Genomic DNA, 288,358 nt, shown 5'->3' on the forward strand with positions numbered 1-288,358 from the left:
GCAATTTGACGAATGCTATCATGAATAACGATGGTGAAAACCTCTGCATGTGTTGAAGTAAATAGCAGGCAAAGACATTCTGATATATCATGAGGGTATTCGTTAATAGTTTCCGCAAATAGAGCAGTGTATCTCAAACAGTACGAAACAGTTAATTCAATTTAAATGATAACGTTCTTAGCCAACTTGTAAGTCAAAAGAAACGATTCGTCTTCTCAAATCTAGATAACGTCCAATCATTCTTCGCTACACTCCGACTGATATCTTATTGCGCATTTGCCTTGAGCAGACAAATTCATAAAAAATCATTTTGTCTTCAACAATTGAAGACATCATCAGATACTATTACGCTAGAATGCAAATGACTGGGCAGTGGGCACAATGATTCGAGCACTCGAATCCGAACCCGAATCGAGTATTAATGGTATTGATTCGAAACGGATTGTGATAGTCGATTCTTTTGAGTACTGAACTGATATGTCTCTTTCTACTATGAGAGTCATATCTTCATCGAGAATTATATAGTTTCGATACTATTTCCAACTGTCGAAACCTTGAAATATCGTTTGGTCGCATCGCAGCATCCAAAGTGATGTAGTAAAAAGCTATACGAGACTAGTGGAAATGACATTTCTGTGTATTTGTAATGGGTGTGGTTAAAAACGTAACAAGTGGTGTGGTGTGGAATTGGCATTATTGCCATTGTGGTCGCATCAAGGATACTCATTTGAAAGTTCTACCTACATCATTCATACTGATGTGACGTCAAGATGAGTGAGACTCGATTGGACTTGACGCCTAATGCTGGATTCAGAATTGAATCATTCGGGTGCTCGATTTGACAAGTCCTACATGCAAGTCGATGCAAGGGAATCACCCGTCGCTATTGACAAAAAAGAATTGTGTGGATTATGCATATTTTATGTCTTCTTACCTTATCATCGATCTACTCGCGGTTACAAGCCGCTTAGATTATTGGTTCGGAACTACCATTTATAACAAAAATATTTCGTTACTATGCTGGTCGCTGCCAGTGACCAGCTCTTCTGGAAAACGCTTCCTGGATAATATACTTCAAGCACGAAACACGTGACCAATCAGCAATCGTGAAGAATGCTCAGTAGGCGCTAATCCACACACCGTTAAGTTTTGGCATCTGGTGCGGAAAATAGCCACCACACGCGCCATAAATAAGATGTGGACTCGAACTGAAGTTGGTATTGTGACAACTGACAAACACTTCGGCAGAAGCCATTTTACTCAGAAACTCACCGTTTTCGAACTATTGCTAAAAGATTTTCACTAATAGCGTGGTGTTATGATCCACAGCGGCAACACCAATTCAGATTGAGTTCTAGGTTCGGGTAAAACCAAGGTCGACTCCGGAATTCCTTCCTTAAGTGTTGGGGGTTTATCTAGGCTCCTCCTCGCCTTCTGGTCAGCGTGAGTGGTGTACCAACAAAGCCAAGAACTGGGCCGTGCTACAAGGCGGCAGATGCGGAATCATAATAAATAATTCGACCTCGTGAGAAAGGCCATTGCAATATTATAAATCTGTGAATACCACAAAACAACGAGCTGCAGCCGAACGATTTTAACAATTTGTACCATCTCTGTGGTATCGAGGTCATGTGCCATCGCCCTAATTATTTGCGTCATTTCTAACAACTGACAAGCATTAATTCACTGTTCGCTGTCTCGACGCGACTTCCGTTTTTTTTCCCATCTCTTGGAAATTACATCGGAAATATGTGATGCGTCACCCATTTGCTTCCACTTGAAGCAACAGCACGCACTTTCATTGCAGCTTAAAAATATATACAGTATACATATATACTTTTACAGTATGTTGGATCACCATACCGACCGAAGTTCGGTTGTAACCTATTCGCTTTTGTTATTATTTAGCTTTCTTATATATGCGCGCTCTTGTAGTAGTCGTTAATTTATCGCGGTATGGGCATGACGTCTTTAGATCTGATAAACGTCACTTTATCCATTGTATTTACCTGGTATGATAATACTAATACTATAAATATTAATGTAACACCGTACCGAAATATAGAAGATTTTCTGGCAATAGTAGACCTAAATTCATAACATTCAAGTTTGTTTTCGATCTTCTTGTACTGCTGGAATTGTGCCTAGAAAACAATGTTTGATGTCCAATGAGTTTCGTTTACTTGTCATTACGTTAGACAGATCTGCAATCGCTACTTATAATTTTGAAAGAGCTCGTTTCACACTTGTAAATATTGTCTTCGAAATCGCCCTTCAACTTGACTGTGATCGTTGCCGCACTACTCTTCTATAATGCATATCTAATTGAGTATCACACGATTATTAATCTGGGGTGGAAAGCGAATTGATTATCACGGAATGCCGAGCAAGCAGTAATTGATATCAATATTTGTGTCTAGTTTGTCGCTTGCAATCCTTCCAAAATGTGCATTCAAATATTTTGTTGGCGACGCGAGGCTATTAGGTGAACTGTTTGTGACATCATACTCACAACGGACTTGTACAAACTACTGGATATTCAAAATGGGCAACTAGAACTGGACTAAAATTATTGAAATTCAAAAATCCTGCAACTAACTAACTCAACAACAACTAAATATAGGCCTATTCAATTCTCAAGCATTCTCAATCACTCATAAATTTTAATTGGACCGTCTTTCCACATGCGTAAGAATAAATATTGGAGTTTGATGTTAGAGTTTCAAATGGGCGGACTTTCGATCCCCAAAACCAACAACCTCGCTACGCCATTGTTAGAAGTGATGATTCTGAGCTATAGCAATGGCTTCAAGAACACCACGCAACAGAACACCAGTATCACGATTCACGCGACCCGACGGCACGAGTTTCGAGCTTTCTGCAACTAAAGTTATTGAAATGCGCGACTTCAACTAAAACTAGAACTACTAAAAAAACAATAGTTAGTTGACCGTCAACTAGTTTGTTATTTTGTTTGCAAGTGTGACTCACGATTAAGTACTGAAGTACAGGCGGACTTAGTGAATTTCCTGTCCTGTCTCTGATCCTGCTTCCTGTAAACAACTTCTAAATCGATTCAGCTCGGATACCGGATTCTTGAGTCGATCATGACTCCGATGAAAAAATAAACCTCCGATAAATCACGCTTACCCAAAAAATACACCACAAAAATCAAGTAAATCGAGGCAATCTGATTGCCATGCGGCAGCTTTGGGAGCTGTCGCGCCGACACGACTCTCTCGTTTTATACAAAGAGAAAAAGTATTCGAATATGATTCTGGTAGTACATTAGACTTTGCAACATTGCCACATTTATTCGACTCGAAACTTTTCGGCTGACTCTCATCAGGAGAAAACGTCTATGAATGAAGTAAACCAAATTGGAAAGAATTTTGTTGTTACGATGTCATACTGACAAGTATACAGACCCGCGAACGGCATATGACGATTAACGCACAGTAACTCTATAACAGACATAAAGTCGCAGAGGTTTAAAAAGAAGCGATCGTAGATACTCAAGTAGAAGTAGAGCTAATGTCGTAAATTTCTACTCCATCACAAGTAGGAGTAACCATGTCCAAGATATGTTAAAACTACTTCGAGTGCACGAAAGTTGAAAATATAGTTCTCAAAATGAATGAAAGTAAGTAGTTTCAAAAGGCATATATTTGGTCAAGGGGTTGCCTACTCCTAGCATTTAATCGGAATTGACTACTTTTGAAATTGTGAGATTTATCTTGGCAAGTAATACAAAATAACAAATTACGCTAGAAATATAGGTGCTATTTTCGGAAATGAATCAGTTACCTAATTAGCAAAGGGGTTAATTTACCAAGGTGTGAGGACAATTTCTCTTTTAAAGTGATGAGCATGGCTACAATCATGCGTAAAAAAGCTTTAATTCTATTTCATGCGTCGTTATCTCATATAGGGAATGTCTCAGAAACGTAAACACACTAAAATATGATATTTTCATCATGAAATGTATAAGGATCTTATTATGACCAAGATCATGCCGCTATACGTCGCATTCAGCGCATGCGAATCTCTTTTTCAGTTGGCGCATAATCAAGTCACTCTGAATTGATCCATTTATTTTCGTCCGGTAAGCTACTTGTTAAATGGCTATGTTGAGTGACACTAACAGACTGTTTCGTGATAATCTCGTGTACTCAGCTGGTGATGACCGACGCTCTATCATCTCGCACAAGGTACCAAATAATAAGAAGGTCTATCCCGTGCAAGTTTTAACGTGTTATTTTCTATATTTGACGTAGATGAAAAAATGCGTAATATTACTCCGAGGGGAATTTCGGACTAAATGACAAATGACGAATCGATCGTTCCATATTCCACGTGAAGGAGCAAGGCACTATACTGATTACACGATTATTATCTTAGTCATTTTACTATTGTACCTTGCCTGGTGAGAGTGATACCCACAGTCAGTGGAATCGCGATGGTAATAAATTGGACATTCTCATTTTGCTAAATTATATATTTACATTCCAGGAAAGCAGTCATGATATTACCAGTCAATAAAGTCAGAGATTACATATGGTTCAGAATTAAATCAGGTTATTCCATTTCCTATGAAACATCTGCCTAGTAGTGCGGAGCGCATCGACAAATTCTCTGGCCCGGCTCCGGCCGTATTAGTAAAAGTACTCATCCGGCTCCGGTCGCATCAGAAAAAGTACTGATCCGGCTCCGGTCCATGCTCCGCCCTACATGACGGTACGGTGTTTCCGTGAATTTATAAATTTGGCTCGTTTATTTTCGCACTGGCTTGGCTGTTTACTTGCGTATGGTTGGTAGTTATTTGGTTACGAAAGTCATGCTTATCAATAAAGATTCTGGCCTTATCAAAAAAGTACTGATCCGGCTCCGGTCGCATCAGAAAAAGTACTGATCCGACTCCAATCCGGCTCCAGCCAGAAATGAGAAAGTCCTGCCGGATATCCAATCCTGCTCCGGTCCTTGCTCCGCATTCCTGCCTAGTGACATATAATGTATTTGGTAATAGCAATTTGAAATTTGAAATTTGAAATTTGTCGCTGTCAAATATCGAGAGAAATCTGGACGCATATCACTTTTCAATCTAGTCTTTTGGTGATCTTACATGAAGCAATTCTGGTCTGCATTGGGACATCGCTACTTGTATTCGACAGCGTGTATGGATGACTCGTGGAGTTTACTTCTTCACATGACTTGACTAGAACTGAGTCTCTTTGCGAAAAATGATTTGACTTGACTCGACTTATCATAAATATGGATTGACTCGTGACTCGAAGCGAAATTTCAGAGTAAATTCCAAATCATCAAGTAATAGGGGAGATGTGGTACCGATGGATCACTGGGACCGAAAATACTTGAAAAATTATCCATGACAATTCCATGATTACACTCCGTGAATTTGCCTACAACTACATGCTGACAGAATCTTTCCTCACATGCAAAAATATTCGACCTGCGTAAGTTATGGGGTCGGTGACGAATGATTCACGTTTTAGGCGGTGTAAAGTAAATTTGGATCGACATTTGCATTTTTCTATATCACCTTTCAGACTAATAAACCCGCCATAATTTTTGATGTGAAGTATAGGGCTTGTATCAGGGTATATAATGGCACATATTTTTCGAATCAGTACCATCCCAGAGTGGACTATTTTCAAGTCAATTACAATATTTATGGGGGGGGGGGACCTATGGTACCATAGCCAAATCAAGCAAAATAGATGGACCAACTAATCACTTAACAGCAGAAACTCGCCTACATATATATAGGCTGTAAATCATAGTTAGGCTACATGTGGTGTTTTATCGCTATTACGAGGTAGGCCTATTTGAAAGTCAAAATGTCGATTTGCGGGTAATATGTATGTGGCATTAATTTTGTAAGTTTAGGCCTAAATCAAAACATGATTTTAGGCCCAACATTTGAGTTGATATAATCTATTTTATTCTTGAACGTCGCAACGAAACATTCTTCATTGGCTTGCTGTAGCTTAGCTTATAGTACACAACAAAACAAGTTTACCCATTTGAGTTTTTGAGCGTATGTCTCATAGGTCCCATGGTCGTGTGCCTTTAGACCCACCGGGTGGGGACCGATGACACGTTCGAGCAACAAATTTTAAACGATCATAAATATTCTTTGAAACGGCGAATATTCATGTAAATGTCCGCGATAAGTAGAGCTTGTATCGAAGTGTTGAGACAGCAAAAGATCTGCTATTTTCGGCTGAAGATTTGAGGGCCAGAGATCATTTTGCAATTTTTGATACATCGGTACCACATCTCCCCTACGTGTCCGCTGGTTTGACCCGGGAGCAGGGCCGTAACTGCGGCCCCAAACTCCCCAATTGGGGGGGGGAGCTCGAAGGGGACCCGAAATTATGTCGCGAATTAGCATAAATTATAGAGTATTTTTTGAAAATTTATGCAACTTTTTCAATTTTTTTTAGCGATTTGCGCGATTTCAGGTTGCCAAGTATCTTGATTTTGGGGTATACTCTTCCCCCATGAAAAAATACGCAAGATTTATAGAAATGGGTGGGCTATATCGGCGTAGGCCATTACCTCGTCATGTAACATTTTAGGCCATGTAATATGCGACTCCAAGAAGTGCGCCAGAACTATCAACAGCAAGAAAACCTTGGCCAAAAAGGACTGCCTATAAGTATATATACGCCGACCGGAAACTTCGTTATATATACAAAATACATATATAGGTTCAATTGTCCATAGGCGCCTAAATGACTGGCACCGAATGTTCTTGTCTTGGCAATCTGAACCTCACAAGACAAATACCATCCCGCATGGAAAAAATATGTGCCAGTGAAGAACAGACATGGGGTAATCGCGATTAGTAATCGTAATCGATTACGACGATTACAAGTTTTTCAAGTAATCGTAATCGCAATCGATTACATTCGAAAAAATTCCGAAGTAATCGTAATCCTAATCGACTACTTCCCATATCTAATCGATTTCTTTGTGAAAGAACGATTACTTTTTATTTGTACAATGACCATGATATAAACTGAATATTCGTGAACGAGGAAGAGATGTTATACCAGTTACGTGATAGCACAAACATCTGATTTTCAAATGCCATTGCTCATATTAAGTCAGAAGTAGCCTATTAGCATTGCTAGTCATAGCGTAAGAAGTATCCACAGTAAATAAATATTCGATGTACCTACGTACATTAGTGTGATCGTAAGAACACCCACCGTGCTGTTTATCAGCTTATCAACACGTTCCACACGCCATAGTACCTCGCAGCAGGATAATTAATCACCACTTTGCCTAGTTTAAAACAGTAATTTGTGTATTGATGTTTGGTTATGCTTAGTTAAATGCAGTTTGAGCGTTGCTGATTGGCGAGCAGTAGGCCTATGTAGTACGTACGTACAGTCGTACAGCGGACAAAGATTTGAAATTTTGTACTCGTCAAATAAAACGAAGCATTAAACATCAACAGCTGCTGATATATATCATAACCGAGCCGTTTTGCCGTTTCTCGTAACGGCAACTTGCAGTGCATTATCTGTATTAAGTTGAAGGCAGAGTTTTATGTTCTCTTCATCTTATTCTCATATGACTCTACTTGAAACGGGCGCCAATCGTTATTTCACAATTCTTTACTCAACATTGGGACCTGCCGCCATAGCAATAGACTTATATATCATGTTAGCGTGGGATGTAGCTAGAATCAGAACCAAAACAGCAATTCGTCCCCCAGTCCGAACGTCGGTCTTTGACCCCCATAGGGTGATATTTTCAAGTTGAAGACTGAATATCGTCAATAACATTGGTACTTGCATTATATTATTATTAATTTTTAATCCTCTCTCTGCCCACGATGGTCAGATTTACGTCTGGTATCTTGTTATAACTACTTTAGTGTATGTTGTTAATTCATGGCCTCCGGTCTGTCATATAATCAAAAGATATTGTTGTATCCCAAACGTAGCAGACTAAAAGAAAAAAAAACTTTCGTGAGACGCACACACAAATTGTCATGTCTTTAATGCTCTGTGGGTGCCCGGGAGTGGCATTTGCATTGTGGGCTCAGATTGGAAGGACCAGATTATTGGTCACGCCCTGCCAGCGCGGCTATTGACAATGGGCACATACCCTAAGTTTTGACCAAGGTCTTTCTTTAGTAGCACACTTCGTGAAGTCGCGTGTTGGTCGAAACTGCATATGTCTTTTGGTGTGTCGTGGCACGGTATTGACTGGAACCTAAATGCCTATTACAATATTACTATAAATAAGGGTTGCATTTAAAACAAAAATCAATTTAAAGCAAACATGTTTAAAAGAAGGCCCTTGTTTGAAACATGTTTTTTATTGTTTATTTTTGGTTTTTTTAAGCAATGACGTGACGAATGTGGATTGACATTGACAATTGAAAATATAGGGTAAATATAGCTCCTTTGACGAAATATCTTAACTGTTGAACCGACTATTTTGAAGGGTTCCAATCCTCCTATATCGATGTATGTCGGCTAAATCGGGTGGCAATTGTCCGTAGGCTCATACAACATGTATTTGGAAAGCATTTACACAAATATGGCATAATTTTACAACTTGAAAAAACACAATTTTCAAGTTAATTAAATCTCTCGAAAATACTCTATAATTTATGTAGTTTACGAAATACTTTTGAGTCCCCTTCGAGCTCGCTCCCCACCCTATTGGGAAATTTGGAGTACGGCAGTCATGGACCTGGCAAGAATGCAAATCGTTGGGTGCGATAAATCGTCCCCTATAGAAATGGGTAATATGTATATTATGACGTAACAAACAAATGACGCATCTTTTTAAAGGAAGTTTGTTATCTCATTAGGCCTTTTAAGCGCAATCCATATATTATCTTCCAATATAACTTCTAAGATCCAAAATAAATGTAATCGTGAGTAATCGTGATTACTTTTCCAATGTAATCGTAATCGTAATCGACTACTTCCTGAGTTTGCTGTTATCGTAATCGTAATCGCGTCATTCAGAAGTAATCGTAATCGCAATCGATTACATTCATGAAGTAATCACCCCATGTCTGGTGAAGAAATACCAATTTGAAATCGTGTGCGTCTTTTAGTTTAGTAGTCTACGTTTGGGCGATTCTATATTTTTTGATATAGCAGATAGGAGGTCACGAAATAACATCATGTTACGGAGTCATACCAACGAGCCCTACAGTTTCCAAGACACTTCACTCAGCTCTACCAGTAAATCTGATTACGTGAGCAGAGAGGACAAGAAATTGATAGCAATATATATGTAATTCCCGATTTTATTGACCGATTTTATCATGAATTATCGAAAATTTTCGCGCTTCGTGCTGGCTCACTACCCAGTACGCCTGATTACGCGGCAAAAGCAAGCAACGTGATTGGGGGTAGGTTATTCACCCTATGGGAGCCCAAGACCCCATTTTCTTTATGGGGGGAGGCTGACGAAGTGCTGTTTCGTTACTGCCAACGGGTATACGTCTGAAGATGTTTAATTTATTATTGAGGGGTCTTACCTTTTCAAACACCCCTCACTCAGCTATATTAGTAAATCCGATTACGTGAGAAGAGAGAGGATAAAAATTGATAGCAATATGAATGCTATTCCCGATCATATTGACCGATTCAATCATGAAATATAGAAATTTTTCGCGCTTCGCGCATTCAGGCTACAAAAGCTTATTCAGACAGCGGCCCCCCAATGTAGATGATACGCAGCGGTAAACAGTGTATAATCTGAGGGGTGTCTGGTGGGCGCAGCCCCCAGAAGTTCGGTTTATCATCATGTGGTGGGGGCCCAAGACCAACGTTTTGGGGGAGGGGCTGACGAAGTGCTGTTACGGCACTGCCCGGGAGACTAACCAGTCATTGAAATACCGTGCAATGTACAGCTTGATTTGGCGGAGTCTCGACTATTATGTCAAAATAAATTGCTGCAAACTTCAGTTTACTCGAGTCACCTCAAATGTACGATGACCCGTTATGACTTGTGGGTCAAAGGCAATGACTGTTTTCAACACTGGTATTTGACGATAGTTATAATGTCGTTTGACGGGAGTGGCTCCTTGAGCAGAGCTGTTACCACATCATCAATAGAAAAAAAAGAACCGGAAGACAGTCCCATAACGCAGGAATAATGTTTGCGAGTCCACGCTAGGTCAATATCAAGTGTTTACAACAAGGGTCACCAACGCGGGCCCGTGGTCATCTGGTTGCCTGTGAGGACCGAATGAGTCGCCCACGGTCGCAGTAGCAAATATTCAAATGAGAGATTTGAACGTCGAAGGGGAGATGAGTTTCATATGAACAGCAGTTGCACATGGGTTCAGACTTGGATAACTAGAAAAATTTCAGCTTTTGCGAAATAGATTAGAATTAGAGCTGGACGTTTTTTTCCAATGAGAGAGAGAGAGAGAGACAGATTTATTGAGCAAAATTACGTTAAAAAATAAAATACATGTTGCAGCGATACGATCCTTAGGGACCATCTATAGTCAACTGCATCGATGTACAAAATTGTCTTTTATTAGAGTCAATAATAAAGGAAAAACAGGTAGAACAGTGGTGTTGGAACGACAGCAGAGTAACAGGCAACAATAATTAAGAAGTAACGAAAGGATGAAATGAAATGAAAACAAAAGATAAATAGAAGATGAATAAATGTACAGTTGTCAGTTCAAATTTCGGAGAAAATAAAAAAGGGCAACGTAAGATTATCAAATCCAATAAACGGCAATTACAATGCAATTCTAACTAACTTCAATATGACAAGAGTAAATGAGATTTAAATTCGCGACAAAAGGCTGAAAAATACATTTACTTCATGGCTAATGGAATGTCATTCCATATTTTTCGTCCATGATATATGATTGATATGCGGCACTTACTATTCGTGAAGAGACGCAACCTCCGACGGTTGACAGACAGTTTCTATTGAACAAGAATAACAATCAACAAAGGGGCCCGGTTGTCCATCCAACAAGTCGCTGCTGAAGAGATTCGGCGTCCTAAACATAGTATAGAAGATATGCGTAAACTAGGAATGGCCAAGTTTATGTAGGCCTATCTGTCCCACTGCGGTCATTGCCCCGAATATTTCAATGACTTCTTTACCTCGGAATCAGAAGCGCACAAGTACAACACACACGCGTCCACGTCGTCCAAATATCATATGATCGACCGAAAAGAGCATCGCTATATCAAATATGCCGGACCTGACGTGTGGGACAGTATCCCGCCGGCCATCCGACAGTTGCCGAGCATGTCCACATCCAAGTCGAAATACAAGTATTTCTACTAAATAAATACTAGTTCGTGCTCAAGATTACCGGACCACGACCTGATCTATCGATCTCGCCTTCCGTGACATGCCACGCAATTATTTGTCGCTTGCTTTTTTTCTATACGATATTCTTTTACTTTTCATTCAGTGTGCAACTGTGCATGCCTCCTCTTTATATCGCCTAGGCCAAGTTGGGCGTCTGATTCCGAAAACTACTCCAAGTCGTTTCGACACCTTCCTATCTTTTCATTGTATCGCAATTTTGTGGAACTGATAAAAATTGCTAATAAACCGAACCGAACAAGCAATGCAATCCAGGGGCTTCAGATGGTCTCTCAAGTAAACTAGTCGTATTACAGCGTTCGGAATTTGGTGTCTGAAGGGTTTAAACTCCTGGTATCGAACCTATAACATCTTTTGATATCATGCTGATCATCCCACAACCTTCGTAAATGTTGAATAATCCCATATATATCTCACGGAACACGTGAACTCGGTTCAATGATTGCTCAATGATCCGTAGCGTAGTCGTTACCTTAACAACAAATGTACGCGGTTCGCACGATGAGATCCGTGTTTGGCGATACTGCGATAGAATCAGTGTCAGAGCAATACTGGTTAATTGGACGAGTTTATGGTTTAATATACCGTTATGGCCGAGGAAGGTGAAGAATTTCGAAGTAGCGAAACCATTCAAATTACAATTTTACGAAATCGCCACTTACGAGGTGTAAAAGGAGATGCGATCACTTCGTTTGTTCACGTTGATTTCGACAACAAATCACTTGGAGATTCGTCGAAGGTACAGTTGATATTGGATTGACATGTTATAAGCGTAGAAATTCAAATAATTAGAAACATTCAATGCCAAGGTTGAATCCACTATCGAATCTGAAGCGGAATATAACTTCTCATCGAGTTTTGAATGCTCCTTCACTGATTCCGGACACAGCATTCATGACGTTGCTTCAAAGCCAGTTATAGGTACTGTATTTAATTACAACTATTTTAGATACCACTAATATGTGCTACGTATTGTCAATATACACTGCAATCATTCTGCCTCCTATTCCGTGACATACGGTAAGATCTCAATGTCGGATGAGTGCAATAATTCTGGTCGTTAATCATCACACACCAGTACTGCCAATATCATTCATTGATGTCATCTCAGTGTATCAAAACAGCTGTTCCCAATACTCTATCTTCCTTAGAAATTTGTAGATATGGGAAGCTGTTCTAGTCCAATTAGCATCATGTTGCTAGTTACAAAATACTTTTCTGCAACTTTAATTAAAATTTCACTTGCAGTTACCATCAGTGAAGTTTTGCCGAAAGAGAAAAAGCAGAAGGAAGAAAAAACGGCCACAATCGGACAATGCTCGATTGATCTTCTCCCGCTGGTCCACGGAGAAACAAGATTCGAGCGAACTCTTCAGGTATATCCTGTGACCGGGTCACCGATGGAAGGACTGACAGCTGACGTAGCGAAGGTGGGTAATGGCCGTGTTTTATGCTGTTATCATTTTCAATGTAATTTCAGTGTATTTTTTCAACTTTCAATAATTACTTTAATTGAATATTAACGGATGTATATATATAAATCAATTTTGTATGGTCATTTTGCATATAGCATTGAAATGATAGCGTATGACGTTTATATTCAGATTGATGAATACGATATACAAGCCCTGGATCAAATATATTACCGACGAACAAAAGATAACACGATTCGTTTGTGCATACTGACATGCTATAACTAGTCGATCAAATGTAACGAATCAACCAGAGGTGCTCAGGGTAGTCAGCGTTGCTACTCGTGTAGAACATGACATTTCAAAACTACTTCAAGAAGTGGAAGTAGAAAATGAAGGCCTGAAAAGTATTCTAGTAGGTCGTTTGAAAAAGTAGATTTGGCGGAGAGGTCCCCCATATCCATATAGTTTATTTAAGATTTTTATTTTAGAAAATGCAAAATGCATCTTGGCGACTAACGCTGAATGAATGATTACTCTACTAATAGAACAGTTTTTGAAAATAAAGTCAGGCAAGGTCGTCCAACCTTGGGCTATTCGATCAGGTGTTACAAAAATTTCTCTCATAAAGTGGAGGTTTGCATTTCCCAAAACTTCTTTCTACTTGACATAATGAAAAGTGTAAAATTTAAATACTTTTGCCTTAAAACTTTTTAATTCAAATGGAAGTAATCTAAAAACATCTCCACTACAGTGAGTAGTGAAAATATGCAAAATGAGCTTGAGTCCACTGAAAAAGTCAATGTCTTCGATACTAACAGTCTCTGGAATGAATGCATTCTGTCAGCAATGTACGGTTTGAACAGAGATACTATGAAAATTTTCATTCTAATTTATGGCTCTTCAATCAATCGACCAATCAATCAGGTTTATTAATATTTTCGTCGTTTCAAAACATCACAAGACTGCGATACAATGAAAAGATAGGAAGGTGTCGAAACAACTTGGAGTAGCCATTAAGATCAGACACCCACCTTAGCCTAGGCGAAGTAAATAAGAGGCATGCACACTGAATGAAAAGTAATGCAGAGAATATAAGACGCAAGCGACAAAACGAGGTGGCATACGGTGGCGGGCGAGGTCGATGTTAGGTCGTGGTCCGGTAATCCTGAAGACTGGCTAGTATTCATTCAGAAGAAATTGCTTGTATTTCGACTTGAATGTGGACATGCTCGATGACTGTCGGATAGCCGGCGAGATGCTGTTCCACAATTGGGGTCCGGAATACTTGTTAGAGCAATGCATTTTCTTGTATTCAGTCCTGATCATATGGTAGTTGTTCTTCGATGACGCGCGTGTGCTGTACTTGTGCGCTTTTGTCTCAAGTTACACTTTATGAGTCACGCAAATCTGTCCCAGCGACACCCCATTTGACGTGTTGATTTCCTCAAGCTATTTGTGTCAATGTTGCTTTCAGGCTGAGATTGATATCGTGGTATCTGTCAACGAAGCCCTCTTGGATTCGAGCAGTTTGTCTCAAAGCAACTTACTCACGGTCAGAATCGGATCGGCATATTCTCTCCCAGACTCGTGGTCTCTGCTCGGAACGCAATACAACTACTCCATAGGTCTGCCCATTCCGACCGCGGGAGAAGTAGGTTTTTGTGCGATCCAACTTTTGGGCAGTGTAACTCGATTTTGTTTCTTCCAGAAAGAGGAGCCGCTCATTTTCACGAACGGTGCTTTGAAGCCCGGTGCCGAGAAAGAATCGCAGCAGAAACCGCTCAAGTGGTACAATCTGCAAAATATCACAAACGGAGCACATCATATCCCGAACAAGTATGATAAATATGTTGTATTCATTGGAAGGAACCATTTAGCAATTTCAAATCTATATCCTGTTCGTAATTTGTATTTTCAACCCACTGCTATTACCTCAGAATGAGTGATGCTCGACTCAAAGCATAACACGTGATTTTGAATCGAATCACTCAAGCAATTGATTTCGTCCAGTCCTAATTAAGTCTTTATATGGCATCAATCTGAATTGCATCAAAAGTAGAACAGTACATCAAAATCATGGTATCGAAGTTCTAACCCATTTTTGCAACATAAATTCAAATCTTGCCAAAAACTTTGGACGTGTGCTAAAAATCCGTGATCATCTTTGAACCAGACATGGTCGATTGCAAACTACTTCTACTGTTTTATATTTCAGTTTGTCTTCCATACTCAAACTACTGGCTCAGGTGCTTTTGTTTTGAGATGGCCATTTCTTGCTAAACTGAAAAGCAATAGTAGACGGCATGTATGCAAACGTGGTGTGATAAACGCCTGGCCTACACAATCTATGTAGCAGCCAGGTCTTGTGGCTTTGTGTCTCGATCATAATTTACATGCAGGGCTTTGTGTAATGATTCAAGTACTGGAATCAGGATGGAGATCAATTGTAATGATTCGAGTTGAGTACTGAGATTTTTTTGAGTACTGAAAAGATGCGCCCCATTCAACTAAGAGTTATTATTAGTTCCAAACGTGGAAGCCTTGAAATCTCTATTGGCTGTATCACAACATAGAGAATGGTTAAGTACAAAACTGCGCTTGGAAATGACATTTCCGTGAAGCCGTAATGTGCCCGCAGCATTGTCACTATGTGCAGTGCAGTGCAGGCTGTGGTAAAAAAACAATTATCATCATTTGGTGTAGAGAGGAAGTATTTTTTTTGTTGCCGCATAAAAGGTGCAAATTGGAACTTCCACATCTTTCATGATCTTATGACGTCACCAAATAGTTGACTCGAAGCCTAGTACTCGATTGAGAAAGGAAGCAGTCGGGTACTCAGTTTTGCTCAGCCCCAGTTATGTGTAGATATTTAGGGTAGTAGGACATGTACATTGTACAATCTACCGGTTATTTTAATTTTTGTCATGTTCTTACTGTCAATTGTTTGTTCGGTAGTTACCTAACAGTCGTACTGGGTGAACCGAACTTCGGGAGCGTTCACAACATTTTAGCTGTGAATGGCCTTGATCAATTTGTAGTAGGAATAGTTGTTGATATGCAGGCCGTTGCAGCTACCTGGAGAAGCTGTCACCAGAAGAAGAAAAGGGAGATCTGAAGGGAAAAGACGGCTCCGAGTTCAGGAAGGAATGTGAGAGCGAGAAAAACCGAGTCACCTGGGACGTGGAACGACGATGTTTCTTGGAACAAAATGCCAGGATCATGTAAGAGACTCTCGGTTGTTGTTATTATTATTTGTATGAGTTGAGCGTCTTGTTTTGCTTTGAAGACTGCAAAACAAAATTGCTGAAACCAGATTGTGGCCGGTCGAAATCATGCGAATGCCGCCGCCTTCTCAAGCAAAGGCTGCTGGTAAGATTCAATGTAGCTGCTCAAATCATGGAATATTTTAAAACTAACTGATAGTGGTGGAGCCCGAATGATAAAATTGGATTGCTGATGATATCGAAACGATATCGTCAATTTTCGTGACGTCACATCACAACACGTTAGTAGGAAGTCAAAGAACTATAATCTGTGACTGATGGACTTGGAATATTCATAAATTTCTTACAGCTTACAAGTGTTCAGATGCAGCTTTTCTAGTTTATTTCATGCCCCAGCATAGCGATGGCCATTGGCCGTGCTTTTCAAATGAATGCTCTGAAGTTTTGGATATGTGCCTCAAGCTAGATGCCATATCTTTTGAATATCAGCTCACTGTCAGTGTTTTCAGTATCGGCTCAAAAGTCCGTTGTTGGTCGGGCTTTAGTCCATATTATTGAATAGTACAGGGGTCACCAACACGCGGCCCGCGACGTGATTTGAGATTTCAGAAGAAAACTGAGAAAACGATTTTGAAATGCAGTTTCAAGTATTGTTGTTGTTGTTGTTTCGAAATAAGCTATTCTCCTGTTCCCAACATCACTATTCGTCACTAGCTAAAACGGCTTTGGAGATGGCAACAGCATTTCATCGAGGGAGAATAATCTGCTGGAACGAATGGGCTGGGCATATTGCCTTGACGTGCAATGGCCAAAACACTGCCAAGATCGAGACGCCTATAAAACGGCATACGGCAGTGGTTCACTGGGCTGCGCGCCCCTCTTGTGGGGGCGTGAAAGCATCTGAAGAGGGTGCGGGGCTGCGGTCAACTGAAAAATTTTTCGCGCTAGGCGCGATTTACATCAAGTTTATATTTTGTGGGTGTTCCGTTTATTTTGTGTATATCAACACTCATAACCTTCAATGCCATCAAACTATCCGTTGGGATTGCTAGCATTCTGGTTTCATTTTGTGATATGACGATAAGGGGGGGGGGGGGGCGAAAGTTCTCAGTATCATTATGGGGGGCGTGTCTAAAAATGTTTGAGAACCACTGGCTTAGGGCTTCCCCACAAGATCAAACTTTACGTGGAGATGGTATTTCAGCTAGTACCGTATCTCGCTAGCCCCAATATCGAGTCCTTATTCGCTGAAAAGCGTTTCCAGTATCGTGCACAGATCAGACTTCAAAATAAAATGAAAATAATGATATGATTTTTTGTTGTATTTGTATTCCTTTGATGAAATATTACTTCTTTTGTGGTCACTACGCCCATTGCCTAAATTAAGTAGCACGGCGTTGTACTGACGTAGAGTTCCGAAACGATGGTTGCCTAGTTTATACCGATATTGAATGCATGCGGCCCGCGGCCGCTGCAAAATTTGAAAAGTGGCCCGCGACCCGATTTGAGTTGGCGACCCCTGGAATAGTATATTGCTATTGAAATGAACCTGAATATTTTTGGCTGACACTTGTCATAAGTAGTTGTCAGCAACTGGTAGAGAATTGGAAAGAACATTGTATATCAATAATCGTCATATTTTGTGATACGATTGTTGATAAATAGTTTTCAATTGTCTACTAGTTGCTGACGATTACCCCTGAAGAGTGTCAGCCTAAAATATTCGAATTCATTTTAACATGAATATACTATTCAATTGTGTATAAAGCTCTGTACCTCAAATCAGCTCTAGTCCATATTAGTTGCGTTATGTGAAATTAGTGATCAATTTTACTCTGTTCCTAACTTCGGGAATTGTAGTTACGATTTTAGATTTACCACATTTGACTGCTCTTTGGGACATAATCTCAATTAAAAGTTGGATTTCATTGTAGCCAGTGACAGACAAAAATTTCGGGAACTAAACTCGAATAATTCCGATACTCAAATTATTTCTTAACTCTGATTGCAAATGTCTCTGCTATAAAGAGCAAATAAAATACTTGTGTCTTCTGGGACAAATTCTCATCTGAAACTTTATCAGGTGGAGGCAGAAAGGACGCCAAGCCCGAAAAGGAGGAAGAACGTCAGATATCCTACCATGGGATATGCTACGTGGACTTCGGACCATTGCTCTATCCGGGAGTGAAGCGTGTTGCCGGGGCATTCCTAGTGCAACCCTACAATGACCATGACCTAAGCGTAAAGGTACCAGTACTATCTTGATTCCATTTCAGAGAAGCTGGTCTCAAAAAGTATAAGACTACATGCACCCATTTTTGTTTACTGAAAGATGTTTTGAAAGCTTCTCGTCAAGAGTTATTGGCCACTGAAGGAAAATAAATAGATTCAATAGACGAATTTGGTCAATTATGATCAACCTATCACAAGTTTGAAAACTGCTATCTGTGCAGTCCTAAATCCTAAAAATTTATTTTAAATATGGACTTCTGGTGATTGCTCATATATCAGTCCAACGTAGCAGTTTTCTCTGTAATAACATAAACCTGGTACCTAGCTGTGCTACAATATCACATCAGTTTTTACACATAAAACATGGCGCTTAAGACAAATCCCATGTAGCGAACTACGGTATTTCATTTCACCACGAATCTTCAATCTTGACCTTACAGTTGATTTGACATCGTTATATTGCTGCTTATGAATTACAATGTCTAATATAGCGCCAATATTGTTGTTTAGATGGAAAAGATTCCTGATCCCTCCAATGCAATTCATGTAAATCATGCTCAGTCAGCACATAAAAATATGCCAGAGTGACATATCGTGGACACAATCTGTAACTACTTATATTGTCAAGCTTGTCATTGGATATCTCAAGCTTTGTAACAACATGTCTTTAATCCCACCGTGTCGTATTGCAGACCAAACGAAAGCATCCAATAGCGATCGATGCTGTGCGAGTAAACAGCGGCATGAGCAGAGTGACCGGCTCCTCCCCGGTACAGAAAGGCGGGAAAGGGGGTCAAAGCTCTGTGGCGAGAGAAGCACCCGTCAAAAAAGGATCGGCTTTATTGAAAGCTGCCGACTCCGGTTCTGAGGTGGACAGCACTCACGGAGGACACCAAGTAATTTATTTATTACCAATATTGTTTATTTTTCTACTGAAGCAATTCTGTAACGTTCCGACGAATGATTGACTGAATTATCTTGTACCACAGACTAACCATATTCGTCACTGAGAAGTGTTTCATAAATTCATTCATTTAATAATTGTCGCTGACTTACATCTATCTCGTTGCCTCTCTGCCCTTTTTTTAATCATATTAAAAGAGATGTACTGCGGTGACCTGCCTGACGTAGTTTTAGTCATTTTTACAAGTCATTTCATCATCAACAACATTTGATTAAAATTTTTGTCAAATCATTACACCACAAGATTATGATATGATGAAAAGATAGGAGGGTGCCGTTTTGCACTTGTACTTGAATAATATTTTTCTGCACTACGTTTACTTCATTATCTCCGGAGGTGATCAGTAACAAACTATTTCCACTTTTTTGAGTACTTGAGTAGGTTTTGTCTCGTTACACTACTTCAGAAGTGGTTGTTTTTGGATGTCTTCCAATTCTACTTCGCATTGTTGGCAAAACTACTTACCTGAAAGACTTTTAAATTTGACAAGTAGAAAGCAGTTTTCGTATACGTTTCCATCACTTTGACGAGTGATATTGTCATAACGACGGATGATATATTCCCCGTATCACGAGAACTGAATGTATTTCAGAAGAGCACATCTATTTGCATTAGTAACCAGGATGCATCTTGAAGTTTCGAATGTAGTCACCTCTGATAAACTTGTAGAGCAGGATGTGACGTCTCGACCAAACCTTTTGAAACTATTAACTTGTCAGACGATTCATTTGCTACTTCCCGTACAAGTACTTTTGACATGTCTTGGAAATCGGTACTTGTACTTGTAGTAGTAGAAATTAATGGCTACTTCGATGCGAGTACCAACGATGACTACTTTGACCAGGTCTGATGGTCAGTGACAGTGGTTTTGTCCATTTCCAAGCTTTGTTTGTCCTTTCTCAGAACATGGAGGGTGAAATGTACCTGGAATCTCGTACGTTTGTCTACATGGAGTTCATCCTGCACCAACCCCTCGTCCCACGCCGTGAGCCAGAACAACTGGCCAAACTCGTTCGAGAATACATTCCTCCCCGATCTCCCTTCAAACGAGCGGTGGGAGGGGCTCAGAAGGCTGTCGACGATTTTCACAACCAGGTCGCCGGGATTTCAACACTCGTCATGAATGAGTTTCGGTAATGTGCCACAAATCGTTAGCCGTAGCCATCTCCGATGAAATGCTAAGAGTTTGCGACTGATTGACCAAAGCTAGATATATATATATAAATACAGAAAGAGAGATATGGTATTCTTTTTTCGCCTGCACCATCGAGATGCTTTGACAACGGGGATGCGATACGGCCTCTATAGCAAGGTCATCTACTCTGCACCCCCGTTTTTTCTCCTCCATGCTATCCGTGATTGCTGAGCGCCTAGCAGGATAGCCGCGGATACCAGTTTTCGAGTCTTTGGTCTGACCCGGCCGGAGACCGAACCCACGACCTACCGATCAAGAAGAGGACGCATCACCATTACACTATCTCGCTCTAGTTTGCGTAACAACTTACTCGAGTACTTTTGAGGCGGTTCATTGTCTACTTCCACTTGAAGTGACATGTATTGGAAATTGTTACTTGTAGTTATGATTGTTCAGAAATTTTAATATGTTACTCGAGTAGCGGAGCTATCTACTTTGACCACCTCAAATGATATGAATGACTTGATTTAGAGATAGATTGTAGCATTTATCATCTTTGTATTTTGCCATATATTGATCTGTCAGTTTGGTCTATGATCCACCTTTGATTGAATGTTAGATTAATATTATTCAAACCATTGTTTTCTCTCTTTTCTGTCCTTTCAATTTTAATTCAGTTTCAATATGATGTCCCATTTAACTGGCAAATAATAGAAATGTGCGAATGAGTCTACTGTCATGGAATGCCGTTTTAGATGTGGACTGCATTAATTTGTTTCTCATCCGTTGATAGTGAAATGTTTGGCGAAGAAATGGCTGATCCCGATGCTCCATCCAATCCAAATAAAGACGAAGTGCGAAAAAAGCAGCTTCTTTTCAAATTGAACACTTCTGGAAAATATTTTGCTTTCAAGGAACAACTCAAGGTAAGACGGAAGATTTTTGTACTGTATATACTACTCATGGAGAGATAGATGTTGCATACAGAACCAGGCAACTTTAAAGTTTATGTTTTACTCCACTAAAAGTATTATGTGTTTGAAATTCATATTAATTTTGTCAAGTATGTTGCCAATATTGATCTGTATATTATGAAAAGTATTGCTTTATAAACATACTCAACGCTATTGCAATTGCAAATAGTCTGAGTATTTTGTGAGTACCAATAACATTTGGTTTTATAGAATAGTAAAACACTGTTAAATATGTATGGTATACTGTATACTTTTAAGCGGTCTTCCATTCATGTAATGCATCTTGAAACGGTATTGCTATTATAGCATAGTAGAACGTAAACCACTGATAAATATCTGCTGTTTACTTCTAGCATAAAGTACTGATTTCGAAAGGAAAATTCCTATACTCCTTTAAATGCAGTTGTTTTATTACCACCGATTATTCTCATAGTATTGAAAATTAGCTTGATATTGTGATTATCGTATAATCCTTTACTCAATTAATCGATTATATTAACTTGTGTTGTTGATGAAATTAATTACCTTGTGGTTTGAAAGACCTTATAATCACCATAACATAAAAATAATAATACTTAATCTCACAAAGTCGGAACCAAAGTTTGAACTTTTTGATTGCTCATTTTTCTTGATTTAGGGCAGAGGTGGGCAACATTTTTGCTATTCACGGCCGCATTCCATTGCATCAGCCGTAATGAACTAACTGGGCGCCAAATACCCATGTTTAACTGTCGATGTCCATTTTCGGTGAAAACCAAACTTTCTCGTATCGGTTTACTATACGCAGCGAAATAGCGAGTGGCCATATTGTGGATAATTACTGGGATATGTTATGGTCGTGCGAAGCGCAAAAATTGTTTGAGATTCACAAATGAATCTCATCATTAATATTAGTATATTCACATATTACCATCAAATATTTATCCTTTATCAGCCCATGTGATCAGATTCAGTGATGGAGTTAATGGAGGTAGTGTCTTCGAAAATTTAGGGCAAGTTACACGTGATGATGCATTTTTGGGTGGACCAATTGGTATTAGTCACTTTGTTGCATGCTGTTATTTCTTGACCTCCCATCAGGATTGTCCAGGGTTGTAACCAAGTCACATGGTTCCGAGTCACGAGTCAATCTTACTTTCGTGGTTTTGACTCGAGTCAAGTCGAGTCATTTTCAATTCATCAATGACTCGAGTCCGAGTCCAAGTCACCGTTTGAAGGGTCAAGTCCGAGTCATAGAGTAATGACTCGAGTCGAGTCCAAGTCACAGTATTGAAGTCATGTTCCAACTCATGTTTTCAATCCTGTTCGGATGATATCGAATTCCTTACTTGCCAAACATGCCCATTTTGTGCCTATCAAGAGTCTTGGCACGTGTTTATTTAGGCAGGTAACGAACAGGTCCTGGCCTCATTTACTGATGCTACAGCTACCTTTACTAATCTTCGAATTTAAAATCAAATATCTGTCTTGTCAGCATGATACATCACCAATACAAGCATTCAATTTTTATTATGAGCACATCGACGACAGCTCACATATAGCTGATAGAGAACCAACGAATTCACGTCTATATACTAACTGATAGAGAACCAACGAATTCACGTCAAGATACAAGCTGATAGAGAATCAACAGATGCATGTTTATGTAGAGTTATTTACACCAGGCCAGCATGCTTTAAAAGCGGGCATGCAGCTATGTGCATTGTGCAATGTGCAGTGACAGAAGAACAGATCCATATTGATATTACTATAAAAAGGTTTTCCCAATTGTATTACAGACTATACATCGCAGTTACAGCATTGGAGAAATAACTGTACAATGGGGCTGTTCATAAACATATTTTAAAATTTTCCGGCTACTTCAAAATTGTTTGATTGCCTAAAAAAATCAAATCGGGCTAAATTCTAACCAGTAGAAAGCAATGCTATGAAAGAAAATTTTGGAATAATTGCAAATAGAGATTTTCGAATTATACCGGCTATCTCATGATATTGTTACATTGTGCGGCGAAAATATGATTCATAACGAATTTGGCTCAATTCCAACTAGAAAAAGTGAAGATATTAGAGTAGAATGTTTTGGATATGAAAAAATAGTCGGCTTACTACTAGTATGTAATTATATTATGTGAAATAATTTCTCACTAAAAATACTCCACTTATTTTCAAATCAAAAATTTTCTCCTCTCATATCATTGATTCTACTTTGTAGAATTGAGCCAGATTCAATGTTCTTTCTATTCAACGAACAATTTTATCAAGTAGCCACCCAGTAAAATAAAAAAGAAGTTATTTTTAACAGCCCTATTGTACAAACATCACACAGCAATAGCTATTTATTATTACCCATGTGCACAATGAACATACCTAACAAAACGTCAAATGGACAGAGGGTAATGTGTCTTTTAACAGACAGCAGAGATCAAATCAATGAAAACGTCAAATGAACAGAGGGTACAGTGTGTTTTAACTGACAGCAGATCAAATCAATGATGAGTTACACTTCAAAAATACCAAAGTGGAAAGGAGATCCTCAGAGATATTAGAGCGGCATGGCCTTAGAATAAATCCACCTCTACTGAATACACGTTCCACAGGTGCACTAGATGCAGGAATTGACAAGCATTTTTGAACCACACTGAAGAGCATTGAGCATCACTTTCAAATCTACACATGAGCTTATCAGTCTCTTCCAAGTACTTCACCATCTGAGTCATTGCATTGCCTCTAATTGAACTTTGCTTCGATTGTTTGCTTGTATAATTGAAAAGTCTTGAGTACTTTGATTGCGGAGGATCTAGTACCTCTTCATCACTGGATGATTTTGTAGCTTGGCTGGCCATATTTTATGAATGAGTGTCAGCCTCAGTCGTTATCAACTCGATTATTTTCTGACGCAGTGCAATTCGGGATTGTTCTGAGCAATTTAGATCCATGAACCAATGGAAAGCAAATTTCGGATCGAGCACGCATGATGTGAGGTAGATGGTTTCACCAAACGGTTCGGGATTACCGATAGGCCTATCCAAAGACTCATCAGTTGTGATCATGTTCACATTTTCAAACACTCCTGCAAAACGCGTCAAAAGAGAATTCTTCAATGCTTCAACTAATGCACGCAAGTAATTGACAGTGAGGATGTGCCTATTTGCATGGTTGTAGAGTGAGAGCAGTGTTGGTACGACACAACTGATAGTGTAGTTGCATATTCTCCCTGAGTGAGATCTGTGGCAATAGCAAAGGGATCCAAAATATTGATAAGTTCTTTCAATTGTGACCACTCACGTGCCGAGAATATCATTTCAGGGTGACCCACACTTTCGCATAGTTCACTCAGCTGTGTATGATCCAAGGCACAAATACTTTGTACTTCAAACAGCATGGAGTTCCATCTAGTTTTGTTTGATGTAGCGATGGACTTTCTTTCTCCAAATTTCAATTCGAAAGCCTCTTTGAATATTGTGCTTGAATGCAACAAATTAGATAAAGCTGACAGCTTTGACAACGCCGGTCGGATTGGAGTTCCACGCTCCAACCCGTCTTTTATACATAGTTGGAGTGTGTGCGCGAAACAAGCAAGGCGGCCCTGCTTTTCCGTTTCAGATATTTCACCAATAATTTGCTCATGATCTTCCGGAGTCTCCCACATAGTTGCATTGTCAAGAGAATCCTCCGAACCGCAATCATTGTCACCCTGGGCAAAATCAAAATGAACTGAAGAAGCCTTTTTCATATTGGCAGCATTGTCAGTAATGACATAATCTAATTTGTCTTTTATGCGGAATTCGACCAATATCTTCTCAAAGGCTGCTGCAATATTTTCCCCAGTATGCCTCCCGCGAAATCGGTCACAGGCCAACGTATAGGAGTCAAGACTCATTTTATCTGGGTTCAAAACGTGCGTCGTGACTCCTAGGAAGGACCTCATTTTTCTATCTGACCAGATGTCAACGGTAGCACTTACAGATGTGGAGCATTCCAATTTCTTCGTAATGCTGCTCTTGACTTCCTGGGCTTTGACGTGTAATTGTTTTTTGACCGACCCTCGACACAATGGCTTATGTCCAGGGGCTACAATTTGTAGAAATTTCTTGAATCCAGGTGTTTCTACAATTCTGACAGGCAGGCTTTCGCAAACGATAAGATCATACACAATGCTTTGATTCATTTGGGTTGCTAATCTGCTGCCTGGAACAACTTGTCTTGCGCTGGTTCGACTCCCAGAAATATATTCGGTTATAGTTGGCTGCGATTCGTCAGTTGTCATGTTTTTTGAATCTTTATATAACTGATATCTGTATGAATGGAGAAGAAAAAACGATTTCAATGATTTAGATGGGACTTTGTCCACTGATACCCAAATTCCTATCTCAACATTTAGTTGGCAGACCGCAATGGAATATTTTTGTCAAACTTGATTTTAGTATGCCAAACCCTCATATGGAATATCAATATATGGTCAATTTCAATTTACACAGATATTAACAATTCTTTCATAATTCAGGTTCCACAAATACACTCAATACTTTAAATGAGTTTTAGACACATTTGTCGCAAAGGTTATAGGGGCATTACTTGGATTTAGCCTGTTCAATATCTGATTTCTGAAAATATCACACATTTAATAATATGTCATTGCAATCAAGAACAACTTTACATTGAAACATATGTAGCAATCGCGATCAGTGACTAAACAGAGATCCTCAATATATATAACACAGTACTAAACCAGTATGAAAAACATCTGTACTAGTACTGGAGTAATCATACATACTGGTCTGGATGACTTTGCTTGAGGTGTCTCGTGAAGTTGGAGGTAGTGCCAACTTTCTCGCATAAAATATTCTGCTTCACGCAAAATTTACATTTTGCAATCTGCTTGCTACCTTCTCTCACTTCATAGCCGTTGTATGCAAACTGGATGACAGTAGGTGGTCTGGACATAGCGAAGTAACTAAAATCTAAAGTAACCTGCGAAACCCTCTCAGCGTATTAGCGATTGCCACAGAAACAATGAAAAAATCCCATATCCACAACCGCTAAACATCTAACACACGCTCGATGCCATTCATAACAACATCTCCTAGCTAACTCTTCTCTCTAACATGCGTCCAGCCGGAAGAAACGAGATACGGTACTTTTGTATCGTCACAATGCGTTGCCACTATGCACTATTGTCTGTTATTTTTGCGACGGCATATCTGATATCAGACGAGTGCAACGAAAGCAGTGGTGACAAATAGCGATGTCGACAGAATTCGTCAGATGTGTTGAACTAGGCATTACGATTCGCAAATTCATCCATCTTCAAGTCATATAAAATCAGCCGAGTCATTGACTTGGGTCGAGTCATGCGTAATGACTCGAGTACAAGTCGAGTCAATCCAAATATTGACTCGAATCGAGTCGAGTCATTTTCCCATTTCCAGAAAATGACTCGAGTCAAGTCGAATCACAAAAAAATCGTGACTCGAGTCTGACTCGAGTCGAGTCATGACTCGAGTCATTACAACTCTGGGATTGTCGGTAGGCTATAGTGGAAATATATTGGAATTTCCTAAACGCACCAGAAACAAATTTCTTTCGTGAGAAGCACATGATTCCAAGTTGGGATTTCTATATGGGGCATATCATTTTCCACTGCTGTTCGCATCTGTACTGTGGGGCTCAGATAGCAAAGGACGATACGATATCAATGATAGAAAATGGTGTCTACCCAAATTATCTGAAAACTGCCAGAGTTGTCCCGGTTTACAAAGCCGGAGATGGAACTAATGTCACCAACTACCGACCTATATCTGTCCTACCTTGTATTGGAATTGTGTTCGAAAAATTGCTCCTCTCCCGCATATCTTCGTTCCTCGCCAAGATGTCCATCATTTCGCCACAACAATTCGGCTTCCGCAAAAAGCATCAAACCTCGCATGCCCTACTAGCAGTGGCTGAACAGTACTATGACATCTTGGAGAAACGAAGTGTGGGGTGTAGCATTTTTCTTGATCTAATAAAAGCGTTTGACTGCGTCGATCACAGTATTCTCCTCTTGAAATTGGCGCGCTACGGGTTCTGGGGTCCGCAACTAAAGCTCATGAAAAGCTACCTGACTGGGAGATATCAGATGGTTTCGATATCCAACACTTTGTCCTCCCCCCACCTTGTTACCTGTGGTGTTCCGCAAGACTCTGTTCTTGAACATGTCCTTTTTACTTTATATGTCAATGATATCTTTGAAACCACATCATTGAATACCACACTCTTCGCTGACGATACTCACCTCCTATCTCACACACCTACTACCGCAAGCTTGAATGCCGTCACCCGTGATCAAATGCCCAAAGTGCATGAGTGGATGTCCCATAATAGCCATCGGGTTAACACTGCGAAATCTCAATTATTGGTTGTGAACTCCTGCGATAACCTAACCGTTGACATCGCTGGCCAACCAATTTCCAACACTAAAAATGCCAAATACCTTGGTGTTTTACTGGATTCGGACATGTCCTGGAAGAGTCACATACAATCACTCAAACCACAACTATCAAAGGTATGTGGTCTATTTCGCCGCCTTAGCTACACTCTGCCAGTCAGCGTGCTGTTGATACTCTTCAACACTCTATTCCTATCAAAGTTACAATACGGAATTCTTTGTTGGGGTGCTGCCTGCAAGAATACAATTGACCCACTGCAAAAACTTCAACATCGGATCATCCGTATCATTGCCAAAGCCCCACGGGGGCCTGGATGTGCAACTGATAAATTGTTTCTCAAAAGATTTGGTGTTCTGAACTTAGAAGATATGAAGAAGCTAGAAATTGCAAAGTTTATGTATCAGTTGCATCGCAGTCAATGTCCCTCAAATTTCAACGACTACTTCACCTCGGAGACAAAAGCGCACGAGTACAGCACACGCGCGTCAATTAAGAACAACTACCATATGATCAGGACTGAATACAAGAAAACGCATTGCTCTATCAAGTATGCCGGACCCCAATTGTGGAACAGCATCTCGCCGGCCATCCGACAGTCGTCGAGCATGTCCGCATTCAAGTCGAAACACAAGCAATTTCTTCCGAATCAATACTAGCCAGTCTTCAGGATTACCAGACCACGACCTAACATCGACCTCGCCCTCCGCCACATGCCACCTCATTTTGTCGCTTGCGTCTTATATTGTCTGCATTACTTTTCATTCCGTGTGCATGCCTCTTATTACTTCGCCTAGGCTAAGGTGGGTGCCTGATCTTAAAGGCTACTCCAAGTTGTTTCGACACCTTCCTATCTTTTCATTGTATCGCAGTCTTGTGATGTTTTGAAACGATGAAAATATTAATAAACCTGATTGATTGATTGATCAAAATCGAAAAATGAAGTGTAGCATTGAATTGCGCAGACAGCGCGAAGAAAATTTAAGTTTAATTAAAATCTCTCAACAATTTGAGAGTCAATTCGTAAATTCAATTGGCCTGTCGACGGCCGCCAACACATACTAATTAAATAATGTGTCATGGCCGCAGGTTGCCCACCCCTGATTTAGGCCTTACTAAATCAGAAATAATAGTTCTAGCTCATGGATAAATTTTGTGTTGCATAGGGTACTGTAATCATTAACAGTTTTTCTGATGTTACGCTCATAATACTTATTTCATTGATGTATTTTTTGTAACATGACTAAAATCAGTCAACTCCTCTCATCAAACAATTCTTGAATTCTTTTAGTATCAATTACAGTGTCAGTAATTAGGTATGAATGGTAACATAATCCAGTTTTGAATGGCGAAATTGTATTGATTTTTCAGCATTCCGTCGTGAAAATCGTCCGCGAGAAATACCTGAGAACCACTGCATTCCAAGATAAAAATAAGATGGAAGAATTCCTCGAAGAACTATATGTATATCTCATTGATGAAATGCATAAATGCCTCCATAAGGTGCGTCTATTCTCACGTGGTCAAATCAACACCCAAAACTATCATCCTTTTGCGTGTATAAATTGGAGTTTCTGATGACATACCTGGATGTGCTGATTGACCGAATGATCAACATCATCATGGAAAAGGAAAGGACGTAGTTTATTTTTTTCCCTGATGTCTTTTGCGGCATATACACCGACTCATGATATACAATATACATACACACGATCTGCGCATATGCATGTCATGAGTGCATGATGTGCATATGCCGCAGGACAAGGAAGGTGCAGATATAGCCTTTTACGGCTTTCTAGGTCTTGCACCACCCCTCCATGCTATCCCAGTAAATGCATGAGCGCCAAGCAGGGAAGTCATGGATACCAGTGTTACCAATCGGGTCTTTGGTCTGACCCGGCCGGGGATCGAACCCACGACCTACCGATCAAGATGCCAGACGCTTTACCATTACGCTATCTCGTCGGTAAAGGATGATTTCCGTATTGCTTATAGCTCAGTGCGTAGGTTTTATGTGCGTACTATCTACTTCTTACGATCTGACTCCAGCAGGCTGCTTGTTTACATTTGTGTAAGTTAAGTGTAGGTTCAGAATTCTAGTGATCAAGGTCCCTAATAAGTTGGGACACATTTTTACGTACGGGTAGAAAGTGTCTGTCCTTACTAAGTAACTTGCCAAGAATGGAGAAAGAACGTTCAACAGCTGCAGTTTTTGGCTGACAACACTGAAGTTGTGCGTACACTGCTGGTGACACACCATGTTGCTTCATTCTGACAATGCTGTCTACATCACAATTTTTCATTATGCGCTTCTTAATATAAGAACCAGTGCCTGCGCAGTCTTGCTTCAGTTAGGATATTGCGGTAGGTTGAGCATAACACCATGTCAACCTATCTGTTTCATTTGGCAGTAGGGCTGGGCACAATGATTCGAGTACTCGAATCTGAATCGAGTAATAATTCTGATGATTCGAGTCGAGTAGCAAAAGACGATTATTCCGAGTACTCAAATTAGACGCTTCTCGCTACTAAAAGATATTTTATCAACGAGAATTAGGGTTTCGATACTATTTCCACTGTGGAAGCCTTGAAACCTTGATTGCCCGTATTGCAGCACACGAAACATAGCACAAAGCTACGACCGTTACTGGAACAACATTTTCCGAAGTCATGATCCTCCCACAACATTGTCATAAAGTGAAATGAAATCGGTAGGGTCGAAGAAATACCAAAGTATCTTAAATGTGATGGATAACAGGCATTATATTCTTTGTGGTGGCACAAAAGGTACATATTTGAACCTTGACATATTACATTTTTCTGTGACGTCATAATGAGTGATACTCGAATGCTCGACTCGAAGCATAGGCCTAACATGTGATTCAGAATCGAATCACTCGGGTACTCGATTTTGCCCAGCCCTATTTGGCAGTTTCTTATTCACAATAAGCAGATAATTGGCCGTATACAACAGTAGGCCTATAAAGTAGGCTACAAGTTGTAAAATGTCTAATGATAAGTTCACCGACCGTGCAAACATCTACGATACAAACGAAATGCAATTAGAAAAAAAATTTCGACTTCGTGAACAATTTTGACGATTTTTTGACCTAACGCTACAATTTTGACAAAAGTTTGACTTATTTTGACATGTCAAAAAAATCTCCCTATTGATCAGACATTGTAGGTTACTTGACTGAATACAGTAAATGGTGTTATCACTTCATGGATTGTCATCATTCCGCAATATCACCCTTTGTAAAACACTTTCGCATTTCAGTCACTCTGTTTTGTTACGTGCCGCTCATCTTGGTAATCTGCATATCCTTACTTTTGATGCATTCAAACCGTTTTCCGATTTGGGAATGCCTTTTTATCCTACATGAATCGGTATATGCCAAAATCAATATTATGTGATCAAATCCAGAGGATTTCCTACATCCCAGCACCTGATTCGCTCTCACATGACCACTGCCAACGCACACTGGCACAAATTGGGTGGACCCAACATCCTTCGTTTCAATCAACACCGATTTACTTACCTTTTTAGGTGTTGGTGAATGAAAATGACGAAGAAAAATCATTTGAAAGCTATGCAAGCTCCGAACAACTGAAAAGATTTGCTCAAGAAGCCGAAGTTAACGGAGATTATGATGCTGCAGCAAATTATTATCAGGTTTCTACCATTTGAACAATACGCATATGCATATGTATAGGGCACAATGATTCACTCAAATCCGAATCGAGTATTCATTATAATGATTCCAGTCAAGTAGTAGGAGACAATGTTTTTGAGTACTGAAATTTTACGACCCTTTTCACTAAGAATTTGTAGACTGTAATTATAGTTTTGATGCTATTTTGTAAGCCTTGAAATTTCAATTGGTCGTATCACTGTATAGGAAATGTAGTACGAAGCTACACAGTACTCATGTTAGTGGAAATGGCATCTCTGTGAAATCATGATCAACCCACAGCAGGCTTGTAATGACTCAACTTGAGTCCACGATTTTCTGATGACTCGACTTGACTCGAGTCATTTTCTCAAAATACAGAATTGATTCGACTCGACTCGAGTCAATTTGTGTATTGAATCGACTTGGACTCGAGTAAATCCGCATGACTCGAACCAAGTCATATGACTCAAAACTCAGACTGCCAAGGCTGACATTTCATTGTAATTTCGAAGAATAGTAAAGTAACCATACTATTGGGATTTCGTCTATTGGTACTGGTACTTGAAAATGCGACCAGAAACTGCTAAAAGTGAGGAAAATTAGTAGCCTATATTATAAAGGCGAACCATTCGATATCACCAAACAAAGTTATAAAAAGTGGGTTTAACAAGACTTTAACTGGAAACTGAGCAGTCAACACAATGACTTGGACTCGGACTCGAGTCATAATACCATGACTCGGACTCGACCCTCTACTATCTGACTTGGACTCGGACTTGACTCGGTGGTGAATTAAAAATGACTCGACTTGACTCAAGTCAAGACTTTAAAAGTAAGATTGACTTGGGACTCGGAGACTTGTGAATTGGTTACAACCCTGACCCACAGCATTGTCACAAAGTCTAATGAAATGAGTATAGTCAAAATAGAACACCAAATTATATATATTATGTGGCGTAGAACTGGGGTTATGTTCTTTGCGGCCGCAGAAGGGTACACATTTGAACGCTCCACGTCATTCATGCTATTTTGAGGTGATAACAAGGGATACTTGTTATACTTGACACGACTCGAAGCATATTACTCGATTCAGAATCGCATCACTCGGTTACTCGATTTTGCCGTATCTTGGCCGAGGATGTATTCGGCTGATGCTCGGCAGACTTGACCTTCTGTCTATACCGTACTCTCTTCTCTCATTGTCTCATCAACCCTGTTTCTATTCGTCCAGGAGAGGTTAATGAAAGATAAGAACAATCCGGAACACTGGTTTGATTACGGCACTTTCAACCTTCTCCGCGAAGATTATCCTAAGGCGACGGAATGTTTCAGAGAGTCAATCTCAATTAATCAGACTTTTTTGAAGGGGTAGGACACTTTGCGACTAGCGCACAGATACATTTTATCATTTCCTATTCTAATCAGATTACTGATGTTCGGAATACTGTCAGCCATGCAGAACAAGCTGGAAGAGGCCGAAGCCGTTTTTGAAAGGGCAACCACAATAGGAGGGTATGAACTTTGAATTTTGCTTTGTTAAGAATTTTTCAGCATGAATTTCTAATGCTAGTACTAATACTAATTTCAATGCTAGTCTGCGTTCGGGATTACCACGATCTGATATATCTTTTCTGTGTAGCGACCATGCCGATTCATTTTCATGCTTCTTAAAGACTCCTTTGATACTCCACGAGTACACAGTTTAACAGCGTGTCATCTCAAGCAAGATGATTTACGTATTTGCAGAGGGGCAAAGTAATTAGCATTCCTAGTTTAGTAGAAGTAAATTTTACTCCATTCATTGCCAGTTCATTTCTTTACAAGTAAAAGTAGCAATTTTCTAACTATTTCAAGTGGCAGTAGAATATGAAAGCGCCATAAAGCACTCAAGTAGCTTCAAACATCAGATTCGGTCGTGGGTTAGCCCGCTTTTAGCAGTTCATGGGATGTGACTACTTTGGCAATTTGCTAAAATTGTAGAAGTGATGCAAATTCATTACAAAACTTCTTTCTACCTTTCAGAATCCAAATCTAAAACTAGTGTTGCCTAAAAACTGTCCAAGTAAAAGGGAAAGTAGACTGTAGAAAGTAGCAGGGAAAGAGAAGTAAAAGTAGTCTGAAAATGTAACCACATGAGTAAGTAATGCAAGTAGGGAAATCTACCAAGCACTCAATAAACCAAGCACTTTGTTTCTGCTGAACACTTCTGTCTACATGTTGTAGCCTACTAAGTCATCTAGATCCAAACGAACTGATTGTCCAAATGTGGGCACAGGATTTTGTTACTCCACATTCAATGATATTTCTTATCAAACATCACACTTTCACACTGACTTTAAAAATCTGATAATCAATTTAGAGAATCAATTCAACTGACACTGAAATCATGGGCTATTTTACTACTACTACAGTTGATGGTAGAGCCCGAAAAGATAAATCGATTTGCCGATAATATCGAGCACACTTTGACTGAAATATCGGGGTCGGCCATTGGAGGTTTAAAATATTGGAAATTTAAAATTTTGTAAATTTTTGTAACGTCACAACATATCAGTAGGGAATCAGATAACTATAACCTAAGGCTACCAGACTGGGAATTTTGATCTATTTCTTGTAACTTACGGGTGTCCAGACACAGCCTTTTCGCTTTATTTCACGCCAAAGCCTAGCAATGGTTGTGAAGTTGCTCAAAATTAATACTCTGAATTTTGGAAATGCTCCTTAAGCTAGATGCCATTTCTTACCAATATCGGCCGAATCTATCTGGTTTATCTGTGAAGGGACTAGATATCGATTTTATCGGCACTTTTCACTTCCAGCGCGCTACCGAGCTGCTTGAGCTGGACGATATTGGCGTTGTTCTATGAAAGCATTGGAAATGACATCCGGGCAGAACACGCCTTTGCCGAGGCCAGGCAATTGAACTTGTCGAGTTTGTCGGAACGTGAACCCTCGGAAGACGAAATCGGTGAGCTCACAATGTAATTGCCATCTGTCATCCACTTACCATCGGTCCAATTTCCTAGAAAATGTGGTTAGCAAAGGAGACATTGCGACCGATCCGTCATCGTTACTGACACCCAGCGCTGGGATAGTGAAGAATTTGACTGGCTCCATCAAATCGGGCTCCACGAGCAAAGCCAGTAAAACAACAGCAAGGAAAAGTATGGTGATACTTGACACATGCACTTCAAATTATTCTTGTATGTAGGAAGAGGATGTTAAAGTTGCGATAGATGCTGCATACGCTCAAGTGATACTATAAAATAGATTAAAGTACTGGTACAGGTTTTCAAAGTCGCCGGGACTAGTAGTAGAACTATCGCCGTAAATTTTCACTCAATTAAAGCTACTTGCTAAGTTCAGTCAAGTCAATCAGTCAATCAGGTTTATTAATATTTTCATCGTTTCAAAACATCACAAGACTGCGATACAATGAAAAGATAGGAAGGTGTCGACACAACTTGGAGTAGCCTTTAATATCAGACACCCACCTTAGCCTAGGCGAAGTAAAGAAGAGGCATGCACACTGAATGAAAAGTAATGCAGAGAATATAAGACGCAAGCGACAAAATGAGCAACTGCGGTTGAATCTTTAAAAATGGAAGCAAAATCTTCCGTGATGATTATTTCTCGTTATAATTATGACAATTTTACTGATAAAGTTGATGCCATCTTATCTCAATATTACTTTCTATTTTTCGAATTCCAAAGTGTAGCAAGCATTTTTTCGAAAAACACTGCTCAAGTAGAAATGGAAATATAGTGGAAAAAGAAACATACACACTCGAGTAAGTAGTGCAAGTAGGCATAATCTACTTGAATACTTTGAAAAAGTAGATGTGGACTCCTCCCTTAGTAATTAAGTCTGCGCTCTGGCTGGCCAGGGCTACCATATGCCTTCCTTTAGGAGGATTTGTTCTCATTTTTGTCAAATCGAGTCCTCCTTTATAGCTTTGACAGCCAGGCACTTGTACACGGATAAGTAAAAAATGCGATAAATTACGCGATATCTGGATGACGGCAAGGTTGATTAATAAAATTTAAAAAGAACGATTTTACATGGGAGTAGATCTTTAGGGAGTCGAGCTGGCAAAATGACCTTTTATGCTAGTCAAACTAACAATTCTTCCAGTAAAAATTTATTTTTAATTGCCTGTTTTCTCACCCTCTACATATCTTTTATGAATTGTAAAAAGAGCTTCTTGGAGGTACAGAACTTCAATATACAATTGAATAGTATATTCATATTTAAATTTTCGGCTGACACTCGTCAGCGGTAATCGTCAGCAACTAGTAGAGAATTGGAAAGGGACATCATCTGATTGGCGCAAAGTATCAGTGTGAATCAGTCAAAATCTAGCATCAGTTTGTGGTTGGTACGGCGAATTATGACGTTCAAAATCGAAGTATAATTAGGAGTATTGCCATTGTTGAAACTTGGAAGCTTCAGCACGAATTATCAGTTCAAGAAATTTCATTTCTCTCAGGCACCTTCACGCCTCCCCCTAGATACTTTCACGCCCCCCCCCCCCCCTCCCCCAGTTTAATAACCACTGTGCTAACCGAAATCACAATCGTTATGTGGAAATATGTTTTAAATTCACGAGAAAACTCACTGCAGGTCAAAAGACGGACCCGATTCCCATCAAAACAGAATCCACCTCGCCCAGGTTGAAAAGCATCTTTCTTCAGGCAGCGGAGTGGCTTCTGGATATGAAGTCATTGCGAGTGAGTGGGATTCAATTTTGTTCAGTTACAAAATGTATATAGATAGTCACCTCTACTTACAGTAGACTTTCTGAAGCGATTTGTGTTCAGATTGCCTTCAACCCAAATCTTGCTACTTGTTTCATAAACAGTGTGACTGAAATCATAACTAGAGCCCGATCAATTACACTGGTCAACACATATTTTTAGGCAGACCAAGTAAGAGTGGTTTTGGGGGTTCGGAAGGGCACTGATTCCGAAAATGACCTTAGTTTTTTTCAAATTGGCTCTATTTTTGGAGATAATTTATGGGGCTATTTCGACTAAAATCTCATATTTTCGCTGTATGGGCTGGATAAAAACTCGGGTCAGACGTACTATAAAGTTCAGAAATTCAATCTACTTGTTATTTTGACACGCTTAAGACTGTTTTAAATCAAAATACATCAACAGAATTATATTTCGGGGTATTAGATTTATCATATTGGAGACTTTCACGGATATCATGTACATAAATAAACTTCAATCATGTATTTACCCACATACTCAAATAACGTTGCATCAATTGAATCAGTTTTATGTCAACCACCTATTTTAAATTCAAAATAGTCAGTTGAAATATGATATTAATAACTTATCTTCATGCAAAATTGGTTCTTGTACTATATTCGGTTGTAAGCAGTTTAGTGCAGTTTTTCGAAAGGTTTCAGCAACAGTCTGCCATAATATGTTCGTCGCATCTGCACTGATATCTTTCTTTTGTTGTTTTGATGTATTGGCGGAACCTTTCCCCTTTCTATTCCCTCTAATCAACAATATTATCAGAAAATATATCAAGATGACCGGACAGGAAGTGAGATTTAATGCTCATGTTTGCTCCAAGGTTTCCATATGCAGATGCCAATTCTCGGACCAACTGTTTGTAGTGGGGTGTTTTGTGATCTTCCAAAAAGTTTTATTTACTACGTCCTAGAATGGATTCCATGCTGTGAGCACCTTTCTTAATATGAAATTGTATCCATAGTCCGTATTCGACTCGGAGATCCATCAAAGATTCCAGATTCAAGCTTCTCGTTTGATGTGGATACTAGGTATACCCACTGTGTTGGCGCAGCGGAAAATTATCCATTCACAAGTAAAAAGAGATGAGGCGGCTATCAGTACTTTAGTTAAGCTTTCCAGGGACAAACTTGATAGCTTTATACTCCTCTTTCGTCTTGGTAAAATGACCAATTAGTACCGGAGAAAATAAATTTCCTTCGTGCAAAAGTACAATTTTTAGGCTGGACAAACTGCTTTTTTAACGAACAAAGTTCTCGCATCAGGTCATGTTAATATTGATGGAATAACTGAGAATGATATGAGTGTTCGTCATAGTCAATTATCTATTTATGCGCAGTAGAAAAGTAGAAAAATCCAAGATTTACTTCCTACCAAGTGAAATATTCAAGTGTAAATACAGTGATTTTGGGCTTTTTTGGGGGAATAAATATCTTCTTTTCTAGAGCCAATCTGGCAAAACTAATGTGATATTCGTAATCAGCAACCTCCGAAACCCCAGCAAAGGCTCTCAGATGTTCTGCCTAAAAATAATTTTTCATTTTGTTGAACAGTGTTATTATTGGTTTGCCGTAAATATTGACTCGATATCACACTTTGAAAGAAGCATCGGCCATGACATCACAACATGGAAGTAGGGAGTCAGGAAAATAAAATGTATAACTGATTGACTGGAAACGTTGATCTAATTCTTATCACTTACAGGTGCCTAGATGCAGCTTTCTAGTTTATTTCATGTCCAGGTTTGGTGATGGCTGTAAAGCTGTTCAAATAAATGCTCTGACATGGGCTAGATCAGGGGTTCTCAAAGGGTGGGCCATGGCCCACTGGTGGGCCACAGAGCATTTTGAGGTGGGCCACAGAGCTATTTAGAAAATTTCAGAATTAATGTAAGTCTAGTTATATTTCTTATGCTATTCGCTAAAAATATATTCGTATTATCTAATTATACGTGGGCTACATAGCTACAAAGCTTTTCATCCGACCCTGATTAGTCATAGTGGCACGTATGAAGTCAGCATGTACAAATCGAAAACATTATGGAGAAACGGTGGCTTTTTCTACTGGCTATGACAACCTACGGCTAACAGCAACTAAAATAATTTCAAGCGTATAATAACTGGAAGCTAATGCTGAAGTAACCAAGTATTCCGGTAGTGTCATATGCCGTATGCCGTTGAAAGGGGTATGCAATGAACTCGCAATGAAGTGAAATTGATATACAGAGTTACTGTACTTCGGCCGGCCGTATTATTGTAAGCTAAAAATTTTCATAATTGCAAATTATTAGCAACTTCTGACGAATGTATACTGCACCACCTCAACAAATCTTAATGGATTGAGGATTTATCGGAGCGCATTAATCTTTGAAGTCGGTTTAAAATGTCAGGCCTGGAAACCATTGTACATAATGAAAAAGTCACAGGAATGGATTGTATAATTGGATTGAATATTCTGACATCGCAACTTCAGTTGTTTTGGTACAAGACATACAAGCATTACAAAGTAGGCTACATCATGCATATTGAAAAATCTTTCTTCACTTCTCTGTAGTACCCCATCCACCAATGAATTGTTCGATTCTGGCCCAGAATGACTATAATATTCCCCATAATAGTATCACTAAAGTCCCAATCACACAGTGTGGGGATCTGATCATTGTGTTTCGCGACGCGAATGGAGCAGCGGACGAAAATAATCTACTTAGGAGTTTTAGCTTATGATCTACCAGGGCCGTAACTACCGCACCCACACCCCCAATTGGGGAACTCGAAGGCGCCCAAGATTATGTCGTTGGTCGTTTGTTGGAGGATATTTATTCAACTTGAAATTTTTTTCGCGCTTCGCGCGATTTCATATCCCGGGGATCGACATTTAAATATCATCAGTTACAGAAAAATGGGCATATTTTAGAGAAATGGGCATATCGGCGCTGTCCATGACCACGCATTAGACAGAATTATGACTATAAGATATCAGGTGGGCCACAGCACATTTTCAAACCGGAAAATGGGCCACGGCCAAGAAAGGGCTGAGAACCCCTGGGCTAGATGCATATCCTTTGAATATCTGTGGAATATAATATGGGGTTATCGGTGAAGGTGCTACTTATCGGTTTGAACGTTATCCGCTCAAAAGTCTGATATCGGTTGGGCTGTGATCATAAACCTCACTACTCTTGGTCACTGTGATAATTCAAATAGTTTCGAAATGAAAACTCATTGTCACGCATTTAGCAATGGCGCATTGGCCAGGCACAGATTATGTACTTTGTCATTTGTGGAGTGCGAATGAGTACCATCTTATTGTGCGAATTTCCAAGCCGCTATTCAATTACAGTACGCTGAAATAGCTCTGTCGAAAGAATATCTGGACCATCTTGGCGGACCGACAGCCGATTATTTTGTGGCGTTGGCGCGGATGTACATGATGAAGGCAGACTACAAGCAGGCGGACGAGAAATTGAAGGAGGCAACCAAAATAGATCATCAGGCAATTTCCTTTTTTTATTAACCACTCCATAACTTTGGTGCTGGGCATAATGACTCGAGTCAAGTATTAATTGTCATGATTCAAGTCGGGTAAGGAGATGATTTTCAATAAGAGTTTTATCATTATCAATAAAAATTATCATTTCGATACTTTTTTCCACTGTGGGTGCCTTGGTACCTTGACTAATGTTATCACAGCATGCAAAACATGTAGTACAAAGTCAGTGAAAATTACATATAGAAGAAGTCGACCCACAGCATTGTGACAAAGCGCAATGAAAAAGGTGTGGTCAAACAATGCACCAAATTACGTTTCATGTGATGTAGAACTGGCAATATATTCCTTGTGGTCGTATGAATGGCACATATTTGAACTTTCCGCGTCTTTCATACGTCATACCGTTATCAGGTGTTAACGAGTGATAGTCGAATAGTTGACTGTGAGGCTAATACCTGATTCAAAATCAAATCACTCAGGTACTCCATTTTGCTCAGCCCTGCAGGGTTGTTGCACTCTCCTGTCAAACTATGTTTCAACATGCCTTTCCACATCCAGCATCCCGACGCGTGGGCGATCACCGGTCATTTACGATACGTTACTGGGGAGAAGTCAGCGGCTCAGGATTGCTACGAAAGAACTCTGGCGTTTGTGTCGGACGCCTCGGAAATGCATTCCATCTACCTACGACTGGGAGCGATTTATATCTCGGGAGAAGAGGTATAGTGGCTGTTGTGTGCAGTGGCGGTCAATGGCTCTGGCCAGAATTGGACATCTGGATCACTGTAGTTGTCTGCATAGACTAATTAGAGAGAAATGTCGGTAATCTAATTCTGATCTCCTTTGTAAAGTGTTTCTTTGCTCCCATATGATTTGTGGTTTTCCTGTACATGCTACAGGAAAACTGTATCGTGCAAAACGGCCAAGTGTATATACATTGTGCATTTTGAGGCTAATGAGAATGAACTTGATTTTTGTTGCACACCTTACTAATTATTGAATAACTGAATTTGGAATTGAATTCAATTTCTGTAATTCTAATTCCAGTATAATGTTGAATAAACTATAGGTATCTATAATTCTAATGCGAAACTATAGGTATCTATAATTCTAATGCGAAACAAATAAAGATTCATGTTACACGTTCTGTAGAAAGCAGGCTTTGAATAATTTTGCATCATTTGGATGATCAGGTTACATCAGGGGTGGGCAAACTACGGCCCGCGGGCCGCATGCGGCCCACTACACTGTTCTGTGCGGCCCGAGAGAATCAAAAGAAACTTTTTTAAATATTGATAAAATGCGTACTAAAAATCGAATTAATGCAGGAACTTGATTAAACTTTTTCTTAGTATATTTCACCATGATAATTCTAAGACAGTGGTTCTCAAACTGGGTGGCGCCCCCCCCCCCCCCCCCCCTTGGGGGCGTGAAAGCATTTGAAGGGGAGCGCGAAGCTGAGCGCTGGCGCGATTTACATTCAATTCATAATTGTTGCTCTGTATTTAGTCTGAATTTCATATTTCAAAATATCTCATCCACAGTCGTAACCTTCCATGCCGGTACACTATCCATTAGGTCTGCTAGCATCATGGCTGCGTTTTGTGATGTGACGATAAAGGGGCGCGAAATCTTTCACCATCATAAGGTGGGGCGTGTCTTAAAAAATTGAGAACCACTGTTCTAAGGTAAATAATTCCTATGTTCTATTTTCTGTTTAATTTCTGGCGCGACAGCCCGATCTCAAGGCCCACACAGTTTGAAAGTTTCCAACTGCTAAACATCACAGAAATCCTAAACGAGATTGGCATAATTCGGATCACGAGTGTGATTTCAGATTAGCCACTCCAGTTTTAATTATTTCGGTGATGTGCTAATAAAAACGATTCGCGCGTGTTTTAGGTAGATTCGTTCTCTGTATGTGTAGAACTGGGGTATTAATATATTATATCTAAAGCGTGTTTGAAGCTAATATGGTTATGATGCTCTCAGCATTGTGTGTCATGGAACTGAACCAAAACTGGAATTAGTAAATCTATTAGCAGATCGCTGCTCACAGATTTAAATTTAAATCCTGTTCTAAGAATCGGGACAACCGACTTTCATCTCTATAGTTTTGACAAAGTGCTTATTGATGTCGACCAGTCTATGAAATCTCGCCACTATGTTTCTGACGCGTGTACGATATCATCCAAGCAATATTTGTTTTGTTTTATACAGACACATATATTATCTCCATGTCCTCACTATGGAATCAAATACCAATATTGCGTTTTGGTTTATAATCCCAATTTTATATAGTGCGGCCCGCGAATGGATTCAGATGTTGAATGCGGCCCGCGAGCTCAAAAGTTTGCCCACCCCTGTGGTACATCATGGTAACAGTCCGGGAACGTGCTTCCATAAAGACAACCATACGCATTCGGTAACGAACTAGCCTACTGGTACTTTTTCTGAGTACCCAAGTAGGTTCTGTCTGCTGACACCACTTACTCAAGTGGTTATTTTTTTCGAATATTCCCCACATTTGCATTTTTAGGAAAAATGACTCACTTTTCAGACTTGGAATTTGTAAATTGGGAAATAGTTTTGGGATACGCTTACATCACTTTAGCGAGTGAAATTGTTGTGACAACTGGGACCCTGTGTCACGGCAACTGGATCTATTTTGGAAAATTGTAGCTATTTATGGTGTCGGTGGTCGTTTTGCATTAGCCGCGAACATGCGATTTCAAAAGTGGTCACCACCGATGAACTGATAAAAATACGCCCTCGACGAAATGTAATTTTGGAAACTACTTACTTCAGGGATATCTCTGACTTACTTGAGTACTTTTCCACTCTTCATTTTCTACTTCCACTTTTCATAAAGCATAAATTCATGGCGTTACTTCTACTTCCTCTTGAGAACCAATGCTGACTACTTCTAGTTATTGTACGTTTGCCGAGGGGATGCATCTTTTCACGTTGAAAGTTCGTTTTCCACTTCTACTTGAGTATCTTTTTGGCATGTTTTGGAAGTCTTGATCAGAAATTCATGGCACTACTTGCACTTGCATTTGAACTTCTCTATTGACCACCTCTGAACTGTTATTGTGACATGAAAACGGTTTTGTGTTCAGTATTCGAAGGCAAAGGATACTTTCCTGATGGCCTGCAAATATTCACCATCGTGCATATCGTGGCTGGGAGTCGGAATCGCTTGCTACAGGGTGAGTATCTTCTGTCGGTAAAACAAGGAAGGAATGTAGTTCTTCACATGTTTATTTATGTAGTTATTAATATTATTTTTAATTTTAGTTTGCAATTTTGTCCAAATTTCTGATTTGTACACGAAAAGTAACAGAAAAGTACTATTAGTTATGACTTTAAATTCTACTGTGTTAGTCAGTATGTGGAAAGCACATCTTTGTGGTTGTCTGAGCGGATGTAGCAGCACGAGAGAGAGAGAGAGTCTTTATTTGCATCCAACCATGTACCTAAATCCACCGGATCTCTCAATCAGCCAATCGATTGTTTGCTCTGAGGTCCTTCGTCGGTATTAACTCTGGTTCCTAAAGCCAAGTATCAGCATTCGATTCTTCAATTGGTCAGCATCTGATGATCATTCGAGTCTGTGCCGGTAATTCCAATGATTCCGTGTTCACTGTGGGTTCTAAGGGCAGAGCTTCATTCCGTCCATCTGTATTGGAGTCAACGACCGTTACACGAAATAATCCAGATTTATGTCGATTGAAGAAGTCACTTACTTCCTATTTGAAGACTTTTTCATCCGCATCGCTATATGTCTGTTTATCGCAATTGTTCCCAACCTGTGGTACGCGAAGGTCTTCCAGGTGGTATGCGAGTAGATTCTGTTTTTTTTTCGACCGAAGGGAGTTATTGTTTACTATGTTTAGGTGGGGTTGATTTTGAGTTTTTTGAAGCCGTCGTCCTCGTGGCAATAAGGTCGTCATCGGGGGTAGGGGCTATCCCACCAATGAAGGCCTACCGGGAAGAGATCTAGTCGTAAAGCATTGCGATTCTTACCTAACCAAATTCCGTTTTAATATATTTGACCACAAGAATTCCAAATGGATCCACTGCAGAAATCATATACTGCGGCTTAAAATGGGCAGTTTTTGCAATTTTGACCGCATTCAAATGGCGTAGCTTATATAGGTGGTACGCGAGAACTGTATAAAACCTCGAAATGGTACGTTGGTGCATAAAGGTTGGAAACCACTGGTTTAACGTCTCTACGTGGAGGCTATTGCAGGCTACTCGTTTTCCTAGAGCATAGTTACAGGTAGACCTACCACAGCTGATTTCGTCTAACGTTATTTTTAAAATTAAATTGGTGCGACACACTTCGCCAAATTAGAACTTCATTTCAACCATTAGTTAATCTACATGTCACGGGCCGTAAGGGGGCACAAAAGTTAATACATTACACTGCAGTGAATCTAGTAGTATCCAAATTTATTTATGTCTAAAGATCATCATCCGAAACGACTTGGTGTAGGCCTTTAATCAGACACCCGCCTGGGCCAAGAGCATGCATGTAAGAGGCATGTACGCTAGGGCTCTTCAAAAATGACTTTTTTTCTCAAATCGCACTGGCTACTTGATAAAATTGTTAGGTTACCTAATTTAAGCCTACACACCAAATTTGGTTCAATTCCAACCAGTAACCGCGTTGCTACAGGAGAAGAAAGTTTCTATTTATTATATAAAAATAAATAACAAAAAATTTGAAAATTTTCTGTTCACCCCATGAAAGTGTTAGGCTGTCTATAGAAACGATGTTCACAAAATTTGGTTGAATTCCAACCAGTACAAGCGGAGTTATTGCCGTCGAAAAATTTGGATTTGAATAAAATAGTATTTACGGTGGGCACCACTGTAATAAATAATTAAAGAATTGGTCACCGTAAATACTATTTTATTCATAATTCAATACTAGCCAGTCTTCAGGATTACCGGACCACGACCTAACATCGACCTCGCCCTCCGCCACATGCCACCCCATTTTGTCGCTTGCGTCTTATATTCTCTGCATTACTTTTCATTCAGTGCGCATGCCTCTTATTTACTTCGCCTAGGCCAGGGGTTGTCAGCCCTTTCTTGGCCGTGGCCCATTTTCCGGTTTAAAAATGTGCTGTGGCCCACCTGATATCTTAGAGTCATAATCCTGTTTAATGCGCGGTCACTAGTCACGGAAAGCGCCGATATGCCTATTTCTCTAAAATATGTGCATTTTTCTCTAACTGATGACATTTAAATCTCGATCTCCCGGGATATCAAATCGTGCGGAGCGCGAAAAAAAATTTCAAGTTGAATAAATATCCTCCAACAAACGGCCAACGTGATAATCTTGGGCCCCTTCGAGCTCCCCCAATTGGGGGTGTGGGTGCGGCAGTTACGGCCCTGGTAGATCATAAGATAAAACTCATAAGTAGATTATTTTCGTCCGCTGCTCCATTCGCGTCGCGAAACACAATAATCAGATCCCCGCACCGTGTGATTGGGACTTTAGTGATACCATTGTGGGAATATTATACTCATTCTGGGCCAGCATCGAACAATTCATTGGTGAATGGGATACTACAGAGAAGTGAAGAAAGAATTTTCAATATGCATGATGTACTTTGTATGTCTTGTACCAAAACAACTGAAGTTGAGATGTCAGAATATTCAATCCAATGATACAATCAATTCCTGTAACTCTTTCATTATATGCAATGATTTCCAGGCCGGACATTTTAAACCGACTTCAAGGATTAATGCGTTCCGATAAATCCATTAAGATTCGTTGCGGTGGTGCAGTATACCTCCGCCAGAAGTTGCTAATAATTTGCAATTATGTCTATTTTTAACTTACAATAATACGGCCTACCGAAGTACAGTAAATCTCTACATCAATTGCACTTCATTGCGAGTTCATTGCATAACCCTTTCAACGGCATACGACATATGACCCTGCTGGAATACTTGGTCACTTCAGCATTATCCTACAGTTATTATACGCTTGAAATTATTTTAGTTGCTGTCAGCCGTAGGTTGTCATGGCCAGTTGAAATAACCACCGTTTCTCTCTAACGTTTTCGATTTGTACATGCTGACTTCATACATGCCACTACGTCTCTCAGAGTCGGATGAAAAGCTTTATGTAGCCTACATGTAATTGGATAATACGAATATATTTTTAGCGAATAACATAAGAAATATACCTAAACTTACATAAATTCTGAAATTTTCTAATTAGCTCTGTGGCCCACCTCAAAATGCTCTGTGGCCCACCAGTGGGCCATGGCCCACCCTTTGAGAACCCCTGGCCTAGGCTAAGGTGGCTGTCAGATCTTAATGGCTACTCCAAGTTGTTTCGACACCTTCCTATCTTTTCATTGTATCGCAGTCTTGTGATGTTTTGAAACGATGAAAATATTAATAAAACTGACTGACTGACTGGATTTATAAAAGGAAACCGTAAAAGGGAAGCTATGAAAATGAATGCGTCATGCGCCGATAGGCGAGGTCGATATGTCAGATTGAGGTCTGGTAATCTTGAAGGCTGACTAGTATTCATTTATGAGACGTCACAGTTTTGCTGAAATTTTACTTTCTTAATGAGATTTTCGTCCCGGCTAAATCGATGCATTGCTAAAAGACTTATGCACGGTGTTATGGACTTATGCATTGCCATATGTAGGCTAACTAGTGAGAAATCAGAGCTCATTCACTCCGATCGTGTTTTTCTTTGTCCACTTCATTTCATATGGTTGTGTTACCTTGCAATAAACATGTACGAAATTTTTATATTTAAATACAGACTCCTCATTCTTTTCACACTTAAATGAAAATTCCGGAGTCTGTATACGAACATAACACCTGATTCTGCAGCACTAAATATTCTATACAAATTCCAGTCAAGTTTAAACAACTCAAAATCTTAGAATCCGAAGCCAAGTCCACGGTCATCTCTGCCAGGCATTGTGATGCGTACATTTTGCTTACAATCTGAGCCCTTCAGTTTAGTTCATTAATAATCTGATGGCGAATGAAAATGATACCTAGGAGTCAAAAGAAATTGGAGCATTCTTTCATTGAAACAGTAATCACATACGCGTGAGTACATTGTGAACAACCAACCATGCAGGCTGTATAACATAAAAATCATTCAGTACAAATTTCACTTAGGCATAGAAAAGCATTGCGATTGTGTTAAAAGTGAAAGATAAATAATTTATATTCGTAAAATAGAAGCGAGTAAGCGTGTCGCATCGAGCGTTGCATAATAATATGGTGACTTATCTCCTGACTAGGCGTCGTCTCTGTGGCGCAATCGGTTAGCGCGTTCGGCTGTTAACCGAAAGGTTGGTGGTTCGAGCCCACCCAGGGACGCTTTTTTGTATTTGGTATTCGAGCTCACAAGCTTTTCTCGGTCTGTTGTATCCAATCCGAGAATCAATTGTATCAGTGAGAACAATGATATCCATTGAATCATTATCTCGATTATGCGTACCTCCATATTTTGAAATACACGTAGTCAGCTGATCCATTCTTGGATTTCCGACACATGCCACCTTTTTTTGTCACCTGTCCTTTTATATCATCATCATCATCATCATTGGTTTATTAGGAATTTTATCAGTTCAATAAACCACAAAATTGCGATACAATGAAAAAACAGGAAGATGTCGAAGCGACAAGGAGTAGTCTTCTTTTACTTTTCATTCTGTGTGCATGCCTCCTTTTTACATCGCCTAGGCCAGGTGGGTGTCTGATTTCTAAGACTACACTCCAAGTCGTTTCGACACCTTCCTATCTTTCATTGTATCGCAGTCTTGTGGTGTATTGAAATGTTAAAAAATATTGCAATAAATTGAATAGAATTGAAAATCACCCTGTAATGAACACATCCATCTGCAATGATTTGTTTCTGTAGTTCAGGGGGTTTATTGCGATCTAGCTGACCGCCCCAAGTCGTTTCGACACCATATTTTCATCATATTGCATTCTCTGTGACTGATGAGGTACAGAAGTTCAATATACATTCGAAAAACATATTCATATCCGAACATTTTCGGCTGACACTCGTTAGCAGCTAGTAGTAGACACTCTTTCGGCCGTTGACTCTCACGTAAAATCATTTCATTCATAATTTCATCATTTCAAAACACTACAAACTTGCGATAAGCTGAGAAGGAAGGATCATCATCGTTTCATTAAAATTTGTTATCAAATCAATACACCACAATATTGCGATATAATGAAAAGATTGGAGGGGACCGTCGAAATGACTGGAGTAGTGTATTAATCACACAGTCACCTTGGCCAAGTTTTCAATTTCTCATTTTGTTCCATGCACTATGGAACTGTACCAAAGTAAGGTGGTCGCTTCCCATGACATGCCGCATTCTTTTCTTGTCGCATTCTTTTTCTATACTATCTTCTTTACTTTCATTCAGTGTGCATGCCTCCTCTTTACATCGCCTAGGGCGGCCAAGGTGGGTGTCAGATTCCATAGACTACTCCTTGTCGCTTCGACATCTTCCTGTCTTTTCATTGTATCGCATTTTGTGGTGTATTGAACTGATAAAATTGCTAATAAACCAATGATGATGATGATGGTCTTTTGAAATCTGATTATGTTTTGTTAAATTGTGTGCCCAAGTGAACTTTTCCGTGATTCGCAGCTCGGGGAATTGACAGAAGCAGAGGACGCGTTGGGGGAAGCGAATTTGTTGAACAATCAAAATCCGGACGTCTGGGCGTATCTATCGCTAGTATGCTTGCAAGTAAGTGTGATTACTATTTTGTATGATTAACCCGTAAATTGATCAGCAATATTACGCAGAATTGACATGAATAGCCTCTTTATCGAGCTATCGACCCAAGAATGTTACAATACGTTTTGGGATATCTAGATATCCCTGAATACGTCGCTGACTATGTTGCATCGTCAGGCAGAACTAGATATCGGCTAATTTTATCTACTGTCGATGTAGGTTCTGTGATTATAATTGACCTATAGCCCTATACGGATACCATATGATATTTAATAGCCTGCTTATAAGTGTTATTTACTGGATAGTGTCCGTGGCGCTAAAAGCCTTGTGATAAAATAAAACAATAGCCTATTAGAAGAGACTCTTGGAGATACAGAACTTCAATATACAATTGAAATAAACCCGAACCCATTTTTTCCAACTGGGAAGGGTTCGACGGATGCATGTATGGAGATTAGGCCTACAGGGTTCGGTGCCTTCTGAAAGGTTAACAATCAGTGCAATATAAAATGCGCCAAAGCGAGGGACATCGAAAGTTTGCGGTCCTCCACTTTGAAATGTTTCTTTTGGTTATCAATAACAGCCCTGCAACATTCGTTTATTAGTTTTATCACTATCGTTGCAAATTGCTATATGTTACACGGTGTTCAGTTTTTACTGCCGAAGCCTGATATTCGCTTTGTAATTACACGTCTTCAATCTACGCGATATTTTCAGACTGGAAGAAAGCTGGAGGCCGAGCAGTCGTACAAGTACGCAATCAACTTGAATCTCACAGACAACAATCTCATCCAAGAATTGAACGCGTTGCAAAAGAGAGTTGGATTCGGAAACCCTGCGTTTTGATTATTTTGTGTTTGATATATTGTAGTTGCAAATATAATATTTAAATTCGAATCATAATGGTATAAAAGATCAGTGTGTCGCTACCAGGGCTGTGGAGTCAGAGTCGGAGTCTGGGTAATTTTCGCTTGATGGAGTCGGAGTCGTGAAAACTATAATAGCTGGAGTCGGAGTCGTGGGGAAAATACTGACTGGAGTCGGAGTTTGTGAGAATGACCCTGACTTCGACTCCGACTCCAACTTCTCTATCATGAAAACATTTGCTTTCAAAGAATTTTCAATAGAATTTTTATGTACCACCAATCACTGTTATAACCATACAGATCAGGTGCGGCCAGCCCGTGGCACGCAGGTCAAATTTGGCTCACGAGAACGTTAGGTGTGGCCTGCGAGGTAATTCTCGAAATTATTTATGACATCAGGTAAAATTGCAAGGCCAGCCAAAATTTGATTAGCATGACCGCGAAATTTGATGATGACTAAAACAACAGTTCTGACGCATTGACGTATCCAGGGGCCAGCCACATTATCCCAGACCTTCGTATATGACCATGAAGTAGAATATTTCATAGCAGATTTATTTGACTTGAAATTTTTCTCGGAACTTCGCATGATTCATTGTCACTAGATTTCTTGCATTCAGTATTTGAGCCCCCTTCTGAAAATTAAAGATCATATTATTTACAGAATTGAGTCCAACTATATTCGCAATTAGGAGATAACGTGTCGTCCAACATGCGGTTTCGCTTGTGCACTCGCAGCGAGATCGTCGACAAAACATTTGCACAAAATGATAGAGGCATGTTCACTGATACCGCCGATTTTGCTATGTCTAAACCGGAGGTCTCAAACTCAAATGTGCTCGCGGGCCAATTTCCTAGTTTTTGATGACGCCGCGGGCCGCAGCATCGATAATATAGGGATATTCCCATGTATAATTTCCAGGTAGGCGTTATTTGTCAAGACCTTGCAGACAGGCATTCCACAAACATCGTGGAAATGTAATAATTTACTATTGTACTATTCACGCTTGACACGGAAGAAATCACATTTTCAAATATTTCAATAAAATTGTTTTGTGCCGGGCATATTTTCTTTTATTAATGAGTAATAGACATCATGTGAGAGGATGTATCATGACATCGTAAAACTGTGGGGTTATAATTTTGCAGCAAGTGGACCTTTAACGTGCCACAATTTTATGTAGAATATTTCAAAATCAACTGAAGATTAATATGATATCAGAGCATTTGAGCGGTGTAGCCTAATCATGGTTTTGATATAGTCGTGATAAGTATAGGCTATTGTTACTGTCATTGCCAAAGTCAAATTAAATCAGCGTTAGATTTCGCCTTTGATTATTATTCGAACATATAAATAACAACTTAAATGTAATCATTATTGAGCCATAGTAATAGCATTGCTTCTAAACCTTTTTAGCGATCGTACCCCATGTGCTTCCAATAAGATTTCTCGTAGCCCCTGTCCATTTTCAACACGATCTCTGATGGTACCTATATTAAAATCGGAAAGCTCATTCACATAAAATCGCGCATATTGCGAAGACTATTTTCCAGTTGAATAAATTGGCCAAGAAAATATTCCACAGCACATATAGCCCTAATTCCACAATGCATATGATACACCCTGATGTGGTGCTTCGTACCCTGATGAGGTCTACGGACCCTGGTTGAGAACCCCTGAAATAGAAATGTCCAATCGGCGAATAATTCATTGGTGTTACAGCTGTAGAGCTCGCCACCGATAATAGCATGGATAAAAAGAACAAACAGCATGTAACCAACTATACGTCAGTAGTTAGTATGATCGGTCGTGACGGGCTATTGGTTCTTATGGGCGGGGTGGTGAGGTGCCTGAAAACCGGGGGTGGTGAGGTGACCCTTATCTCTTATGGCGGGGGTGGTGAGGTGCCATTGTGTCTTATGGCGGGGGTGGTGAGGTGACCCTTATCTCTTATGGGCGGGGTGGTGAGGTGCCTGAAAACCGGGGGTTGTGAGGTGACCCTTATCTCTTATGGCGGGGGTGGTGAGGTGCCATGTGTTCTTATGGATGCGGTGATGTGCCATTGGTTCTTATGGGATCTCTGGTGATGTGTCATTATTTCTTATGGGATCTCTGGTGACGGTACCCTTTCAGATATATGCTGTGGTGATGATGTGCCCACGGATTCTTGTGTCGTAATGAACTAATGTTGTTGGTATGGGCTGCGGTCGTGAATCGTACTTTCTGGTATAGGCAACTCTCGCACGATGTCGAATAGGTATCAGGTATAGCAAATAGTCACGTGATTGATTCTTAGTTAATGTGTATATCGCAAATTATTAAATATGACCGAATCCAGGTAATCCTAACGTTTACGGTGAGTGCGACAATGATATATCGTTATTCTTATGGACGCGGCGGTGACTCGTATTGAAAACTCGTGGTCGCGATTCGTACTTTCGGGTATACGTGCGGCGACATGCTAACGATGATAAATGTGTCTGTCATGTATTCTTACGGGATCTGTGGTGATTCGCCATGTGTTCTTATGGGTGCGGTCGCATGCGGCTATTGCGTCTTATGGGTGCGGTCGTGATTCGCACTTTCAACCATATCTCGCGTGGTGTTGAATAGTCACCAACAATAACCGCACAAACGGAAACGCGGCTTGCAAGAGGATTAAGCGGTGCGACCTATATTCCGAATGACCTGCGCGCTGAATTGTTGCCCATACAGTTGTGTGCTACTATCGATTATTACACTAATCCAGTCAGCGCTATTACATTCAGGAGTATTCAGTATTCAGCAGCGACACGAAAAGCAACCAACAAATAACCGCGCTCGTAAATTAACACTTCAAAAAGTGTAAAATAGATTGCAAATCCCGCGATCGCTAACAAGATAATGTCTCGGGTATAACCATTTTAGTGACTTGGTGTAAAAGACATACCGATCGCTCACAAGGTAATATTTCGGTAATTAGTTTGTCACAGAGCCGTCGCAGACGGTGATTCGAAAACCAACAATTTGACACTTTCTGGTGGTCGCTATATGTTTTGACACTTCGAACAGCGGCTGACTTTAGTTGCACGATAAGAATTATGAATTCAATCAATGTATCAATTTGTCAACTCGAAATGAAATTCACTACACAAACCGAGTTGGTTCGTATTTGAATGTGTTAATTCGGTACAATTCCAATTATTTTGAGAAATCTTTTCGTGATCTTTTGATTCGACCATAACCCGAATATTACTGACGCTGACTTTCAGCTACATTGAATTATTCGCACATTCCACGCCGCTGTTTTCGCACTTATAGAATCAATACCAACTATAATTCTACAAGAATCAAGAATCACAAGTATGTGCATTATACAGTTATTGTCTTTATCAACTCGAAATCAATCCCTTAACAAAAACACACATCTTATCACTTGTCAACTCTATCATGAAAATCCTCGAACCCGTATTATTAAGAATGTTATAGTACGGCGTCGGAAATCCACTCGCGAGATGTACTAAAGGTAAAGCCAAATAATCCAGAATGAAATATTCGGACTTGACATTGTGTGAATTGAAATATGTTTGACAAACATGACTACCAACTTTCAACCCAACCATAGTTAGAGATTATAAACATATTGATTTGAAACAAGTAATGAAACCTTACAACGCTATTCACAGTTTTCCGTTTTTCAAATAGAGTTTCAGTAATTACTGTCCCTATATTTTAATGTGTTACTACACACAATCAAGTCAATCAATGAAATCCCACCTGTTGTAAATATTTCACACTTGACAACCGCTTGTACATACCACGATCGAGTTGCAATGCGATGAGTTGAATCGGAATATTTCAACCTTCTTTGTCATATCGCGATTTGAAGTAGGATCGCCAGACAGACTGGGTAAACTTTCACTCCAATGCGTTTCAGATTAATTTATTCACACGATCACCATCTCGCTGTCTTCACACTTACACAATCGCGTACTGTTTCCACTCGCAACTTCGGTACGATATTTCAACTTGTCACAATAACTGATTATTCACATGTTGATTTGAAACAAAAGAAGCCTTGAACAAGTTATCTGGGTATTTTTTTTTGTTTGTCGCAATTGAGTTAATGGAAATAGTATTACGCCTCGAAATTTTAACATCTTACCATACTCAAAAGAGTCAATCATGAAAACCTTGTCAAGTAAATCCGTAAACCTTGTCAAATAAATCCGTTTGTAACTCGGCCAACCAACTATACAGTACCCGTACAGAAAGAAGACAAGATTATGCGAGTACATACAATCGCTACAATCTAAACAAGTTCGGTTGTAGTCATATACCACCAAATCGTCTTTTTTGTTCAACTGTAAAAGTCGTTACTATTCTGTAAGATAAAGTAATTACTACTCGGTATATTTTGTAAGACAAAAGTAATTACTTCTCGGTGTCGGCGACTTGAGGTTAACATAATATATTTGAGTATACGACATTTGAAAGTATGACCATCGTAGTTTCTTACAATCGAGCGCAGGTGTTATATCGAAAATTATCATGATGTAAACATAAGGATTGACACATTGATTTGACATATGTAATAGTTGATCATGACTTGACTATTAAATTATTTGCGTTAATTAGACCCGGCGTTGTGACAACAACAAACTTTTTAGTATCGTTGTTATTAACATATTGAGTTGTAAAACTATGCGTGTCTGAAATGTTCTTGAATGGAAAATTATTCAGCCTTGGTACAAACCACGCAGTGTATTGTGGATATCAGGAAATATTTTACAAATGTAATTGTCTCCACTAACCAAGACTAAAGATGAAACAACAATTTCCTTTGTTAAACAATAACCGGTGCAATACTTTATCATCGTAATCAGCAGTGAGAATTGAAACACTTTCACACATTATCCGGTGTCAAGATATCACACTAGGTGAATTGACATACCGCCGCTTGATTAATACCTAATCCATTCGCACCATTTCACATACTTTGATCATTACAAAAGTGAATTGGAATATGTTTGCTAGATGCATTCAATTCAGTTAGAAATATCTGGTACACAACAATCGTAATATCAAGGAAGTACTTGCTACGCTGTAATCCACTTAACGTGTTTCGCATTGTTGTTCATTTGTAGTATTGTTTGTTTTTGAACCTCCAAATAATAATTCCCGACATGAAACCAAACCGCTGAAAGTCGTTACCATCACAACGAAACAATTTGTACGATGTTTGTCAAATGCATCCTATAGTTAGGTGTACTAGAATTATTTGTGTAACACATACGCCGACAATGCAATCGAAAATTTTTCCGTTGTCATTCGCTAAAGTAAATGTCATCACAATACTCATCAAGCTGTCGTCTGTAAATCAAGATTACATCCAACTTGTAACTGTATCGTTTAACTACCGGGTTGCATCAGTTTGCTATTTTTGTCATTTAGTGACTGCTGAACATACCAAACGATACACATCCACTTACGAAATACTGTGTTGGTCGTAATTTCCATCATCGTGATAATCGAAGTATATTTGTTTCGAGTTCATAACAACCGATTACTTTTCTATGACCCGATATATTTTTGACAAGTTATGCTTAGAAGATTGGTGCATCTCGCGAAAAATAATATACCACTCATATTGATACTGCCACTCCATCGATCGGTATTTTCAAACAAGTCGATTTTCAACCGAGCAAAATTTATTACTCGAGTTGTCCTGCTTACTATATTTAAATGTAAACTCACCCGTCTTTCAACAACAAACAATGATAAAAAGTACACAAGCAAACACAACAAGTTTTACTTTTGTAGGACACTAATTATTATTCCACGCATCTCATTTCATACTAAGTGTATATGAAAGATATTCATGGTACACGAATATATTCGCTCATGCTACGAACATACGCAATGATTGGTGACGCTTTCACACTATTTCGATTTAGTGTAACAAAAACAACAACAACAATTTTCACTCTCTTGACTTATGAAAACAACAGACGAACCTTCGTTCAATATTTTGTTTTTTTGTCAACTAGTTACTTTTTCATGAGACCCCCACTACTCTTACAAAAGTACGAAAGATATTTACATCACACAAAGTAATCAACTTTACTCGATATTCCCATGCTACGAACCTGTACAACGATTGGTGACGCTTTCAAACTGTTTCGTTACCTCAAGACCTTTATTGTCTGAATGGTTGTTCATTTATCTTATTAATCAAATAGTTCAACACACAACAATAGTACCAACAGAAACATCAGAGTTGTTTACACAAAAGTTTGTATGTGTACAGTATGCGAATACCATGTGTAAGTCCAGCACAATTGCGGTATCCATCCGAGTTTAGTTAACACAAATTTATTACAACGGAGCCACGTAAACTTTCGTGAAAGAAAAGCATAGTCACTTCCAGAGGGTTATGTCAACGCCATAGCAGTACTCCAACAACAACGTACATATGTTTTCTAGTCACAGTCCTTACATCTTTCACATAGATCAATCTACTTTGCTAACGAAAAGTGCTGAGTCACCACATGATTACCCTCACAACAAAACAGCTAGAAGATATTATCATACAAAAATATTCCTAACCCTTTGCAGACCAGTGACAAATCATACAACAAACATTTTTTGTGAGGTGAATTGTTGTTCAGTGTCAAGTCTACCTGTTGAAACGTACAATAAAACAACACAGTCACAATTCAATTAAAACCACGAATCTATTTTCATTTCGTCACATACAGAAAAATAAATTTTAAGTTCCCAAAACATACTTGTAGTCAAGAAGTATTTTTATTAATCAAAATCATCGACTTCTGTTTATGGTGTTAGTGTGTGCATGTCATACACGTGGGGACCGTATTAAAATGGACACGACACGACTGAATGTAAGGAGATAGAAGTCCATCGCATAGATTTACATGTGGTCTTCGCTACGGTTTCGAAAAACGAATCATCTCTTTTGCGTTGATCTAACTAAACCGAGCAAGTTAGTTAATGACCATGATTGTGTTTGTCATATGCGAATGATAGGGTGACTGTCAAATCTACATACAACAACCTTCTGGTACTCAAAATAACAATTTCATTCTCTCCCTTCGTAGCCATATACCGCCGACTCGGCTTTTTTGTTCATCGACAGCAGCGTTTAACAAGACCAACGACACTGAACCCACGACGTTTACCTATGTAAAATTACCACTTTCACTTGACAGTCCGTCGTTTACCTGGCTAAACATATCATTTTCCTTTGGAGATCTGATATTTACCCAGAGTAAGAAACCTTTTTCACTTGGAAATATATTTTTTCCTTGGCTAAAAAACCTTTTTTCACTTGGAAATATATTTTTCCTTGGCTAACAAACCTTTTTTCACTTGGAAATATATTTTTTCTCTGGTTAACAAATCTTTTTCACTTGGAAATATATTTTTTCTCTGGTTAACAAACCTTTTTCACTTGGAAATACATTTTTTCTCTGAGCAACAAACTTTTTTCCCCGGGTAACAAACCTTTTTCCCTGAGCAACAAACCATTTTCACTTGGCGGGTCGTCGTTTACCTGAGTAAAATATCTTTTTCCTTTGGGGATCTGGCGTTTACCCAGTGTAACAATACATTTTCTCTTGGTCATCTAGCTTTTCCTAGAGTAACAAAACCATTTTCATTTTGAAATCTGACAAACACACCTGACAATTTGGTATTTGTTGTATTGACGATAGTTTGAAATAGATTACAACGAACAGTGACGGAAATATACACAGACTACCGGTTTCAGAGTATACCCCCATCACTCGTATCACAACAATATCATCGGTTAACCACATACAATATACTCTTGTACACCGAAATACATGTTTTGGAAAATTGGACAATAGGCTTCGATAGTTCTGTGATGTCCGGGTTCGTGCTTTGGATTTTCCAGAGTCAAAATGTCTGAATAAAACACCTCCTTGACGATGGTTGGTATGTGGATAACGGTGTTCGGAAAACGGTTGGATTTATGTCACCCATCGCGATAACAATTCCTGGTCGAGTTTTCCTCCGGCATGTTTACTATATTGTGTCTTTATTGGTCAATGTATGTCTCGACATTCAGTTTGAAATCGGAAATGATAAAGTATGTAACCGGATCCGGATATCAACTGTGAATCGATAAACCAATGGAGAATATTCAAAGTAAACATGTTAAACCCTGTGTTTCCACGAAAAAATACCATCCAGACATACGTCGCGTTTGTTTGCCCACACCAGTATACGCGTAAATGGAGGTGTGTGACATTGCATGCAATGTGTTGGTATACAAACATCGATCCACAGACATTATCATAGCCGGTAGTTTTGATGTAGATCGAATGTCACCCGATAACAATACCAATAAGCCACATTGCAATGACTCTGAGTCCGCGCTATTACATCGATATTTCGACACCGTTCACTGATTTAGTCGATGGTTTTATCGCGTTGTAACATTACAAGATAGTCATGACCCTATCTCCGGGCAGACCACCCAGACCAATTGGATACATCGGTCAATATCCGTCGTGTTGTCGACGCCGAAGTTTTCTGTTGAGACTGCAGCGTTTGACCAATGTGAACTATCGAAGTATGGGTGCTCGAAATGATTGCGATCAGTCTTTCAGTCACGATCAATGGATGTCGCTACTCCCACATAACGACTCCAGATAAATATCGTGAACAGTGATTCTGAAAATCTCGGACTGATACTGTGATCCAATAAGGTATGTTTCTGTGGAATGAAGACTGCAATCGTACACCACAATAGAACACTACCTCGTGATTTCACACGCAATCATAAAACATATCATCGTAAGGGTCCAGTTCGTCCGGTGATATTTCGAAACGGTCATCGCCATAAAACATCGGGGTTAGTCTCGTCATATCGGTAACATTTTGAAACGACATCGTCACAAGTCTATTGACGTCTATTCTGTTGGACATGTCAATCCGTTTTAGAATTTACCGTTTTTCAACTCCCTGCACCATAGTGTTACGACACAGACAAGAAGCATCGGTGGAAATAATAAAACACGGAATGCACACTTTGGTGTTATTTGACATGGATTTTACACCCGACGAACCTTACATTCGAGCGATGCATTGGAACGACGCTTGTATTATTGATGTCGTAGGGAAGGAAATGTATCGATTTATCGGATTTGTACATATCCAACAAAAAGCTGGGTATATGATTGTGCACGGCTCGCCTATTTGACTGTGAACGCTCTGTTGATTTATGTTGTACAGTTCACTTTCACCGTCGTGTGAATAACCATGTTACGACTCCATGTTTGTGTGTCTGTATGTCATGCTTCAGATTGACTCAGAGTCATTGCAATGTGGCTTATTGGTATTGTTATCGGGTGACATTCGATCTACATCAAAACTACCGGCTATGATAATGTCTGTGGATCGATGTTTGTATACCAACACATTGCATGCAATGTCACAAACCTCCATTTACGCGTATACTGGTGTGGGCAAACAAACGCGACGTATGTCTGGATGGTATTTTTTCGTGGAAACACAGGGTGTAACATGTTTACTTTGAATATTTTCCATTGGTTTATCGATTCACAGTTGATATCCGGATCCGGTTACATACTTTATCATTTCCGATTTCAAACTGAATGTCGAGACATACATTGACCAATAAAGACACAATATAGCAAACATGCCGGAGGAAAACTCGACCAGGAATTGTTATCGCGATGGGTGACATAAATCCAACCGTTTTCCGAACACCGTTATCCACATACCAACCATCGTCAAGGAGGTGTTTTATTCAGACATTTTGACTCTGGAAAATCCAAAGCACGAACCCGGACATCACAGAACTATCGAAGCCTATTGTCCAATTTTCCAAAACATGTATTTCGGTGTACAAGAGTATATTGTATGTGGTTAACCGATGATATTGTTGTGATACGAGTGATGGGGGTATACTCTGAAACCGGTAGTCTGTGTATATTTCCGTCACTGTTCGTTGTAATCTATTTCAAACTATCGTCAATACAACAAATACCAAATTGTCAGGTGTGTTTGTCAGATTTCAAAATGAAAATGGTTTTGTTACTCTAGGAAAAGCTAGATGACCAAGAGAAAATGTACTGTTACACTGGGTAAACGCCAGATCCCCAAAGGAAAATGATATTTTACTCAGGTAAACGACGACCCGCCAAGTGAAAATGGTTTGTTGCTCAGGGAAAAAGGTTTGTTACCCGGGGAAAAAAGTTTGTTGCTCAGAGAAAAAATATATTTCCAAGTGAAAAAGGTTTGTTAACCAGAGAAAAAATATATTTCCAAGTGAAAAAGATTTGTTAACCAGAGAAAAAATATATTTCCAAGTGAAAAAAGGTTTGTTAGCCAAGGAAAAAATATATTTCCAAGTGAAAAAAGGTTTGTTAGCCAAGGAAAAAATATATTTCCAAGTGAAAAAGGTTTCTTACTCTGGGTAAATATCAGATCTCCAAAGGAAAATGATATGTTTAGCCAGGTAAACGACGGACTGTCAAGTGAAAGTGGTAATTTTACATAGGTAAACGTCGTGGGTTCAGTGTCGTTGGTCTTGTTAAACGCTGCTGTCGATGAACAAAAAAGCCGAGTCGGCGGTATATGGCTACGAAGGGAGAGAATGAAATTGTTATTTTGAGTACCAGAAGGTTGTTGTATGTAGATTTGACAGTCACCCTATCATTCGCATATGACAAACACAATCATGGTCATTAACTAACTTGCTCGGTTTAGTTAGATCAACGCAAAAGAGATGATTCGTTTTTCGAAACCGTAGCGAAGACCACATGTAAATCTATGCGATGGACTTCTATCTCCTTACATTCAGTCGTGTCGTGTCCATTTTAATACGGTCCCCACGTGTATGACATGCACACACTAACACCATAAACAGAAGTCGATGATTTTGATTAATAAAAATACTTCTTGACTACAAGTATGTTTTGGGAACTTAAAATTTATTTTTCTGTATGTGACGAAATGAAAATAGATTCGTGGTTTTAATTGAATTGTGACTGTGTTGTTTTATTGTACGTTTCAACAGGTAGACTTGACACTGAACAACAATTCACCTCACAAAAAATGTTTGTTGTATGATTTGTCACTGGTCTGCAAAGGGTTAGGAATATTTTTGTATGATAATATCTTCTAGCTGTTTTGTTGTGAGGGTAATCATGTGGTGACTCAGCACTTTTCGTTAGCAAAGTAGATTGATCTATGTGAAAGATGTAAGGACTGTGACTAGAAAACATATGTACGTTGTTGTTGGAGTACTGCTATGGCGTTGACATAACCCTCTGGAAGTGACTATGCTTTTCTTTCACGAAAGTTTACGTGGCTCCGTTGTAATAAATTTGTGTTAACTAAACTCGGATGGATACCGCAATTGTGCTGGACTTACACATGGTATTCGCATACTGTACACATACAAACTTTTGTGTAAACAACTCTGATGTTTCTGTTGGTACTATTGTTGTGTGTTGAACTATTTGATTAATAAGATAAATGAACAACCATTCAGACAATAAAGGTCTTGAGGTAACGAAACAGTTTGAAAGCGTCACCAATCGTTGTACAGGTTCGTAGCATGGGAATATCGAGTAAAGTTGATTACTTTGTGTGATGTAAATATCTTTCGTACTTTTGTAAGAGTAGTGGGGGTCTCATGAAAAAGTAACTAGTTGACAAAAAAACAAAATATTGAACGAAGGTTCGTCTGTTGTTTTCATAAGTCAAGAGAGTGAAAATTGTTGTTGTTGTTTTTGTTACACTAAATCGAAATAGTGTGAAAGCGTCACCAATCATTGCGTATGTTCGTAGCATGAGCGAATATATTCGTGTACCATGAATATCTTTCATATACACTTAGTATGAAATGAGATGCGTGGAATAATAATTAGTGTCCTACAAAAGTAAAACTTGTTGTGTTTGCTTGTGTACTTTTTATCATTGTTTGTTGTTGAAAGACGGGTGAGTTTACATTTAAATATAGTAAGCAGGACAACTCGAGTAATAAATTTTGCTCGGTTGAAAATCGACTTGTTTGAAAATACCGATCGATGGAGTGGCAGTATCAATATGAGTGGTATATTATTTTTCGCGAGATGCACCAATCTTCTAAGCATAACTTGTCAAAAATATATCGGGTCATAGAAAAGTAATCGGTTGTTATGAACTCGAAACAAATATACTTCGATTATCACGATGATGGAAATTACGACCAACACAGTATTTCGTAAGTGGATGTGTATCGTTTGGTATGTTCAGCAGTCACTAAATGACAAAAATAGCAAACTGATGCAACCCGGTAGTTAAACGATACAGTTACAAGTTGGATGTAATCTTGATTTACAGACGACAGCTTGATGAGTATTGTGATGACATTTACTTTAGCGAATGACAACGGAAAAATTTTCGATTGCATTGTCGGCGTATGTGTTACACAAATAATTCTAGTACACCTAACTATAGGATGCATTTGACAAACATCGTACAAATTGTTTCGTTGTGATGGTAACGACTTTCAGCGGTTTGGTTTCATGTCGGGAATTATTATTTGGAGGTTCAAAAACAAACAATACTACAAATGAACAACAATGCGAAACACGTTAAGTGGATTACAGCGTAGCAAGTACTTCCTTGATATTACGATTGTTGTGTACCAGATATTTCTAACTGAATTGAATGCATCTAGCAAACATATTCCAATTCACTTTTGTAATGATCAAAGTATGTGAAATGGTGCGAATGGATTAGGTATTAATCAAGCGGCGGTATGTCAATTCACCTAGTGTGATATCTTGACACCGGATAATGTGTGAAAGTGTTTCAATTCTCACTGCTGATTACGATGATAAAGTATTGCACCGGTTATTGTTTAACAAAGGAAATTGTTGTTTCATCTTTAGTCTTGGTTAGTGGAGACAATTACATTTGTAAAATATTTCCTGATATCCACAATACACTGCGTGGTTTGTACCAAGGCTGAATAATTTTCCATTCAAGAACATTTCAGACACGCATAGTTTTACAACTCAATATGTTAATAACAACGATACTAAAAAGTCTGTTGTTGTCACAACGCCGGGTCTAATTAACGCAAATAATTTAATAGTCAAGTCATGATCAACTATTACATATGTCAAATCAATGTGTCAATCCTTATGTTTACATCATGATAATTTTCGATATAACACCTGCGCTCGATTGTAAGAAACTACGATGGTCATACTTTCAAATGTCGTATACTCAAATATATTATGTTAACCTCAAGTCGCCGACACCGAGAAGTAATTACTTTTGTCTTACAAAATATACCGAGTAGTAATTACTTTATCTTACAGAATAGTAACGACTTTTACAGTTGAACAAAAAAGACGATTTGGTGGTATATGACTACAACCGAACTTGTTTAGATTGTAGCGATTGTATGTACTCGCATAATCTTGTCTTCTTTCTGTACGGGTACTGTATAGTTGGTTGGCCGAGTTACAAACGGATTTATTTGACAAGGTTTACGGATTTACTTGACAAGGTTTTCATGATTGACTCTTTTGAGTATGGTAAGATGTTAAAATTTCGAGGCGTAATACTATTTCCATTAACTCAATTGCGACAAACAAAAAAAATACCCAGATAACTTGTTCAAGGCTTCTTTTGTTTCAAATCAACATGTGAATAATCAGTTATTGTGACAAGTTGAAATATCGTACCGAAGTTGCGAGTGGAAACAGTACGCGATTGTGTAAGTGTGAAGACAGCGAGATGGTGATCGTGTGAATAAATTAATCTGAAACGCATTGGAGTGAAAGTTTACCCAGTCTGTCTGGCGATCCTACTTCAAATCGCGATATGACAAAGAAGGTTGAAATATTCCGATTCAACTCATCGCATTGCAACTCGATCGTGGTATGTACAAGCGGTTGTCAAGTGTGAAATATTTACAACAGGTGGGATTTCATTGATTGACTTGATTGTGTGTAGTAACACATTAAAATATAGGGACAGTAATTACTGAAACTCTATTTGAAAAACGGAAAACTGTGAATAGCGTTGTAAGGTTTCATTACTTGTTTCAAATCAATATGTTTATAATCTCTAACTATGGTTGGGTTGAAAGTTGGTAGTCATGTTTGTCAAACATATTTCAATTCACACAATGTCAAGTCCGAATATTTCATTCTGGATTATTTGGCTTTACCTTTAGTACATCTCGCGAGTGGATTTCCGACGCCGTACTATAACATTCTTAATAATACGGGTTCGAGGATTTTCATGATAGAGTTGACAAGTGATAAGATGTGTGTTTTTGTTAAGGGATTGATTTCGAGTTGATAAAGACAATAACTGTATAATGCACATACTTGTGATTCTTGATTCTTGTAGAATTATAGTTGGTATTGATTCTATAAGTGCGAAAACAGCGGCGTGGAATGTGCGAATAATTCAATGTAGCTGAAAGTCAGCGTCAGTAATATTCGGGTTATGGTCGAATCAAAAGATCACGAAAAGATTTCTCAAAATAATTGGAATTGTACCGAATTAACACATTCAAATACGAACCAACTCGGTTTGTGTAGTGAATTTCATTTCGAGTTGACAAATTGATACATTGATTGAATTCATAATTCTTATCGTGCAACTAAAGTCAGCCGCTGTTCGAAGTGTCAAAACATATAGCGACCACCAGAAAGTGTCAAATTGTTGGTTTTCGAATCACCGTCTGCGACGGCTCTGTGACAAACTAATTACCGAAATATTACCTTGTGAGCGATCGGTATGTCTTTTACACCAAGTCACTAAAATGGTTATACCCGAGACATTATCTTGTTAGCGATCGCGGGATTTGCAATCTATTTTACACTTTTTGAAGTGTTAATTTACGAGCGCGGTTATTTGTTGGTTGCTTTTCGTGTCGCTGCTGAATACTGAATACTCCTGAATGTAATAGCGCTGACTGGATTAGTGTAATAATCGATAGTAGCACACAACTGTATGGGCAACGATTCAGCGCGCAGGTCATTCGGAATATAGGTCGCACCGCTTAATCCTCTTGCAAGCCGCGTTTCCGTTTGTGCGGTTATTGTTGGTGACTATTCAACACCACGCGAGATATGGTTGAAAGTGCGAATCACGACCGCACCCATAAGACGCAATAGCCGCATGCGACCGCACCCATAAGAACACATGGCGAATCACCACAGATCCCGTAAGAATACATGACAGACACATTTATCATCGTTAGCATGTCGCCGCACGTATACCCGAAAGTACGAATCGCGACCACGAGTTTTCAATACGAGTCACCGCCGCGTCCATAAGAATAACGATATATCATTGTCGCACTCACCGTAAACGTTAGGATTACCTGGATTCGGTCATATTTAATAATTTGCGATATACACATTAACTAAGAATCAATCACGTGACTATTTGCTATACCTGATACCTATTCGACATCGTGCGAGAGTTGCCTATACCAGAAAGTACGATTCACGACCGCAGCCCATACCAACAACATTAGTTCATTACGACACAAGAATCCGTGGGCACATCATCACCACAGCATATATCTGAAAGGGTACCGTCACCAGAGATCCCATAAGAAATAATGACACATCACCAGAGATCCCATAAGAACCAATGGCACATCACCGCATCCATAAGAACACATGGCACCTCACCACCCCCGCCATAAGAGATAAGGGTCACCTCACAACCCCCGGTTTTCAGGCACCTCACCACCCCGCCCATAAGAGATAAGGGTCACCTCACCACCCCCGCCATAAGACACAATGGCACCTCACCACCCCCGCCATAAGAGATAAGGGTCACCTCACCACCCCCGGTTTTCAGGCACCTCACCACCCCGCCCATAAGAACCAATAGCCCGTCACGACCGATCATACTAACTACTTACGTCACAGGGTCATATTTATTTAATGACCCAGTCAATCCAAAATCGAGTAATCTTAGGAGAAGGTCGCACCAAACCAAATTACAATTCTCAGTCACGAATCATCAACGGGTCATGTTTTATCATCATGAACTAGAAATGTGACGTAATAGTTGATCCTCTACCGCATGGTAGCTTTTTAAAGTGATGTGATAGTGAAGTTTGTTGAGATTCCAGTTATTTTTATGGTAGTTTTAGCGTGAAATTTAAGTTCTTATATCTAAAAAAGATATAGGGAACTTGAATATATTGTTGAATACTTGAAATCTCCAAATCCCGTCGCGGGCCGCACAAAATGCTCTTGCGGGCCGAGACCTCTGGTCTAAACGTTGAATAATCCTGTACTTGCCAAATGAGCCCAGTGGTATATAGATGCGACCCCCAATGTATGTTAGCAACATCTTTATTGATATAATTCAGTCATTATCTTGCAAAAAAATTTCGCGCTTCGCGCGACCAGGGCCTGGTTGCGCACTGCACAGTTGCATGACATATTCTTATCAATTTTAGAGCGTATTAATATAAGTCTTGTTTGCAATGTTACCTAATTCGGTTCGCTCCTATCAGGGATATCTAGATATCCCTGGCTCCTATCGGACGACTAAAAAAAGGTTACCAACATTCCAGTTGCCCACGCAATGGTTCGTAAATCTCATGTGTCCCTTTGGCCGAAAAATTTGCCAACCCCTGATATAGATAAAATTAGACATTACTTGCAAATCACAACTCAGTTGCACAGGGGAAGAAAATCGCAATATGCGTTTTCGCGATGCAGTCAAAATTGATGCAATTTTTGGAATTATACCATGATATTGTGACAGAGCAAATGCATCGGCTGGTTTTGTGGAATTGTAAAAATGATGTAAATATGACCAAACGATGCTTCCCACTTTACAAAATTAAAAATATTTGTGGTGTAGGGTGGGGAAACGAGTGGCGCAGTTGGTTAAGCACCAGCGTCACGACACCGATGGCAGTGGTTCGAATCTCGGTTCGGACCAACTTCTATGTGTCGGAGGTTTCTATGGGCTCCTCATCGCCGACCTCACTGCAGTTGCAGTACATTGAAAAGCCCAGACTGAAAGTGAGCCGTGCTAAAAGTCGGCAGCAAAGACCACGCCGGGGACGCATGGGTGCGAGAGAGCATGATGATTGACAGAGAGAAAGATTGAAGAAGTCGTCCCCGCAAGATTACCAAAAAACAAAGAAATATGAACATTACAAAAATTAGTGTCGTGGTGCACATAGCATGGAAAAGGCGAGAAGCACCACTGTAAAAATGTCAATAATAATAATGATAATTTGTAGTGCAGCTTAGCTGTTTGGGTCGAACAAATGATTAGGAAAGACTGCAAGTCCCAATCCTTGAATACTTGAATAAGTACATGTAGACTAGACATAGGCTATGGTCTTTGACTACTTAACTAAATTCCATTTATGACCAATGTCTATTAGTAGTAAGAGTGTGTGTTCTTGTAATCGGTATAGTGTGCAATTACAAAATTAGTAAGTTCAATCTCTTTATTAGTTGATGACTCATACACAAGAGCTACACTTGGATTTTTATCTACATTTTTATTGTACAGGATTGGATATCTGCCATATTTGAATGATTCATACATTTCAGGATATTAGAGAGTCCATGTTATAAAAACTTGAAAAAGGAAGGGTATTTAGCAAATCTTTCTTTCATGTTAATTACATAGTGGATAATTCGAGCTGTGCCATACTGAAACAATTTAGCATGCCACCGTTAATCATATGTTTGCATATGTTTAATGGTTGTATGATAGTCATTCAACCGACAATGTGACATATAATTTTCGAAGTAAATCGGTAATAATGCCGGAGTCAGAGTCGGGAGTCGGAGTCGGTACGTTTAAAGACCCAGGAGTCGGAGTCGGTACGTTTATAGACTCAGGAGCCGGAGTCGGAGTCGGTATTTCGAAAATGTGTGGAGTCGGAGTCGGAGCCGGAGTCGGTGGTAAAATTTACCGACTCCACAGCCCTGGTCGCTACATCCACGTGAGGCGCGAGAAATTTTCAAAGTTGATGGTAGAATTTAGTCAATAATATTGTTACTTGCACTGGTCTTGGGCAGTGGGCACCCAATAGGGCGATCAACCGAAATCCTGGGATATTCCTCTCATGTCACGCCTACTCGAAAGTCCGACTTCATTGTCATGAAATAGGCAGTAGGCACACCGTGAATATCTTATATCCCAGCAAACACAAAACCGTAAAAGGATCATCCGGGATCATCTCGATTAGGTTCTGATTTTCTAAGTGTCGAGGGAATGTCTAAAATACGTAGTAGGATGGTCTTGTGGTTATATTCAATCAGAATAAATTCATACTCGGTGTTGTTCCATCTCATGCATTAGGCTTCGTTATATCCGGTAGTTAACCTAATAATGCAAATTTTCTATCTCTCGCTGGTATGACTAAAATACGTAGAAAGGATGACTTTGTCGGTACATTCAATCACGATGAATTCCCATCCGGTTTTGTTCGATCTCATGCAGTAGCTTCGTTCTATCCATTAGAAAACAATGTTCTCCCTTCGTTTTATTGCGTGAGGATGTCACCGGTGTTGTATATTCGTGTTGTTGCTCTAAGGTCGAACAGTTTTGTTTTCCTCTGATATATGTGATCTTCATTATATATATATTCGCTCTTTCGGTAATCTCGCATGTTCAACGTGTATGGCTAATAGTTTTATTCAGAGAATAACTAAATAAGTGAGATGTTGTACGTTTAGGAATATGATTATCCATGCGTGACTTCTAGAATATTTCGGCGATTCAAATTTTACGTCATCGCGCCGGACGAAGATTTGACGCGCAACAGGTCGCAGCCAGGCATAGTTCGCTCTTTCTGTATGGTAAATGCCGTAAATATATAGGAATTGTGACTGACTGAGGTAGCGGGTTAAAGGTATATACGCAGTAGCATATAGCTTATGGGGTATTTCGAATTGCCTGTAGTATATGACGCCTAGAGCTGTTTGACTTTCTGCAAAACAGGTGTAGACAACTATAGAAAAGTTTCAGCTTTTCCAGGCTAGAATTAGAGCTAAACCGTTTTTTTCGAATTAGATTACAATTATATTGCTGGCATTTCGCTCTAATTTAGTGAAATTAGACCACTATAATTATCTAGTTGTCCAAGTCGCTTCAAACATCTGAATTACCGGTACCTATACCTACGGTATATCATAATATTTATGCTTGAATTTTCTAGGTATATAAGTCATATAGATACATACCTGTAGAACACTGATTCGTGATTTTATAAAAGTTGGTGCAAGAATGGACATTTTCAACTTGATGTTGATTAATGGAGCAAAATTTGATATTTGAGTGCAATTATACCTCGAATCCAGTGACAAGATTATTAATCGTTGAAACCAAACGCAGCTTGTTTATGTTGGCCCAGAGAATTTGGCTAGCCAGACCATATTGATAGAATATGGTCACAGTAAGATAATATTTTGGGCTAATTTACATGAACTTTCCAACATTTGATTTGATATGTCCGCTAAAACAGTTGTTATTCTGCTTTCGAATAGGACCTAAATTGCTGATTTCAATGGTAACTGTGTTTGTCAAAGGCTGTTAAGGTAATTTCTTTTCCATGTTAGATGTTTGTTTGTTTGTGGTGTTCATGGTGGTGGTTCGACTACACTGGTCATTTTACACCAGGCCGGTTCTTATTATTATCATTCCGTATCTGCCCGATTACCAGTGAACTCGGCACTTAGTGAATTCGGCCGCACAAACTCGGCACTTGGTGAATTCGGCCGTGGTAGATCTGGTAGCGGTACCGGTCGCCATGATTGGTTACTGGAATGTTTACCGGTGAACTTGGCACTTTGAGTGGTTGTCAATGTTGTACAGGGGTCAGGGCATGCGTAGATCACACAGTCACGGCATGATTAGATCACAGATTGCGTAATCGCGGGAAATAACGCGATGCTCTTCACTTGGTGAACTCGGCCCTTGGTGGAATTGGCACTAGAACACCTTCGCATTAGAAATGCATTTAATATGAATGAACAGTATCAAAAAGGAAATTTAAACGTGTCGTGGCTCGCGGTAGATCTCGTAATCTTGGGATCCTTCAACCCTGTTATCGAGACACCCTAACCCCAGAGTGGAATCGTCTCTCCAAAGGCAAAAAATTATTTATTTTGACGTGATCATGCGAAACATTTGTTGATGAGGAACACTGGCTTGTCGTGATCGATAAACGAAGAAGCGCCGCTTGATCTTCCACATTTTCGATCTCACATACAACGCCAAGATCCATCTTCTCAAAACTTGCACGACACAGGCCCGTCACTCACGCCATCAATTCCAAGCAGACCGCGCGTGGTGGGTATATGAGCGCTGCGTTATTTCCGGCGGCTACGCAATCCGTGATCTAATCACGCCGTGACTGCGTGATCTACGGATGCCCTGACCTCCTTACAAGATTGACGAATCACTTAATAATACTATTATTAGTTTAATAATTCATATTAATAGCTGTTAATACACTTCAATACAAAATTTCCCGAGGGCCGAATTCACCAAGTGCCGAGTTCATCGGCAACCATCTGCCCACTTATAGCACGGCCCACTCCTAGGCTTTTTAAGACATGGCTATGCGGATCAGATGGCGAGGAGGAGCCTAGATAAACGGCCAACACTTCAGTAGGAATTATGGAGTCGACGTGTCAGGCTCGAACCCGCAATTCATTGGTGTTTAGCTATAATGGAGGGTACCACTACGTTACCTCGCGATACCTTGTAAAATGGGACCGTAGCATTTGGCATTTCGTGTGGCAATTGACTTTTGTGTGGAAAATTGTGTTCGTTTTAGAACTTATCCGAAACTTTTATTCCGCCATAGATTGTATATGATAAAACGAAGCCACTCACCACAAAGGAGGATTTAAAGAAGTTTGATGACATATTGAATGAAAGCAAAAGCCTTTGCAAGAGATGTGGTATGTTGAATCTGTTTTGTTATTTTCAAATGCTTGCCGATAGCAGACGGTATATATAAACGTAAGATGTGGAAGCTATCAAGGTGTTATGTTTATTTGTTTTTAGAAATTCAGTCAGTCAAAGTGGACGATCGTATTGCTTGGATTATATTTAGGCTTATTTTAGCATCTTTGAGATGCAACTCTGAACGTGGTCGGTCATGAACAGTCAACTAATTCTGTTCCTATATTGACATATCAGACATTTGCACTCGTACCGTTGGCGGCGACAATATTGGTCAGTCAGCAAAAAGCATCATGAAGAAGGTTGCCAGTCTGGTGAAATTATAGCAGAGTCGGAAAGAATGGGAAATACGCTTTCATCAACCTCCATTTGAACAAGATCACATATAGTAAGAGACATTCATGATATGCTGCAAATGTCACTGTGTTCTTTGTCTAGTCACCCCACTCTTGTAACTATTGAGGCTTCATGCCAGGGTTGTAACCTAGTCACAAGGCTCCGAGTTGCAATTCAATCTCACTTTTATAGTTTTGACTCCAGTCATTTTCAATTCACCACCGAGTCAAGTCCGAGTCCAAGTCAGCGAGCAGAGGGCCGAGTCCGAGTTATGGTATTATGACTCGAGCCAGAGTCACTGTGTTAGCTGCTCAGTTTCCAATGTAAGTCTTTTTAAACCAACTTTTTATATATTTTTTGTGATATCGAGTGGGTCGCATTTATAATATACGAATTTTCCTTACTTTTAGCAGTTTCTGGCCGCATTTTCAAATACCAGTATCAATAGACGAAATCCCAATAGCGATTTGCTGTACTATTCTTTGAAATAATAATGAAATGTCGGTCTTGGCCGTCGGAGTCTCAAGTCATGCGAAATGAGTCGAGTCATTTCCGTACTTTTGAGAAGATGACCTGAGTCAAGTCGAGTCAACAGAAAATCCTGACTCGAGTCTTACAACCCTGCTTCATGCAATAAGCATTTACTTTGAAGATAAATAGTAATAAATAACTGGTTGGTGGTACAAAATTTTAATACTGCTTTCAAAAGTACCTTCATGATAAACGTTATTGAAACCCGAAGTACTTTTCGCGTGCCTATTAAAGAGCTACCGGCACGATAAAGGAAGCAAAACAGAGTTGAATTCAAAACCAGAAGGAGAATTATGACGCATTAATGTCGAATTTAGAAATACCATCAATGGAGCCAGAACACAGCAACAATGCAGTGCATAACAACGGTTGCGTAAAACAGTATGACAGCGTGACACAATTATTTATTATAGTGGTGCTACCGTAAATACTAATTTATTAAAATCCGAATTTTTCGATGGCAATAACTCTGCTTCCACTTGTTTGAATCGAGCCAAATTTGATGAACATCGTTTCTATACATAACCTAACACTTTCATGGGGTGAACAGAAAATTTTCAAATTTTTTCTATTTATTTTTATATAATAAATAGAAACTTTCTTTTCCTGTAGCAATGCGGCTACTGGTTGAAATTGAACCAAATTTAGTGTGTAGGCTTGAATTAGGTAACCTAACAATTTTATCAAGTAGCAAGAACGATTTGAGAAAAAAAAGTCATTTTTTAAGAGCCCTAATGTCCATGTCAGAGAAACGTTTTAGGGTAGGCCTACTCACATGTCTCGCAGCCTTCTCTACATAATTGTCAATTGCGATACAAACTGTTCGCTTGTATTGGTCAAGCCATCCAACTTCGAATTGTAAAATGTTGGGAGTCTTGATCAAATTTTTGAAAGGTGCAGATTGAGAAGATTTCGGAATCTGTCAAATTATACAAAAAAATTTAGCAAATCTTTGACATATTTCATCCATTTGGGACTCGATCAACGCAAAAGAATTAGTAATTATTTTATACAATATATCGTATTTGTAGTTGAAGTATAGTAATAATTCTTATGGTTACCGCACTTGCAACGATTCACGGCCATAACTGGAATAATTAGAATGATGTAACTTTCAAATTGTCATGCATTTTGCAACAACATTGTTCTCAATTTTCAAGGTGCTGACCATTGGAGGAAGAATCACCCTTAAGCCGGGAATTCACGATCCGTAAACGCGGCCGACTGTTTCTCTCCTCAAGAGGAAGGAAGAGAAAAAGGGAGCAGAAATAGCAAGAGTGTGACAATTTGCGTCCATTCGCTTTAATGCGTATTTCCATCCGCGAAGCGCGAAGTAGTAGGTGGGAAAAATAATGGGCGTTTGGTTAGCGCTTTATAAGGTTGACTCCAGCGCTGTATTTGCTAAATGTTGCGGTGAAATAGGGGTGGTGTCATTTGGTATCAATATTGACTATTAAAAGACCATTTGTTAGTCGTCATGGATTTGTTCGGCCAGTATGCAGTAATTTCTGATGGTCACTTCCCGGGCTTCTGTTCTCTAACCCCTCATGATTGTTATTCTGCTTCTAGTAAGACTGTCGATTCTAATGTTTTATCGTATCATTTGTCGGAGGTTTCGCTCGCTTTTTTACAACATTTTGCTCTCTGCTAGATCAATTACTGGCTGAGTATCACTACAGCCTAAGAAACTGCACTAATTCTCATTTTAATGTCTTGCTGGTTATCTTGCTGTCAATTCTAATAATTTGTTAATGTCTATACCAGTGCCGCCACTCAAATGTTTTGTTCTCTGTACACAATATTGTTAGGTCTTCAGCTTTCCAGGCAGAGTATCATTCCACTTTCTAGACTTGAGTATATATCTCTCCAACTAGCTGCCAAATAACTGATTCATTTGGATTGTTGAATTGATCATTTTTGACAGAATGTGAAGAAATTTTAGTCAAGAATTCTTTTTGTGTTAGTGGCTGTTTTCAAAGATTGCTGAAGTAGTCATCGTTGATCTTGATAATCAAGTAGAAGTGGCGATTGAAGTCAGTTCTCTAGTCATATAATAATAAAAAATATAATAATAAAAACTTGAAAACTTGAGTGGAAATAGTCCAGAATCAAATCCATTTTAGTAAGTATGGGTGAAAAAAATGTAGGAGTCATTCGTTTCTCGCTACCCCTGCCATTTTCGCAGTACGAATGTCTTAGCTAATAATCGTCATTTTCATTTTATTTCTACAGGGTGTTGAAAAGAAAACGCCAGAGGGATTATCATCATCAGACGATGAAACCTTCTGATTACTGACTGTTCTCATAGTTTCATTCATTGCTACTTGGCCCTACAAGTAATTTCGTTCGTTTCATTTTTTACACCGGCATTATTTACTTGCCAATTGGCTTTGAATTAAATTACCGCAAATGTGATTAATATGTAGTAGATAATGTGGTGTGTGTGTGTGTACGCAGCCGTGATCAGGTTATGCCCAGTGGTAGAAAACAGGTTATTATATCAGGATGTTCTTTTAATGTAGGATCTACATTCTACTCACCATGTTTAAAGGCTGTAGCATCTGCATAATATTTACATTATTGAAGGACATGGAAAAGACATTGAATTGAATCGACACAAAATCCCCCTTTCTACGACCTGCCGAGATCTAATATCTACTATGTCGGGCTCGGCTTTCTACATGTTTGGTCTGTACTGTGTTTACTGGGATCGGCGCGAAGAAATTCCCTAATTCTTGCCTGGATTTTGTCAATAATATTACTAATTGCATATCATATAACTGCCCATGCACGTGATCAGTGTTACCGGTAGAGCTAAGGAGGGAGGTGGTGTCTTCGAAGATTTAGGGCACGTTAATGAAATAGAATTAATTAATTAATTATCCATCCATATACGAGAGGGCGGGCGTGGTTATTAATTAATCTATTGCATGTTCGCATTTCGTAACCTCCCGGCTTCTATATGGTAAAGAAAAAAATTGAAATTGCACAAATGTACCAGAATCAGACTGAACAAAAAGAAGAACGTCTTTCGTGGGAGACGCAAGATTCCAAGTTGAAATTTCATCACGAGGTGGGGCATTGAACATGGAGCGTCAAAATGCCTATTTCTAAACTAATGTAATTTTGTCTGGGGGATGAGGTAGACTACTCATATTTAAAAAAAATTCAGGCAGTGCGACATTGAATCCCGCGAAGAAAATTTCAGGTTTAATGATTCTACCCAAAAATACTCTATAAATCTATGTTTATTTACGAAATAAATTCAGGCCCCCATTCGAGCTCGCTCCAATCGGGGGTTTTGGATGCGATTCGCATATACGATCACATATACGCACTTCTCTGAGTCGCATGTTACAGGGCCCATAACTTCATGTGTCTTGGTGGTGTGTCGTGGCGCGGTAATTACCGACGCCGAAGTACCCATTTCTATAAATCATGCTTATTTTTTGTTGGGGGAAGGTACCCGATAATCAAAATATATGATAACAATAAATTGCGGGCAGCACGAAAATTTTTTGAAAAAGTTGCATAAATTTCCAAAAAATACTCTATGATTTACGTTAATTCACGAAATGATTTTAGGCCCCCTTCGAGCTGCTCGCCCCCCCCCCCCAATTGGGGGGTTTGGGGTGCTGCAGCTACGGTCCTGCATATGTAGGCCTACGTTATCAATATAAGATTTACTGGTAGAACTGATAGAAGCGGTTTTTTCAAAGATTTAGAAGGCACGCAATTATTGATATTGAGCTATTTATGTGCATATCACACGACAAGACTATACACGAGTTTCTGGAGGGTGAGCGTCGGCGGGCCACCTGTAATTACTTATTTAGTCGAAGCATGCTGTTATTCGATCCGAGAATTATCAACGAAAAACTCGAATAACTCGCCCTTTCTACTTGTTGGAATTGAGTCAAATTTGTGTTGCATGGTTTTTGAAGGCAACTCAACAATGTCATGGGGTTGACAGAAAATTTTGAAATTATTTGTTTAGATTCTTCTGAATAAATTAAAAATTTAAATTAGCTCTGCGGCGGCTTATAGTTGTTAGAATTGAACCAAATTTGGTGTGCAGCTTTTTGTAGGGTAACCTGACAATTTATCAGTAAATTGCTGGAATCCGAAAAAAAAACTTATTTTGGAACAACCCCTACCCTATAGCTCTTTGGGTATAGCCTGGGCGGCAAGGAACGTAGTGGTAGTGCTCCGCTGCAACACAAATGGGTCGCAGGTTCGAGGTCGACTCGAAAATGCCTACCTAAGTGTTGGAGTTTATCTAGATTCCTTCTCGCCATTTGATCTGTATAGAGGCTATGGCTAGTGGCTACCATATGTCCTTCTTTAGGGTTTTTCGTCCTCTTTTTTGCGGAAATTGAAAATGTCCTTCGAGGGCGCCTAGTTGTCATCCTTTATGGCAAATTGTCCTCCTTTACAGCTTATATAGCTAGTCTAATGAACTGGGTTTACGGAAAATCGGCATAAGATAGGTAATGCGGACGTTCAAGCAAGTCAATCGGGATTCAAGCAACCGACACCATAGAAGTATCGTAAAAAGCGGATAATGCGTGAGCCGAGTCAAATTGATGACTTTTTATTTAGTCAACACAACAAGATTTCCAGTAAATATTTCAAAATCAGCTGTTTTCAATTTCGATAACCTAACTTTTATGATTTTTAAGTACCTTCGCTTCGGGATTCCAAAATATGGTGACCCTAATTTAGGAAGATTTGTCCTCCTTTTTAAGGAAATCGAAAATGTCCTCTGACAACGTGTAAATGCCATCCTTATTGGTAATTCGTCCTCCTTCACAGCAACGCTAATGGACAGGGTCGACTAAAATCGCCATAATTGACGCGAAATACGTATGCGGAAGATCAAGCGAAAGAAAAGGAACGGGCGTAATTTATTTTTGTCATTGATGTTTTTTCGGCATATATACGAGCTCATGATATATACAGATAAACACGATATGTGCGTATGCAATATCATGATTAAATGATGTGCATTGTGCATGCACAATGCACATGCCGCTGGACTACGGGGAGGTGCAGATAGAGCCTTGTACGGCTTTTTAAGTCATGCAACACCCCTCCGTGCTATCCCAGTAGGCCATATGCACCAGCGCTAAGCGGGGAAGTCATGGATACCAGTGATACTAATCAGGTCTTTGGTCTGACCCGGCCGGGGATCGAACCCACGACCTACCGATCACGAAGCCGGGCGCTTCACCATTACGCTATCTTGTCGGTCATTCAGGATTCTGGAAAAAGTGGTAACTTTTTTAGTCGCCACAAAATATCTAGTAATATTGCAAAATAGGCCGTTTTCAAGTTCGCAAAACTAACTTTTATGTTTTGATAAAAATATGTCCGCCTCTCCCGATTCCGTTTATTCGTAATCTTACGGTGTGTAACAAAAAGTTTGGAGCGACCGAGGGCCTTCTCTAGGCTGAGCCCTGGTGATTGCTGGGGATGGTTTTCTCATTTGGTCTGAAACAGACGTCTTCGAGGGCTGGTCCGAAAATTTCGATTTAAATAAAATAGTATTTACGGTGAGCACAACTATAATAAATAAACAAAGAATCGGTCAGCGTAAATACTATTTTATTCAAATCAAAATTTTTCGACGGCAATAACTCCGCTTTCACTGGTTGGAATTGAAGTAAATTTGGTGAGCATCGTTTCTATAGACTGCCTAACACTTTCATGGGGCGAACAGAAAATTTTCAATTTTTTTAATTATTTATTTTTGTATAATAAATGAAAACTTTCTTCTCCTGTAGCAAAGCGGTTACTGGCTGGAATTGAACCAAATTTTGTGTGTAGGCTTAAATTAGGTAACCTAACAATTTTATCAAGTAGCCAGTACGATTTGAGAAAAAAAGTCATTTTTGAAGAGTCCTATTGTACACAATGCGAATGAAGAGTAAAAGAAGATAAAATAAAAGGACAAGCGAAAAAGTGTGGTGACATGTGAAGGAAGGCGAGAACGCTATGTTAGACGTGTCCCTGTAAACTTGCGGTATGAGTATGACTAATATTCAACTGTCGGCAACACAGCTAAATCCCGCTGAAACGTAATTCCCACGAGTCGGTCAATAGACAAACTTTACCAAAATGAGATTGGTTTTGAATGCGACTTGGATGCATTGACAAATCTCTGTTGTTCGCCGTGTCATTCTTTACAGCAACTGAAGACCCGACGAAAGAAAGCGCTCACAAGGAATGGAAAGAACTAATAGAAAGGGCCGCGGCTTCAAGAAAGATCAACATCGAAAAGAACTGTGACATCAGGCACTCTAGGCCAGTGGTTCCCAAACGGTGGGGAATTCAATGGGTTTTGGTGGGGAATAGACGCATTTGTTCAAAACTATATACAGGACAGTCTACATATTCAGGGAGACCATGGCCTACTAAAAACACGGCCTTACAGTCTGCCTATTGACCTGAAAATTAAGAGGCCTAAAGTCTACTTTCCAACCCTTACCAGCTGTGCACTCAATCGGTCAGAAAATGCGATATTGTCATAATGCTACCTGTCTTTGGTACTCTACTAACACGCCGGTGCACAATGTATGTAAAAAATAGTATATTGCAGCAATATATAACGAAAAAATTAGGAACGAAATTTGTATAATCAATGAAAAATGGGTGGAGAAACTCTTGAATTAGAGCCTTAGGAAACAAATATCACAGCCTTACAGGACAATCACTTCTTTTGCCTTTGCCTCTCTTTAAATTGGCGAAATTCCCTTAGTGAGGAATTCGCAAATTTTTGCTGACTATTGTAAAAAATGTTCACAATTTTTTTGAACGCGACATTTGTACTATTTTCACTATGTGCATTACAACCAATTCGGGATTTACCTAACACAACTTTCAACACACATAATGCTGCACGGGGCAGAGGAACAGTGCCACGGTTAGATATGAGCTGATTAGCCGAATCTAGAACTGCGAAAGAATCAAATACAAAATGGGCCACCTTGAACGGCAGGTACAGTCAACCGTCCCCTAGGCCTATCCACCAAACTGAAATATTCATCATATTCCTCTTCGGTTTCATCAGTCGTGAGGGATAAGCTACACTCGGTGCAGTCCGTAGAATGACAGCATTACCAAGACTATTAGGGAAGTACCTCTGCTTGCTGTTTCCACATATGTATGACATTGAGGAAGCAATAGATATCCGCCTTATCTGGAAGGTATTTGGAGTAAGCTGCTATGGTTTTTTTCATCAAAGATAGCCAGTGCCAGGTTGACGTTCTGCTTGTTGTGGCCAGGATGTAGTGCTTTTTTGTTAGCTTTGGGGCCATTCGCAAATTACGCTCCAATTGCAATGCAATATAACCAGCAGGGCTAATTATGGATATATCGCCACCTTTGATATATAATGATGGAAAGGAAAATCTCCTAGCATTCAGTAGATTGTTGCGAAGGCTCTGCACCAAATGAACGTTGTCATAAAATAGATCGATTTTTGTCTTGCAACTTGGATGACTGATGAACAACTCGGAGTTTGATCCTAACTGTGATGACAGTATATTGAAAGCACGAACGTTGGTGCTGTGGTTCTCAGAAGCAATACCTCTCGCATTAAATCCTAGATCCGAGATCAGACAGCATTTGCGTTAGCGAGGCACCTTAAACTTGTGTTTCTGGTTAAATTTGTACGACTAAAGGAAGCGATTTTTCAAGTCCATTGATCATTATCACTATAACGCCTTGGCAAATATTTCCGTCTTCATCAGCACCATAACATTTGCCACCGTGATATTGCACAATTTTTGCAGATACATTTCATCCACCATCACAATGACATCCTCAGAAATTTCCATGGCCTTTGAAAAATCAACAGTCCCTTTAGTCTTGTTCGCAAACAGCTCAAAGATGGCATAGGGAACATTTTCAAAAGTGTCTTGCACGCTTGGCAAGAAATAGAACGTAAAAGCAAGCAGTACCGGATCATAGTGCTAGATGATGCCAGAGTATTTTCAGCCTTGTGGTATCTTAGATTACGCAGCTCCTCTAAAATATCTACTTCGGGATCCGGATCAGTTAGACTATCCAAATAGCTTGGGAAGTTTAGTAGCTCGCATTTCCTTTTGAGCAGAGTATTCTTGCTTGTGCGGAACCATGTTGGTAAAGGCACAGGTATCCCATTATGTTGCATCTGCACCCTCAATTGACGTCAATTTTCATGGCATTCTTGATTTTTGGAAAGCCTTCCAAACATAGCTCATAGTACATAACATGCTGATCCCCTGCTTGAGACTTTGGCAGATTTCACAGTAGTATATCCAAAAGTACACCCAACCACGCAGCACTTAAGAACCATCGCCTATTAACTACACTAGAAAATGAATATTAACAAATTAGCCTATATATCACTTTAAAATAGTATTCCGACACAGCACCATATCCAAGCCTTGCAACAATTAATGAAATTCTATAGAAACAGTTACAATGAACATGCCTTCGTCATCATAAATGTCTTAGAACCAAAGCTACCAGTTATACAATTCGTCAAATAGACTACCGTATCCAAGACTATGTTTGCGAGAAAGCAGATTATGATACTACAATGGAGCCGTTCGAACACGACGTTCTTCGCGTCAACTTGAACCGCTGACACTGTCGAGGAACAGTAACCTGATTGCCAACTAACCTATCAAATGATAATACTGACCCTTAGCTCGTGAATATACTCTAGACAGCGAAAGAAACAAGTGCAATGCGACGAACAGCAACACACGGCGCAACCCGCACAACTGCAAATGTCTTGACTTCAACAACAACAACTACAACTGTATTCATCCGCACGAGTTTTTGCAGTGATATCAGTGGGTTATCCACCTGACTAGCAGCTCTTTTGGGACTAAAATGATTGTTTCCGTGTTAAAACGATATTCCATCATCTTAACACAATAAATTCTGGTCAGAATCCACTTGTGGTTTTGACTTGCGCGCTACTTACCATCTGCGTAGGTATAACCGTGAGATTTACACTGTTTCAGAGCTGGCCTCTTAATTTTCAGGTCAATAGGCAGACTGTAAGGCCGTGTTTTTAGTAGGCCATGGGGAGACGCATGCGCATTGCGCAATTACCGTTACCAGTTAACTGCATTTAAATGTATGTATCAAAAGTGATATTGCGTGTGTTGTACACAAAACCTCATGTTTAACTCTGGATGGCCAATGATGGCGTCACAAACGCATCCAGCACGACTAGTTTGACGTGAAATAACGCTTTCGCGAAATTTTGAGCTTTACTGGTATCGGTTCACAATTCGTTTTATTTTGCAGTTATAGGCGACTGTCTTGCGTACTGGTGTGGTTGTGTGTCTTGTGTAGTCAAACCAGCAAATAGCTGCTCTGTGATGACAAAAGTGCTGCGTAGTGAGGAACCGGACCGTAACTGCCGCAGCCCAAACCCCCTAATGGAGGGGGGGCGAGCTCGAAGGGGCCCAAAATTATTTCGTGAATGAACATAAATTAAAGTATCTTTTGTTAAAGTTATGTCAGTTTTTCAAAAAAATTTCGCGGGTGCGCGATTTAATAATGCCGAATATCTGATTATTAGGTACCCTTCCCCCACGAAAATACGTAGAATTTATAGAAATAGACACGTCGGCGTCGGCCATTACTGCGCCACGACACACCATGGCATATGTTATAGGCCATGAAAACAGGGCTTTGGAGCAGCCGTAAATTTGCATAGCTCCAGATCCGGCTCCGGAGCTTTCTTCTATCATACAATAGCTCCGGCTCCAGCTCCGCAGCCGCATTACTACCACTGCTCCGGCTCCAGCTCCAGCTCCGGCTCTGAAAACTATCGAAGGTGTCAGTCTATATCAGGGGTGGGTAACCCGCGGCCTCCGGGCCATATGTGGCCCGTGAGAAGGTTTTGAGTAGCCCGCGAGCTAACTTCCCATTATATTATCGAAATCCTATTATATTATCGAAATTGAATTGCTCAGATTGTGAACTTGCAAGGCCAACCAAAAATATGATTTGTCTGACCGCGACACTTGGGATGTTGATTTGTCTGACCGCGACACCTGGGATGTTGATGACTAAAATATCAGTTACGACGCATTGGCAGATCCAGGGTCCAGCCACATTTTTAGGTAATCGTCTTACATTACAATAAACTAAAAGAGTAAGTAAAATTTTTCTTCACTCTTCGCGTGTTTAATAGTCACACGATTTCTTTCTTTGTAGCCGACCCCCTCCTGAAAATGAAAAAACGCCTGATTTAGCCGATTGAGTCTAACTATATTCGAAATTTCGAGAGAAAGTCTTCTCGCGTTCGCGCTCGCAGAAAGATCGTCGACGATGAAATATAGGCAAAAAATGATTGTCGTATATTAGCGGAAATCTTCGATATCGATATGTCCAGATGCCAAATAGTCCTGTCCTTGCAAACTGAGCCCAGCAATCGGTATACAGTCGACCCACAATATACCCAAGTAGAGTATCAAACAGACATCAAGAATGAATTTACGAAACAGATGATTACAAATTGGAAATCGCGATTCAAATCAGTAATTTGCCTCCAACATAATACCGTGGGGTCCTGACATCGCATTGAGTATCTCGCACCGCGACAATTGTTTGTTGAGTGTAACGGCGTTTTGGGCTACTCTTCTGCCATCCCCTATTTACGCTCGAAAATCCTCACTGGAGTGAAAGGCGATCAAGCACAGTAATCAATTCCAATTCGCATGTATACTTGCATAGCCTATACACAATAACACTGTCCAATTTCGCGGCCCGATTAAAGAAGTATCACGAAACAATGAGCATTTGCTCATCCGATTCCTAGCAACGATGAGATGGAATTTCTCGGCTCGTGCTCGTCATATCTACATGTACAACGAAATCACGTTTTTATCCTCTCTCCCATTTCGCATAATACATCGTGATCATTATTTTCGAATCGTAGAATTGGCCAACAAGGTTGTGCAGGTGATGAAATTGCGGGTATGCCGAATCCACAATATTCACAGGCATATTTAGCATACCGAGGTTCGGCACTCATGTATGAAAATTGAGCATTGAAAATATGACTGCTCTGCTGTTAAATCCCAAGGAACATGGTTAGTCGGAAAAGGTAGCGTCAAAGAGGAAAAGATTCTTAATTTCGCGATGGCCTGCTGTTGAATTATCTGAACTCAGCAGATATGGTTGTTGCATATATAATAGCATCTTATGAAATACGTCGGAGCCGGAGCTACCCCTCAAATAACTGGCTCCAGCTCCGGCTCCGGCTGAATTTTATGTAGAGCTCCAGCTCCGGCTCCAGCTCCGGTAAAAATGCACGGCTCCGGGGCTCCGGCTCCGGGCTCCGGCTCCAAAGCCCTGCATGAAACATGCAACTCCGAGAAGTGTGCCAGAACGATCAGCAGCGAGAAGACCTTGGCCGAGAAGGAATGCCCTTGTGGTGACTCAAAACTTCGATATATATACAATATACAATTATACATATATGTTTAATTGGCTAGGTGGCTGGCGCCGAATGTTCCTGTCCTGGCGATCTGAACCCCACTGGAGAAATGCCATCCCACAGGGAAAAATTATTTGCCAGTAAAGCAATACCAATTTGAAATCGTGTGTGCCTTTTAGTTTGGGCAATTTCCATATCTTTTGACATAGCAGGTATAGGAGGTCACGAAATAGCATAATGTAACGAAATCAATATACCAACGGATCCGCCCGAAGATGTTCAATTCTTATTTAGGGGTCCTAACTTTTCCAACACACCTCCCTCAGCTCTACCGGTAAATCTGATTACGTGATCAGAGAGGAGATAAAAAATTGATAGCAAAATATATGCAATTCCCGATCATATTGGCCGATTCAAACACGAATTATATAAATTTTTCGCGCTTCGCGCGTTTAGTCGAAATATGGCGACGCACTAAACATTAGACCCAATGTAACTGATAAGTTGCAGGGAAAAAGCGTACAGGCTCAGCGGAGTTGAGAGGGTTCTGGGGCCCAAGACCTACGTTTTTGGGCGGGCTGACAAAGTGCTGTTACGGTCCAGGTGTGGAATAAAGGCTCGGAATAAATCTGAAGTGGGGAATGAAGACAAAAAGGTCGGAACCACTGCTCTAGGCCAAGGTCGATGTTAGAGTAAAGGATCGCTACTGATGCGTGTAGTTCGACATCCTCCTATCTGTTCAATCAATCAGGTTTATTAATATTTTCATCGTTTCAAAACATCACAAGACTGCGATACAATGAAAAGATAGGAAGGTGTCGAAACAACTTGGAGTAGCCATTAAGATCAGACAGCCACCTTAGCCTAGGCGAAGTAAATAAGAGGCATGCACACTGAATGAAAAGTAATGCAGAGAATATAAGACGCAAGCGACAAAATGAGGTGGCATGTGGCGGAGGGCGATGTCGATGTTAGGTCGTGGTCCGGTAATCCTGAAGACTGGCTAGTATTGATTTAGAAGAAATTGCTTGTATTTCGACTTGAATGCGGACATGCTCGACGACTGTCGGATAGCCGGCGAGATGCTGTTCCACAATTGGAGTCCGGCATACTTGATAGAGCAATGGTATTCAGTCCTGATCATATGGTAGTTGTTCTTCGTTGACGCGCGTGTGCTGTACTTGTGCGCTTTTGTTCATGACATCGCATTGTGTCTTATTGCATTGTACATTGTGTGTGACTTGTTCAGATGAAAAATATAACCCAACGATGTTATGTTTAATAACTGCAGCATAACCATCCAGTCGTGAAGTCTGCATTAGGCCTATCTTGGTATAATCCTTACTGATGGGGAACAGGTCGGCATGAAATGCTATATGTACTGCATATTGAATATTTAATATAGCATATCGAAAAATAAGTCGGCATGTTGAAGATGCACGCCGGATTATTCAAGAATACACAATATTTTGATTTGAGAAACTTGGCCGATACATCTATCATACTTGGTAACTCAGGGGTAGGCTATAGCAAATACAAATCGAGAATATTGTCTCGGACACTTTCTCCCTACCCTCGGCTTAGCAAATAAGGCTTCTCGAGTACGTTTGCGAAGACCTAGTTTTCGCTTTCAGACAACTCGAATCGATGAGGATATAGTGAAGTACGGTTACGCATTGCTTGCTGGAACGTTCGCTAGACCATGAAAGCGAGCAGAAGATTCGTAATCTATTCTCCAGGGAGTAACATAGCGATCATCTGCAGCGTTGAAGCGATACGTTTTGTCACATCAATAAGATTTTCAATGAAAAATAGGAGGCAGCTGTTTGAACATTTTCAAACAAGGTAGCTGATATTTAAAGAATTATCCTAATTATCGCAGCGATATATATGTCTAAGGTCAAATCTGTGCGATAGCCTATACATCGTACCGATGGACGCGTTTAAACATGCACAATTGCACATGGCCTACTATCGAATGACGCAGCGCGTTCGCGCTATCCATTTATCTAACACCCTTCTGATGTCACCATTGCTCGTTTTAACGGCAGCTTATTTATGCCTTCAGTAAGATAGCATGGTTTGATTTGTCGCTTCATTATTAGAAAGTCAGAATACAGGGTCCAGTCTAGCTTTCAGTCGACCAGTAAACGTATAATGATGTGTGGGGCATTGGTGCTGTTCGATTGGATTTTAACGAAAAGTACGGTACAGAATGTCGTTCTTTTCGTGTTACCGTACCTGTTATTTTCTTACTGTTTACTCCTGATTTGAAAATGTTGACCATTTTTATAATCCGGTTCCTCCTGCCATAGTCATCATTACTTTTGACGTTAGTACTGGTTTACTTGTGTATGTCTTCGTTTGGCACAATGATTCGAGTGCTCGAATCCGAATCGAGCATTTATTGTAGTGATTCGAGTCGAGCAGTGAAACCTTTTTTTAAATTACACGCCGCTGTCCACAAATATCATGAACGGTATTATAGTTTCGGTACGTTGTTGCGAACGTGGAACGCGTGAAACCTACATTTTCTGCGAAGTCGCGATCAACCAACAGCACTGTCACTCACAACGTGCAATAACATATGTATGGCATTATTTACTTGGTGATCGCATAAAAGGGTATTCTAACCTAAATTTCCACGTCATCCATACTCCTAGGACCTCATAATGAATGATACTATCGTGGCCTACGATACTTCTAGTCGAGTCGAGTATTATGGTATCGTAGGTAGGGCTGGGCAAAATAGAGTACCTGAGTGATTCGATTCTGAATCACGTATTACGCTTCGAGTCGAGTCGAGTATTCGAGTATCACTCACTATGACGTCATAACAGACGTACTATGTAAAAATTCAAATATGTACCTTTTATGCCACCACAAAGGACATAATCCTGCTATCCGTCACATTATAGATACTTCGGTATTTTTACGACCATACCGATTTCATTGCACTTCTTGACAATGTTGCGTGATGATCATGACTTCGGAAATGTGTTATTTCCAGTAACGTTCGTAGCTTTTGTACTATGTCTGGTATGCTGCGACATGGATTATCATGGTATCAAGGCTTTATCATGGTTTCAAGGCTTCCTCAGTGGAAAATAGTATCAAAATTATAATTCTCGTTAGTAAATTAACTCTCAGTTGCAAGGAGCGTGTAATTTCTGTACTCGAAAAAATCGTCTTTTACCACTCGACTCGAATCATTGAAAATACCACTCGATTCAGATTCGAGTACTCGAATGATTCGAGTCGAATCATTCTGCCCAGCCCTATCGTAGGCCCCGATACTATAATACTCGACTCGACTGGAAGCCTCAAGCCTAGTATTCAATTCGGAATGGAATCACGCAGGTACTCGATTTTGTTCATATCTAGTTATGCTATTTGATAAATACTATCGATATGATCATTTGTAACTAAGATAAAACGGTAGTCAACTCTGCCTGCTACGCTTTGAAACGTGAGGCTTTCCTGCGAGGCATTGGACAACATAACTATTTCTGCTGGATTTCCGCCACCCTCCTACCAGACCGTGAAAAGTGACCTCAGGCAATCCACATGTGTATAGCTGTGCCACACAGCCACAGGCGCCAGTAGGTTATACCAGTTGATTAAGTTATAGAACGGCTCGACAAAATTCATTTGCGTAGCAACGGCGATGCTGAAGTGAGCAGTTCAACATTTCCGACATCAGCGATCATTGGCAATCAATGTTGACTGTAGAGTCGATGAAGCAATCTTCCCAGACCGAAACTCGATATCGCTTTGCGCAGATTGTGTGTCAGCGGCGATGAGATATTATTTTGCTTTTCCCGATGTATTGTAAAAGCATCGCTACTCAACTGACGGACCGCGGTCCGAATGCAGTCCTTTTCAGCATTGAATCCACACCTTTTCTGTCTCAGTATTTACGTAGTTCTTTAATAGATCTCAGGGATATCTAGTTCTACATATCCCTGATAAAACTGTATCCATTATAAATGAAATCTGTCCATCTGGCCATTAGCTGTAACGGACGGAACAATAAATACATTTCGCTTATTGCTTTTGCCAATACCGCTTTACAGTATTATGAATATAGTCCATACTCCATAGTACATTTTTATGGCTGTAAATTATTTCATGAGACCACCGTAATGGAGCTGCAATTTATTGAAATTTCTACAAGACCAGCTGCTGCGGCTGCTTAACCCGTTACATGGCACGATATCTTCACCGTCGCACTTGCACTACGCGATTAGGCAGTCACGCAGAGAACGAATTTTAGATAGTTTTCAGCCGATGTTATGAAGGAAATGTGTCTAAGTTTCGTTCTCTGCCTGACTGCCTTATCGCGTCGAGTAAGTGCGACGATGAAGACATCGTGCCATGTAACGGGTTAAGCAGCCGCGGCAGCTGGTCTTGTAGAAATTTCAATAAATTGCAGCTCCATTACGGTGGCGTTCTGAAGGAAATGGCTGCGGCCAAAAAATTTTGTTCGTTTTTACCTTCAATTTGAGACCACATCATTTTTAGAGCGCAGTGCCCCTTTAAATAGTTGAGAAGTCCTTCTGTAGAGGATCGACTTTAATGCTTCTGAAAGTTTACAATGACATACCATTAATGAGCGTTAGCGCCTTGCCATCAGAATCCAAATGGGATAAACCATACTATGGACGTGAACACTGTACTAAGGATTAGGCATCCTACTCATCGAGAATAGTTTTCCGATCATATTCAGTTCAGCGTGTGTCGTTTCTTTGAGGTGGGATCATGTATTAAGACTCGTACGTAGTATGTAATATCGTAAACTGTGATACATGATTGTACACTAGGGTTATGACTTGAAAAAAAAATTCGCCTGTAGCAGGAATTAATGAACATTTTGGTATAAATTAATAAAATTATAATCATTTTCTTCAAATCGAAAAAAATGTCCCGCATAAACCAACTTCAATTTTCGCCACTGGTCCAAATACAGAAAAAAATTACAATTAAGGTATTCTTTGCTACAAATTTAATCTTCAAATATATGTGCTTTTGCACTGCTGGTAAAGTTCATCCATCAATTTGACTCCCCTTTCTGTTAATATGTTAGTGCAATGGAGACATCTACAACCGACATATTCGACTTCCAATGGGGTTTTATGGCACTTTATCGCTGCAGGACATTCCAGCGCAAAGATAGCAGAATATGATCTTTGGTATATTCTAGAGCCCGGCCGATATTGGATTTTGTGGTCGATACCGATAAAACTGATATCTCACACCTTGACCGATGATCCCGATACATTCAGCCGATATTCAAAAGAAGTTGAATATACATAAGCACACTTTCAAAGCTTCAGAGCATTCATTTGAACATCTTTACAGCCATTATTATACTTGAACATGAAATAATCTAGAAAGGCTACATCTGGACACCTGTTAAGTGTAAGCTATGCGAAATATATCAATATTCTCCTTCTAGCGGTCAAAGATTATAGTTTTCTGACTTCCTACCGCCATGTTGTGACGTCACGAAAATTGCCGATAATTTTTCAGCTGCAATGGCCGATACCGATAATTCTTTCAAAGTGTGATATCGTCTCGATATTATCGGCGAACCGATAATCGATCGGGCTCCAGTATATTCCCTCTATGGACATCTGGTTAAAATACCAGGCTTCCTGACACGCATTTGCGATGAATAAGCATGATATCTCAGGAGTCATTCTCCATCTGGGGACTTGGAAGTTTATGCCATTTGATTAGTGGTAATATACTATTTTCTCTGAAAGAGCGGCATGGTCTGCACAGCACATAGATAAACTGAAAATCATCCCTCCATCCTCAGTTTTCTAATATTTTCATTTGAAATTCTGGCTGATGGATTGCACCAAGTTTTCGTAGTGTTTTACCATATCATCTCCAAATTTGCAGCTGAGAGTTGGATTTGTTGAGGATGTTGGAGGATCTACAAAAAAGCATATCCTTCATACAGTGAAAACTGGAAAAGCTGGAAGGTTTTTGTTTAAAAAGCCTTAACTTTTATTAATTTTGAAATCAGGACACAAATGTTCATCGTTTGTGACTACAGGACAGACAAAATTTTAAGTTTTTTTTCTAGTCATAACCCTAGTACATAGTTATCTGCATAAGTTCGTAATCCGATATTCATTACTATGATTGATGCTGAGTAGTTCAAAAGCAGGGAAATCCCCGCGTATAGTCCCCTGAGTTTATTCGTCCACATGTTTATAATATTGATCGAATCTTGAAATCCAGTGGCATTCATACATCGTCCACACTATAACAACTGTTTTATTTTTACTCGTAATTGCGTTAGTATAATGAAGCAGCTCTGAAAATAGCGAAATTCGTCAATGCCATGCTTTCTGCGAGATGGACGTACGGTGCATTTCTTCTGCTAAGTCTGGGAATCACCACGGCCGCGTCGAATTTCGCTAGTTTTAGGAAAAGAGCTCGAAGCGCGACAAAACCGTTTCCCATGCTGTATTTCTCCAGTCAAGAAAAAGTGATTCTCCAATCGAGATCTTCGGACACGCACGACAAAATTGCCAGACAGATTCGATTAGCTGGCCAAGAATTTAAAAAGCGACCCGACCACTTCTTACCACCGAAAAACCATTCCGTGTTCGCGTCTAGATGGAACGAAGTGTACGGAAATAATTTATGTTGCTTTGCCATGTATTGCTTCCTATACCCAAAAGATGAAGCTGCCTTCGATCTGGTAACAAAATTCATGGATAATATGGCCAGTTATCCGGACTGGTACGTTGCCGTAAGTTACAATGTGGACGAAGTGCCGATTGGACATTCCCTGTATGGATTCGCCACCGCATTCGATATTTTACACGATCGATTTGATAGTGCAAGGCAACGCGATTACCTATCTGCAATCAAAAAGCACTCCCAGACTCTATATTTAATACTTTCTAAAAACCGGCACGGCTGGTCTCGACAATACATTCACAATCACGCCGCTACCAACATCGTGGCTTTATTGATGGGTGGTCTCGTTACATCAATTTCTGAACCTGAAATTGCATCCCCTTGGATTTCCATATCCAGGGAGCGCCTAGATTTCGCAATGGAAATTTTGAAGCACGTAACGGACGGGTCGCTCGATGAAGGAGTATCGTACGGTAGTTATACTTCTCGGGGATTAACTACTTATATCTATCTCGCCAAAAGACATTTTGGAGTGGATCATACGTCGAATCCGTGGATAAAAAATCATTTCTGGTTCTACTACAAAACGATTCTTCCAGGATTTCAACGTGCTGCTGGCATCGGAGATGCGAATCATAATTGGTTCTTCGGTCCTTGCTCGCAATTAGTGTTTTTAGATAGCTTTATACTTAAAAATGGTTACGGCAATTGGCTCGCCGATCAAATACGATTGGCGATGCCTAAAAACAAACCATTCGCGCCATCAAACTCTTCCGTCTACTCAACATTACACACTGAGTACATCTTTTATAACGCCTCGATAGAACCGATACGTCCCAATCCCAATCCATGCCGTGATTCAAAACTACATGTATTTCCTGATTGGGGCGTGGCGACGTACGGGGCCGGTTTACCCATGAAGGCCGGCAATACGTTTCTTTCATTTAAATCGGCCGTACCGAACGGCGAAGCCGTGGAATATATTCGGTTGAATAAACGATATCCATCCAAAATAAACGGGTGGAAAAGTTTCAACCCGGGTCATGAGCACCCCGACCAAAATTCGTTTACGTTTGCTCCCAACGGAAGGTATTTTATCACGGAAGCATTGTACGGTCCGAAACTCACAATATTGGACAACACTTACTCGTTTTCCCCGTCAAACGAGTCCAATTGTAATCAACCATGGGAGGGTCAGATCGGAGAATGTTTCAAATGGCTCAAGTATAGTGATTTTCAGCCTGGAATGCGTGGACAAATTCTTTCAGTCACCGAGTCTAAGGAGATGGTATTCATGGCGGGTGAAGCGGGCGCAATATATGGGTAAGTTATTCTTTAAATATACTTAGAATGTAACATGGAGACAAAATAGCCCACAGAGTTGAGCATGAGCATCCACGTTTTTAAAACTTAACTTTAGGACAACGCCGTGCCCACTAACATGAGCGATGGTCATGGTTACCGCAAAAGAAGTAATATTTTATTATTAGTACAAATACAGCAAGAAATACCATGATCATTAACTTCATTTTATTTTGAACTATGAGTTGCGCACGATACCGGACAACGCTTTCCAGCGACTAATGAATCGATATTGCGGCTAGCCAGACATTGTTACTAACTATCTCATCCTAAAGATCGATCTTGTGGGAACGCCCTCTTCATCGATGAAATGCTGTTGCCATCGCCGAAGCCGTTTCAGCTAGTGAAGAATAGTGTTGTTGGGCACAGGTGAATAGCTTATTCTGAATCAACAACAATAATAATAATTTGAAACTGAAATCAATTTCAGAATTCCAAAACGCTTCATTTCGTGTTCTTCCAAAATCTCAAATCAGATCGCCGGCCGATCCCTGGTATGGTAAAAAAACAAGTCAAGCTTGATGCACAGACGTTAACCATTCTCATGCTTATGGGAATGCAATGTGATTTGATATGAAGTGATTTTCGATGTATTTATTCCTCATTCACAGTTTCATTCAATTTCTAAGTTTTTGCGAATTCTGTACGTCTAATTCTAATCTAATTTGGAGAAAATTGTGTAACTCTAGTTCTAATTCTAGTCTAATTTGTAAAAAATTGTGTAACTCTAATTCTTATTCTAGTCTAATTTGGAAAAAAAACTGCGTCGCTCTAATTCTAATTCTAATCTGATTCGAAAAAAAATTGTGTAGCTCCAATTCTGGCTCTAATCTAATTTGAAAAAACGGTGTAGCTCTAATTCTAATTCTAATCCTAATCTAATTTGCAAAAGTTTTCGGAGTATGTGCTACAGGCCTCGCACGATTTGCCTGCTATATCTATTCATGCGATTGCTATGTCATACTGGCTTTAGACTGATAACTTGAAATTGAATAACTTCGAATCTGCGCAATTGGCCGCGAACGGGCGTAGTTGATTAACCCTAATACTATACCATCAAACAATGTGTGTTAGGCCGAGTTATCAGAATGTGGGACAGGCCTGAAACACGTGAAATCCTTTTCGTGTTGACGAACTTACGCGTAAGCTCCAGTCTCGCACTTTAATCACACACGCACACGCTCAAGAATAAAGCTGCAATCATTTGACGTAATAATCAAGTACTGGTGGGTTGCGGCACACTTTGGCCGCAGGCCACATTAACATGTACGGCCGGAAACTCTCTGCGCGCCGCTCAAAATCACGTCGCGAGCCGGATCCGACCCGCGGGCCGTATGTTGCCCGCCCCTGTTATAGATTGTTTAAGACTGAAGTGTGTCATCCTTGGTTCACAAAGAAATCCATATATCTCGAGAACTTTCCTCATTTGTTGCAGTAAATCTCTCGGCATCGCAAGCTTCTATCGCGGAGTGTTACTTCTAAATCCTGAAGTTTTGATTGTCGTGGACAGTTTCAAGCTTCGTACCGGCAGTAAAACAAAGTTCGCAAGTGCTACATTTCACAACATGTTGCATGCTTTCAAACCATACCGATTTAAAGACTACCAAGGTAAGTCATGGTCGTTTCCTCTTAATCCATGACGACCTCTTCCGTCCACACGCCACATGACGATGACTCAAGTGTCACGCGCGCGGTATTCCAGACTCTTTCCATAAAAATATTCATTGACGTTTATACAAGGAATCAGTTGCATTTAATGTAACCAAAAATGTTCTATACCATAAAACATACCCTTTTCAATTTATTAAGGTGTAGCACGGCCTACACTTCAATCAATGTCTGTGTGGCATCGGTTGTCGCTCAAGATTGTCAATGGATTCTTAGTAGAATGACAGTATGTCGGACGTAGAAATCGTCAATCAGACCACATGCACATGAGCGGTGGCGTAGCCAGGGAGGGGTTTTGGGGAGTTGAAGTCCAGTCCATCTCAAACTCGAAACCATGTCTTTCTAGAATGGCATTATGTCTCCAATATTTCGTATGTTAGTTTTATTTTAGTAGTTCGCATGATCAGCCGACATTGGGTGATTACTTCATCAATTTAATCGGCTGCGATTACGATAACCACTGAATCACGCGATTACGATTACAGCAAAATCTCAAAAGTAGTCCATTACGATTACGATTACGTGGAACTTATTATAATCACGATTACTAACTATTACATTTATTTTGCTTCTTAGAACTTGAGCCTTGAACACATATTGGAAGAATGCAATGAGAAGGAATAATGAGAGAACAATTTTGTTTTTAAATGACGTCATTTACCTAGTACGTCAACGTCACAATCTATCCATTTCTCAACGAAATAGCTGACGATATCTCGCCTCAACGATTTGCATTCTCGCTGCAACCAACGTTAACATGGGTGGCAGATTCAAATCTTTAATAACGAATTGCGAAATAACGATTGGTGCCCGTTTCATGTGGGGCCATATCATGATAAGATGAACATAAAATTATGCCATAATGAATATTACTTCTTGTTGTTACATGTTCCCTATTGCCCACAGCACGGGTCTTCAACCACGTGTATCGTACACCCCAGGCAGGGAGTACCATAATTTTTAAAAGGTGTAGCACTCGGACTGGGTGTACTGAGGGTGCCAGATCCGCATTACGATCAGGGCTGCGCACAATGATTCGTGTACTCGAGTCTGAATCGAGTGTTAATTCCAATGATTCGAGTCAAGTAGTGAGAGATAATTTGTTCGAGTACTGGAATTACTAGCTCCTTGCCACTGAAAGTTAATTTTTCAACGAGGATTACAGTTTCGATGCTATTTTCCACTGTGGAAGCCCTGAAAGCTTGATTGGCCGAATCGCAGCATACGAAATATATAGTGCACTACAAAGCTACGAACGTTGCTGGAAATGACACATTTCCGAAGTCATGATCAATCCATAGCATTGCCACAAGGTGCAATGAAATCGGTATCGTCGTAAAAATACAAACAATCGGGTAACCGCAACACAATGGGCATAACAATGACCCGTTGTGACTCTCCAATTGTTCAAACAATGCCGATATTTCAGACTTGGAGGACGGATTCTAGGTGGATCAGTGCCTGATCATTATTTTAATTTATATTTTCGGAATCGGTGCAACAGTAGCTTTCGATCAAGATCAGATTTAATAATTTCTGCGCTCGGGAAGATAGCTTTTGGATTGCCAGAAATCCTACAGTCGCTTACGCAAAACAATTCTCCACTCCAGCCTCGGCGAAGCGTAACGAAGCTGCAAAATCGGTCGTTGCCGTTCCATGTTTAATTTCTATAATACAACCGTCTACCATTTATTTAAATCAGCATGTGTTGGCAGTCATTGATATACAATTTGAAGTAACGAATTGGATCCCGAATCGTTGAGAGATTTTGATTCTACTCAAAAATTTTAGCACACTTGGCGCGATTCAGGGTGACTTGTATTTTTCGTTTTTAATATAATAGTGTCCTTGCAATCTGAGCCTCACCGTTCAAATACGAACCGCAGAGGAAATTGATGCGCCTCATAAAGAAATAACAAGTTAGAATAAAGGTTTCTCTGGTAAGTTTGGGCGATTCCAGTATATATTTTGACAATACCGACAATCCTGATGCGAGGTCAAGAAATATTACCATGCAAAAAAGGGATTATTAAAATGCATCATCGATAACACTGGTCAACAAATGTCGATAAAAAATTCGCGCCAAAAATTTTACTGATTGATTTAGGCTAATTGAAGGCTGCTGAATCCGATTTTGTGCTCAGAATTTCTCTATCACGTCAATTTTTTCCGTATGTATTTTTCCCATTTTCGTGAATTAATCAAATTTCGGCTTTCGTTAGTGACATCACGGTTAGCATACAACAGCAACAGATCCAATTTTGTTATTATAATCATCCATCATGAAACCTGGGTTGCTGTAGTGCAGAATGAGTGAGTTTTCGATGAACTTGAATCCATTAATTCTCTATCGTCGTTCAATCGGAAGCTCTTTTCGACCCATAAAATTACACTGATCTACAAATTGAAAAAAATTTTGCCTCAAAAATTTTAATAATTGATTTAGGCGAATATTAGGTTGCTGAATCCGATTCTGTGCCCAGAATTTCTCAATCACGTCAATTTTTTTCAGTATGTATTTTTTTTTAATTTTAATAAATTTATCAAATTTCAGCTTTCGTTAGTGACATTACGGTGAGTGTACACTGTACAACTGCAACCAATCAAATATTGTTATTGAAATCATCTGTAATGATGAAACCAGGCTTGTTGTAGAACAGAATAACAGATTTTTCGGTGAACTTGAATCCAGTGGTTCTCTATCTTCTTTCGATCAGGACCTTTTTTCGACCAATAAATTTTAGTCGGTGGCAGTAGTCATCTTTATATACTACTCTTCCATTCAAGATTGTAATTAGTAGCTATGTACCTAATTTAATTCCCTACGTTATCTTTCTTTATACATCTGTCCTGCAGACTTAATCGGTTAATGCATTTTGTGAAAGCACACTACTCTTTCGTAAAACGTAAAAGTTTGCAAACAACAAACATTGCATTGTTGGTATATTATGTAGAAGAGAATTGTTCACTCCGGTACATAACTTAAATATGCGGCCCTTTAAGCTTGTTTTGAAACATTAGAAGAATAGGATGTCTGCTTTTCCAAAGAAAAGAGGGCTTATCATGATAACTTGAAATACTTTATCATAATTAATCCACGCCAGTATTTATCATGCTAATTCTTCTTCTCCAGTTTTCATATTCTGCTACATTTTATCGGAATCGAGGAAAGCAGTTTCCGAACGCTTCATTTCTTTTGGCTTATTGTGATGGTTAAAGGGCTTCTTTTGCATTGTCTATTATAGACAACCAGATGAATGGAGACTGCTTACTAACAGCTCAACACGAAACCTGAAGTAGGGGAGATGTGGTACCGACGGAGCAAAAATTGGAAAATGATCGCTGGCCCCAACATGTTCGGCCAATAACAGCAGATGTTTTGCTGGCTCAGCACTTTGATACAAGCTCTACCTATCGCGCACATATACATGAATATCCGTCTTTTCGAAAACTATTTATGGACGTTCAAAATTTGTTGCTCGAACGTATCATCGGTTCCCACCCGGTGGGTCCAATGGCACACGACCCGGGGACCTATTAGACATACTCTCAAAAACTCAGATTTCTTGCTCAGTATTATAATCTAAGCTACAGTAAGCCAAAGAAGAATGTTTGGTCGCAACCTTCAAAAAATAAAATAAATAATAACTGAAATGCTGCTATAAAATCACGTTTCGATTTAAGCTCGAGCTTATAAATTTGAGGGTACATACATATTGCCCGAAAATCGACAGTGTGACTTCCAAATACCTCGTTATAGCGATAAAACATCATATGCAACTATTACATAAAGGGTTTCTGTATGTAGGCATGTTTCAGTTATTGCATGATTAGTATGCTTGATTATTTTGCTTGATTTGGCTATTGTATCATCGGTCCCCACCCTACGAATTTTATACATGAATCGAAAAAGATTCCACTCAAGGAAGGTATTGTAAAAAATAATAGGTCTCATTATACTGCCTGATACAAGCCCTACACTTCACATTTAAAATGATTGCTGGTTTGGTCGTGTTGAAGGTTACAAAGAAAAATGTATGTGTAGATCGAAATTTAGTTTACACCCCCCAAAACAGAAAACATCTGTCAGAGACCCCATAGCGCACGTCGAAATTTTTTGTATGCGAGGAAAGATTTTGCCAGCATGCAATAGTAGACAATTTCACGGAGCGTAAGCATAGAATTATCATAGAGAATTTTTAAAGTATTTTCGGTCTCAGTGATCCATCGGTACCACATCTCCCCTACGTGTTAATTCACAATAAAAATAAATATGCATCGGTTCTAGGACAGTCGATCCGTCTCGACATAGGACATTTTGTAGCCTACACCAAATACCATGTGTTCTATGCTGAAAGATAGCCAGGGATGATCATTGGTTAATTTCTAGTGATGTATCTATATGGTTTCGAGGCTTTTTCCTAGTGTTTTGCGGGATTAAATGCCAGTTCTGAATACAAACAGCTCACATTTTTGGTGGTTTCTGATTTGCCGTAATATCCTACTATGAACTAGAGTTGGTCGAAGGGATCGGCGTTGCTAGTCAAGTAGCACAAGTAACGCCTTAGACTTCTACGCAATTACAAGTAGAAGTAATAATTTACAAGACATCTGAAAACTATTTCAAGTGGAATACGAAATGAAAGGTCTGTGGAAGTCAGTAAATATCTTGATATGCTTGGTCGGTGGAAGGCTGGTCGCATACATTCAACATTTAGTTGGAGGTGGCTACATACGAAATGTCAAGATGCCTCGTTGAGCTAACGCAAATTGACTATGATGACACCTCCCATGGGTAGAATCTTTGGAAAATATATCCAGTTACCGTGATTCAGAGACTATTTCAGGCGTTTCTTATGACAATTTAACTCATGATAGTGGTGGAATATTATCCTGAACTACTTTCTACTTTACAAAAACCTAATTACATATGTAATTAGTTCATCCAGAATACTGCTCAGGTAGATGTTGAAGTAGTTGTAAAACATTACCACTTCAGTAAGTACTGCAAGTAGCCCAAATCTACTTGATTACCTTTCAAAAGTAGAAATATTCAACATATATAATATCTCAACAACGTGATGTGATAGAGCAAAAATAACGTCGGATCCGTATTTAGCGCCCCAAATTAGGTATAATTGACTCAAAGAAGTCCTGGCGCAAAACTCGCGTAAACCAGTGTAATTATTAGCAAAAAATTTTTGAAGACACCCCCTTCATTATAGCTTCACCGATTAATCTGATGATCACGTGGACTGAGAATGACAATAAGTAATGAAGCTATCAATATTATCGACGAAATTCATTCACGAGGCTGACATGTCAGTAGGGTTGAATTTAAAACAAAATTCAATTTAAAACAAATATGTTTAAAACAAGGCCCTTGTTTAGAACATTTTTTAGCCATGACGTCACGAATATTCAATCGTGACGTCACAGTGGATTGGCTTTGACAATTGAAATATAGGGTAAATATGGCTCCTTCGACGAAAAGGGCTTCCGATCAAAACACCACAACTATCTTTAACCAGGACTACATCGTCACGCAGTATTTTTACGGTCGGCCGTCATCATCATCAGAACACCCATCACGTACTAATTCCGTACCAACGACGATTTCAAGGGTTGCGGCCACCCCACATCGAATACGTCCATTATTTTGGTTGCAAATCATCCGTATAGGCTCATACTACTTGGTTTTTCGGACGCATTTACACAATTACGGCATAATTAGACAACGTTTGAAAAAGAACACATTTTTTTTAAATGCATTTGTTTAAAACACTGTTTTTAAAACATGTTACAGAGTGTTTCAAAACACCGTTTGTTTTAAATGCAACCCTACCTGTCAGTGAACGATTTTCGGAGATATGCAATCGATTTAACTAATCAAAAGTTGGATCATTGTCATGGTTTGGGCAAAACTGCAAAAGTACGGAATATATGGAAAATATTTCCATACCATACTTGCACATTTCCATATTACATACCGAAATATAGTTCCATACCATACTTCCATACCATACCATAACATGCCCTGGAAAGTGGTGTCTGGTGTGTATTGATAACCTGGCATACGACATGGATGTAGTTCTTTCAACCATGCTACATCAAATATATGTTTACGACGTGTGGATACTTCGTTACGCAATGACGGGAAACGATAGTATTTGTGATGTAATTATGAGCCGTGTTGTTTGAACATCTGACGTTTCTGCTGTCAATTACCTGATATAATATCGCACTCATCCTTGTTCACGAATGTTCAGTTTATGTCTTAGTTCTTGTAGATTGTACAATTAAAGAGTAATCTTCACGAAGAAATCGATGTGAAATAATCGATTTCGATTGCTTGAAAATGCTGTAATCGCAGTAATCGACGTAATAGATTGCCATGATTGCATGTCATAGGGTTACCATATTTTTGGATCCGAAAAGGGAGACACTTTTCAAAGGCTGTAAAAGTTACTATAGCGGACGAGAAAACGGATGTTTGTTCAAATTTATACAGCTGATATCATTGGATTGGCAAAAGGTCATTTTTCCGACTCGACGCCTGAAATGCCCGTTTATAACTTACATTAGACGAGTTGACTAAATAAATTGTCATCTTTCCATCTCGACTCCCGAGATACCCGTAACCCGTCTATCGCCCATTCGGTCCACATTTCGCATAATTCGTGGTATTTTTGGGTATTTTAGACTAAAAAGGAAAATTGCCAAAACGGAGAACATTTGGTTGAAAGAGAGGACATTTCTTGAAGTAATCGGAAAAATCTTTCTAAAGGAGAACGTATGGTTCCTCCACATATCAGGATTACCCGAGTATCCCATGTCTGATCATCGATTTGCCGCTGAGGTTATTGTTCATTTGTACGTTTGTACGCGTAGTTGAGGGATTGGTATTTCCTGAAGTGTGCGCTATCATCATTGGCTTCAACTATCGCGTCTGCAGTGAGCATGATGCGCAGCAGGACGATGCGCGTGTGATTATCGCTGGCATGAACCATGGCGTCTGCAACGGCCCTGATGTGTGGTAGGCTGATGCGCGCGATAACATCGATGGACTCAACTATCGTGTGTGTACTGTGCTGCCGTGTTCACTGTACAGTAGGCCTGACGCCCATCAAACTGATGCGCACGTTATCAAAACAAAAATATGATGATGAATATTTACTGCAAATCACTATGACTTGAGTAGAGTGTGTCTTGGCTCTTGAGCCCCGGTGAATCACTGAGACTGACCCAGGGAACCACTGCGGTTCGTATGAACCCAGACTAATAAGCATTCTGTTATATACAGTGGAAATACATGGACAATTCGTTATTTTAGGGGCGCAGATCAGATACCCAGAAGGCTCCTACAAGTTGTTCGCAATGAATATCGTCGGGAAGCGCATCGCAGTAACCCTACACGCAGGATTTCGTCCCGAATATTTGCGAGAAGGTCCGACCAACTACATCAACGCAACATTCCCTCTAGAGGAAGACGTCACTACAGTGGCCTATATCTTCGCCGGGCCACTAAACCCGATCCGATCCGCTGTGGCTGCCAAATTTGGTTCGACTGGAGTTAGCATAAAGCTAGATATCAAAGGCGTTGTACATGAAGCCAAAGTCACCACCGCGTGGAGGAGCTGGTCGAAAAAAGCTTCAGCAGCTCAACAGCGGATTAAATTTCTCGGGTTTCCTGGTTACGCGAGTGTGCGAGTTGACTCTAAGTTGTATCGTTTTGGGTACGAAGTCAATCCATCTTTGTTGGTCGATAGGCTAACACGAGGTACCAGTGCTGAGTTATCTAAAAGCGGCACTTTCTATTGCACTTTGCCAGACTTTGATTGTCGCAATAGAATGCCTGGATCACCATGCTCGGCCAACGTAAAATATTCTGATTGTGTAGAGAGTGAAGCCCAAACACCTGTCGGGCTTGTCACCGGAATCTCTTTCCTACTCGTCGCCGTGATAGCCATCCGATTTCCTCAAACAAGAACGATTTTGTTGCGCAAAATCAGGTAAATTAGGATGTGTTGAAATCAATCTATGTGTGAAGAATCTAGCACAGTGGCACGGATTCTAGGGCATAGTCGTAATTAGCTATTGTCGGACGCCAAATGCCCACGTTAGAGTGTCTATGTCAATTTCTGGTGAATTCCGGACTAATCTACATAATCATATAGACTTGTTATACGCACCGGAATCGCGAGTGGTCATCTGGTCACTGGTGATGTTATGGGACAGCAGGCGTCGCCGCGCCAAGCGCAAAAATTTTTTCAGATTTACTGGTGATTAATATTAGTAGCCTTACATATTACTATCAAACATTTATCCTTTCTCAGCCAATGGATGTGGTCAGATTCACCGGTAGAGTTGATGGAGGGGGTGTTTTCTAAAATTTAGGGCAAGTTATAAATGATGATGCATCTTCGGGTGGGCCAATTGTTATTAGCACTTTGCTGCATGCTGTTATTCCTTGACCTCCCATCGGGATTGTTGGTATAGTGAGGTGTACACGATTTCGAGTTGGTATTTCTATATGGAGCACATCATTTTTCTCTACTCTTCGAATCTGAAATGTGGGCTCCAATTCCGAAGAGCCTTCTACTATATCAAAATCGAAAAATAAGGACACATTGAATCGCGCGCAGCGTGAAGAAAATTTCAAGAATAAATAAAATCTATCAAGAAATCGGGAGTCAATTCGTAAATTCAAATTGCATGTCGACGGCCGCCAACACATGCTAATTAAATTACGTGTCCAAAGCCGCACAAATTACCTTCTATGGCCGCATGCGGCCGCAGAGCTGTGTCCACCCCTGCCGTAGGCCGTCATTGGTGGGATTGTCCCTACCCACGACGACGACGGCTTCAAAAAACTTAAAGTCAACCCCACCTGAACTAATACCACCCTTCGGTCGAAACAAAACAGCATCTACTCGCGTACCACCTGGAAAACCTTCGCGTACCACAGGTTGGGAACCACTGATCTAGAACCCAAACGCTAATTTCTAATTTTGGAATCCAATCTGTCAAGAATAAGTCATCTGGTTCAAAAACGGATAAGTGGAAGTGTCAGTAACCACAAAACATATCCACTCGAGTAAGTACTCTTACTGAAATACTCCGAAAAATAGAAGTAGGCTTACTGCGTTTCAGACCCCCTGCTATCCGATCCTTTTTCATTTATATTTCAAATTTTACTTTAGTCCAGTTCAAAACCCACCTACTAATCTGTGTTGGGGATTTTATCAGGTGCAGTTTTCACGAACTTCAATGTGAAATTAACCCAAAACCCGAAAGTCTATATCACGGTCTAAATTTTATCTAACTGATTTTGGTATACTACTATTTTCCCAATACAGGTCTAATTTAACTACTGTGATGCGGGCATGTATCGTTCTCTTACTTCTAATTTGGGCAAATCTGTGCTGCATACGATCAGACGGTTCCAACTCCTGCATACGTATTACATCTCTGTCTGGTGAAAGGTAAAGTCTTCCTCCTTCGTCGAATCTACTGTATATCTATTTTATTCGTCGGTAACGTTTCAACATAGAAAAGCCAGCATTGGGCCGTTCGCGTATCCCTCGTCACCTTTGCTATTTTCCTTCTCCCTGCCTGGCTGCGGCGGACATCTGCTCGAGCATCTTTTCGGTAGTCCAACGGATTTCCTGATTCTATCTTCTTCGGACCAAAGCCTTGCGGTTCCCGTTGATGGCATTGACTCAACAAAACCGGACTTATGTTCATGGTCTCCTGGAAATACGGAGGTGTGTTATGTATCGTTTTGTCGCATAAATTTTATAGTCAATTATTAGGGATTGCATATTTTTTTGCCCAAGACAATCTACTTTATTATCGTTTATTTCACGGATTTCTAAGCAAACTTCTGATAGTTTGGAATTTAAAAAAATAATAATTTGTGATCGTTATTCACGGTTTTCCGCATGGATGCAAGTAGAAACTCGCCGTGAAGTAACTATTAATTCCGCACCACGCGTTTGGTGTCAAAACATATAGGAAAAGCATATTGCTACGTATTGCTAATGATATGCCTACATACACCATATCCGCGTGGCGCGCCACTGGGTAGAACGCTATAGCGATGCATATAATTTCTCCACCTAAAATCGGCATTGCTGGGTTCTTATGCAAACCTACCTTCTACTTTTCAATATCCAAAGTGTGAAAAGGAAGAAGTCTTGTCCCCCAAAAAACTGTTCAAGTAGTCGAAGTAGTCTAAAATATCCAATTGCGTATACGTGGTACAAGTAGGCTTCATTACACTGAAAAAGTTGAAGTATTTTGCTACTGACCACCTCTGCCTGAAACACTTCTGCCTATTTCTTGCTCGGCTCAGATCGGCGTAATTCCATCTGGCTGGCTGACGTCTGTCATCCTCCGACCTTTGCTGCATTTCAATCAACAACCGACATCGAGAAGAGTTTCAAAATTACGTCGTCGGATCCGCGAATACCCGTCGACTACGCTCGCTTTTGTGGATAACTCCGGGTTCTGGATTACGAAAATAAAGTGGATTGCGAGCATTGTGGACCGCGAGAATTTGCTTCCCGTGCTGGTTGTGCGTGACCCGAGATCGTGGATCTACACAATTATCAATGACTCGAATCGACAACGGTACTGATATATTTTTATGTATGAATCGTTTCAACAGTTTATCAATTGGGCTTGCGATACCTGAACATGTGGGTTAAATTACGGGTTAGGGGTGCGTTAGGGTTGGATTTAGGGTCGGGTTGGGTTAGGGTTATGGTTGAGGTTAGGATGTATATAATGGTTAATTTCAATGTTATATTTGCGGTTAGGGTGAGCTTCGGGGCTGTTAAGTCACATGCTGAAGTGACGCATGCGCAAGTGTCCCATGCTCAACTGTCGTTTTTCATTGTGTCGCATGCTCATATGTCAGGCAACCAAATCTAATATAAATCGAAGATTTTTCGGGTGCCTCTTTTCGAGAGCTCGTCACACAGTAATGGGATTTAAACAGATTCAAAAGGAAAACCAATATGGTACAGTCATACGTCATACTGTGTCATATTTGCTGTATTTTTTAACCGCCTGAGCTACGGCGCCATGAACCCCAAAATGTCCTTAAGATTTTATTGTTCTACACCACAGGAACGTAAACAATAACCATCTATAATGCAGCAATGTTTTTCGTACAGCGGAATGCTCAAAATTATCAGGACGTTAACATTTCCCACTTCAAAATACCTATTGCGTAAGCAGCAGGCAAAATGCAACATCAAGGGTCGACATCCACACAGATTAGATTGGCGTTTGAATCTCTAAAATTCTCGCAGTCTGTATACAATTCTGGAAGGCTTTGCCTCTATAGAAGCTTTTGCGTTGAATGATTGCACCTGCGGAAACGAACCACGAAAATGTCTTAAGCTCATACCGTATGAATTTGATGTATTGCTAACCCCACGGCATTTATTTTTAGGCGGAAATCGACTATTTCATCGCTGCTCGACGCATACGATAGAGTCAACTTATCTTGCAATAACAACGGTGCAACGCTTCCAGATTTTCATGAAATCGCCAATATGTCAAGGACGTCAAGCCTTTCATTGTCTGAAAAATTGGCTGTGATATGGACCGTAGCCTACGCTAACGCCTTGTCTTCTACCGGTGGATTATCGCATCCCCTGCATATCGTACGGTTCGAGGATCTAACGACTAATCCAGAAGATGCCTCAACAGATTTGTTTTCACGACTTGGATTTCCCCTAGGGGTGAAACACATCAGCAATATATCGCGAATTGCCAATAGCCCTTCTTATGACTCTGCCTACGATGGGTCTGTCAACTCTCACACGGGGAAAGTTGACTTGCCCACCGCCACAAGTAAGCGAATATCACAAATCTGTTATCCGCTGATGGCGAAGTTCGGATATAGCTAAGAGCAGTCCTTTGCGATGGAAATCCTGCTTGGTGTTGGCCGAATTGATTTTAGTGTTTGGGCCCTTTCTGGGTGCGATAAAATGGGATGTGTCGATGGTTGATTCAGCATCGGAAATTGGTAGCCTGCAATACCATGAAAATTGCTTTGTTGAAATGGTGTGACGGCATTTTTCAATAGCCTCATTGAAAATGATATCATAGAGCAGCGGTTCTCAACCTTTTTGGACATGCACCCCCTTGGAGATGGTCGAAAATATTGCGCCCCCCTGACCCCCCCCCCCCCTACACTTTTCGCCATGTCAAAAAGAGAACATCGCCGCATTCCAGGGCATAGCCGTAATGAACTAACTGCGGACGCGAAATACCTATGTTAATCTGTCCATATCCATTTTTCAGATTCACGAAGGAATTCCGTAATTAATAGTAGCAGTATCACATATTATTATCAAATATTTATCCTCTCTTAGCCCATGTGATCAGATACACCGGTATGGTTCATTGAGGGAGAGCTTTTGAATATTTAGGGCAAGTTATAAATGATAATGCATCTTCGGGTGGGCCAAATGTTATAAGTCTCTTGGTTGCATGCTGTTATTTCTTGAACCCCGATCAGGATTGTCAATTGTATCGGTAGTGGAAATATATTAAAATCGCCCAAATGTACCATTTACAAATTTCTTTCGTGAGGAGCACACGATTCCGATTCCGGCTCAGAGTGAGAAGGGCGCTACTATTAATATCGAAAAATTAAGTTATGTTGAATTGCGCTGGGTGTGAAGAAAATTTCAAGATTAATTAAAATCTCTCAAAACTTTGGGAGTGAATTCGTAATTTCAATTTGCATGTCGACGGATGCCAACACATGCCAATTGAATTAGTTGTCGACGGCCCTACAAATTCCCATCTATAGCAGCAGGTTGCCCTTCCGTGATCTAATAGTATACATAATTACATATGGTATGTTTTACGCCAAGTTTGAATCCGCATTTCAGTTGTTGAGTCTTTAACATTTCTGACAAATTTCCCCAAACTTGTTTGAAAATAGAAATAAAACATTGAACAGGACATCAAATTATTTCAAGATAGGTTGCACATAGATTGGGTAGGTAGGTTGCACCTAATGCTGATAGTGACTACAGAGGGCACGGCATCGTTCTGTACTGCTATGCTAAATTTTATCAGTTTTAGAATTGATTAAATTGTGTTTTTATGGTAACTTAACTGAGGGCGAAACCGGGCAACTTATATTGTATCTAAATCTGTCTTAGGCAGTGCAGTTCGCCAATTATTAACAACGCAGCTACCCAGCACACCGAACTTTATAGGCTACTGCCAAAGCTATGAAGTAATGAATGGCAACGCCGGTAGAGTGGTACAAATTAAAAAGAGGTTGCGTGCTGCCAAAATGAGGACATGCCGCCTGAGAAAAAAGTGAAGACTCTGGATAAGGTCAATGCATCTATGAAAAAAAATAATTCGATCAGCGATTTGTGTGGAGAAGTAATGTCACAAAAATTCAGTCGTCTACCAAGTGAGCTGTTGCAGCGCATGAAGACACAAGCTCGTGGAAGAGGAGTCAATGACGCTGCAGTATTATTCTGCTAAGACAGGGGGAGGGAATTCCCCCCTTGGGGGGAATTTTGAAATTTTGGGTGGAGAATCTGGCTTTAGGGTTGTATTGGAAGATACACTTTTGGGTTTTCATGGTAGAACCGTTAAGTATGAAACTAGTACTTTACAATTGTATGTTTCTTTGGCGAATTTTTAGCTAGGTGTATGTTTAAATGCCTTCCGTAGATATTACAGCCCCTGTTAAAGCGAGGTTCGCGAGACGATTTCGTTTGGCCCGTGACAGCATCTCCACCTAATTACTACTAAGCAGGAATAAGTCATGTCGAATTTAGCACAAGGCCGCTGGTAAAAATGTTTCCCTTTTTAAGCCAACATATGAGCCATACCATACCAAATTCATAGATGCAACTCGAGGCCATTTATTTTTCGTGAGCGGCTACCCGACCGGTGAAAAAAAGGTCGAATTTAGCGGTAGGCTACTCTACGAAAGTGTCGTGCGGTCCCCATTCGACATAGTTCGGACATATCTGAATCTGTTTGGCCATATATTGCTCCGTCAACAAATGGCTGTGCGTTAAAGATCACCTTTTTTAGTCACAGGCAACATTTTCATGGGGGGGGGATTCTAGCTCAAATATCGGCCAAGGGGTCCACGAGACGAAAAAAGTTGGGAACCACTGTGCTAAGACATACAACTTTGTGCGTCAAAATTTTCAACTCGCTCTTCCCCATCCGAGTGTGATAAGACGCTGCTATGGAAAACTTCCGCTGAGCCTGGCTTTACTGGTATTGCGTTATCTGCTATTAGAAGAAAAGTAGAGGCATCAACAACTCCTGTAATATGCTCCATAATGATGGATGAAATGTCGATCCGCAAACAGGTTTTTCACTTTTTTAATATATTTCGTTAGAAGAGCTTCTTGGAGGTACAGAACTTCAATATACAGTTGAATAGTATATTCATATTGAAATGAACCCGAATATTTTCGGCTGACACTCGTCAGGGGTAATCGTCAGCAACTAGTAGAGAATTGGAAAGAACATTGTATATTTCGTTAATAGAAAGACGTTTCTGAAAGGGTAAGGCTGGTGTTTCTGAAAACGAAAGGTCAGTATTTTGGTACGAGACAGTACAGCGCCGAATTTCGTGTGATCCCGGAAGAAAGTCATCGGGTAGGCAGCAACCGCGTGATCCCAGAAATGGTTGATCCAAAAACGCACCGAGTAGAGATGCTTCATCTAGCTGGGAAGGAAAGGATCATAGGCAGCCACTGCGTGATCCCTGCCTGATCTTATATATTGACTTGCTGTCCGTCACACCCCATCTCTTTTTTGTCGTTCGACGTTTTATAGTATCTTAGTTTTATTAGTTTTCATCCAGTGTACATGCCTCCTCTTCACTTAGCCTATGCCGAGGTGGGTGTCGATTTTGTAGATTACCTCAAGTCGTTGCGTTATCTTGCTATCTTTTCATCGATGATTCATCTGAATAAATCAGTAACGATAATAAACTCTTAGAGCGCAGATTGCTGTAACCAAAATAGCGTTAATTTCAGTGAGCAATGTGCAATTCTACCCTATCTAAATGAGGACTCGAGCATTCATCTTGTTTCTCTCATTTGATCACTTCTGCAGAAATCGCTAACCCATATTGCTACACATAACTCACATATTCTCACTTTCACTTTCCAGGCTTTATTTGGACTACTTTGACACAATGAATAAGTAGAATAACAATTAGATGGTAGCTTTTCCATGTCACATGATGCTGAACTTTCCTCCGTCAGTGGTATGCATAGCCACCACGTAGCTGGTAGCAGCTGGTGGTCATAGCCATAGATGCTTTTACTACCTATGGATACAGTAGGCCTACCTTGAAGACAACAACAAAACTGGTTTTATCCATTGCAATCATTTGATAGCTTGGTTATTTGTCTACACTTGAAATGTGCCTGTTTGTTGGTTTGCAAGATCGTAAGAATAGTAAATTACAGTGTGTGCTTGTATCAACAATTCGAGGACGCAGTACATGAAACTGAAGCTATAATGAGTAAAAAAAGCAAGCTCCCTCAGGATTAATGGCATCATATCCAAATCAAATTGCCATACACAGTACCTAAAACTGATGCTGTAGGGATAAAGAAGACAACATCACCAAGCTCCCTTAAGATTAACGGTATCATATCCAAATCGAATTACCAATGCCATGACAATTGCCTTATCCCAGTAATTGTGAAAACAGCACTCAAGGTCAGGAATTTTGAGCAGAAGCATATGTTTATTTACCTGGATACAACGAGTAGAGCAATCTACATCTACAGATATTTGCAAATAAATACATACGGTGACACATATATAACCTTATCTTGTCCGAACCATCGAAATAGATACCTCCAATTCCGAAGAGTTATCAAAACAGTCACATCACCCATCAACTTTTGCCTTGAGTACCAGCTTACCGCGCAACTATCAACTTAACCCAAAGATGGCGATTAATTGATCACGCAAATATCGCGAGTAGCGCACTCCAGTGTTTATATAGCTCAGTGGGCAATTCATGTGACCATCATAAAGTTACTTTTCTACGTTGGAAAACGCCATTGTGACGTCATGTTGATAAAAGTCGCTCGCAGCCCTTGCCCCACCACCCGATACTATCACGAGCCACCACTGCTCTAATCATTGTGCCTAGTTCTGGATCAGACATGGGGTAATCGCGATTAGTAATCGTAATCGATTACGACGATTACATCATTTTCAAGTAATCGTAATCGCAATCGATTACATTCGAAATAAATCCAAAGTAATCGTAATCGTAATCGACTACTTCACATATCTAATCGATTTCTTTGTGAAAGAACGATTACTTTTTATTTGTACAAGGACTATGACATAACCGAACAGTCGTGAACAAGTAAGAGATGTTATAGCAGGTTATTGATAGAGCAAACGTCTGATTTTCAAATGCCACTGCTCATTATTACGTCAGAAGTATTAATTTTGCTCGTCATTGCGTGAAAGAAGTATCCGCATGTATTAAATCAGTGGTTCCCAACCGGGGGGAAATCCCCCCTTGGGGGGAATTTTGAAATTTTTAGGGGGGGATCTAGCTTTGGCGTTGTATCGGAAGATGCACTGGGTTCACAATGTGTGGTGGGATAGCGCAGTGGTAAATGGTGGTTGCCTGGTGTAAATGATCATAGTAGTCAACACTAGGGATGGTGTGGACGTGAGGTTCACGTTCGCGTTCTTTGTGTGAACCTCGGAAATTTAGAGGTACACGTTCACAAACGAACCTTGGTAGGTTCTGCACTGTGAGCCTTTTTTATTATATTGCAATTTTCACGTCATCATAACATCTTTGATTGAAATTTACTGCAATTCTGCCGCGGGCCACTCTATGCAAGGCGTTGACAGCATAAAAAAATCAACATTAAACGACCATGCACCTTGACAATCTCAAAAATTTTACCTGCTTTCTTACAAAAGTTTGCTCGAAATATCTGGCTTTCTGTTTGTGAATATTTAGTGACTCTCTGCTGTGAGCTTGACCCGCAATCACACAACATCAAGAGTGAAATACGCTACATGTAGGTAGTCAGCGAATGATGCTTATTCAACCAATCAATGAAATTGATATCGTTGTCTGATGTAAAAAATATAGCAGTCGTACGGGGTGCGACTCGATTTCATGTTTATCGTATCATAAAAACCAAATCCGTGCGATTGGGGCATTGGCTACTGTTGTGTAACTTGTTGATTGGATAAAACTTGTATTACACTCTGCTCAATATCATCGTTGCAAGACCCAAACGCCGAATACACTGTCCGGTCTGGCCTAGACCGTTAAGGCGTAAGATTATATATTCCCTTTCAAGTCCTCGTTGAAATTAATTGCTGGCAAAGCGACGGGAGTTATTGGTTTTATGGGATTATTATATCATTTGATTGCTTCAATTGATACATTTGGCGATGTTTAAAAGGTCGGTATGTATTTCAGCATTGTGGCAATATGTGGCCCGGGTCGAAGCTAGGTATCGCGAACATTAATATATATCACATCACTGAAATGTTGGGTTGGAATTAGCAATATGACGTCACGTGACGTCATGAGGTTCAGGTTCGCGTTCACACAGAACCTTTCAAAATGGTTCGCGTTCACACAAACATGGGTGCATTATGACGTAACAAGCAAATGACGCATCATTTATAAAGAAAGTTGTTATCTCATTAGACCTTTTCATCACAATCCTTATATTGTCTTCCAATATCATTTCTAAAATTAGTTCTTAAAAGCAAAACAAATGTAATCGCAATCGTAATCGACTACCTCCTGATTTTGCTGTGATCGTAATCGTAATCGCGGGATTCACGAGTAATCGTAATCGCAATCGATTACGTTCATGAAGTAATCACCCCATGTCTGCTTTGGATACACAAGTGATTCGGCCGAATCACGCGCGTGCGTGAAGGCGATGTCACTATCACTATACGGCGTTTGAGGTGTAGAGCTCACATGTAGTTTACCTGGATGCCAGACCAGTGCGCAGCCGCACACGAACTCTACCTCGTTTACAGAATTAATAATACCATACCCTAATCATCAGGTGCTAAGCATGGAAAGTGACACGGTATTAGACGACATCATTTACGATTTACCAGTGGTTCTCAACCTGTTTGTCTTCGCGGACCCCCATTTGGACCGTAACAAACCCCTACAGCGAAAGTACTTTGTGATTTCTCTAATTTAAAATATAAACTAGGTTTGCAAATTTGGACGTTTTGCAGATCCCCTGAAAATGCTTCGCGGACCCCCGGTTGATGAACCACGACGATATAGCATGTACAAAATCTTGTCACCCATTTCTAGGTATGGAGCACCTAACACCGTTAAAATCATCGCAGGGAGCGCCTCCCGGCTTTTGCGTAAAATCACTGCTACAGACAGATCGACAAAAGCAGGGGCGGGCAACATACGGCCCGCGGGCCGGATCCGGCCCGCGAAGGGATTTTGTCCGGCCCTCGGACAGTTTCCTGTCTTACATGATACGTGGCCCGCGGCTCCAGTCTGCGGAGATTCCCCGCTGCTTGCTTAACTACGTCAAATTTTAGTGACTGTATGATATTATACACGTGTGTGCGCAACGTGCGAGAGTGGGCTTACGCTTAAGTTCGTCGAAGCGAGAAGACTTGCATTACCGGCATTTACGATATATCAGCCCTAATGAATTGATATCTTGATCAATTTTGGGGTGCCGGGCTTATTAATTAGGGAATGAACCATAGTGTTCTATATGGTGTGGACACAAGCAAATCTCACGGCTCAGTGAAGTTGGTCTACGTCACACTTTCCATTTGGCTAAAGGCAATTTGACGGTAATTTTTGACCGGCTTGCCGAGAGCGAAATTTGATAAAATGGCTATCAATCGAAAGCTACCGCGGTACTGATTGCGAAAATATAAATTTCATTCTGCTCGTGGTCCTGGGACCCTCCTAAACCAGCCACGAATATTGCATTGTAACGAAGTTTGGTATTGTGACGCAACCATGACGTCTGCGAGGAGGTGAGAAGCAGCGCATACCACCAGTGGCCATTGGCCATTGTTGCGCAGCCGATTGAGCATTCACAATCTCAACCTTGTGCTTGCTCCTGAGCTGCTTAGACGCCATGCGGTGGCGTCACAATACCAAACTCCGTTACAATGCAACATCCGAGGTTAATTTTGGGGGGTTCCAGTGCTACGAGAAGAATGAGCTTTATATTTTTGCAATCAGTACCGCGGCAACTTTCGGTTGATACCCGCGTTATCAAATTTTATGCTCGGGAAGTCGGTCAAAAATTATCGTCAAATTGCCAAATTGAAAGTGTTACGTACACCAATTTCACTGAGCCGTGAGATTTGCTTTGTGTCCACACCGTATAGGACACTATGATTGCACCGTGTATTAATTCATCAGAGAGAAGCAGCCATGGCGGCGCCTGTATGACAATACTGTTCTCAAATCCACATTGTCTTCATCATTATTGGCGAGGAATGGGTTTAAATTGACATTGTTGTCGTTAAAATACATTCATTAAATACGATTTATTCCTCGTATATGTGGATAAATGGGTGAATAATGTATCGATTCAGCAATCTGGCCCGCCAAGTACTAAATTTTCCGGTATACGGCCCGCCGACTGGAGAAGTTGCCCGCCCCTGGACAATAGCAATCCAGCAAAGTCATTCAGTTACGCTCTAGGACAGAATACCATTGAGTACACGCTGATAGTATTGAGGCTAAAGGTCGAAAGTAAAAATCTTTTTAGTCAACCATCACCAAAGGCCTATATTGCCTAATCCTCAGCAACTATGAAATCCTTGTCGTACCAAAGTAGATCGATGACAAGTTTATTGATGAGAAAAGTAACATATGAAGCGACGGGTTATGTAAACCAATGATGGGTAATTGAATGAACATTCGTAGCAAGAGAGAACGTAATGCGGAAAAAAGATAAGCGCCAAATGTGATCTCGCGTACTTTAACAAGACCAGCAATCGCGGTTCTGACGTTTCAGCACGTTATTGCGTAACCTCATTTACGTACAAGGTGTAAACTCGATTGGAGTCGCCATTAATTCCGCGAGCGAGAAAAGAACTCATCCTTGGCAGACCTCTAATTGAAGTATCAATGAACTTATTGATATTTGGTAACGAGGAAGTGAATCCTGGGAATTCGCTGTTGTGCTGTTCCATTAAAACGAAAAAAATGAAATCGACGAAAAATGGAGAGTTTCCACCCAGGAATCGATTCGTTTTCAGCCATTTCTCGACGTCTTTCAAGTAATTGGCCTGTTGATTTCTGCGCACGTCATCCGGCTTGTTGCGACCAGAAATGAAAGAAGCTTGAACCGAGTTTAAGATTCCTGAAGATAATAAGCAAGTTCTGATACCGTAATCTGTAAAATTTCAATCGGCAGAGAATTGTCTGCATTATACCGGTCAAAACTATAGTCACGCCTCTAGATTGCCGTCGATCTGACATATCGACCTCGCCTACCGGCACATGCAGCATTTTACGTTATCCTTTCTTAGATCCAATGTACATTATTCTTATTATGGCCTACAAAAAAACTACTCCTAGTCGTTTCGGCACCCTCCTATCTTTTCGTTATATCGCAATCTTGGGTTGATTTGAAGAAAATTCTGATAAAATAATGATGATGACCGCTCACGGGCCCTCTTGACTTGTTTCATTGGGACCGAGAAAAGTTAATGCAGAAACTTCTATTTTAAACTAAATAACTACCGTCTTGATGACCATCCTTATAATATACATAATATCTCATCTATATTATATCGCACAGAGCCCATAAAACAAAATATAACCATTTCATCACATACCCAGAGCTTTTCCGTATCAATTGTGACTCGGTGTAATCAATGCTTCTCACCTTCAAAGAAACCTTCCCGGTGTCCGGGTCCTGCCGGAAGTCCCCTTCCTAGTTTCTTGGCAACGAAACGGCAAACATCCCAACGCCGAGCCCGTCTCACCTCATCCGTACCATCCGTGACGTACGGTAAATGACAAGTCGGACATGGCGACCCCAGGTAGTAACACGTTCCATCGCACTCAGCTGGAGTGTCCGTTACGATTTGATTGCAGGTATGTCCTCCCGCGTACTCAATCATGAGTTTTGTCATGCGTAGCGTTTCGTGCTTAGACCAGGATACCAGTGTGAAAAGCACCATTCTGTACTGTGATATGACTATTCAACAAGCGACAACCGACGGAACTAAATCGATGATTGCAGAATCCACTGTTAAGACAATGAACGTGACAGATGCCACTGGACATCTTATTGCTTGTTATCCTAACGTAAACGCACCGTGTAGGCCTACATATGGAATCACAGTTGGACACTTGGACAGTCAAAAAATTTTCAGCATTTTGAAATTACATCAAAATTCGAATTTCCGAGGTCGCAAAGACTTGTTAGGAAGACATACAACAAAAATCAAATTTAGTTTATACCTAATCAGAGTTCATTCTCATAATCATGAGAATGGCAAATGTCTGTCCACAACGGTTGGCTCGTTTCGGATTATTCAGGTCTCCTGTAGCATTTTCAGAAGACAAGAAATTAGATTAGAATTGAAATGAGCATTTAAACATGTTTCACGAATTAGTTTAGAATTAGATACCGGTACTTCGCTTTGGTTATTCGAATTAAACAACTAGAATCGTCGTGGTTATTCGAATTAAACAACTGGAATCGTCGTGCATGCTCTCTCTCGTATCATACTATATAAAGCAGGGGTGACCAGCCTTTTTGCCATTCACGGCCGTATTTCGACGACTGATGTAGACCAGACTTGGACAACTAGACAATTTTCTGCTTTTCCGAATTAGATTAGATAGAACTAGAGCTACACAATCTTTTCCAAATTAGATTAGAATTAGAATTAGAGCTACACAATCTTCTCCAAATTAGATTAGAATTAGAATTAGAGCTACACAATCTTCTCCAAATTAGATTAGAATTAGAATTATTGAATTCGCAGAAACTTGGAAATTGAATGAAATTTTAAATGATAAATAAATACAGCAAAAAGTTCAGTCCATACCAAATCACAATGCATTCCCATAACAATTGAGAATGGTTAACGTGTGTACGCCTGGTTAACGTGTGTATACACCAAGCTTTGCTCGTTTTGCACTATAAGAGGGGTCAACACGCGGCCCACGAACGATGGTCTCTTTGCCAGTAACTCAAGACTAGGGCTGGGCAAAATCGAGTACCTGAGTGATTCGATTCTGAATCACGAAATATGCTTCGAGTCGAGTCGAGTAATCGAGTATCACTAATTATGACGTCATAATAGAATGTAATATGTCAAAGTTGAAGCATGTACCTTCTATGCGACCACAAAGAATATAATGCCTGTTATCCATCACATTGAACATAATTTGGTATTTTTTCGACCATACCGATTTCATTGCACTTGAAGACAATGTGGTGGGAAGGTCATGATTTCGGAAATGTGCTATCCCCAGTAACGTTTCTACTTTGTACCATATGTTTCGTATGCTACGACACGGTCAATCAATGTTTCAAGGCTTCAACAGAGAAACTTAGTATCGAAACTATAATTCTTGTTGATAAATTAACTTTCAGTGACGAGGAGCGTATATTTCCATTACTCGAAATAATCGTATTTTACTACTCGACTCGAATCATTAAAATTAATACTCGAATCAGATTCGAGTACTCGAATCATTGTGCCCAGCCCTACTCAAGACACAGCCATGCTCTCACTCTATGCTGCGAAATACATTTTCACTTCATCCTCCATAATATTTTTTTGATTGGATCTGAAGCAATCATCCTCCAACATATCGATCGAGCTACCAAGACTACCCGCCACGCATCTGATAGTGAGAGGCATACCGGCCGAGACAACAAAGTGAAGAGCACAGTTAAAAGCTATGACTTTGGGAAGACAGCAAACATGACCTGTATTCCGCAAAAATACCAACATATATAATGGATATACCAACCTGTGGGTGGAGGACTTTGACAAAGACAACCTGTACCGCCATACCTGATTATAGATGTAGGCCTATACACATGCCCCATCGGAACGGCACAAGATATGTACGCGAGGAAATGCTACAGATGCAAATCTACGAGCCACGTGATAAAACATTGCCCGATTCCTGCAGAACCCTACTGCAAAAGGTACAAAAGCAAAGGCCATACAGAAGTAGAATGTGAAAAGCAGACTACCCCAAAAGAAAAACTGAAAACAGGCCAGCAAACCCCAGCACTGCAAAACTGAATGAACTACAACACAATATACTTGTGGCAACAAGTAAACCTCCAATTATGGAAGCCCAGACAGAACGGAGAGAATACAACCGACTGGTGGAACCAGGTAGCGAAAGCACCACCTCTACCATGCACCCAGAGCAAAAAAGACGACAAAAGCAGTAAACCAAACGCAGATCCAACGAAGCAAATTACAAAGACTACCGACAAACCAAACACAGAACCAAAACGAATCCAAGATACACCTACAGATAGCTCTACAGAAACCGACAGCTCGACCTTTACCCTTTACCGCCGTCTCAACCAATGAAAATATCGTCAATTATTGTCAATGGAATAACATCAAGATTTCTAACATAGCCGAATAGGCTATGTTAGAAAATCGAAAAGGGACTACTATTACTACAAGAAACGCACAAAATGGATTATAGACAGATCGAGTCATGGGCAAAAGACTTGGAGGATATATCATGTACATCAACTCTACAAACGGGAAGAGACAATTCGATGGAACAGCTATCATGATTCATGATCAAGAAGAGCTACAAGGTAAAACCTTCTCTCATATCAAGATAATAAGCAATAGGGCGCAACGCCTTGATATCGAAGTAGAGAACTGCCCGATTTCTATACTCAATATCTATGCTTCATCAGGGAATAGTATACAAGCAAGAGAGAATAAGCCATTTAAATTCTTTACTCAAATCTGAGCTGAACTAGCAAATATATCGAGTCCCATTATAATAGGAGGGGATTTTAACGAAATATTAAACCGAAAGGACACTCAGAACAAGTTCAAATTTTAACCCAGAGCCGCCGCCAGGCTACTTGAAACAATTGTTAATGAAAATGACTTGATAGATACGTTTAGGCGCAAGCGCAAACGCGGATGAAGAATATACGCACAAAACGTCTAAAAATAATAGAAGACGCGATAGAATCTATGCTACGAAAAAATTGATGGACGATGTAGTATATGCAGGCCACGAAAACAACTACGTGGCCGATAACATTAGCCCCTTCATAAGAATTAACATAGAGCCAGAAACAAAATGTGAAAAGAAGTGAAAATGTAATTACCAACTGCTAGCTGATAACGTCTATAAGGAAGGATATCATAGACAACCTTATCAGGTCGGAAGAAGCTGGAATCGACAATTAAGTGCCAAACTATGCAAGAATGGGAGACACGCTAACGTCGAAAATAGCAAACATAAGCAAAAGGTATGGCATAAACATGAATCAAGACATAAACCCGGCCATACGATACCAGAGGTCGGATGGAATGTTACAAATGCTAACGAGATGTGATGTTTTTAAAGGCGAACAACCAAACCAAAGACATTTCTGGGAGCAATTCAGGCAAAGAAGAAAACAGCTGACCTCAGCCGTATACGACTGAAAGATGGTACAATTACAACAGACCGGGGCAAGATTGCTAACGAAATGCAATCCTTTTACACAGATCTATGAACAAGACGGCCGGCAATTAACCATTCCAGGGCATAGCCGCAATGAATTAGCTGGACACCAAATGCCCATGTTAAGAGTGTCTATGACCATTTCTAGTGAACTCCGAACTAATCTATTTAATCTTATAGGCTTGCTATACGCACCGAAATCGCGAGTGGTCACACTGGTCACTGGTCAAGGTCATTTTATGGGGCTGGTTAATGTCGCGCGAGGGGCGAAATTTTTTTTAGATCTCCTAATGCAATTTCGTGATTAATATTAGTCGTTTTACACATTACTATCGAACATTTATCCTTCATCAGCCCATGGATGAGATGAGATTCACCGGTAGAGTCGATGGAGCGTGTGTTTTCGAAAGTTTAGGGTTATAGATGATGATGCAGCATCTTCTGGTGGGCCCTTGTTATTAGTCACTTTGTTGCATGCTGCTATTTCTTGACATCCCATCAGGATTGTCGGTATAGTGAGGAGTACACGATTTCGAGTTTGTGTTTGTATATAGGGCGCATCATTTTCCTCTGCTGTTCGAATCTGTAATATGGGACTTTAATTGCAAAAGCCCTACTATATTAAAATCATTGAATCGCGCGCAGCGCGGAGAAAATTTCAAGATTAATTAAAATCTATCAAGAAAACGGGAATCAATTCGTAAATTCAATTGCATGTCGACGGCCGCCAACACATACTAATTGAAGTGTCCACGGCCGCACAAATTTTCTTCTACGGCCACCCTGATATAAACCAACGTAGGCCTATGTCTCGTATAGCTCATGCATTTTGCAAACCTACGCCATTGACGCAAGTTATCTGTCCAATACACCTGAAAAAGATGACCATCGTTGTACAATATATACCTTTGTCGAAACTGTCGGATCATGAACTAACGCGGGACCGTTGAATCTGGTAGCCTACTGGTTGTTGGATCAACAGCTAGTTGACGTGCTACAGAGAAGTAAGTGTTAATGTCATTGCCGAATGCTCATGCTAATTATACACGGGCCGGATGAATCATTTATCAGCACTGTTCGTAGCTCGTATAAGGTCCCAATATGGCACTGGAATAGTTTGAATCTCCCGAAAGCACTACTTATATTCGAATATAATGTCCAACGTAACTCTGCACATGTCTCTAATGCGGAAACTATAGAAGGCAAGCAACGCCGGTCTCTGCACGCAGAATGTGACACGCCACTACTTCAAATGATGGCTTACTCATTCATCCAAAAATACATGCTAAAACCAAGACTCACATCGCACCAGAAGTAACGGAACGCGAGTGGTACCTGCACAGTGCACGCCGCACGAACGCTGCGTCTACCACATCTTACCGTAGTAGCGAGCACGCAGACGAACTAAAATAGAAATACACGACTGCGTCGTGATTGGATAAACGTTTGCTAGAAGTGATTAGCGTATTATCAATTGTCAACCAGACATGTCCTTTCTCGAGAAGCACCTTCAAAACGAGTGTAGTTTAGTGGGATTGACGACGCTGCGCTACCATTTGTTTTCAAAATTTGCGTGCCACCAGACCCTGTCCATAAGCATTTCCCCGATGGTCACAATAGCATGTTTATTGTCATGGATCCCACGAAATGTCTAAATCAAACGGATCAATCAGCAATACAACACAGACCAGTGGTAACCCACTAAACGCCCTAATCTTCAAGTCAGCGCTGAACCCCAAATTTTCGCTGGTGAGACATAAAAACAAAAATCTATCACAACACACAATCACACATCTAGCTGCATAACTAAAGATAACTGGAGCGCAAAATGAGCTGCGCATCAATAGGGTGTAAAAAGAGCAAAACCATTAAAATATAATTTCACACATAATGATCACACCTTGGAAAGTCTTCTATTGTTCGGTCGAGACGCAACGGCTTTTATTTTGTACTGCATTTGAACTATTATGTACTAGTGCTGCCGTTTTTATACTTTCACTGCTCTGTGTTTGCGTTTTATTTATTTATGTTGTGTTTTGTTACTGACCGACAGTAATATGATATTATCGATGGACCATCATTAGCCATGACTGCAGCTGACTCGAAAAGACCTCACAAGTGGTCGTATCGCTGTAGTTGTATTTGAAAATACAACTTGATCTTGATATTTGTGCCAACTCGCATTGTACAAAATAAAGAATCTGTCTTTTTGTCATCTTCGAAATCGCTACATCTGGTTGCAATTGAGTAGAAATTGACGGCGTCACAAACAATATTTCAGAAATATCGTGCTCGACTATTCTTTGACTACCAACTCAGGTCATTGTTTGGACCACATCCACTTCAACAGTTTTAGACTAAACTACTAATTTTGTACGTAAGTAGTAAATAGTTTGTGGATGTCCTCGCATCACTTCGATGATTGAACTCGTCATAAAAGAACCACGAGAAATAGCCACCTGTATCACGGTGACGGAATATCATTTCGCATATAGGCCTACTGCACCTGTGTGTTATCGTCAGTCATTACGCGTTCAGTGACAAGTAGGCCTATCTCGCATTTCGAAAGTATATCAATCTCAGATCAACCCTGCCATTGTACGACCACTCGACCAGATCTACTAATTGGAACTGCCTGCGTACTTGTTAGACATTCATTTATACCACCGCTAGAAGCAGCAGCCCGATCGATATCGGGTTTTAATGCGATGCCGATAACCTGTACTTTCATTGATAACCCCGATATGTTCAGCAGATATTGAAAAAATTTGACGCTAACTTAAGGCGCATTTCCAAAACTTCGTAGTATTCTACTCGGTCACGAAACAAACTAGAAACGCAGTATATGAACACCTGTAAGCTATTACAAATCGCTGAATATTCCCAGTCCAGCAGTCGCAAATTCTACTTCTCCGACTCCATACTACTATGGTGTGATCCACAGCTGCAACGCCAATGGATTGTGGGTTTCCGGGTTAGACTCCAGAATTCCTACGTAAGTGTTGGAGGTTTAACTATTCTCCTCCTCGCCATCTCATCCGTGCGAGCGGTGCCTTGAAAGCCTAGAAGTGGGTCGTGCTACAAGTCGGCAGCTACGGAATAAAATTGAAGAAAATCGGCCTGGTGTAAATGACCATAGCAGTCGACCAACGCCATGAATACCACAAACAAATATGCTGTGACGCCACGAAAATCGCCGATACCAATGTTTCTTTCAAATTGGGATACAATCGGTCGAGCTCTCAATAAGTCATGTCTCGGAAAATGTTCGGCGTCACTCCATCTACTTGAGCACCGCCGCTATCTAACTTGGCCATACTACACAAAGTGTCTTGTCACCGCAATTCTTCGGACAAACGAGTCACACTGCTTTCACAACTCGCGTGTTGCACGCCAACAAGACTACGTATTGGAAGGCAAAAGGACAATATAATATCACGCGAAAAATCATCGTGTAACTGAAACAGTATTGACTCTGAAGATCAGAGGTGGTCGTAGTCAGTGAGAAACTACTACTTTTCAAAATCCTGCCAACTATCACCACTTACTCAAGAGGTTGCGGATTTATGCTACTAACACGTGACAGCCTCCATTTTTTTGGGCAAAACTAGGCTTGGAATACTTGATTTTAAATTGAACAGAAATCGTCACGTAGGTGGTTGTGACTTCATGTTAATTCCACTTTTACTTTTCTGCCAGTCTCCGCCTTTTTAGGCAAAACTAGACCCAGAATACTACTTCTACTTGGCAGTCTTCACTATTTTAGGCAAAACTAGGCCAGGAATACTCATTTTTCAACTTTCTTCGAAAACACTACTTCTTGTAGTTCAGTAGAAACTTATCAAGCGCATTCTACTACTACTTGAGTGTCCACAACCACTACTCTGAGTTTCTGACCACCTCTGTCGAAGACGCGCAAATTTTCAAGCAAAAAAGTGTCTCATGCATCCGGGCTGTTCATCATATGCCGCGTGAATATTCTTCGTGGCATCGAAAAGCGAATGAAAATCTGGAAAAACGATAGCAATCCACAGACTGAGTAGAATGGTACGCTTGGTTATCCACCGAGCACGCAATATCGCGACGGTTTTCCTTTCTTGACTTCTTTTAACTTTCCTAAATGTCGCAGTACTAGAAAAACAGCGTCTCTGGTTCTTGGCTTTGTCTTGAGCATGGCGCCGTATCTCTGGACGTCGCTGTCCATAAAAAACACTTCCAACGGCGTACCTGTAAGAACAGACTTTGAAATTGAGCGAAATTGTGAATGAGAAAGAAATAGAGCCAAAATCAAGCTCAGCTCATATCAAATCACAGTGCATTCCGGTAAGCATGACGCCTGGCCTGCACACCAAGCTTGTCTCGTTTTGCACTATACCTGGGGTCACCAACACATGGCCCGTTTATGATCATGATATTTCTGGTTGTATTTGTACTACTTTAATAGAATATTACTTCTTTTGTGGTAACCATCCCTATCGCCCATGTAAGTGAGCATGGCGTTGTACTAACGTTCAGCTTTTAAAATGTGGTTGTTAAACTGCGTGGTCTATTTTGTCTCGAAAAATGCATTCTTGCGACCAGCGGCCTCTACGAAATTCGAAAAGTGACTCGCGACGCGTTTTGAGTTGGCGACGCCTGCATTATACAGTAGTGGTATTCGAAAACGAATTTTTTTCTCAAATCGTACTGGCCAGGAGCGTAGCCAGCCGAGATAAAAAGGGGGTAGAACTGAATAAAGGGGGCAGAATGAGCCTCTATGCGTCATACCTTTAGCGATAGCGACTTCTGTATTCCGTACGCTTTTGAAAGCGTAACTAATTGGCGGATCTAATCACTGAGAGCGAGTTAGCGATCAACAACTTGCACGGGGATCATGTTACGATGCAGACGCGCTCATCCTGTGACAGTGCAGGAGATCTTATTTGCATTCAAATAAGTAATCGACCTTGAAACAATACAAGAACAACATTCCACGACGAACAATCTATACAGCGCAGAATCTGTTATATCTTCATGAATTTTGACATGATTCAATTCGCACGTAAGAGTAACGTCTTCTTGGCGTTTTAATTCAATTCATTTCGAACATGGCGCATAAAGCCGCATATACTAATTGTACCGGCGTGTGAATAATGACTTATTCGCAAAGCGAGGGAATCTCAAACAAGTTTCGGCACGGCTATTGAAGGCTGAATGCGTCCCGGTGGGATACCGATCACGAAAGGCATAATCTAGTATGACTTATAGATGGTCATTGAGGTCAAGACAATGCACAACAATGCGAATCGAATGTATTGTGTCTTCACGTTGTTTTGGGGAACAGGCTTGAGTTCGGCGAAGCAGGAATAAGATGCGATTGCTTTAAAACACGATTTCATTCACTTATAAGTTGTTATTTTCATGTTATTAATGTTCGTTATCGTTTACAATGAACTGTTGATGAGAAAACAACGCGTGAACGACGAGACGCGACAAATGTTATTATTGCTTGACGACTGCATTCAGAATAAAGGGATTAAGCTGATCGCTTACCCTCACCGAGAGAAAAATGTAACAATGCCCCTTTCACGCTTGCATCGACTCGTTTCCGTAGACGAGAGATCGACGAGAAAAAGGCATGTAATCAGCATCGGCGATCAGCGTCGCGCGCAGCAAATTGAAATTAGGCGGTATCGTGAAGAAATGTTATTATAGCAATAGCGTTGACTTGGGATTTTCGGGATAGAATCGAGCCTGGAAGGGGGTAGAACGTTCTTCAATTCTACCCCTATGTCTACGCCCCTGGTACTGGCTACTTGATAATATTGTTAGGTTACCTAATCTAAGCCTACACACCAAATTTGGCTTAATTCCAGCCAGTAGCCGCATTGCTACAGGAGAAGAAAGTTTCGATTTATTATATAAAAATAAATAACAAAAAATTTCAAAATTTTCTGTTCACCCCATGAAAGTGTTAAGTTGTCTATAGAAACGATGTTCCCCAAATTTGGTTCAATTCCAACCAGTGGAAGCGGAGCTATTGCCGTCGAAAAAGTTGGATTATCAATAAAATAGTATTTACGGTGACCAATTCTTTAATTATTTATTATAGTGGTGCCCACCGTAAATACTATTTTATTCAAATCCAAATTTTTCGATGGCAATAACCAGGGCTGTGGAGTCGGAGTCGGTGGAGTTGGAGTCGGAGTCTGGGTAATTTTCGCTTGATGGAGTCGGAGTCATGGAAACTATAATAGCTGGAGTCGGAGTCGGAGGGAAAATACTGACAGGAGTCGGAGTCGGAGTTTGTGAGAATGACCCTGACTTCGACTCCGACTCCAACTTCTCTATCATGAAAACATTTGCTTTCAAAGAATTTTCAATAGAATTTTTATGTACCACCAATCACTGTTATTAATAACCATACAGATCAGGTGCGGCCAGCCCGTGGCACGCAGGCCAAATTTGGCACACGAGAAGGTTAGGTGTGGCCTGCGAGGTAATTCTCGAAATTATTTATGACATCAGAGACAATTGCAAGGCCAACCAAAATTTGATTAGCATGACCGCGAAATTTGATGATGACTAAAACAATAGTTCTGACGCATTGACGTATCCAGGGGCCAGCCACATTTATCCCAGATCTTCGTGTATGACCATAAAGTAGAATATTTAGTAGCAGATTTATTTGACTTGAAATTTTTCTCGGTAATTCGCATGATTCATTGTCACTAGATTTCTTGCATTCAGTATTTGAGCCCCATTCTGAAAATTATAAACACATGTTATTCACAGAATCGAGTCCAACTATATTCGCAATCAGGAGATAACGTGTCTTTCAACATGCGGCTTCGCTTGTGCACTCGCAGCGAGATCCTTGACAAAACATTTGCACAAAATGATACAGGCATGTTCACTGATACCGTCGATTTGTCTAAACATCGAATAATCCTGTCCTTGCCAAATGAGCTCAATGGTATACAGATGCGACCCCCAATGTATGTTAGCAACATATTTATTGATATAATTCAGTCATTATCTTGCAAAAAAATTTCGCGCTTCGCGCGATCAGGGCCTAATTGCGCACTGCACAGTTGCATGATATATTGTTATCAATTTTAGAGCGTATTATTATAAGTCTTGTTTGCGATGTTACCTAATTTGGTTCGCTCCTATAGGACGACTAAATAAAGGTTATCAACATTCCAGTTGCCCGCGCAATGGTTCGTAAATCTCGGGTGTCCCTTTGGCCGAAAAAGTTGCCCACCCCCTGATATAGATAAAATTAGACATTACTTGCAAATTACAACTCAGTTGCAAAGGGGAAGAAAATCGCAATGTGCCTTTTCGCGATGCAGTCAAAATTGATGCAATTTTTGAAATTATACCATGATACTGTGACAGAGCAAATGCATCAGCTGGTTTTGTAGAATTGTAAAAATGATGTAATTATGAACAAACGATGCTTCCCACTTGACAAAATTAAAAATATTTGTAGTGTAGCTTAGCTGTTTGGGTCGAACAAATGATTAAAAAAGACTGCAAGTTCAAATCCTTGAGTACTTGATTAAGTACATGTAGACTAGACATAGGCTATGGTCTTTGACTACTTAACTATATTCTATTTATGACCAATGTCTATTAGTAGTAAGAGTGTGTGTGCTTGAAATCAGGATAGTGTGCAATGACAAAATTAGCAAGTTCGATCTTTTTATTAGTTGCTGACTCATACACAAGAGCTACACTTGGATTTTTTATCTACATTTTTATTATACGGGATTGGATATCTGCCATATTTGAATGATTCATACATTTCAGGATATTAGAGAGTCAATGTTATAAAAACTTGAAAAAGGAAGGATATTTAGCAAATTTTTCTTTCATGTTAATTGCATAGTGGATAATTGGAGCTGTGCCACAATGAAACAATTTAGCATGCCACCGTTAATCATATGTTTGCTTATGTTTAATGGTTGTATGACAGTCATTCAACCGACAATGTGGCATATAATCTTCGAAGTAAATTGGTAATAATGCTGGAGTCGGAGTCGGTACGTTTAAAGACCCAGGAGTCGGAGTCGGTACGTTTGAAGACTCAGGAGTCGGAGTCGGTATACTGAAAATGTGTGGAGTCGGAGTCGGTGGTAAAATTTACCGACTCCACAGCCCTGGCAATAACTCTGCTTCCATTGGCTGGAATTGAACCAAATTTGGTGTGTAGGCTTAAATTAGGTAACCTAACAATTTTATCAAGTAGCCAGTACAATTCGAGAAAAAAGTCATTTTGGAAGACCCCTAGTGAACAAGCCTGCGCAAATGATCTATTTTTCTTTGCTGCTGTTCTGTTTGCGATCGAAACTAGAAGGTTGTTCACAGACTACAAGCTGCTATCGTAACATGGCTATTATTCGTCACAATAACTACTGTGACTGCACGGTACAAGTAATGCGATGGCGGCTTGGCACTGGAATTCCCTCCGCGAGAGGGATGTTTTTGTTTTAACTAGCTGCAAAATGCCTCGGACAAAGAGGCATTTTCCAGAAAACAATAAATTAGATACGAATAAAATTAGAGTTTGGAAACATTTAATAAATTATATCAGAATTAAATTAATGGCATTTTGTTCTAATTTAGTGACATCAGACAACGAGCATTATCTGGATGTCCAAGACTGACATGAACATCAGTACAAGTTTGAAACCCACTCCTGACTACACCACTGATAGTAGTGATGATTCTGAGCTGAAAAATTAGTGATCCCCCCGATTTTTAACCTTTTGATATATGAAGAGACATTATTTTGCTATAAAAAGCAATTTATTTGTTTTAATTTGTGCAAATTTGATGTAGCTTCACAGTTCTTGGATATCGCCACTTGTACTTGTCATGGAGAAAAAACTTTACCGCGTTATTCCCACTTCTATCCTTGGTAGCATTATCGACTGCTTTGACCACCACACAGGCAGCTCCAGCCCATTAAAATGACAACAATCTCGCATGCTGACCTTTGAGATCTCTTCCCATTTCCAAATAGGTAGTTCGTCTTTTCGCTTCTACCAAGCTCAGAGTTTTCCTGGCTCTTTTCAAGAATTCATACTTCTTCCTCAGCACCGTGTTCACCTCGTTTATCCCGGTGTTGATCTGCTCCAGGTTGAGATGTCCTTTGATATGCCTGCGCGGAAAGGAGTATCGAATGCGGAGCTGATTAAAGTCAAGAGATTCACATCAAATCACAGTTCATGTTCATAAGCATAGAAATTAGATTGACATTTCACTCCAATTAGTCTCATTAGGCTAGCATGATCTAGTTATCAGAGTCTGGTGAAAGCAGTCAGCGTTGCTACTCCATAGAAGTAACACCATGCATTTCCGCTCGATTCCCATTACAAGTTGCATTTTCCAACACATGTCAAAACGAAACTATTTTGAGGACAAGTAGAAAATGAGGATATGAAAACCACCCAAGCAAGCAGCGTCATAAAGTAGATTTGATCGTTGGGTAGCATACCTCCAGCACGGGGTCTTAACTGTTTCTGGCCCTATTTTCCAAGTATCAGGGCTGATAGACAAAATACCAGTGACGTGGGGACTTTGCTATTCTACGAGGTTACAATCAGATGTCTGTCTTTTCCGTCCTAGTCTCGAGTCATATGACTTCCAGGGTAAAGTCATGCACAATGACTCGAGTACAAGTTGAGTCAATCGACAAATTGACTCGAGTCAAGTCATTTTACGCATTTGAAACAATGACTCGAGTTAAGTCGAGTCACAAAAAAATCGCGACTCGAGTCGACCCTTCCCAGGGGTTCTCAACCGGGGAGGGTGAAAGCATCTGAAGGGGACGCGAACCCTCCTGAGAGATATGAAGTTTCTTGAGTTAGAATTAGGGCTGGGCAAAATCGAGTACCTGAGTGATTCGATTCTGAATCACGTAATATGCTTCGAGTCGAGTCGAGTAATCGAGTATCACTCATTATGACGTCATAACAGAATGTAATACGTCAAAGATCAAATATGTACCGTTTATGCCACAACAAAGAATATAATGCCTGTTATCCATCTCATTAAAGATACTTTGCTATTTTTTCGACCATATCGATTACATTCCGCTTGGTGATAATGTTGTGGGATAATCATGACTTCGGAAATGTGCTGCGTCCAGTAACCTTCGTAGCTTTGTAATAATGCTTCGCATGCTACGATACCGCCAATCAAGGTTTCAAGGCTTCAACAGTGAAAATTAGTATCGAAACTATAATTAACGTTGATAAATTAACTGTCAGTGGCGAGAGGCGTATAATTTCAGTACTCGAAAAAATCGTCTTTTACTACTCGACTCGATTCATTAAAATTAATACTCGATTCAGATTCGAGTACTCGAATCATTGTGCCCAGCCCTAGTTATAATACGAATGCCAAGTCAGGAAATAGAAGATAGCCTGTCAGATACCATCGCTAAAATATGTATGTATGTGACCTACGTGCTACGATGGCACGTGACTATTTTTGACGAATTATTAAACTGAAAATTTTTTCTCGCTCCGCACAATTTACCCCAAACTGATCATTAATGCTCTGTATATAGTCCGAATTCATTATTTAAGAGGTATCTTAATAGTCATAACCTCAAATGCCATCAAACTATGAGTTGAGATTGCACACATTCTTGTTGATCTTTTTAATAATTCTTTGTATGGTGATAAGGAGGGCATAAAATTTTCCAATATCGTCAAGGTGGGGGGGGATGTGTCTAAAAAAGTTTGAGAATCACTGTTCGTAGCAATTTTATCAACAAGTCACTAGAATTTTGAACAAAAAAGTTATTTTTGAACAAGCCTAGTAGAGAAATGGATTTTCACTCACTTTGGAAGTTTTTCAAAGTCCGCAGGCTGCAAAATCTTGAACGATTTCGCTTTGTCTCTGGCCGTTTTTGGATTTTGGTTTTCCTTGTCGACAGATTCCGTTTTCACTACGGCCCCGGCGACTGCATTGACTTCGGGCGCTTGGGTTTTTTTCATGACCGGCAAGGAGGCCGTTTTGGGCAAATTCTGTAAAACGCGGCTGATCCTACAGCGAGATGAGTGCAATTGCTGTTGCTTTTCCTGCAAAAAAGAATAAATATGACAAAAGCGGAAAACGGAAGATGTCTAGAAGGGTTGTGATGACTGGAGTCTTAAAGAATTTGTGAATCGACTCGAATGACAATTTGTTGTTGACTCGAATTGACTCAAGTAAATTTATTACAAATGAAAAATGACTCAAATCGACTCGAGTTAATTTGTACATTGACTCGACCTGTCTGTGCGTCATTGCGCATGACTGGGCATATTGGATTCTATATGACTTGATCCAACTCTCATGCATCAGGACCAATACTTGGAAAATAGCACCAGAAAAACACTTTTATCTGTTTGCATAAACATGTTATGAGTGAGAAAAATGAGTTTATTATGAATATGAGGCCTTCGATAAGGCCCAAGAGTTTCACAGAAGTGACTTGAACCTGACTTGAAGTTGATAATGAGCAGTGAACTCTATGAAATGGAATCTGACTCGAGTTTCAACACTATGACTCGGAATTATATTTTCAAGCAGAAGTAAGCCTTAGGATACGACTGCATCGCCTATATATGTGAAATTGTCATAAAATCTCGGCAATCGATTTGTAAGTGCCATTGGCCGTTATACGCGAATCGCTACTGGAAGCCGTGTGTAATTTCGGAGGTAGAAACCTTTGATAAATTGCTAAGTGTGCAATCCCAAACCAATTCCATTTTTGTCCTCCATTCTCTACATCCACTTGAAGTAGTTTTGACATGTATTGTGAATTCCTACTTTTACTTGCAATTGAGTAGAAATTTAAGAATTTATTTCTACTTCTACTTGAGTACCTACGTTGAGTCAAGTTGACTAACCACCTCTGATCTTTAGTTTGAAGTAGCAAATAATGTAATTGTTATCGCTTTTCCCTACAATCCAAATCAAGCAATCGGCAATTTTCCTACAATAATTATCGGAATCACAACAGACTTCAAACGTCTGAGTGCAGTTACCCACGGCCCACGGGTGAAAGCTATTTTATTTGTGATATGAGTGTCCATTTAAGATTTAGCACAGTACCGTACAACTTACCTTGGTGAAATTCATTTTAAGACAAGTTACCAATCATTCGTGTTAAACATGAAATTTGGTTGAAGCAGTTGAAATCATTTTTGTATCATAGATGAGACGAATGCTAGATTGGCTCACATATATGTCTGATAGATGATTGACCCTGGACACAGTCTTAAGATTTAAATTGTTGTATTATGATCCCACATTTGTCATTCTTGAATTTATTACCTTTACTATTTCCAGCTTTCTCTTTTCGTTGTCAATTGCTGTTCTTATCACCTCATTCATTGCTTTCATTTCTTGGACATTTTCCGCCAGTTCACTATATGACGAGACACAAATATCAATGGTCGCATCACGGAATCATCCGAAAAATTAAGCAGTTACCTCACAACATCACATCTAACAAATTTGAATTATGATCATTGCAAGCAAAGTAGTAATGAAATGACCCCAAATATTTTCGGGTGACACTCGTCAGGGGTAATCGTCAACAACTAGTAGAGAATTGGAAAGAACATTGTATATCAACAATGGTATCATTAAATATGACATCACCAGCATGAAATTTCGAATACCGTAATCGAAGCAAAGAAGTCTAAGCTGAATGTATTATTTTTAGATGGTACACAATCTCTTTCTGTTGGCACAAACTGGGTTTGCATATTTTGATAAAAGTCAACTCGAAAGCACACCAATAAAAGAGTGAACGGTCTCTCTCGACAAAGCAAAATCAGTCGTCTCTATCAATTTTTACACAAACACAATTATCCCACAAATGTTTGCCAATGGCAGAATTGATATTCATTGCCTGTTCTGATTCAAGCTTCAGGGGTTGAGTAAAGAGCGAGCTTTTTTCCAAACGTTATGCGTTTATGCCATAGGGAAAAATTGTTAAATGTGAACATAATACCAGGAGAAAAAACTTTCATCACTAATGTAATGTCAACGAGTAAAAACATGCTCCCAACAGCTTCACATAACCTATAACAGACCTGCCCTTATGTAGGCATTATAAACTAAACATGGTGTCAAACAAACCGCAAGTTTGAGGATCCTTCCACTGAATAATGAAGGGCATCATTCATTTTCAAGCCACGCTCCACTCGGCCCAGTTTATCCTCGAACTCCTTAATCAAAATTTCCAAACTTCCATTACTTGACAACGATTCTTCCTCGTGAGGAAACAACATGGCATATTTACAACACAATACCTGTGACAAAAGATTTTCGTATATTAGGTGGATTGCTGATTGCTCAGATGTGTGACTATTATAGTGCCCACTAAGCGCTCAAGTCAAGGTTGCAATGTCTTGAAAATTGTGACTCGAGTGATTTTACATAAGTAGGAAAATGACTCGACTGGAGTCGCTCAGCGTATTTAATCAACTTTGACCAAGTCATATAACTCACGACAAATCATGACAGGAGCTGAAACCGAGCTGTCTTTCATCTGTTGGAACAAGTCTGTTTGGAGCAGAGTGGGCCAAAGTAGTCATTGTTGGCATTCAAGTAGAAGTAGAGATAACATTGTAAATTCACAGGTAGGCTACAAGCAGATGTGACAATTTACAAATCACTAAAACAGTTAAGCGTTCTAGGACAAGTTTTGGCTAATAAACTGAAAACGGTGAAGTGAAAGTAGACGACATCCAGACACATCCCACACCCCATCAGACTTAGCCCCTGCCTGTTTGGTGTTTTCATTTCAAAGTGCAGTAAAACACAAACGTACAATAACTTGTCTGCACCAATACACCAACGTAAATATATCAATTAAATTGGAGAAAACGATGGTGATACAATATACAATTTATTATTATTCATTCCCGCTGTTTTTCAACGAATCGAGAGCACCATCTACTGGTGTTGAACACCATCATCCCTAGCATATTTATCATTTCATGAACAGTTCTGAACAAGATAGGAAATAGGAAATATTCGCCCATTTAACAATTGCGTTTATCCTTAGCTCCCCTAGAAAGTAGAAAAAATGGAGATCGGGGTAAAAACGACCACGGGGTAATTCCCCACGCCAAAAATTGAAGGACCCGCGATCGGTGTTCCACTATATCTATAAGTTTTTCCACAGAGGTGTCGTTGATAAAAAAGAAAACATTCCCAATAATTGTCTAGTACTCTAGTATGTTATGTCAAGATTTTATGAGAATGGAAAAACAATCTATAGAGTGATTAGACAAAGTCAGCTATTGAAATATATATGTCGGCCTACAATCGAAGTAAAGTAGATCTAAAAGCACTGCGCAGTGCGTATAAATGCAGATATACAATGCATATAAATCGGAATTTAATGATTAGATGGATACAAAATAAAATATTATGTATAAATCGAGCATTTTTGACAGTTAGATTTGAGTCGCACCTCCGGATGACTTCATATCACGCCATGAACAAAATAAAAGGGACAACAAAAGGGACTTTTGTGGCCGTACTCTCCATGCCAACCGCAGAACTCTATTTCAACAGCCACGCCTACTAGTAGTACCTAACTAATACCCAAATTATTTTCGGAAAGATTGTGTTTCGAAATCCTTTCTTTTTATTCGTTTCACTAGCGGATGTAACGAATTTAATTGATCAGTCTCTATGTTTCTGCTGTTCTTCCAAAGACCATATCGTAATTTGGATGTTTGATATGTAGCGTAATGTATGATTATTTTCAAAACCGCGAAAATTAAACCGCTAATACGTGATCAGTACGTACTTTTGCATGAAACTATAAGTGAAAATCATCGTAATAGGTATAATATTCGAGATCCATCTCTTGTCATTATGATGTCACAAAAGTGCCCGACCTCTTGCAATTAACTTTCCCATGGAAAATGTTTCGGCGACGCAAACGACTGTCGAGACCGCTGAATTTCTTACACCTATCACAAATTTTTACCAATTTATCAGCTAATCCCATTTTTCTTCGAATGCAGCTCATGGAATAAAACCGCTTACCATTATGGTTATAAATGAATTTCTCCAATCCATGCACTATAGACACGGCTGAAAGGAGCGTCCACCAGAACAACATTTTAAAATGCTTTTCTTACATATTTACATCTGAAGTATAAATACGACTGCCAGTCAAAAATATTCAGGTTTATTTCAATACGAGCATACTGTTCAATACACTGAAGTTCTGTGCTTCCAAGAGTATTTTCCTATATACAACTTCGTGTTTCCGAGATATTAGAGTTAGACCATTAACCCTACACAATTTCACGACCCATACTACAGCGATCACAATCTACTGTTGCAGTACAGTGTACACCGTCGGTAATTGATTTATCGATTTTTATTTAATCGCCATCTTCAATACACCTATTTATTTCCGCCAAACTATTAAAGACTATTCAATTCATGTCCTACACAATTTCACACCCCACAACGATCAAAAGATACAATTGCTGTACACCATCATTTATTGATTTATACAGCATGAAAACATTTGTATTTTATCGCCGCCTTCTCGTTCGCCTCTTCTTCATCCTCTTAGACCTGCGCACTTTGCCGGCTTTGGACTTCTTCTTCTTGCCCACGACAGATTTCAGCGTGAGCTTGCGTCCCGTGATCTTAAACCTGTTCTTTCTCTTACTGACGACACGTTTCCTCACGAGCCATTGCGAGACGTGTCGCAGAACGTAGTCGTTTCGCACTTTGTATTTTTGCTCGATGCATTTTACGACGGCTTGCATGGTGGACCCTTTCGGTTCCTTGAGCTTCCTGAGCGCGTACAGGAACATCTCGCGATACTTGGGCCTGCGCTTGCGGCGCGGGGCGCTGCGGCCTTTTCTGGCGCCACGCTTTTTCGCGCCCGACGATGGGATGAGAGCGTCCAACTCAGTTGGCGTTTCCATGATAAACGAAAAATACTATCAAACGGCTGAGGGAGAAATCTCCGAATAAATGCGCGCGATTCAGACGTACTCGAAACGGTGCATGCATTGTGACGTCACAGTCGAAGAACGGATGTTAAAAGTCTTATTTTTTTCAATTTTATACCGCCAGACCAGAACAACTAAATAATTCTAGTTGTGAATTAGAGCAAAATACCAATAGTGAAACGTTTATATGCTGTAATTTCAATTCTAATCGAATTTCTGGTTTTCGCGTACATGCTACACAACTGTAGGCTACCATGCAAAACACTCCAAGCTTGCTGTGCAGACATTTGCCATTCTCATGCTTGTTAGAATCCACTCCGATTTGATATCGAACCGCGCGCATTTATTCGGAGATTTCTCCCTCAGCCGTTTGATAGCATTGATATCAACTGACCTTGTTCCATTTGCGAGTTTTCGCGGATTCAGTAATCGTAATTTTAATCTAATTTGGAAACAACTGTGCAGCTATAATTCCAATTCTAATCTAGGTTGGGAAAGCTGAAATTTTTCTTAGTTTTCCAAGTGTCCATCTCTGGTACAGATATTTGCCGCTCACGATTAAGAGAATGAACTGATTCCAACTGAACTTTATTTTTGCCGGATTTCATTCTCATTCAGTAAGGAATTGAATTTCCAAATTTTTGCGAAGTCCTGTCATTCTTATGGTGATCTAATTTGGAAAAAGCTGTGTAGCCATCATTCGAGTGCTAAATCTAACTTGGAAAGATGACTCGTTTTTGTTTTGCAGCTCTGTAACCCGCTAACTACAACGTACAAACCAAAAATTTATTGCATTGAATACGAGAGGAACATGGCAGCATTTCATGAGTAGATAACGAAATTGAGAAAATATATAACAACACACATAAAATATATAGATATCCGCCGGAAATGAAGGAATCCTGTTCAAATCCAGTACTACTGTGCGAATGACAAAGTCCGTACATTATGTATGAATCATTTCATCCAAAATCATTGCATACAATCGATGCAGCGGGCCCAGTCTGGAATTTACAAACACTTCCACTCTATGACGTCACAGTTGCTACAAACAATAGCACAAATTGGCATACAATAGCGAGTCGTAATCGCGTAATCGAAAGCAACGCCACCTCCGAATGCGACGCAAAGTTGCCACTTCCAATGAACTGCTAAAAATATGCAACCTGGAGTCGTTCGAAATTAACTTATTTTTTCAGATTTTTGCGGACATTAGCTACAATTGTTAGGTTTGCTAGAAAAAAACGTTGCACACCAAATTTGACTTCATTCCGACCAGTAGAATTGAAGCTATTACAGTTGTAAGATTTAAATTGGTTATAAATTTATTTTTCACGTTTTACAGGCTAACCCATGGAATTGTTACATTTGTATTGTCTACAAAAACGATGCAAAACAATTAGACTCAATTCCAGCCCGTAGATATGAAGTTATTCGAGTTTTTCATTCATAATTCCTTCATTCATAATCCCACAGCAAATACTATATTTTCAAATCCATAATTTTCCACTACAATAACTTAGCTTCTACCAGTTGGAATTGAGTAAAAATTGCTGAGTATCGTTTTATTAGACCACTTGACAATTCCATGGGGTAGACAGTGAATTTAAAAAAGAAAGAGAATTTCATAATAAATTCAAAATTTCCCATCCCGAATAGCTTCGCTTCTATTAGCCGGAATTGAGTCAAATTTGGTGTGCAACGTATTTTAGCCGACCTAACCATTTAAGCCGCGAAAATCTAAAAAAAAAAAAAATTTTTGAACAACCCTAATGCAAAGCCTTGACCGAATTCACTTTTTAAAACTACTTTAGTACTTTCAGGTCTTTCATTTCGACTTCCACTTGAAGTACCTTTGAAGTGTTCGAAATCACTACTTGTACTTGTACCTGAACTGAAATATATGGGCTTGCTTCTAGTTCTACTTGAGTAGACAGGCCGATTACGTTGAACACTTGTGAATGCTACAGAGCAGACATCGCGGCTGCTTGATTCGCCGTCCGAGTAGAATCCATCCTCTGTAAGTTTCTCTGCAGTTTCAGTCGGATTTCCCGGGTCCGGTCCATTCACATCCGGATCCGGAGACGCCAAAATCCGGGAAAAACTTATGAAGCAGATGTTACGCGCTCAAATGCACATCCTATGTATTATAGTCGGCCCGCACTCAAAATACATATCGTCGGTAACGCAAGAGTCGCGGAAATCGTCGCTATCAGCAAACACCGAACCGCCGATAAAAGACGAATGGATGATGTCATGGCATTTCGACACGCCCCACGATATCGCTTCCGAAGTCGATTTCGTTCTTTCGTTGTCTTGGAACATTCGATCAGATAGGTGCTTTGAGAATCCGGTTAATCCGCAATTTCCGCCCGTTAATAGCACTGAGGACGCCATTTCTTTGCTAAGTTCGGGGTCGAGGCTGCAAAATAAACTCGCTTCAGACATTCTAAATCAGAGTCGGAACCCTACAATGTTTACAGCTTTTTCAAATCATATTTGAATTAGAAAAATAACTACGGTGTTCTTTTCCGAATAAGATTAAGATTCGAATTACTGAATTCGAGAACACTTGGATATTGAATTAAATTCAGGATTATAAATCACTCGACTGTACCAGGATATATGTGATTAATCTGCTTGACTACGACCAACATCGACAACTATCCAAATTCTACCAGAAACTATTTCATGAGGTTGTTGCGTAATGTGTACTCACTATACTGTCGATATCATTGAGCTATCAAAACGGACATCGATTCTAACCAATACTATGTCACCTTGGTAGCATCTCCTCGTTAGTATAGTGGTGAGTATCCCCGCCTGTCACGGCGGAGACCGGGGTTCGATTCCCCGACGGGGAGCGTTTTATATTTCCTTAAAAATGTGACCGTATTTCATTGTACTCTTCCTCATGCTTCTTTAAGGATTTCATTTTTCATGTCCAGAGAACCGTCCTATTTCATACTACAATACGTGACAGGCAAGACATAGCTACCGATTTCAATCCCTCCTTGTAACGTTTTCATAATATGGAATTACAATAACAGCCGTGCAGCGGGGATGGGGGAGTTGAAACGCTCCCGTTTCAGATTCGGAATCCAGTCCTTGCGAAATGCTCATTTTGTCTCTACTGTTATTTAGCTCATCTGCAATTCAGTAATGCGTATTATCAGCAGACATGGGGTAATCGCGATTAGTAATCGTAATCGATTACGACGATTACAGCATTTTGAAGTAATCGTAATCGCAATCGATTACATTCGAAAAAAATCCGAAGTAATCGTAATCGTAATCGACTACTTCCCATATCTAATCGATTTTTTTTGTGAAAGAACGATTACTTTTTGTTTGTACAAGGACTATGACATAAACTGAATATTCGTGAACAAGAATGAGATAATATACCACTTTAGCGATAGCACAAACGTCTGTTTTCAAACGCCACTGACTCATTATTACTTCAGAAGTATTAGCTCCGCTCGTCATTGCGTAAGAAGTATCCAGTATCCACACATAGTAAACAGACATGCGATGGATATTGTAGAGTGAGTGTAAGAACACCTCTCGTGGTGTATATCAGGTAATCAAAACACTACAGAAGCCGCTACCTCGCAGCAGGATATTGATCACCACTCTGCCTATAGTTTCAAATAGTAACTTATGTATTGATTGATGTTTGGTTGTGCTTAGTTAAACGCAGTTTACCATTGCTGCTTGGCGAGCAGGAGGCCTACATACCCACGTGCACCTGACGAAGATTCGGAATTTTGTACTCGTCGAATAAAACACTGCAGTTTCCACAACGAAGCATTACAAATAAACAGCTGCTGATATATATTATAACCGAGCCGTGCTTAGCCGTTTCTCGTAACAGCAGCTCGCTGTATATATATTAAGTTGGAGGCAGAATTTTTATGTTAACTATAACTTATTCTCATATAACTACTTGAAACGGGCGTCAATCGTTATTTCACAGTTCGTTACTGAGCATTTGGACCTGCCGCCATAACCATCCACTTATATAGCCTGATATGTTAGTGTGGGTTGTAGCTAAAATCAGCAATTCAGCCAAAACAGCAATTCCCCTGTCCAACCGTTGGTCAATTTTCAAAACTGAATTTCGTCAATAATATTGGTAATTGCATTATATTACTATTCATTTATAACCTCTGAGCCCCGAGTGTCAGATTTACCTGTAAAGCTGGGGCACGTAATTCATATTCATAGCATCTGGTATGTTGTTATAATTACTGTATGTTGTTAATTCGCGACCTCCAGCCGTTGTATAATCAGAAGATATTGTACTCGCCCAAACGTAGCAGACTAAAAGAATATCTTTTGTGAGACGCACACACTAATTGTCATGGCTTCATTCCTTTGTGGATGCGCCGGGTGACATTTGCATTGTGGGCCCAGATTGGAAGGACAGGAGTTATTAGTCACGCCCACGCAGCGCGGCTATTGACAATGGACGAATACCCTAAGTTTCGGCCAAGGAATTTCTTTGGTATCACATCCCGTGGAGTTGCGTGTTGGCCGAAACTGCATATGTCTTTTGGTGTGTTGTGGGATCGTGGCGCAGTAATGACCGGCTCCGAAATGCCTGTTCCCATAAAATAGCCTATGTATGTTTTTTTCTTGAGGGGAAGAGGTATGCATTTCAAACCCAGCTATCTACTGGAGCAGGGGTCACCAACTGTTTTGAAACAAAAAGCTACTTCTTGTGTAGTGTGTACTGATTATTGCGACGACCGACGGGTTACCACGTACTCCCCTTACCATGAACAAAAAACGCTCACTCGCAGGGACTCAAACCAGCTCCTCCAAGCTCAGTTGCGTTGCTGCAGTGCGCGCAGAAGCGCCAATCTCCGCGTCGAGACTCGGGAATATTAACTATAGATTCCTGTTGAGCCGCCGCGTGGGCGAAGACAAGCAATGCCCCGAGCGACTGCGTTCGTATGTTCCTTGGGGTCGGTCGACCCATGTTCAACTGCTGCTCATATGAAACTAGCTTCGACTTTCAAATCTCTCATTTGGATATTTGCTACAGCGCAGTGGTGGCCCTACGAACGGGGGGCCCTAGGCGAGACTTACCAGGGCACCCCTATAAGTATCTATCCGTGACTTATGGGGGGCTTCGCTCCCCCCAGACCCCCTTTCGCATCTGTTATTATTGTCTATCTATCAAGGTTTGGCCAGGTGCTGGATTCGGCCATGTCTATTTTTTCATGTGTGTAAGGATAGACTACATTAAAACTAAGTAATTCTACCGCATGCAGAGACGTGATGATTATCGGGATATGGTACTTTTCTAAAAAATACAGAGATTTGATGATGATTGACAAATCTGTACGGAATCCTATTCTTGCTTTACACGGATTTCAATGTTTATTCGTTATTATCCTTGAAAAAAGCGCATAATCGAAATAGGAGAGCCCTTCGACCAGCCCCCCCCCCCGGCGACCGCCCACCTCGCCCACCGCAAAAGCCACCACCACTACAGCGACCGCGGGCGACTCATTTGGTCCGCGTTGGTGACCCCTGTACTAGAGACATTCGAACCGCAAAGCTCGAAGAACATTTTCAAGAATTAATTAAATTCTCGAAAATACTCTATAATTTATGTTGGTTTACGAAATACTTTTGAGTCCCCTTCGAGCACGCTCCCCATCCTATTAAGGAATTTGGGGTGCGGCAGGTAAAGACCTGGCAATAATGCAAATCGTTGGATGCGATAAATCATCCACTATAAAGTTGGGCAATTGGTATATTATGACGTAATAAGCAAATGACGCATGATGTATGAAGAAAGTTGATATCTCATTAAGCCTTTTCATCGCAATCCTTGTATTGTCTTCCAATATATCATTTAAGATTATAGTCCTAAGCAAAACAAATGTAATCGTGAGTAATCGTGATTACTTTTTCAATGTAATCGTAATCGTAATCGACTACTTCTTGATTTTGCTGTAATCGTAATCGTAATCGTAATCGCGTGATTCCGAAGTAATCGTAATCGCAATCGATTACATTCATAAAGTAATCACCCCATGTCTGATTATCAGCTGTTAGTTAGCTGTGCTTTAGTTAGATAGTTGCGGATCTTTAAAAGTGTGCAATTCTAGTTCTAGTTTTGAAAATCTAGTAGTTTTACAAGTCTGACATCGATTCGAATTTTGACTTCCCCATAAGAGAGGTAATAGCAATGTCAAACTGAGGCGCAGTATCGCGGTACAAGCAGCGCGACCAAAGATAAATTGGGATTACCTGCCGACCGCACCCTTGACAGCTTCAAACAGGCCCAGCCCGTTGTTGTTGCCGATAAGATGCGGGCTGTAGAGAGGATCCGTGCATTTATAAACCTCATCCCCGAGTTCTAACACTCCGCCATCTGGCAGTTCGTGCTGAATCGTACGATTGCGTTGCTTTTCGACGGTATGTTCGTCTGAGAAAGAAACGTTTTCGTTAACATCTACACCAGTGGATCCCAACGTGGGCGATATCGCTCCGCAGGGGACGATTTGGCGGTCTAGGGGCGAAAATAACGAAGGGGGCGATAGGGGGGGCGAAAACGGACGAAGGGGGCGATAGGGGGCGAAAATAACGATGGGGCGATGGCGCGTTAAAACGGCTATATTGGATTCAAGTCGTAGAAATGACCTTTTTTTAGTTAACTCGCGAAAATTAAGCTGTACAAGTGTAATTTTGAAAAGTTGACCTTTTTCTCAGTCAACTCGCCGGTGATGACATTTTGTATGGCCATTTTTCGGTACCCAATATTTAGGGGGCGATGAGTCGAAAAAGGTTTTAAACCACTGATCTTCACCAAAAAAATCGAATCGGACTAAAAGTGCCATTGGTCAAACCATTGGCGGGAATCATAATTGCCGAGGGTAAAAAGTAGAGCCTGACCTATATCGAATTTTTTAAAAACCGATAACTAGCACCTTCACCGATAACCCCGATACATTCAGACGGTATTCAAAATTAGGATGGAGTAAAAAATCATAATAAAAATGGAATTTTAAGAAGTGGTCCAGACAAAACACGCCAAATATCATAAAAACCTTCTATCATGATTTTTGGTTTGTCTTCCGTCTATTGCAGAGGTTCTAAACGTGGGCGATTTTGAGAAACAAGAGGGCGAAAACACCAAAGGGGGTGGCTGGGGGGCAAAAATGATAGGACATCCAGTGCGATATAATTGATTGACATTAAAATGCACGTGAAACGGCTTATTCTGCATATGACGATAAAAAAGTCAAATCATCGTGGCCGTGCAATATCACCCAACGAGCCCAAAATGCCTAATTTGACCAGATTTAAATTTTCGCTGAAATTGCACGACCACTAGAGGGTGCACGAATCACGATAGCATTATTTCATTTGATATTTGTCACCATTCATCAAGAATTTCTGAAATTCAATTTTTTGCTTTTTCACCCCACCCTGTGCAAAAGATATGGTATCTAGCTTAAGGCTCATTTCCAAAACTTCAGAGCATATATGTGAACATCGTGAACAGCTTCACAGACATTGCTATACTTAGACATTAATAAACTAGAAAGCCTGCATGAGGACACGAGTAAGTTGACGGCGTCGAAATACACGATTTTCGTTTACTTTACAGTCTACAGTGGCTGAAGGTTTGTAATCGGAAAACGGCAGTCAAGTTACCTCTATAAATATACTATCTACTATACTACACGCGTCACGTCTCAATAACATAATGACAGGCTTCCAGCACAAACTACAAGGTTCGCGAGGCAACGCCGGAATACCAACCGGATGCAAACGCCGCACCCGTCGGAATAGAATCAAAGGCTTGCGTGGGAGGCGAGATTTTCAAATATTGTAAGTTGTAACCAACACGCAGGCACAAAGCGATCATGATGGGTGCCTTATGGGTTTACAGCAAGTTAGCGCATTGCGAAGCTACGAATTATGATAAAATGGTATTTTCGTTCGGGGTACCACAGGAAGTGGACGTGATCCGAAACAATTACTTAGATTTGAACTTGACTCTGGAACTCAAACCTGGAACGTAATTTTGATTTCAAATTGTAGATCTGCTCACTCTTGCTATACAACCTGCGACGATTGATAAGACGCCGATATATGATGATTTTATAGAAGGAATGGAGCGCATTTTTCTCGGCAGGGGTAATCCTCAGCAAGTAGTAGTGATTTCAAAAGAACATTGTACATCAACAATCGCACCAATAAAGTGTTATTTCCGATTCTCCAATAGTTGCTGACGATAACCCCTGACGAGTGTCAGCCGAAAAGATTTGGGTTATCTCAATATGCATATATTATTCAATTGTATATTGAGGCTTTGGGCCATGCAAAGACGTTGGGCATTGTATCCCGAGTAAGTTGCCTTTTATACAGTTACGTAAATGGTTGGGAAACATACAATTATCTAATCCAAAGGGGTCCAACTTTTAAGCCAAAGGGCCATATGCGGTGTACGAATACGAATGACAGTGTGGACCCCTTGAATGTTGATTAGTCATCACTCATCACTCATCAGCTGTATTCACCAGATGACAATACGCCCGTTATCAGGACTGGCGAAAGGTGGTGAGCTATTTTAGTCAGGCTGATCTGTATTGTTGCTAATAAAACGGGTTATAGAGCGGGGTTAAATGTCAGAGCCAACGTCAGCGTCAGCGTCACCCAGCGTCAGAGCCGCTGTACGCAGTATTGGTGATATTCGTTGCAAATCTCACTAACGATACTCGACAGCACAATTTATAACTAAATGGTCACTTAGGGATCAAACACGAGTCGCGTTAAAACCGCGTAAAAGTCGCGTTCATTTACCATTTGTGAATTGTGCATAAGTGCGCTTGACGGAGTCTAGGATTTTGAAATCGGCGACCGAAGAAAAGTTGATGCCTCTCTCCCGAAGTAATAACCGGCCCAGATATTCCGTGATGTGTTGACCGCCCACGCCAACCTGTGAACAAGGAAATGTCTTTTAAGCATTGGATTTTGTACAGGATCTAAGAAATATATGACTAACATGAGAACTGGGAAAATAACCTACGTAGTTAGGAAAAATTATATACGGGTACAAAGAATGATTGTCTTTAGGCCTGGTCAAAGTCGAAACCGGAGCGATACGATTGTGAATCAAGTCTTCGGCTTCGACGCGTGTGTTCGAGCCAACTTTATAGTTGAAATCGGAAAAGTTTTCGTAGATCTCAGGGATATAGAGTTCTAGATATCCCTGGTTGATCTGTAGACTTTTGGTGCTTGATGTTATTACGAATTACGAGGTACGGTGTAATCGTTAAATAGAGCCAATCGTTCTTTCTTCCACAATTCCAAAGGTTGATATCGCAAACAACAGGAAAGCGCGCATTAGATATCGGCAAAAACCGAGAAATTCGAGTCATTGCTTTTGAAATTAGGAGCAGACCGTCACGGCACGATTGAACGGGGAGTCGCACAAACACGCTTCAATTTACGATATACAGAAAATTGAAATGAGCGCCGAATCATACTAAAAAAGGGCAACGGGCTTTTACGACATCACATCGCTTCATTGCTGGTACACTGTTGTGGACGAGATCGTGTGTTACGTCGATTTTCACCATAACGTGTACTCTTAGTGGAAACAGTTTGTATCCGCACCCAAAAACACCAATCCTTATGAAGATATATCGTAGGGGTTTAGCGGGTTTTGTTTTCGTACAACACCCCAAGAAGAAGGTGGCACACTACACTACACCCCTGGGACATATCTTCATAGGAATGGGTGTATTTGAATCATTTTCATCTTTGGAAGGGTGTGGAAGCACAATTTGGCACTGAAAGTGCCGTTTACAGGAATTAATGCCTGCTTTATGGTGGAAATCTGATGAATGCAACGCCCAGAGTTGACAACTACAACATTTTTAGCTTTTTCAAATTAGATTTCAATTAGAATGATAACTATAGCCTATACAGTTTTCTGCAAGCAACATTAGAATTAGAATGACTGATTCGCAGCAACTTGGAAATTGAATTCTCTTCCTAATTAGAAAGAAATACAACCGAAACCGAGTCCAGACCTATCAAATCAGGGTCCAATCTCATAAGAACGCGAATGGCAAATGTCTGTACATGTACGTGTACATAAAGATTGGTTCGTTTCGCACTACACAGTTCACCTGTAGCATTTTCAAGGAAACCAGAAATTATATTAATCCTAAAATGAGAGCATTGGAACATTTCACAAATTACATTAGAATGAGATTACCATCATTTCACTGTAATAAGAGTAATTAGGCAACTAGAATTATGTAGTTGCCAAGTTTCTTTCCGCCCACGGATTTACATTGTATAGCGTGATACGCATTCCAACTCGGACAGCATCACCGTAAGCAATGAGCATAAACGGAATTTCAAGGCGCTAGGATTGTTGACGGGCAATATTACGTAAGGACGCGACATAAAGGTCGCTCATTCGTGACGCAGAGAAAATGGAAACCAACCGCAAAAAGAACAACAAGCAGTTTCGCAGAAGGAGAACCGCGCGACACCCCCATCAAGTTGTTCGAGATTGGTCGACAAAGTGCATTGGAAGTGTTATCACACGCAGCATAAGACATAATATTCACTACAATATGGCGAAAATGGTACAGCTCCGTATATTTCAAGGGAATTTATCGCGACAGCGAAAACTGAAAAGGGCCCTTTGCTTATACTTCGAACGTAAGCCATGCATAAATATTGCATGAGTAAATACGAAAACGAATGGATTGCTCACTGTAAGCGTGAACTGTGGTGTATGACACTTAGTGAATTTGGCGCTCGGAACCAGACATGGACGACCTGATAGTTCTAGTTGTCTATAATTGGAATAATTAGGGCGAAATGCCGATAATCTAATAATTTAATTTGTAAAATGTTTCTATGCTCTCATGCTATAACCTACATTCAGGTTTTCCCGAAACTGCTACAGAACTTGGCTCGGAAATTTCGTAGTTGTTTAGCTTGTTAGGATGTAGATAGGTTAGGATTAGTATATTGGACCGGCAGGTGCCGATTTCTATATGAAACAGTACCGGTACGTTATTTCCGGCAACAGTTCACACGGGATATGAAGTGTCGCATAAAGAAATGTGCTCGTCACAAAACTGACCTTTCTTATCGCGTGATGGATCGCGTATCCGTGGTACACGGGCACTACTTCCGTGCACGAATGACCGCTGTTCACCACCAGACCAACATCGGAACCGGCGTATAGAGCGCTCAAAACAGCTTGCTGACGGAATTGTAACATCGGGCAGTGAAGGGCCTCCATCAATACCTACAAAGAGGAAAAGGTGTTATGATGAAATCACGGGCGATGATAATTATCGGTTACTGATAACATCATGATATCACGCTTCAAACGAAAGATTAGTATCGGCCATTAGAAGTAGAATATATCGGCAATATTGATATGTGTTCAAAGAAGACATCGTCGGTACTCAAGTAGAAATGTGAGTAGATTTAGTTCTAGATGTAGCTGCCAGTTTTGATAAGTAAGCAGTTTTAGTTCTAGTTGCGTACTAAAAATGTACTTACCGAACAACTAGAAAACACGTGTAATCGTTTGGCATGAATCGTGATGCCTATGTTCTGTTATGTGATGTTCTTGCGGCCATTGCTAGCTCAGAGTCAATACTGCTAACAGTGCAGTAGCCAGGGGTGGGTTTTGGGGGGTCGCTGCCCCTCCCATTTCAAACTTGTGCTGATGGTACCAAATCCGATTCGATTGCGATAAAATAAATGTGAATGAGTTACTTCTGAGTTGCATATAGTTAGTTTTTTTAGTTAATTAGTTGCAGATTTTCAAAGGTCGTTAGTTATAGTTCTATAGTTGGCTCTGCAGTTTTTTTAGTTAGTTAGTTGCAGATTTTCAAAGGTCGTTAGTACTAGTTCTATAGTTGGCTCTGCCTACGTTTCTGAAAAATTAAAACTGAGCATGTGTAGGGTCCAGCAGCGTGTTTCCATGTTTAGTGTAAATATAAATGTTATCGCGGAAGGCAAAAGTGATCAAAGTAAGAGTGTCGTTCGTGTGACTGGTTGCCGGTACTGAAAAGGCAGATTGCGATGTCGAAAAAAGGTTGGTCGTCTTTGGTTTAGCCTAAGATTAGTTTCAAAATTTAATGATACCGGAGGAATTTATCTATTCATACAATATCGAGATTTCCCCGCCAGTTTTTATAACTTCAACTACCTCGGCTGAAGTATCTTCAAACCACTCCAATCCAGTCGAGTGCCTATCACAATTCAACGGGGGATAAATTATTTCATATCTGGCAATGAGGGGATAGTACAATTTAACATGATACCTTGCCACACCACAACACATCAATCGATCAAAATAAAAGCAGAAAAACATCCTTTGTCGTCACATTTAGGTATTGGCATTTCTTCCCGGACTGTAGATGTTCATTTACGAAGTACTTCATTGTCACCGGAGCACTAAGTAGTTTGCTGTACCGGCACAACTCACTCAAATAGCAATGTTGCGAGACTATTTCCAGTTCAACAGTTTTGTAGTGAAACTAAATATATCTACATTTACATTGTTCGCAAAGGGAAATATCAAGTATATAAAAAGTCAGAATACTCATTAAGGACAGCAAAAAAGTCACTCACATGACGCAATGCGACTAGGGTTGCATTTAAAACAAATCGTTGGTTAAAACACTTTGTTTAAAACATGGTATAAACAGTGTTTTAAACAAAAGGCATTCAAAAAAATGTTTTTTTTTCAAGTTGTAAAATCATGCCATAATTGTGTAAATACTTTTTAAACAACATGTTATATGTGCCTAGTGCCTATACGGACAATTACCACCCGATATAGCCGACGTATACGATATAGGATGGTTGGAACCCTCAAAACATTCGGTTCAACAGCTATAGTACGAAGATATCGTCAAAGGCTATATTTACCCGATATTTTCAATTGCCAATTCCATTCCACTATGACGTCACAATTGAATATTCGTGGCGCCATGCCTTGGAAAAAAACTTCAACTGGGGGTCGTCGAAGCATTTTCGAGGGGTCCGCGAAAGTTTGAATTTTACTCCATGATTGATAACAATCCAATTTGGCATTTTCTAAGCCAGGATTGATTATATTTGGGGTTGCAGGGTTTATTATCACACGACGTTCTATTTGAAATGGATGCGCACAATGGATTGTATCTTTCTGCAGCGGCAACAACACACCGGGACAAGTGCAGGTTACGATTGATATTACGATAAATCGAAATTCAAGCCGTGATAAATCGATACGGACGAAGTAATCCGCTCTTAATCTCGAATCGCATAACGCGGGATAACATATAGCTATCTATTTCGGTTTCCGGTGGTAAGATACCACAGTATTGATATCAAGTTTGAGATTAGTTTCAATGAGTAGGTCGATAGTGCTAGTTTAGTGGTTCTTGATCTTTAATAACCCATTGAACCCTTACGCTTTAAGAGCTTCTTGGAGGTACAGAACTTCAATATACAATTAAATAGTATATTCATATTGAAATGAACCCGAATATTTTCGGCTGACACTCGTCAGGGGTAATCGTCAGCAACTAGTAGAGAATTGGAAAGAACATTGTATATCAACAATCGTATCACAAAATATGACGTCACCAGCATGAAATTACGCTTTAATGAAAGTCTTCCGCGAACCCCATGCTTCCACTCAGTCAGAATATCAAAAATCTACAATACACATCTAATACATTGTTACAGCTATACACCAATTCTTCCACTACCTCAGGCTAACAGAACAAAAATACATTTCGCTTATTGCTTTTGTTAATACCGGTATATCGGATTCTGGATATAGTTGATCCGTATTATATTTGTATGGATGTGACGGATTGAGGCAAACTTTTAATTTTTGTGTACCTGTCTGTATCTTGGCTAAAAATTGTTGAGTATAGTACGATTCCGAACCACATTCGCAGCGTATATCGAGTGAGAAATTGATCAACTTTTACTTCGAATATGTGTGAATTGTGTATTGCACGTGCTTCACGGGCGCGCAACAATTGCTAGCACCTCTTACCAATGAACTTTATACCAAAAGCAAGAAATGAATTTCGAATGGGGATCAGAAACAAAGCTAACAGTGCGCATACTACCATTTACTATCAATTAAATCTTTATAAATATGAGAATCATGTATTCTCGTAAAATTAAGCAACTACGACAGTAAAGCGAATTGTTATGGCAATGTGGCATTCAGACTCAGAACACTAGAACTTAGTTGTCTCATTTCACTGATTAGAGAAATGCCGGTCATCTAATTCTAATCTCATTTCTGTTTTCCTGAAAAATGCAACAGGACAACCGTATCATGCGAAATGAGCCAAGCTTGCTGTACGGACGTTTGCCATTCACGTACTTATCAGAATCAACTCTGATTTGCATGAATTGAATTTGATTATTCTTGTGCGTCTTTCTAATTCGGAATTGAATTCAATTTCAAAGTTTTTGCGAATTCAAGAATTCTAATCGATTTTGGAAATTTTCTAGTTGTCGAACTGTATCATCGTCGTCGAGCCCACCTAATTTAAAAACTACCATGTCGAATTGAACCATATTAACCAATTACGGTCGTGTCTAGTTGATATCGTATTTGATTGTCGCTAAATGATGGCAATAATGTTGAACCGACAACTAGCTTCGAGTGCCTCAAAACGATTTCAACGACACTTTCTATCACCGTTATGACGTAATTATTCAATTAGGCATGATTCGTGAACCGTGAATCAGTCAAAACACGACTAAAATCGTTCCGAAATGCCACGGCGAAAGTCTTGAAATGTTATTGGTGGGATAAGGTTCATTAGACTTCATAAGTTTAAACCCACGCCATGTAAGCGTTTGTCAGAAGTATATCTATCTACTCCATATTAGGCAATAGTGAAGGTTTCTTGTTATGTACCATTACATAACCGAATTGCTAGGATTCGTCGCAAGGTCAAAAGCAGGGGTGGCCAACCTGCGGCCGTCGACACGTAGCATTCAATTAGTACGCGTTGGCGGCCGTCGGCATGCAAATTGAATTTATGACTTGACTCCCAAATTTTTGAGGGATATTAATTTTAAATCTAGAAATTTTCTTCGGATAAATGTTTGATAGTAATATGTGAAACTACTAATATTAATGATGAAATTCATTCCTGAATCTGATCACAACGGTGCACAACATGACCACCGTTGACCACTCGCGATTTTGGTACGTATTGCAAGTCATATGAATTAATAGATTAGTTACAAGTTCACCGGAAATGGACATGGACAGTTCAACTTGGGTGTTCGGCATCCAGTTAGTTCATTAGGAATATGCCCTGGAATGCGACCGTAGGCTACATGAGTAATCGAAATGCGGCCGTGAATAGCAAAAAGGTTGGCCAGCCCTGGCCAAGAGGGAAGATTCACTTCAAGTTGGGACGTCGCGAAATAATAAAAAAATGCTTCGTTGCGAACGGGGCATCAACTGTATGTTCTAGAAATGTCCTAGATAGTAACGCTTGATAGCATAGAAAACTATGCAATATGCATGTACGTATACGTTTGCCGACGTAGGACGTAGTATTCATGATTGTAAAACAGTTCATCCTTATGAGACAAGCCCTCGTGTTCAACACTAAAATGTCACTGGTTAGTGGTGTCTCAAGGACACAGGATAAATAACACCGTAAATCGAGTATCATCAGCATCTATACAGTAGGCCTAAAGTCAACTTGAATTAGTGCATTACTTTCAGATGGTAGCAAATCGACCTGGGCACAATGATTAGAGCAAGCTACTCGAATTGGGGGTATTAATTCGAATGGTTCGAGCTGAGTAGTGAGTGAGAGATGATTCTTTCGAGTATTGAAGTCATACGATGCTTGCCACTAAGAGCTAATTTATCGAGGAGAATTATAGTTTCGATACTATTTTCCACTTGGGAAGGCCGTATCACAACATACGAAACAAAGCTATGTGTGCGTTAGTGGAAATAATATTTAAGTCATGTCGCGATCAACCCACATATTGTCTGAAAGTGCAATGAAACATAGGTATGGTCGAAACAATATCAAATCATCTATATTGCGATGTCGAACTGGTATTATATTCTTTGTGAACGCATAAAAGGTACATGTCGGCTCGAATCGAAGCCTAATATTGTACTGCATTCAGAATCAAAACACACAGGCACTCTACTCTGCCCATCTCTAATAGCAAACACTGAAAAACTCATTTCACACCAAGCTTTTCGATCGACTCTCACGTAATATGAACTATTGAGAAGTATTGGTAGCTAGAATTTGTACATTTTCAAGCCAGTAAGACATGAGCTTCAAACACCAATGGAAAGTCTTCGCTATTGTAAATTACAAACACGGTACACGTCAGTGCTATAGGCCTCAAGGGCTAAAGACTCGGTTAACAGATCTTGACTCATGATATCGACGACTGTAGAAAAGGAATACCGCAAATATAATAACGAAAGCAGGCATTCAGCGTGGTTCTTGGTTGAATCTAACACAATATCGCACAGGCGTACAAATTATGAAAATTCGATGGTACCGATAAATGGTCACATGGTAATATATGGGGCATGGGCTGACATCACGGATCTGTTACGATGTTGCCACTAGAGGACATGAAATTAGTAGGCGTATCATCGTAAATATATACTCAAGTAGAAGTAGAAGTTGCAATTGCTAAGGCATGTCAAAACTAGTTCAAGGAGAAGTAGAAAATAAACGGTTATAAAAGTAGTCTAGGAAGTATTTTCAAGATAGTAGAAATTGCAACATTTATCTTCGTGGCTAATGAAAATTAACCAATGGCACTACAGATAGGTACCGTATTCTAAACCAGTGGTTCTCAACCGGGAGTGCGCGAAGCAATTTCAGGGGGTCCGCGAGACCTCTAAATTAGCAAAATGATTGATAACCCATTTTTATAATTTTTTTTTAATTGGGGAAAGCATGAGGCGGTTTTCCTCCAAAACTGCTAGAAACTCATTAATCACATCATCAGAATAATCGTCTGACATGAAATATCCTATTGTGCCTACTGATAGAAACATATTGCTGTTCAGAGACGTTTTGTTGGTGTTTGTTGAAAAAAATAAAAATAAGGAGATTGTAAGATCTCGTAACGTTTGAGAAACCTTGTCCATTTGAAGTTGTCAGTGTCATCGAATTAGTGAACAGTCGTTTGAAATAGAATATTCTGAAGTATGAAGGATTTTCCTAAATTTTTCCCAATGAAGGGATTGAAACCTCACCAAGAAACCCATTTTATCCTGTGATATACATTAGCACTATTCCAGAATAACTTCAAGATGAGATGCTAGATAAAATGACTAGGCTGGACGTGATATGTTCATTAAAATATATTTTTTCATTATGGTGCTATAAATGCGATCATACGAAAGTGTCGTCTGAAGCGTTATGCGTTAATATTACATTAGCCTCCCTCTATCATTGTGGAAATGGATTTTCGACACTCGTTCATATCAAATCGAAGACGCGGATTTTCAACACCATGTAGGCCTACTTCAAGTAATACAGCTGCAAAATTAGCTTTGAAATAATGAAAGTCTACCCTATTTCTACATAAATAGTACGATATTATTTTCCAAGAAAAGTCATTTAGTTGCTGTTATCGCAAGCCTACAGTTCATATTTACACAAGACACATCACGGTCGCGCCATAATTGAGTCAAATTTGAACTAAAACTTGAGGGGGCCCGCGAGGGTCCGCGAAGCCAAAAAGGTTGAGAACCATTGTCCTAAAGACCTAAACTATACTTCTTACCGTGATACAAGGGCTATTTCACGAGGTTCTTACGACGATTACACTCATAACAGTGAATCAAATTTATCCCAAAAGCTAACTTGCTACTTTACAAAGTCCATTTTGTAGAAAGTAACTACTTGAGTAAGTATTGTAATTCGAGTAGGAAAAACATACGAATACTCCGAAAAGGGAAAAGTATTATTTATTGACCGCCTCTGGTTACCAACAAACGAATCAGAATGTCACAATATTGGCAGTATTGGCAAATTGAATCAGTCAGCTGATAAGTGAAAGTGGTCGAAGAAGTCGAAGAAACTTACCTCTAACGTTTTTTCTCTCTGCGATTTCGAGACTAACGATTGCTCGATGAAAAGAAGCGGGTGTTCTTTGATATCGACGCCCAGACATCGACACAGCGTCCAGTCACATATGCTTTGAAAGTTGCTCCAGTCCGTTACAACCCCGTCTATATTTAACACGAGAAGTGAATATTGCAATATGCGTACGCAAAATAAAATTTTATCGGAATCAATTTTCAAACCTATCTACCATACCAGAGTTCGTTTCAAAGCGTGGCGTGATATTATATGTGTATTATATGTATATGTGTTACTTACCGTATGCGCCTACGTTATAGTCAGTTGAAAAATATAATGATATTGAAATGAACCCGAATATTTTCAGCAACTAGTAGAGAATTGGAAACAACTTTGTACATCAACATTCAACAATCGTATAAATATGAAAATATGATTCAATCGGATATATTGAAGTTCTGTACCTCGAGTCCGTTCAAATTGAGAAAAACATTGTATATCAACATACAACGCCCCTCTTCATGATAGTGAAAAATTTCGCGCCCCACCTTATCATCATATCACAAAATGCAACCAGAATGCTAGCAATCCCAATGAATACTTTGATGGCATGGAAGGTTATGACAGTTTATAAGAGAATTCTCAAATATGAAATTAGGACTATACACAGAGCAAAAACGATGAGCTGGAGGTAAATCGCGCAGAGCGCTAAAATATTTTCAGTTGGCCGCAGCTTCGTCCCCCCCCCCCCCCCCCCCCTTCAGATACTTGCACGGCTCCCAGTTTGAGAACCACTGTCCTACAAGCTCTTCTAATATTGCAGATACATTGTATAGTACACTTAAAAGCAAAGCGTTTCAATCGGGTAATCTAATTTATTCCGTAAACTGTATATGACAGTTTATTTGCATCGCCAGTTGGTTAAGCGTCAACATGACAACGCAGGATCGGCGACGAAACAATACAGGCAAAATACGCTGTTGCCCCAACGAAATCTTCGTTCGAGCATTGAAATGACAAATTCGTTCGTTATACGTAAGATCGGTGCACCTGTGAGTCTGTGACTTGACTGATCAATATTTCCCCAGGAGTAACCCTTACAACTACATAATTCATTCCATTCTTACCCTTGGCGTGGGGCCACGAAATGAATTTTTACCAGTGTGTGTAAACTAAACTACACACAATACACACACAACTATACACAACTACACTACGCCGTCTTTAAGGCACAAATGTGATAAATACGCTTATTTTCCAAACATAGATTTGCAATGCAGAACTTTCGGAGTAAAAAGTCTCATGCTCAAATATCGGGCATAGATGGACAATGGACATCTATACCACGAACACGCGTTGCAATGTCCATTTTATTTATGGTTGCATTTAAAACAAAAATAGTGTTTTTTTAAGTTGTAAAATTATGCCATAATTGTGTAAATCTTTTATGTAAATCCATATTGTATGAGCCTACGGACAATTACTACGCGATAAAGCCGACGTATATCGATGTGGAATGGTTGGAACCCCCAAAATAGTCGGTTCAACATTAATAGTAGCCTACAGATATTTCGTCAAAGGAGCTATATTTATTCTGTATTTTCATTTGTGAAAGTCAATACACCATGACGTCACAATCGAATATATGTGACGTCATGGCTTAAAACAAAAAAAACAATAAAAACATGTTTAAATCAGGGCCTTGTTTTAAACATGCTTGGTTTAAATTGATTTTTGTTTTAAATGCAACCCTAATTTTAATAATAACATATTCATTGCGTGAACATATTAAAACCAGAAGCTGTACTCCAACACGTACCTTGCAATGTATTATGTAGCATCAAGGCGTTGTGTTTCAAAAGCGCGTTGTCTCCGTACAATATATCCCCGTACGCTTCGCTGTAAGCTTCCCCCACTTGTGGCCTCCACTTTCCCAGTACGTTCCGACAAGTATGAGTTGGTTTATAGTCGCCCGCTGTCCCGGCCTTGATCTCGTACGATCCCATGTCTAGCACGGCCGGGATTCCACCGCATTTCGACGTGGTCGACGATATCGATACTTGCTGGGGTAGACCGTTCGTGAATTTCGGGCTTTCGTCGACTGCTTGGTCATCGGTGGGCTCGTCGCCTCCCGCGATCTCCCCGTCCGATTCGTCGGAGGAAGAGAGGAATTCTTCGTCGTCATCGAGATCTTCCATAGGCATTTTGCGCCATTCTGCGTTAAGAAGTCACAGTTTAAAGAAAACAAACAGCGCCTGTGCTCAGACGTGTACAAACTACAAATCTAGTTGACGATCAACTAAATACTGTTTTTAGCATTTCTAGTTCTAGTTCCGGATTTTGAAAAGTGCATAGTTGTAGTTGTAGTTCAACTAGAGCAGGGGTTCTCAACCTGGGGGGCGTGCCCCCCTTGGGGGGCGCGGGAGGCTCTCAGGGGGGGCGCGAGAAATTGACGAAGTCAGTATAGGGGGGGGCGCGAGAAATTGACAAAGTCAGTATAAATTGTACGTGTCTGAACATGTGTTTCACATCCATTATGAGAAGACGATTAATGAAGATGAAATTTATTCCATATTCAAGAAAGCTTGCAAAATACAAACTCTAGCAACAGCGCTCTACTGAGTATAGTCTGATTTCAACTTCATTTGAGCAAATTTTTGATATTCTTTGGAGATATAGAGAGCAATTCCCACTTGTAAGTCATTCATTGCTTCATAGCTTTGACAGTAGCCTAAAGCTTGTCGCGCTGGGCAGCTCTTGTTAGTAGCTTGCGAACTGCACTGCCTGAGACAGACTTAGATGCAACATACGTTGCCGGGTTTCGCCCTCATTTAGGCTATAAATCAACACAATTAATTAATTTCGAAAACTGATCAAATTTAGCCTGGCAGGACAGAACGACGCCTTGCTCTCTGTTCTCACTACCAGCATCAGGATTAGTCTCAGGGTGACCTACATTGAAATTAATTAATGGATGTCTTGTTCAATGTTTTTTTTGTTATTTTCAAACAAGTTTGAAGAAATTTGTAAGCAATGTAAAAGACTCAACAACTGGAATGCAGATTCAAAATTGGCGTAAGATATACCTTATGTATACTATTAGATCAGGGGTGGGCAGCCGGCAGCCGTAGAAGGGAATTTGAGCGGCCGTCGACACCTAATTCAATTAGTATGTGTTGGCGGCCGTAGACATGCAAATTGCAATTACGAATTCACTCCCGCATTTTCAAGAGATTTTAATTAATCTTGAAATTTTCTTTGCCCTCCGCGCTATTCAACAAGACTTCATTTTTCGATTTTAATGCAGTAGCGCCCTTCTTAATCTGAGCCGGAATGGGAGTTGGCAAGAAATAGCAATTCGTTCGCGGCCCTGAAAAATTTTCGCGCTCCGCGCGACAATATGCACCTCCCGGCAACTATTCATAACATTGCCACTCGCGATTTCGGTGCGTACAATAGGCCATTGTGAAAAGTAGAATAGTCCGGAGTTCACCGGGAATGCATATGGACAGTTTACCGTAGGAATTTTGCGTCCAGATCGTTCATTGCGGCTATGCCCTGGAATGCGGCCTTTACGCTACATAAGCAATCGAAATGCGGTCATGATTATCAAAAACGTTGCCCACCTCTGTATTAGATGATGTGCTCTTTTTGACATGACGATAAATGCAAGGGGGGGTCAGGGGGGCGCGAGTTTTTTGACCATCTCCAAGGGGGGCGCGTGTCAAAAAAGATTGAGAACCACTGAACTAGAGCATTTAAAAAAATTAGTTGCCGAACAACTCGACAACAAGAGTGGTCGTTTTGCGTGAATTGTGACACATGTATTCCGTTATGTGATGTTCTTGCAGCAATTGCTAGCTCAGTGTCGTCACATACTCCCAGTGAGTGATCAGAGGGTGGATTTTTGTGGTCAAAACCCAATCTAACTCCGATAAAATAAAACTTATTAAGTTACTTCAGACTTTCAACTAGTTTGTTTTGTTTTACTTAGTTAACTTTGTTTACTTAGGTAATTGCGGATTCTTAAAGGTCGTTAGTTTTAAGTTCAGAAGGTATCGATATTAACGATCAACATGCCACGCTTGCAATATAAACCAGCAGCCTTCGTGTCAAGCACCGTGAAGGTGTATCTGAAAAGGTCGCGGCATTGCGGTTTTTCAATACAATGAAAGTATATTTGCCCAAGGTGTAAAATCCAAGTGGTATTGAAAGTCCGGTCGGATACGCGGGAGACAGAAAAATTCACCTATCATTGATAACAGCCTGTCGGCCAATTGAGATTAAGGCAATAACTCACCTTCTGCTTTGAGAGATTGATGATTATTTTGACTATTACAGTTAGCATGCGACTAGTAAAAAATCATCAAGCCCATAAACCGCGGTTGCGGTCATTAGGATGTCTATATCTTGCAATACAGATAGATAGTACACATCTTACCAGCTTTATGTTACGTTTCAACACGAGAATGGTTTATCCGATCAAAACACCACAAGATTGTGATACAATGAAAAGATAGGAAGGTCTCAAAAGGACTTGGAGCATGGGCTACTAGTAGTAGGCCATGCTTGGAGTAGTTTTTGAAATTAGACGGGACATTGTAACTCAGTTTAAACGTTGAACTGACCAAATCCCTGGCCCCTTCCCGACCCTATCTATATTCTTGCATAAGACCTAATGCAGTGGTTCCCAACGTGGGCGAATTGGCGGTCTAGGGGGGCGAAAATGACGAAGGGGGCGACAGGGGGGCGAAAATAGACAAAGGGGGCGACGGGGGGCGAAAATGGCGAAGGGGGCGATGACGCGTCAAATCGGCTGACCTTTTTTTTTTTTTTTAGTCAACCCACGGAAATTTCGTTCCAAAAGTGTGTCAAATTAGATATCGATCCGAAAATTTGACCTTTTTTTTTAGTCAACCCGCCGGTGATTACAGTTTGTATGCCCAATTTTCGGTACAGAAAATTTGTGGGGCGATGATCGGTGTTGACCTTGAAAAGGGGGCGATGGGTCGAAAAAGGTTGGGAACCACTGACCTAATGCAAAAAATCCAACTGTAGTTGTTTGAAACCAGCGGCAGCATGTACGTCACTACAATCCAGAAGTAGTCACCGTCGGCCCACAAGTAGAAGTAACGCCGTACATTCCACTCAAGTAGAAGTAGAAGTGGCGAAATACAAGTAATTAAAAAAGTAAATATTCGGGACCTACTTTTGCCTAAAAAAACTGGGAACTGTCGAGCAAAAGTAAGTAAAATAGTAAGCATTCTAGGCCTAAGTTTGCCAAAAAATGAAAACTAGCAAATAAGAAATATCTTAGTCTAAAATAGCCTAAAGCATAACTACACTTGATGAAGTAGTGCAAGTATTCAAAATCTATTTGAAGAACTTCGAAAAGTATAAATACTCTTGCCACTGACCTCTGCTAGAATCATATCTAAAACGTACGTACCAAGATTTTTATCAGAAGGGTCCTTCGAAGTAGACGCGTCTTTCACATTTTGTGATGTTGGTTGATACGTATCCAAAGGTTCAACAACTCCGGGTATATCCTTAATTTCATCGACCCGAATTTGGGCTTTCGAATCTTCGCATAACACTACTGGCTCGGAAGAGTCCGATAATCCGGATTCCCCGGTTTCCGGGAATGCCGCATCCGGTTCGCGTCCGTGAAAAGACCTTTCCAAGTGCTTGACCGTGCTAACGCTAGAGCACGAGCGCTCCAGTCCTTCCATTACCATTTCGGAAAGTTCCTTGCCGATTTGCGGCGCGAAATCGCTGAGATTCGACACATCGCTGACCTGTCGCTCGTACGCTATCGACGAATTGAATCGTGGCTGTTCGCGGACTGTTTTGTCACCTGGGGATTTACAGACGATCTCTTCACCGGTGATATCATCGTCTTGATAAGCGGGATTATCGTTTCCATTGCCCGTTGATTCTGTAAGGTCAACACGGTAGCAGTAAGCACACTTGAGACTTCACAACTACATAATTCTAGTTGTCTTGTTTGATTCATTTATATGAAATGCCGGTAATCTAACTCTGATATAATTCTAGTGAAATCTTGTTAAGCTATTATTTTAATTCTAACCTAATATCACGTTTCCTGAAAACGCTACAGGCTAACTACACGGTGCGAATGCGAAATCAGTCAATCTTGGTCTTCAGCTTTTCCTAATCAGACTAAAATTGGAATTATAACTACATTTTTCAGATTAGATTAGAATTAGAATTATAGCTACACAGTTGTTTTTAATTAGATTACAATTCGCGAAAACTTGGACATTCAATCAAGTTCAGTGTATATAAGACCGGAGTTCATAGACCTACTCATAAGCCTGAGAATGGTAGATGCCAATACAGCACGCTAGGCACGTTTCGCACAACAGTTCTCCTGTAGCATTTTCAGAAGAAACAAAAATGGGATTAGAATTAAAATCAGGGCAAAGAAACAATTCACAAATTAGATTAGAATTGCATTAACGGTCTTACGCTCTAATTATTCTAATTAAGCACTAGAATTATCTAGTTTTTCAAGTCTGGCTCGGTCTATGGACCTCTGATTTGATATGAAGTGAACTTGATATTTCTATTCCGAAATGTAATGTAATCTCTATAGCAGTGGTCGGGAACCTATGGCTCGCGAGCCATATATGGCTCTTTTGGGTATAAGATATGGCTCTTTGAGAAATTTTTATCAATAATTTATCAATATTGCAGCAACTTATTGTAAATTTTCATGAGGGCGAGATTAATTATTCTCGTGGCAGCATGGACAATGGACATGTCTTTGAGAGGCCAAGACAGTGGGGTATCTCGGTCAAGGGCTCGTACCGCCCTCTTTTCAAAATCCACAATTTAAGTTGCTGTCGCACCAGCGACCAAAAACCACTCGCGAATTCGATCTATACCCACACCGCGCACCTAGAAATTGTGGATTGCACGATACCGTGATTGACGAAAGAGAATAGCAGACGGGGTGACACTTGTTGTACAATGCAGTTTTCAAATACACATTGTTTTCCTGATCTACACCGAGCGCTATAATGCCTTTGAAGTGACGTTCACAATAACGAATTCAAATTAAAAACAACGCCATAGCTATCCATTTTCTTGATTGGTTAGTAGCTTTCTAGCACCCTCGTAAGGTGTGTAACGCAACGTTACGTTATAACGCCGAATATTTTAGAAGTCGATCAATACTTAGATTTTCAGAATCAGCGCGACAATTACATCTGATTAATATTAGCGATTATAAATTCCAAGCTATTTACGATGAGTTGCGCTGTCGCAGGTAAGGCCTCGTCTGAGCCTTACCTCCCCTTTCGCGCTTTATTTTAGAACAATAAATATGAAAATTCCGTGATTTTGGGAATAAGAATGTTTAAAATCTAGTCATTCATAAACATCGATAGAAGATGACAATAACCATTGGAAAGTTCACAATTTTCCCTCACTCATCCCTGACGACATCTGAGGCACTGCTTCACTTGCCTCCCCTTACCCCACGTCACTGACGTATCACACGGTGGGTATGTAGTATGTACTGCTGTAGTGACCATGTTTGGTTCCACCTGCTCATGTGGGCAGAAAAATATGGCGCACACTAGGAATCCCTGATATTAGGGCTACCAATACGCCACGGATGTTCAATTGTGACGTAACAGATCATTGACATGTATGGCTCTTTGGGAGTTACAATTGAAATTATTGGGCCAATATGGCTCTTCGGTCGAAAAAGGTTCCCGACCACTGCTCTATAGCTAATTCAGTAATTCTATTTTAATATAATTTGGAAGAGCTAAAAATTTTGTAGTTATCAGATTCAGGTAGTAAGGCGGAGTCGTCAGTTAAAATACTGATAGAGTTGTACCTCTGCTATATTCTTTATGTCCGTTGGTTTCTTTCGATTGGAATGTGGCGTCGCTCAACGAGTTCTTGGTCGATATCTTCGTTATTTCTACTGAAAAGGAATGACAATATCAGACTGGGCTCAATCGCGACTGAACATCTTGTTGTCATGTTTCGAGGTGCATTACTACTTCAATGATAATCCTACAACAGACATCCCAAATGCAAGTGATCGTGTTTAGCCTTTCTGTTACCACAACATTTAAAATTTGCCAACACTTAGCAGGATCGATATGGCGATATACCAAATACGGAATAGCTGAAACGGCGCGATTAGGCTATAACGGGTAACATTCAGCCGAATCTGGGAGTTGGATTTACCTTCTCGGGAATAGGCTTCTAGTTCAAGGTATAGCGCAGTCTAACGTCCTAAAGTCTATTGAAATTTGAGTATTATTAATCACATACTGCGGAGAATGATCTTTAATTCTAAATCGCGGCGGTTCAGCCGCAAAGGGAGATGACAGACACTTCATTCAAATAAGATGCCGCAAAGTCATTGGCGATGCCAAAGCGCACAGTTTCTGAGTTTCATATGATGTAAAGCTATAACCGGAGTCTACGATGTAACAGATACAGTGCATCTGCCTGCTATTCGGTCTGTATTGATGTGATTCATAACGACGCTAGTATCATAAAACCAGTTTATTTCACCATTTCACGGTTCACGAATTACATACCAATATCCCTCATCGCACAGAATGATTATGCAGATATACTTGAGCAATGCAAAGCAATACGAAATGCATTGCATGGAATGGTGTGTTGTTCGCATCATTGGCAATATATGATGCGTTCTCGTGCCGCATTCAGCCGCATTCTCCAGTTGGTGAGACATAAGCAACAGTAACAAGCAAAAGACTAATACATTATGAAGTGATACCAGATACGATTTATACACTTGGAAGGTCTTGTTTATTGGTATCGATATCATAAAATCTACTATAAAATTAATAAAAAGTATTTAATATGAGGCCAAACAGCGTATCTTATCTGAAAGTTTACAATAACGATTCGGTGAAAATGAATATTTGTGTTATACTACTATGTGATTCGCGCAAGGTTTCAAGAACAGTATTACACATCACCGTTTGTCGATGCTATACCTCAGTATTTCCCAAACTATTTTCACACAACGCCCTCTCAGCCAATAACCCAGGTACTACACGGGCCTCTACAACCTAACATCAATACAAAGTTGCTTGGCTTATTGCTTACAAGCTTACACGAACGACGTTGGCGCTTATGGCCTTCTTTGCACGGTACAAGTTATGTCAAGGTCACAACTCGGTAGAAATCTCAGGACACGCACTAACGAGGTATAAAATCGTGCAAGCCAATTTCATTCAAATGTCATTGTACTTCATTGCGATGCAGCAAGTTACTCGTTGCACATGCACAGTTGCACACTGCACAGCACGCAGGCGCTTATAAATGTGTGTTCACTGTTCAATAAGCCTCGCTTGCTAGAAATTCTGTTCGCTACTTTTTAGAAAACATTAGAAAACATAATATCACATGCCAATGAACAACTATGTAGAGCGTAGGTGACATTTTCAGATTGAATACGCCTTGTACGACTGCGAGCGACGTGACCATCATATTCATCTGTCTCTTTTTTGTGCACAAATATAGGTATTAATTAATGAATTTCCCACACTGATTTCTATAGTGCATATCGACTCCTTTTTCTCTCAGCGCCATCCCCCAATCGCACAATTCGTAGCCGCTAACACCCCCCTCCCCCCCCCCCACACACACAGTTTGGGGCACACTGCTATAGCTGTTACAAATTATTCGCGTTTGTTTTTATAGGAGACTTGAGTCACAGTACATCCAAATAACGTAGACTCGATAAGTAGTCTAAAGTAACTTAAGCGTGCAGATATCAAATTCCGATGATTTTAAACGTGCGTTGAATCTACGGCGGTCGAGTTTTTTTCGCGAAATGAACAAATCACATGAGCGCAAGTTGCAATCAATGCATGACAAGCACCTCAAATCGATCCAGCAGTTTGACTTATCCAATCAAATATTTACAAACATATGCGTTCATAAAAATTATAGGAATAATCGGGTAATTCGATTCTCCGTACAATGTAATATCGGGTACTACGAAGCCGATTTGGAGGTGTGGTTAATAATAATGGTCATATTCACAAGACACAAAAGCCATTGTCTTTAAAATTTGCTCGCGCGCAAAACAAAGATACGCGACAATAAGAAGCCATTCCCTTCGCACGAATATAGAACTATCTGCCTAAGCGTGAAGTTACATCATTAACACCACAAGCCAGGAATACTGCATACCTTCGCCATCGTTAGAGTCCTTAGATCCACACGAGCAGCATACGCGACTTAAAAATTTTTGTGCGTCAAAGCAGCTCATTCTATCGACCAACAGTTTTCAAGTACAACATAGCAATAACTCGCCACTAAGATCACTGCATACAATCAGTTACCTATAATGATAAACTTGGCAGTGGGCAATCCGCCTTCAATAAAGCTTAACTTAAGTAGTATATTGAAGTTCTGTATGTCCAAGAATCTCTACCAAGCTTAACTTCCCCTGCACGTGATACAATCCCAGTAAATTAACACGGTCCTGGCGCTAAATCTGCTAAATAGCCGAGCAACAAGAGACAAGGCCTCGGGGAAATACGTACGTTTTACGCATGCAGCGAGGCTCAACGAAGGCCAACGCTGTTATCGGCCGAAACGCTTTGAAAAATCGCGAAATTGTAAAAAAAAAAGGTGAACACAGCCGCAGGCACGGTTTGTCACGCCTGTTTGCTCATACAGCCTTGATTTCGCATTCGTAGGTTAAAGCACTTTGAGATAAGCAAAGCTAATAAATACTACCCGATTATCTGTAAGTTTCAAACCCAGTACAGTTTCAGAGAACGTTCACGCCTGGCCCGTGTATTCAGACCAAACAAACTAGTTTCCTATCCTAGCTTCAGCAACGTGATTTATGAATCGCGTATGAATGGATTTCATTAGAAGATGTCACCGTATTAGGTTTCAATTGGCCGCCGCTACCTTGCTAATTCAACAGGTGCTTCAGCATCTGTTCGGGTGTTTAAAGTGACGTTATTTACTGCGCGGTGATAAAGTTCAACATCGAATTTCTCAAGGCTAGCGTAGGATGCGTACGCGTTCCTTGACATTCACCGATACAGAATAGTTGTTATAAGGTTGTATTTGTAGATGTATGAAGTGGGATTCGCTCGCCTTTTCGCAGAGGCAAAGATTTAAATTGCCAATTAAACTCTAGTCACCGTAACTGGCGTAACATCGTAAAATGATAATATATCACCGCAAGAGCGCACCCCGAGAATCCGAAACTATATACATCCAAACGGCATGACCTAAAAATTTAGGTTGGGCCGTTCAAGACCTGAATGAACGTCCTTACCAATGTCGTTCAGCAAAGGGGTCCCGGTGACGTCATATTTGGTGATACGATTGTAATTTTCATTTTAATATAATTTGGAAAAAGCTGGAAATTTTAGCAGGGTTTGTAGCTAGGATTGTGAAGACATACTGTAATTGGATAATAATTATGTCGACGTACATCGTACAGTAGTATACCCAACTTCAGTATAACTGTAGCAGAGAATGATACGTCACAATCAATCCTGATGTGATTATTATTAATTCCAGTTGCCTGTTCCAATGTTTGCGAGTACATCTCTCGTTGTGATGCATATACGTCCAATATCGCGTAAGTAGGTGATGCATTTGCTGTGTGTAAATAAGCCCGGTCTCGAGAAATTCACAAAATAGTAATAATGCGAAGAAATCAACTCGTCAATCGTCAATAGGAATTTGCACCACACGTATATTCCGACAGAGAGGATCGATACTGACATCTACCGGCGAGTGATTTCTGCTGTAAATATACTATTGGAGATACAGGACATCAATATACAATTATACATACAATCAAATAATTTCTTGCCGGCGACCTCATACTACTGACAAGATTGTTTATCCAATGTTTTTTTTTAATTCTCTACCATTTTCTAGCGATTACCCCTGACCGGTGTCAGTGGAATATATTCGGGCTCATTTCAATGTGAATATATTATTCAATTGACGAGAATAGAATATTTACGGAAATGTATGTGTTATTTTGATGAAAAGATATCATGAAATAAATATTTTTAGATATATCATACCGCAAAGGTTTCCTCACACGCATTTACCTACAGCTTTCGCGATTTATGAGGTCTGCGTCAGAGATTTTCTGTTTGTTGGGGGTGTGAAGTAAACTTGTGTCGACGTAAACATATTTCTTTGTGTCCATCAACTCTAAGACGCTGGCATTCATTTTAATGTGAAGTGTAGGGCGAGTTGTATGATGTTATATGAGCCAAGTGTGTGGATAATGGATAAACTTCAAAAACATCAACGGAATCCAAGAAAGATTATTTTAAATCCGGCACATTTGATTAGCGAGGGGGATTTCGATAAATCCATCAACACTATGAGATCATTGATGCTTTGCCGTGAACGAATGCCATGCGCGATCTCAAAGAAATTCAAGCTTCGGATCTACGCTTCCTGGAGTGACCTGAAGATGGAGAAACTCTCATGTAAAGAACACTATCGATGCCCTGCAAGTAATTCCGGCTTCTCGATCGGTAGGTCGTGGGTTCGATCCCCGGCCGGGTCATACCAAAGACTCGAAAATTGGCATCCGCAGCTATCCTGCTAGGCGCTCAGCAATCACGGATGGCATGGAGGAGAAACAAATTGGGGGCGCAGACTAGATGACCTCACGGCCGTATCGCAACTCCGTCGTCAAAGCATCTCGATGGTGCAGGCGAAAAAGAATATCATATCTCTCTCTCTCTCCCTGCAAGTAATAGCTCCTTGAATAGACGTAGAAAAATATCGAACTTTGTCTGTATATCCGGTATCTGCAGTTTGGTCGCAAAACCCTGTATGGAAGCCCTCATTCCTTTCAACACATCAAGATGGGGCATTTAAAATGAACTGGGAGAAGAGATGTGATTTCAACACGAATAGAGTAGCGAAGCAAAACGCTTCTGACAGTGAACCATTTATTTTAACGTCACTCGTTGATTTGCTATTGGCGTGCAATTGCATGAGCGTATAGACCAGTGGTTACCAAAGTATGTGGCGCTTGGGGTGTATATTTGGGATCGTTCAACGTACGACGTACCGTATCCGCATGTAGTATTTGCTCAACTTCTTCGCGCGACCTTCGTCCGTTGTCGTATTAACTACCGTATCAGATATATGATATGCACGGAAACGTAGTTACTACAATATTTATCGGTCATATAAAATGTGTCCGTCCGTATTACGAAAGTCGGTTTGATGTAATAGTAAGATTTGCGTGATATTTGGTTCCTCTGGAAAGTTGTAACTTGCGGGGATAACTTAAGAGGGCAGAGGTTAAACCACCGATATCCCAGTCCAAGTAGCTTGCCATCAGTTACTGCCTTAGCAGATAAAATGCGGTGTACTGGATTACAAAACTATAGAAAACGCTACGCGGGCGCACATTGATGTTCGGAGCTTTTTTTGTAAAACAATCACCAATTCCAAAGATTCAGGGATCAGCAAGCTTGTAAATTTGCTACAGGGAGTTTGTGACTAGAAATCGGGTGGAAAATTTGAAACCATTGTTATATGCGTAGCGTAGAGTCAAAAAGTACCGTGCATTAAGAATAACACGAAGAAAAACTTTCAGTGAAAACGACTTGACTCAATCAATAATTTTTGAAATGAATCGAGTTTCATAGACTGTGCAGCGTACAACTTCCGCCTGCACCTTCCCTTTATATATTTATATATATACCAGTAAAAACGTAGCACATTAAAATTAGAAATGCATATCTTTCGATGTGTGGGGCTTGGATCAGGTGTTGTAGTACAATTTTTGGGTCGCGCTCTAAAAAGTTTGAAAACAACTACAGCCTTAGACGAAGATAGTTTGGACGATGTTTGTTTTTATAGTGAAATGAAGTGACTGTAACATATTTGTTATAGGCGTGAATTGATAGTGCATTGGACGAGTATATATGGACTAAGTTGGTTTTCGTAATAAAGTGAAGTCATTAGCCAATCTAGAACGGATATAGTTCATAACGGTTTGAGAATATCACATTTGCCACACTACGTTTCTCTGTATTTCTGCGAACCGGTATACGGAGGATGAGCATGATTTCAGTGACGCGTAATGCGATAAAGTTTCAAAATGATACTTGATTAATTTCAATTCAGTGTCAGTATCAGTGACTGTTTATAATTATTAATTTCGTCGTTTCAAAACACCACAAGATTACGATACAATAAAAATATAGAAGTTGTCGAAACGACTTGGCGCAGTCTTTGAAATCAGTCACTCACCTGCGCCTAGCTATAGGCGATATAAATAAGAAATATTCACACTGGATGGAAAGAAATGATAGATGACATAAGACGACTCGTGATGAAAATGAATGTCGACAGACGAGGTGGATACTGGATATGTCAAATCTAGGTCTGGTGATCTTGAGGTCTGAATAGTATCTATTGAATTCAATTATCGAGCTCATAGTTCAGTTATAGAATCAAGGTGTGACTGATACTTTGATGTATCATATTAATGTTTTACATACAAAAAATAAATTTACTTTCTCCATTAATCTTTCCATTTGTGTTTTGCTGTTTTTGAGTGGTTCAAGTGCTTCTGACACCAAGCACTCAGTAATCGCTTTATACAAAATCGATTTACTAGATTTGCGACCAAGCATTATAGGGAGGCTTATGTATCTCGTAAGCACCAACCGCGAACGTTGTTCAATATTTGCTGTTGCAGACGACTGTATTATGATGATATTTACATGATCCTTGGTATTACCGCTGTAACTCGGTGTCATATAAGTGTCACTGTTGCGCGAGTTGAGTCTCTGCCTCTATTATTCTCTTTTTGGGTGAACGGAGAACAAATACAATTAAGGATCTCGTTGCCGTAATCGAGCTTTCACGAATGATTGGGATTGAATGCCGTGACACAAATTTGTGCGGACAAATACGTTCGACCTCTACGCGCCATCTGGGGTTGAAATGAAAGTCTATCTCGTTGCCGTAATCGAGCTTTCACGAATGATTGGGATTGAATGCCGTGACACAAATTTGTGCGGACAAATACGTTCGACCTCTACGCGCCATCTGAAAGTACTTTCATTTCAACCAGATGGCGCGTAGAGGTCGAACGTATTTGTCCGCACAAATTTGTGTCACGGCATTCAATCCCAATCATTCGTGAAAGCTCGATTACGGCAACGAGATAGACTTTCATTTCAACCCCAGATGGCGCGTAGAGGTCGAACGTATTTGTCCGCACAAATTTGTGTCACGGCATTCAATCCCAATCATTCGTGAAAGCTCGATTACGGCAACGAGATCCTTAATTGTATTTGTTCTCCGTTCACCCAAAAAGAGAATAATAGAGGCAGAGACTCAACTCGCGCAACAGTGACACTTATATGACACCGAGTTACAGCGGTAATACCAAGGATCATGTAAATATCATCATAATACAGTCGTCTGCAACAGCAAATATTGAACAACGTTCGCGGTTGGTGCTTACGAGATACATAAGCCTCCCTATAATGCTTGGTCGCAAATCTAGTAAATCGATTTTGTATAAAGCGATTACTGAGTGCTTGGTGTCAGAAGCACTTGAACCACTCAAAAACAGCAAAACACAAATGGAAAGATTAATGGAGAAAGTAAATTTATTTTTTGTATGTAAAACATTAATATGATACATCAAAGTATCAGTCACACCTTGATTCTATAACTGAACTATGAGCTCGATAATTGAATTCAATAGATACTATTCAGACCTCAAGATCACCAGACCTAGATTTGACATATCCAGTATCCACCTCGTCTGTCGACATTCATTTTCATCACGAGTCGTCTTATGTCATCTATCATTTCTTTCCATCCAGTGTGAATATTTCTTATTTATATCGCCTATAGCTAGGCGCAGGTGAGTGACTGATTTCAAAGACTGCGCCAAGTCGTTTCGACAACTTCTATATTTTTATTGTATCGTAATCTTGTGGTGTTTTGAAACGACGAAATTAATAATTATAAACAGTCACTGATACTGACACTGAATTGAAATAAATCAAGTATCATTTTGAAACTTTATCGCATTACGCGTCACTGAAATCATGCTCAATCATGACTCACGAGACGTGATCCTGGTCAAATTCGGGTTATGCGTTTTAGCTGTCTACTCCGAACAAACCTATGAATTCCCAATGGCATCACCACGGAAATTGCGAGGGAACCGATTGAAGTATCAAGCCACCGCTCCCATGCCTATTTCCTAACGTATCCCAAATACATGAGAATTGACGTACAATGACGAAATACATTTCATTGGAAAAACAGCGGACTAACTGTTTTAATCAACACGCTTACGTTCATGACTTGATCCGTGCTTTGTCTTGAAGCGCTTCCAAAGTACCCAAGTGATCACGGCAGCCCCGATTCCGACTAGTAAATCACGAGGGAACCGTAATCCTTCCAACATTTTGAAAAGTTAACTTTACAATGTATACACGCTCTTCCGCGTTAGCTGTCGAGTTACAACAGTGTCCAGATCCGCTTTAGCTAAGAATCACCTACTAACTGCCTTGAGCGAGAACACTCGATGCTTGCTGAGTGATATCCGTTTCTCTCGTTCGAGGCATTGCGCAAGTCAGCTGATTTCGATTGTTTTGACGGCTAAGGTCGGTGACTGTACAAAGAAATGACAGGAGGGCAGCATATCAACACCCAAAGCTCAACTAAATATCGCAAAATGTGCGGGAATGGCAGCTAGGAATCGTAGCGGTCTGATAAGAGATCGATTGATTAGATATATTCGAAGTCCTGTTACTGATTTGAGCAATAAAACTTCAAGCCCTCTAAATTGGTTTCGTAAATGGTACCATAATCGAATGAGTCCTATAATTCGCTTACGATGCAAAATCCCTTAGAAAGACGCACGGCGGGGCCTACGATACTTAAGTATCGTAGGCCCCGCGCACGGTGTTAGAGATTAGGTGTTAGGTGTTATTAGAGATTTCAGGTAGGTCCCAATCTTAATCCGGTTTCGGAAAAATGGCGATTCGCAATCTCACTGAAACTAAGAAATTTTCAAATCCTAAAGTGCTACAATAGAAGTTCGCTTGGAATCGAAAGCTCGTTAGGAATGCTTATCAACAAGTTCTTGGGCATTTTCTCATTGTCCAGCGTAGGGTTGCATTTAAAACAATTGGTGTTTTAAAACACTTTGTTTAAAACATGTCTTAAACAGTGTTTTTAAAAAGTGCATTTAAAAAAATTGTCTTTTTTTTCAAACCTTGTATAAAGATGCCATAATTGTGTAAATACTTTCGAAAAACATGTAGTATAAGCCTACGGACGATTTGCACCCATTATAGTCGACGTATCGTATACGATGCTAACAGAGGTGGTCAAAGTAGGCCTACTCAAGTAGAAGTAGAAGAAGTCACGGAAAAATCTACTCAAGTACGAGTAGAAGTACTTATTTCATAAGAAATCTAAAACTACTTGAAGTAGAAGTAGAATTGACTGACTTTAAATCTAATATAGTAAGTGAGTAGTTTTGAAAACAATCGTAATTCGTTCGCATGGACTGTCAAAAGCTGCAAATTGAGCTATGAGGAAGGTGTAGAGAGCTTGATTCATATTGATGCATCCCAGGAGGTGTTAATTTTTGACGGAATAAGCAGTCTTCCATATCATGGGATGTAAATGATGGTGTAGATATGGAATGCAATAGTAATTATTTGTTTACTCAAACACCCCGTTTTAGAGAATATCATGGCAAGGCCCCATATTATAAGGCAATACTGACAAGTTGCGTCGGATACGGCTGTAACATTTTGCGCGATTAGTAAACGTTAATGAAAAATATGGCAGATCGTAAAAGTGCCATATAGATATAGCGTATAGCTTTATTTTCGGAAAATATAAGGCATAGGTAGACTTGCTTTTATATTTCAACATGAATGTTTTGCATACAAAAGAACTGAAACTATGATTTGAACTCAACGTATAATACTCGTAATTTTAGAAAAAAAAATACAAAAAAGCGGAAAGTATATTTCATGCCTTTCATGTTCATGTCGTTCCACAGTTATAGCAAGTAGATATAGATCAGTGATTCCCAAGCGCGGCCCCCAAAATATATTAAGATATCGATTTATGACAAAAAATAAAATTTATATTTATAAAATACTCTTGCTTGGCTTGGCCTCTGTAGTTTTTAATTATAGAATTGCAGAAAAGTTGTGAGTATAGACTGCTAACGTTACGTCACTGCTGTTTCAATGCAATGTGCACTAACTTTCCAGTTGAACAAGCAGTAGCTATAGATATAAATAGGTATTGATGACTTTCAAAACCGGAGGAAAATCCTGAAAAAATGGTAAATTTTTCCCACTTCGTGGTCGCTTGACTAAAACAGAAAAAGAGGCTCAACTCCCGGAAAATACAGTTTTTCTTTCAGATTAACAGGCGGTTGACTGAAAAAAAAGGTAAACTTTCCGGTCCAGCCCCCAAAATAGCCGCCGTAGCGTTCCTAGTGCTGACTTAATGTATATCAGTCGAATTTGGCCCTATATGTAACCAAAATCCCCAAAAAAGAAGACAAAATCTCAAAAAAGAAGACATTTGGGCGTCCTCCGAGGACACTTTAAAAAAAATCAAAAAAGAGGACAAATCATCTTAAAAGAGGACGCATGTTAACCCTATGATGACTAGATGTGCAACACGTGACTCACGGTTGAATACGCCGAGATGCTTACTGCTTAGCCGGCTAAAAGCAGCACAATTGGTATAGTCCTATAGTCAGGGCCGTAACTGCCGCACCCCAAACCCCCCAATTGAGGGGGGCGATTTCGAAAGGGGCTCAAAATTATTTCGTGAATTAGCATAAATTATAGAGTATTTTTTGACAATTTATGCAACTTTTTCAAAAAAAATTTGCGCTGTGCGCGATTTCAATTCGTCACATATCTTGATTATTGGGAACTCTTCCCCAAGAAAAAATACGCAAGATTTATAGAAATGGGCATATCAGCGTTGGCCATGACCGCACCACAAGTCACCAAGACATATAAAGTTTTAGGCCATGTACCAGGTAACTCCAAGAAGTCTATCAACGATCGGCAGCGAGAAAGCCTTGGCCGTGAAGGACTGCTTTTATCCTGACCAAAAACTTCGAAATACCAAAAACCGCGTTATATATACAAAATACAGATAGGATTAATTGTCCATATAGGCACCTAAATGACTGGCGCCGAATGTTCTTGTCTTGGCAATCTAAACCTCACAAGACAAATACCATCCCGCAGGAAAGAAAATTATATGCCAGTGAAGAAATACCAATCTGAAATCGTGTGATCTTTCAGTTTAGTAGGTTTGGGCAATTCTACATTTTTTGATAAAGCAGACAGGAGGTCACAAAATAACATCATGTAACGAAGTCATACCTAGGGTTCCGCCCACCCGAAGATGTTTAATTTTACGGGTATGCAGTTTCAAAGACACCTCTCATTCAGCTCTACCGGTAAATCTGATTAAGTGGGCGAAGAGGACAACCATGCAATTCCCGATCTTATTCAACCATTTTATCATGAATTATCGAAATATTCGCGCGTCGCGCTGTCTCACTAAACAGTAGGCTACAATTTTAATTTCGTGGCAAAAGCGAACAACGTGATGCGGGGTCAGTTTATCACCCTATGGGAGCCCGGGGTTCTGACGAAGTGCTGTTACGTTCCTGCCAACGGGTATACCACAAGAGATGTTTAATTACTATTGAGGGGGCCTATACCTTTTCAAACACACCTCACTCAGCTCTACCGGTAAATCAGATTGCGTGAACAGAGACAGGATGAAATTTGATAGCAATATATGCAATTCCCGATCATATTGACCGATTCAGTCATGAAACTAAAGAAATTTCTCGCGCTTCGCGCGTTTAGGCGAGAAAAGCTGATTCATTCAACGGACATCCAATGCAGCAGATAAGTAGCGGTAAACAGTGTACAGTTTTGAGATCTCGCCTGGGCAATATAACTACTCCGAAATAGCCATGATGACTGTTTGGGTCCGTTTCATAGCCGTAGTATTCGTGCGGCCCCGACCGTACTCTGAAATTCTAAATTTGGCCCTCACACCGAAAAAGTTTGGGACCCACTGATATAGATCATTGATACGAAATGGGTCTTCTGATGATAGCGATGTAGCCTTGGTTAAATGTATTTTGGTCTGTTTATGACAGTAGTCGGAGGCCCTTTTCGTCGAAGAAGCCATATTTACCCTACATTTACAATCGTCAATGTCCATCCAATGTGACGTCACAATAAAAGATTCGCGACTTCCTGGCTAAAAAAAAAACAAACAATAAAACACATGTTTTAAAAAAGGACCCTGTTTTAAACAGGATTGTTTTAAATGCAACCCTATACTACGATCCCGTAAAAGTATATATGTTGTACAAGAGCCCGACCGGAATTCAAAAACCCCGAATCAAATACGCTAAATGACTCACTGTCGGGGAATAAAATGACAATTCACTTTTGTTTTAAATGCAGCCCCAGTTGTAATGTAGGTTTTGCAAAGGGTAACTCCATCCCAATGTTGGTGACGAGAAAAGAAAACATGAATGGAGAACCTTTTGAGTACGGCAGGTCACTTGAATTGCATACAATTTTATACAAGCCGTAAAACAGCGCAAAGCACAGGAGTGACGTTATACGGAGCGGGAAGAATACTCATGGGGATACCAGAATGACTCTTTTCTCGGTACGATGTTTGCTTTGCCCAAGTTGAACAGTGAACACGCTGCTAATTAATTAAATTTCAATTCGATTCACTATTAACAATTTCGTCTTGTCAATACACTACACGACTGCGATACAATGAAAAGATAGGAAGGCGTCGAAACGATTTGCAGTAGTCTATGAAATCAGCCACCCACCCGGGCCTAGGCGATGTAAAGATGAGGAAAGAGATAGGAAAATCCGTGAATATCTTTCAACTAACATCATAAAGCCACGGTAAAACAATTGTACACTGCGCTAAGCTAACCATCATGCACTGGTTTTGATTTGTTAATGTTTTATTCGCAACTCATTGCGGCAGGCACATTAATTTCGTTTCATCATCAGACTCTCGCGGTTTTCGTGCGACTGCGACCGTATCTTGTCCTTTTGCTGGAGATTCTTGGCTCGGCTCACTTTCATTCTGGGCTTTTCATACACCGCAAGCGCAGCGAGATAGCAATGAGGAGCACAGATAAACCTCCGACACATAGAAGTTTGTCCTATAGCCGGGATTCGAACCACCGCCATTGGTGTCGTGACGCATGTTGATGCTGTCTCCCATGCTTTTTTGCCTTTCCCTCTCTGAGTCTGTGCACAGTGCACTTACATAAGGAAAATACATACCAGCGTTATCAGTATCACAGTTGGAATACAGAACATGATATTCCCAGATGACATCCCTTTTAAGTCTTTTCATCGTGTGTGCTGTGCATGCCATGTATTTACATTTACATGCTCTAGTCTAGGCTAACGTGGGTGTCTGACTAAAAGACTATTCCAATTCGTTTCGACGCCCTCCTATTTTTTCAAAACATAGCAATATTGTAATGTTTTGATCTGTTTAAATTTTTAAGTAAATAATATGCCGGACTTCATTTGTGGGACATTATCTGGCTGGCTATCCGACAGTCATCGAGTGTCAACATTCAAGTCAAAATACAAACAATTTCTACTGAATAAATACAAGTTAATCTTCTAGTCTACCGGACCACGACCTGCCATATCGACCTCGCCTTCCGACACATGCCGCCTTTTTGTCACCTGTCCTCATATAATATCTTCTTTCATTTTTCATTCAGTGTGCGACTGTGCGTGCACGTGCAATCGTGCATGCCTCCTTTCTTACATCGTCTAGGCCAGGTGGGTGTCTGATTATGATGACTACTCCAAGTCGTTTCGACACCTTCCTGTCTTTTATTGTATCGCAGTCTTGTGGTGTCTTGAAATAATGAAAATTGTAGCAATAAATTGAATTGAATTGGTGAAGTTTTTTCATGAAAACCGACTTGGAGTGCCTGCGCAACGACTTCTAGCAGCAATTTCTTCGAGATAACTGTGCCGGTAGTAGTCGCTATTGGATTGTTTACGCTTGCATGCAGCTGCAATACAGGCGGCATGATCCCAACATTTTCTGCTAATCAAAACATGGCGCGGGTTTGATTTAGGTGAAGGGTCTTTGTTTCATTAAATCAGGTTTACGATGGATGACGCGGATAGCCATTGAATCCGGAAGGGAATACATGTGGAAATAACACCAATATGTCTGACAAGAAGCAAACTTCGTCTGCGCAAGTTCCGTTAGTTCAGCGACGGAAGAAAAGCTTTCAGGGACATAAATATCGCCGAAGGTCAAAGCCGATAACTGAACAGGTGGGATGAAATGGTATTATAATGAGTGATTTAACGCAATTTCACTTATTGGGGGATGTTAACGTAGGAAATATAGTCCAGAAACATCGTATCCATGCAGGCATTTTGTATTTATAAACTTCGATAGCCTACTCGCTTTTTATACTTGTATAGTGTAGAAGTGTACAACTGTACATTGCCTCTTCTTTACCTCACCTAGGCCAGGTGGGTGTCTGTTTCCAAAGACTACGCCTAGTCATTTCGACACCTTCCTATCTTTTCATTGTATTGCAATCTTGTGGTGATTTGGAATGATAAAAGTATTAATAAAACTGATGGGTGTCTTATTTAAATTAAAAAGTTTACTCCAAGTCGTTTCGGCACCCTCCTATTTTTTCATTATATCGCAATCTTGTAGTGTATTGATTTCATAAAAATTTAATAAAATGATGCTGATGATACTGAACAATCTTTGTAATTTTAAGTTTTATTGAATTATCTAAAAGCCTGTGTGTAGGGCATGGTGAGTGATGAGTGTTCCTGGAATCCATGATATCAGTCCTGATATAGCTCACAAACTATGTAATTTGCTATTGCCAAGCAATCATGTAGGCCTACGATTCTACAGTATTCATTTAGGTCTGACTTGTATAGTGTAGCCAACCTGTGATATTTGCCTACTTTTCGACTCCTATCACAGGTTCAATCAGATTACCATTTCAGATAGTTAACCATTTCAGATAGTCACTTCCTTTCTTTACAATTCCAATTGTTATTATTAGTAGGCAGTTAGGCAACTGTTACTCCCTATTTCAACAACAACTGCCTATTATAGCAACAACGTTTTGGCTAGTGGATATAAATGACCTGTTACCAACTTCAACTAGTATGGCATGGCTACTTGGCTAGTTGTAGCAAGGCAACTGATTCTTCTGTCTTGAGAAAATGAGTGTGCACAGAGACGCTTTGAAGTGCAGAACTTCATGACACATTTGAATAATATATATATTCATATTTATTCCCGAAGCTTTCCGGCTGGCACTCATCAGGGGATACCGTCAGCAATAAGGCGAGCAAATAAATATGTTCAACAACAATCAATATCGCTATTTGTGACATTTGTATATAGTCTGTGTGAAGTCATAATTAGCGATACTGATTGTTGTTAAACATACCATAGTTATTTGAATGCTCGTATTATTGCTGACGGTATCCCCTGATGAGTGTCAGCCGGAAAGCTTCAGAAATAAATATGAATATATTATTCAAATATGAAAATGAGTGTGGCCAATTGATGGAAAGTTAGCTCTATAATACATAGATCTGATCAGAACAAATTATGCCGAATGGCTTTTAAAATCTGTCAAGCCTCGGCCCAATTTTTATGTTCTTTTCAAATTGTAGGCCTACCTGTCAATGATCTCAAGATAATTACATTGTTGGGATTGACTAGTCCCAAACAGAACATGTTTATTTGTACTAAACCAGTGTTTACCAATCTTTTTAGCCCACTGATCAAATTACCACAAACCTATTTACGAATTCAAGCTTTAGATAGCCTATGATAACATACCTGTACCCAATTGAACATTTATAACACCTCACATTATAAAGGCAGCAGCGGTTTCTTTATAGGTGTGCAACCGTGCATGTTCAAATCTGGAATTATGAGTGACAATGCCTCTCTAATATCATCCTCAGACTGAAGTTGTGATCCCTGTATAGTTAGCGGTAGTTCTAAACATAGTTATCATGCCAAATACAGCTTCATGGAAGTAGTCTAGGATAAGTCAAAACAGCAATTGCTGCTTGTATGCAGACAACATAAAATTGTGTAAGCTACCCCTTCAACTTTGTCGAAGAAATAAATTTACTTCTCTTGTATACATATCTGCCGACTTGAAAATTTTGTATCCACCGATCCATACCCACGACAGGTCAAAATCAAATTTTCTTCAGAGTGCTTGTGTAATATTTTCTATTACTATGGTAATCAGGAGAAATACTGATTAATGATGATATAGGTGACACTAAATACAATTGCCGGAGTTCCATTCATGATGATTTTTCTTCATTTTACCATTGGCAGATCCTGAGTTGTACCATAGGTAGGATGAATGCAGTTATGCAGTTGTCCGAGGTGTCCAGTTGTTGCTAATTTCGCACCACAAGATAGTGTGGTTTGTTACTACGTATAGGTTCCCTACAAACTCGACAGCCATCCTAATCTAAAATAAATGCAGCTAAACTGATATGCTGGTGTTTGATTACATAGCCGAATAAATCAACGAAGGGTATCAATATATATATATATATGTTAGCCAGCCTTAGCCTATGCCATCAAAAGTTGATGTAGGCCACTAATCCTGGATTAATTTAGGTCTGTGTCAGAGTCATCTTATGAGCCTTTGAATTACATCATATTCGTAAGATGGTTATACTTCCCAAGTTATTTAAATCACCATCATAGAGAAAATTGATCAGGGGGCTTCTCATACCAGGTGACAGTTTGGACACTGTTTGGGAAGCACTGCATTAACCCTGTGCTACGCATGTCAGCTTCCTTCTTATAAAGACAATTAAATGAAAAATTTTTTAATTTGCTGACATTGATCAACACAGCTGGCCGATAACTGCTAAAGTATTTATGACGGAATTTATGCAAAGCATGCAATAAACTGTTTTTGTCTTTTGCTGACTGAAAGAGCTGACTGAGATGAACATTCGACTTGGGGGGGGGGGGCATGTGGGTTTTTAGTTTTTTTCTAAATGAAAATAGAATTGGAGATCTATATACCTACACAGTTTATTCCAAATTAGATTAGAATTACTGAATTCCGAAAAACTTGGAAATTCAATCAATTTTAGTTTGTATCAAATCAGACTTATTTCATTTAAAGCTTCTGTCTGTTCAACGAGCATGGCTCGTTTTGCACTACCGACTAGGCTACAGTTCTCCTGTAGCATTTTCAGAAAAACCAAAAACTAGACTAGAATTGAAATGAAATCATAGAAAAATTTGACAAATTAAATTAGAATTAGATTCCCGACATTTCGTTCTAATTAGTCTAATTATGCAACTTGAATTATATTGTTGTCCAAGTCTGTGGTCAAGTGTCGTCTGCTGAATTTTATTTTTATTGTGTCACTTGCTCAAATGTTGTGCAGCCGACTCGGATACATGTTGTGTAAAGGAACAATTCGTGTTTACCAACTAGTATTGAGCTTTCATCAGAAAAACGAACTCAATCGATCGCGGGCCATGCAAATGACCTGGCAGGCTACCAGTTTGATTCCTTGGGATAATGGGCTTACGTCTTGGCAAGGGTAGAGGACATTCATTCATGAATATAAACTTGATGTAAACTGCCCTGAATAGCCACTATAGCGTCATAATCACAACACTCGTCGAAAATATCATTACATTAGCGTGGAAAAAGTGTTGACAGTTATCCTTGTGAGTTAAAGAAACAATGGACGGATATTGTGAGGACATGGAAAAAGTCTTTGTTATATCATTACCGCGTCTGAAAAAGTCTTTTGTCTCTAGTGATCACAAATGATTGGAATTCTTTTGCTCTTCCGCTGTTGTGTGATTGTTTATTGTTAATAGATTTGATTTGATCGTTTTGAGGGAACGGTTACTATATTACGTTGCACTGTATACAATTTTGATACATCTCCACCATTTTTAACAGTTATGTCGTCACATGTTCACTCAAAAAGATACCCAGAAATATCCCAATTATTCACCAATGGTAAAAGTAGATGTGTATGTCATAAAATCTTCAAGTACGTGTAGTCAGACCAAATTACTTCAAGTATAAGTAGAAAATGTATGGTTTGGACAATAGATGCATGAATAACGAATATTTATTCGTTCCATTTTTCAGTACAAAGCCGACTTGGGCCGAGTGCTGGGACTGACCGTGCGCAACAATTCGGCCTTCGACTGTAACGAGGCCACTGGTAACATCGCTTTTCCTGCCGGCTGCGTCATTGTCGTGTGCCAAGTGCGAAAGAACAAAGAATTCCATATCTGTAATGCCGGACACAAGAATATCACATGCCTACGATTTTCAATTGACGGACAATATATTGTGACCGGAGAGGTACGTCGGTGATATTTAGAGGTGTCTGCTTGCGGAAATGGACAAATAGGAAGTTTTCATCAGTCAGGAGAGCAATAGTCTGTACACTGAGCTTGGCCCGTTGCACGCTATACAGTTCTCCCTTAGCATTTTTATCTGTTGATTAGATTACAATTAAAATAAGAACATAAACTCATTTCACAAAGTAGATTAGCATTGTAGCATAGAAAAATTTCACGAATTAGGTAAGAATTAGATTACAGGTACTGACATTTTCCTCTAATTAGTCATGATTAGACAACCAAAATTTTATAGTCCAAGTCTGCTTGGGTTGCGCTACATTTGAGCATGTAACACAATGAAAAACAACGTTGAAGCATGCAACACTTGAGCAATTAGCACATGACTTGATAACGCGAAAACTACTCTGACCAAAGGTGGTTGGTAACGACCTACTTGTACTTTTTTTACTACTTCAAGTAGATTATAGTCTACTTCTACTTGACAGTATTAAGGCAAAACTAGGCCTACATGACTTCAACTAATTCGCTACTTCAACTTCTATTTGAATAAAAATTTAATGTTGCTTCTACTTCTACTTAAGCATCGACGGTGAATACTTTGATGATCTCTGGTAGTATGTGAATTCAGTTTTTGGCTGGGCACTGAAAATATCGCTTTACAGCTGTACCAGTAATAATAAAAAGACATGTCATATAGTTGTGTTTAAATCTGTATGTTTAAGGTTTGGATGTTTGTGTCTTGCGAACTAGAGCAAATACAAGTAATCTTATAGTAAACAAAATACACATAGTTTACAATGCTCGGTGTATTACGACATGTAGTAATATCACAAGTTATTTGCTTGATGGTGAAATTCCTCGATTTAATAACTATGTCACACTCACAGACACAGATGTTATTTGCACTTAGCAACAGATCATAACATGGAAACACATTCAAATTAATCCAAGAATGGCTGAATTTGAAGAATAGGCCTATAAGCGTCTGCAAAATGGTGATGGTAGCTATTATTGTAACTGTTGAAGGTTGTGTTTACAGACTTGTACAAACTTTTTTCAAAATTTGCGACGAGAACTACAACTATAACTACTCACATTTCATCAGTCGCAAGTAGAACTAGAATTAACAACCCTTGAAAAGCCGGAAATAACTAACTGAATCACAACTAACTAGATTCAATTCGAAAGCAACTTGTTCATTTTTGTTTTATCGCAATTGGATTAGTTTTCAACTTCAGTACAAGTTTAAAATTGGAGGCTTTGACCCGCAAAACCCACCCTTGGCTACGCCATGTTAGTAGTGGTGACTCTGAGCTAGCAATGGCAGCAAGAATATCACACATCAGAACACCGGCATCACGATTTACGTCAAACGATGACACATGTTTTCTAGTTCTTGGGACATTTCTTTTTTGTCCATCCCCATGCTTTTTCTGTTCTCATTCCTCAGCTTTTGGAAGATTGCTGGCACAGTCCTTACTGAAACAGAAGAATTTAATTGATTCCACTTGAGAGGGCTGATTTATCGGTTTTTGAGTACCAATTGTAGGCAATGGGTTGGTCCAGTGTTTGTTAAGAATGTTAATACAAACTTTTCAGCGTGTGATAATATGGAGTAGCCTACGATAAGGCATCTTCCCCTATTAATCATTAGTAAGATTCTGCACTCCATGTTATCATGGTGATCGCAGTTCACAGTGATGTGATTTGACCCTCAAGGTTGCCGTGGTTACGGGGCTTTTGGGGATGCGGTCCATCAGATTCAGCCACACTTCCTTCATTCTGTTTTCAAGGGGCCTGCGCGTTGCAGACGTTTTTCAACATTGTCATCATTTTTCAGGGGTGGTCAAGGTAGTTGAAGTTGCTACTCGAGTAGAAGTAGCACCTGGAACGTCTAAATTTCTGCTCAATCTCAAGCGGAAGTAATGATTCCCCAGACATGTCACAACTAGTAGTGAAAGCAGAAAGTGGAAGGTTTGAAAAGTATTCCAGAAAGTAGGCCTAGTAGAAAAAGTAGATTTGGTCGAGGGGTCGCAAACTTTTACCAGTTACTCGGAAATGGGTGCTTCCGAAACTGAACCATTTATCTGTACAACTAATGCAAAATTACGGATGACCCTACAAACAGGGGCAATTTTGACAATATATTCTGTTATGTTACCATAATACAGGAGCTATTCACTCGGTTCTTATGACAATCTCACTCATAAAAGTGATTCCAACTCTTTATATTGTAAAAAGTGAGGCGTTTTGCTCAACTGTTGAAATAGTCTGAAAACGACCACTTGAGTAGGTAAGCAAGTTTGCAAAACCGATTGAGTTCTACATACACTCACAAGTATTTCATTACTGGCCTCTGACCACTGACTAGTGACCAACTCTGATAATGGGGCAGTGCAGAAATGTCAGAGGTCAGAGCAAATGCGTAGGTGTAATGCGGGGGCGGGCCGGATATTGAAAACGAATTACTTGGCGGGCCAGATTCAAGGATTATACAAGGATTAATCGTATTTAATGTACTTTAAGTTTGAAGCATAGAGACCGAAATAGTATTCAATGAATATATTAACCTAATGTACCGGTAATAGACGTCAATGAGACATCTGTGGTCGATCAAAGTTGTTTACATGCTCTTTGAACTCTGGCTGCATAACGGACACACAGAAAACAAAGAATTAAAGAATAACTAACAATCACTATTATATGTGTCCGAAAAAAGAAAGAATAACCTACAGTCACAAAATCACGTCGCGGGCCGTATGTTGCACGTCCCTGGTCTAATGCATACACGAGTCACAACCGACAGAATTGACCGACTTCAAAAAAGTCATGGTTTTCAGTCCATTTCCTATGCCTTATACCTTGAAAATATATTCTGACTACTTTTTTCTGTCACTCATCCCTTGCATCTGTGTGCATGTGGAGCTGGAAGAATGTCGGCTGAAAATGGGGGATTCTGCTAAATTTTGCCGGCTGCGATTTCACTTAACCTGACAAAATGCCATTCATGTCAGGGTTTAAGCGGCTTTTGTGGTCTGGGGTGATGCAAAACCTCACTGTAGATATTTTCCCGAGTTCGGGCACCATTTCATATGGCATACAGCCTTGGAAATCATCAAACGTACCTAAAACTGAGCATCATTTTGCACGATTCACCATGTAAAAGAATGCAACTGTAAATGCACCATCCAATCGCACAGCGACATTGTAAATATCTTATTATTCAATGAAACGCAAGAACATAACAGGGAAATGGATAGCGAAGCGGGACAACATAACAAAGAAATGGATTCATTTGATGGAAATGCAACACCAATCAGGTGGATGAATGGGTTGATTTTTCCAAATTTTGTAATATTTGCCGGAGATCTTCCACTGCTTGTAAGAGACTGGCTTGTGTTTTCTGTCGTCAGGTATGTACATAGCGCATACTGCGGTCGAGTCTTCTAGTTTGAAAATGGCATAGGTATCCGCATTTAATGAGTGCTCGGAAGTTCATGAATAATGGTCAAGTACTTAAGGATCCAGCAGATTAAATACCGACCACGCTATGTACATACCAGACGACAGAAGACAGCAAGCCTGTCTCTTACAATCCGTGGAAGATTTACGGCAAAGATTTCACGACTTTTTGAAAGTCAATCGGTTCTGAACAACCCTAGTGGACATGCCTCCTTTCCGTTTGTGTGTGTAACATTGTGATTTGTTTCAGAGCGGTCATCTACCGTGCATTCGTGTATTCTCCACCACGGAAAGATGCCAGCTTGCGTCGTTCGACGCTCACAAGTTTGGGATATCATGTGTTGCATTCTCTCCCAATTCGCAGTACGTGGTTTCTGTCGGGTTTCAACACGACAACGTTATCAACGTGTGGAATTGGAGGGTGGGTTGTTATGATTTTAGTTACTCTTCTGTTTGCTAGAGTCCTAGATTTCTCTTTTGATAGGTCAAAAATAGTTTCCGATGTAAGCTGGCATGAGCCGTGGCACTTGTAGATGTCCTGGTTTTGTATGTGTTTACAAGATTGCCTGCAATTACACAATGCGTACTCCTTATCTCATTGTATCATCATATTATATCGATAAACTTTTATCTTTCCCAATGGATTTGACACTTGAATTGATGGGTAGCCTATAGAGCTCAATCTTATGACGAAAAGCAAAATTGATTATACTGCAATGTTATATATTGCGGTTTTATGCAAGCCTAACGGAACAACCGTTTATCTATACTTGAGTACGTCACGAATGTCCAAACCTTTTTCCTGGCGGTCCCCGTTGCACCTTTCATATCCTGTTACGGTCCACACCTTTACTCAAATTATTGAAATTTCTGTTAGTAAATTTCCACCAGTCGTTTTATTACCAAGAAGAATCAAACTACCTAATATTAGGGTTACCATAAGTCCTCCTTAAGGAGGATTTGTCCTCCTTCTTCGGGTTCTTGAAAATGTCCTCCAAGAATGCCTAAATGTCATCCTTTTTTACATTTTGTCCTCTTTTTTGAGAAGTTTGATTAAATATAGGGCAGAGAGACAGTAAATCAGCACTGAAGTAACACTCCGACGGCAATTTCGGGAGCTGAGCGAGAAAGTTGACCTTTTCTTAGTCAACCAACCACGAAGTGGGAAAAATTTACCATTTTGTCAAGATTTTCCTCCGGTATTCCAAGTTTGAAAATTTTGAAATAGTGTTTTCCTTTTCCGATTCCAAAATATGTTAACCCTACCTAATATTGGACAATATTAACTTGCACACTTCCAATTGCATAGCATAGCACGTATCGACGTTACGACGTATGTGATGAATTGTCTTGCAAATGCAACTACTGCATGACTTTACACCTACGGTATAGAAATTTTAGGCTGTCACTCGTGACTGGTAATCGTCAGCAACTAATAGAGAATTGGAAAGAACATTGTGTAGCCTATCAACAATCGTAGCGCCTAAGCTCAATGTACTCTTTTTAGATGGTACACCAACTCTTTCTGATGGTAAAAACTAGGTTAGCGTATTTTGATAAAAGTCAAGGCGCACAAATGACAGTGTGAACAGCCTTTCCCAATCTGAAATTTACGATAGAGGAAACATTTGGCACCCTTGGGATTACTCCAATGATCCTAGACACCATCTCTGACTCGTTGCTCGTCCCAAATTTGCCAACCACCCATTTCAAAAGAATTTGTGGGCCTATGAAACGTGCCATTCACGGTGTACGGCTTCTCGATGTACGGCCCTGTAATGGAAGTTTCGGCGGAAAACGCATGTGTTCCTTGGAATAATCTCATGTGCCGTTCTTTTCAGAAAAATGCCTTGGCAGCATCGAACAAAGTCTCTGTGAAAGTGAAGGCGGTCGCGTTTTCGGAGAACAGCCGTACTTTCGTCACGGTCGGGAATCGTCACGTCAAGTTTTGGTATATCGAAGAATCAAAAGTGCCAGATGTAAGTACAGACTTGTACAAGCTACTTACTTTTCAAAATGCGCAACTAAAACTAGAACTACTGTACTCACTTTTCAAAATCCATGACTGGACCTAGAATTAACGACCTTTGAAAACATGCAACTAACTGACTCAATTCAATTCTGAAGCAGCTCATAATTGATACGATACCGTAATAGAATCTTAAAAGTACTTTTTGGAGGTGCAGAACTTCAATATACAATTGAATAGTGTATTGATATTGAAATCTGTCCGAATATTTTCGGCTGACACTCGTCAGGGGTAATCGTCGGCAACTAGTAGAGAATTGGAAAGAACATTGTATATCAACAATCGTATCACGAAATATGACGTCACCAGCATGACATGAGATCTCAAATAAGAGAGCGTTCAAGGTACTATTTCAAGATGGTACACGAACTCCTTTTGTAGACAAAGCTTAGGCTGATGTATTTTGACAAAGGTCGACTCCAAGGCACACAGATGAAAGTGTGAGAGGCCCCTTCAAGTCATCCGTGTGCCTTGGAGTCGACCTTTATCAAAATACAAAAGGAGTTTGTGGGCGCATTTATAATTAGTTATTAATTAGTTATGAATAATATAATTTGTTATTATAAATGTGTCCACCGTAAATATTATTTTATTCAAATCCAAATTTTTCGACGGCAATATCTCGGCTTCCGCTGGCTGGAATTGAACCAAATTTGGTGTGTAGGCTTAAATTAGGTACCCTAACAATTTTATCAAGTAGCCAGTATCATTTGAGAAAAAAAGTCATTTTTAAACACTCCTATTGTACAAGTCTGCTCGGAACGTTGTGAACCCTGCGTTTGAGTGTCGCGTGCTGCATCGTTGCTTGCTCAACTGTCGTTTTTATTGTATCGTATGCTCCAATGTCAGGCAACCCTTGCAACACAATGGGATCAGACTTCGTTTTCGTTTCAATTTGTTTAAACTCTTTGAATTTTTTTATTCAGACAGAAACTGTTCCGTTGAAAGGGCGTTCCGGCATCCTGGGATCGATTCGACATCAATTATTCTGCGACGTTGCATGCGGTATTGGCGGTGACAGCGCTTCCACTTATGCTCTTTCTCGATCGGGGATGCTCTGTCAGTTTGACGAGGCCAGGAACTTGATCAACTCTGTGCAATTAGAGGTACCGGTCAGGCTTTGGCAATTATGTAATTCTAGTTAGAGTTAGAGCTAGAGTAATAGTGAAATGCGGGTTATCTAATTCTAATCTAATTTGTAAAATATTTTTTGCTTCAATTCTTATTCTAATCTCATTATCTCATTTCTGGTCTAATCAAATTTCCTGAAAATGCTACGGCCAAGCTCGCTGCATAGACATTTATCATTCTCATGCTTATGAATATTAATTCTGAATTGATATGAAATGAACTTGATTCAATGTCCAAGTGTCTATGAATTCAGTATTTCTAATCTAATTTGGAAAGAAACTGTGTAGTTCTAATTATAGCTCTCATCTAATTTGGAGAAAACTGTGTAGTTCTGATTCTAATTGAATTTGGAAAAGCTGAACATTTTCTAGCTGTCCAACTCTGGTACCAGCACCGCAAATGTATATATTTTCATATTTGGTAAGGAATGTAGTACTTGTACTTTTTTGAAGTAGTTACGTAGGCCACCACTCGCACTATTTACTCATGTTATGAGACAAGGCGAAGCTACTTCATACACTTTCGATTTTGTTTTGTGTAAAGTAGTTTGTTAGGTAGCGTATGTTTGTGTCACCTTTGCAAGCAACCTCAATCATTTTCTCGAAGTAGGCCTATGTGACTCCTCGGCCAAATCCACTTTTTCAGACTACTGTTACTTGAGTACTTTCCAGACCTTTTCATTTCTTGTTCCGCTCGAAGCAAGTTTGACAAGTCTTGAAAATCGCTACTTCCGCTTGTGCTCGAGTAGTAATTTACGTCGTTACTTGTACTTTTACTTGAGTACTTTGACTACCCATTCCATCACGACATTTTAGACTAATTGGACAGTTTTTAGTGATATGTATTTTGAAAAGCAGAAGTAGTTTCTGGGTAAGTTTTTATCACTTTTACGAGTGGAATTTCTACTCGGGTACCAACACTGACTACTTTGATGACCTCTGAAATCTTTGCCAAACTTGTACAATATTATTTTTCTGTTTTAGACTGCCGCTGCCTACTGCATATCGGTGGTGAACGGACATATCGTGTGTGGTTGTGGCGAGGGAAAGATCTTGATTTATAACCCGTCCGATTTCTGCCCAATCGCTTCCTTCCTATCTTCAGACGGAGAATCGGGGTAAGATATGGGGGCGGGTGGCAGATGATTTTTCGATTGCTGAACTGATACTCTTGTTGCAACTGAGAAAAAATATATCAAGAGAGTTCTAGTTTCGATACTATTCTCCACTGTGGAAATCAGTAAACCTCGATTGGCCGTTTCTCAGCATACGAAACGTGTAGTGCGTGTGTGGCTTTGTACAACATGTTTCTTGTGTTGCTATATGACCAATCGAGGTTTACATCCTTCCACTGTGGGAAATATTTTGATTTTTTTTTCATGTATTTTCAATTTCCAGACTCAACGACACAATAGCCATCAGCATGGACAGCAACAACATGTGGATTCACTGCGTTCATGCCGACCACACACTTAAAGTTTGGGATCTCATCGATTACAATTGCCCGGAACTGCATTCCTCGCACAGCTATCACAGTGAATGCATATGGGATCTCAAGGTAGGAACGTTGATTTTATCTACAGTATAGAGCAGGGATGGGCAATGGGCAATGTTTTCGGCGTCTGAGTATTGCTACGTTGATATCAAGCATAGTATAAAACGGGTTTCAGTACTTGCTATACCTATATTACCCCATTAACAAATTATACAGCAGTAGCCAACATCCCAATCGCACGGATTTGGTTTTTATGATACAATAAACATATGAAATCAAGATTGACCCCGTACATCAGACAACGTAATCAATCAATTTCATTGGTTGGTTGAATAAGCATCATTCGCTCACTACCTACATGTAGGTTATTTCGCTCTTGATGTCGTGTGGTTACGAGTCAAGCTCATAGCAGAGAGTCACTAAATATTCACAAACGGAAAGCTGGATATTTCAAGCAAACTTTCGTAAGAAAGCAAGTAAAATTTTGAGATTGTCAAGGTGCATGCCCTTTTAGTGTTGATTATTTATGCTGTCAGCGCCATGCATAGAGTGGCCCGCAGTTGAAATGCAATAAATTTCAACCAAAGATGTAATAATGAAGTGAAAATTGTAATATATGAAAAAGGTTCATAGTGCAGAACCTACCAAGGTTCGTTTATGAAAGTGAACCTCTAAATTTCCGAGGTTCACACACAGAACCATCCCTGCTATGTAGCCTACGGCCCCACTCCAGGACATAGTAGTGACGAACTAGCTTCTCCGTTGAACTCTGGACAAATTTACTTTTTCATATCGTCTTACTATCCGCATCGAAATCGCTAGTGGCCATTTAATGTATAGATACCGGGAGTGTTTATGGTCGTGCGATGCGCGAAAATTTTTTTCAGATTCGCAAACAAATTTCGTCACTAATATCAGTAGTTTGACATAGTACTATCAAATATTTATCCCTTCTCAGCCCATGTGATCAGATTCACCGGTCGAGTTGATGGAGGGGGTGTTTTCAAACATGTAGGGCAGCTTATGGATGAGTATGTGTATTTGGGTGGGCCAATCGTTATTAGTCACTTGGTTGCATGCTGTTATATCTTGACCTCCATCAGGATTGTCGGTATAGTGCAAAGATATTGGAATCTCCCAAACGAATACCGGAAACAAATTTCTTTCGTGAGGAGCACACGATTATAAGTTGGTATTTCTATATGGGGCGCATCATTTTCTCCGACGTTAGATTACAGTCATTTTGCAGTAATTAGTTAAATTAGACAACTAGAATTATTTAGTGGTCCAACTCGTCTAAGTATGGCAATAACGGAGCCCTAGATGAAAATCTGAAGCGGGAATACCCTTAGATTTTTTTTACTCATATCAAAGTACCCCAGCCTAGTTTGTGCCAACAAAAGGAGTTTCTGTACCATCTAAAAATAATACATTGAGGTTAAACCATCGTTTGCCTCGATTTATCGAATTTTCATGGCGGTGACGTCATATTGGTTGATACGATTGTTGATATACAATCTCCTTTCCAATTCTCCACTAGTTGCCGACGATCACCGCTGACGAGTTTCAATATGAATATGAATATATAATTCAATTTTTCCCAACGGTTTTTGCACTTAACCCTTACGAGGTGGGGCCATATTTTGCAGAATTGACCTTCACTTTTCAAATTCTTACCGTGACCCCACCAAGACTTGGATCTTGGCCGTTCCAGTTTAAAAATGGGCGGAGTATAGCCCTCTACCGATTCCACCCTTGATCGACACCCCATGAGATATCAAGGGTTTTTTAATATATTTAAATAAACAAACTTTTTCTCCAAAAAAATCTCTCTCTCTCTCAATTTTCAAGGCTGACCCTCAGGATGGCGTCTGAGAGAGAAATATGATGTTTCAGTGCGTAGCCACTGTTGCCTGGTTTCAGACAAGCCGTAAACCATGGTTGTAAACCGCGTGGTTCGTCAGATATCGAAAAATAGAAAATACATATAAAATTTACAAATGGGCGTGGTCAGTGAGTGGTCATCAAGGTCAAGTTCATGATCAAGACTCAATCGGACCCTACTGTCTGGTTTATGGCATAAAACAACACAATATGCTTTCTTTTGTCATATCCAAGCATTTGCAGGTATAGTAAACCAGTTTATGACTCATATGCCGTCTTAATTTGCTCTTGAACTTGACCTAGATCTTGAAAATCACTGAAGCGTGACCAAATTAACAAATCCCCCTCAGAAAACTCTCCAGAACACGTTTTAATGTTTGAAACGGTGAAAATTTACACAGAATACTGCACATATCGACTTTTGATGTTCTGGCAGATTTTCCGACAATATTTCCCACTCGGAAAATATCTGGAAATTTTAGGTGATAACCATTTTTTCATTGTTTTTTTATTTTAATTTTAATTTCTGCAAACCAAAATTTTTGAGTAAGGTACCAAATGCATCGGAAAAGTCTCAGCTTTTCAAAAAACGTAGTCCCCGATGTCTAGGACGTATCAACAGGGAGAAATCGGTGTCGGAGACATGCCATATCATATATGATACACCCACCTCGTAAGGGTTAATCTTAAGCGTAACGGTACTTTCATTTTATAACTGTTGGAGAGAAGAGACATGTTGTCCATGATATATTTCTGTTCCAGACTCAGCCGGTGCCCGATGGAAAATCTGAGTTATGTTTCTATTCTTGTTCTAACGACGCCACTGTGAAATTATGGAACACACAAAACGATAACTGTGTAAGTGCCGTGAATTCAATTTAGTTTTTTGATAATTCCACCATTTCGAAACACCACAAGATCGTTATAAAATGAAGGACTCGGGAATTAGAACCCTATGGATGGATATTGGTTTTTTGAGCCGATACCGATGAAACCAATTCTAGCACCTTTCACCAATCGCTCCAATATAGTAAGCTGATTAAAATAGGGCTAAAATAAACTAGAAATGATCTCAATTTCATTAGAATGACTGAATTTGCATCAAGCCCAGCTCATATCGAATCAGAGCTCATCCTCACAAGCATAATAATTTCAAATGGGTTTGTACACCAGCATTTTACTCCAATTGATCTAATTAGTATGATCTAGTTGTCTTTTTCTGGTGTCTATTGACAATATTTCCTGTTGAGTAACAAATTGGTAGAGTTTTACACCAATTCCGCAATCATCAATCCGCATCTCGTACCACACCCCTTCCTGTTATGTGTATTTCCACAATCCAGGAAATGAAGCAAAGCTTTTCAGTCAACACTGCCAACCAAGGGGGAGTTCATTCCAACTCAAAAGGCGGCAAACTCGGAATCCGTAGCCTTTGCGTTTCTAACGACGCCAAGCTGCTTGCTGTCGGTGATCGAGCCGGCGTCATTCAGTGAGTGTTGAAGAGCTTTTGACTGGCCAGATGTGGAAATTCTGTAGATCCGAACTAGCTTTGAAGCTTATCCTATCCTATGTAGTCGTTTTAATTATTTCAAGTGAAAGTGGTGCGATTATGACACTTATGAAGCCCTTACGGTTCTATTGTTTTAGATACGTATCTGCTTTATCAGTTTGAGTTTGGTGGAGACGGTCAGAACTTAGCCTTTGCTTTGGTTTCAGTTATTTGTTCAGTCTCCATAACACAATGCATTGTTCTACCGTTATTGTTTTTACTTTATAGTTTTTATTTTTCTTTCACGATTTGTTTTGTCTGGAGTTTGTTTTGTGCTTTTGTGTCCCGAAAATTGTTCTCTCAACGCCAAAATAAATCATTTTGTCTTTTCAACGGAGATTACTCCCACCCCGACCTCATTCAAGAATGGGCATTGTCCGTTAAAAAGTAAATAATGCTGAAAACGCACATCTGTGTGGTGTATGACATCTAACTTGGCCTGATTCAGTGTAGGTTGCTCTGAAAATCTGAAGTTTTTTTGTATAGTCAAGTCCATTCATGTGAATTGACCTATTTATCAAATTATTTGCAGTCCATTGTAGTGTCACAATATTTACATGAGATGTTTACCCAAACAAATATAGGAATATTAACTTGGTCTCTTCGCAATCTATCACTGTCAAATTCATTCAGGTCAAAATGAGTGATGCTGTTTTTAATATAAACATTTTCGGAGCACTAACTCGGCAATTGAGCGTGCGTTATGATTTGGTAAAAACTTTAGATTCGGAATCGGAATTTAAAAAAAAATTTTATTTCAAGCCCGCTTTACAATGATTTACTAGTTGTGGACTTTGATTGTGGTAAATTCTGTTCGATAGTTAGGTTTATAGCCAACATAGAAACGATTCCTCGACAATACTCTTTGACTTGCTCGTTTAATCACAGATTTAAACAACTAGATAATTATAATTAGACTGATTGGAGCGAAATGCCGGCAATCTAATTCTAATCTAATTTGTGAAATGTTACGATGTGCTCATTTCAATTTTAATCTAATTTCCGATTTTCGTGAAAATACCGCATGGGAACTGTACAGTGCGAAACGAGCCAAGCTTGCTGTACACCAGTACAGACAATCAACTCTGGTTTTATATGGAGTGAACGGATTTTTGTTGGAAAGTTACAAGTTTTTTCGAATTCAGCCATTCTCAGTCTTATCTAGTTTGGAAATAAGCGTGTAGTTATTATCTAATTCTGATCCAATTTGAAAAAGCTGAGAATTTTCTAGCAGTCCAAATCTGTTTAATAAAATCCTTACATTACAGTATCTATAAAAATGATGACAACAACTCCCCGAAAGCGAAATTGCAAGTGGATATTCACGGCGGAGATGTTCTTTGCGTTTCGTTCGACCCTTCGAGCGGTATGCTGGCCTCTGCGAGCCGAGACAGATTCATACATGTGCTGGATTCCAATCACTCTCCGACGTACACCATACACGACCATTCTGCTGCTGTCACTGCCGTACAGTTTGCCTTTTTGAACAACAAGGTGTGTTATGCAGCTATCTGTGAATCATTCTGTAACTAGCTCACTGCCCTGGCCTAGTAAACCACTTTGTAACAATCTATCATGAAATAAAGTACTAGTACTTTTGGGCAGAGGTGTTCAAAGCAGTCAGCGTTGCTACTCAAGTAGATGTAACGGCGTAAATTTCTAGTCAATTACAAGTATCTAAGTAGAGATTTTCGGGAAATGCCAAAACGACTTCAAGCAGAAGAAGTGAAGCTAGTTTTGTTGACTTCAGGAACTCACTGCTTGCTGCTTGGACTTGAACCACAAAGATTTTAGGGACCAAAAGTACTTTCTCTATGGATTTGCGCCAGCTGTTGAGGGAGATAGAAATATATACAAATTGAAAAAATAGGGAAATGAATTGTAAAATTATGCAAAGTAATGAATATAATGATTAACTAAAATTTAAAAATCACAATATTATATTTTAGGCGATTTTTTTTTTTTGACATATCAAAAAAAGTTAAAGTTTTGTCAAAATTGTAGCGTTAGATCAAAAAATATCAAAATTATTCACAAAGTCAAAAATTTTTTGCAACCTGTATTTCGTTTGTATCGAAGATTTTGCACTGTCGGTGAACTTATCACTTGACATTTTACCGCTTGTAGCCTACTTTATAGGCCTGCCGTATTAGACGGCCCATCATCTGTTCATTTTGAATTATCTACTACTACTAGTTGCTGACGATTACCCCTGACGAGTGTCAGCCGATATTCGTGTTCATTTCAATATGAATATACTATTCATTGTAAATCATAAACATTCCAATGAAACAAATAGGTTGACATGGTGTTATGCTCAACATACGGTACCGCAATATCCTAACTGAAGCAAGACTGCATGGGCATTGCATGGTTCCTATATCATAAAGCGCATGATGAAAAATTGTGATGTAGACCAGTGGTTCTCAACCTTTTTCACCTCACGGACCGGTAAAATTTCAAAAAATGTCCGGCGGACCGGTGGACTTTCAAAAATTGAAAGGAAGCCAAAATGTAAAGTATGCAATCGTATTTTGCAATTATATGGTGCTATAGAGTGACATTTAGATGGTTTTGATCGCAATTAATTGTCTTTATGATGGCATCCATGTGTTTTTATGGTAGTGAGTCTGCTGAGTCGAGGTAAAATTGCCTTGTCCAGATAGACGTGCTACCGCCGAAAATCGTTTACGCAGTCTTTCGTGCCGGAGGCCGTGGGTTTAACCGGCCACGCCAACTCGAATAATATCCTTCTCTTTGACAATATCGAGAGAAGAAGCTTTTTGGAGTCGAACCAAGCACCTTTTCGTGCCACCTTGCTCATTGCCCACTACCACCAGCCGCATGATACTGTGGCAACTACGAACACAATGCGCCACACGAGAAGATCTTACAGCAGCTATACCAGTCATCCGCAAATCCGGGCCGAAAAGCACCTCGTCAGCCGACCCCAACAAACGTTGGTCTTGGGCCCCCACAGAGCGATAAGTCAAACTTCCGGTTTATTCGCCCCCAGACCCCACAGTTGGGTTGTTTTCTCGTGTACTTGTAAGCATATTCCTTCTACTCAGTTAGGCGGACAGTTTATGTTGCTTGATCGGCCCAAGAGCAAAACTTTTCGATCATTCATGACTGAATCCGGTTTTCTCGCTGCCGAATTTTTGGCACACCTTTCTGAGTCCCATGTTAGCCTAAACTTCATCATGTGTTGGTACGTCGTGCCGTGGTAGTGGCTGAGGCGGATATGCCTATTTCTATAAATCATGCGTATTTATTGGAGAAGGGCAGCTAATAGGCAAGACATTTTGTGACAGTAAATCGTGAAAAGCGCGAAAATAAATTGAAAAATGTTGGTAAAAGTTTCAAAAAATACGTTATGATACATGTTCATTTGCAAAATAATTGTAGCTCGGCCCCTCTCCAATTGGGCGGTTTGGGGTGCCCCAGTTACGGTTCTGCACAAAACGAAAGGATTGAAATCGAATGATCGCGCAAACTGTGCTGTTTAGCGACGAGTCAGCTCGTATCAGTTCTGTACTTGTCAGCTCGCATGTCGTCAAATGACACGTCTGGAACTTCAAGTCAAATCGAACATGTCTCCAACCCTAATGTTACCTCATGAAGTTGTGAATCAGTTTAAAATTTGATGTTTAATATAGTTTAACAATGGACAAGCCTTTAACATTGCATCTTGAAATTAAGGTATAAAAATTGTAATATGCCTGGCGGACCGGCAGGAATGTCGTCGCGGACCGGCACCGGTCCGCGGACCGGCGGTTGAGAACCACTGATGTAGACACCATTGTCAGAATGAAGCAACACGGTTTGTCACCAGCAGTGTACCCACAACTTCAGTTTTGTCAGCCAATAACTGCTGCTGTTCAACATTCTTTCTCCATTCTTGGCAAGCTACTTAGTAAGGACACTTTCTACCCGAGAACGTAGAAAAGCATCTTTCGTTGTACTACAACAAATTTTAATAATTTCTACCATAATGCGTTAAGTAACTACTGGAATTCTTCATAGGACCAGATTTTGTTAAAATAAAGTTTTTTCATGTGAAAATTTGTCAGTTTTTGAGTCAAAACAGTTTTTTTCGGGCCAAACTACTCCGTAAGGACAGACAGTTCCAACCAGAAATGAAGATAAGTAGTAAAATTCTAACGTTATGTGGGAAAACACCAAATTTTCATATGTTAGGTCAAAATTAAGTTTTTTAAAGTCTAGAAATGTCAAAATTTTGATTTCTTCCGTTTTCCAGGTAAAAAAAAATCGCCCTAATTATAATATAATTTATCGGAATTCTGATTTTTAGCATATATTTCTGTACTCTTCCGAAGAAATGTAGTTTTCACGAAACACATGACAGTCTGATGTTTTTTTCCGCTTACATTTTTTATTTTATTGTATACAGCTGCGGTTGATTTCGTGCGGAGTCGACAAATCTCTTTACTTTTGCACTGTGGAACAAAACGACGGGAAGGTAGAAATCGTGAGAGACCGACACATTGTGGAGAAGCACGCCATGCATGATATGGCCATTATGAGGTAATAAACCATTGGCGGAGTGGAACGATTTGGGTATTCTTATCAGAATTGAGTATTAATTCTAATATGTCGAGTCGAGGAGTGAGAGACATTTTTTGAGCACTGAAATCATACGCTCCTTAACAATAAAATCTGTCTTATTCAAGAGAATTCTACTTTCAATACTTTTTCTCAGCATGACAGCGTAGCCTTGAAATCTCCGTTGCTCATATCGTAGCATAAGATATGAGCAAAGTGATTCTGTGATAGTGTGAAAGTGATAGCAAAGTGATTCCCAACCTTTTGCAGTTCGCGCTCCACTTTTCATCCAAATTTCATTGTGCGACACACCAGACGTCCTTTCGCGACTCATGTTTAAACCACTGCTCGTGGGCACCAGGTTTTTTATGTTGTCAGTGCGTTATAGTTATCTAGTCGCGCCTGGTGTGAATATCTTTTCCAAATTCATGATGGCATTCGGTCGTGCTTCTCATTCCACGGCTGGATGCCAAGCTCCGCTCATATTTAGCACGTCGGTGTTGGTGGCGTGCGGCGGACATTTACGCGAGTACGACATCGATTCCGGTAAAAGCGTGAGATATTTGCGAGGCTCCGAAAACTCAACGACGATCATTCGGGTGACGACGGACTTGGACCAAGGTCTCATCGCCATATCCTGCGCCGACAAATTTGTTTATTTGTGGAATTACGCATCAGGTAACTCCATATTTTAATCATGGCGAGATTACCAGGCATTCCCAACCATTTTTCTATCGTAGCCTCCTGTGAAAATAGATTCGCCCCTTTTTTTAAACCTATTGAAAATTGAAGAAGCGGTATTTTAATTTAAAACTGATTTCTTATAGTAACCCTATCTAGAATCATATGATATAAATGCAACACACAACAGCCATGATAGTACATGAATTAATTATCACATGTTCGGTTGATGTGATGGTTGAGCTAAATTTTGCTGTGACAATGTAAGGAAGAATATAAACTCGAGATCAAGAAGTAGCTTTTGGCCCTACCAGCATTTTTTATAAATTTCGATTCACTTTGTTACTGACCCCTCTTCTTTTCGAAAGTAGTGAAGCAGGTTTCGTCTGCTTGAGTGACTTACTTGAATGGCGCTGGATTAAATGCTTTTATTTCGCTACTTTTTGGAGCCAGAAGGCTCATTTTTTCAATTCTGCCTGATAGAATGTACTTTCGCTACTGATTTGCATCATTTATGGAGAAAACAACGATTTTATGTGTTGTAAAACAAAATAATGTGATAATTGTTGTAAGTTGGTAAAACCTACTTGAGTACCGGTACAAGCTTTTCCAAATTAGACGAAACAAAATTAGTGAATTCACAAAAACATGGAAGTTGCATTTAATTCTGATTAAGAAAGAAATCCAACAAAATCAAGCTTAGTTCGTAGCGAATCAGAGTTGCTTCTCATAAGGACGAGAATGGAAAATGGCTGAACGGTAAGATTGTCTTCGTTCTACACTGTAGGCCCACAGTTCTGTAGCATTTTCAGGAAAGCCTGAGAGTAGGATTATAATTCCGGCATTTTGTTCAAATTAGCTGTATTTGACAACTAGAGTTATCTAGTTTTTTCAAATCTGGCCCTCATCTATTCTATATTTTTTCCAGGAGAATGTATCTTGGAACTGTCGGGGCACTCTGAAGTCTGCACGGCGCTGGCCTTTTTAAACTCGCCAACGGAACAAAATCTAATTACCGCGTCCGCGGACAGCTGCATTTTTGTATGGAAATTGCATCGTTGCGCTAAATTTGACGAAGTGCTCAATTATCGACTGCGACTCGACGCTCATCCCGAAAATCACAAAGAAAGCGACCCGGCACAAGTTTCCGATTTGAACCGGACCGATTATTTTGGCGGGGGAGATCTAGACCACTCGTTGAGCATGATGAAAACGCGCGACGACGATGTTTGTTTGAGTCCGGACCAGGGTAACGATTCCACGGGTAACGAACTGAGCGACACCCTGGCGTCAGACGAAGAAACGTCGAGGACGGGCGCCAACCTTTTGGACATGGACATGTCCTTGCCTACTTGGCTAACGGGCGAGAAAGATAAGGTGATCAAAAAGCAAGTGCCAGGCGGTAAATGGGCCAATCGCTTTCAGGTATGTTAAGTACTTACAAGTAGGGCTGAATAGTATATTCATATTGAAATAAACCCGAATATTTTCGGCTGACACTCGTCGGTGGTAATCGTCAGCAACTAGTAGAGAATATACAGCGCCATCCGACCAATGGGATCGCAAAGACCACTCATGTACGGGTTGCCAAAAACTCACATAGACAATGTCCCAGTGAGACCCATACTTTCCATGATCGGGTCTGCTCAACATCAGCTGGCAAAATGGCTTATTGACATTTGGAACCTGTTCAAGAATTGTATGGCACGGAATGTGTTTGTGATTCCTTCACTTTCGCTGTTGAAATACGAAACTTGGATTTGTTGAATCCAGTCGTGTTTCTGAGCTCATTTGATATCTCTAGTCTCTTTACAAACGTTCCGTTGCAAGAGACTATTGATATGTGTGCCAACGCGCTGTACCATGGTAAGGGACCACCACCATAAATCCCGTTGAGCTTTTACAGGCTGCAACCTGTTCTGTAAAGTTTAGCTTTAACAATGTCATGTTTAGACAAAAGGCGATGGGTATTGGGTAGTCCCCTGGGACCTATTTTAGCTAACATTTTCATAGGATATTATGAGGCGAGCTTCTCTCCCAGCATGAGTCCGTCAAACCACTGTTGTACTGCTGATATGTAGATGATTCTTTTGTCATATTCAGGAATGTGACTGAGTGTGATCAATTTTTCATTTCCTTAAACTCGCTTCACCAGGCCTTGCAATTCACAATTAAAAAAGAACGCAATAACTCACTATAATTTTGGAAGTCTTAGTTGAAAAGCACAATACCAACAAATTTGAAACGTCAGTCTTCAGGAAACCGACATTCACAGGCCAATACCTTCGTTGGAATTCATTTAGTCCTCAACGCAGAAAAATCAACCTCATAGGCACCCTCGTGCATAGAGCGTTAATGATATGTTCGGGTAACAAATGAGTTTAGAACTTGACAACATCCGCAAAATCTTACTTGATAACGGTTACCCTGAACACGTCATCAATCGCGACATAGAAAGGAAATTAACGCAATTCAATGCAGAAAAGTCAACGAAGCTGAACGAACGAACAACCAAGGATGTTTATATCCATCTACCTTGGATTGGTCCCATTTCCACCCGCTTTGAAAAACAATTATTTCTCCGATCAGTAAGTGTTACGACACAGTCAAAACCAATGTGATTTTTACGACTACACAACTGCTCCCTTCAACACGCTCCCTGCACTTCAACTAAGTAATGTAGTGTACAAATATAAGTGCCACTGTGATTGTGGCTATGTGGGAAGAACGTCAAAGCGTATGCAGGAACGCATAAACCATAAACATCTGAACGCATAAACGCATAAACATCTGTTAGATAATCCGATTTGTGCGAATAATTATCGAGACGACAGATTTCGCGTCGTTGGGAGGGGCCGTTCACACTTCCATTTGTGTGCCTTGGAGTCGACTTTTATCAAAATACACCAACCCAAACTCTGTCAACAAAAGGAGTTTGTCCACCTAAAAATAGTACATTGAACACTCTCTCTCTCTCTCATGCTTGTGTCGTCATATTTTGTGATTCGATTGTTGATATACAATGTTCTTTCTAATTCTCTACTAGTTGCTAACGATTTCCCCTGACGAGTGTCAGCCGAAAATATTCGGGTTCATTTCAATATCAATATACTATTATTTGGCATTCATTGACAGAATCAATATAACTTCCTGGACACGCCGCGTACCGTGACGGACTGGGACGACATGGCAGACAGAGACGACAACATCAGCCGGGACTCCTTGTCTGAAAACAGCGACTCTGGCGAAGTATGCCAAAACGGTACGGGCACTCCTGGCAATGAAACTATCGCAGACAGCATGGAAGATATCGTAAATAACAAAGACGAATCATCTCAAGCGATTCTCGGAGGTACAGAACTTCAATATACATTAGAATAGTCAATTCAGCTTAAAGTAAACGCGAATATACTTCGATATCAAGTAGATTTTTCCTACTTGCACTACTTTCTCAAATTGTTATGATTTTTACTACTTCTACTTCTACCTCAGTTTTCAAGTCAAGACTTGGCCTAGAATACGTAACTCTTTCACATACTTAGACATCGCTACTTCTACTTTTACATAATCAGCAATTCACGACACTACTTTTACCGGAGTATACAACTCAATAATAAATTGATATTGAAATGAACGAGAATATTTTCGGCTGACACTCGTTAGTAGTAATTATCAGCAAAGAATTGAAACAAACGTCGTATGTCAACAAAGTAGTCACAAAATGCAACTACTTCTACTTGACGGTTTTCAGTGTTCTAGGCAAAACTAGACCTGAAATAGTTACTTTTGTACTTACCTAGCAAGTTCTACTTGAGTATACAATGTGAATAAATTATTCCAAGATGAATCGGCCACAAAGTCTCCGATAGCATCAGAGACATCAAACGTGGCGCAGGACTCAAAAGTTTCGCCGGGATGTGACAGTGTCTCTGATATGTGCAAAGAGAACGACACGCACACGACTAGCACGCCGTCAGACGGAGACAATATGGTGACCAACAATGAATCTAGCGACGCAGCAAATACGAAAGAGTCTTCGGACGCTACCTTTGATGAGAGCTTGGTTTTTGAGGAGGCTGTTTCCAATCAGCCCGACTCCGCTCGAACAAATGGTGGGTGACGATTTTAGCAGGGTTGTAACCGAGTCACAAGTTAATCCTACGTCCATAGTTTTGACTCGGGTCAAGCTGAGTCATTTCCAATTCATCACCGAGTCACAGCGCCACAACACTGTTTGAGTGATATTCAATGTCCGCATTCAAAATAGAGTTATTGTCCTCTAATTTTGAAAAACTGAAAGTTTTCTAGTTGTCCAACTTTTCTCACCAGAACACTTTTGACAGGGATGTAACCAAGTCACAAGGCTCCGAGTCGCAAGTCAATTTCACTTTTATAGTTTTGACTCGAGTCAAGTCGAGTCATTTTCAAATCACCACCACGTCAAGTCCAAGTCAGCGAGCAGAGGGTTGAGTCTGAGTCCAAGTTATTGTGTTCACTGCTCAGTTTCCGGTTCAACTCTGGTGATATTGAATGGTTCGCATTTATAATATACTAATTTCCTCACGTTTAGCAGTTTCTGGTCGCATTTTCAAATACCAGTGCCAATAGAAAAAAGCCCAATAGTGTGGTTACTGGTTACTTTACTATTCTTCGAAATGACAATGAAATGTCGGTCTTGGCCGTCTTGGTCGAGTCATGAGTCAATACAATACACAGATTGAATCGAGTCGAGTCATTTGCGTATGTTGAGAAAATGACTCGAGTCGTCAGAAAATCGTGACTCGAGTTGAGTCATGCCTCGATTCATTACAACCCTGACTTTTGAAATGTTGCGTATTCTATGTAAAGTAGTTTGATAGATGAGTTGATTTAGATTCACTGTAACATGAACCGATTGTTTTTTATACAGGCGGTGCGACATTGTCTAGCAACTACGAGTCTGCGGTAGAAGGCAGTGACGATGGCGTGATATCATCGCCAGTGCATACCACCGCAATGCCAGAAGAATCAGGGCCAGAACACAATTCTGTGCAGCCTGTAAATGACGCCGCAACAAATAATGGCGGCAGCATCAGTAAAGAAGAGTCTGCTGCCGAAGGTCAAGTCCATAAACATGAACAAAACCCAGTCGAATCAGGAGATCCAAAGATACCGCCGGCCTTTGCGGATTTTCTCAAAAATCTGGACAGGAAACGTCCGAGAAGCACGCCAAAGTCTCTGCCTGTCCGTAGACAATATCATTTCGACCAGCCCCAGAACGGCAGCGATGCGCGCACTTCAGCGTTACCTACTTATTCTTTGACGTCCTTTGAAAAGAATGATGCTTCACAAAGTACAAAAGGTGAGTGTTGAAATCCGATAAATCCGATAATTCTACTTGTCTAATTTGACTAATCAGAGCGAAATGCGGATACTCCAATTCTCATTCGAATTTCCTGAAATTTCTACAGAACTATTGTGCAGGGTTGTAATGACTCGATTTGAAATTTTTTGTTGACTTGACTTGACTCGAATCATTTTCAAATCATCAAATTTAAAATGACTCGATTCACTCGAGTCAATTCATATGTTGACGACTCGACCAACTCACATGACTCGAGACGTTCTAGTCCTGACTCGATTCATTACGATCCTGGAAAATGCATTGAAATCATTCTCTTGGTTAATGCACTCTTAGTTGAGTGAAGATGCTTATGGCTTGCATATTCACCGTTTTTGAGGCAGTTTGTTAGGACACCCAATGATATTAGTCATCGTAAAATGCAGTACTCGAAAATACCGGTCAGGCCTAATCATTTTCGGTGTTTTGTGAGGTAGAGTTTCCATAGTAAGCTATTGCCAACATTCACATAACAGCCGATTAGTCCTTGATATTGATTTACTCAGTCATTAGCTACAGCGCGCATATGATATTTCTCATGACAATTATGTCATCCTCTTCACTACTATTTTGAGCATGTAGCAGAATGCACATTACTCTGGATAAATATTACTCAGAAAACGTCTGGCTGTTGTACTTCCTTGTATGTGAATTGCATTTCTCGCTGCATTCTTACTTCATGGAATGGAAAAAACGATCGATTTGCAAAACAAATTGGGAGATTAATTAGCACTGCTTGTATATAGTAGGATTTCAGTGGTTTTTTTGCCTATTATGTAGTCGGTACCCGTTGTTTTATCTCCACACTGCATATTTATGTAGACCTGCAAATGCATGGGTAAGCTGCACCATTGCATTCACGATTCACTTGCACTTATTGAAATGTGACCCCACTCAAAGCAATGGCCAGTGATGGAGAACTTCTACTTTTGGTAATGCTGATGTAGGTTTTCTTGCTTGTACTTCTACTTTCACAATTTTTAGTCGAAACTTGTTCACTTTCCACATTTCGAGTGAAGCTGTCATAAACACTGCCAGAAATCGCGTGGAAATACAGAGATATGATACACCATTTCCTTGCTATTTCACTCCGAATTAATTTGTCTCCTTTTTTGAAAGGAGACGAGTCCACCACGTCTGCAGGCTGTCAGAAGGTCGTGGAAAATCTCGTGAATGCATATGAGGAAGCAGAGTCTATGTATCAAAAAGTAAGAGAAATTGTGCTTGACCAAATGACCATAGTCTCAGCCATTCGCAAAAGCTACCAAAGGGAAATTTTGCTGTAGTGATTCCAAAATCGAACCAAATCCTGCCTTAAGTAGAAGTAGGTGATGAACACGGAACAGAGGCGATCGGTAACGAGATGGTCCTACTTTTGTAAAGTAGTCAAGTAGATTTTGCCACATGCACCGCTTGAGTGGTCATGTTTTTTTACTGCCTTCGTTTCAACCTCAACAGTGGTTTAGAGAAAACTGCTCACTTGTGTCATTTTAGATTTTAGAAAGTGGATGATGGTTTTGGAAAAGTTTGCGTGACTTTTCAGAGTGAAAGCGTCAAAAAGAACTGTGCGAAATAACCATGACGGCAACTGATAAATATTTTCTATGAACAACCAAAAGTACGCAACCCCCGAGCAAGTCTGCTTTCTGAACTACTTGCCCGAGCACACATTTTGTACTTGTGCTTCCACGTCCAGACGTTTTGACACGTCTTGGGAATCGCAACATCCAATTGAGAAGTGATTTACTACAATACCCGTATTTTTTAGACTATCGCCTGAATATGTCGTTGAAAGCGAGGTTCTAACCAATGTTCCTTCTAAGCTGCTCACGTGCTGACACGGTCTCTGCGCACAGAAAATCTGAAATGACGACCTTTCTCTTAGTCGTTACGCACTGTTGTCCAAGAGTCTGCGCAGTGAGTGGGTGAGTGTGCGCTGACTCGTCAAAAATTAGAGGGAACATTGGTTCTAACCAAGTCTCAAGGTTCCGAGTCGCAAGTCAATCTCACTTTTACAGTTTTGAATTGAGTCAAGTCGAGTCATTTTTTATTCTCCACCGAGTCAAGTCCAAGACAGTGAGTAGAGGGTCGAGTGATGGTCACAGTGTTGTGATTGGAGTCCGAGTCCAAGTCATTGTGTTCACTGTTCAGTTTTGAGTTCAATCCGGTTCAACCCACCTTTTTTTTCAACTCTGCTCAAGTCATATAGATTGGCTCGCATTCATCATATCGTATTTTCCTAAGTTAAAACACTTTCTGGCCCTATTTTCCAAGTATCAGGACTAATAGACCAAATACAAATCATGTGGTGACTTTACTATTCTTCGAAGTTACAATGAAATTTCTGTCTTGGCCACCGTGGTGTCGAGTCATGTGACTTGGTTCGAGTCATGCACAATGACTTTGGTACAAGTCGAGTCAAGTCATTTTACGCATTTGAAAAAATGACTCGAGTCAAGTCGAGTCACCAAAATATCGTGACTCAGTCGAGTCATTACAACCCTGGATGAAAGTGACCAGTCGTTTAGTAAACTAATTAGAGCAACACGCCGGTAATCTAATTTGTGAAATGTTTCAAGCTCTCATTTCAATTCTACTCAAATTTTTGGTTTTCCTGAAAAGACTATAGGAGAACTGTATGGTGCGAAACGAGCCAATCCCTGTGTACAGTAGCACACACATTGTTCTTTTTGAGGCTAATGAGAAGCAACTTGATATGATATGAAATGAACTTGATTTTTGTGGTATTTTGTTGGTGTTGTTTCATTCAATCTCTAAGTTTTGGCGAATTCAATCACTCTCGTTCTAGTGTAATTTGGAACAAAACTGATCTAATTCCATTCGAATTTGTAAAAGCTGAAATCGTGGCTTATGCTGTCCGTGCGTTGTCAGGTATCGAAAGAAGACAAAAGTTCCCGCGCCTTGCTGCAATCCACATTCTCGTCTCTGGCCGCCAGAATCGAACGCTTGCAACTGGAAACCGCGAAACGCAGCAATGATCCAGACTTGCAGGTCTTATTGCGCGAGTACTCCGATAAACTCTGCGCCATGGTCAGTGAGGAATTCAAGAAAAAATCCCTTATCGAAGAGTGACGTGTTTTACGATGATTCTCGTCATCATTTGGGAGAATTTTCAAATTAGTTGTGTATTACATGACGGGCGCAGCCAAAAACAAGCTGTTTGGACGCGGTTCGTTTCTCCTCACTGTCATGTGTATCGTTGACGGATTACGGCCGTGATTGTTGCTTGGGCAAACAATCGCGTACGCCACTGACATTGGAATGTGTAAATGAATAATGAATTGAATTGGCTCTCCGATATGCGAACCGACTCTATGGTTCCACGACATTTGAGAATGCGAGACGGATGACTTGCGCGTGTGAATTTACATCCCCAAAGCTAGCCTTAATCCTAGTTTAACTTGTGAAATGTAAAACGAGTGAATTTGTAACCCTTAAAACCAAACCTACCCCGAAATCATACTGTACGGTACCCAAACCCTGAAGTAAGGTTGTTCGAGAATAACTTTTTCTTCAACTCTTATTTGTTGTTCAGAAAATTGTTTGGTTGGCTAAAAGGAGCGGTGCACCTAATTCGGCTCCATTCCAACCTGTAGAAGCGAAACAATTGGGGTGGGAAAATTTTAAATTTTATTTAAAACAGATAAACCCCATGAAATCGTTACGTTGTCAATAACATCGCTACTACTGGTTGGAATGGAGCCAGGTTTTGTGTGCACCGATATTTCAGCTTAACCAACAATTTTATAGAATAGTTATTATAATTTGAAGAAAAAGGGTTTTACGAACAACCCAACCCTGAAGCTAGGCCTGCACAGAACATACAACTATCTTTAGCCTCAAGCCTAACCCCGAAGTCAACCCTTTTCCTTTACCATAACCCTTACCCTAATTTTAACCCACACGCTCAAGTGTCGCGTAACAATATCTCCACTGGTACTGGACTATACATGCCGATTATGTTAATTGGCCTCTACTGTGAAAAAGTTCAACATTCAGGTAACTGTAGGTTTTGCCACGTAAAAACGTAGCAGTTTGGCACACTGTATTACGGCATGTCATTTCGAGTGTATGATGCGGTTCAACGTCTTTTCTTCAGCACTTTCACTGTTTTTTTCTTGGCGCTAATTGTGTTCATATATGAAGAGCTTCTTGGAGGCATAGAACTTCAACATACGGCATACATATTCATGTATGTTCTGCATTCCATTTGCGCGCGTATATTTTTCAGATATAATCATGTTATTCCCAGCCATCGCTCGTCGACTATTGAGATATTCGGAATTCCTTTTGTAGCACTGTTCATTTTTCTTCTTACATTGTGATATTGCCGCCTTGGGAATCATTTCCACTATTTCGTTACTCTTTTCACTAATGTTATTTCGAAAGCTTGCGAAATATATGCGGTCTGGACGAGTCACGTGCGTTTTTCGAAAGCATGGACAAGGCAGTTGTGTTATGGGCCGGTCAGTCATTATATTTAGACTTGACTGGGAGACTGCGTAGTGGTGACAAGCGCCCACCGCACAGGCGGCACGCGTTCGATTCCACGTCTGGGCTCCTCTTCTCCGCGTCGCTGTTCTTACGTCGTCGACGAAAACGACCCGATGAAAGAGCGCACTCGCAAAGAACGGCGAAAAAGGAACTGTGACATCGGGCAATACGCCGAGGTGGATGCCAGTTTAAGAGATCGCAACTGGGTCGTTCGGCATCATCCTATATGTTCATCACATAGCATTGTGTCTTGTAGCATTCTACATTGTGTGTAATTATCGTACAAACCACTGTATTTTCGAAATTCGCAACTACAACTGGAACTATTCAATTTTTGAAAGTCGAAACTAGAACTACTCTATTTTAAAACTCGGAACTAGAACCAACCAACGACCTTTAAAAGTCCGCAACTTTCTAAAACAAAAACTAGTTCAAATTCCAAAGCAATTCATGAAATTTTCTTTTATTGCATCGACTTTCGACATTACAAGTTTTAAATGGGAGGGTTTCGACCACCAACGTCTCTGTTATCGGTAGGGCAAGTTTTTGTTGCACTTAAATCGTGCGAAAGTTGCCCTTAATGTTAAAAGTTGCATTTATCACATGCACATGTTGCAAAATACCAACAGTCACTGCTCTATAAAAACAATTGCCCCAACTGACAACTAGCACTCTAGCCTCCTTCAATCAGTCTCTGAAGCATTATTTAGTGACAATCTCCTGCCTTATGCCCTCGTACTCATTTCTCAAGAAAGCAGGACACTCAGAAATTCCCGAATGTCCTCTTTGTTCGCGTTTCGAGTTAGTCGCTTATACTTTAAACAAATGATTCATTTCCATAAATTACTGTGACCGTGAAACATGCTGAATTGCTAGAATTCGCGGGCTGAATCTGAAAAATAAATCGGAATTGTTTATTTTTGCGTCTGATTTCGGGACTTTACTACCAAGAAAATGTGAAACAGCATCAAAAGTAACAATCTTACTAGATCTATCCGATAAACTATTGTTTGCTCATCCTAGCACGTCAGTACACATAAGCAAAACACTGAATATTGCTATAGCTATATAACCATTTTTTTTCGCTTGTCACATAAAAGTTACAATCGCTGTTGCAGAAAATTGTCACAGCGCCAGAAAAATGAATAAGTTGTTCGCGTACCCCAGTTTGATAACCCTGGTTTAGAAACATACCGGCGCACCCCAGCAAAGATTTCTGCATTGTAACTTTTATTGGGATAACTAGCAGAACCCAAATCGGCAGGGAGGAACTAAGAACATGCGGAACGGACCACATGTAGGCTACCTTCGATAGTTGTGGTCTTACCGGTTGTGTGTGACTCTTTCAGGACATTTCCCAATGCATGCAATAAAACCACGCGGTATTTGGCATTTTCAGAGTGGTAAATAGTCAAGGTTCCGATTATACCAGCGATGTCAACGGTTAGGTGCATGAGAGAGAGAGAGAGTCTTTATTTTCATTCAACCAAAATACATAAAAACAGACGACAATGATGGTGGGTGGTACAGAAAATACCGTAGGTTAGTTATATATAGTCTAACAGTTACACTTGACTCTATACAGTCTGGCTGTAACAAACGTTAGTTCAAAAAGAAAAAGTAAACGATGGTAGGCCTATAGCAATTGATCAATGAAGCAATGCCTGCATGGGCTGGGCAAGGTAGGACAACAGTGTTAATATACGACAACAGGTGATTAAGTGGGTCGTGTGTGAATCTATAAAGGCAATTCACGGATATGTGGTGGTAATTCATTCAAGATGATAGGTCCTGAGTAGTCGATAGATCTCTTAGTTAGATTGCTATTGGGTGGGGGTAAGTAGATATTTCCCTTTGACGAGGATCTCGTGTAATGGGAGTGGACATTTTAGCAGGTATGAAAAAGTCATCAAACGCATGCGACATTCGGTAGTCCCTGGGAATTGACAATCAATAGTTGGGATTTCGCGGCGTTGTTGAAAAGGCTATTATTGACAACTTGGGTAAACACTATTCTCTCCATGAAGCTGACAAATTGGCAAATCCGTCTCGAATGAGATTATAGACAACGGCCTTGTTAAATTTAAATCCATGCATTATAATCTGACTATTATTGATATAATAAAATGGGTAATTCCACTTCAGTGGAATAGGCAGGTTGAGCATGATAGATTGAAATGCCAATTTAAGCTCAGGCCTGGCCGTCGCATGTATCATAATAGAATCATGCAGATCTGTCAGATTGTCACGGGTAGCCAAGTTCATAATTTGCCAAACACACATATCGTCGGTTGCAAGAGAAAGTTGATTCTTGAGCAAGTTATGCGAGTGTTCGTTTTATGTTTGCTGAAGAATTTCTCAATGGCAGTTAATCACCCTGTACTAAGATTAACGACCCTGCGTAACATGTTGTAAGGCTGAGTAGCGTGTGTCTGGTATCAAAGACTACTCCAAGTCGTTTTGACGTGGCCCTGTCTTTTTTCTAACTATCGCAATCTTGTGATGTTTTGAAACGATGAAATTAAAAAACCGATAGGCCTACTTATACTGCAGTGTTGGCTTGGGCCATGGTTAGGCTGTTTTCCCAAGGATTGTCTTAGTCCGGAGAGATGTGCGGGTCGCAATTCGTGACATATATCTGTTGAAACGTAATATTCGTCATCAATAGTCCGGGCATCAACTGCTTTATTTGTGTGAGTTGTATAGGCTTCGGACGAAACATCATGCCTACCCTCTAAACCAGCGGTTCTCAACCGGGGGTCCGCGGACCCCTAAGGGTCCGCGAAGCAATTTCAGGGGGTCCGCGAGACCTCTAAATTTTTTAAATGGTTGCTAACCTAATTTTCATTTCATTTTTTAATTTGAGAAAGCACGAGGCAGTTTCGCACCACAACTACCAAAATCTCATGACTCATAGCATCATCATAATCGTCTGAAATGGACTATCGTATTGTGGAAACTCATTTTCATTGCCAATTTTCCAATAACCTACTGATACAAACATATTACTGTTTAGAGACGTTTTGTTGGGGTTTGTGGAAAAATAATAATATGGAGATAGTAACGTCAATCAGGGTGACTTCGTAATGACTGCGAAACCTTCTCGATTTAAAGTTGTCAGACTCATCAAATTAGTGAACAGTCGTGAGAAATAAAAATTTCCGAAGTATTTCCCTAATTTGTCCCAATGCAGGGATTGAAATCTCGCCACGAAATCCATTTTATCCTGTGATATACATGACCACTATTTGAGCAGCTTCTTGGAGGTACAGAACTTCAATATACAATTGAATAGTATATTCATATTGAAATGAGCCCGAATATTTTCGGCTGACACTCGTCATAAATCGGACAATGATATACCTGCTCTTGAAGCTCGACAATCAGATTTGGCGCATTCTTATTGCGGATGCCCTATCGACAAGGCTGATTTTTTTATGAACAAGGAGTGTTTCGTTGCTATCAAAGCATTACGCTTCAACCCTGAAATTCATATCACCAGTTATATTGGTATGCAGCCTTGTCTTGTTAATGTTCAATTGTTCATGGTCGAAAATGTTTGCTCGTAAATATATATATAAGCCTGAACAGAACAAGTCGTTTCATGACAGTCTTTCTCTGGTTGGAAAACGTGGATCCATTCTTTGCAGCATAAAATTTGTCTATACTTTTAGATTAGGATTTCACTTTGACGGTGGAAACTCTCTGCGGGCCGAATCCTGCCCGTTGTCCGTATGCTGCCCGTCCCTACGCTAGATGGTGGACGTGATATGTTCTTAAAATATGTGTTTCTTCATTTTGGTGCCATAAATGTTGCGATCACACCAAAAGTATCGTCGGTTTTTGGCACTCCTCGTTCAAATCAAAACGAAGACGCGGATTTTCAAGACACAACCACGTACTTCAAGAAATACAGCAGCAAAATTAGTTTTGAAATAATAAAAGTCCACCAATTTCTACATAAATAGTATGATGTTATCATCCAGAAAAATCATTATTTTGCTGTTTATCACAAGCCTACAGTTCATATTTGCACAAGACAGATGAAGGTTGCACCATAATAGAGCTAAAATTGAACTAAAACTTGAGGGGGTCCGCGAGGGTCCGTGATGGTCAAAAGGGGTCCGCGAAGCCAAAAAGGTTGAGAACCACTGCTCTAAACGCTCTTCCTCCCAAGGTTTAACTTGAGGCCCATATTTTAGAGTGATCCAAGACTGCATTTGCGGGTCGCATGGTGGATAAGCAAAGTGACGGAAGCCAAGAGGGTGGGAAGTCCAATTTAATAATCCACCAATGTTTTTTCATTGTGTTTTACGTACTTCTCGGCGGTCTCTTCTCTATCTACTTGAAACTCAACGTACGAGTCTGAAAAATATCAAAAAATAGCAGTACAATATTGTATAATCTCGGTGATCGACAAGCGTGAGAGTGTCTTCCGCGGCCCTTTCTACTAGTTCTTTTCCATTCATTGTGAGTGCTTTCTTTCGTCGGGTCTTTTTCTGGGCTTTTTTGTCGCCGTAAGAACGGCAACGGCAGGGGAAGAGGAGCCCAGATAAACCTCCGGCGGGAATCGAACGCGGTTCGCCTGCGTGCTTATCGTAACCACTACACTATCTCCCCTGCGTACCGGCATTTCAGATCATAAATAGTCTTATCCTTGTGACCTGAACAATTAGACGTTCCCTGCATTTTCAAAGTCATCATCTCCACCAGACTTACCGCTAACTTTCATCACGTGGACTGAAAGGCAACAAATAATTTAGTGACACATGGAATAACCAATAATATTGGCAGAATTCATTCGAAAAATTCAACAATCAGATGCACATAGAAACCAGATGCATATATATAGTAGGCCCACCAGAAGTCAAATCGATCACCTTGTGGTGGAGCCCAGGCCAGTGTTATTTGAGTGGGAATTGGCTTAAAAGTGTTGTTTCGGTCCTGCCTATAACACACAATCACATATCTGCGCCGACCTAACAGTATAGCAGACCTGTCAAACATACGGCCTGCGGGCCAGACAATTTCATCCAGCCCGCGAAAAAATCTGTTGCAGACCAAATGACAATACCGACCCTAGCAATCACTAAATATCAAATTAGAGATGGCCCAATAGTCTATAGGTAATCCACGGAGTATATTAAAATGAATACACTCCTGTATACAACATACAGGCAAAGCATTGTCAGTGTGGCGTCATGTGTGTTCATACCTCATTTCAAAACCCACTAGGGTGCGCTAAAGAATGTTCAGAATTGGGGTCGCGAAAATATGGTAACCCTAGGCTAGCAACACTGAAGTTCTGCGAAATTCGTAATTCGTAGAGCGTTATTTCAGATTATAGTGAAAATTCGGACCAGACCTCTCGCGATAATTCTACAGATCTTACTTTGAAAAGCACTCAATTCGTTTAGGGCAGTGTTACGTGACCTGTGTCGCGGACCGCTTAATGCTCTTGGGCGGTTGCGTGGACCCTGATCATTTCCGACCAGCCCTAATGTCGACTTCATATGTGTTCTAGTTATCGCATAAAAGCTACCTGGTGAATAAAAAAGGTTATCGCGCGTGTGACCTGTGCTGAGGGCTGAAAAGAAGTTAAAATAAGGATGTAATTCCGAAATAACGAATGATATTAAAATGATGTTATAATACTAGTCGGCCCTCAAGATTACCGGACCACAGTCTGACCTGTCGACCTCGATCGCCTACCGACCCATGCAGCATTCATTCTTGTCGCTTCTTTTTATGATATCTCTATCCCTTATTTACATGCTGTAGGCCAGGGTGTGTGTGTTATAAAAGACTACTCCAAGTCGTTGCGGACCCTCCTATCTTTTCATTATATCGCAATCTTGTGGTGTATTGATTTAATAGAAATTTTAATAAACGGTGATGATGATGAACAACGTTTCAACACTGGCTCTTCATGGATGATGGAGCCCTTAAAACCAGGGCTTCGGAGCAGCCGTAAATTTGCATTGCTCCAGCTCCGGCTCCAGCTCCGGAGCAGCATTATTACCACTGCTCCGGCTCCAGCTCCGGCTCCGGCTCTGAAAACTATCGAAGGTGTCTGTCTGTATCAGGGGTGAGCAACCCGCGGCCTGCGGGCCATATGTGGCCCGCGAGAAGGCTTTGAGTAGCCCGCGAGCTAATTTCACATTATATTATCGAAATTCTGTTATATTATCGAAATTGAATTGCTCAGATTGTGAACTCGCTAGGCCAACCAAAAATATGATTAGTCTGGCCGCGGCACTTGGGATGTTGATGACTGGACTAAAATATCAGTTTCGACGCATTGGCAGATACAGGGTCCAGTCACATTTTTAGTAAATCGTCGTATATTACAATAAACTAAAAAAGCACTCTACTCCGTGCCACAGCATTAAAATTCTGATGCGGCGTTTTAACACTGGCACTGTACTCATTACCATTAGGCCATACAGCTCAATTCAATCTTTTAATGTGCGATTATTATTCAACTGTAACTGTAGTAAGGGCAAAATGGGCGGATATAACGACGTGATCAATAGAAATTCGATTTGTACCAAATGGCCAATGGTTTGACGTTCGATATTGGTGCACTCGTTACCAGTCCATCCGGTGTCGATCAAGTTTATCGGAATAATATTTTCCCGTTGAAATGAATCGAATAATCGAAATAAACACTGTGCCATGCACATTGCGCCATGCCATGCCCATAACGAATTAAACTATGCAGTATGTACATTGCACATTTACAAGTTTACGAAACAGATGATTACAAATTGGAAATCGCGTATTAAATCAGTAGTTTGTCTCCAACATAGAATACTTTGGGGTTTTGGCCTAATCTTCTGCCGTCCCCTATTTAAGCTCGAAAATCCTTACTGGAGTGAATGACAATGATGCGCAGTAATGAATTGCAATTAGCAAGTATAACTGCATACTCGCAATAACACTGTCCACTTTCGTGGCCCGACTAAAGAACTAACACGAAAAAACGAGTATTTGCTTATCCGATTCATAGCAATGATGAGACGGAATTTCTCGGCTCGCGCTCGTCATATCGACATGTGCAACGAAATCACGTTTTTATACTCTGTCCCATTTCGCGTAATACATAGTGATCATTATTTTCGAACCGTATACAATTGGCCAACAAGGTTGTGCTGATGATGAAATTGCGGGTATGCCGAATACCCACAATATTCCCAGGCATATTTCGCATACCGAGGTTCGGCACTCATGTATGAAAATTGAGCATTGAACATACGACTGCTCTGCTGTTAAACCCCCAGGAACATGGTTAGTCGAAAAATGTAGCGCCAAAGAGATAAAGATTCTTAATTTCGCGAAGGCCTGCTGTTGAATTCGGTATACTCAGCAGATATGGTTGTTGCATATATAATAGCATCTTATGAAAAACGTCGGAGCCGGAGCTACCCCTCAAATAACTGGCTCCAGCTCCGGCTCCGGCTGAATTTTATATAGAGCTCCGGCTGCAGCTCCGGTAAAAATGCACGGCTCCGGGGCTCCGGCTCCGGGCTCCGGCTCCAAAGCCCTGCTTAAAACTAATCCGCGAACCCCTCTGAACTGCAAACTGTGACGTCGAACATCATAATGCCGCAGTGGTGGGAAGACGGTTTTTCTGAGCTGACGTAGTGATCATGTCGAATTGAAATCATGGGTTGCGCCGCTGTGTTTAAGATTAACATCGAAGTTGTCATATTAGTATCGCGCATTTTGAGCAAACTGGATATGTTTTTCATTTTTACTGTAGGCTCATTTTGTGATTACCGAAATTGGTAATTAGGCCTCCACATGACCTCTTTCAGGATGATTCGTCCTCTTTCCTCAATAAATGTGAATGGTCCTCCGAGCATAGCTTACTACTACTTTGGGTCTTTGGCCACATCCGCAGGCACGTCGTCTCCTACAAATTGCGCTTCAAAATCAGTGCAGTTAGCCATTCCTAATATTAAGGCTTCATATGTGCGTACCAGCTGGTAGTTTTTACGGATTCCCCCCGGACGTGAATGACGAAACGATAAGAAATACGTAACCTATCTGACGCTCCACATCTGGCTAATGGCTTTGATAGCCCATGGCCATAAGTGATTTCGATTTCAAGACTCTCGAAAGGAATACCGCACAACGGAGAACACCTGCTCATTATTGCACACAGCATAGTAGCCTACTGAGTGCGGGTGATGTAGAGCCAACCAATGGTATTAGGTTTAACTGGCTTGGCTGAAATGGCTGCTTAGCTGGACATTCTTGTCATGTTCTGTACGTTGGGGATTATCTTGAAACCGCAAATATTACTCACGACTGTTCAATTAGCTGTTGTCATAATGGGTCTGGCGCATATTGCGCAGCTGTCAGCGATCAAAAGATAAGATCCCGGTACGTACAGTAGCAGATGCAGTTCGTCACAACGTACATTATATTTCAATATTAATTTTTAATATGTTCTGATAATAACATGTCATTATGTCGGTCTACTTGCCACTAATGCTGGGCAAAATCGAGTTCCTGTGTGATTCAATCCCGAATCCAGTATCCCTCGTTATGACTTCATAACAGTGGCCTCTGTGTGACTTCACTGACTCGGCAAGGCAGTAGCCTAGGTGACGACCACAAATTAGGTAATAGCAGTCACACACACAATAATAAGGAAATTTAGGTATTTTTCGAGAATATCTAATTTATAGCGCTCTGATAACGGTGCTGTGGGTTGTTTCACAGAAATATCGCCTCAATCAATAAGGCGCGCAAGCTCGAATAACAGGAATTGGATGCTGGGATGGTTTCCAGATCCAGGCATTCACGGCCTGAAGAATATAGCCAAACTACAATTCTCGTCCGATAACTCTCAATCTTGTGGCAACTGGCGAATTATGCCACTGCTCGTAAAATCATCTGTCGCTATATATTCTTGATTAGAAGCGTTGCAATTCCTGCTCGATTAGGCCTACTCGAATTGTGCCCAGCACCACATAATCACTATTTCGTCACGAGAATTGAATTTTTCAACCGTCCCAGTTGGACAGAAGAGGCCATGGCAGTGACGTGCGGTGAGGTTCATGGCTGGTGAAGCACTGACCCCCCCCCACACACACACACACAAGTAAAGTATAGGCTACCTGATACACAAATATGTGAACAACAACTGCAGCAAGAGAAGTGGCCAGGTGACAGCGTTTTTTCTCTGCATCCTGTTAGCCGTTGCAATTCTACATTCTACAATACATGTTTAAATTTTTCCTTTAGTGAAATATTCAGTTATTTAATACAGATTGCTCACCGAAAAACATAAAAAATATTATATTTAAGGTCCTAATTTCGGTTTTATAGTCTCTATTGCCCTTTGCTCGTCCAATCTCCTTTTTACAAAATTGAAATGGGCACTGTATTAGCAAAACTTAATATGTCACTCACTAACATCAAACATGGTTCAACGTAACTTCCGATGCGAACCATTTACACAAACGATTACGTGGCGAGATAGCGTAGTATTTTGTTTAAATATAGGGTAAAATTCGAGTGAGATACAGTAAGTCAGCACTGAAGTAACGCTCCGGCGGCTATTTCGTGAGCTGAGCCGGAAAGTTGACCTTTTTTTCAGTCTACCAACGGATAATGTGAAAGAAAAACTTTATTTCGGAATTTGAGCTGTAATGTTGACCTTATTTTTTAGTCAACCAACAACAAAGTCTGGGAAAATTTACATTTTTTTCGGATTTTACTCCAGAATTGTAAGTCGGAAAATTTTGAAAAAGTGTCCTCTTTTCACATTTTCAAAATATGGTAACCCTACACCCATGGGTTGCGGTTTCGAGTCTGACCGAGGTCGACTCCAGAATTCCTACGTAAGTGTTGGAGGTTTATCTAGGCTCCTCCTCGCCACCTCATCCGCATAAGCGATGTCTTACAAAAAGCCTGGATGTGGGCCGTACTGTAAGCCGGCAGATACGGAATAAAAACGAGCAATATCGGCCTGGTGTAAATGACCATAGCAGTCGACAAACACCATGAATACCACAGACAACACAAACGATTAGCAAATAAAGACACTGTTTCAGCATAGTGTCCTATATGGTGTCGACACAAGCAAATCGCACGGTTCAATGAAATTGTATCACGTCACAGTTTCCATTTGGCTACAGGCAATTTGACGGTGATTTTTGACCGACTTGCCGAGCATCAAATTTGATAAAACGGGTATCAATCGAAAGCTGCCGCCGTACTGATTACGAAAATATAAATTTTATTCCGCTCGCGGCCCTGGAACCCCCACAATCAGCCTCTAATTTTTGATTGTTATGGAGATTGGCATTGGGACGCAACAATGCTGTCTTGCGAAACGAGCGACGCAACAATACTGTCTGGCTCCCTTTTTCTCGAGCACCTGTCTCGTTTCGCTAGACAGCATTGTTGCGTCCCAATGCCAATCTCCATAACAATCAAAAATTAGAGGCTGATTGTGGGGGTTCCGGGGCCGCGAGCGGAATAAAATTTATATTTTCGTAATCAGTACGGCGGCAGCTTTCGATTGATACCCGTTTTATCAAATTTGATGCTCGGCAAGTCGGTCAAAAATCACCGTCAAATTGCCTGTAACCAAATGGAAACTGTGACGTGATACAATTTCATTGAACCGTGCGATTTGCTTGTGTCGACACCATATAGGACACTATGGTTTCAGCATCGATATAAGCCCGGGATTACGCAATTCACGAGCGCAAGACATGTACGACGTACGTACGTGCATCGGCCTATCATTCGCAGGGTTGCATGTATGCCGAAACTTCACACGTCGTGGTCTGTCCTTTGGCGGGATTTGTGGACGTCGCCGAAATACCGGGGCGCAATAGTCCGACCCGAGTTATAGGTATATCTCCATAACAACTGGTGTATTTGACTCATTTCCACCCATTGAAACGAACCCGAAAGCTTAATTTAGCGCAGTTTACCCCGTGAAAACCCCGGACCGCGGCGGAAATCTCATAAATGAACATACTTCCACTCACGGATTTACAGGGTAGGTGGACAACGTAATTTAATTCAATTCACAAGTTTTTGGGAATTCGGTAAATCTAAATTCAGTCTGGATTGTTGAAAACCATGTAGCTATCATCCTCATCTAATTTGGAAAAGACGATCATTTTTCATTTGTCCAACTCTGCCTACCCTCACAGCACAAAATAACAGATACACACAACTCCCTCGCGTAGCGGGACTTGTATTCAGGATCAATAGTTTTGCGTGTAAAACAATAACAAAGGTAAACAAAATACACATGTCAGCATCTTCAACAGCGCACAGATCGCCTACGGACGGGCCACGAAATATCGACACCATCGAGGATCCGACCCCATAAAGCAGGGGCCTACATTTCCCGTCATAAAGCGTATAGATATCGTCACCGTCGAGCGATCCGCACGCATGGGCGCGTCATCACTGCTCGATTGCAAAAGAACGAAAGAAATCTCAACCGTCGGTTTGAAAATACTGATTAAGCTGGTGGTGTTGACCCCAAAGCGTGAACGTGAACGACCCAACGAAAAGGCATAGAATAGGAAACAGAACATGCCCGGGAGATTTGAGTTTAGGCAAGGTTGTGTCGAAAATGGAAATAGAAAATGGAATAAGATAGATGTTAGCACGCCTCTACGTATGCAAGGTAAAAACGGGCGCTCCCACGTCCACCAATATCTTCGTAAACAGAGGGTACTTCTCGATTCCCACTATCTTTGTTTTCAAGTTGATCAAACCGTCATCTTCCCAACTGAAAAACACAAAGACACACATGAAAATCGGTCCTCCGCGGCCAAGGAACGACCTGCATTTTCCATTCATTTATACATTACAGGTAAACATCCGACTTTACTATTTTAGAGTACACCAAGCTATCAGTACAGCTGGTGGTCTCCAACTTGTTCATACCAGAGACAAGCCCCTTTCTAGTACCGTTTCGTTAGAAAATGCCTATTCCGCATCAGGCTCACACAGTAAACAGTCGTGCACACAATTTGGACCTAACATTGCATGCAAGTCATTGTCCAGCCAACACGGAGCGCAAGACTCTATCCACACAGCGACAGAGCTTTTCCGCAAAATCTATGCTTTTTGCGCTCTGCGCTTTTCGCAAATCCATTACTTTGCACAAGTCTGGCTATAATTGTACTTGTGCGCGAGAGGATCCTTGAATCGACTACAGCACTTTCGAATCAATGAATATATCGAAGTCAGAAGCGATTTGACACCGAGACATTTACTTCCATGAAATGCAACACGACAACAGCACTCCCCACACAGTGACTATATCAGCCGGAAATATTCGGGTTGATTTCAATATCAATACACGAATACTATAGTCCAGTGGTTCTCAACCGCCGGTCCGCGGACCGGTGCCGGTCCGCGACGACATTCCTGCCGGCCCGCGAGGAATATTACAATTTTATACTTTAATTTCAAGATGCAATGTTGAAGGCTTGTCCTTTGATAAAATAAATAAAACATCTAATTTTAAACTGATTCAAAACTTCGTGAAGTAACATTAGGGCTAGAAACATGTTCGATTTGACTTAAAGTACAAGACGTTTCATTTCACGACATGCGAGCGACAAATACTGAACAGATACGAGCTCACTCATCGCTAAGCAGCGCAGTTTGATCATTATTGGTTTTCGATTCATTTATTTTGTGCAGGACCGTAACTGGGGCACCTCAAACCGCCCGATTGGAGAGGGGCCGAGCTTGAAAAAGGCCCAAAATTATTTCGCAAATGAATAAGAATCATAGCGTTTTATTTGAAACTTTTTCCAACATTTTTCAATTTCTTTTCGGACTTTGCACGATTTAGTGTCCCTAAATGTCTTGCTTATTAGGTGCCCTTCTCCGAGAAATATGCATGATTTATAGGCATTTCGGCGTCAGCCAATGCCGCACAACGACGTATCCACACATAATGATGTTTAGGTTAACATATGGGACTCCGAAATTTGGGCCTAAAATTCGACCGCGAGAAAAGCGCTTCAGTCGTGAATGATCGAAAATTGTCGCCATTGTCGCGATCATGAGTATTATTAAATACGATCAAAACCCTCCAACAGTCACTCTCTAGCATCCTATAATTGCCAAAAACGGTTGCATACTTTACATTTTGGCTTCATTTCAATTTTGACAGTTCACCGGTCCGCCAGACATTTTTTGAAATTTTACCGGTCCGCGAGGCGAAAAAGGTTGAGAACCACTGCTATAGTCAATTGTATATAACGTTCTGCAGGTGCACCTCCAGGAAGCTTGGTAAACGGATATGAATTGCCGATGTAGGCATCCCGTTCACGCCGGCCATCGTTGTTGTATAGTGCGATGAATTGCCCTATACAAGGCCCAATACAAATGAAATTGCGGTAATATACCGCTGTCGACACGCGACAAAACAACATCCGTATGGAGACTAGAGCGCAAAAAATTATCTTTTATACTTAGCCAGCCGATTATATCGAGACGATATCACACTTTGTAATAAATATCGGTACATGAGAGAGAAAAATATCGGCCATTTTCGTTGACGACACAACATGGTAGTAGGGAGTCTTGAAATATCATCTGCGAATGTTACACTGGGAATATTCATCGATTTCTTTTAGCTTATAACGTGTCCAGAGGCATCCTTTCTAGTTTATTTCATGTCCTGTCCAAGCATTTCAATGGCTGTAAAGCTGCATTGAAGTATTGAAAACGCGCCTCGAGCCGTGTCATGTAGGGTTACCATTTGCCCCCCATTTTCGGGATTTTGAAAAGTCCTCCGAGGGCGCCTAAATGCCCTCCTTTTTGGCAATTCGTCCTCCTTTACAGCTTTTACAGCTAACATAGTGGACAGATTGTAGTGAGAATGGGCATAAATGACGTCAAATAGGTAATTCGTCGTTCGAACGCGAGTGACGTCCTTTTTTCAGTCGACCAACGCAGAAGGTGGCAGAAATAAAACTGTATTTCCGGAGTCGAGCCGGAAAGTTGGGCGTTTTTTTGTCAACCAGCCGCAAAGTCGGAAAAAATACCATTTTTCCGAATTTTACCCCGCAATCCTGAGTCTGAAAATTTTGAAAAAGTGTCCTTTCTCGATTTCAAAATATGGTCACACTAGTGTCATGTCTTTTGAATATCAGCTAAATCATGGCTTAGTACTGCTTTTAGTAGGGCATGGTTGAATAGATATCGGTCGGCGGTTCTATCGGCATCGATCGGGGTCGAAGGACAGAGATCGTAATACTAGCTTATCCGGAAGAACGACAATCGTATAATTAAAACTGTATCCATCGTAATGTATCCAATCTACCAGACCGAGAGCGCAATCTCACTTGTCGTGCGGAAAACAAAGAGCATTTCCCGCACGCCTGACACGCGCAACGCAAATTCGCGTCTTTTAACAGGAAGTCAAAGCTACAGCCGTCAAACAATCAATCATAGGCGACCTGCGCACAGCGTGAAAACAGCAAAACAGTCACTCAGAAACAAGATTTCGCCTCTTCGAAGTGGGCGAGTTTCTGCGGTAATCGCGTCATGGCGTTCCTGAAAATACACGTTTTCACGCCCACTGTTGATCTGGTAAGAGCAGCGTACGTGGGCGACCGCAGGCTTGGACAATATACAATTCTGAGTGTCCAATAAGACTAGTTATGGCGAAGTGCCGGTCTAATTTGGAAAAAACTGCGTAGCTGTAATTCTAATCTAATTTGGAAAAAACTACGAATATCTATAACTCTAATTGAAATCTAATTTGGAAAAAAAGTCTGTAGCTATCATTTTAATTTGAAAAAAAAACAGCGTAGCTGTGATTCTAATCTAATCTGGAAAAGCGGGGAATTATTTAGTCGTCCAAGTCTGCGTAGACGTAAATGCGACACACCGCCAAATCACGCCGGAAAGACCGGTCTAACGCACCGGTAACAGATGATACATCACACTGTTACACGCGACTTACACAAAACACCGGTAAACGCATCGAAGCGCAGCTTTAACGCACGCTACTAGGCGGCACGAATGAATAAATCGATGCGTCGTCATTATCTGTCTTGCGCAGAATAGCCTACAGCAGATATCGTATTGTAGATTTTGGTCAGGACACGCTTCTACACACCGAAAATTCGATCTCAGATAAAGTACCGCGATTTGCGTCCGTTATCGTGACGCGGCTGAAGCCGAAAACCCGTTCTCGGCAGGTCGCGAGAACGTACGCGATTGCGCACGTTCTGAGACTTCCTCGTTTCTAGTAGACTAGATCACCATCTTATTCTATATGCATTGACAGTCGTCCTTTGAGATTAGATGTTTACTAAACCAAGGCTCATACCTGTGTTTGTTTATGATTAGGGCTTGGCAAAACCAAATATCCCAACAAGAAATGCAATCTTGTGACGAAACGTGCAATTCTCGTCATTAACATGAAACTTTCGCAAGCCAACAACTCAAAATTATGTCAAGTTCTATAAATAGCAATCACTTTTCACGTGACATACGACACTAATTACGCACCAGATCACGAGCGAACTCAATGTTGACATAGGCCCGCATACAGACGGTAGTTCTTCCGGACCGGGGCCTAGCGTTGGATACCGCGGAAAAACACGACAGCGCAAACAATGGCGATTGTACACGCGCGCGCATTGTTCTCTATATACCCGTCGAACCTGAAATAGATTTTCGGGCGCGCAGCCTTTGTGATCTGCCGAACGGGGCTTGAGCAAATTTGCCGAGAGACGCGTCCATTGTAGGCCCGCGATTCGCCAGGCAACCGCGCGCTGGACTCGCAACACAATGGCCACGTCGCGCAGTTACAACCCCACCATTCTCATTCCGATTCTCGACTCGTTGCTGAGGATTACCCCTGACGAGTGTCAGCCGAACAGATTCGGGTTTGTTTCGATATCAATATAGAATTCAATTGTGTATTGAAGTTCTGTAACTACAAATCTTATATCCGTCATTTAAACCGGCTCATGCGGGTGTCTTGACATCGTGAAAAGGAAACTGGCCAGCAAATAACAACATACTACAGAATAATATATCGATATTGAAACAAACCCGAATAGCTTCTAGCCTTCTACACTGTGCCAGCCGAACATAGTCGGGTTCATTTCAACATGAATCCAATCGTTCATTGGCATACTGAAATCTTGCATCGTTACGTGTTCTAATTCATTTTCACATTTTTTATTACTATACGCGAGTAGCTGTCATGCTAATACTAATCTAATTTTGGCAATTAAATCAGCAGAGATCAGTAGAGAATTGAAAAGAACATTGTATATGAACGTTGAACAATCGTATCACCAAATACGTCATCACGAGTATTAAAAGTCGTATAATCGAGGCGAACAGATGGCTCAAGGTCAACGTATTATTTTTTGATTACACACGAACTTCTTCGGCCGGCATAAACTAGGTTGCCGCATTTTGATCAAAGTCGCTCCTAGACATAGGATAACAGTTTCATCGCATGAAATCAACACACATACACACACACACACATTGGAAGCAGTTAATTCCACGCAAACACATTCACCAAAGCATATTCACGCAAGAAAACCATCCATTCCCAGGCAGTGGCTCAGACATCTTATAGACTTCTTGGCAATTCTCACGGATCGAATCGGAAAACAAGTCCATAACCTCCGCCAGTAACGCACACGCGTAATTACGCAGTAATTCGGTCATAAAATCACGCGCACCGCGTACGTCACTGGAATCAATTCAAAATAAAGTACGACAGCATTGTACACACAGAGACACAAATTCAATCCAATAATACATACACACTCAATATTCGTATGTCAATAGGAATATATTAATCAACTCATCAACTGTATATTCACTGTATTCCCATTTTGATATAAATCTATTTTTCAATCGTGTACCGGGTTACCTGAGAATCCGGTACTTTGTAAATTTGGTATTAAAAATGCAATAAATACAACACTACTATGCGAGTACGAGCGATGCATCAATATTGCATTTATATTTTCCAAATGAAGTTTTCACTGAATATGAGATTGAATTGTGATATATGACACTTGGCGAATTTGGTGCGTGTAATTTGACACTTGGATTGTATGCATTAATGTATTCGAGGAGATTTGGTTAGATTTACGGCACTCGTTCTATCACTTTTTTGATCGCGGACCCCTTCTAGTTTTGCGGGCGGCCGTGCGTACCCCCAAATTAGCAGATCTATATAAAGAGGCTATTCTATGCATAAAATAAGATAACCAATGACTGGAGGAGCATATTAATAATCTGGTTTTGTTGGTTCTTCATGTAGTTTAACATCGCTGGTGCACGCACTCTATAAAACCGCCGAAGTTTAAGAACAACCCCTGGTTTAGGGGTTAGACTAGGGCTAGATTTGGGGCACTGTACCTCCCAGGGTCGCTTCCGAGACACAGGTGGCTATTAGTTACGTACTTCTACTATGACCGCGTCGTTATTACGCCTTCACACCCCTCAGCTTTACACAGAGTCGGTAGTAACACGCAGAAAAGCGAATCTGATTTACCTGTACCAAACGAAGGCCATTTTCGGTATGTTGAGGTAATTCTTCGGATTCTGCTTGTCCCGTTCGTGTTTTATCATCGTGAATCTGAAACGTACAATTCAATCGTTGAATTTCAGGGGTAATCGTCAGCAACTCGTAGAGAATCGGAAATAACCTTGAACATCAACAATTGCACCACAAAATATCTGAAACGCAACGCGTCGCTTCGGGCTAATCGCGAGGTTTGACCGAGAATAGCACTCGGTATTTTGTAACCGTAGCCTATCATCAATAAGACTTATAACCTTAGGCTCAAAAAGGCGCGCTCGGGCGGAACGTTGCGCAGTTGTAGTACGGACGAGTAGGTTTCTTGAAAAAGCGAATTACCTTCACATAATTGAATTCATATGGAAGTTCTATACGTCCAAGACGCTCTTAAATACACCACAATAATTCCGCGTGGAACAAATCATTGCAAAATCGCATCGCCTTCATAACGAATCGCCAAAACCGGGCTATATAAATACTAGTCTGCGCTTGAGACTGCCGGGCTGCGTTCCGACATATCCACCGTATTTTCATGGCTTGCCCTTTTTACGCTATCTTGAGATACTTTTCATTCGACATTCCTTTGAATAATATATTCGTATCGAAACAAGCCCGGATATTTTTTTCGGCTGGCACCCGTCAGTGGCAGACTTGGACTACTATATAATTGTAGTGGTATAATTAGAATTAGACTAATTGGAGCGAAATGCCGTAATGCAATTTACGAAATGCTTTTGCGATGTAATTTTAATTCCAATCTGACGCGGTTTTCCTGAAAATGCTACAGGACAACTGCATGGTGCGAAACGAGCCAAGCTTGCTTTATACACATTTGCTACTCTGGTGCTTACGAGAACGAGCTATGTTTTGATATGAACTGAAATGGATTATTGCTGTTTTGATTCTGCGAATTCAGAGATTCAAATCTAATCTGGAAAGGCTGAAAATTTAATTTGTCCAACTCAGGTCAGGGGTAATAATCGAAACGGAACTAGTAGAGAAATATAATTGAAATGACTAGTGTCAGACGAAAAAAATATTTAAATGTCAATATATCATTCGACCATATACAATCTTGTGATGTTTTGCGATGAAAATAACAATAATAAACGAGTGAATGACAGCATTTCCTGTGTTAACGTGCGGCTCCACCGAAATCCAAACAATGCAGCAATACGGCCGGCAACAAGGAAGTCGTACAAATAAAGTATCCGCGATTAGATATGCGGCCACGCCAAAAGTTCCCCCGAACAATAGCCGTCTTCAAATCTAGAGCGGTCAAACGCCTTACAAAAGCCCAACCGATCGCTCCGACTCCAGACAAAAGAATAGCTAGATGTAAGTTGTGGTGGTCATAGCAACCGTCCAGCAAACACCGGATCATTTGTATACCGCCAAGAGTCTGTTTATCCTATAGCGTTGAATAAATACAGCGTGCGAGACGCGGCTTGTGTCCTCAACCCAAGCCGGAGTGATGATCACGAAACAAGGTATCTCCACATGTTATGACTAGGGCACAATGATACGAGAACTCTAATCTGCACGGAGCGTGAGAGATTATTTTTATACCATCCTTGCCCACAAGACATAATTTATTAACGAGAATGATTGTTTGGATTCATTTTCCACTGAGGAAGTCTTAAAACCTCGATTGTTCGTATCGCGACATACGAAGCATGTAGTACAGATCTACGCATGTTAGTGGAAATGACGTATTTGTGAAGTCGTGATCAACCCAAAGCATTGTTACAAAGTGCAATGAAATAGGTATTCTCGAAAAAATCCCAAATTATCTTCATGTGATGTAAAACTGGTATTATATTCTTTTGGTCGCATAAAAGGTGCAATAACAAATTGGTTTTGTACTGATTCAACCCTTAGTCGTGACAGCATGCAATATAGAAGGCGTACCTTCCCAAAGGCGACTCCGGCCTCACAACTTTATAACCTTTGTATTCGAGTCTTTTGTTGATATCGTCGTCTTCTGCACCCCAGCCCCAATACGAGTTCGGATAGCCGTTGATCTAAACATGCATAATCTCACATTTTACAGTGTAAGCATACACGTTTCGGTATATGTTATTACCAATAATACTAAACATCACATTACCGCTGTCTATATCAAAAATGAAGCAGCTTCACATTATTGTCGAGTGAGCATCCAATAACACGAGCTTGGTGTTCAACCTCATTATTTGAAAAAACATCTCAGTAACAAGTCAAAATTCGAGGTGGAAATTGAGAGCCCGAATGTAGTGGAAGCGTCGGACAACTAGAAAATTTTCAGCTTTCCAGATCAGATTATACTTAGTTTTTACCAAACTAGACGATAATAAGAATTAGAGCAACACAGTTTTCTCAAAATTAGGATAGAATTAGAATTACTGAATACGCGTAAGCATGAAAAATCGAACCAAACTCAGTTTATATCAAATCAGATTTCTTTCTCATAAGCAAGAGAATGGCAAATGACTGTACAGCAACCTTGGTTCGTTTCGCATTATACAGTCCTCCTGTAGCTATCTCAGGAAAGCCAGAAATTAGATTAGAATTCACAGAGCATTGACAGATTTCACAAATTAGATCAGAATTAGAATTAGAGCAAAAAAACGTTCAAAAATTTCGCTCTAATTACTCTGTAAGATAACTAGAATTATTTAGTCTGTGTCTGGTAATGAAATTCAATTCAATTTCAGCTCTCTCTTAGCTATCACAAATATACCGCAAAATTCGATCGGCAAATAAAACGAAATCTCATGAAAAGGGAAGAGCATCATGGTAAAGTCTATTAAACACAATTTCTAAGTCATGTACGGGGCAGAGGTCTTGCACAGTCATCAATGAGTTGAGCAATATCCCATTGCCTTTAAATCAGTACTTTTCACAAAGCCTTATCATCCTGCAACCAGGACACTGCGCGAATCATGTCATGCATGAACAGGAGAGTGTCGAATTGACCAGGAAACGAGTGGAAATCGCAGAAACGAATTCATTACATTTAAAGCCTATTGAACTGAACGTGTGAACACGTGACACCATACCATTGCACGGAAATACACCACGGTCATAACTATAGTTTGCATTCCCAGCAATAGAACTGATGTGGTATTAGGTGTAAGTCTGATGCTAGTTTGAGATTTAACTTTGGCGATCTTGCGAGAGAAAATGAGAATATATATAAAGCCGAAATTGGCAGTTTAACTTTGGTCTAGAAGCGGATGAATCAACATTTCATCTTTGACATAGTACCCTGGAACCAGAACTGACATATGAATAAATAAATGTGCATACAATGAGAGTGTAACGCCTTTACACTGGCAGGATTCCTCACTGACTAAATTTGAAGACCAAATAAAAAATGTATTCAAATCCATTCCAAATGTAATGCTCATGGCCAGCGGCAGGTTGTAAGCTTGTAACAATATGAATTGAAAATCTGTTTTCATATTGATAGTGAGTGGGCCAATCAAAATGCGACCCATGCATCATGCTAATGAAAGCGTGGAGCAGATCAAGATATCAAGACTGATCCTGTTGTTACAATATCTGAGTTGCTTGGAATACAAACCATCCATTGCAAAATGCACCTAATGTGAATATCACCACATTTAAATTTAGTTAATATAATACAATGCACGGCAATTTAAATCAAGCCCAAGATGTGATTATTTACGATTGCCTAAATGCTTGTACAAGCGACAGATCAAAGTATATTTTGATTTTCTGTATTTTTCGTCACATTACAATATAAGGGCATCTCTGTCATGAGCATGACATGTTTATGCCTGTACCGTAACTGATCTCGACATTGAAATTTCGGAGATTTACTGTTCCTCTATTGGCCTACGTCAAGCAAACTTGAAGATAATGAAAAATCACCTTGTGCAAGTGGAAAATGTCAAAGTAGTTAAAAAGAGGTGTTTCTCTTTATGAAAAGGAGCGTTTATAATTCTGAGAAAACTTGTCAGGCAGCCGTACTGTGTCATAAAAGAGATGGAGTGAAATTTCCTTACAGGTGAGTTTGGAAACTTTTCCAATGCAAACAAATTGACATTGAATCACATAACAGACCAATCGCGAGCAACACCCCCCAAAAAGCGACAAGCAATATTTATTGTTGTTTATGTGCGTTTATTCCAAGTGAGGGTACTCCCATTTTATAGGCTGAATCCAAAGGTTGGTTCTGGTCAAATATGACATTGCCCAATAAATGCCTATCATTCTGTTTGTGGCCTTTACAGGCTTAAAGCAAATGCTGATTCGACAGCTTGGTCGCTCAGAACAATCAATTATTAACAGAACACACGCTGGCGCAGGTCTCGTAAATGTAATGAAAGCTAATACAAAGTATTTGTCACACAGAAAACTTCAATCTACTTATCCCTATTCATAACAGTGACACTGCCATGACAATGAGTAAAATACTGTGGGTTTTGGTAGTTTCACAATACTATGTAATAATACAGAGAAACATACTAAAAAATCCTCCTCCGCCACAGTTTCTACCCATAATTGATCAAAATTTATATAAAGCTTGAAGAGGAGTGCACAAGTAGCCAGATAATTGTATCTGTATTCCTATGTTTTGAAGTGTTCAATGAACCATGCGTAACCCATCTCTCTGGGAGATCTTACTATCCAGATTTAAGCGATCATTTATGTGATTAGTGAAGTCTGCCATTGCCACTACATCTCATCTAAAAAGAACAGCACACACAAGTGGGTCCTAGCATAAATGAGCAGATAGCGCACAGCTCACTACCAGTACCAGATAACGTCACTTGTCCCACACGCATTGCGGCATTCATGATGCAAGAAGCCAACCGACTACCATCAACTCAATTTCACAGCAATAGATTAGGCAGTCTTTTTATGTGTGGTATCGCTCTCAACCTTTTTGACCTCGCGGACCAGTAAAACTTGAAAACAAACACTGCGGCCCGGTAAACCTTCAAAAATCAACATTAACCCTAAATTTAACCACGACAAATGTTTGCAACTCAAATGCAATATTGGAAACTTCATTCAATGCTGTCATTTTGATATTTTGATATTAGATATCTATGCGAAATTGCACTGAAAGTTTGTTCAAGATGAAGCTCGCGAAGTTGATAGTGAATGTTCGGTATTGTTTGGAAGAAATGCGACTTTGCTGTTTTATAAAGCCTACCGTAGTAAATATTATACTGCCAAGTGTCGCCTAATTGCTCTGTCAGATTTTGTTTATAAGCTTCTGTAGCTTTCACATACATCCTATCCTGTCCGAAATGAGTGTAATCTATCCTCAAAAACAAACTCCCCATGTAAAAATATATGTTCAAAATCTAACAAATTCAAAATTTTATGTTTCATTTCTATAATTAATGGGAAAGTGTGCAAAGTCTTGCATTTTGGAATTGAGATGTAAAAGTATAATATATTTTTGGTCAGCAGTTGAAAACCACTGATCTAAACAACTTGATCCATATATAGAACTTTACGTTACCTTACGAAATTGGCTCTCTTGAAGAGCCAACACACCACCCACAGTCATTCCGCAGCAAACATATTCATAATCAAACTTGTTGATTCTCGTGGACAAATGATCCACTTGCTTGTCTCCAGAGCATCTGAATTGAAAATGATATTTCAAACGATGAGAAATTTATGAGAGGTTTACATGGACACGGACAGGTTTATAAGGTCTTCCCGTCACTAAGATAAAAATTGTGATGTTACAAACGGGGAAGGAATTGAAAACCATGCTGGGAATTTGCATTCAAAAGACTGCTTAAAACATCTGTCTCCAGTTCTTAGATCAGAAAGCTCCAGAAAACGAAAACAAATGGCATAACAAAAAACCAGCTGATTCTCCAGGTCTATGGATGGGCTACTTGATATATCTGTCGTAATATCAACATTGAATAGAACAATGACATTGTTTTGTTAGGTTGAATCGGGAGTGAAGCTATTCAACTTGAGAAACATAAATATTTGCCAAAAGATGGATTGAAATGGTAGTCAACGCAACAAATAATAAATTTGATAACAAACCTAAGGATTAGTTCCAGATCAATGCTGACTGATATAGAAATAATAAGAGCTTAATGCAGCATTGTGAAATCCGTTTCAAGATTACTTGTGCCATGGTCATCATGAAATTAGCAAGTCAACCTACTCTAGCCAGTCTTAGTGTTCGTTTCATACAAGAAAATATTATTGTATCAGAAAGTAGCATTATCTGGCTGGAGGTGCGACAATTGAATAGAACATTGGCAAATCATATCTGTTCAATTTGGGCAAGTTATTAACTCAAGATTCCTTGAAAACGGCCTATAAGTAACACTATCAAACTAGTGTTTACGAAAAATATAATCACTGATGTTAACATTTTTGAACTATCGCATTGTGGACCTCAGTTGCAACTCTCCAGAGCCTCAATGGCAGATCAGAGCAGAAATAATAGGACATTGATTTCGCTAGAATCTGTTTGGCATCATACCATGCTTATACATACAGATACACACAGAATATTATCAATGACAGCAGGTTATGCTATTTTGAGAAAGCTTGGAAAGGGCAAACACATCAAACACACCAACCCAACGATTGACATCTGCCATTAGTTGCTGGTCACCAAAGAGTTCGCTTCACAAATGCTAGCCATGTGTATTGTAGGACTGAGATGCCGGCCTATCAATCAATCAGTCAATCAATCAATCAAGCAAGCTAGAACTTTTTCTCTCCTTATAATGACCTTATATGAAGCTGCTTCATTGAAGCACTCACCTATAAAAAATCGCAGTTGTACCTTCGTTTTGTTAAACTTACTTCATTTGATATTGTTCAGTGCACATGTTAAATTATATCCACTAATCCATAAATAATGTCATGGAACATATGAACGTTTGGAAATGTACCTTGTCACGCCCAGCTTTAATCAAGTATAAATTCTCATGACTTGCAAAAGGAAGATGTAAGAGTGTAACACGGCAATTGCACTACCTCGCAATGTCACTGAATAGCCAAACTACCACCCCCTTTATCAAAGGAGCCTTAGCACGCTTGAAATCATATTACCCGCTTCCCAATGGACAAATTAATACATCGACCAATGTAGACGCTCATTCATGCATGAAGTTCGAGCTATTGCTAATTCCTTCAAGTTCACCCACCACGTAGAATACAACCACAATAAAAATTGTTTGAATTGAAAGCTGGGGATATCAAGTGACGACACTGTGGAGTATGGAGACAACTGGCTCATTTATCATCAATTGATATGTAATTTTCAGTTTTCAAATAAACTAATCACAAGTAGGATAGGCTTTAGATCAGGAATTGTCAGTCATTATATATAAGGTATGCTTGCAACAGATTGGAATTTATAATCGACAGTCAAAAGAGACAGAACACTCAAATTTGTAAATGATTATATGCCGGTCCATTAGAATGTTTTTTCTTCCAATCTCGCATTAGAGCAAGATCATGGATAAATAGAAATATTTATTGACATTGCCAATATGATCAAACAAGTTGACCTCTTTATTAAGGTCGTAACGAAGGCTACCAATTCCACACCGAAGACCATACGCTATTTTCGTATCCACATTTTAGGATTGGACAACAACATAAAAATTCTCTTCTAACAAACAATAGACATTATTAGTAGAATGAAAGTATAGTCCGTACAAGACGCACAGAAATATAGGTTTTAGGTTTATTAGGCTAATCGGTTACGTGGGAGTCCTTACCTGTACAGTAATGTGTCATTTTCAACCAGCAAATCGACATCTTGAAATATGAAACAGTCAAAGGGTGTTCCCATTGTTCTGCCGGCCTCAGCAGCAAAATTGAATGCTGTATTCATAAGCCTGCCTTTATTAAATATCTCCTCCCCCGTTTGCTCCACAACAAATATGCTGTACCTGGGAAAAGCAGAAGCCATGTTAGATGATTGGATAGCGTCGAATAAATGAGTACCTTTTAACAAGGAAATACTGAAATATTGAACTGTACAGGGCGCATATGTAAGATCAGTGAATTGTGAGCAACAGGAAACTAGTACAATTACATGACCGAGCGTGTATTGTGCGCAAAACCAGTTTAACTTCGCATCAACTAACGCAAGGTTGTAAGATTAATGCATACCGTAGGCCTACTGGTTGAAATGCGTCAAATTTTAACGACTTAACCTGATACATTATGAATCATGTGATTTTATTGGATTTGATTTCGCAGAACCATCAAGAGGACAAATGCTGTAAATGCAGGTCTGGTAAATTGTATGAATTTTTCAAGTGCCTTCACTTGCCATTAATCATACATGAGCGCAACACCAGTTTATTGCATTCTAATAGCAATTAAAACTTTGCCTCAATCATGAGTGACCACAATCACTCAATACCAATTACCAATTTCACATCTAGATCACAAGGAATTCTATCAACTGATGCCAATGCTGGGGCAAAGTCAAGTATGCGAGTGATTTGATTCCGAATTGAGCACCAAGCTTCGAGTACAGTATTCAAGTATCAATCATTATTATATTATACGGTCATGGCCTTTTTGTAGGCCATGATACAATATATATGATAGTACGGTTAATGTGGAAGTTTTAAATATTTATCTTCTGTTGAAAGAAAAGAATGCCAGGTCTACACCCTATAAAGATGATTTACTATATTTTCGGCCATACAGATTTCATTGCACTTTGTGACAATGCTGCAGATGCTATATGTTTTGGATGCGTTGATACCGCCAATTCAGGTGTTAAGGCTTCCAAGCTAGGTCAAAGCCTCAAAACTGTAATTGCTGTCGAATCATTGCGCCCAGCCCGACCAACGACAGGATGTTGCTTACCTGATCTGCTGCCTGCGCAGGACTGGTATCAGATGTCCCAGTAGAGTACGGAGATGGTATTCCCGCCTTCGAAATGGAATAATTATCGCTATAGTCTGTTGCGGCCTGCATAACGAAGGCTGATATATATCGGCAGCAAAATCGCGACGTATCGTCGGACCCAAAAAGGTGCCGTTGTATGACGCCTCTTCAACGGGGGACGTCGAGTTCGATAATACCCAGTAATTTTGCTCTGCGTTTTCGAGGTCAACCTCAATGGAGCCTTTCAATTTCTGCTGTTCGCAGCCTTTCAAGTAATACCCATTATCGACGGGGTGAACGCTTTCAATAATAGTCCTTTTGTTAGAAACCGCTTGACTCGCGATTTTCTGTCTCGTCACTTCAATGTGGAGTCTGTTAATGGGATATAGAAGTGCGACCACAAAAAACAAGGTTGTGCAGAAAGTACGCCAGATTTTGACTTTGCAAAATATTTTCCATATTAAAGACATAGCAATGGGAATCAGCGGAAATCGAAAATGCTGAAATTGAGTCTTTTTTCCGTCAGTACACAGATGAGATGATGATTGATGAACCGCCGGGGTAATCCTACATATTCCGCAATCTAAACTAACATACCGGTAACCAATACTCTACTATGACAACCTGAAACGCAATCAGGAAATTAGAGCAACAGTACGCCTACTCAATTTCTGAAAACAGAATAGTCATCCAAAGCTAACAGTCGAATCGGAATTGACGAATGAAGGCCACTCGTAAAACAGGTTAATAATTATAGCATACCTGCAGATAATATACGACACTCTCACCTTATTAAAGCCTACATTTATACAGTTTCAGACACGTATGTACACCTGGATATATTTCAAGCTCCCAACCAACAAATAGCTACATATGGATTACTTTATGCTGGTGAACACTTGACTATTTTTAACATAACCAACATAGACCGGTTAATGATTAGCTTAAAATGCGCAACACAGGGTGAATAGCAAACAATATAGGAGATAGCACAATACTTCCCAGCAGGATGAAACCTAAGAATTCCTTATCAAACTGGAAACCACAGATTCTCTTCTATGGCCTCAATAGCGACGGAGAGGAAATAAATGGTGGTGTTATTTTGATGACCTAATGATTTCTTCACATCTTCATCAGTAATGCACCGAGATGGTGGTTTATGAAAAGCAAGTATCTTCCTTCCACAATAATTACAAGTTGAAGAGACTCTTGCAGGTAGAGAACTTCAGCATATAATTGAATGGAACAAATCCAACTTACCCAAAAATATTAGGGGTATATTTCAATATGAATATAGCCTATTACTCAAAGATTTGCTTGTGTGAAATCGTTGTGACACGGTGACATATTGATACAATATTCAACACAGCTTCCTGGTTTTATTATCATTGATATAGGCTATTACTGTTGGTAACTACTAAATCAGGGGTTCTCAGCCCTTTCTTGGCCGTGGCCCATTTTCCGGTTTAAAAATGTGCTGTGGCCCACCTGATATCTCACGGTCATAATCCCGCTTAATGCGTGGTCATGGACAGCGCCGATATGCCTATTTGTCTAAAATATGCTCATTTTCCGCTAACTAATGATATTTAAATGTCGAACTCCCGGGATATGAAATCGCGCGAAGCGCGAAAAAAAATTTCAAGTTGAATAAATATCCTCCAATAAACGACCAACGAAATAATCTTGGGCCACTTCGAGCTCCCCCAATTGGGGGCGTGGGTGCGGCAGTTACGACCCTGGTAGATCATATGCTAAAACTCCTAAGTAGATTATTTTCGTCCGCTGCTCCATTCGCGTCGCGAAACACAATTATGAGATCCCCGCACTGTGCGATTAGGACTTGAGTGATACTATTGTGGGGAATATTACAATCATTCTGGGCCAGCATCGAACAATTCATTGGTGAATGGGGTACTGCAGAGAAGTGGAGAAAGATTTTTCAATATGCATGATGTGGGCTACTTTGTATGTCTTGTACCAAAACAACTGAAGTTGCGATGTCAGAATATTCAATCCAACGATACAATCAATTCCTGTGACTCTTTCATTATGTACAATGATTTCCAGGCTGGACATTTTAAACCGACTTCCAAGATTAATGCCCTCCGTTGAATCCTCAATCCATTACGATTCGTTGCGGTGGTGCAGTATACCTCCGCCAGAAGTTGCTAATAATTTGCAATTATGACTATTTTTAGCTTGCAATAATACGGCCTGCCGAAGTACAGTAAATCTGTACATCAATTGCATTTCATTGCGAGTTCATTGCATACCCCTTTCAACGGCATGCGACATGTGACCCTGCTGGAATACTTGGTTACTTCAGCATTATCTTCCAGTAGGCCTATTATACGCTTGAAAATTGTTTAGTTGCAGTTAGCTATAGGTTGTCATAGCCAGTAGAAAAAGTCACCGCTTCTCCCTAACGTTTTCGATTTGTACAAGCTGACTTCATACGTGCCACTACGTCTAATCAGAGTCGGATGAAAAGCTTTATGTAGGCTAGCCTATGTATAATTAGATAATACGAATATATTTTTAGCGAATAACATAAGAAATATAGCTGAACTTACATTATTTCTGAAATTTTCTAAATAGCTCTGTGGCCCACCTCAAAATGCTCTGTGGCCCACCAGTGGGCCATGGCCCACCCTTTGAGAACCCCTGTACTAAATACTATTGCTGCAGACAGTAGGCCAGTATTGAAAAACGTAATTAAGTAGCCTATTATTTTTAACAATAGTTGAAACATCTGAAAAATATTATCTGGATGCATAACTTTTATGGGCACAACTGATTAAATAGGAATCAGCAAATATCATTCTTGTTGAAGGAAAGGAAATACCTGACATGCGTTTGATATGAATTTCACGGATTCAACCCTTTCAAGCCACACCACAGCAGGAAGCTGGAATGCAAATGCAGGAAGTGGAATTGTTTATAACCATCCTCATTATCATAATTGCCCTGTTTATTGGGCCTATTATTTTTATGACTCTATGAGCGTGGCAATGCAGTGAACAAAAGGAATTAGTTGAAATGACTTAGTTTATCAATCGAACTCCAATCTTGCCTTACAAATATATGTTATAACAAATCTGTCTCTCTCTAGTTCCTTGGGAAGTCGCAAAAGCCGTATATTCGTACTTGTATGGCACATTCTGAAGAAATCCTTTTTAAGATATGATCGCATTGTTTTCGAAATGCGATCATCTTTCAGAGAAACACAATAGCCTATTGATCAGATTATTGCACGACACACCTTCAAGTAGCGAATGGAGTATGCTTTCCATCGAGACAAAAGCAACTAAGCTTCCACTTTCCTACCTACATTCGTAATTTCTGAATCGTATTGAAAATGTAACTTGTATTCATCTCAAATGATGCCTTCCACGCATTATATATAATATATATATATATATGTAAAGGAAAAGGAAACTGATGATGATGTTACAATAAAATTCAATTTAGTGATATTATCAGTATGCATCACTTGATAATGTTGCGTCTCAGGCGAAAACCTGACAGAATTGGCTATGATAACTAGCCTATGATACAATACCATCCAAATCTCTGATTTGATACTGCTAGCAGCACAACGTTAACACTGGTTAGGTCAGTACAGCGATATTTTCGCTGTACTTAAACACATTCGAATTTTAAAAATATACATGGTGACCGACTTACGGAAAAGCTGTCAGTCAGCTATCCGCCCATGACTATCGCCCTATCTACAATTCACTATTTGAAGATAGGCTACAAGATCACGCTCGCGCAAAAGTTGGAATGCGTGACGCTCCCACACCTTCCAATTACGTACATCACGCGCAAATAGCAACCGCGAAATCCAATCAATATCGGGCCCGTGTATGAGCCTTAGGCACAACAAGAATTTCCTGACTTTCCTATTGAGCTTGCGAACATGGTCAGGTTTCATTGATAAGGATAAGAAGCCGTCTGACTATAGAGACTGTCTCTATAATCTGATGAAGAGTGAGTGTTGTGACTGAAAAAAGAAGCCTCAAGTTACACTACGACTCAGCTGTTCGCAATTCACGCTCCGCGTACCTTGTACTCAAACTTTGAATGTACTCAATGAGAAGTTACGGCGCAATCAGAAAAGATTGAGCGTAGCCGGGTGATTCACTAGCGACCCTTGCGGAACGTCTGATGCCGTATTTCTCTGCCGGCTAGGGTTGCCAACCGCGGGAAGGCTCTCAGCATAGCTACGTTGTAAATTGCTATGCTCTCAGTGTCAAATCTTGGAAATTAACGTAGAATAGTGCCAAACTGACTGAAAACTTGCCCAATTATCTTTAATATTGAAAATGATGGTAACCCTATTCTATTATTAGGCTACAATCAGATGTACAGTAAGGCATTCTTATTTTGCGTGCAACTAGTGAGAATTCACTTCGGCAGACATGGACAATGGACATGGACGGACATCATCATCATCATCATTGGTTTATTAGCAATTTTATCAGTTCAATACACCACAAAAAATGCGATACAATGAATAGACAGGAAGATGTCGAAGCGACTTGGATTTGTCAATGGAATCGGACACCCACCTTGGCCTAGGCGTAGTAAAGAGGAGGCATGCACACTGAATGAAAGTAAAGAATACAGCAGAGTTGGATCAATTGTAATTTGTAATTTAATTGATGTAATTAATTACATTTTTCAATGTAATTGTAATGTAATTGTAATTGAAGCATTTTTATTTTCTGTAATTGTAATTGTAATTGTAATTTGACAAAAATTTTGCTCAATTACAATTTCAATTACATCATATTGCTATTGAGACCTGACACAACATAAAATAATTGACTTATAATGCATTCTCTTTAAATGTCGACAAGGAATTTGGTGGATCCATTCGAGGAAGCCCTTGACTGCGCCCTTGCGGGCGAAGTTTTATTTTTATTTTTACCGCTATGCTGGCCTCGGCTGCCATTGTATACAATTTTAGATTACTAACCAACGGATGGATTCGCAACATGTGACTCACGATTGAATACGCCGAGAAGCGAAATGCTGAGCCGGCTAAAAGCAGCAGAATTGATAGTCCCATAGCTGGCGATCCAAGCGTCGAAATTTGATATGTATGGTCCTAATCGAAAGCTAGTGTCGCACTGATTCCGCAATAAAAGTATATTTCCAGGCAATGGTACCATCCCAAAATAGTCGCGAAAGTCTGGGAATAGGCATTGTTCTGAACAATCGCTGGGCGTAATTGGTAATTGTTGTGGTCATGCTGCTGTAGCGCTCTCACTTTTCAGAACAGTCCGCATTAAACGGCTATTTTGGAGCAGTTACATTGCCCTGACGAGATTTTATTTTGTATTTTCGGAATTAGTACATCAATAGCTTACGATAAAGACCAGATGCATCAAATTTGGATGCATGGATCGCCAGCTCTAGGACTACGAAGTTTGCTGCTTTTAGCCGGCTCTGCAATACGTTTGTCGGTTCATTCATCCGTGACTCACATCTTGCGCATCTATCCGTGGGTTGGCAATCTACAATACGATTTCAGATCACGATGCTGCATCGTTACTTCGTCTGGCTAACTAACCAGACCACTGGATATTATATAACGTCTTATCTGACAAAGCACGGTTTTGTTTTTACTCCTCATCCTAATTCCTACATCCCTCGATAAAAATAATATTATTTCTTTAATTATATACTATATACGCAAATCCAACACGTGCATATATTATAATACTTTTTCGACGACATACTGCACCCTATCCTTAATCCTAACCCATAGGAAATTAGGTAAATAACATTTTACATTTCCAATTACGTGAGCCATAATTACCGAGCATACAAAACACGCTTATATTACGTCACAATGACATCTTACATAGCATACTATGTACGTACGTACGCACATAAACGCATTTATTACTACACAATCTGAACTAGACTTGAATTGTTGTTAAATACGACGCTACGGATGTCAAGGAGCACGGTTGAATTTATGATTATTCAATTACATGTTCAACAGCAGCAATTGTAATTTAATTGTAATGTAATTGAAGCGTGCAAGGAGTAATTGTAATTGTAATTGTAATTTGATATATTTAGCATGGAGTAATTGTAATTGTAATGTAATTGAAACATGCATGAAAGTAATTGTAATTGTAATTGTAATTGAACTGAAATAATGTAATTGATCCAACTCTGGAATACAGTATAGAAAAAGAAAGCGACAAGAAATAGGGCGGCATGTCATCCAGAAAATTTTTAAACATAGGTTTCTTTTGAATGGATTTTTGTTTCAAATGCAACCCTCTGTACAGCAATCTTGACTCGTTTCGCACGGTACAGTTCTCCTTTAGCATTTACAGGTAATCCAGAAATTAGACCGAAGAATCATTTCACAAATTAGATTAGAATTAAATTAGAATACCTACATTTCACTTTAATTAAACAAAGTGGCCTATTACATTAGTCAACAGGATGAAGAAAAAAAATTGGCAGAACCTCTGAGTGCCGTTTTTGGGGTTTTCGGGGTTGCTGATTACGAATATCAAATTAGTTTTGCCAGATCGGCTCTTGTTCCGTAGATATTTATACCCCTAAAAAAGCCCAAAATTATTGTATTTATCCTTGAATATTTCACTTGATAGTAGATCGTATTTTTTTCTAATTTCATACTGAGCATATATAATTGAATATGAAGAACCCTCATATCGTTCTCAGTCATTCTATCAATATTAACATTAACCTAGTGCGAAATATTTGTGTGTCAGAAAAGCAGTACAAAAACAACTGTGCTTAAAATAAATGAATAATAGTATATTCTAGGGTTACAATACGTCCTCCTTTTTCAGGTTTTTGAAAATGTCTTCCGAGACACCCAAATGTCCTTATTTTTGAGACTTTGTCCTCTGTTTTGAGAATTTTGATCAAATTTACGGTCAAATTGGAGTGAGATACCGTAAATCAGTACTGAAGTACAGCTCCTGCGGGCATTTCGGGAGCCGAGTCCGAAAAATGACCTTTTTTTAGTAAACCACCTGTAAACGTGCAAGAAAATACTGTATTTCTGGCGCCGGACGAGAAAGTTCACTTTTTAGTCAACTGACCACGAAGTGAGAAAATTGACCATTTTTTCTAGATTTTTCTCCGGAATTCTGGGTTTAAAAATTTTGAAAAAGTGTCCTCCTTTCCCGATTCCAACATATGGTAACCAGTGGTGGCTTTTGGGGTGGGCGAGGTGGGCGGTCGCCCGGGGCCCCCTGGTCGAAGGACCCCCCTCTTTGGTCAATCATCAAATCTCTGCATTTGTTAGAAATATCCCATATCCCGATAATCATCACGTCTCTGCATGCGGTAGATACTTAGTTTTGATTTAGTCTTAGCAGCCATGCAATAGATGTGACCTAATCCGGCTCCTTGCTCAAACCTTGACGTGGTGGGCTGGCGCATGTCAGCCGATAGCATTCCAGATTAGTGTGGGACTATTCAGCCTGCAGCAGTTGTATCGCTATTCTATTATTTCACGCTACATGCTACATACATCTTCAACTGGAAGGCATGAGCTTAACTGGTTCAATTATTTTATAATTTGATAATGTATCATAAAAGAAGGCTCAGGAGATAGAGCAATTCAGCATTCCGGCCTTCTCTAAAGCCGTGTAATAGTGTCACATACACATTACTAACCCCCCGTTTTATATGTCGCACTAATCTAAAGTTTATAACAATAGATGCGAAAAGGGGTTCTGGAGCACCCCAGAAGCTGCGATTACATACTTATAGGGCCACTCCGGAAGTCTCACCCAGCCCCCCCCCAATCGTAGGGCCACCACTGATGGTAACCCTAGTATATTCCAACTGATTAATTCAAATTTACAATAGGTGGTTGACGTTCAACTGATTGAATTAACGCCACGTTATTTGACTATCTAGGTAAATAGTAAATACTTATGTACATGACTGGAGTTTTTTATGTACAATGTAGGCTACATGACATCCGGGGAAAGTCTATAACCAAACCACGATAAATGTAATACCCCTAAATATAGTGCTGCTGCTGTATTTTGATTTAAAAGAGTCTTATGCGTGTAAAAATAACAAGTAGATTGAATTTCTAAACTTTATAGTACGACTGAGCCGATTTTCTATCTAGCCATTACAGCGAAAATGGGGGATTTCGGCCAAAATAGCCACATAGGTTATCTCCAAAACAAAAGCCAATTTGAAAAAATAAGGTCATATTCGGAATCAGTGCCCTCAGAACCCCCAATACCACTCTTGTTTTGTCTGCCAAAAATATGTGTGTTACCGCAGTGTTACTGAGCAATGAGCATGTCCGGCTTGTCCGCACATTCACGTCCAAATACAAACAATTTTTACTAAATCAATATAGTCAGCCGTCTATTTTACCGGACCACGACCTGACATATCGATCTCGCCTTCCGACACATGCCACCTCTTTGGTCATCTGTCATTTTATATTATCTTCCTTTACTTTTCATTCAGTGTGCATATGCCTCCTTTCTTATATCGCTCAGTCCATGATGGGTGTCTGATATCGAATACTAGACTCCAAGTCGTTTCGACACCTTTTTACCTTTCATTGTATCACAGTCTTGTGGTGTTTTGAAATGATGAAATGATCAGCAATAAATTGTAATATCCAGTTGGCCACGACCGCACTGCAACACCAGGTTCTCCGACGTTCAACCGTCAAATCGCTAAAAGATATGGGTGTTCTGGCCGTAAAAGATATGTGTGATTAGAAATTGTCAAGTTTACGTATCATTTCCATTGCGGTCACTGGCTCACTGCAACGCTAAATTCAACTTTTCGACCTCGGAAATGTAAACAAAGCATAAAGCTATATTAGCAAAACGCCGGTAATCTAATTTGTGAAATGTTTGTACACGATGTAATCTTCCTGTAAATGCTACAAAAGGACCGCAATCAATCAATCAATCAATCAGGAGCCAAGATTAGTTTACAGCAGGGGTCAGCAACCTTTGTGAAACCAATAGATGTACTTCTCATGCATCGCTAAATGCGAATGGCTGTGCTAGTTACTCCCACTCTCGACCCGTGTTTGTTTGAATTCAATCACTTTGACAAAGCGCTGGGCAGGGTTTCTGCTCCTTACCGAGAGAAGATAACTCTTCTCAGGACTCACGCCAGCGTGTCACAGTCCAGTCGCTGGCAATGTTACCTCTAATTCAGTGGTTCCAAAACGGTGGGGAATTCAATGGTTTCTAGTGGGGAATAGACGCATTTGTTCATAATTATATACAGGACAGTCTGCTTATTTACTGAGACACATATTATGCGCAATTACCGTTACCAGTTAACTGCTCTGGAATGTATGTATCGAAAATTATATTGAGTGTTGTTCGCAAAACCTCATTTTTAACTCTGACGGGCTAATCACGGCGTCACAAACGCATCCAGCACGACTACATGGGGATGGTGTGAACGTGAGGTTCACGTTCGCGTTCTGTGTGTGAACCTCAAATATTTAGAGGTTCACGTTCGCAAACGAACCTTGGTAGGTTCTGCACTGTGAACCTTTTTCATATATTGCAATTTTCCACGTTATTGGTTAAAATTTTGGGTTACAATTCATTGCATTTCAACTGCGAGCCACTCTATGCATGGCACTGACAGCATAAAAAATCAACACTAAACGAGCATGCAGCATTGACAATCTCAAAAATTTTAGTTGATTTGCTACAAAAGTTTGCTCTAAACATCCAGTTTTCCGTTTTTAAATATTTAGTGACTCTCTGCTGTGAGCTTGACCCGCAATCACACAATATCAAGAGCGAAATAGGCCTACGCTACATGTAGGTATAGTCAAAGTCAGCGAATGATGCTTATTCAACCAATCAATGAAATTCATATCAGAATACATCATTGTCAAATCTAGCAGGCGTATACGGAGACCATCTTGATTTGAAATGTGTATTGTATTATAAAAAAAAACAAATTGGTGTGATTGGGGTGTTATGGACACTCCTGTATGACTTGTTAATGGGATGATATAGGCAGCAAGTATAGAAACCCTTTCTACATTATATTTTGATTGCTCCAGTTGATATATTTGGCTACCTTTAAAAAGTCAGTGTGTACTTCAGCATTGTGGCATAATGAGGCCTGAGTCGTCACTAGATATCGTATCATACATGAATATATCACTTCACTGAAATGTAGGGTTGGAATTACCAATATGACGTCACGTGACGTCATGAGGTTCACGTTCGTGTTCACACAGAACCTTTCAAAAAGGTTCGCGTTCACACGAACCTGAACCTTTCAGAGGTTCACACCATCCCTGTGACGACTAGTATAACGTGAAATAACGCTTTCGCGAAATTTTGGTCGTTACTGGTATCGGTTCACAATGCATTTTATGTTGCAGTTATAGGCGATTGTCTTGCGTACTGGTGTGGTTGGGTGTCTTGTGTAGTCAAACCAGCAGATAGCTGCTCTGTGATGAAAAAAGTGTTGGGTAGTGGGCAATGGGCATAGGCGCCGACTTTTATTTTTACATGGGGTGGCAAGATGAAAAGGGAGGGGTTTGAATAAGAAGGGAGAGGTTTGATATTGTTTCAAATTTACCAAGTTAGCATCAATTTATTATGGTCAAGTACATGCGTAAATGCTCATAGTACATGGATAGGACAAGCTTCATCGTGTTGACAAATTTGCGCGTATAAGTGCGAGGTTGTCAGCGAACACAGCGGTTAATTAGCGATTCCTCGACATCGCTTTGAAATATCAACTATTCACCAATACGCGCGCGAACAATTGAATACGCAACCTCGGTGACGACGAACTATTTCACGAATTAATACGATTGAAGTCTGCTGTGGAATCTGTTCTGTAATGGCACCGATTTCACGTGATTCAGGCCTGTCGTATCTTTTGATAGCTCGGCCTTAACACACATCTTCCGATATTTTAGTATTAGCGCGAATGAATTACGCCCGTTCGAGTCTGAGTCAAAGTTATTCAATTTGACGCTTTCAGTCTTAATCCAGTATGACATAGCAATAGCATAAGTAGAGTAGCAGGCAAATCATGCGAGGCCTATAGCAGACGCTACGCTATAGTTTAGGCCAGCGATGTTATCACATGCGGCAGTCTTGCTGTAGACTCGATAGTTGAGGCTAGTAACTATATTAGGCCAGGCCTGGTGCACGTGATAGTTTATGTCAGCGATTATAACGTGCAGGCCTGCATGCAGACGTGCCAATCAAATAAGCGACGATGGCGCATATCAGATGTCAATGACTCATTTCGCATACAAATGATTCTCGCTAATTTGCAGTACGCAGCATCGATAATACGAATTAGTGAATTGGCATTTCAGAAGGATGGGATTCCTGGTTGTAAATGAGAAACTCCCTGGTTACGCACCTAGGGGCCTATACGCCTACATAGGTCCCGATCAGCCAGTCAAATTTGATCGTGAAATAATGCGACTTTAATTATCCAGGTGTTATTGCAGCAAGAGCAATACGTGCGCATGCCGCAACGTTATCAATAGAAATACAAATCTCGATGGTTTGAGATTCGATCCGCGGTATGGTTACGCCCGATAGAGTCCGTCCCGCAGCAATGAAGTTTATTGTAACGTAGAAGGTTCCCGCTCAAACTATTCGAATAAATTCAGAATTTGCGCCACCGAGAATTTCGTGTTGCAAGTGACATCGCGGCCCCGTTGCCAATTTAGCGATTTTCGCGCTAGATCTAGCGATTTTTCATCCGGTTTAGCGCCAAAAATATGGATCTAGCGCCTAGCGATAAATCTAGCGATTTTTGAATAAGTATTTAGCGATCATTTAGCGCTTTTTTTACCGAAAATAACCAATAAATATCAGTTCTGGCTGACATAACATCAAGTTGTGCAACATTTCTCGCTCCATGAAAATACGTTCGGACGATTTGTCATGGTTGAGTGACTTTGGGTAGTAGATAGATACGCAACTCCTGGCGGTTACGCATGGGCAAACAGTGTCTCTTGCTGAGTAGCATAATTGGCAGTGCTACTACATCTGCCGACCTGTGCGCTGAAATTTAATATAATTGGCAATGATCGAAAGATAGTTGCAGCAGTGATTTCAAAAATACAAAATAAAATCTCGCCCGGATAATGGAACCATGCACCCCGAAACTGCCCTCAAAGTTTGAAAACCGGCATTGCTCCAACAATGGCGCCGCCGCAACACAATCAACATAACAATGACCAATTTCTTCCAGCGATTGTTCTGATCAATGCCGATTTTCAGACTTTGGGGGCTGTTTTGAGGTCGTTCCATTGTCTTGAGAAGAATTTAATTCGTATTTTCGGAATCAGTGTGACACTAGCTTTCGTTTAACCCTTTTGAAGGGGGGGGGGGGGGGCATATCAGAACTGACCATCACTTTTCAAATTCATAACGTGACCTCACACCGTGACTTGAATATGGTCTGTTGCAGTTTAAAAGTGGGCGGAGTATATCCCTCTACCGTTTCCGCCATCGATCGACACCCAATGACATGTCTAGGTTTTTTATAAGACTGAGTAAACAAAATTTTTCTCTAAAAAATATCTCTCTCTTTCTCATTTTCCAAGGCTGACCCCCGGGATGGCGTCAGAGAGTCAAAAATGATGCTTCAATGCGTAGCCACCGTTGCCAGGTTTCGAACAAGCGAAAAATAAAAAAATACATGAAAAATTCACATATGGGCGTGGTCAGTGAGTGGTCATAATGGTCACGTTCCAGATAAATACCGAATCGGACCCCCACCCCCAAGTTTATTGCATGAAACAACGAGTAAATCTTACTCTTGTCATATCTAACCATTTTCAGGCATAGTAAACCAGTTTATGACTCATATTTCGGCATAAACTTGAACTTGACCATGTTCTTGAAAATCACCGAAGCGTGACCACAATTAACAAACCCCCTCAGAAAAATCCCCAGAACAAGGTTTGATATTCGAAACGATGAAAAGTTGCACGGAATACCGTACAAGTTGACTTCTGATGTTGTGGCCGAATTTTCGACAAAATTTCCCATTCGGAAAATATCTGGAAATTTCAGGTGATAACCAATTTTTTCGGGTTTTCGTAAAAAAAAATTCGTTGCGAACTAAAATTTTTTGAGTAAGTTACCAAATGAATCGGAAAAATCTGAGCTTTCCAAAAAACCAAGTATCCGATGCCTACGGCGTGTCAACACGGAGAAATAGGTCACAGAGACATGCCATATCAGATATGATACACCCCCTTCAAAAGGGTTAAGACCAGATTAATTACATTTCATACCCCGGGTTGGTCCTCGGATTATTTTCTTAATGTCTCTACTTATAGTGGCTTGCAACCCCGGTTCAAGACGTGTTGTGTCGGGTCAAGTCGCATGTCGTGTACACGTGTGTCAAGTCGCATGTCGTGTTCAAGAACCCCAACACAGTTTAGAGAAGTCAAGCGCATTTCCACGGTAGATCGCATCACGTATTTACGGACACATCGATCAAGGCACGCTTATATAGTGAGCGGTTATGCCTGCAAACCTGGTCAGTGGTCACGTATAGCGATCATTGCGCAAAGCGATCTGCTTTATCGAAATGCACTGCACGTTTTGTCCCACTTAGAGATGACTATTATTACGTATTATGAAATATGGTAGGTGAAATATGGTAAGTGACTTTGGACCCAGACGAGTGAAATATAGCTGAGAAGAATGTATTGAAATAATGGTTCAATTTAACACCTTTAGCAACTAATGTAGATTTAGCGCTATTTTTTAGCGTTTTTTCTCAATATTTAGCGACATCTAGCGATTTTTGACACCAGTTTTAGCGATTTTCTTCCATCCGGAGTTGGCAACACTTCGCGGGAATACGAGCGGATAAAGCAGACAAGAATCACTACAGCTTACAGATGATAGCAAACGAGAAAGCGCGCATCTAATCAGTCTAATTCCTCCACTTGCGTACAGCACAATGGGGTGCCGAGTCTGACATCGCGACAATTGTTTGCTCTTCATAACGACGTTTGCGCTGCATTTTCCGGATAAAGTTGGCAATAAGCCTTGTCAGAGTAATGAATATGTGCACTTTGCGCAGGAATGACTTTCAATTCGCAGGCATTCACAAACACACATGTCCTGTTTCGTGTTCGAAGCCTCCAATTAAAGAGACGATCACTATTTCACGAAACTAACTCCAGAATTATTTGGTAAACGAACATAGGCGCAAATACAATTTAAGAGAAGGAGACCGTGAATTCGCTCGTCTGGTCGAGAGAGGAGATGATGTTTCTCAGCGCACGCGTGTCGAAATCGACGTCGTAAACGAGGTCGCTTCGATTGTCTGATTGCTAACCACGGATTACAATTTATTGGGGCGTTTTAAGCACTAGTTCGTCGTCGTCGACGAAGCTGCGTATTCAATTTTTCGCGCGCGTATCGGTTATTAGTAAATAGTTGGCATTTACGCGCTATCACGGACTCGCTAATTGACATCGCTGATGATTTGAAATCGCAGACGGCGGGCGTTTAATCGTTTTGTATGGTGTGGCCGCCACCCCATATATGTGTCATGGGGTGGCTGGGCCACCCCGCAACTCAGCGCCTATGGCAGTGGGGAACAGGACCGTAACTGCCGCACCCCAAACCCGAAGGGGCCCAAAATTATTTCGGTAATTACCATAAATTATAGAATATCTTTTGGCAAATTTATGCCACTTTTTCAAAAGAATTTCGGGCTGGGTGCGCGATTTGATATTGCCGAATATATTGATTATTTGGTACCCTTCCCCACGAAAACCCGTAGATTTTATAGATATGGAGACTTCGGCGTCGGCCATTATACTGCGCTCGACGCAGCAAGACATATGAAGTTATAGGCCATGTAACATGCGACTCCGGGAAGTGTGCTAGAACGATCAGCAGCGAGAAGTGCTTGTCCGAGAAGGAATGCCCTTGTGCTGACCGAAAACTTCGATATGTTTAATTGCCCATAGGCGGCTAAATGACTGGCGCCGAATGTTCCTGTCCTTGCGATCTGAACCCCACAGGACAATGCCATCCCGCCAGTAAAGAAATACCAATTTGAAATCGTGTGTGCCTTTTAGTTTTGGTGATTTCCATATCCTTTGACATAGCAGATATAGGAGGTCACGAAATAGCATAATGTAACGAAGTCAATATACCAACGGGTTCGCCCGAAGATGTTTAACCTGCTATTTAGGGGTCTTACCTTTTCCAACACACCTCACTCATCAGCTCTACCGGTAAATCTGATTACGTGAGCAGAGAGGGGATAAAAAAATGATAGCAAAATATATGCAATTTCCGATCATATTGGCCGATTCAAACATGAATTATCTAAATTTTTCGCGCTTGCGCGCATTTAGTCGATATAAGGCGTCGCACTAAACCAGTGGTTCCCAAACGGTGGGGAATTCCCCACTGGTGGGGAATTCAATGGTTTCTGGTGGGGAATAGACGCATTTGTTCAAAATTATATACAGGACAGTCTACATATTCACGGAGACACATGCGCAATTACCGTTACCAGTTCACTGCTCTGGAATGTATGTATCGAAAATTATATTGCGTGTTGTTCACAAAACCTAATTTTTAACTCTGGATGGCCATTGGTCAATCATGGCGTCACAAACGCATCCAGCACGAATAGTTTGACGTGAAATAAAACTTTCGCGAAATTCTGAGCGTTACTGGTATCGGTTCACAATACGTTTTATGTTGCAGTTATAGGCGATTGTCTTGCGTCCTGGTGCGGTTATGTGTGTCTTGTGTAGTTAAACCAGCAAATAGCTGCTCTGTGATTATAAAACTTGGGTAGCGGGGAACAAGACCGTAACTGCCGCACCTCAAACCCCCCAATTGTGGGGGGCGAGCTCGAAGGGGCCCAAAATTATTTCGTGCATTAACATAAATTTAAGTATTTCTTGAGAAATTTATGTCATTTTTCAAAGATTTTTCGCGCTTTTGCGCGATTTACTATTGACGGATATCTGATTATTGGATACCCCTCCCCCACGAAAATAGTAGCATTTATAGAAATGGAGACTTCGATGTCGGCCATTACTGCGCCACGACGCACCGTGGCATATGAAGTTATAGGCCATGTAACATGCAACTGCGAGAAGTGTGCCAGAACGAACAACAGCGATAAGACCTTGGCCGAAAAGGAATGCCCTTGTGGTGACTGAAAACTTCGATATATATACAATATACTTATACATATATGTTTGATTGTCCATAGGCGGCTAAATGGCTGGCACCGAATGTTCTTCTCCTGGCGATCTGAACCCCACAGGACAAATGCCATCTCGCAGGAAAAAATTATTTGCAATTAAAGCAAGACCAATTTGAAATCGTGTGTGCCTTTTATTTTGGCGATTTCCATATTTTTTGACATAACATATATAGGAGGTAACGAAATAGCATATTGTAACGAAGTCAATATACCAACGGGTCCGCCCGAAGATGTTTAATTCTGATTTAGGGGTCCTACCTTTTCCGACTCACCTCACTCAGCTCTACCGGTAATCTGATTACGAGGGGATAAAAAATTGATAGCAAAATATATGCAATTCCCGATCATATTGACCGATTCAAACACAAATTATATAAATGTTTCACGCTTCGTGCGTTTAGTCGATATAAGACGACGCACTAAACAGTAGACCCAATGTAGGAGATAAGCAGCGGGGAAAAGCGTACAGGCTCAGCGGGGCTAAGGGGGTTTATCACCCTGTGGGGGCCCAAGACCAACATTTTTTGGTGGGCGATGACGAAGTGCTGTTACGGTCCTGGTGGGGAATGAAGGCTCGAAATAAATCTGAAGTGGGGAATGAAGACAAAAAGGTTGGGAACCACTGCACTAAACAGTAGACCCAATGTAGTTGATAAGTAACGGCGAAAGGCGTACACTGCTCTAATTTTTGCCGAGTCTGCGCACACTGACCAACTTACTGCGCAGACCCTTGGAAAACAGTGCGAATCGACTAAAAAAGGTCAGCACTGCGCACGTGCGCAGCTTAGAGGGAACATTGGTCGCTGGGCATCGTAGCGCCAATCTCTCGGGAATATTGACGTGGTTACATCACCGACTCAGCGGGGTGTACGGGCAACGCTACCGCCCGATAATGGAGTTGGAAGGGTCCTTAGGTTCGATAGAGCCATTTTAACTACCGTTCAGATGGAACCTTTCTCCACTCCGACCTTCGAAGCTCTCTTTTGATTTCTACTAACATAACATAACATAACATTGTTGGGTTATTATTACTATCATCATGGGGACTCGACTGCGGTCCTTGTGGGCGACCTGGCACCCGCGTTCACCCTGCTTTACAGACATTTGCTGTACTCATTATAGGGAGAATGAACTATGAATTGATATGAGCAGTGGTGGCTTTTGGGATGGGCGAACGCCCAGCCACCCCACTGGTCGAAGGGCCCCTCTTTGGTTTATGCGCTTTTTCCAATGATTATAGCGAATAAACGTGGAAATCCGTGTAACAATCAAGAAGATGATTCCGTACAGATGGGTGAATCATCAAATCTCCGCATTTGCTAGAAAAGTCCCATATATCCCGATATTCATCAAGTCACTGCGCATGCAGCAGATGTAGCCTACTTGGTATAATGTAGTCCAGGGGTTCTCAGCCGTTCTTGGAGCGTGGCTCATTTTCCGGTTTGAAAATGTTCTGTGGCCCACCTCTTATCCGAAAGTCATAGTATCGTTCAAGGCGTGGTCATCACTGACGCCGATATGCCTATTTCTATAAAATATGCGCATTTTCTCTTACTGATCATTACAAATGTCGACCTTCATATTCATGAAATAGCGCAAAGAAAATTTTCAAGTAGAATAAATCTCCTCCAGCAAACAAACGACCAACCAACGAAATTTGGGCCCCTTTGATCTCCCCCCCAATTAGTAGTTTTAGGCGCGGCAGTTACTGCCCTGGTATATCGTATAACTCTTGTGTACATTAATATGGCCGCAGTTCCACTCACGTCGCGAAACCCAATAATCTAATCCCCGCTTCCACTGTGTGATTGGGGTTTTAGTTTCACTTTCACTTGGAAAAAGAATATTTTAATGTTCAAGCTGTACAATGTAGGCCGACGTATAGTATTTTCTGTATCTACTAAAGTTGCGATGTCAGAACATTCAATTCAATGATACAATCATTTCATGTGAATCTTACATTATGTACAATGATTTCAAGGTCGGAAATTTTAAACCGACTCCAAAAATTAATGTGCTGCGCCAAATCCTCAATACATTGCGATTCGTTGCGGTGGTGCCGTTTACTTCGACAGGAAGTTGATAATTGATAATAAATTGCGAATATGGCTATTTTGATATTACAATAACACGACCTGCCAAGGCGCCGTAAATCTACTTCAATGCACACCCTTTTCAACGGCATACCACACACGACCCTGCTGGAATACTTGGTCACTTCAGCACTAACTTCAAGTCAATATATAATCAAAATTATTTTCGTTGCCGTTAGCCGTGGATTAAAGCCACCGTTTCCCCTCCCCTTTTCGACTTATACAACATGACTCCATACGTGCCACTACGTCCCACCAGAGCCGGGTGGAAAACTTAAGGTAGCCTGGGCCTACTTATAATTTGATATTATGAACATATTTTTGGGCGAATAACACAACAAATATAACCAAATTTTCACTAGTTCTAGAATATTCCAAATAGCTCTGTGGCCGACCTCAAATGATCCTGTGGCTCACCACTGGGCCATGGCCCACCCTTTGAGAACCCCTGATGCAGTCCATCCTTGCAATGGCCTAATTCAGCGCTCAAACGTTAACGTGCTGCAGGGTTGTAAACAAGTCGCAAAGCTCCGAGTCACAAGTCATTCTCACTTTTATGGTTTTGACTCGAGTTATTTTCAACTCACCACCGAGTCCAAGTCATCGAGCAGAGGTTCGAGTCCGAGACATGGTATTATGATTTATGACTCGAGCCCAAGTCCAAGTCATTGTGTTGACTGCTCAGTTTCCAGCTAAAGTCTGGTTAAACCCACTCTTATAGCTCTGTTTGGCGACATCGAATGGTTCGCATTCATAATGTACTAATTTTCCTCACTTTTAACAGTTTCTGGTCGCATTTTTGAGTACCAGTACCAATAGACGTAATCCCAATGGTCGTTACTTTACTGTTCTTCAAAATAACAATGAAATGTCGGTCTTGGCCGTCTGAATCTCGAGTCATATGACTTGGTTCGAGTCAATACACAGATTGACTTGAGTCGAGTTATTTCCGTATTTTGAGAAAATGACTCGAGTCGAGTCATCACAACCCTGACGTGCTGGCATATTACTAATGTCAGTCGATAGCTTTCCACATTGGCGTGGTCTATTTAGCCTGCAGCAGTAGTATCGCTAATCCATTATGCCACGCTATATGTCAGACATCCACATGAAGTCATAAACTAGTTAACGGGCCAGTTATATAATTTGACAATATATGATAAAAGAAGGTCCAGGATCCAGAGCAATTCAATATTTAGCCAGAAGCTACGATTATATAGTTGTAGGCCCCCTGGAAGTCTCGCCCAGGGACCCCCAATGGCAGGACCACCACTGAATATGAGCAGAACTTGAGTCAATATTCAAGTTTTCGCGAATTGAGTAATTCTAATCTAATTTGGAAAATGAGTAGCTATAATTCCAATTTTATTCTAATTTTTAAAAGCTGAATATTTTCTGGCTGTTCAAGTCTGGTCGGAGTCCACTACTTTATAAATTGCAGGGTGCAAAATGACTAATGATTGAGGAGTTACTGTGATCGCTATTTCAAGAGGTTCCTGTGACTATTTCACAAAGAAAAACAATGCAAAAAATAGTAAAACCACCATCTACCTTTCATAATCTAAACTCTAAAGCTATAGTTTTTCCGAAGAACATATCAACCTACTTGAGTACTTCAAAAAAGTAGGAGTTTGTTACTGACCGCCTGTTCTGTTCCTAATTGAGTAGAATTTACAAGTCATAACTTCCATTGAGTCAATGGTTACTCCAGACATACCACGGTACCAAATTCTCTTCAAGATGAACCATATCGCTTTCTTCTAACGATATAACATAACGACCATATTCAAGATGGATTTCATTTTGACAAGTCGTCAATGAAGGCTAATGAAAGTTGAAAAAAGCTACTAGGCACATGTTGTGGCTATCTTATAAACGACACAGAAAAATTTGCAATGGGAAAGGTATTAGCAACATATTGATATATCATCATAGTAATTGGTTAGGTCATTTGACTGAAATAGAACACAACAGATGATATAGTAATAGTGAACGACAACAGTTCAGCAATAAGTGAATTTACGAGTTTGCATATTTTAAATCGGTGCTTCAATCATACGTCATACCTAGCGGTGAACAGTCTAGAGCAGCTCCTGAAAACACCAAATGAAATTTGGATTCTAGAACGACAAATGCACGACAGATCGAGAACGAGCACATATATTATATAGGGCTGGGAAAATTCGAGTACCTGTGTGATTCGATTCTGGATCAAGTATCATGCTTCGAGTCCAGTATCACTCAGTATGACTTCATAACAGGACGTCATATGTCAAAGTTCAAATACGAACCATTATGCCACCACAAATAACATAATGCTTGTTATCCATCACATTAACCATATTTAGTATTTTATTCAGTACTCGAAAAAATCGTCTTTACTACTCGACTTAAATCATTAAATGTTAATTCATAGTTTCATACCAACACATTGTTCTGATATTTTGGCTATTAGATGGATGTGACCAAGCGTAAGATGATTATTTTCACCAGAAATACTGATTGCCGCGTGTTTTATCTAACTAACTTGGCAATGTCAACGGCACCGACAACAAATTGCACTCATTACAACTTAAAATCCGTATGGTATTTTCCCCAGGTGGCCAGCAGCAAAGTACCTACTTTTCTAGAGTACTCAAGTACGTTTCCCCTACCTGTAGTACCCACTGAAGTGGTTGTCATGCTTTAAGCTACTTCCACTTGTGCTTGAACAGATTGTTTTAGGCAGAACTAATTCATTTATATGATTTTTAATAGTACAGTAAGTAGTTTTGTAATGAGTGTACATAAGAAGTGAGTGAAATAGCCCATAGAAAGTAGTTTTGTAATGAGTGTACATAAGAAGTGAGTGAAATAGCCCATAGAAAGTAGCCAACTCAGATTCACTATTAAAAGTAAGCCACCCCTCATAGAAAACAACTATTTCCAACTGCTTACTGGAGTGGTCTTCGTATCTTCCAATTTGTACTTCCCCTCTACTTTTCAGAGTAATTGGAATTGGGTAGAAATATACAGTATTATGGTACATTTACTTCTACTTGATTTCTGACTACTTCGACCAGCTCTGATATTTGCATCTACCGGACACGCCCCTCTCTTCAGGACCGGACATTCCTAGCAGATTCGGGTTCGAATCTGGGAATCGCTGATTCATGGCAAGTAGATATGAACAATTAACATACACAGTCTAGTGCAGTAGTTCCCAACCTTTTTTAGACACCCCCCCCTTTATGATAGTGAAAAATTTCGCGCCCCCCTTATCGGCATATCACAAAATACAACCGGGAGGCTAGCAACCTCAACAGATGGTTTGATGACATGGAAGGTTTCAATATATAGAGAAACATGCGTGAATTGGAGCTTAATCGCGCACAGTGGGAAAAATTTGTTCAGTTGACCACTTCTTTGCGCCCCCCTTCAGATGCTTTCACCCCCCCCCCCCCGCAGGTTGGGAACCACTGGTCTAGTGGATTGTTCAGTTCAGGCAACACATGAGCAGATCACAACGACTAGCAAAATAGTATCGAAAATCTGGAAGAAATATAGGATGCGGTATACAAAATATTACGAAAATCCTTGCAACGTATACATACAGCTACGGTTTACCAGTCCCGTTACCATGATGAATGCATTTAGGCCACGTAAATCCACCACAACTAGCAGTTACAATAATATACAACACCACCACAGCAATGAGTCCCAAAATCACCACCATTTTAACGTTTTTCCAGTAAAGCTTTCGAGCTAGGTTAGTGCTGGCTTTTTTGAAAGTGACAGAAGATGAGCTCAAGTCTTCTGTTTTGTCAATGAGTAGATTTAGATTTTCACCCCGTTGCGTTAAGGTGTCAATGTTTTTCACCATGATGCCTTTTAGTTCGTCGAGCTGATCGCGAACTTGGTCCACTTTGTTTTCTTCGGGGATTGCATCAACTTCTCTTGAGAATTTGAGCATTTGCGCGCTGAGAACTCGTGAAAAATCATTGTCCATCGCATAAGGAAGCGCCGTTAACGCAAGATCTCCGTAGCTAGTTTGAAATTTCTTCTTCACTTCCCCCAAAAATTGAAAAGCGCGCGACCTTTCATAGTCATCCTCTGTGATGGCGTAATAAACGATGCCGCTCTCTCTCACGTAATGAAACAGGTAGTTTCCGTGTGAATATGTCATTTTTGCGTCTTGATTCGGAATCTTTTGAAGAATTTGTTCAGTAACGACAGCGAAATTTCCAGCGCACGCAGCATGTTTTGCAAGGATAGTTGTCCCCCTCGATATTACAGAATACAGGATAGCCATCGTGACCGCTACTCTATTAGGAATCGAAATAATCCAAACATATCTGGAAAGACGGTAGATACTCGTGAATAAAATGCTGATCAAAATAGAGTAGTCGTCACAAAATGAAATCAGTATGCTATACGGACAGTGTTTAGAGTACTCGGATTTGAATTGTGTATTAATTCTTATGATTCGAGAATAATAGTGAGAGATGATTTTTTCAACTACCGAGACTACCGTACACTCTCATCAATAAGAGTTGATTTACCAAAATGTAAGGTTTGACACTATTTTCCATTATGGCTAATTCCGTTATAATTTAGCAAGGGCTGTAATGCATACCCTCAGAATTGTCCAATATTTACAAATGTTGTTTTTCAATTCTGGGTACATTAAAAATAATTAAATTGAAAAATTTCTAGCGGTTCAAAAGATAATGCGATTCAAAATTCTCTTGTCACTAGGTGGCGCTGCCTGCAAAAATCTTTAAAAGGCATATTTTTTTCTTTAATGAAGGTGGGGAATCAATTAAAATGTCTAATTCTACAATTTTGTGGCGAAGGAATTGAAAAAATCAACTTTTTTGCTCGAAACTCGAAGTAAAAAAGTTACAGATGAAAAAAAATTGGGGGGAGCCGAATTGAAAATCCATGTAGAATTCCATTCACACACAAAAAAAATTATTGCAAAATGCACTGTATGATTGATAAAAAATTGGATTTTCAAATTAATCTCTATTCCTCAACGAAATCACAAAAAAATGTCTTTGCATTAAATAGTTGGTTATAATAGTAGTTACGGTGAGCAACATTGCCTTGAAACTTAAATTCCTTGCATCGCAGCGTTTGGAACATGTAGTGCAAAGCTATACATATGTTGGTGGAAATGATATATCTGTGAAGTCCTGATCAACTAACAGCATTGTCACAAATTACAATGAAATAGGTATGGTTGAAAAAATACAACATACCCTTAATTTCACTTAGACTTGGCATTATATTTTCTGTGGTCGCATACGTAGCCTATCTGAGCTTTCCACATATTCCATACTGCTATGGCATGAGGCATCATAATCAGTGATACTCAAATACGGTAGCCTACTCGACTCGAAGCCTAATATTCGAATCAGAGTAAATCACTCTCTGGTACTCGCTTATGCCCAGGCCTACTATCAAGTGAATCATCCTATGAAGATTATCTCTTGCCTGCAACAGATAGCACCTGGTTGTTACCAATGAATTATACTCTTTGTTATAGCCGGTGTATGCCTACACCACAAAAGATGCAGAAAATGATTCATCTCAATGCCATTCCCAACAGATGAAGAGGTCAAATTCCAGACTTAAATTCCTTACGCAGTTCCATATGAAAGTAGCCTACTAATGCTTGGAAAAGTACGGTGACATAAATTGTGCTGCCATCATTACCACGGTGGATTCCTAAAATGGAAAAGAAATAACTCAAAGGTCCTATTAAAAATTGATTGCGATTCCACAGAATTGGCTAATGGCGGTCTAAGATTGCGAGCAAGTAGGACTGCATTAGAGCATATGAGAAAACCTTTGCAGGCCGCAAAATTGTGAATTTAGCAAAACTACAGAATTCACAATGATATAGATCCTACAGAAATGTTTTCCTATGTGCCCAAGTATTCGAAAAACTACAAGCACATTTTTTGACTGGAAATGCAATATAGAATGATTAATTTTCACGGCAAACGCACAACATCAATAAAATGCGTGTCTGGATGTATGATGGTTTGCAAATGCGATGGCCAATCCAGCGACAAAATGCTAATATTGTCACTAGCCTTTGGTTTATATCAATTTAGACTGAGACCCTATTCATTGGAAAGCACCACTTAAAATCCCTTCCAACGTTGCACAGTTGGTCTCTGGCCCAAGATTTTATACGATGAAGTACGAGCTGTCTTGAAAAACAACAAAATCGGCCATAGATGTCACGCAAGGGAATTTACCATCACTCAGGATTAGTTGCGGAAAAGGTACCAAGATTTCATCCAGGCGTAAGAGTGTTGTGAATAGGCGTATTTCATAGATGCAGTCAACTGAATTGCAATTAACAGGGTTGGAACGACATGTTAAAAATCATTGGCTTCCATGGCCGAAAAGTTCACTTTAATGGAGACACTTTGAGTTTCAAAATCTTCGCTGTAGAATTTTAAACCAATAGGGCCTACTGAGTTCGCAACATTGGACAGAAATAAGACACATTCTACGGTCGCCCAGCTAATATAAAAAATGAGATCGATGCATTGCACATAGGCTACGGTATTCCTTCATCAGGCACGATTCATTAGTCAATACGCATAGGCTACCCATGTATTATTTAACACGGTTTCATCGAGACAGACAGACAGAGATTTAATTCATCAAACATAATACCGTATATGACTGGAGGTGACGGTACGAGAAAAATTGTGTGCAAAAAAGGCTAATATAATCTTCATTGGTCAAAATGCCCAGCACAGGTCAGGGCATTGTTCATCAAATGTAGTTCCTAGTGATCTTCCCGATGTTAACGGACTTGCGATATTATGTGTACCTCCTAAAAATAGTACATTGAACGCTCTCTCATTCACGAAATTTCATGCTGGTGACGTCATATTTTGTGATACGATTGTTGATATACAATGTTCTTTCTATTTCTCTACTAGTTGCTGACGATTACCCCTGACGAGTGTCAGCCGAAAATATTCGGGTTTATTTCAATGTGAATATACTATTCAATTGTATATTGAAAGTTCTGTACCTCCAAGAAGCTCTTCAAATATTATGAAATGATTTAATAATTCTTGACAGCAAAACGTATAATTGAACACAATGAAACCACATTCTTGCAAAGGAATATAATTAACCTAATATAAGAGAATTCACCGACAAGTGACATTGAGCAATTATATACTAATTCACGATAGCCTATATGCTAGAGATCACTTCTGATTATGGCTACAGGCTACAGCAAAATCTCGGAGCAATCAGCTACGATTACACAGGAAAGTGATCACGATTAGACGTTTTGCTTCCTCGACTTCAACTCTTGAACATATATTTCGAAACAATATGACGACTTTTGATACTGCACGAGAGGATTTTTTTAAAATATGATGCGATTGGCTTATTACGTATCACATCATATCCATTACCCTCCTGACCTCCACCAATTCTCATTCCAGCTAAGACCCATGCTCACATGATAAAATTAGGAGTTTGAAGGCACGTATAAATTCAAACAAAGAATGACAAAATAACATCACTGCTGTTTGTTTGCAGAAGTTAGCCTACGAAACGAACGCTTAGCCTACAAATTAATAAATACACCAAACGTTACCAACGGGTTAGTGACCACATAGACCACGGCAGCTACACTCCAGGTTCAGCCAAAAGTGTTTTATGGCACAATGGCAGATCAATTGGTTGATTTTGACTATAGATAACTAAGGTAAACTAAGGTTTACCTTAGTTATCTATATTTTGACACGGCCGAGATGAAGCTCGTCATATCACACCACGAGCCCAAATCTGAAAGAACGTAGTTACGTAGGTTGACACAGCGCGGCCGCTACACTCCTGCCACAAGTATATTTCATAGTCGGCAAAATCATGATTGATTGCTTAAAATAATGATGCATGATGTGATGTGATGATGTCAAACAGCTATATCACATTACTTGGGCAATTCTAGAAACACTTTATATTTGATGACAGTGACGTCCGAGCAACAAGACCACGACCTAATATCGACCTCGTCTTCCGCCACATGCCACGTCATTTTGTCGCTTGCGAGAGAGAGAGAGAGAGTCTTTATTTTTCATCAAACCAAAATACATAACATTCGGCAGTGGTGGTGCGTCTTATATTCTCTGCCTCTTCTTTACTTCGCCTAGGCCAGGGGAGGGCAACATACGGCCTGCGAAAGGACTTTGAGCGGCCCGCCGAGACGTTCAAATCTTACATGATAATGTGGCCCGCGGCCGGAGAAAGATGGCTTTGAAACATGTTCAGTTCGGGTCTACATAAATTTTCGACCATGAAAGTGAACAGACAGAGCCGCGTTCCAATCTAACTGATGCCCACGTGCAGTCTTTACAAAGGGTTTCCATGTCCGACATGCAACCAGAGTTCAAAGAACTTGTCGGCAACTTTTTGATCAAGCGCAGATATCATTGACTTCAACAGATATTGAAGTGCATTACGTTAATAAATTCATTAAATACTATTTTTGGTCTATATGTTTTCAACTTAAAATTCACGTTGTATACGATTTATTCCTTTTATAGGTGGATAAATACACGATTACTGTATCGATTTAGGAATCCGAACCGCCAAGTAGACCCAGCAAACACAAAACCGTAAAAGGATCATCCGGGATCATCTCGATTAGGTTCTGATTTTCTAAGTGTCGAGGGAATGTCTAAAATACGTAGTAGGATGGTCTTGTGGTTATATTCAATCAGAATAAATTCATACTCGGTGTTGTTCCATCTCATGCATTAGGCTTCGTTATATCCGGTAGTTAACCTAATAATGCAAATTTTCTATCTCTCGCGGGTACGACTAAAATACGTAGAAAGGATGACTTTGTCGGTACATTCAATCACGATGAATTCTCTCCGGTTTTGTTCGATCTCATGCGGTAGCTTCGTTCTATCCATTAGAAAACAATGTTCTCCCTTCGTTTTATTGCGTGAGGATGTCACCGGTGTTGTATATTCGTGTTGTTGCTCTAAGGTCGAATAGTTTTGTTTTCCTCTGATATATATGATCTTCATTATATATATATTCGCTCTTTCGGTAATCTCGCATGTTCAACGAGTATGGTTAATAGTTTTATTCAGAGAATAACTAAATAAGTGATATGTTGTACGTTTAGGAATATGATTATCGATGCGTGACTTCTAGAATATTTCGGCGATTCAAATTTTACGTCATCGCGCCATAAAAAGATTTGAAGCGCAACAGGTCGCAGCCAGGCATAGTTCGCTCTTTCTGTATGGTAAATGCCGTAAATATATAGGAATTGTGACTGACTGAGGTAGCGGGTTAAAGGTATATATGCAGTAGCATATAGCTTATGGGGTATTTCGAATTGCCTGTAGTATATGACGCCTAGAGCTGTTTGACTTTCTGCAAAACAGGTGTAGATAACTATAGAAAAGTTTCAGCTTTTCCAGGTTAGAATTAGAGCTAAACCGTTTTTCCGAATTAGATTACAATTATATTGCTGGCATTTCGCTCTAATTTAGTGAAATTAGACCACTATAATTCGCTTCAAACATCTGAATTACCGGTACCTATACCTACGGTATATCATAATATTTATGCTTGAATTTTCTAGGTATATAAGTCATATAGATACATTCCTGTAGAACACTGATTCATGATTTTATAAAAGTTGGTGCAAGAATGGACATTTTCAACTTGATGTTGATTAATGGAGCAAAATTTGATATTTGAGTGCAATTATACCTCGAATCCAGGGACAAGATTATTAATCGTTGAAACCAAACGCAGCTTGATTATGTTGGCCCAGAGAATTTGGCTAGCCAGACCATATTGATGGAATATGGTCACAGTAAGATAATATTTTGGGCTATTTTACATGAACTTTCCAACATTTGATTTGATATGTCCACTAAAACAGTTGTTATTCTGCTTTCGAATAAGACCTTAATTGCTGGTTTCAATGGTAACTGTGTTTGTCAAAGGCTGCAAAGGTAATTTCTTTTCCTTGTTAGATGTTTATTTGTTTGTTTGTGGTGTTCATGGTGGTGGTTCAACTACACTGGTCATTTTACACCAGGCCGGTTCTTCTTATTATTATTCCGTATCTGCCCGATTACCAGTGAACTCGGCACTTAGTGAATTCGGCCGCACAAACTCGGCACTTGGTGAATTCGGCCGTGGTAGATCTCGTAGCGGTACCGGTCACCATGATTGGTTACTGGAATGTTTGCCGATGAACTTGGCACTTTGAGTGGTTGTCAATGTTGTATGGCGGTCAGGGCATGCGTAGATCACACAGTCACGGCGTGATTAGATCACAGATTGCGTAATTGCGGGAAATAACGCGACGCTCTTCACTTGGTGAACTCGGCCCTTGGAGGAATTGGCACTAGAACACCTTCGCATTAGAAATGCATTTAGTATGAATGAACAGTATCAAAAAGGAAATTTAAACGTGTCGTGGCTCGTGGTAGATCTCGTAATCTTGGGATCCTTCAACCGTGTTATCGAGACACCCTAATCCCAGAGTGGAATCGTCTCTCCAAAGGCAAAAAATAATTTATTTTGACGTGATCATGCGAAACATTTGTTGATGAGGAACACTGGCTTGTCGTGATCGATAAACGAAGAAGCGCCGCTTGATGTTCCACAGTTTTGATCTCACATACAACGCCAAGATCCATCTTCTCAAAACTTACACGACACAGGCCCGTGACTCACGCCATCGATTCCAAGCAGACCGCGCGTGGTCGGTATATGAGCGCTGTGTTATTTCCCGTGGCTACGCAATCCGTGATCTAATCACGCCGTGACTGCGCGATCTACGGATGCCCTGACCTCCTTACAAGATTGACGAATCACTTGATAATACTATTATTAGTTTGATAATTCATATTAATAGCTGTAAATACACTTCATTTCAAAATTTCCCGAGGGCCGAATTCACCAAGTGCCGAGTTTGTGCGGCCGAATTCACCAAGTGCCGGGTGCATCGGCAACCATCTGCCCACTTACAGCACGGCCCACTCCTAGGCTTTTTAAGACATGGCTATGCGAATCAGATGGCGAGGAGGAGCCTAGATAAACGGCCAACACTTCGGTAGGAATTATGGAGTCGACGTGTCACGCTAGAACCCGCAATTCATTGGTGTTTAGCTATAATCAGGGGTCTTTAAAGAGTACTTAAGTACAATTTAGCAAAAATAGCTTATTTTATACTCAACCAGAATTTTAAATTATACTAAATTATACTTTTATGAAAAATGGCTTTCCAGGCGTAGGAGGGTACAATACTGAGACTTTTATGTGAAAACAAGCTCGTGTTTTGCGTTACTCCACCTGCCGGTATTTCAAGTTTAATGATCTAACCAAAAATCACACAAGCTTCTGCAGCTCTTGAAACTGTTTTGCATGAAGGCAGCCTTCGAGCGAGAAATCGGTCAGGCTCTCCCGGTGGTCATCCTTTTCAATTCCGATGGCGGGAAAATCCGCCTCCACTGGTGCCGTCGTTGGAAACACGGTCGAGAGCATCCCGCAGAAGTCCTTTAGGGTGAGCAGGTGGATGTTCATACCCTCGAGGACACCCCAAGCGTCCCTGAAGCTGCTGTCAGGGCCCTCCTCCTCCAACGTAATGCGGAAATTGTCATGGTCTCTGTAAAAGTCCCGCAGTTGAGCGTGCTCCGTCTCGACATCCTCGAGTTTTTCTTCGGCCTACCCAGCTGCTCGAAGCCGTCCTGACTGTTCGCGAACCAAGTCAGAGACAGCTGAACGACGCAACTTAACCAGTTCCTTCGGGAGCGTTGGTGGTATCTCGTATTTGATGTCCGCGTTGTTTGCTAGGAGATCACAGACGCCATGAAGTAGGGTGCAAACCAGAAAGCCGACTCCCCTTTGAACAGTTTTCCTCGTAGCCTCCGAGATTTCATCAAGTTTGGCCTGCACAAAAAGTCCTAAGTCGAGGATAAACTCCTGAACATTTGTCATGGAAACAGTTGACAAATTTGTTTGGCAGTTTTCGCTCCAAACACAGGAACAGCAATCACGTGAAAGTTGTGAATATCACCATCCTTGGTTGAATACAATCGAATACGAATATCCAAGTAATTTGTACTCCGCTTGTTACCACAATCGACGGCAACAGAGAATGCCCAGGACTGTTCCAACAAATCTTTGAGACCCTGCACACACAGCGCTGCGCAGGAAGAACCCCAGTGCGGTGCGGCATCTGCACCCCCGCCGCTGCCGGTCTCCCCACCCAACCGCCAGGCAGCACCTGTGGGAGCCAGCAGGGCCCGAACGGAAGCGATAAACCCGCCAATGCGTTTCTTAGAGACTCCGGTGAACTGACAAACACCGAAAAACGGTAAACAAAAAACAAAAAAAATCCTTATTTTATACTCGACAGAAATTTTATTTTATACTAAATTGTACTTTTGAGACCCAAAAGTACAATTTAAAGTGGCCTGGCTATAATGGAACGTACCACTACGTTTCCTCGCCATACCTTGTAAAATGAGACCGTAGCATTTGGCATTTCGTGTGGCAATTGACTTTTGTGTGGAAAATTGTGTTCGTTTTAGAACTTATCCGAAACTTTTATTCCGCCATAGATTGTATATGATAAAACAATATCGGAATTGATCCTAGAAGAATTCCAAAGCAACTCACCACAAAGGAGGATTTAAAGAAGTTTGCAAGAGATGTGGTATGTTGAATCTGTTTTGGTATTTTTAAATAGGCCTACTTTGTTGTGCCGATAGCAGACAGTATATATAAACGTAAGATGTGGAAGCTATCAAGGTGTTTTTAGAAATTCAGTCAGTCAAAGTGGACGATCGTATTGCTTGGATTATATTTAGGCTTATTTTAGCATCTTTGAGATGCAACTCTAAACGTGGACGGTCATGAACAGTAGGGCTCTTCAAAAATGACTTTTTTTCTCAAATCGTACTGGCTACTTGATAAAATTGTTAGGTTACCTAATTTAAGCCTACAAACAAAATATGGTTCAAATCCAGCCAGTATCCGCTTTGCTACAAGAGAAGAAAGTTCCTATTTATTATATAAAAATGAATAATAAAAAATTTGAAGATTTTCTGTTAACCCCATGAAAGTGTTAGGCTGTCTATAGAAACGATGCTCACCAAATTTGGTTCAATTCCAACCAGTGGAAGCGGAGTTATTGCTGTCGAAAAATTTGGATTTTAATAAAATAGTACTTACGGTGAGCACAACTTTAATAAGTAAACAAAGAATCGGTCACCGTAAATACTATTTTATTAAAATCCAAATTTTTCGACGGCAATATCTCCGCTTCCACTGGTTGGAATTGAACCAAATTTGGTGAGCATCGTTTCTATAGACAGCCTAACACTTTCATGGGGTGAACAGAAAATTTTCAAATTTTTATTACCTATTTATTTTTATATAATGAATAGAAACTTTCTTCTCCTGGAGCAAAGCGGTTACTGGCTGGAATTGAACCAAATTTTGTGTTTAGGCTTAAATTAGGTAACCTAACAATTTTATCAAGTAGCCAGAACGATTTGAGAAAAAAAGTCATATTTTAAGAGCCCTAATGTCCATGTCAGAGAAACGTTTTAGGGTAGGCCTACTCACATGTCTCGCAGCGTTCTCTACATAATTGTCAATTGCGATACAAACTGTTTGCTTGTATTGGTAAAGCCATCCAACTTCGAATTGTAAAATGTTGGGAGTCTTGATATCAAATTTTTGAAAGGTGCACTTTGAGAAGATTTCGGAATCTGTCAAATTATACAAAAATTTAGCAAATTCTTTGACATATTTCATCTATTTGGGACTCGATCAACGTAAAAGAATTGGTAATCATTTTATACAATATATTGTATTTGTAGTTGAAGTATAGTAATAATTCTTATGGTTACCGCACTTGTAACGATTCACGGCCATAACTGGAATAATTAGAATGATGTAACTTTCAAATTGTCATGCATTTTGCAACAACATTGTTCTCAATTTTCAAGGTGCTGACCATTCGAGGAAGAATCACCCACCGGGAATTCACGATCCGTAAACGCGGCCGACTGTTTCTCTCCTCAAGCGGAAGCGACAGAAAAGAGGAACGAAGAGAAAAAAGGAGCAGAAATAGCAAGAGTGTGACAAGTCGCGTCCGTTCGCTTTAATGCGTATTTCCATCCGCGAAGTAGTAGGTGGGAAAACTAATGGGCGTTTGGTTAGGGCTTATATAAGGTTGACTCCAGCGCTGTATTTGCTAAATGTTGCTATGAAATAGGGGTGGTGTCATTTGGTATCAATATTGACTATTGAAAGACCATTTGTTAGTGGTCATGGATTTGTTCGGCCAGTATGCAGTAATTTCTGATGGTCACTTCCCGGGCTTCTGTTCTCTAACCCCTCATGATTGTTATTCTGCTTCTAGTAAGACTGTCGATTCTAATGTTTTATCGTATCATTTGTCGGAGGTTTCGCTCGCTTTATTTACAACGTTTTGCTCTCTGCTAGGTCAATTACTGGCTGAGTATCACTACAGCCTAAGAAACTGCACTAATTCTCATTTTAATGTCTTGCTGGTTATCTTGCTGTCAATTCTAATAATTTATTAATGTCTATACCAGTGCCGCCACTCAAATGTTTTGTTCTCTGTACACAATATTGTTAGGTCTTCAGCTTTCCAGGCAGAGTAGGCTATCATTCCACTTTCTAGACTTGAGTATATATCTCTCCAACTAGCTGCCAAATAACTGATTCATTTGGATTGTTGAATTGATCATTTTGGACAGAATGTGAAGAAATTTTAGTCAAGAATTCTTTTTATGTTAGTGGCTGTTTTCAAAGAGTGCTGAAGTAGTCATCGTTGATCTTGATAATCAAGTAGAAGTGACGATTGAAGTCAGTTCTCTAGTCATATAATATTAAAAAATATAATAATAAAACTTGAGTGGAAATAGTTCAGAATCGAATCCATTTTAGTAAGTATGGGCGAAAAAAATGTAGGAGTCATTCGTTAGTCGCTACCTCTGCCATTTTCGCAGTACGAATGTCTTAGCTATTAATCATCATTTTCATTTTATTTCTGCAGGGTGTTGAAAAAAAGGCCGCATGCTGGTTATTTAACTGGCTCATCAGAAGATGAAACCTGATGATAAGGACTGTTTTCACTTTCTTTCTAAAGACATTCGTTCGTTTGTTCGTTTTATTTTTTACAACGGCATTATTGCCAATTCGTTTGAAATTAAATTATCACAAATGTGATTAATATGTAGTAAATAATGTGGTGTGTGTACGCAGCCGTGATCAGGTTAAGCCCATAGTGGTAGAAAACAGGTTATTATATCAGGATCTTCTTCTTCTAACGTAGGATCTACATTCTACTCACCATGTTTAAAGGCTGTAGCATCTGCATAATATTTACATTATTGAAGGACATGGAAAAGACGTTGAATTGAGTCGACACAAAATCCCCCTTTCTACGACCTGCCGAGATCTAATATCTACTATATCGGCTCGGCTTTTCTACATCTTTGGTCTGTACTGTGTTTGCTGGGGACTACTTCATTTTCATATATCAGGCCCATCGACTGGAGAAGCTGCCCACCCCTGGCCTAGGCCAAGGTGTGTGTCTGCTGATCTTATAACGACTTCAAGTTGTTTCGACACTCTCCTATCTTTTCATTGTATCGCAGATTTGTCGTGTTATGAAACGATGAAAATATTTATAAAACTGATTGATTGAAGATTAAGTATTCTGAATACTGTGTCAGTGGTCTTTATAACCGCTGTTCCCCGAATCCCTAAAGATCCCGTGAGAGAGTCTCAGGGGTTCCCTGGAGGTCAAGACCGTCAAGACACGCATCTAACTTATTCATCTGATTTGATGATCAGTGATGACTGGGGTAAGATTTTGCAACTTTTGCAACCTTTTTTTACAGACCCGCAGTTTCGTATATACTACTCAAAATCTATGTACTATGGTGTTTTAAGCTATTTGGACGGATTTGATAGTGCAACCTAGCTTTATCTATTTTTATAGCCAATTCTTACTGCAATTTTTATCAAATATTGCGTAAAAACGTGAAGGAGTGATTTAGAAACATACTATAAACCAGTGGTTCTCAACCGCCGGTCCGCGGACCGGTACCGGTCCGCGACGACATTCCTGCCGGTCCGCGAGGTATATTAAAATTTTATACTTTAATTTTAAGATGCAATGTTGAAGGCTTGTCCTTTGATAAAATAAATAAAATATCTAATTTTAATCTGATTCAAAACTTCGTGAGGTCACATTAGGGCTGGAAACATGTTCGATTTGACTTGAAGTTCAAGACGTTTCATTTGACGACATGCCAGCGACCAATACAGAACAGATACGAGCTCACTCACCTCAAAACAGCGCAATTTGATCATTGGTTTTCGATTCATTTATTTTGTGCAGGACCGTAACTTGGGGACCGCAAACCGTCCAATTGGAGAGGGGCCGAGCTTGAAACGGGCTCAAAATTATTTCGCAAATGAACATAAATCATAACGTTTTATTTGAAACTTTTCCCAGTATTTCTCAATTTCTTTTCGGGCTTTGCACGATTTATTGTCCCTAAATGTCTTGCTTATTAGGTGCCCTTCTCCGAGAAATACGCATGATTTATAGGCATTACTGCACCACGACGTATCCACACATAATGACGTTCAGGTTAACATATGGGACTCCGAAATTTGGGACAAAAGTTCGACCGCGAGAAGTCCGCTTCAGTCGTGAATGATCGAAAATTTTCGCTATTGTCGCGATAAGGTACGTAAACTCTCTGCTTACGCTGAGTAGAATGGATGTCATCACAAGTACAGGTGAAAACATTCACCCAAGTGTAGGGTCTTGGGGCGAAGCCCTCGGAAGTTTGGCTTATCGCCCTGTCGGGGCCCCAAGACCAACGTTTTTGGGTGGGCTGACGAAGTGTTTATTCGACCCGGATTTGCGGATGGCCGGTGTAGCTGCCGTAATGTGGTTTCTTGCGGCACGCATTGTATTCGTAATTGCCAGAGTAGCATGCGTCTGGTGGCAGTGGGCAATGAGCAAGGTAGCACGACAAGGTGCTTAGTTCGTCTCCGATACGCTTCTTCTCTTGATATTGTCAAAGAGAAGAATATTATTGGAGTTGGCGTGGCCGTTTAAACCCACGGCCTTCGGCGCGAAAGACTGTACACGACCCTCGGCGGTAGCACGTTTATCTGGACAAGGCAATTTTGCCTCGACCCGGCAGACTCACTACCATAAAATCACATAGATGTCGTCATGAATATAATTAAATACGATCAAAACCCCCCAAATGTCACTGTCTAGCATAATATAATTGCAAAAAACGGTTGCATACTTTACATTTTGGCTTCATTTCAATTTTGAAATTTCACCGGTCCGCCAGACACTTTTTGATATTTTACCGGTCCGCCAGGCGAAAAAGGTTGAGAACCACTGCTATAAACTATTTCTAGTATGGTTCTAGCCTACTCTCTTCGATTTGCATAACAAAGAGCTATATGATTGGTTAGCTGCATCTCACTGTTATATGACACAATGGATAAAAGTAGCCTACAACTCTCCCTGCCAAGCACGACGGCACCTGGATAATATCTAAATATATCGCTTTATTAATTCTGTCGTAGAAATTTGAAATAGTTTCCCATTTCACGAACGCCAAGGCGAGACCGCCGAAAATTACATTTTCACTGGAAGCCCTTCTTCAGGCTATTGATTTTGTTAAAGTCGCCAAGAGCGAGTTTTTCTTTAATGCATTGGGTCAAGTTTGCAGATCTAGGTGGTTAGGGGTGTGGTATTCTACTTGTTTTAGGGGGAGGCCGGGAGGGGTTATCGCTAACCTGTTTTTTTGGGAAAATTATTCCCGCATTGCATAATTTTCTTGCTGTGTGCCGGGAAAGAAAGTAATTTTAAATATTTATTGATGTCAATGTCTCGGAAGCAGCATATTGAATGCACAATCCAATATCTAAACTAATAATGACCCGTCTTCAATCTTTGGTTTCTAAATCAATACTACGAACCACCTACTTCTCTCTTTTGCACTCTCACCTGCATTTTGGAATCGTATATAGCAGGGGTGGGCAAACTTTTGAGCTCGCGGGCCGCATTCATCATCTGAATCCATTCGCGAGCCGCACTATATAAAATTGGGATCATAAATAAAAATGCAATATTGGTATTTGATTATATAGTGAGAACATGGAGATGATATATATGCTTATTTGAAACAAACCAAACATGCTATGCTGATATCGTACACGCGCCACAAACAATGGCGAGATTTCATAGGCTGGTCGACCTCAATAACCAATTTGTCAAAACTATTGAGATGAAAGTCTGTTGTCCCGATTCTTAGACCAGGATTGAAATTTAAATCTGTGACCAGTGATCTGTTCATAGATTTAGCCTACTAATTCCGCTTTGGGTTCAGTTCCAGGACACACAATGCTGACAGCATCATAACCATGTTAGCTTCAAACACGCTTCTACTATATGTGTAGATTTTGCGCCCCCTTATCGTCATATCACAAAACGGAACCAGAATGCTATAGCAAACCTAACGGATACTTTGTTGGCATGGGTGGTTACGAGTATTGAAGAGAGATTTTTAAATATTTTTAAATATTTTTAAATATGAAATTCAAACTAAATACAGAGCATTAATTATGAATTGTAATTAAATCGCGCGAAGCGCGAAAAAAAATTTCAATTGAGCTCTGCTTTGCGATCCCCTTTAGATGCTTTCATTACCCCAAGGGGCACGCGTCCCCCAGGTTGAGACCCACTGCCTTAGAATAATCATGGTGAAATATACTCAGAAAAAGTTTAATCAAGTCCCTGCATTAATTCGATTTTTAGTACGAAATTTTTCAATATTTTTAATAAGTTTCTTTAGACTCTCGCGGGCCGCACAGAACGGTGTTGCGGGCCGCATGCGGCCCGCGGGCCGTAGTTTGCCCACCCCTGGTCTATAGTATGAGCCCTGGGGAGATGCACGCACAACATTTTGGTGCAGAATTCGAACCCTACAGAATGATACGGTTGATCTCATCTGTACCTTTACGTACCAAATTATCGCCCATTACACGAGATCCTTGTGAAAGGGAAATATCTACATAGTCGCCTACTTACCCCCACCCAATAGCAACCTAACCAAGACATCTATCGATTACTCAGGACCTTTCATTCATCTGGAATGCATTTGCCACCACATCATCATTGGTTTATTAGCAATTTTATCATTTCAATCCACCACAAAATGCGATACAATGAAAAGATAGGAAGGTGTAGACTGTAGAATCGACTTAAAGTAGTCTATGGAATCAGACACCCACCTTGGCCTAGCAGGCGATGTAAATAAGAGGAGGCATGCACATTGTACACTGAATGAAAAGTAAAGAAGATGGTATAGAAAAAAGCAAGCGACAAAAATGGGGTGGCATGTCATGGAAGGCGAGATCGATAGGTCAGTCGTGGTCCGGTAATCTTGAGGATGGACTAGTATTAATTCAGTAGTAATTATCCGTAAATTGCCCTACGATAGATTTAAAAAAGCATACTTAATCACATCTTGTCGTTATATTAACACTGTTGCCCTTCCTCGCCCAGACATTGCTTCATTGATCATTTGCTACCATCGTTTAAATTTTCTTTTTCTTTTCTTTTTTTTAACTAACATTTTTTACAGCCAGACTGTCCCGCGGGTGTGATCAGACTATAGTTGACCTTCACGGTCGTATCGATCATTCCTATTTGATACCGAATGGGCCTACTGTGCATGCATATTTTCTGTAGGCCTACCACCATCATTGCCGTCTGTTGTTATGTATTTTGGTTGGATGAAAATAAAGACTCTCTCTCTCTCTCTCTCTCTTATAACTATGTTTTCGTTTTGAATGAAAATCGTTCTTTCGGCCTGTGTTGATCCATTGACGTATGCCTACAGTTCGTTTCGTACACCAGTAATCTATAGTAATGCATTAGAATTGATGTACCATTGTGTCCTATATGGTGTCGACACATGCAAATCTCACGCCTCAGTGAAATTGATCCACATCACAATTTCCATTTGGCTACAGGCAATTTGACGGGCATTTTGACCGGCTTGCCTAGCATAATATATATTTTATTCCGCTCGTGGCGCGTGGCTTGGGACGCAACAATGCTGTCTGGCGAAACGAGAGAGTAGTTCAAGAGAAAAAGAGCCAGACAGCATTGTTGCGTCCCAATGCCAATCTCCATAACAATGAAAAATTCGAGGCTGATTGTGGGGGTTCCAGGGCCGCGAGAGGAATAGAATTTATATTTTCGTAATCAGTGCAGAGTCAGATTTCGATTGATACTCGTTTTACCAAATTTAATGATCGGCAAGCCGGTCAAAAATGACCGTCAAATTGCCTGTAGCCAAATGCAAATTGTGACGTGAATCAATTTTACTGAGGCGTGAGATTTGCTTGTGTCGACACCATATAGGACACTATGGATGTACCAATATGTTTTTGATGCCCCGTGATCGATGAAAAAGTCAATCCATTCAAAATCGCTGTTATATTCCCGCGATCTTTTTGGAATTTCGGAAAAGGAATGTATCATTGTAATAGGCCAACCAATTTCCAACACTAAAAATGCCAAATACCTTGGTGTTTTACTGGATTCGGACATGTCCTGGAAGAGTCAGATACAATCACTCAAACCACAACTATTGAAGGTATGTGGTCTAATTCGCCGCCTTGGCTACACTATGCCAGTCAGCGTGCTCTTGATAATCTTCAACACTCTATTCCTATCAAAGTTATACAATACGGAATTCTTTGTTGGGGTGCTGCCTGCAAGAATACAATTGACCCACTGCAAAAACTTCAACATCGGATCATCCGTATAATTGCCAGAGCCCCACGGGGGCCTGGATGTGCAACTGATAAATCGCTTCTCAAAAGATTTGGTGTCCTAAACTTAGAAGATATATATGAGGAAGCTAGAAATTTCCAAGTTTATGTATCAGTTCCATTGCGGTCAATGTCCCTCAAATTTCAACGACTACTTCACCTCGGAGACAAAAGCGCACAAGTACAGCACACGTGCGTCAACGAAGAACAACTACCATATGATCAGGACCAGGGATTTCCAAGTGCGGCCCTCAGATAGCCTTCTTGCGGGCCCCCAAAATATATTAAGAAATCGATTTATGACAAAAAATAATATTTATATTTATAAAATACTCTTGTTTGGCTTGGACTCTGTAGTTTTTGATTACAGAATTGCAGGAAAGTTGTGAGTATAGACTGCTAACGTTACGTCACTGTTTCAATGCAATGTGCCCTAACTTTCCAGTTGAACGAGCAGTAGCTATAGATATAAATAGATATTGATAACTTTCAAAATTGGAGGAAAATCCTGAAAAAATGGTAAATTTTTCCCACTTCGTGGTCGCTTGACTAAAAGAGAAAAAGAGGCCCAACTCCCGGAAAATGCAGTTTTTCTTTCACACTAAAAGGTGGTTGACTGAAAAAAGGGTCAACTTTCCTGTCCAGCTCCCGAAATAGCCACCGTAGCGTTCCTATACAGTGCTGACTTAATGTATATCAGTCGAATTGGGCCCTATATATGACGAAAATCCTCAAAAAAGAAGACACTAGGGCATCCTCCGAGGACACATTTTTAAAAAATCAAAAAAGAGGACGTATGGTAACCCTATGATGACTAGATGTGCAACACGTGACTCACGGTTGAATACGACGAGATGCATACTGCTTAGCCGGCTAAAAGCAGCATAATTGGTAGTCCTATATAGTCAGGGCCGTAACTGCCGCACCCCAACCCCCCAATTGAGGGGGGCCGAGCTCGGAAAGGGCCCGAAATTATTTCGTGAATTAGCATAAATTATAGAGTATTTTTGGAAAATTTATGCAACTTTTTCAAACATTTTTCGCGCTATGCGCGATTTCAATTTGCCACATATTTTGATTATTGGGTACTCTTCCCCAAGAAAAAATACGCAAGATTTATAGAAATGGGCATATCAGCATTGGCCATGACCGCACCACAACGCATCAAGACATATAAAGTTTTAGGCCATGTAACATGTGACTGAAGTGTGTCAGAACGATCGGCAGCGAGAAATCCTTGGCCGTAAAGGACTGCTGTTATGCTGACCAAAAACTTCGAAATACCAAAAACTTCGTTAGAAAATACATATAGGTTTAATTGTCCGTATACGCGCCTAAATGACTGGCGCCGAATGTTCTTGTCTTGGCAATCTGAACCTCGCAAGACAAATACCATCCCGCAGGAAAGAAAATTATATGCCAGTGAAGAAATATCAATCTGAAATCGTGTGGTCTTTCAGTTTAGTAGGTTTGGGCAATTCTACATTTTTTGATATAGCAGACAGGAGGAGGTCACGAAATAACATCATGTAAAGGAGTCATACCTAGGGGTCCGCCCGCCCGAAGATGTTTAATTTAACGGGGTCTGCAGTTTCAAAGACACCTTTCACTCAGCTCTACCGGTAAATCTGATTACGTGGGCAGAGATGACACCCATGCAATTCCCGATCTTAGTCACCAATTTTATCATGAACTATATCGAAATATTCGCACGTCGCGCGCTGTCTCACTAAACAGTACAACTTTAATTTCGTGGCAAAAGCGAACAACGTGATGCGAGGTCAGTTTATCACCCTATGGAAGCCCTGGGTCCTGAAGAAGTCCTGTTACGTTCCTGCCAACGGGTATACCCCGGAGATGTTTAATTACTATTGAGGGGGCCTATACCTTTTCAAACACACCTCACTCAGCTCTTATACCGGTAAATCAGATTACGTGAACAGAGACAGGATGAAAATTGATAGCAATTCATGCAATTCCCGATCATATTGACCGATTCAGTCATGAAACTAAAGAAATTTCTCGCGCTTCGCGCGTTCAGGCGCGTAAAGCTGATTCACTCAACGGACACCCAATGCAACAGATAAGTATAGCCGTAAACAGTGTACTGTACAGTTTTGAAATCTCGCCAGGGCAATAAAACTACTCCAAAATAGCCATGATGACTGTTTGGGTCCGTTTCATAGCCGTAGTATTCGTGCGGCCCCGACCGTACTCTGAAATTCTAAATTTGGCCCTCACACCGAAAAAGTTTGGGAACCACTGAGACTGAATACAAGAAAACGCATTGCTCTATCAAGTATGCCGGACCCCAATTGTGGAACAGCATCTCGCCGGCTATCCCACAGTCGTCGAGCATGTCCGCCTTCAAGTCGAAATACAAGCAATTTCTTCTAAATCAATACTAGCCAGTCTTCAGGATTACCGGACCACGACCTAACATCGACCTCGCCCTCCGCCACATCATTTTGTCGCTTGCGTCTTATATTCTTCTCTGCATTACTTTTCATTCAGTGTGCATGCCTCTTATTTACTTCGCCTAGGCTAAGGTGGGTGTCTGATCTTAAAGGCTACTCCAAGTTGTTTCGACACCTTCCTGCCTTTTCATTGTATCGCAGTCTTGTGATGTTTTGAAACGATGAAAATATTAATAAACCTGATTGATAGGCTATGATTACTTGAAGCGTGACGTGCAGACAAGTTAGTGGTTGAAAAGTTACATATTATCTCCTATTATATTATTATCTCTGGCTTGTTTGATATCAACCTGAAAATCTTGAGCAGATTGTCTGGACTTAAGCCTGCACTATAACATTGCTTTCCGGGATTCGCTATAACTGCACACGAGGATAGCTAAACCTGAAGCAATGAATCAAGCAATATTTCTCCAGAAAACAAACCTTGAGCTCATTGATTTAGGAAACTACCCGTTGATTAAAAATATTCACAAGTTAGTCGTCTGGCCACAAATCATATTCCATGGTCCGTGCAAAAGCAATCGAAATTTGTATATTGGATGATTTCCGAACATCGCTACACTCGCAAATTACCTTTTCCTCGTCGACGTAAATCATTATGTGTGTAATTTGACCAACTGTGCTTTCAGACAAGTAGCCCAACACTTGACGCGCGAACCAGAGTTGGAATAGTCCCACCCTGAGTAAACTCAGCCGGAAAACAAAGCAAAAATGTGATTTGTGCATTTATTACGGAAATATCTGCATGCATAATTATATACACAGCATAAGTTTCCAACAATGTGATCAGCATGCTGAAAACGAAACAGCAACTCGAGCCGAGAAGCACCATTCAAGTAACGAAGCGTAACGGTTTGGTCGCCAACTTGCGCCAGCAGACCGCTTGGGGACTGGGGACCGTGTAGCAGTTTCAGAGGGTTCACTGCGACGATTTTCTCTCGATATGAAAATCAAATACAATAACCGACTGGATACGCAGTAGACGAGATGTGATTTGCGCTATTCAAATTTAAACATTGGCGAATGAATTGCCATAATACAAGCGGACCCATCCCATTAAACGCGGAGCATAGCAATTCCCAACCAGGGTGTCGCGAGAAAATGAGGTAAACAAGGTCGCTGTCATAAAGTATAAGAAACAACGGCTTATCTTACGTGATGGATTCCGCTGCATGGTGTGGTTTTTCAATTTTACCTACAGAATTCGTCGATTCATATATGGAAGCGAAATATTAGAATAATTACGAATGTCTACCTTGCAAAAATTCTCGTAAATTTGGGAACCGATGGCATACATGTTTTGGCTAGACGGCCACAAGGCGACCACGGTCGCTCATATATACAATGACCTTTTACGAACTGTGATGTGTCGCTAAACGTCGTGATCGTGTGTACGAACGAATGAATGAAATGCACTGAAACATCAGGATGAAAGGGGGCGCAGAGCACGGCTGAAATTTAATAAAGTCGTGTAGACAACTCGACAACATACAAAGGTGAATTATCACCCGTCAAAACGTGCCGTGGTCTCTTGGTTGTCGGTGTAGCTGTCATGTTCGATATCGTGTTCGGAAGCTGAGAACAGAAAAGGAATATCGGGTTGGAGAGCGAATGAAAATTACCGTGTAGTTAATGTAAGAACGCCTGCAACGATGGCCTAAGTCAGAGGTTTCAAACTAAAATGTGTTCGCGGGCCAATTTCCTAATTTTTGATGTCGCCGCGGGCCGCAGCCTGGCTAAAACCTTAACGTGGTGAGCTGGCTTATTACTAATTTCAGCCGATAGTTTTCCAGATTAGTGTTGTATATTTATGCTGCAGTAGTTGTTTCGACCTTCTATTATTCCACGCTACATGCCATACATCTTCAACATGAAGATATGAGCTATAGTTAACTGGGTCGTAAATGTGGTGTTATATTTATCCGTTAGGTGTCTACCTTCTCTTCATTTCCGCTAGTAATTACTTCGTGCGTTTGTCTATCTGTTAGTTCATCATTCTGGTGTAGGGCGTTCTGAGAGTAGCATGTGTTTCCTGATTTACTTCTGTTTTAACGTTTATATTCTTTGTAGCATAGTCTACACTTTTAGTGAATAAAAGCCTAGAAAGCCGTATATCTATTGGTGGGTTTTCCTCGCAAGGTCACAACAATTTTATTCACTAAATCTGAAGATCATGGCTGGTTCTCAGGAAAAGTATATTCGAGTGCCAATACTCGAAATCCTTCCAAGTTCTCCGGATTCCCTCAAGGTCTTCAATCACTGGGAAAAGATGCTCAACAATTTTATCACTGCAGTTGAGACTTCGAATACGCCACCTCCTAACTCTGGTGAAAACCCTCCCGCACCTGTCATCGATAAGTTGGCGATCCTTACAGGGTATGTGTCTCCCGACGTCTATTCATTGTTCGAACAGCTAGATACCTTCACGGCAGCAATGGACCTGCTTAGATCCAGGTATCGAAAGAAAAAGAACGTCATTTATGCAAGGCATCTCCTGGCCATTGCGAAACAAGATCCAGGCAAATCTATCACCGAGTTCTCACAGGATTTGCTCATGCTTGCTCGTGATTGTTCGTTCGAGAATGTATCGGCGGACCAGCACAGACAAGAAGCCGTACGGGATTCACTAATTACTGGTCTACACTCGTCAGCTATTCGTCTGCGCTTACTCGAACATGACGATTTGACGATGGAAAAGGCCATTAAAATTGCAGAGTGTCTGGAACAGGCACAGAAGTTTTCTAGTTCCTATGAGCCGCAGAGTCAACCTGTTCTGAATGTCAACAGCGATCAATCTGCTAATAGTGCCAATTTATCGGCGTTCAAGAGCGATGTGCCTGCCGCGAATATATTGAAGAAGAAGTGCATTTTCTGCGGAGAAATTCACGAAAGAACACGGAAATCCTGTCCCGCGAAAGATGCTTCATGCTTTCATTGTGGCGTGCGGGGACACTATGCGAAAGTGTGCAGATTGCGTATCGGAGGAGAACCTGCTGCCTCGTTGAACTCGTTAGTCTCTGGTTCGGCACTTGCTGGAATACCCGACTCTCTTCGGTATTCTTGCCTCGACGTCTCCGTTGCGCAATATAACGTGAAGGCTTTGATAGATTCCGGTGCTTATGAATATATGCTATATCAGTGAATCCCTATCGAAATTCCTCGGCCTTCGCCCGTTTGGTCGCAAGTACTCCATCACACTCGCAGAGAAGAACTCCGTAACAACTGTTCTCGGGTGCATTGAAGCTTCACTCGAGATACCGGGGTGTAATTACGGCAAAGTCAAATTCAGAGTCGTTAAAGATCTCATTGCTGATGTGATCCTGGGATTGGAATTCATGAAGCAGCATGGAAAGTTGTATTTGAATTTGGCGGACCATCGAAGGATCTCATCATTTCGAATGGTTTACATTGCGCCGTAGCAGCTGCGAGAGTATCCGCACCTCCTCAAATATTCAAATTCGTCGACCCTGAAGTGCGACCCGTAGCTGTCAAATCAAGAAATTATAGTTCAGATGACCGGAAATTCATTGCGAGTGAGTTGTCGAAACTGCTGCGTGACGGTGTAGTAGAACGTTCCGTGTCTCCCTGGCGAGCCCAGGTCTTGGTAACGAAAGATTTTCGGCTCAAGAAGAGGTTAGTAATCGATTACTCACAGACCATCAATAGGTTTACTCCTCTGGATGCATACCCTTTGCCCAAAATAGAGAACATCGTGAACGACGTGGCGAAAGGAATGGTATATAGCACGATTGATTTGAAATCTGCTTACCACCAAGTACCGCTATCTGTATCCGATAGGCCATATACTGCATTTGAAGCAGGTGGATCGTTGTATCAATTTTGTCGTCTCCCTTTCGGGATAACCAATGGCGTAGCTGCGTTTCAGCGGTTCATTGATAAATTCATTGCTGAGCACAAACTAAATGGTACTGTTGCCTATCTTGATAACGTCACGATTTACGGGGAAAACCAGAAATAACATGATGAAAGGCTTCAAGCCTTCATGTCTGCTGCGACGAATTGGGGATTGACTCTCAATAAAGATAAATGTTTGTTCTCCGTGTCAAAACTCTCATTACTTGGACATTTAATATCACATAACAGAATTCAGCCAGATCCTGATCATCTTAAACCATTACTCGACATGCCAGTTCCTAACGACAATCGCAGTTTGAAACGTTTCATGGGGATGATGGCTTACTATTCAAAGTGGATCCCCTCTTTCTCGGGGAAAATCAAACCATTATGTCAAAATTGCGAATTCCCGTTGATTGGCATTCAGCTGGAAGCCATTAATACTCTGAAAACGGACTTATTACGGGCCTGTCTAAGTTGTATTTATGACGATGAGCCTTTCCAAGTCGAATGTGATGCTTCAGACCACGCCATCGGGGCCATTCTGAGCCAACGGGGCAGACCAGTCGCCTTTATGTCCCGAACGTTGTCTAAAAGCGAGATCAAATATCCGGCTGTTGAGAAAGAGGCGTTGGCAATTATAGAATCGGTCAGAAAATGGGGTTATCTGTTGATCAGAAACGAGTTCCAATTGATCACAGACCAGAAGGCGCTATCATTTATTTCCCGAAAAAGTCACCCGAGCAAAATCAAGAACAGCAAGTTATCTATATGGAAATTAGAACTAAGCTCGTTGAAATATGAAATTATTCATCGTCCTGGTAAGGAACACGTGGGCGCTGATGCACTTTCTCGTTTGTGTTCTATTTCGTCGTCGTCTGGAATGTCGTTGCAACAGGTTCATGAAGCCCTGAGTCACCCCGGAGTCCGTCGACTACATCACTTTGTTCGAGCGAAAAATCTACCATTCTCCATGGAGGACGTCAAAAAGATCTGTTCTAATTGTTCGGTTTGCGCTGAATTTAAACCGAGGTTTTTCAAATCCAACCAAGTGAATCATCTCGTCAAAGCTACTAGACCCTGGGAACGTATAAGCATTGATTTTAAAGGTCCTGTTTCCGGACCAAAGCGGTTTATACTCGTTATAATCGATGAATATAGCAGATTTCCATTCGCTTATGCTTGTCGTGACATGACCTCTGCTACTGTATCAATTGCCTGTCTTCATTGTTTTCTATTGTTGGACTCCCAGAATACGTCCACAGTGATCGGGGAACTTCATTCCTATCGAAAGACGTAACGGCCTTCCTGACGCGTAAAGGTGTTGCGACAAGCAGATCAACACCCTATCATCCAACGGGTAATGCTCAGTGTGAACGTCTGAACCAAACCCTCTGGAAGGCAATTAAACTCCGCTTAGCTACCCAAAGGTTGCCTGAACGGTTGTGGGAGCAAGTCTTACCCGATGCCTTACATTCGATAAGGTCTCTACTCTGCACGTCTACTAACTATTGTCCTCATGACCGATTTTTCAGCTTCGAGCGCAGATCCATGCTGGGTATGTCGATACCTGATTGGCTACTAAACGGTGGTACTGTGCTGCTACGGAACTTTGTTCGCAACAAGAGTGATACCGAAGTGGTTAGAGTATAGAGCTTCTAGATCAGTGGTTCTCAACCTTTTTATCTTCGCGGACCCCTTTCGGAACGTCACGGACCCCGCGGACCCCCACCAAGTTTTACTTCAAATCGTGAAATCGTCATCTCTGATTTGTGCAATAGGCCTAAACAAGCAGGAATGGGCGACTTAATATGATACTGCAAACTACCTACTAAAAGACGGACCTACGGGGCTCGTTCACTTTCGGACCAAAAACACATTTTCTCCGTAAGGCTGTAGTCACTTTGGTCCGAAAGTGAACGAGCCCCGTCCTGGTCCGGTTTCGTCAAATCCCGATTTGATTATTACGCTTCAAGTACTTAGGATATGCGACTATCTTACCCGTCAATCTATTCGATACACACTGACATAGGTCTGTTTCATAACTGAAAGTAATGGAACTACTGTGGTGCAATTACTTGAAAGTTGGGATGTAGATGAAGCCATACGAGCAAGTCTAGTATAGCTAGCATCGGATTATCTATCGAACATTCGTATTATTTGAATATGTGAGTGGCGGTAATAAACTTCAATATTGCTTTCAGATCTACATTGATCGCAGTGGAATTTATAACTCCTACAGTTTTCGTGTGCGCCTTATCAAGAGTTAATGGCGCAGGAATGATTGCTAAATGTAGATATGCTTCCCATCTGTCTCTGTCTCTAAAATTGACCAAACCTTATTTATGCCGGCAGGAGTAGTTTCCATACAATCTTAAAATTGTCCATTAATATATAGGCTACCGCTAATTGTCCGTGTATATTATAATTTGATTTTCTGTGGTGTCTTTATTATGATTACCGGTACAGCTGATTTGCCTAGCGTTCCGTTTTATTATTGCATTGTTACGCCATACTTTGCCAATTTAGTTTTCGTTTGGATCTCTTTCCATAATCTAATCATGCTTCATATTGAGCCGAATAGGCACACGAAAAGTCTTCGAGTTACTAAATTCTACTGCAATGAATCTATTCTGAAAGCAATATTAGTATTTTGTCGACTATTTGTGCTTCTACTGCAAATCGTGTTAATAATGACGGATTTTGCCCAACGTTAGGACATTTTCTAAAGCGACCTTATGATTCCAATTTCATAAAGATCGATTAATTCATTCGTTTCAAAATCATGGGTGTATGACTGATTTTCCAATTCGAGGGGAGGGGTGGGTGCAGTGTAGTCTATTCCCTTACGCATGGCTGGACAATGCAAAATCATCAGATTATATATACCTGTCCTAATTTTTCACAAATACAGTCTTCAATTTGAAAAGTTCAATTTCTCGGCTTTTCAGTTTGCGCAAATATGGTTCAGCTGCGGAGAGAAATTATTGTATCAAAAGACCTTCAATCTCGATCAAACTTGCCTCCAAACTAGACGTAGGCGTGTTCTACGTGGGATAATCATAGAATTCGGAGTAAGACTCTTAATTTGCTAGTTAATAGCTGTTTTTTTTATGAAATCTGATGGTCCTATGGACATTTCATGAAGCATTATTTGGAGTGTACAAGAACTCCTTGAAGAAACAGGCTTTCCAGCGTACCAGCCAAGAATACCATACAAGAATTCCCTCCTTTTGTCCAATGAATTATTCTGAGAAACCAAAATTAACGTATCATAGAAAGAATAGTACATTGAAGTCATACACGAAATTGTGAGAAGAATTGTGATAAATAGTCAAAAAATGACTTTTCTTGAAAATAAGATCATACTATTCATGTAGAGCTCGGGTTGACTTCTATTATTTCAAATCGAATTCTGCAACTGCATTTCTTGAAATATGTGTGGTCGTGTCTTGAAAATTTGCGCCTTCGATTTGATATGAACGAGTGCCGAAAATCCATTTGCACAAATATATGTGGTGGCGAATGTAATAACAGCCCATAACGCTTCCGACGACGCATATGGGTATAATCGCAACAAATATGGCACCAAAATTGACAAACGCATTTTTAAATGAATATATACCGTCAAGCCTGGTCTTGTCCATCCAGCATTCTATCTTGAAGTTATCATGGAGAAAAAGGCTATGTATATCACAGGAGAGAAACGATTTTTGTAAACATTTCGAAGTCACCGTGATTGACCTTACTCATCCAACTTTTTTTCCACAATTCCCAACAAAACATTTCTAAACAGCAAAATGTTTGTATCAGTAGGCTAATGGCAATTACCATGAGTCTGCACAGTGTAGCATATTTCATCTCAGATGGCCATTCTGTTAATGTGAACTCTGTAGTTTTATTAGTAATGAAGCGAAGCTGCCTCGTGATTTTCTGAATTTAAAACAAAATTAGTTTATCAATTATTTTGAGGCTTCGCGGACCCCCTGAAAATGCTTCGCGGACCCCCAGGGGTCCGCGGACCCCCGGTTGAGAACCGCTGTTCTAGATGCTAACCCGAAATATGCATTAATTCGTCACAGGAACGGGACGGAATCAACAGTATCAGTAAAGGATCTAGCCCCGTGCCCGCGTGAAGAGAACGATAATGGGCTTGATTTCCGTTCCATCGAGCCTGCAGTCGACTTGCGTTCTGTCGAAATCAACAACGACCAGAATGGTTTATTATCTCAGAACTCCTCGGATCATCATTCAAACTCTCCTGTCGATACTCAAAACGACTCCCACGATACCTCAATCGGTCGCAACGACTCCGATGCAACTGTTGATGAGCCACCGATCCGAAGGTCATCAAGAATCAGACGAGCGCCAGATTGGTATGGTGACCGCACATGACTTCAGTACAGTGGCCCGATCATTTTAGGCTGGGGAGATTGTGGTGTTATATTTATCCGTTAGGTGTCTACCTTCTCTTCATTTCCGCTAGTAATTATTTCGTGCGTTTGTCTATCTGTTAGTTCATCATTCTGGTGTAGGGCGTTCTGAGAGTAGCATGTGTTTCCTGATTTACTTCTGTTTTAACGTTTATATTCTTTGTAGCATAGTCTACACTTTTAGTGAATAAAAGCCTAGAAAGCCGTACAGAATTCGTCGATTCATATATGGAAGCGAAATATTAGAATAATTACGAATGTCTAGTTGTCTACCTTGCAAAACTTCTCGTAAATTTGGGAACCGATGGCATACATGTTTTAGCTAGACGGTCACAAGGCGACCACGGTCGCTCATATATACAATGACCTTTTACGAACTGTGATGTGTCGCTAAACGTCGTGATCGTGTGTACGAACGAATGAAGGAAATGCACTGAAACATCAGGATGAAAGGGGGCGCAGAGCACGGCTGAAATTTAATAAAGTCGTGTAGACAACTCGACAACATACAAAGGTGAATTATCACCCGTCAAAACGTGCCGTAGTCTCTTGGTTGTCGGTGTAGCTGTCATGTTCGATATCGTGTTCGGAAGCTGAGAACAGAAAAGGAACATCGGGTTGGAGAGCGAATGAAAATTACCGTGTAGTTAATGTAAGAACGCCTGCAACGATGGCCTAAGTCAGAGGTTTCAAACTAAAATGTGTTCGCGGGCCAATTTCCTAATTTTTGATGTCGCCGCGGGCCGCAGCCTGGCTAAAACCTTAACGTGGTGAGCTGGCTTATTACTAATTTCAGCCGATAGCTTTCCAGATTAGTGTTGTATATTTATGCTGCAGTAGTTGTTTCGACCTTCTATTATTCCACGCTACATGCCATACATCTTCAACATGAAGATATGAGCTATAGTTAACTGGGTCACTTGTTTTATAATTTGACAATGTATGATAAAAGAAGGCTCTGGAGCTAGAGCAATTCCAAATTTAAGCCTGCTTCAAAGCCGTGTGTATAGTGTCAGACATGGGCCTACACCACGTAATCCCGTTTCACATGGCGCACTAATATGAAATCGGTAATAATTGATGCGAATCCGCCCCAGATGTCGCAATTACATACTTATAGCCCCCCGGGAAGTCCCGTCCAGAGCACCCCAATCGTAGGGCCACCACTGTGTGGAGTGTACCACTACCTTACTCGCCCCCCGATATTAACATGAATAAAGAGAACAAACAACACCAAGGATGTAACCAAATAAACGTCACGGGGGCCACAGAATGCCAATGGTTTCCAAACATACCTGATTAGATATCTATATACCCTGGGCAACGCAAGCTACGGGCTTTTGAAATACTACTATTCCCCATGGCAGTTTCATAGACCAAGTCACTACTCCGAGACGCAAGTCCTTCTCTGATTTCAACTTTTGACCCGAGTCAACTCGAGTCATTTTAGTTTACCACCCAGTCAATCCAAACTCGAAAGGTCGCACCAACGAAATCACAATTTTCATTCACGAATCATCAACGGGTCATGTTCTATCATAATGAACCTGAAATGTGACGTAATAGCGATCTTCCACCGCATGGTAGATTTTAGAAGAGATGTGATAGTGAAGTTTGCTTAGATTTCCGGTTTTTGTAGCTTTAGAGTTTGGAGCGAACTGTAAGTTTTTAAATCTAAAAAAGATATGCGACACTTGAATATATTGTCGAATACTTTAAATTGCAAAATGCCGTCGCCGACCGCACAAAATAATCTCGCGGGCCGCGTCTCTGGACTACTTTCAATTAACATGTTTCAGCTTTTAGGCGAAACAAGGCCTAGAAGACTTACTATTCAACTTTTTCGGAGTCCTCAATTAGATTTTATACCATTGCACTACTCAAATGATGGGTATGATTGGAGACTACTTAGAAGTAATGGTTCAGTTTTTCAGGCAAAACTAGACCCGGAATACTTACTTTCCACTTCTATACAAGTACCAACGATGATCAAATAGTTGAAACTCCAAAAGTACCTCCGGTCTTCAAGGCCCTTCTTGCGCTGCTCTCTCCTCCCACTTCGCTTTCTAGCGCCTGAAAGTGAGCAGATCAGCTACAATAGTGTTGGTTTTTTGATAGAAAAATGAGCACAACTATTTGGACGGGGACTAGCGCTCATCATACCCCAGTACGCACAAGAATTGAAAGAATTCTGGATTAATACAAACATACAACTCAATTAGAATTGGCGCATCGCACGATGCAGTTCTCCCGTAGCATATTTCCAGATTACAATGAATTGGATTAGAATCAAAATTATAGCACAGAAATATTTCACAAATTAGAATCACATAACAGACAGGATGATGCTACAAGTATAATTGGACAACTATAGAGAGATCTACTTGTACAAATCTGTAAATAGGAATGGACTCGACCGAGCACTGACTTTGAGCTCTGTGAATCTCTCCACAACCCTCTTCCTTTCCGCGAAGTAGAATCGTTTTTTGCGAGACATTTCCTCGCGGTACTTTTGCTGCAAAGTTACCAACAACGTCGATTACACGTCTTCAGTCTCCGGATTAAATTTCACGAAATAACGCTACAGCTAGACAGACATCTTAGGACTGTGATGTATGTTTCAAGGAATAATGGAAAACCTACTAGTTAATTTAAAGCCGTGTATTTCGCAGTTCTCCACCCCAGTGTATAGGGAAATACTATTTTTCCACACATTACAACGATTGAAATCAGTCAGTCTAGTTCTAGTTCTAGTTGCTTATTTTCAAAAGTAGATAGTTCCAGTTTTAGACATGGAACTCTCCAGTTTTAGACGTGGAAAGTTCCATATCTAGTTGGGCATTTCGAAAAATAAATAGTTTCACGTCTATGTCTGGTTTTTGTAAAGTGAATAGTTCTACGTCTAGTTGTGGTTTTAATAAAGTGAAACGTTCTAGTTCCAGCTATGAATTTTTGAAAAGTGAATAGTTGTAATTCTAGTTGCGCATTTTGAAAATCCAATTGCGTGTAAAAGTCCGAGCAAGAAGGTGCGTTAAGAGAGAAAACTTACTTCGAGTTCTTCCACCCGATTTCGTAACAAGCCGTTTTCGCTTCGTTTTTCGTCCAGCTGTTTGCGGATCTTTTCATTTCGACGTCACGATCTTCCAGATATCTGGCGTGTGGAAACAATTATTACCACTGCTAATGCAGATCGCTGCCGATTATCACGATAATCAAAAGCGAAGCACTGGATATCGAAGCTTCTATTGGAGAGACTATTCGAGTAGGACTCCTGCAAGCTATATAGTTACCTAGTAAGTTGGCGGCCAACTAATCAATGTTTTTTTTTTCGCGAATTCTAGTGCTAGTTCTAGCGAGTATAATAACTACAATAACTATACTATTGAGTAGTATATTCATATTGAAATGAAACCGAATAGTTTCGGCTGACACTCGTCAGGGGTAATCGTCAGCAACTAGCAGAGAATTGGAAAGAACGGTCCGTGGATATATGAGCATGCGACATTACAGCATGCGAGACTACGGCATGCGACAATTTGGCATGCGACACATGAGCATGTGGGTTAAATTACGGGTTAGGGGTAGGTTAGGGTTGGATTTATGGTTGGGTTAGGGTTAGGCTTTAGGTTAGGTTAGGCTAGGTTAGGTTAGGTTAGGCTATGTTTCGGGTTAGGGTAAGTTTTTAGGTTATCCAGTCACATGCTGAAGTGACACATGCTGATGTGTTCCATGCTGAACTGTCGTTTTCCATTGTGTCGCATGCTCATATTTCGGGCAAACGGAAAGAACATCGTATACCAACAATCGTATCTCGAAATATGACGTCACCAGCATGAAATTTCGAATGAGAGAGCGTTCAATGTACTATGTTCAATTCGTACCTTTTGACAGTCCATGCGAACGAATTAAGATTGTTTTCAAAACTACTTACTTACTTGAGTAGATTTAAAGTCAACCAATTCTACTTCCACTTCAAGTAGTTTTAGGTGGCTTATTGAAGAAGTACTTCTACTCGTACTTACTTCTACTCGTACTCGAGTAGATTTTTTTCGTCGCTACTTCTACTTCTACTTGAGAGTAGCTTTCGTGACTACTTTGACCACCTCTGCCCCTCATCCGCTCAAGGTTGATGCTAAGCGATCAAAGTTCATTAATTCTGCCATCGGCAAACATCTGTTGGATAATCCGATTTGAGCGAATAATTATCGAGACGACAGATTTCGCGTTGTCGGGAGGGAAAGGACGCAGTATTTTTTGTCCATGATGTTTTTGCGGCATATACACCGACTCATGATACACAATACACATACACACGATCTGCGCATATGCATACCATGAGTGCATGATGTGCATATGCCGCTGGACAAGGAAGGTGCAGATATAGCCTTGTAGGTCTTTCTAAGTCTTGTACCATCCCTCCATGCTATACCACTAATGCATGAGCGCCAAGCATGGAAGTCATGGATACCAGTGTTACTAATCAGGTATTTTGGTCTGACCCGGGCGGGGATCGAACCCACGACCTACCAATCAAGAAGCCGTTCACAGTTCTATTTGTGTGCCTTGGAGTCGACTTTTATCACAAATGCACCAGGCATAACTCTGTCAACAAGAGTTCGTGTACCACCTAAAAATAGTACATTGACCGCCCTCTCATTCGAAATTTCATGCTGGTGACGTCATTTCGAGATACGATTGTTGATTTACGATGTTCTTTTTTTCAATATGAATATACTATTGAATTGTACATTGAAGGTCTGTACTTCCAAGAAGCTCTTCAAATGACTTTACTGTTCACTATATTGCGCATTTCAGAATTTCAGTAGAAAACACGTGTCATCCTTCGTCGCGACTCGCGATATCGGTGTTTTGTTGTGTGATATTCTTGCCGTCATTGCTAGCTCATCGTCATCGCTACTATCAGTGGCGTAGTTAGGCTGTATTGTTGGATCAAAACCCTCACATTTCCGACTCGAAATCACGTCCTTTTGAACTCCCAATATTTCTGAGAGCATTTGCATTTAAGTAATTCGTGTCAGTTGGTCGTGTTCCAAGTAATAGCTATATACAAGTTTTGAAAGAGTAGTTCTTGTTATAGTTTCGCATTTTTAAACTCCATTACTTCGCACAAGACTGCTCGAGGTACAGAACTTCAACGCACAAATTAATAATTTACATTGATATTGCAATAAATCCGAATAGTTTCGGCCGACACTAGTCACAACTATCACTGCCGCCTGTTCATGTATTTTGGTTGGATGAAAAAAGGCAGACTCTCTCTCTCTCTCTCGCTCGCTCAGGACTAAACGCCAGCAGGGAGAGGGTTGGGCAATTATTTCTTCCGGCGGAACAAATGTGAAGAACATACGTTGTCGGGCAGGGACAAAAGTTCACACTATATTCTGTGGCGTGGCAGTTTTGTGTTAAATTGAAAGCAGTGCATTACATTGTTAAAACATGCCGCTAAGTGGTTGTGCTAATATTAGGCTGTGTCCCGTGCTCAACGTGGCTTGGTAAAATAACCTTGTTATTTTGCTAGCGAATCCTCAGCCGAGTGTATGTATATCATTGCATGCTTTTTCTCACGTCTATTTGAATTATATTGCTTAAACACTGACACTTGCTCGGTTCTCATTATAAACTAAAATACAGATGTACGGTGGATTTCAGTAAACAAATATGTAGTTCTCAAAATCATGCGCAACAGTTTGAAGCAAATACATCATGCAGTTGTCTTCAAATCTCGCGTATTATGCATTCGATAAAGACGTTTCTTATGTTAGAATAAATTACGTTCATCGATTTGTCAAGGCTGCAAATGTAATGAAAAATAAATGCAATTTTGCTTCAGTGGACGAATCAAGAACGAGACCTTCAAATGCCTAATGGTAATAAATCTACAGATTCTAACACATGACATGATATACTAACGATCTCAACGTCCTCGTTTTGTTTTTCCAACGCGATTCCTTGGCTGCGGCCTGTTTCAGCAAACGTCTCACGCGAACTGTCGTTTTTCGATTTTCGTGCTCCAGCTCCTGGAAAATAGGATGTCATATTAAAATCAGACGCGGTCGAAGCATAGTCATCGAGTAGAAGTAGAGGAAACGTAATAAAATGTTCAAAGTGTAAGTACAAATGCGATTTACAAGTCATTTAAAAACTAACGCAAGCGGAAGTTGAACATGTAGGTCTGAACACGAAAGCGAGTAGCTTCATAAAGTGAATTCAGCCAATAGGCCGCACAATTTTGGCAGTTAATCGGAGGTGCACACAGACTGCATATTGGCGAGTAACGAAAAATTACTATTTAAATTCAGGCTGTTTGCTTGGTACTTTGTATTACAAATCCACGCATAAAGTTGATGCAAACCTATACTCCAAAACTACTCTCTACTTTACACCAGAAGTCTTAAAAATACCTAGTTATGCCTAACGAAGTGTCAATTACAAGCGAGAGTCGTCTAAAAGCATAACAACTTAAGTACTGGAAATGGTCAAACCGTACACGAGTACTGCGAAAATGCATAATTATTTCGTTAATGACTCAATTGCGCCTATAATAGTCCCCTATCAGTGATTTTTTCAAGACATGGGACATTTTCAAACCGTATCGGATGGGTATTTAAGTAACCAGAACGGCATTCATCACCGAATCGTCAGGAAACGTTACCTTAGTCGGTTCAGATGCTAATAAGGTATTTACAAAGCTTCAAAAGCTTTATATGAAATTCAGCCTTCGGTCGCAGATTTGTATAATATTGGAATACCTGTATTTCTCTGATTTATTATAATTAGAGCCCGATACCGATGAAACCGACAACTCGCACCATCACCGACAATCCCGATATATTCGGTCGACATTTGAAAAATAAGCAAGGCATCTAGCTCAAATCGTATTTCCGAAATTTCAGCATTTATTTCAACAGCTGTACAGCTACTGCTATGCTTGGACATGAGATGAACTGGAAAGTCTGCACCTGGACGCCTGAAGGCAAAGGCACAAAGTATTTCCACATTTAAGAACACTCGGGTAGATTTTGCCTGCTTGCACTAATCCCTCAAGTCGTTATGATCTCAGGCTACCTCTACTTCTACTTGACAGTTTCTAGTTTTTGATGGAGAAATCATATGCCAAGAATACTTGGTTGTGATTTGAACATCCCTACTTTCTACTCGCTCTTGAGTAGAAAATCACCACGTTCATTACTTGTACCAGAGTAACGACGACGAGTACTTTGACTATCTTTACTTGTAAGCTACAAGAAATAGATGACTATTTTCAGACTATCATTCGCAGATTACACTTCTTCCTACTACCATGTTGTGACGTTCACGAACATGGTGTAAAGTTTTCACCTATTATTTCTTTCAAGGTGTCGACTCCAGATTATCGACAAATCAACAATAGGACGGGCTCTCATTACAATCATTCTCCAGGCGACCTTGGCATGTGGTGATATTTTCAGGCAGATATAAC

General features: G+C 40.3%; 11 protein-coding genes, 4 long non-coding RNA genes and 1 other non-coding gene across 20 annotated transcripts; 7 read left to right on the top strand and 9 right to left on the bottom strand.

Moving 5' to 3' along the window:
• Positions 1-9,813: 9,813 nt before the first annotated feature.
• LOC145450365 (cilia- and flagella-associated protein 70-like) lies at positions 9,814-49,343 on the top strand. Its single transcript, XM_080328876.1, has 23 exons — positions 9,814-12,109; positions 12,180-12,291; positions 12,619-12,800; positions 14,260-14,436; positions 14,494-14,621; positions 15,857-16,006; positions 16,072-16,154; positions 18,093-18,256; positions 18,934-19,137; positions 20,109-20,338; positions 21,134-21,266; positions 29,111-29,242; positions 31,290-31,415; positions 32,648-32,784; positions 32,842-32,928; positions 34,236-34,384; positions 34,443-34,580; positions 36,041-36,147; positions 39,526-39,678; positions 40,234-40,395; positions 42,798-42,887; positions 48,354-48,455; positions 49,164-49,343. The coding sequence occupies exons 1-23, from the start codon at positions 11,960-11,962 to the stop codon at positions 49,290-49,292; spliced, it is 3,225 nt and encodes a 1,074-aa protein (XP_080185002.1). The 5' UTR covers positions 9,814-11,959; the 3' UTR covers positions 49,293-49,343.
• Positions 24,424-26,425, bottom strand: LOC145450893 (uncharacterized). Its single transcript, XM_080329394.1, has 2 exons — positions 26,089-26,425; positions 24,424-25,609 (listed from the first exon to the last, which is right to left on the bottom strand). Exons 1-2 carry the CDS (start codon positions 26,256-26,258, stop codon positions 24,424-24,426), a joined length of 1,356 nt encoding a protein of 451 aa, XP_080185520.1. The 5' UTR covers positions 26,259-26,425.
• LOC145450367 (uncharacterized) lies at positions 36,141-39,531 on the bottom strand. Its single transcript, XR_013918479.1, has 3 exons — positions 39,226-39,531; positions 37,814-37,975; positions 36,141-37,638 (listed from the first exon to the last, which is right to left on the bottom strand). It is a non-coding gene; the product is annotated as an uncharacterized LOC145450367 (long non-coding RNA).
• Trnan-guu (transfer RNA asparagine (anticodon GUU)) lies at positions 46,985-47,058 on the top strand. Its single transcript has one exon. It is a non-coding gene; the product is annotated as a tRNA-Asn (tRNA).
• Positions 49,344-69,841: 20,498 nt separating the features above from the next.
• On the top strand, positions 69,842-73,691 carry LOC145449583 (uncharacterized). The gene is made up of 4 exons (XR_013918296.1): positions 69,842-70,288; positions 70,530-70,680; positions 72,320-72,499; positions 73,392-73,691. It is a non-coding gene; the product is annotated as an uncharacterized LOC145449583 (long non-coding RNA).
• Positions 73,692-86,939: 13,248 nt separating this feature from the next.
• LOC145449476 (dermatan-sulfate epimerase-like protein) lies at positions 86,940-105,301 on the top strand. Its single transcript, XM_080327836.1, has 7 exons — positions 86,940-90,597; positions 92,072-92,244; positions 99,638-100,316; positions 101,664-101,789; positions 101,858-102,071; positions 102,662-102,939; positions 103,769-105,301. Exons 1-7 carry the CDS (start codon positions 88,970-88,972, stop codon positions 104,226-104,228), a joined length of 3,558 nt encoding a protein of 1,185 aa, XP_080183962.1. The 5' UTR covers positions 86,940-88,969; the 3' UTR covers positions 104,229-105,301.
• A 6,877-nt stretch (positions 105,302-112,178) lies between these two features.
• LOC145451118 (uncharacterized) lies at positions 112,179-113,618 on the bottom strand. Its single transcript, XM_080329607.1, has 2 exons — positions 113,238-113,618; positions 112,179-112,709 (listed from the first exon to the last, which is right to left on the bottom strand). The coding sequence occupies exons 1-2, from the start codon at positions 113,533-113,535 to the stop codon at positions 112,366-112,368; spliced, it is 642 nt and encodes a 213-aa protein (XP_080185733.1). The 5' UTR covers positions 113,536-113,618; the 3' UTR covers positions 112,179-112,365.
• A 7,357-nt stretch (positions 113,619-120,975) lies between these two features.
• Positions 120,976-130,353, bottom strand: LOC145449577 (SKA complex subunit 1-like). Its single transcript, XM_080327970.1, has 5 exons — positions 130,172-130,353; positions 129,359-129,452; positions 127,880-128,118; positions 126,022-126,188; positions 120,976-121,264 (listed from the first exon to the last, which is right to left on the bottom strand). The coding sequence occupies exons 1-5, from the start codon at positions 130,321-130,323 to the stop codon at positions 121,095-121,097; spliced, it is 822 nt and encodes a 273-aa protein (XP_080184096.1). The 5' UTR covers positions 130,324-130,353; the 3' UTR covers positions 120,976-121,094.
• Positions 130,354-132,546: 2,193 nt separating this feature from the next.
• LOC145449578 (uncharacterized) lies at positions 132,547-133,026 on the bottom strand. Its single transcript, XM_080327971.1, has one exon. It carries the CDS (start codon positions 132,997-132,999, stop codon positions 132,598-132,600), a length of 402 nt encoding a protein of 133 aa, XP_080184097.1. The 5' UTR covers positions 133,000-133,026; the 3' UTR covers positions 132,547-132,597.
• A 1,877-nt stretch (positions 133,027-134,903) lies between these two features.
• Positions 134,904-167,771, bottom strand: LOC145449493 (actin-6-like). Of its 4 annotated transcripts, none has more exons than XM_080327869.1 (9): positions 167,526-167,771; positions 159,028-159,114; positions 156,604-157,092; positions 152,974-153,369; positions 151,158-151,303; positions 144,167-144,334; positions 141,859-141,994; positions 139,297-139,474; positions 134,904-135,448 (listed from the first exon to the last, which is right to left on the bottom strand). In XM_080327869.1, the coding sequence occupies exons 1-9, from the start codon at positions 167,635-167,637 to the stop codon at positions 135,154-135,156; spliced, it is 2,007 nt and encodes a 668-aa protein (XP_080183995.1). In that variant the 5' UTR covers positions 167,638-167,771; the 3' UTR covers positions 134,904-135,153. The 4 variants fall into 4 exon arrangements, with proteins under 4 accessions (XP_080183995.1, XP_080183994.1, XP_080183997.1 ...); XM_080327868.1 differs by having other exon boundaries at positions 159,028-159,117; positions 167,526-167,770; XM_080327871.1 differs by lacking the exon at positions 167,526-167,771 and adding an exon at positions 161,376-163,094.
• Positions 167,772-173,347: 5,576 nt separating this feature from the next.
• On the top strand, positions 173,348-204,302 carry LOC145449611 (mitogen-activated protein kinase-binding protein 1-like). The gene is made up of 18 exons (XM_080328003.1): positions 173,348-173,596; positions 177,469-177,687; positions 181,402-181,572; positions 182,993-183,130; positions 184,107-184,286; positions 185,295-185,428; positions 185,709-185,868; positions 188,452-188,547; positions 189,033-189,178; positions 190,507-190,732; positions 193,653-193,786; positions 194,295-194,482; positions 195,414-195,910; positions 197,621-197,837; positions 198,328-198,597; positions 199,395-199,826; positions 200,985-201,073; positions 202,758-204,302. Exons 1-18 carry the CDS (start codon positions 173,486-173,488, stop codon positions 202,956-202,958), a joined length of 3,609 nt encoding a protein of 1,202 aa, XP_080184129.1. The 5' UTR covers positions 173,348-173,485; the 3' UTR covers positions 202,959-204,302.
• An 11,292-nt stretch (positions 204,303-215,594) lies between these two features.
• LOC145449985 (beta-1,4-galactosyltransferase 2-like) lies at positions 215,595-231,474 on the bottom strand. The gene is made up of 6 exons (XM_080328422.1): positions 230,797-231,474; positions 229,689-229,862; positions 227,441-227,564; positions 223,867-223,979; positions 221,929-222,012; positions 215,595-216,156 (listed from the first exon to the last, which is right to left on the bottom strand). The coding sequence occupies exons 1-6, from the start codon at positions 231,285-231,287 to the stop codon at positions 216,039-216,041; spliced, it is 1,104 nt and encodes a 367-aa protein (XP_080184548.1). The 5' UTR covers positions 231,288-231,474; the 3' UTR covers positions 215,595-216,038.
• A 21,191-nt stretch (positions 231,475-252,665) lies between these two features.
• LOC145451101 (vesicle-associated membrane protein 7-like) lies at positions 252,666-253,544 on the bottom strand. Its single transcript, XM_080329588.1, has one exon. The coding sequence runs from the start codon at positions 253,468-253,470 to the stop codon at positions 252,775-252,777; it is 696 nt and encodes a 231-aa protein (XP_080185714.1). The 5' UTR covers positions 253,471-253,544; the 3' UTR covers positions 252,666-252,774.
• A 4,577-nt stretch (positions 253,545-258,121) lies between these two features.
• Positions 258,122-264,452, top strand: LOC145449584 (uncharacterized). 2 transcript variants are annotated; one of them, XR_013918298.1, is made up of 4 exons: positions 258,122-259,189; positions 261,809-261,903; positions 263,204-263,389; positions 264,280-264,452. It is a non-coding gene; the product is annotated as an uncharacterized LOC145449584 (long non-coding RNA). The 2 variants fall into 2 exon arrangements; XR_013918297.1 differs by lacking the exon at positions 264,280-264,452 and having other exon boundaries at positions 258,133-259,189; positions 263,204-263,877.
• Positions 264,453-276,734: 12,282 nt separating this feature from the next.
• LOC145449885 (uncharacterized) lies at positions 276,735-280,840 on the top strand. Its single transcript, XM_080328324.1, has 5 exons — positions 276,735-277,533; positions 277,659-278,083; positions 278,370-278,373; positions 280,283-280,292; positions 280,480-280,840. The coding sequence occupies exons 1-5, from the start codon at positions 276,735-276,737 to the stop codon at positions 280,838-280,840; spliced, it is 1,599 nt and encodes a 532-aa protein (XP_080184450.1).
• A 2,014-nt stretch (positions 280,841-282,854) lies between these two features.
• On the bottom strand, positions 282,855-284,023 carry LOC145450797 (uncharacterized). The gene is made up of 3 exons (XR_013918590.1): positions 283,928-284,023; positions 283,307-283,393; positions 282,855-282,951 (listed from the first exon to the last, which is right to left on the bottom strand). It is a non-coding gene; the product is annotated as an uncharacterized LOC145450797 (long non-coding RNA).
• Between the last annotated feature and the right edge of the window lie 4,335 nt (positions 284,024-288,358).

Source organism: Botryllus schlosseri, chromosome 11 (genome assembly GCF_051294905.1).
Source record: "Botryllus schlosseri isolate E-star chromosome 11, Bs_hap1, whole genome shotgun sequence".
Lineage (NCBI taxonomy): Eukaryota > Metazoa > Chordata > Ascidiacea > Stolidobranchia > Styelidae > Botryllus > Botryllus schlosseri.

Coding starts and splice junctions, on each gene's coding strand:
- LOC145450365 (XM_080328876.1), top strand. CDS start 11,960: ATGGCCGAGGAAGGTGAAGAATTTCGAAGTAGCGAAACCATTCAAATT. Junction 12,110..12,179: donor CACTTGGAGATTCGTCGAAG/GTACAGTTGATA, acceptor TTCAATGCCAAG/GTTGAATCCACTATCGAATC. Junction 39,679..40,233: donor CAACCAAAATAGATCATCAG/GCAATTTCCTTT, acceptor TTCCACATCCAG/CATCCCGACGCGTGGGCGAT.
- LOC145450893 (XM_080329394.1), bottom strand. CDS start 26,258: ATGTCCAGACCACCTACTGTCATCCAGTTTGCATACAACGGCTATGAA. Junction 25,610..26,088: donor AAGCAAAGTCATCCAGACCA/GTATGTATGATT, acceptor CCATTCATACAG/ATATCAGTTATATAAAGATT.
- LOC145449476 (XM_080327836.1), top strand. CDS start 88,970: ATGCTTTCTGCGAGATGGACGTACGGTGCATTTCTTCTGCTAAGTCTG. Junction 92,245..99,637: donor CCGATTTAAAGACTACCAAG/GTAAGTCATGGT, acceptor TCGTTATTTTAG/GGGCGCAGATCAGATACCCA. Junction 102,072..102,661: donor GGTCTCCTGGAAATACGGAG/GTGTGTTATGTA, acceptor TGCTCGGCTCAG/ATCGGCGTAATTCCATCTGG.
- LOC145451118 (XM_080329607.1), bottom strand. CDS start 113,535: ATGGTGCTTTTCACACTGGTATCCTGGTCTAAGCACGAAACGCTACGC. Junction 112,710..113,237: donor CCGGGAAGGTTTCTTTGAAG/GTGAGAAGCATT, acceptor TATTATCTTCAG/GAATCTTAAACTCGGTTCAA.
- LOC145449577 (XM_080327970.1), bottom strand. CDS start 130,323: ATGTTGTTTCCTCACGAGGAAGAATCGTTGTCAAGTAATGGAAGTTTG. Junction 129,453..130,171: donor GAAGGATCCTCAAACTTGCG/GTTTGTTTGACA, acceptor CTCGTCATATAG/TGAACTGGCGGAAAATGTCC. Junction 121,265..126,021: donor AATGGGAAGAGATCTCAAAG/GTCAGCATGCGA, acceptor CTGTTCTTACAG/GTACGCCGTTGGAAGTGTTT.
- LOC145449578 (XM_080327971.1), bottom strand. CDS start 132,999: ATGGAAACGCCAACTGAGTTGGACGCTCTCATCCCATCGTCGGGCGCG.
- LOC145449493 (XM_080327868.1), bottom strand. CDS start 167,637: ATGTTGGAAGGATTACGGTTCCCTCGTGATTTACTAGTCGGAATCGGG. Junction 139,475..141,858: donor TTATGCACAATTCACAAATG/GTAAATGAACGC, acceptor TTTCTTTCTCAG/ACGAACATACCGTCGAAAAG. Junction 135,449..139,296: donor GTCAAGGGTGCGGTCGGCAG/GTAATCCCAATT, acceptor TTTATTTTGCAG/CCTCGACCCCGAACTTAGCA.
- LOC145449611 (XM_080328003.1), top strand. CDS start 173,486: ATGTCTGACAAGAAGCAAACTTCGTCTGCGCAAGTTCCGTTAGTTCAG. Junction 184,287..185,294: donor TCAACTCTGTGCAATTAGAG/GTACCGGTCAGG, acceptor TTTCTGTTTTAG/ACTGCCGCTGCCTACTGCAT. Junction 194,483..195,413: donor TTTGTGGAATTACGCATCAG/GTAACTCCATAT, acceptor TATTTTTTCCAG/GAGAATGTATCTTGGAACTG.
- LOC145449985 (XM_080328422.1), bottom strand. CDS start 231,287: ATGTCTTTAATATGGAAAATATTTTGCAAAGTCAAAATCTGGCGTACT. Junction 223,980..227,440: donor AAGAGAGCCAATTTCGTAAG/GTAACGTAAAGT, acceptor ATGCATGTTTAG/ATCAACGGCTATCCGAACTC. Junction 222,013..223,866: donor CCGGAGTCGCCTTTGGGAAG/GTACGCCTTCTA, acceptor TGTACGTTTCAG/ATTCACGATGATAAAACACG.
- LOC145451101 (XM_080329588.1), bottom strand. CDS start 253,470: ATGGCTATCCTGTATTCTGTAATATCGAGGGGGACAACTATCCTTGCA.
- LOC145449885 (XM_080328324.1), top strand. CDS start 276,735: ATGCCAGTTCCTAACGACAATCGCAGTTTGAAACGTTTCATGGGGATG. Junction 277,534..277,658: donor AGCTACTAGACCCTGGGAAC/GTATAAGCATTG, acceptor GCTACTGTATCA/ATTGCCTGTCTTCATTGTTT.